Source organism: Alosa pseudoharengus, unplaced genomic scaffold, assembly GCF_046254945.1.
Source record: "Alosa pseudoharengus isolate Yale_2024_CS ecotype anadromous, Long Island Sound unplaced genomic scaffold, YU_APseudo_1.1 YU_APseudo_1.1_scf_24, whole genome shotgun sequence".
Lineage (NCBI taxonomy): Eukaryota > Metazoa > Chordata > Actinopteri > Clupeiformes > Clupeidae > Alosa > Alosa pseudoharengus.
Window position 1 is genome coordinate 15,727,206 of NW_027468689.1, and position 240,000 is coordinate 15,967,205.

General features: G+C 41.6%; 18 protein-coding genes across 28 annotated transcripts in view; 14 read left to right on the forward strand and 4 right to left on the reverse strand.

Annotated features, from left to right (window-relative positions):
* The first annotated feature begins 6,021 nt into the window (after positions 1-6,021).
* On the forward strand, positions 6,022-36,585 carry col6a1 (collagen, type VI, alpha 1). Its single transcript, XM_076303238.1, has 35 exons — positions 6,022-6,282; positions 8,020-8,149; positions 9,207-9,413; positions 9,845-10,004; positions 10,576-10,689; positions 11,087-11,107; positions 11,455-11,475; positions 11,873-11,917; positions 12,081-12,134; positions 13,858-13,902; positions 14,006-14,032; positions 14,140-14,166; positions 14,258-14,302; positions 15,328-15,381; positions 16,659-16,721; positions 16,899-16,961; positions 17,277-17,330; positions 17,625-17,660; positions 17,890-17,952; positions 18,714-18,776; positions 21,072-21,134; positions 21,271-21,333; positions 21,447-21,497; positions 21,593-21,628; positions 22,345-22,407; positions 27,228-27,293; positions 28,598-28,633; positions 29,486-29,522; positions 31,859-31,867; positions 31,982-32,115; positions 33,555-33,670; positions 33,885-34,068; positions 34,323-34,497; positions 34,595-34,624; positions 34,916-36,585. Exons 1-35 carry the CDS (start codon positions 6,192-6,194, stop codon positions 35,515-35,517), a joined length of 3,048 nt encoding a protein of 1,015 aa, XP_076159353.1. The 5' UTR covers positions 6,022-6,191; the 3' UTR covers positions 35,518-36,585.
* Positions 36,586-46,757: 10,172 nt separating this feature from the next.
* On the forward strand, positions 46,758-69,478 carry col6a2 (collagen, type VI, alpha 2). 2 transcript variants are annotated; one of them, XM_076303240.1, is made up of 28 exons: positions 46,758-46,941; positions 52,776-52,867; positions 53,789-54,399; positions 54,518-54,538; positions 55,102-55,167; positions 55,340-55,393; positions 55,665-55,709; positions 55,799-55,825; positions 55,953-55,979; positions 56,070-56,114; positions 56,848-56,901; positions 57,374-57,436; positions 57,692-57,754; positions 58,158-58,211; positions 58,329-58,364; positions 58,464-58,526; positions 58,669-58,731; positions 59,029-59,091; positions 59,219-59,281; positions 59,579-59,629; positions 60,717-60,815; positions 61,409-61,471; positions 61,805-61,840; positions 61,930-61,975; positions 63,209-63,361; positions 63,641-64,138; positions 64,488-64,526; positions 65,672-67,911. In XM_076303240.1, exons 2-28 carry the CDS (start codon positions 52,792-52,794, stop codon positions 65,947-65,949), a joined length of 2,757 nt encoding a protein of 918 aa, XP_076159355.1. In that variant the 5' UTR covers positions 46,758-46,941; positions 52,776-52,791; the 3' UTR covers positions 65,950-67,911. The 2 variants fall into 2 exon arrangements, with proteins under 2 accessions (XP_076159355.1, XP_076159354.1); XM_076303239.1 differs by lacking the exon at positions 65,672-67,911 and adding an exon at positions 67,930-69,478 and having other exon boundaries at positions 46,759-46,941.
* Positions 69,479-70,202: 724 nt separating this feature from the next.
* Positions 70,203-77,378, forward strand: LOC143141760 (D-serine dehydratase). Its single transcript, XM_076302471.1, has 7 exons — positions 70,203-70,348; positions 72,013-72,293; positions 72,523-72,703; positions 73,424-73,545; positions 74,234-74,423; positions 76,438-76,543; positions 76,736-77,378. The coding sequence occupies exons 1-7, from the start codon at positions 70,203-70,205 to the stop codon at positions 76,823-76,825; spliced, it is 1,116 nt and encodes a 371-aa protein (XP_076158586.1). The 3' UTR covers positions 76,826-77,378.
* A 459-nt stretch (positions 77,379-77,837) lies between these two features.
* LOC143141956 (hyccin 2) lies at positions 77,838-91,545 on the forward strand. Of its 4 annotated transcripts, none has more exons than XM_076302632.1 (12): positions 77,838-78,116; positions 80,675-80,769; positions 80,929-80,988; positions 81,194-81,298; positions 81,978-82,157; positions 82,483-82,563; positions 83,952-84,067; positions 84,942-85,037; positions 85,985-86,101; positions 86,832-86,919; positions 87,223-87,379; positions 89,712-91,545. In XM_076302632.1, exons 3-12 carry the CDS (start codon positions 80,938-80,940, stop codon positions 90,329-90,331), a joined length of 1,611 nt encoding a protein of 536 aa, XP_076158747.1. In that variant the 5' UTR covers positions 77,838-78,116; positions 80,675-80,769; positions 80,929-80,937; the 3' UTR covers positions 90,332-91,545. The 4 variants fall into 4 exon arrangements, with proteins under 4 accessions (XP_076158747.1, XP_076158746.1, XP_076158749.1 ...); XM_076302631.1 differs by having other exon boundaries at positions 80,675-80,761; XM_076302634.1 differs by having other exon boundaries at positions 80,675-80,761; positions 87,223-87,373.
* Positions 91,546-92,927: 1,382 nt separating this feature from the next.
* On the forward strand, positions 92,928-102,819 carry orc2 (origin recognition complex, subunit 2). Its single transcript, XM_076303241.1, has 17 exons — positions 92,928-93,030; positions 93,419-93,542; positions 93,840-93,989; positions 94,090-94,179; positions 94,499-94,576; positions 94,807-94,838; positions 94,926-94,983; positions 95,302-95,507; positions 95,906-96,010; positions 96,991-97,100; positions 97,480-97,612; positions 98,531-98,627; positions 99,821-99,967; positions 100,334-100,505; positions 101,489-101,550; positions 101,814-101,932; positions 102,250-102,819. Exons 2-17 carry the CDS (start codon positions 93,437-93,439, stop codon positions 102,331-102,333), a joined length of 1,749 nt encoding a protein of 582 aa, XP_076159356.1. The 5' UTR covers positions 92,928-93,030; positions 93,419-93,436; the 3' UTR covers positions 102,334-102,819.
* Positions 102,813-106,889, reverse strand: cfap410 (cilia and flagella associated protein 410). The gene is made up of 7 exons (XM_076303243.1): positions 106,713-106,889; positions 106,207-106,225; positions 106,029-106,075; positions 105,437-105,666; positions 104,781-104,928; positions 103,909-104,005; positions 102,813-103,796 (listed from the first exon to the last, which is right to left on the reverse strand). Exons 1-7 carry the CDS (start codon positions 106,799-106,801, stop codon positions 103,659-103,661), a joined length of 768 nt encoding a protein of 255 aa, XP_076159358.1. The 5' UTR covers positions 106,802-106,889; the 3' UTR covers positions 102,813-103,658.
* A 3,328-nt stretch (positions 106,890-110,217) lies between these two features.
* Positions 110,218-123,899, forward strand: pfklb (phosphofructokinase, liver b). Its single transcript, XM_076303244.1, has 22 exons — positions 110,218-110,433; positions 111,475-111,548; positions 111,722-111,799; positions 112,895-113,084; positions 113,751-113,916; positions 114,700-114,744; positions 115,303-115,411; positions 115,883-115,978; positions 116,414-116,506; positions 117,669-117,794; positions 118,167-118,231; positions 118,362-118,425; positions 118,606-118,752; positions 119,261-119,331; positions 119,498-119,585; positions 119,822-119,974; positions 120,340-120,504; positions 120,762-120,823; positions 122,136-122,247; positions 122,447-122,546; positions 122,664-122,769; positions 123,091-123,899. The coding sequence occupies exons 1-22, from the start codon at positions 110,352-110,354 to the stop codon at positions 123,233-123,235; spliced, it is 2,337 nt and encodes a 778-aa protein (XP_076159359.1). The 5' UTR covers positions 110,218-110,351; the 3' UTR covers positions 123,236-123,899.
* A 3,098-nt stretch (positions 123,900-126,997) lies between these two features.
* rpl37a (ribosomal protein L37a) lies at positions 126,998-129,512 on the forward strand. The gene is made up of 4 exons (XM_076303245.1): positions 126,998-127,053; positions 127,895-128,023; positions 128,241-128,323; positions 129,342-129,512. Exons 1-4 carry the CDS (start codon positions 127,003-127,005, stop codon positions 129,403-129,405), a joined length of 327 nt encoding a protein of 108 aa, XP_076159360.1. The 5' UTR covers positions 126,998-127,002; the 3' UTR covers positions 129,406-129,512.
* A 1,600-nt stretch (positions 129,513-131,112) lies between these two features.
* pecr (peroxisomal trans-2-enoyl-CoA reductase) lies at positions 131,113-137,301 on the forward strand. Its single transcript, XM_076303246.1, has 8 exons — positions 131,113-131,244; positions 131,527-131,660; positions 131,774-131,939; positions 132,317-132,398; positions 132,635-132,731; positions 133,076-133,186; positions 133,468-133,579; positions 136,832-137,301. The coding sequence occupies exons 1-8, from the start codon at positions 131,133-131,135 to the stop codon at positions 136,912-136,914; spliced, it is 897 nt and encodes a 298-aa protein (XP_076159361.1). The 5' UTR covers positions 131,113-131,132; the 3' UTR covers positions 136,915-137,301.
* Positions 137,302-137,362: 61 nt separating this feature from the next.
* On the forward strand, positions 137,363-140,680 carry LOC143142394 (transmembrane protein 169-like). The gene is made up of 2 exons (XM_076303247.1): positions 137,363-138,317; positions 138,917-140,680. Exons 1-2 carry the CDS (start codon positions 138,095-138,097, stop codon positions 139,567-139,569), a joined length of 876 nt encoding a protein of 291 aa, XP_076159362.1. The 5' UTR covers positions 137,363-138,094; the 3' UTR covers positions 139,570-140,680.
* Positions 140,681-145,899: 5,219 nt separating this feature from the next.
* cflara (CASP8 and FADD-like apoptosis regulator a) lies at positions 145,900-156,930 on the forward strand. 5 transcript variants are annotated; one of them, XM_076303250.1, is made up of 10 exons: positions 145,900-146,113; positions 150,786-151,275; positions 151,413-151,518; positions 151,814-151,949; positions 152,121-152,155; positions 152,669-152,792; positions 152,910-152,953; positions 153,086-153,161; positions 153,533-154,055; positions 156,408-156,930. In XM_076303250.1, the coding sequence occupies exons 2-10, from the start codon at positions 150,980-150,982 to the stop codon at positions 156,520-156,522; spliced, it is 1,455 nt and encodes a 484-aa protein (XP_076159365.1). In that variant the 5' UTR covers positions 145,900-146,113; positions 150,786-150,979; the 3' UTR covers positions 156,523-156,930. The 5 variants fall into 5 exon arrangements, with proteins under 5 accessions (XP_076159365.1, XP_076159363.1, XP_076159368.1 ...); XM_076303248.1 differs by having other exon boundaries at positions 145,901-146,113; positions 152,904-152,953; XM_076303253.1 differs by having other exon boundaries at positions 145,901-146,113; positions 152,708-152,792.
* Positions 156,931-157,055: 125 nt separating this feature from the next.
* prkag3a (protein kinase, AMP-activated, gamma 3a non-catalytic subunit) lies at positions 157,056-162,294 on the forward strand. Of its 2 annotated transcripts, none has more exons than XM_076303254.1 (12): positions 157,056-157,419; positions 157,623-157,659; positions 157,819-157,952; positions 158,244-158,325; positions 158,435-158,493; positions 158,596-158,656; positions 159,077-159,131; positions 159,436-159,562; positions 159,653-159,818; positions 160,265-160,302; positions 160,720-160,866; positions 161,016-162,294. In XM_076303254.1, the coding sequence occupies exons 1-12, from the start codon at positions 157,402-157,404 to the stop codon at positions 161,130-161,132; spliced, it is 1,041 nt and encodes a 346-aa protein (XP_076159369.1). In that variant the 5' UTR covers positions 157,056-157,401; the 3' UTR covers positions 161,133-162,294. The 2 variants fall into 2 exon arrangements, with proteins under 2 accessions (XP_076159369.1, XP_076159370.1); XM_076303255.1 differs by having other exon boundaries at positions 158,596-158,641.
* A 598-nt stretch (positions 162,295-162,892) lies between these two features.
* Positions 162,893-171,110, forward strand: retreg2 (reticulophagy regulator family member 2). Its single transcript, XM_076303256.1, has 9 exons — positions 162,893-163,184; positions 163,738-163,841; positions 164,134-164,164; positions 164,362-164,491; positions 164,966-165,050; positions 165,715-165,852; positions 166,819-166,907; positions 167,240-167,375; positions 167,907-171,110. Exons 1-9 carry the CDS (start codon positions 162,934-162,936, stop codon positions 168,725-168,727), a joined length of 1,785 nt encoding a protein of 594 aa, XP_076159371.1. The 5' UTR covers positions 162,893-162,933; the 3' UTR covers positions 168,728-171,110.
* A 206-nt stretch (positions 171,111-171,316) lies between these two features.
* On the reverse strand, positions 171,317-174,644 carry LOC143142398 (tubulin beta-4 chain). Its single transcript, XM_076303257.1, has 4 exons — positions 174,588-174,644; positions 172,720-172,828; positions 172,491-172,601; positions 171,317-172,374 (listed from the first exon to the last, which is right to left on the reverse strand). The coding sequence occupies exons 1-4, from the start codon at positions 174,642-174,644 to the stop codon at positions 171,317-171,319; spliced, it is 1,335 nt and encodes a 444-aa protein (XP_076159372.1).
* Positions 174,645-180,371: 5,727 nt separating this feature from the next.
* Positions 180,372-182,731, reverse strand: mdh1b (malate dehydrogenase 1B, NAD (soluble)). The gene is made up of 7 exons (XM_076302636.1): positions 182,540-182,731; positions 182,253-182,395; positions 181,585-182,105; positions 181,343-181,484; positions 181,073-181,248; positions 180,703-180,842; positions 180,372-180,490 (listed from the first exon to the last, which is right to left on the reverse strand). The coding sequence occupies exons 1-7, from the start codon at positions 182,579-182,581 to the stop codon at positions 180,464-180,466; spliced, it is 1,191 nt and encodes a 396-aa protein (XP_076158751.1). The 5' UTR covers positions 182,582-182,731; the 3' UTR covers positions 180,372-180,463.
* Positions 182,732-183,287: 556 nt separating this feature from the next.
* On the forward strand, positions 183,288-190,425 carry fastkd2 (FAST kinase domains 2). The gene is made up of 11 exons (XM_076303258.1): positions 183,288-184,618; positions 184,882-184,985; positions 185,146-185,254; positions 185,507-185,630; positions 186,064-186,203; positions 186,474-186,646; positions 186,740-186,903; positions 187,627-187,854; positions 188,139-188,211; positions 188,542-188,656; positions 189,829-190,425. Exons 1-11 carry the CDS (start codon positions 183,995-183,997, stop codon positions 189,955-189,957), a joined length of 1,983 nt encoding a protein of 660 aa, XP_076159373.1. The 5' UTR covers positions 183,288-183,994; the 3' UTR covers positions 189,958-190,425.
* A 14,174-nt stretch (positions 190,426-204,599) lies between these two features.
* slc19a1 (solute carrier family 19 member 1) lies at positions 204,600-216,964 on the forward strand. 2 transcript variants are annotated; one of them, XM_076303259.1, is made up of 7 exons: positions 204,600-204,667; positions 205,797-206,116; positions 209,877-210,669; positions 212,134-212,326; positions 212,785-212,926; positions 213,256-213,454; positions 214,458-216,964. In XM_076303259.1, the coding sequence occupies exons 1-6, from the start codon at positions 204,616-204,618 to the stop codon at positions 213,442-213,444; spliced, it is 1,689 nt and encodes a 562-aa protein (XP_076159374.1). In that variant the 5' UTR covers positions 204,600-204,615; the 3' UTR covers positions 213,445-213,454; positions 214,458-216,964. The 2 variants fall into 2 exon arrangements, with proteins under 2 accessions (XP_076159374.1, XP_076159375.1); XM_076303260.1 differs by having other exon boundaries at positions 204,609-204,667; positions 205,494-206,116.
* Positions 216,965-217,100: 136 nt separating this feature from the next.
* Positions 217,101-240,000, reverse strand: part of col18a1b (collagen type XVIII alpha 1 chain b) — a 37,786-nt gene continuing 14,886 nt past the window's right edge. The window contains exons 6-42 of the mRNA XM_076303261.1: positions 238,974-239,038; positions 238,639-238,665; positions 238,283-238,489; positions 237,820-237,846; positions 237,625-237,687; positions 236,960-237,034; positions 236,489-236,527; positions 236,119-236,247; positions 235,765-235,827; positions 235,047-235,091; positions 234,495-234,566; positions 233,603-233,707; positions 233,350-233,418; positions 233,160-233,186; positions 232,961-233,059; positions 232,470-232,505; positions 232,042-232,128; positions 231,851-231,883; positions 231,648-231,683; positions 231,428-231,487; positions 230,994-231,068; positions 230,656-230,691; positions 230,053-230,106; positions 229,808-229,882; positions 229,013-229,087; positions 228,872-228,905; positions 227,991-228,044; positions 227,658-227,692; positions 227,394-227,519; positions 226,856-227,003; positions 226,416-226,474; positions 225,796-225,924; positions 225,641-225,670; positions 225,002-225,484; positions 224,373-224,570; positions 222,734-222,849; positions 217,101-219,602 (exon numbers count right to left, since the gene is read on the reverse strand). Of these exons, the coding sequence (XP_076159376.1) occupies positions 219,401-219,602; positions 222,734-222,849; positions 224,373-224,570; positions 225,002-225,484; positions 225,641-225,670; positions 225,796-225,924; positions 226,416-226,474; positions 226,856-227,003; positions 227,394-227,519; positions 227,658-227,692; positions 227,991-228,044; positions 228,872-228,905; positions 229,013-229,087; positions 229,808-229,882; positions 230,053-230,106; positions 230,656-230,691; positions 230,994-231,068; positions 231,428-231,487; positions 231,648-231,683; positions 231,851-231,883; positions 232,042-232,128; positions 232,470-232,505; positions 232,961-233,059; positions 233,160-233,186; positions 233,350-233,418; positions 233,603-233,707; positions 234,495-234,566; positions 235,047-235,091; positions 235,765-235,827; positions 236,119-236,247; positions 236,489-236,527; positions 236,960-237,034; positions 237,625-237,687; positions 237,820-237,846; positions 238,283-238,489; positions 238,639-238,665; positions 238,974-239,038 (3,293 nt within the window). The 3' untranslated portion in view covers positions 217,101-219,400. The remainder of the gene's footprint in view (positions 219,603-222,733; positions 222,850-224,372; positions 224,571-225,001; positions 225,485-225,640; positions 225,671-225,795; positions 225,925-226,415; positions 226,475-226,855; positions 227,004-227,393; positions 227,520-227,657; positions 227,693-227,990; positions 228,045-228,871; positions 228,906-229,012; positions 229,088-229,807; positions 229,883-230,052; positions 230,107-230,655; positions 230,692-230,993; positions 231,069-231,427; positions 231,488-231,647; positions 231,684-231,850; positions 231,884-232,041; positions 232,129-232,469; positions 232,506-232,960; positions 233,060-233,159; positions 233,187-233,349; positions 233,419-233,602; positions 233,708-234,494; positions 234,567-235,046; positions 235,092-235,764; positions 235,828-236,118; positions 236,248-236,488; positions 236,528-236,959; positions 237,035-237,624; positions 237,688-237,819; positions 237,847-238,282; positions 238,490-238,638; positions 238,666-238,973; positions 239,039-240,000) is intronic.

The following is a 240,000-nucleotide window of genomic DNA, read 5'->3' on the forward strand; positions in this document are numbered from 1 at the left end:
TAGTATCATAAAATTTGAATTTCTGAAATGGCACATCAAACGTGGTGGGTTTTTGTTTTTTCCCCATTTAGAGATACTTGTTTTGCACGTTTTGCACATGTTTTGCACATGTTGTAGTGAGACTGAAAAAAAGAGCATCAGAGTTGATTGAAATGTTCTCAAGACATAGTAACAAGAATATGGAGTACTAAACTCATTGTGTGATTTTTGGATCAGATAAGTTTGGCAGCATAACTGTATTGGGGTTTATAAGACGGAGTATTGTATAATCTAGCCATGAGCTCTCCTCTTTCACAATATCAACAGAAGGTTGATACACACCCACTCCTCACTCTCCTGCACTCTGCTCTGATTCCCAACTAGCCACACTCACTTCTCAGTCATCGGTTGTCACAGACTCTCCTTCATTCTCCCCAGAGTACTGATCACCCACACCTGTGGGTAATCACACCCAAAGACTCAGATCGGCGCCCTTGGCTGCCACACCAGTTGCACTTGCGCCTGGACATTCTTACTCCTTCAGTTAAGTCTGTATCCTCTGTGCTTTTAAACCCAAAACTCTCCTTGGATTTCCTTTGCTCTGCTCTTTCTAGATCTTCTGTGTTTTGGATGCGTCTCATTTATCCTGTTCACAGATTGATCTACTGTGAGTTTGACTGGGACTGAAACCTCATTCCCAGGTGTGAAGTCTGAAAATAAAACTGTGATACTGAGAACGAATCCTGTTGACCTAAGTCTATGTGTATCCTGACAGTGTGTACATGGGTGGGTAAGTCAGCTTGGGCCCCTGCTTAGCTGGTGGCTTGGTCACACCCCCTGTCCGATGGTCTCTACCTCCATGATGGAGGTACCTCCAAGTTCAAGGCGCTGTTTTTAGTTTGAATTTAAGTGGTGTTTGGCTGACGGTGTAGATCCAAAACAAAAGTGTGATCCAAAATTGTCCACAGGCCACAGGCTACACCAGGTCCTCAACTGAAGCACTCTGTTCGCATAGCGTAAAATACCAGAAGACTGATCTAATATTTCCACTCTGACGTCTGGTGTAACCAGTTCCACTGATTACTGTGGAAGACAATTGTTGCAGCAGACACTCCACGAATGGAACATTTCAGTTGCGTGCCTGGTGTAGCCTCTCTGTAGACGTGTTACCTATAAGACAATTGGCTTCTGCTCTCACAGAAGGCTTAAATGTACCATGATGGTAGGGCAGGTGTGCTTTTTACCAATTAGCCACAGGTGACTGAACTAAAGCCTTTCCTGTCACTCAGCGCTTTGCCGACCTTGTGTCCTAACTTATCCAAACCATCTTTGACAGAGGAGTTCTTCCAACATCTCCATGTGCAGTCATTGGAATGTGTTAAGGAAGTCAAATAAAAACATTGTTCTTCCAAAGAGACCAAACACTGAGCTTAAAGAGCAGGGGGTCTACTCCAGAGAAAGCCAACATCATCTGATCTGCTTTTTCTCTGTCTGTACTGTAGTTAGGCCAAGGTTGGCTTGTTGATACTGGCTCTATTTGATCGCTTATCAGAGAACTGACATTTTTGACTATTGATGTGTCAATCAAGTTAAAGCCTGCCGAAGTTAAAAGAAAATCTTTGTTGTAAGCATGTTTTAATAAACTGGTGAGCTATCACCACTAACATTTGGGGTTTTATGATATCACTGGTTTTCAACATTAATGTTCGTAGTGTTTGTATTGATTCCTCTGTGATGTTCCCTTTTAGTATAAATAACAAAATAGACTAAACAAAACTTCATAGCTACTTATCCATCACTAATCTGTGATTTGTCTTTTAGAGGTTGTTTTTTTCAATTCTGTTATTTACTGTGGGGCTCAATTCAGATAAATCAGAATCATGTTGCTAGCTTTGACAAGCTACCAACATGTCTGTGGGATAAGACAAATTCATGAGAAATTCGTCCGAATTGAACCCCACAGTTCCCCCACAATTCTGTCAGTGTTCAGAGCAAGTCAGAGTCCACACACACGCATGGCCAAGCACACAGACACAGGGACACACACAGATTCGGATGAATTTCTCATTGAATTTTTTCATCCCATGGAGTCATGTTATTGGCTAGCTCTCACACACACACACACACACACACACACACACACAGACACAAAGTGGGAGACACCCCAAGTCTCCTGATGAAGATGAATGAATTATTCAGAATCGCTCAGACAAAAACCTCACTGTGCCCCATCCTCCTCCGTCCTGTACTTCGTCCATCGTCTGGGCCTGAGCAGACGAGGAGGTCACGCTGCTTCAAATTAGAGCTGTCTGGACTTCTTCCCTTTATGTTCCTCCAGCTGCAGAACACCCTAGAATTCATGATGTCATGTTCATACTCAAAAACCTCAAATCCTCTCACCTTTGCCCCCTCTTTTATGTACATGCAGCAATAAAGAACTTCACCTAGACCAGTGGTTCTTAAACTTTTTGTCTGGCGACCCCCCAAAAAACATGGACCAAGTCTCGCGACCCCCTTCTCTCTAACCGGTGGAATTTAGTTACTAAATGTTGTGAGATGGGCATTGGAAGCAGAGCCAGCAAAATGTCTTCTCTCATAGGTAGGCTATGTCAACATCAAAGGCATTATGTCTATGGCAGCCTTTAACTAAAAACCTTTACAAAAATGTCTTTAATCCAGACTCAAATCATTTCGCGACCCCTCCAATATTTTTGGCGACCCCCAGTTTGAGAACCACTGACCTAGACAAGAGGTGTGCTACATATACCATAATCATTTCATATCTTGGCACCAGCTTTTCCTTGTTCCTCTCAACACCTTTTGTATTTGGCTTTAGCAGTCTCTCTACAACAGCTGTTGCAGTCTTCCTGTGGTGTATGACTGTTGTACACATATGACATGGTATTTAGTAATGAATGATTGGAATGTATACTGTGTAAGTATGCAAAGGCAAACGGTGTGTACGCTTCATCGCCAGAGGACACCAACACTGCCACAACAAGATTGATATCTGTTTACAACAAACCAGAAACCACGGTTTTGCGACCTAACAATTTACATTATCCCACTGTCCTGTGACTCTAAACACAACACTGCAGTGGGATTTCGACTGCTCGTCGTATACGGCCAATCGCCAGAGCCCCAAGTGGTCAGTAAAATCCAAACTCATCCAGTTAGATCTACAGCTTTGGACCTCTGCCCTCACAAACCTGCGGGAGCCTTGGATGTCCCTGGTTCTCAGATACACACAGGAACAAACTGTTTGGGTCAGCTGTCTAGCCTCATCACCACTGACTTCCTGACTGTTACAACAGATTTCAAAGAGGCGCCATGAAGCATTACATGGCATTGCTGTGTCCCAGCATCCCCTGCAAGTCAAGTCAAGTCAAGTCAATGTTTTATTCCCAATGCGATGAAACATCCCCTGGAATTTGGTTTAGTGTTCCTTCTCCCCTTCTCTCTCTCTCTCGCTCTCTCTTGCATTCCTATTTTCATTCTCTCACATTCTCTCTCCCTCTTTACATTTCCCTTTCTCTCTTTCTCTCTCTCTCCTTCATTTTCTGTTGCTCTTCTCCCTCTCTCTCTCTCTGTATCTCTCTTTGCTATTCTTCATTCTTTCTTTCTCTTCAGCCTGTACATGGCTGAGAGCGGCCTGATGTCATTCACCTCCATAAAGGCTCACTCCTCCGTCTACAGCCGCCCAACTCTTCCTCAGATTTACAGTTGAACCTCCACTATTAAACGCTGATGATTACCAGATGGGGTTTTCCCCTCCTCCCCTCCCTGATTCTTTGCCCACCTCCTCAACCCCGTACTCCTCCACTCCACTCAAAATGATTTTTTTTCCCCTTCCTTTTTTGATGAAAAAAAAACAAAACTGCTGTATGAGATCAGTGGAAAAAGCCTGCAGTGCACTGGCCAAATGTCTCTCCAGTAATAGAATTTTTAAAACAGAATTGAATCCCAGCTTTGGGGAGGGAAGACAGCCTTGTGACTATAACCTCTACTTTTCCTACAGGCAACTGTTTGTATCAAAATACCCCCACCGCCTCAATTTTTATTCTAAACACACAATAATCTGTAGCACCTTTGTCTTTATTCATCGTTGCCAAGGCACACAGCGTTGCTCATTGCAGTCTAAGAGTCAAGCTGAGAGTCAACACTAACTGCTCTGCTTCTCAGGGGAAATATTTTGTCATACACCGGAGGGTTTTTCCCCTTCATCTTCCCTAGACACAAACACACACACACACATGCACACACACACACACACACGCATGCACATACACACACACACACGCATACACACACACACACACACACACACACACATGCACACGCATACATACAAACACACACACACACACACACACACACCACAGACACACACACACATACACACACACACACACCCATACAAACACACACACACACACACTTTGAGCAGCTATTTACAATGAGCTCTATATCCACTACTGTCACTTTTCCCCCAGTCATTCACCATCACCAATTACACCCACTCATTCTCTCACTCTGACAGCCAATCAATCATGGAGGGTTATGTCTTGGGTGAGGGACAAGTTTTCCAGTTACAGCCACACCACTTCAACCACTTACAGTAACACAGGGTGTCTGCATGTCGCACTGTCATGGAAAAGGGAGGGGATCATCTCAGTGTGACCACTGGCTGTGGTCCTAACAGGACCGTTGAGTCTCTGCATCAATCCTTCCTGTCACGGCCAAGACAGCTGAGACGATCCAAGAAGATGTATATAGGCCTACTCGCAGATTTACAGTTTTGCAACATTTTGGATCAAAATTCTTTTCTCGCTCTTCAGGGGCGTATTGTATCAATGCTAGTTCACAGCATGAGGCCTTGGCGGGCTGTGTCTCCTCAAGACTGTGGCTTTGAAAAGTCTATGGCTCAATTGTCAGAGGAAGGATTAATCCACAGGTGAGGGTTAGCAGTTGGCTGTCGGCATTCAGATGTTTAGCGCTGTGCTGCGTCGCTCGTGTATGCTAAACACTGAGAGGATACACCACAAAAACCTCCACTGTTACATAACAACATACCATACCATTCAAAATGAGTGATTTATTTGGAGAGAGAGAGAGAGGGAGAGAGGGAGGGAGAGAGGGAGGGAGGCTAAATGTCAGCTACACACACATAGATGGCGCTGTTCCTCTTCACAGAGACATGTTGAGGCTGGGGCTGGGGCTGGGGCTGCAGGCGGGGGGGGGGGTTAGGCGGGGATTGGTACGGTTGTGGGTTTGTCTTGGCCTCTTGTCTATTTCATTTTGTGTGTGTGTGTGTGGGGGGGGGGGGGGGTGAGGTCAGGCCTGTGGGTCTGCATGTTGAAGAAATGCAGATGTGTGAAGAGAACTGTGACCCCCCCCCATCATGGAAGACTGGACAACATATGAGCAGAGCTGAAGGTTTCCACCAAATGTCTTCACAATCTCCTCACCCTAACCCAGCCACCCACTCATCACCCCACACACAATCACCCCAAATTCCCAAACTCCACCGCCACCACCCCTTTCACTCACTCCTAATACTGTCCAGACTTTGAAAACTAGTCTAATACATGAAGGTAACTACACAAACGCATATATTGCAAACACAAGCACACCCCTTATCACCCATCCGGTTCCACACTGTCCATTAACTTGCTTCATAGAATACTCATCCATAGAGTTTGTTCTACCATTCTTAATCACATGCCCCATTAAGCATTATGGCTTATCCTACAACACACCGAAGTAAACACACTAAAAGTAGTAGCCTAAATGCTGCAAGAGAACACATTTGAAAAAAAGAAAGAAATCTGTAACCTATGATTACAGTCTTTAAATGTAGATGGTTTAAAACAATGTAAGTTCAATGTAATGCGTTCGCTAAACAATCGAAACATGTGTTAGATTAGATGAGGGATACGTTTTGATATTTTATGTCTCGAGGATAAAGAAGGCTACATTGGTGAAGTCAACTCCTCCTCCGTCCTTCCTTCACATTAAGGCGTTCACATCTGGACCTGCGCTTCCAGCCGACGCTTCCTCCCTCTCCTCTGTCCCGTTACACTGGTCCAAGGTGGGATTTCTGGATTACAATCCTGATAATTTCTCCTTTCCCTTTAAAGTACTCAGGTAGCCTAACGTTGCTGTTTTGTCCGTAGTTTGCACGGTCAACGTGCAAAGGACTTTTTAGGACCATGGCTCGGAGAGGACTTATTCTAACAGCTTTCTGGCTGTGCTCGTTATGGGAAGTGATGCGAACTCAAAACCTAAGAAATCCGTTTCAAGGTAATAACCCTGTTTGCCTTATTATGTTAAAACATTGGTATTTCTGGATGTTTGGAAAGACAAAGCTAAGGTGTACCTTAGGTGTAACCTATACGAAAAGTTTACATTTGTTGCTCACATTATTGCATATTATTAATATGCTTGGCACAATAATTTATTGTTCCAATAGTCAGACAAAACCTTTGGCTTCTGTTTGGCTTCTGTTTTGCATTAGGCTAGTTGCTTTTTCTAAGGTAGAAAAACCTTATGTTTAAACGGAGACATTTCACATCACATGTTAGTTAAATTAAATTTGCTATGCAAAATTGCTATTTGCTATAGAAGAATAAATTCAGGAATTTATTCACGGTAGGTAAGATACGTTGCAGAAGCAGAGTGAGTGACTGCTCTTGTACTTGAACAACGAGTGAAAGTAGCCTATGTCCTGACATCTTGTTTAACGTTTAAGAGGCCTGTCTCAGGTCATGAAGTCTTTATGTTTTGCTATGTTGCACGGTGATGTGTGGAGCTACTGTAGGTGTTATCAGAAATAGGCCTATTCATCTATTGTTTCCTGGCTTTGTGATTATATGCCATATACTTGCTAATGTGGTGTAGCCGGAGGAATGATGGCTAGGGGTATGAACCAGGCCACCAAACTGATTTTGCCGTTTTAGTTAAATACTGTATGTGAGTGTTAATGAATGGAAATATCAAGATGTCACATGCTCATTTGCTGGGACTATAAAAAAAGCATATTACGGGATTTATTAATGGAGTCATGTGACTACTGAAAGTCACGTGATACAAATCCAGGTACTAGGGGTAACACCTTAATCAACAAGTTATAGGTAGGCCTAGGCCTATATGTTTATATTTTCATGTATCTGTGCTAATGTTAGTAGCCTGCTGATACTGAACATGTTAGCATGCAATGTATTTGTTTATTTGAACAATTTCTGAGTATGCTTTCTTGACTGTTTACAATATGTGGATTGTTGAGTCAAGTTCTGTGATTTTCAGACAGTGTGGTGATGGGAAGTCTAAATCTTTCTAATTGTTCTCTTTTTGCGAAAGAGAATCTTGCTTTCAGTTTCCTCAGTTGCTAAACAACACATACAACACTGGAACAAGGTATACACCAGAGGCTATCAAATTGTGAACACGGATGTGGTATTGCACTTTTTATAAACAGTCTTCTTCAGGTTGACCCCACGAAAGAGTCTTTCAAATGTTGTTAGAACCTTGTAAGGGAAAGGCTCCATCAAGAACTCCTTAGACCAGTCTAACTCGCTGCACAGATGTTTAGACTCAGGGCCTGACCTGCATCAGTAGTTCGTAAGGCAGGAAATAATCAATGGAAGGAATCTGACGGTTGGAAAGACCCAAAGATACTGTACGCTGTTGCCCCGTAGATTGCTCCTTTCAGTATAAAAGTTAAGAATCAGGCAGCCACTCTGCACAAGATAATCATGCCAAGTGACATGATGGAGACATGATGTTTGAGGCAGCCATGATTGGACTAGTCGTGTCTCTCTACTTTGATTTAATGATACAGCAGATATTAAGGAGTTTTTGAAGTGTAAATAAATTCAGGCAGGTATATCATTCCTTTAGTTATGACACTGTTGCTGAGGGAGGAGGAGTGTGTGAAAATCATGGCAAGTGACATGATGTTTGCAATGCAGCCTTGATCTGACCTCTCTCTCTCTCTCTCTCTCTCTCTCTCTCTCTCTCTCTCTCTCTCTCTCTCCTCAGACTGCCCAGTGGATCTGTTCTTTGTCTTGGATACCTCTGAGAGTGTGGCACTCCGTGCCAAACCTCCAGAGTACTACATCAGCCAGATCCAGCAATGGACCAACACGTTTATTGATGAGCTCAAGGAATTGTATGTATAGACAAACACTGTCTATGTCCTAAACACAGAGTTTGTTATTGCCATGACAATAATTCAGCCAATACAAGGTCATTGAATTCAACAAAGTATAACATAGTTTAAACGCCGTTCTATAACTGTCCACTATGACCAAGAGCATATTTATGATGCGATCTGTGAAAAACCCATCACATGGTGAAATCAAACATTGATGATTTCTGCTGATTTCTGATGAACACATGATTTCTGCTGTTTCAACCCTCTGGTGAATTTTAATCAACTTAACCTATTGTGTTTGTTTCATGTTTATTAGTTTTGTTTTCCATGAGAGCTGCATTATAGTTTATTATAAATCCATAGTAATGCCTATATTATTGTTATATTATTATTGACCTTCCATTTTCAATCCATGGCCTGCAGGTCTCATTGACCTTAGCTCAAGTCAGAGAGAAAAAGATTCTATTGGGGAAAGCTTCCCGTGGCTGGCATAGAACCAAAAAGGGGAAGTGTGTGTGTGTATGTGTGTGTGTGTGTGTGTGTGTGTGTGTGTGTGTGTGTGTGTGTGTGTGTGTGTGTGTGAGTGAATGTACATAAGCACACATACTGTACTGTCCATCTGATCAATATGTAGTCTCACCCATTCATTTCTAATGGCTGGTCATGTCATTTTTGACCAGGAACACCAAAGGTGTACAAAAGTTAAATCAAAGTTGGTGAAACTTATGTTTTGGGTTTTTCCAGATCCCATCACATTTTGTCATTTCCTTTATGTTAACCGAAATCATAGTCAGTGCCGTGTCCAAAGTACCTCATGTGTACCCAAAGAATTGTTTAGTAGATGACAAATACATATGATGTGATTAAAGAAATACAGTATAATCATGACTCATTATATTGGTACAGTATTGTGATTTTGGCTCTAGCATTACCAAAGCACAGCATTCCAAGCATCACCGCACCCTCTTTTTTCCCTTTTCTTGTGAAGTGTGTCAGTAACATTGAAAAACTGGCCTTTGTAGATCAACTCTTGATTAAGTTTATGGACTTTGCTGCCTGATTTCCCCCCCAGCAACCAGGAATGTGACCGGACCCTGACGTGGAACTCGGGAGCCCTGCATTACAGTGACAGTGTCGAGCTGGTCAGAGAGCTCAGGGACATGCAGAGTGACAGTGAGAAGAATAGCCTGAAGGCTGCCATCAATGCCATCAAGTACATTGGCAAGGGAACCTACACAGACTGTGCCATCAAGAGGGGCATCGCTGAAGTGATGGTTAAGTAAGTATCACTTCAGATGCAGATGCACCCACGTAAACATATTGTGTTCATGCACTCACACACACACACACACACACACACACACGCACACGCACACGCACACGCACACACACACACACACACACACAAGATGCATCTGCATACCCATATTAATTGCTCATAGGCACATGACCATACCATCCAATCATTACCTTAACGTGTCAACACTATATCTTCTTAGAATACAGCTTTCACATGTTTTACACCACATTTTTATTTGCCCATTGGGCATTTTTAACCCAAATGACTAGTTTGAGCTGGTATCCACATGCGAGCTCTCAGAGCATCCCACTATTAGCATTAGCACAAAGTTATCTCAACTTGAGTTCCACGTACACATGACCGAGTGCTAACTATCTAGGCATATACTCTGTTCCTCCTTCCTTAAACAGCGGTTCTTACTACCACGAGAACAAGTACATTGTAGTGGTGACGGACGGCCACCCGGAGACTGGTTATAAGGAACCGTGCGGAGGCATTCAGGATGCAGCCCAAGAGGCCAAACAGCATGGCATCAAAGTCTTCGCTGTGGCCATCTCTCCTGATGAACAGGTAAGTGGAGAATGGATGCCCAGTACATGGATAGGTGGGATAGTTAGAATAAGTCTAGCGACTCCTGTCAGTGAAACAAACCTGTGAGCGAAACACCCCTGTGAGCGAACATCTTACATTTAGCATATTTGATGGCTCCTCCAACTATGGTATATGGGCATTGTAATTATTCTGTTGTGTAGTGGAAGTCTGTGATAACATAAGCAGCACACCAAGTGATGCTCCTTTCTAGTCTTGGGTTGCTCAGTAGTTAGGCACAAACACAAGAGCAAAGTCAAGCTGAATGCCTATGATCTGTCTAGTGATTCCTACAGGAGTGAGGAAGGCTATTTCCTTCAGTTGACCCACACTTCCTGTTTCCAGATGTGTACTGATAAACTTTAAGAGGGTGAAGTGATGGCCAGTTGTGGAATATTCAGCTGTATATACAAGCGATTCAATGCATGAAATCAAGATGAAAGCACTCACATTTAGTAGCTTAATCCGTAGTCTCCTTGTCTCTCTCTCTCACTCTCACTCTCTCTCTCTCTCTCTCTCTCTCTCTCTTCTCTTTCTTTGTTTGTTTCCAAAGGATGCCAGATTGTCTATCATCGCAACAGACAAAAACTACCGTCAGAACTTCACTGCTGCTAACTTGAAGCGTGAAGGCACGACCGCTGCCATTAAAACCATCATTGAGATCATTGTAAGTTAGGACTCAGGACATCTCACCACTATCAGCCAAAGCTATTTTTGTGTGTGTGTGTATGTGTGTGTGTGTGTGTGTGTGTGTGTGTGTGTGTGTGTGTGTGTGTGTGTGTGTGTGTGTGTGTGTGTGTGTGTGTGTGTGTGTGTGTTGCTACTTGCCTGTCATTTAATTACTTACATGCTCATTTTTGTGCGTGTGCGTGTGCGTGTGAGTCTGTGCATTGCTACTTGCCTGTCATTTAATTACTTACATGCTCATTTTTAGAATTATTTTATAGATGATTAGATGAGGTTAGATTTTGTACTTTGTTGTTTTATTGCTTATGAATATATGAGAACACATCTCATGTGTCTAATGTAATCATAATGTATATACTTTCTCTCTTCTATTTCAGCGGAATGAAACAAAAGATGTGGTATGTGCTTTCTGGTTTGATCTATATCTGATACGATCTTCTTTATCCAAATTATAGTGCTGATTGTGTCAACTGTTCATTTTTGATGTAACTATCGTTACCGATGTGACTATCAATGAGAAACTGTCATTGTTCATTACTGATTTAACTATCGTTACCAATGTACTATCAGTGAGCAACTATCATTGTTCATTACTGATCTAACTATCATTACCAATGTAACTATGAATGAGCAACTATCATTGTTCATTACTGATTATTAATGTAACAGTATCAACATGTGTTACTGATATAACAGTAGCATACATGATAATAATGTAATTGTATTTTTCTCTCTTTGTCCACAGTGCTGTTCCTTTGACTGCAATGTAAGTAAAAATCATTCATGCTTTCTCCAGTATTTGCATCCTTTTATCAGGAATAACATACAGTAGCTGGACAGAGCTGAAATCTGACAATACTGCAATAGTGTTGCCACAATAAAATTGCGTTGCAATGCAGTATGTACCGTATGTATGCGATACAGTAAATAAACATTGGAACAAAACCTTTAGTAGAGAAACTTAGATGACTAAGAACCATTTGACATGTTGTGTAGTAGTACAATCAAAAAAGACAAATTAAAGCTGGCATGGGTGCTCACTCAGTCAAGTGTCCAGGTGTGATGGGCAGTGTCTACCACCAGCAGCACCATCCTGTGCTGGCATTATGAAATCTTTTATTCCACTAATTCTGTCTTTTTAATCCCTAATCCCTTCTTTGTAGGCTAAAGGTGGACCGAAGGGAGGAATTGGTGAACCAGGATACAAGGTGAGCAACATATATAAAACATTTAGATCAACACATGCTGCTGCTACAAGGGGTATGAAAAGCTAATCGCGTGCTGGAAACACCCATTTGAACAGGCCACGTGATTAAAACATTATTCCTAAATACCATCTCTTTCTTTCTTTTGGTCTGTTTCTGTGTTTAGGGCGAAGCTGGAAGGCCAGGCATGCATGGAGAGAAGGGAGACGTTGGTGCCCATGTGAGTATTGAAGTAACAGTCACATAGCAGCACAGAACACTGGACTGTTAAAGGGCAAATGTACATACAGGAGCACAGTCAAACACACATTGTATGTATGCAAGACATGTACTATACTATACTAGTACTATATTATAGTATTATTATAGTATTAGTATTACTACGCTATGCAATGCTATGTTATGCTATACTGACTCTACTGACATGTTACAGGTAGGTTACCAGTTGGCTGTAGGATATTAGTATGGCTTTAAAACAACAAAAAAAGGCTGAAAATCGAAATATACAAAGCTCACTTTCAGAAAGAATATATGGCCAGCTCTGCGTCAGACTTGATATTCTTCGTTTGACGAAGACGTCACCACGATGTCCACTTAATTTGTTTCTTGTTTTAATTTTGGAAATTTGCCTGCCTGTCGTAGGCGTTCATGACTACAACTGACAGCTGTTGACAGTTGGCCTAATTTGGCAACCCAAATAGGAGGATGCGCTAGCCCATTATTAATACACTATTCTCACACACACACATTTATTATTTATAGGCCTGGGGTAAGCAAGTTATTTGGGCCATCACATTTTAGATTAAGTTTGCATGCTGTTTATGGGTGAGGTTAGTACTGGTGTGTGATGCCATTTGTATTTTCATTGATGGGAACATAATTACCATAATTAAGGATCAGTGCTACCTCAGGTAGAATCAGGGTTCCCACGGTCATGGAAAACCTGGAAAAGTAATGGAATTGTAAAATCCCATTTTCCAGACCTGCAGAAATCATGGAACTCAATAAATTCATTAAAAGTCTTGGAAAAGTCAGGACATTTCATTTTCTTACCAGGGACGTAGGTAGGAGACAGCGTACATCATGTCACAGAATACGATCGCTTCCTTTATAGAATGGAGGGGAAGAAAACAAATTTTATCCAATCTTGTTGTTGAAGTCACATTTCATAATTAGCCCCAAAGTAAGTCACGTGTAGGCCGTGAAACGTAAGTTGTACGTGTAGGCCGTGAAAAGTCATAGAAATTCAAATTAAGTTTATTGAAAGGTCATGGAAAGGTTTTAAAATGTTGTCAGTAAAAATGGGTGGGAACCCTTAGAATACTGTATGCATGACATAAATGGACAAATCAGCTCCTTCATTGTGAGACCCTAAACTCCCTAAATTTCCTCATGGTATCAAGGACTCCAAGCTGCACATTGAGTATCTTATGAGCCGTTGTGTCCAAGGAAGGTGAATTTACAAGAGTGATAGGCAATTTAATTTGGCAGGCTCTACACTCTGGAACTAGAACAGCTGTCACCACGCCATCAGAATGAAGGAATGTCCGCTCTGAAACAGTGTACAGTAGAGTACTCATTTGAGAGAGAGATAGATAGAGAGAGAGAGAGAGAGAGAGAGAGAGAGAGAGAGAGCATGTACACAGACAGGATGCCCATTTATAAACATTGGATGGTGACCAGCACTTCCATTAGGCATTAAGCATTTTGACTGTGGAGAGCCAGTGAACCCATTATATAAGGTTCCCTGTTTACCTCACACAGACAAAACATATTAATTCTCCTGGACCAGAATCAGAGACAGGGAGAGAGCTAACTCATGACTCACTCTACATGTGATATCATATTCATCTTTGACAGACTGATTTTTTAATATAATATTTCAGTCGGGAGAAGGATTAAAATACAACCAAGTTGTTTAAAGGTCTTTTTTTCGTTGACAGGGAAATGCTGGTGATCCTGGCCCTGTTGGTTACCAAGGAATGAAGGTATGTTTTACTTGTTGTTCAAATATGACAATATCTCTTGTTTGAATTGTTATGTCTCTTATTGAAGTCATTAATTATTTTTTTCTCAATTCTTTCTTCATAGGGAGACAGAGGAGTGAGAGGCGACAAGGTATAATTATGCATTGCAGGTTACCATTGACTTAATTATATCAATTATACTGTATCATGCTTTATGAAAGCACAAGACTATACTTACATATCTTTTCTAACATCTAGGGAGAGAGGGGCCACAAAGGATTCAAGGTAAATTTCTCTCCTCTTGAAATATCTGCCTTTAAGATATCATCGCTCAGATTTAACAGGAGCTAAACATGTTTCTAAATTTCTCCTCCAGGGAGACAAAGGACAGCATGGCATTGATGGCATTGATGGACGCAAGGTAAAGGAGATCAGCATTCACACTTATGTTCATCCACTGAAACTCTTTGGTCACTCATATATCTTCAAAATAGGGTCATAGTGGACGCTCATTTCATCAACAAGGCAAAGAAGGCTCCAGTTTTAATCTCCAGCAAAGCAAGACTACATTTAATCATTTAGCAACAACTGCCTGATTCTTAGAGAAATGTCCATCATTGGTACTAATAGATGGACAAAAAGTTCTGTGTGAGAAACCTGCACTTGAGGGTTCTAGAATGGCCCTCTGACTTTCAAAACCTAAATTGAGAAGTTTCAGGCACAGGAAGCGTCGTGTTTTCTGCTTCACTAGCATAACACCTGCAGCCCTGTCCGTCCTGTGTTGATGAATCTAGTGACCTCCCCTTGGCGAGAAGATGCTCTGTTGCTTTCTCACTGACCCATCGTGGTCATGTGGTCCGTGCACCCCAGCCCCCTCACAGTGCCCTGGCCTGGTTGGCCTCCTTGTGTGGTCTGTTGAGTGGGTCCTGCTGTGGCATGGATGGCTGTTTGTGTTCTTGCAGTGTGTGTTTCTTATTTCTAGTTGTGCTGTTTACCACATCCTATAACATCTGCTAATGCCTGCATGCTGTCCTGTCACACAGGGGGTTTAAGCTGTGAAATGTGTGTGTGTGTGTGTGTGTGTGTGTGTGTGTTGAACATCATAGGTCTTCTCACTTCACACTCTCCTTTCCAGCTGTTTCTGCTTGTTTGACCCAGATGTACGTGCCTAAGGCTGACTGACCTCCTCATGGTTGTGTGTGTACGTGTGTGCATGTGTGTGTGTCTGTGTCTTTATCAGTATATGTGTGTGTATGTCCATGTGAGTGGGGGTTGAGGCCATGGGTGTGCTTGGTTAATATTCTGTGTAAACCTCTCGGCTACCCACACCAAATCACAGCATTCAAGCTTTGTGTATGCGTGGGGCTGCCCATGCCTTTGTACACCCCCCTCCCCCCTCTGTGTATTCCCTAGTGTGTTTATACACTGTCTCTTGTTCATCCACAGGGTGAACCAGGTTATCCAGGTCTTCCCGGCTGCAAAGGATCTCCAGGACCAGATGTAAGTGAGCTTCCTCTAGAGCCTCATCTCTCCAGGTGTCGGCTCTACTCCGCGTGTTTACATGTAAAAGCGGCAGCTCTGAGAAGCTGTGTGGCCCGGGTGGGGAGGGACAGCTGTTTCAGGACTCTTGCTGTCAACGGCTCCATCCTCACAGTGTGGGGAGGGCCCAGTGTGGTCAGCCACACCCCCCCCTAGCCCCCTTCCCCTGCTTCTGTCATTCTTACGCCCACACAAAGGAAAACTTGCAGCACCCTAAAAAAAACAGTGTTCCTTTTAAATTGTAACCTTATTACATATAGCTTTTAAGGTTGATGTTTTTAACACATCACAAAATATTTCTAAATGAATCAAATACATGCTCATGGTGATAATCATCATTCATTATTATTATCACCGTTGTCATTATTATCATCATCATCGTCATTATGCTTTATTGAAATTGTCAAGGAAAAAAAGACATTGTGGAAAGAATCCCACATTTTGGTGTGGGTGTTGACAGTCATCTGTCTGTTAGCATCATTTTCTTACCCGTGTCTGAGCTGTTAACATTCAAGGGCATTTTAGACTAGGCTTTAAGACCAGTTGCTTGGCATTGGCAGTACATCTCACTATGGTAAACTAGCCATGGGTTAACTGATTGCTTTAAATATCTGCTCTAATTATATTTACGGTAATCTGATTGGCTTACTCCTATCACCAGACTCACCAGGTCTTCTCTGAAGCAAGCAGGTTAACGTTAACAAAAAAAGAATAAACACAAAATATACTTATCATACATCCAAGTCCAGTTGTTTTGCCTTCCATCCCAAACATGATTGGCCAAAAAGTTTATTTGACCATGACAAGCTATCAGTCACAAAGCTGATTGGCTATCGACCTGGATCTTCTCTCCCCCAAACAGTGCTGATTGGCCGAGGCACCCACCCTCCCTCCCTCCGCTCTCTCAGACAAGCTCATTCTCCTCCAGCTGCTTCCACTCAGCCCGCATCTGGAGTCCAGAGCAGGGGATGTTTGCCCCGGGACACTGCCAAACATTTACCAAATATGACATGTAGAAATTCACAAAGGGTTCTCACTTTCTTGCTGAACCTCCCCCTCTGCTATCCATTGTGAAATTCTAAGTTTCAGTGCTAAAATACAGTTTTATACTGTTCCCTCTTTATTGAGACACAATACAGCCTCTGTGGGGATTAGTGCTCATCATTTATGTGTGGGGGAGAGGATCACTGCTCCATTTGTCATGTCTGAAAGGAAACGTTTTCTTCTTTCTGTCACAGGGTTTGCAGGGAGAGCCTGGTCCAAAAGGAGACCCTGGACCATATGGTGTAAAAGGAGGAAAAGTATGAACATGCTTATCTGAACTGTAGTCTCATTTATTTATTTATTTATTTATTTATTTATTAAATGTTCCCATCATTGCAACAGTTCTTAAGTTTGACCAAAGACTAAGCCTTCTAGATTTAATTGACTTCCGCACCAGTTGATGAGGTAGTGTCTGACATTTCTCTCATCTTTAGGGAGAGGGTGGACTTGATGGTTTACCTGGACGTCCCGGGAACTACGGCCCCTCTGGACCAAAGGTAAATAGGACGCCCTCAATGAACAAGTGAGGCTGGTACACTCATCCACCGATTAGTAATGTAAAGATCCCGTCTGGGGGCAATCAGTCGAAGTGGTTTACCATCCATCAGACGGCTGTTTACACATAGCTTTGTGATGTTGAGAGAACTGACTCACAGATGGTAGTGTTTAGCAGTTAGCATTGATGAGGCTTGAGATGGGGATTGGGATGGGGGACTGAGGGATAATTTATAGTTGGTGCTTCCGCACATCCTTGTCTCGCCACAGCCCCATGGTTTGCTTTGCCTCACATGTCTTTTGGTTCACTTGTGCAGGGAGACAGGGGACCGCCAGGCGCCAACGGAGACAAAGGAGAGAGAGGCGATGACGTGAGTATTTCACAGCCCCTACGTGTTTACAGGTTTCTCTGGAGGCCCCCGTGATGGAGGTTCTGTGTATCCTGTGAGTAAGACATAAGCAAGGCCAAGGCCAAGTGAGAGCCCCTTTTGGAGGATAGCCTGGAGAATGTCATTGTGTGTGTGTGTGTGTGTGTGTGTGTGTGTGTGTGTGTGTGTGTGTGTGTGTGTGTGTGTGTGTGTGTGTGTGTGTGTGGTCTTCTTCTTCTTTCACAGGGAGGGAATTTGGTCAAAATTCAGTTTTAACAGCTTGTTTCTTTTTTAAAGGGCCAACCAGGAAAAGATGGAGGACCAGGCACCCAAGTAAGCATTACGTTTACATTTTCAACACAGCAGAGTTATGAAATGATTTCAATTCCTCAAAACTCAGAAATGTGTCATGAAGTCATGTTACCGGTATTCACAATCTGTACACATAATCTGTAAGAAGCTCAGCACCTTGTAGATAGATAGATAGATAGTTAGATACTTTATTGATCCCCAAGGGGAAATTCAAGATGACCTTGTGATGACCATGAGACTTTCACTACAGGGAGGTCCAGGAGAGAAGGGCGAACAAGGATCCCGAGGAAACCGTGGGCCGAGGGGAGAGATTGTAAGTCTTCAACCTGAAACCTTTTTGCTTAGGTCAGCTCACAGCTCTAGGGGTGTCGGACTTGGGCAAGAGATACAATTTGCCCCAGAGTATGAGATCATGATACCACTGGTCACTCACAAACACTCTGGCAACTTAATAACCATTAAATTCCCTGTATGCGATGTCCAGTGAAACAATTAATCAATTTATGATTGGACGAGAAGCAATCCATACTGTAAGTCCAAGTCCATAAGTCATAAGCCCTTGAGCAAGGCACCTAACCCCTCACTGCTCCCCGAGCGCCACTGTTGTTGCAGGCAGCTCACTGCGCTGGGATTAGTGTGTGCTTCACCTTACTGTGTGTTCACTGTGAGCTGAGTGTGTTTCACTAATTCATGGATTGGGATAAATGCAGAGACCAAATTTCCCTCACGGGATCAAAAGAGTATATATACTTATACTTATAAGTGGGGAACTGTTAGCAATCACTCCATTATTGATAGGCCTACTTTAGATCTGAATTGTCTGACGTTAACATTCCATTTACTCGGAACTAGAGTAGGAACTAGGTAGTGATTTTACAATGTCACATCAAGTGAGAAAAATAGAGTAAATGGAATAGGTTGAATGTTGAGATGAATATCACTAACACATTACAGCCTTGGGAATAAACCTTACCAACCCCACTCTTACTTGTGTCCCATTGCTTAAGTATTCCTGTGCCAAACCAGGTTTAATGCTTTGTCTTGGCCAGTGTTTTAACCCTTTCACTCCTGCAGGGTGACCCTGGGCCTCGTGGTCAGCCTGGACGTGAGGGATCAGCTGGGGCAAACGGCGATCCGGTAAGAAAACTAATCACCAACTTCTCCTCTGTTGATCTGACGGGAGAAACCTAAGCTTTCCTACTGTAGGCATGGAGCCTTATGTTGAGTCTACCTCTTCACTCTTTGTTATAAAATGAGCTTGTAGCTCTACGCATATGCTTAGCCATTTTACCAGAGCCTGTGTATTGCACTATCTACCAGTGTTTTTTTATATATGCATATATATATATTAGCAGGGAGTGCAATTACTTCTAGCAGGCAAAAGAATTCCTTTAAAACTCTCGATGTCAGGTCAGGTTAAACATTTTTAAAAATGACATTCAGCCTCCTTTCTGCTTAGTCACAAATGGAGTACGAAGGTCAGGTTTGACCTCTAACGAAAGGCATCCCTTAGCCTCGTACAACCCCTGCCCCCTAACTGGAAAGGTCAGAGAGCCCTTTTGGCAAGGTCACAAGGCAGGGAAGGAACAAAGCGGTGCCTTCCAGATAAGAAATTAGACTCATCTCTGTGGGATTTGGGGGCAGGACAGAAGAAGACTGGATTTATGGGCCCTCTCAACAGGCCAGAAGGACCCCAGATGGGCTGCATTATAAAGGCTCCAGAGACTGGTCACACGATGAAACCCAGGGGCTAACCTTGTCCCTCTGAAGTAAGACAGGGATAAAGTTATGATATTATAAACTGTTTACTGGTCAAAGGCCTGGCAAGTTTATGCAGTCCTGTAACCTACAGTACACTGTGGCACAAAATGAAAGCTAGCCCTCTCTGCTCAGCACAGCAGGGGTTAGGGTAGAGATAATATGCCTGGATGTTCAGGTAAGGGCATGAAGCAGAGGGTTTCAAAGTCAAATGAAAGTGTTGAGAGGTGTAAATGTTTGGTACATAGCTAATTTAGATACACTTATGGTGTGGGTGCTTGCGTTTCTTTAGGAGTCCGCCGTATTGGTTTGTATAGAAATGAATATTAGTGACACATACTGTTCATGTAAGAGGTTGGAAATACAGGATGGTTGGTAATAGGTGACGTTCCTATAAGTAATTCAAGAATTCAAAGTCAGTGGAATGAGACTAGTATTTTCCGCCACTGCCTTTGTTGGTGACACTATGTTGAGTAGGCCTACACATGAATTGAAACCAAGGCTCATGAATTGGGTGGTGCTAGCTCAGTGACCCATCGCTGTGATCCAGAATTAGCATAGCGCTAGCAAACCTTGCTTCCCTGAAGGTGTGGAGGCATCGAAGCCAAGAATGGGTCTAAATATAAGCAAAGGGGACAACCATTACACTGTCCAGCGACTGAAAGTATCCAGCTGAGCTATGACTAATCCTCCCATCACCCACTCTTGACAGCCGTTGCTCTATAAGCTACGCTGTGTGTCTCTCAAACAACAAGGTCCAGCTTTGCTTAAGTGTAAGGTGATTTAGTGCAGTGAGTCAGCCTGGATTGTGCGGGCTGTTCTACCTCATAAGGCAGCTGATGTACCAGTGCATCAGAGACCTCTCTCTGCAGTTGCATGGTGCACTGCGTAGTGTTATGTGATCTTTACAAGTAAGGTTTGGCCCACCGCCACATGTTTGGTTTCATAGCGCTGCTATTCGTGTGTTGTGTTGCTCTCTGTCGTAGCTTTTTGTGGAATTGGTCTTTGGGGTGTAGCCAGACCAGCATCTGACAGTGAGAGAAAATCTTTTTTCTTAAATTCTTTTTTTCTTCTTCTTTTTTTCTTTTTTTGTTATTGGCAGGAATTTTTTTCCAGTAGGAGTGGGCGTATGACTTGCACCGCTTCCCAAAGAAATGGAAATATGGAGAAGTCCGTTAATGCATTAGAAAAGGCTAATGTTCTTTCCAAACCTCCATTTTGCTTATGCAATTCTTCCATGTTTCAGATGTCCCTGCTGGTTAAAATAAGGCATAAAATGAAAATAAACATCATATTTCCCGCCTTCTGAGTCACCACCTCTCACCAGAGTTCTATTCAGAGCCCCTGACTCAAGACTGGAAAAGGGGGAAAGGATGATTAACCATAGTATCGGTTTTGTTTCCCTTAAGTGTTTTTTGAACTTTGGGTTTTTAATTAGGCTTGAATGGATAGCAGTGTTCTCCTTTCCCTTCTGTAATTCTCTGAAGTCATACAAACATTCTCAGGAATTTGAAGGCGATTAGATATCTACCCTTTTGGATAAAAAAACAAAACAATTGACTGTACTCTAATGAAACATTCCTGTCAGAAATGTTGAGCACAGACCACATGACTGATACACATTTTCAAATATGTTGTTTAAGTTTAATTTTAACTGTGTCGTTTCTTGTGTAGGGTGAGCCTGGTCGTGCAGGGTTGGCGGGTTACCGTGGAGACGAGGGACCAGCAGGACCAGAGGTGAGGATGTATATATGAGCCTGCATACTGTCCACTGTGATTTACAACATGTTGAGATAAACACTGACAGGCTGCCTCCCTGTTGGATTACTCAAGCTATAAACTAGACTTCCCATCTATCCTCCTCTCACTTTAGGGACCTAAAGGGCCCCGAGGCATCAAAGGATCGCCGGGAGACAGAGGCCTCATGGGAGAGAGGGTGAGTTGATCCCAATAACTGTAAATGCATTAATGTTATGAAGTTGACTGTAAATGCAAAACAGAAGGGAGTATACTAAATAAAGTGGATTAACACTGTTTCCTCGTCTTCAGGGAGAAGATGGTGTCCCTGGCAATGGAACTGCCGGATGTCACGGATTCCAGGTATATATCATAACTTTTGCTGAATATATTGTTGTTGTTTTTGTCAGTTTTAGAGAGGCATTGAATATTAATTTCTTTCTTCTTTCTGTCTTTAGGGATATCCAGGGCCAAGAGGCGATGCAGGAGAGCCTGTACGTATAGTCAACAGAGCACTTGTGCCTTTTTGCTAGATTTGTGGGGTTATTATAGTAAAGCGAACAACAATTTGTCAGTCAACAGTCCATCTGAATTGAGGTTTGATTTAACACCCAAAGTAAACAATAAGTTCTGTCTGATGCTAAGAGTCCTAGTTGGAAGTGAAGCAATCATCACCATACACCCTTCTGCTGCAGTGTTTACAACTGATAAACAACAAGTCTGTTTATAGCTGCAACAGCTAGCTTGAAGAACTTTCTCACTTTCACCCACCCTAGAACCACCTGCAATGTGGATCCAATTCAAACACACAAGGGTGGAGTGAAGTGGAGCCTTATCATAACTGTCAATAAACTCTCCAAAGAGCTGTCAGGGATTAAATAAAGTTATGAAGCGGTTTATGTTTGGATTACTAATACAAGTTGTATTTGGATTCCTAGTAAACTAATGAGTCATATGATTCATGCATGCGGGTTGATTCATGGAGTGTTTTAATGCAAAGATAAGAGCCATGCTACTCTGGTAGCAGCTGTTAGCAGCTGTGCTGTGATCTTATATGAATTTATGATGGGCGTACTGGCTCAACCTCAAAGAGTGCAAACTCATCTAAGCCACAGCAAGATGGGTGGAGATGGTGAGTGTGTTCTGTGGCTGGGAGCCCCCCTCATCCTCGCTTGCTTCTGTCTCTCTCTCTCTCTCTCTCTCTCTCCAGGGAGTCATCGGCACCCCCGGACCCAAGGGAGACGACGGAGAGCCCGGAGACCCAGGCGCTGATGTGAGTCTGTTTGGAAATTCATGGAAATTTGGGAGGTTGATTATGACTCATCTGCGCCTACTCCATCAGTCTCTTACTTTCTCTCTATCCCCCTGTCTCTCTGTCTGTCTGTGTGTGTCTCTCTCTCTCCCTCTCTCTTCCCTTCACTCCCATTTCACTGCCTCTCTCACTCTGCCTTGCTTCTTGCTGTCTCCTCCCCTTCACTCTCTTTCTTTCTCTCTCTTTCTCTCTCTCCCTCTCTCTCTCTCCCTCTCTCTTTCACTCTCTTTCTCTCTCCCTCTCTCTCTCCCCCCCCCCCCCCACTCAGTCCTTGGAAATGAAGCCTTATCGGGCCTGTTGTTGGCCTAAAGGTCTGTTTCTCATCCGAAAAGCGTTCATGCAAATGAGAAGGAGCACAGCATAGAGCAGGTCAGACATGTTTCCTCAGCAGCTTTGCTCTCGTGTGAAGATGGCGGGTTGAGCGGTGAACACAAGCAGCTGTGTGTATTCTGTTGCCATGGACGCAAGGAAGTTGGGGTCATAGTGTATGCAAGGCATTCTTTTATGGGTCCATTATTTTTAGGACACATTACTTGTGGATTTATAGGACTTTCAAAGCAACCAGAAGAGTCTCCTGACTAAATGAGGGTAGGAGAATGATGTAGGCATAATTGCCTTGGTCCTTGTTTACCAACCTACAGTAGATTGACTAGTTTTGTACTTACTTATTGGAGTTCATCTGAGCAAGGAGAAAATATGAACTTAAATGCAAATTGTAGATCATTTCATTTAGACTCCGTCTTCACAGAGATGTCTTTGTGCTCTCCCATAATGGGAGCAGTTTAAGGATCCATCTTTGCCAAGAATTCTGAATTTTATTTTAAGGGCCAAAATGTTCAGCTGGTCCAGCAGTACCGGTAATACTTCCCACCCGGTTCATATCCGGCATACTTCACAAGATTGAAAACAACACCAGTAGCGCTTCATGCATGCCTAGCTTTCTCTTTGCTGCACTTACTTAAGATTATAAGCAATCCACAATATGGCTAAATTGAATAACAAAAAAGCCTCAGATCAAGTACATACATACCGTCATGCATGTTCACAAACCTGTGCCGTATGACATGCTGAATTTTTGGTTTGGCAAGCCACTTCGGGCAGCCCAGACAGTTGACATCATTGTGAAGGTTTTTTCAAGCGTCCTGTTTTGTGTATGTTGATCTTAAGAGGATGGGAGGAACCCTCTCAATTAGATTCGAAAAAACAAATATGTAAACAGCACAGGATTGTGTTTGTCTGTCTCATCTATCTGTTTATAGTGCGGTGAATCAAACAAAATCTGAATAGCACAAGGAAGCAAACAGATAGACTATCTCTTAGTGAATTAGGGGCTGTAAGACATTTTGACCTTTCTCTCTCTTGAAAAGCCCGATCACGTTTTCTGTTTAGAGAGGCTTGTTCTCTCAAATTATTAATGTTGCTGTTTAGTGGCACGTTTGACAATTGCATTCAACTTATTGCAGCATCTCAGCGTAACTTGCACCCTTAGAGTTATTGCAGATGTTGAGGTGATGTGTGGTCCAATATTTTTTTGTGCTTTTCACTGTTAGTGTTCTTAGAGCAAATAAAGCATTTCCAGAAGTGGCTCCAAACCAACTAGACAATCTGTTTATGTTGCGGGCTAACATGTACAGTATGTGCTTTGGGTGAAATGTTGTATGTAATTTAATGTCTGCAGGATGTTTTGTATGCTTCCTCAAAAACATGACATTTTGTAATTCGGTTTCGGATTCGGGCAAATCTTAAAAAATGGATTCGGTATTTGGCAGAACCTTAAAAATCAGGATTCGGTGCATTCCTGCCGTTAATACGGCATCTACGTTTCAGATACCACTGCCTAAATACCAGTGACGTCACATCCTGTCAATGGTAACCTTGTTATATGATGTCACAGTCCTTAAGCTCCAAGATCCTTTCAAAGTATTAAAGTGACCCAGATAGGAACCCAACCTGCTAAGCCACAACAAGCCTTTAAAGGGGTGTTACAGCATCAAGTTGAGCTTTTGATCATTTATATATTACAGATGTAGTGATACTTATGTGATTAGGTAACATGATACATGTTTCTCTTAGGAAAACAATCTCTTTTAGCCAGCATTTTCAGTCAGACGAATACAACACTATGATGACACAGTCAGCTGGGAGTCATTCTGGGGACAATTCTGTCACCCAGCCGGCTATGCTCATTCGAGATTAGCCTCACTTGACGTGTTCCAAGGAAAACACCAAAAGTGTTCACTTATTGCCCTGTGGTGGCTTTGGGAAATGTTTGATGTTTTCTTTTTTTTAATCCATTGCATCCTGTTGTTTTTCTGCACCACCAGCACTCTTCGATTTCCCTTAAAAATAGACAGAAGTGAGGCCTTTCTGCATATGAGTGGTCTTTGTTTGCTTACACGTTTATCATCCCACATCTGTGTCACTCAAGGCGAAGCAATGTGGACAGTGTTGGTTTCGACAGTGGGGAAAGTAGAAACATGTGAGTGCGCATAGATCTAAAGAGTTTTTTTTTCCAGAAGTTTCAAAGTCAGAGCACAGAAGGTTTGCAAATGGCAACTCCAAAAGAAAAAGTAAACAAACATAAAGTGGATTGAAAAGAAAAATAAGGTTCAAGGGATTCGGAAAATGAAGCCATTTACAGTTGAATAGCTCCATTTCATTGTGAGTAACCCCAATTTACAGTAATGACCAATGCTCTGGTCCTAATCATGTCTCGTTATGTAGCTTTATAAATTGTTGTGGACCTTGTTCTTAGTCAGTTTGGTTGTGGCTTCCTGTACGAGTGTTTCCCAAACTGTACATTTTCACACTTGAAAGAAACACACTGATGGTATGGAAAACACAGAGAGAGAGAGAGGGAACATGGAAAAGAAAAGATTTTTTTGTTCTCTGCAGATGCTTAATTGGGAAACAATAGGCAGTAAATCTAGTTTGTTTTTACAGTTGCGTGTTAATAGCCCCATATTCTCTGTAATTGTGGGTATTCAGGTGGCAGTGTTACTTTCGATCTCTTTACCCATCCAACTTGCTGACCACCCCTCACCGCCACACACACACACTCCAACCTAACTATCCGTAGAAGCAGAATTATTCTCCCATGTGCTTGGCTTGTGCGGTAAAGATTAAGAAATGTGTCCGCCTCATTATTAGTGAAGCATGAACAATCAAAATGGCTGCTTCTGGGACCCGTTCAAACAAACATGCTAATGGAAAATGTCTGCCACTAAAGCTAAGAACATAATCAAGCGGAGCTGGCTCTGATTCCTCCGTCATGTGTGTATTCCAGGCTGCTGCACATGGTCCTTGACTTCATCTCAGGGTCCTTGTCTGCTTTGGGTTTAGAAATGTCACTCACCCACTTGGCTTTTCTTTTGTGAATTTGTTTAAAACATTTTCAGCAAAGGGTTTAAAAGTTTAATGCACATTTTTGCATCGGTCAAACTGAGATTGTCAGCAACATCATTAGCCTAGCCGGGGTTAGCCTCTCAATTATTGGCCTTTCGCAATGCCAAATGTGAGTGATCTCCTCATTTTGTTTTGGTTCCTCAGCATGATAAACATGGCAGTCCTTGTTCTGGAATTCTTGTTTGCCTTGTGCAAGCTACATCTGCCTCCCTAGCTTGCATTACTCTTTTGTTGGCAATGATTTAGGAGGCCTTTGCTATTTCTCCCCATGGAATGTTTCTTCAACATTATTTCTGTATCATGACATATGTATTAGTGTGGGGCAGGTAGAAATACCCACCCCCTAAGTCTAGATGGTCTTGGTATGCAAGTTTGGCATATCCTTTTTACCATGTCTGTTCTTCACCTGTTGCATCCATCCTTCTCTGACTGCATGGGGCGGGGGGGGGGGGGGTGTAGGTTGATGTCCTGATAGTGTGTTTGGTGTGTATGAGCTAAAGGCTTACAGAACTCCCAAGCCAGCGCCTCACACACATCTGGAGCAGATGGCCCATGAAGCTGCTCACTCTCTCTCTCTCTCCCTCCCTCTCTCTCTCTTTCACACACACACACACACAGTCTCAAACCTCCTGGAGTGTCTTTGTGTATGTGTCTGTGTGTGGTGGGGGGGGGGGGGTTGTGTATGACCAAGTGGCCTGCTTTTTCACAATATGGAGATTGTAATGACATTCTCCCATAAACAACTCATGTGTTCTCATTGGCCACCTCCCCTCTATGCTCACCCCCCCCCCCCCCCCCCCCCCAACCTACAGCAACTCAGCCCTAGTCTGATATGCATCAGCCTAATTGCCGGCGTCCAAACAATGATGCCATTCCACCCAAGTCCTCCCCATGCCTCTAGAGAACCAGGGGGGTTGTGTTTTATGTATGACATACACACACTCTGTGTGTGTGCTTTGAAGTGTGGAATTTGAGTGTAATTGAACCAGTATGGAGGAGCTCTGTCTCGTCTTTTTATGGGCGACCAGGTGGTTGGCATTATCTTCCCCATGTGCGACCTGTAGCGGCTCCACCTACTGGATCCATAGCATACTGTTGGACTCAGCGGCTGGGATGCGGTGATGGGAATGGGTCATTAGAGGACATTAGAGGACATGCTTGGGTTTAATAGGTGCACTGATGCACTTGTTGTTATTGTACTCTACCTTTACATTGTTTTAAATTGTTCTAGAATTGTTGGGAGAATTGTTTTTAAAAAGCTTTAAACCTTCTACCATGTTGTAAGTTGATTTGGTTAAAAATATGTCAGCCAAATGTAATGTAATGTAACGTAACCTTCTCTGCATCCTCCCTAATCATGCATTTGTTTTACACAGAACGACAAGAATGGAGAACCAGGACCAAAGGGAGCAAAAGGGCACAGAGGGCCAGAGGGCAACCCCGTAAGTATGACGAGCCCCCAGTTACCCCCTCACCCCGGCTAATCCTGGGTGGGTTTTTAACTCTGCCACTCTGCACTGTAAAGGTAGTCATGCGTGACCCGTTTCTAGGGCCCTTAGAATACCTCCTAACCTTACTGCCCTCAAAACGAAGGTTGCTCAGTTCCGTTTTTAACCCACAGGAGGATGCTCAAATGTTCTACTAATTGAAAGAAACCAGTTAGAGCTTTTGACAGTATCTTTAAGAGTGCTAAAAATAATGGTTCTACATTCTAATAATGATTGTTAAGGGAAACTGTGATCTTCAAAGTTCTATGATTGCAAGCTGAAGACCTTTTTCAAAACATCAGAACAAACAGACCATCGCTTGGAACCAGCTTCAAAGACTGTACCTACTGTAGAGGTATCTCTGGAAATCTTTCAGGCTATAATAGTCGCTACAGTCACTACCATCCCTGTGGTATTAGTAAAAGTTGTTGTCAACGAGCAAAGTGTCTTGTGCATGAACTAAAACGATTATGTGAAAGCACTGAGCTGACCCACCAGTGTTATGGTATTAGGTTCAATTTTGCATAGTTTGACTTTAGATTTTGCACTTTAGCTGTTATTTAAATGATGGCTCAGTATGTAATTGAGTTTGTACATGAAGTTAGTTAGCTCAAGATGAAATCAAACCGTCATCATATTACAAACAGTTGTGAAACGGATGACAGGAACAGCAGCAGAGTAACAGGAAGAGGAAAGAGTGAGAAGAAGGCAAAATATGGACAATAAGGGAAACCAAGAGCAAAGAAGACAGATTGTGCACCATGAAAAACTGCTAATTAAAAGCCCCTGACTCCAACCGTGTGCTGCCATACATGTATTGTGGGGATGAGTCAAGGCTGCATACTTTCTAGTCTCGCCCATGATAAACAGCCTCTCTCTGAGTTATACAGGCATGTGGGATGGAGGCCTGGATCCAGGGTGTAATTTAGTGAAGCTCACACTCTCCCCCTGGACTCTCTCCAGGGAGGGGAGGAGTTCCCGACAGACCTCAAGTATCCTCTTATTTGGCCTGGACAGCGGCGAGCCAGTGGCTCTCCGCACAAGCCAATGCTAATTCCACAATGCCAATGCTTTCCAGCGACGCACAAAAACAAATGACATGGCACGACTGTTGTTTGTTGGTTTTGACCCAGGTGGACTCCAAAGATGTAATTTAGGGTGACAGTCTCTCGATGAGATCAGTTTTGGTGTTAGGGCTCTTTTGTTGTTCCTTCAAAGACATTGGGTGTTTTTAACTCATGTGTTTGTCTGATTTTCAGGGCCCTCCAGGACCACCTGGGCCTCCTGGAACTGATGTAAGTGAAGTATCTTTTCACACTTTTTTCCCACAACACTGTGACTCTCTCAGACATGACTTTCTCACAGCTCAAAAATCACTGTAAACTTGTCTCCTCCTTATCTCTCTTGGCTACAAAACACCCTGGGAGTTCTAACTAGAACCTCTCAAGGCAGGTCAAAGGATCTCCTTTATTTTGCTAAGATTGGTCAGCAAAGTCAGTGTGAACGCACTGTGTCTGCAATAGAACAGCTCTGATGACCCTCCGAAGCTTTTTAAGAGCTAGCCCTTGGCGGAAAAGAATTGTCATCTGCCAAATGAAACATTGTGGCACTGCAGATATGCCTCCACCTCCTTGGTAAAGGTTGTGTGTCTCCTTGCATGGAATCATCCATTGTACACTAAAGCAAAATTTGTCATCTTAAAAACACACAAAGGGTAAATCACATCAAAGAGCTGTTTGCCAAGGTGTGACAATCTTGTTCTCCCTCTCTGTCTCTCCCCCTCTCTCCCTCTCTCTCTGTCATGGTGCATATGGTATGGATTTTCTTCTAAAGTCTCATTCCCAGGAGTCCGACTGACAAGCCCCTCCATTCCCAGGGGTTGCACTGACAGGCTTAAGCCCCTTTGAGTTGCTCACTTGACTTTTTGACAACATCCATAACACATGTACACACTTTTTGAATGAGAGAGAGCAAACTTGCAGCTTTTAATCACAGTTACTCAACTATTGAGCTTGTCAGAACATTTTGCATAACAGCAAGTGCAATGCGCACAAGAGAAAATGATGTCATGTGCCTTAGTGTAGCTCATAATTACAGTTCGCCACAATAAGCCATGCCTCATGCCATCCTCTAACCTGTTGTTGTAGGACTGCGAGATTCTGGACATCATCATGAGAATGTGCTGTAAGTATTGTCCATAACATGTTCAGCTGCTGCTCTGTCATCCTCGCTTAATGCATAACACTAACAAGATGTTCCAAAGTTGAGCGCTGGTTTCAATTTGGCAAAATAATATCTTACCCAGCAAAATCTCAAGTGATTTGTGTGTTCTCCCATTCCGACCCTCCATGTGTCAAAACTCATAATTTCAAACATCATAATTTCTGACCCTTCGCTGTAAAAAAGTGTTTTGGTGCCCCAACTTAACATAGTCAAGTTGAGTTATGTCTGTCAAAGCAACAAGGCGACTCGACAGGGTAAATTATCATATTTGGAGTGTGACAACTGGATATGATCACTTTGCAGTCTCCTCAAAAGACAATTTCCTGCGTCCTGCCATCTGAATTCTAGCTCTCAGCTGTACTGTTGGATAACTAGCTGTGAGTGTAGTAGCCCTCATTTTAACTGGACGTAGGTGGGGGATGTCCCTCTAGTGCTCACGGGTCTAGGGAGGTAGGAGGGTCAAGGATGTAAGTAGGGCAGCTGGCAGAGTTCTTGGACTGGTAATGAGAAAGCCAGCTCTGCTGGCCACTGACACACAGCAGAAGAGGCCAGAACCTGCTCGGATCGCAATAGTCATCGCTGGCTCGAAGACACAGCTCAGAAACAAATAAGCAAAAAGCGGAGAGGAACTATGATTCAAAATGTCCTATTCAGAATCTTTACTGTTCCTCAAGAATATTTATCTATCTATCAGTTTATCTGCCCATTTTTTTTAAAGTTGGCTGGCAGACTTCAGAATACGGCAAGTTCAGGAATCAGTAGATCGATAGGAAATTATTTAGATGTATCTATCTATTATCTATCTATCTATCTATTTGTCTTTAAAAGAAAGAATATGGCATTGTTATGGTTATGGATATGGATTTGGCAGACGCCTTTGTCCAAAGCGACACACAAATACAAAACAACATAATATTTAAAATTGAACAGGGAACAGATTAGAATGTTGGTCAAATATAATAAGGAGAATAGTAATAATAAACAACAATATCAATTCAATCAATAGCCTAATAAAAATAAGCAATTAAAATGAGGGGAAAGGCAATAATAAAACAATAATGTCCATTCAATCAATAATATAAAAACAATGACATGGTAAGACTACATTAAAGCAACACCAAAGAACTTTTCCTCTGTCGCATGCACTAGCCTATTTGTTTATCCAGCGCGGCTTTGCAAATAACAATGTACACAGACAAGGTAGAATATGTTGCATGATTTTATGAAAGTACGATGTATTGCGACATCAGATGCAAGTCAAATTTGTAGTTTCTCATGTCTCATTCCATCGAACTACAGATCCGCTACCCGATCTGGCAAACTTAGTGCGGTTATAGCCGATAGAGGGCCGCGAAGCGAATGCAGAAAGTGCCGTTCACCCTGTTACGAGTTGATGAACCACTGAAACGATTTTGAAAACATTATTTTAAGGTACAAAAAACTCTTTGGTGTTGCTTTAAGGAGAATATCAATAATAAACAATAATGTCAAATGAATTAACAGCTTAATGAAAATAAAACAATATTATACAAACCATAACACATAAGCGCTTAAACAACTAAGTACATGTTGAATATGAATGTCTTTAGACCCCTCTTAAACGACCCAAAACTACCACAGGAACGGAGAGCACTGGGCAACTCATTCCACCAACATGGAACCATGGAGGAATAGAGTCTTGAATTAGACCTAGTTTGTATTCAAGACTCTATTCCTCAGTGGTTCCATATGGGTGACATTGTACAAGTAATTGGCTGGGGTAGAGTTACAGTAGGCCAATAGGTCAAGGAAAAGCCTGAAAGTAAACCGAAAGTTGCTTTGCGAACCACCATGTGTTATTTTGGAGTGTGTAAGTAAGTAGTGCGCAAGTGAAGGTAAACAGTTAAACAACTGTCAGTTGGTTTATTAGAATGTAGAAGTTATATTCCCTACTGTGAACCCCTGACACTGGGCTCATGGGGATGTCTATGTCCAGTATTCCGAGTCAGGCAGCTTTCTGAAAAATAGGCCAAGGGCTGTGCACAGTGACCGCTGGAAGGATTTTGCTTGTGTGTTTTTTTTATATGAGGTTTCCTACATAAAGCATTTTCTTTGACACTACCTTAATAACAAAATTGTGCATGAGCCAGCGTTGAGCTTTATTGCAATAACTCATTTGTATCGTTGCTTTCATGTGCTGTTTGTTGATAAATTGCCAGACCAATGGAAAATCCAATCTGTGTTTTTTTTCTTCGTCTCTCTCTCTCTCTCTCTCTCTCTCTCTCTCTCTCTCTCTTGGCCTCCTTTTCTGCTCCCAGCCTGTTGTGGTGAGTCATTTTTTCCTTCACTCCTTTGTAAACTCTGTAAACAGGAATACTTGTCCCATATGTGATTCAGATCAATGAGGTGAAATGAATGTGTGGTCCACTTAACTCCACCAGAGTGCAAGTGTGGCCCACTGGACCTCACCTTCGTGGTGGACAGCTCAGAGAGTATCGGCGCCGGCAACTTTGCCCTCGCTAAGGACTTCATCTTAACCGTCATTGACAGGCTGACGAAAGACCAGAGAGTGGTGGTCAGTGGTTTCAAATTAATTTGATCTGTTTACGAAGCGCAAATAACAATTGAAATCACTGAGGAGACCCAAGGTCTATCTACTGTAGGACCAGGGAGCAGGACCAAAGCACACAAAGCTTTTAGTGAATTTTATTAGTGCAAACCGACTAACGTTTTTTGACGCCCATGCGTCTTCTTCAGAGTCAAACTAGATAACACAACCTAGATAGTCCTAGATAGACCTTGGGTCTCCTCATTGACTTCTGCGTCCTGTTCTGTGAGCACCAACCAGGCTGAAGCGCAAGTGACCCCCCTGCTACAACAATTGAAATCATCTCAAGAGTCCAAGGCCGGGACACCCTAGAGCAGGGGTTTTCAACTGATTGTGAACCAGGGACCACCATTCTGGCTAATTGCACAACCCCAGGACCACCACTGAATAAAAATACTGATTCCCACATTGCAACTACATGACTGAATCCATGGTCACAGACCACTAGCAAAGTCCTCACGGACCACAAGTGGGCCGGGACCACTGGTTGAAAACCCCTGCCCTAGAGCAAGCACTTAGGCGACTAGCCAACTGGTGGAAATGTTCTGGTGTTTATAAAGTAGGAGCGGCACAGTATTTGTGCTCCCATGTTCCTCTTTATTCTTCCTTTTCTCTCATTCCCTCTCGTAAGACCATAGGTTAATAGTTGTGTTAGTGAGCGCTCATGATGAATAAGTGCTTGTGCTAGTACTATTGTCTTTTAAAAGGTTGTCTTATCTCCACGACTGAATTGTAAACAGAATCAAACTGAATCTTCCTGTGTGGGGTTGTTTTTTTGGATCTGAATGCACCATTGGTGGGTCAAGAGGTAATATGCATCAGATGTGGAGATTGTAGAGTGCTCCGCTCTCTAAGGTCTTTGGTGTGGACTAATGAGCTTTAAACTCACTGCACTCTTAAAGGAATGGTTTAGGAAACAGTGTACTGTGTCTGCAGTTGTAACTAAGTCATAAGACAGTTTGTCATGCATGCTAGATTCATCCTGGAACATAAGTCTCAAAACGAACTCATTCAAACTTCATTTGCATTAACTGGAAATACATGAACATCAACAGCTCAAATTTGAATGATGGGCAAAGTCTTAAGTCTAAGTAAAGCAAATGTATTTACTAATTTAACACCACGGGCTAAACCTTAACCATAGCCATTGATAAGTCAGCTCAATGCTCCCACATGATAGCTCTAGTTTGTGCATGAGAACTTTGTTCGTTAATAGACTTTGCACTTTGCACACTATTTAAATTAGGGCACCAAATTTGACTGCACTAAGCTACCACAGTTCAACAGTTCTGCAATTCACTCCCTTTTTATGTGGTTAGTGGGTCTTGCTCTGTGTACTCAAAGGTAGCACTTAGCCTGTGTCAATATGTCAATTTCTTCTTGTCAATCATCTTATTTTCTTGCAGTTTGACGGTGCAGAATCCACCGTTGGGGTGGTCCAGTACAGTGGCGCAAATGCACAGGAGGCTGTCCAACTGGAGACTGGCAGTTCAAGCAGGGTTGCTTTGGCCAATTTCAAACAGTACGTTGGAAAAATAGATCACTTCACAATACTGAACAATGGGTTGTCTTTATCCATTTATCTTTTTAATCTATCCCCTAATGCATAATGCTATTTCAGTTGGCCTGTTAATTGTGTGTAGTATGTGTTACGCATATTTTGCAAAACGATGAAACAGAGTAACAACGAGAATTTCAAATCCATTTAGTAAAAATGACCACCTGTGTTTATTCAGGAAGGTGAAAGAACTGAGGTGGCTAGCAGAGGCCACCTACACTGGTGAGGCCCTGGACTTCTCCAAGGTCCTTATCAAACGCAACAATCCTCGAAACCCCGTGGTCATTGTCCTCACGGACGGACGTTCTGATATTATCCGAGACAAGACACCTCTGACTGTACTGTGTAATGAAGGCATTAGGGTAAGACAGTATAAAAATGTTATTATGATGTTAAGATCCGTTTTTAATTATTAAAGCATGCTTCGTCTAAAACACCGGAATCAATTAACTACAACATCATTGTGTGGTTCCTGATATGTTATGTGACTATACTAAACTAAACTGTATGTGCTATCAACCATACCATACCATACTACTCCAGAGTGTTCTGGAGAGTACTGGAGTTTTGGTGTTATAATGTTATAATGTTATTAATGTGGACTGAATGCTAACAGGTTGGTGGAGTGGGAATCAAGGATTATTCAGGCAGGCTGCCCAATAAGGAGCAACTGGAGGATCTCGCCTGTACGTCAGACCCCCAGAAGCCCGGATTCTTCCGTGAACTTGACAACTTTGCTGAGCTCCTGGAAGACTCCTTCCTGCAAAACTTCACTGCACAAATTTGCCAAGGTTTCATTTTCTTTCAGAAAACATCTATATGCCTTTCTCTGTACAATTATCTCCAGGAAATAAACACTATCTCTGTTTACTTGCCTTTCTCCAACAGATAGGAAGTGTCCTGATTACAAATGCCCAAGTAAGTATTGCCATCATCACAGTAACTGGTTGTTAATCGTGCAAAATCAAAGAAATATGTTTACCTTACTACATAACTATGTTTATCTGTAATAAACTTTGCAAAATCAAAGAAATATGTTTACCTTACTACATAACTATGTTTATCTGTGATAAACTTAACACTGCACTTAACTTAAATCATTAATCATTATTTAAAGCAACAATACTGTATATATAAATATATCTCTAACATCAACCATTCATTCTAATAAAAGACTAACTCTTTGTCCTTTGGTTTGGTATGATTCAGTCTCCTTCGACACTGCCACTGACATTGGCATCCTCATGGACAGCTCAGCCAGTGTGGGCAGCAACAACTTCAACTCGACCAAGAAGTTCGTCAAGAGGCTTGCCGAGCGCTTCCTGACCGTTGTTGATAACGGCCAAAGAAACCGCGCCGATGTTCGTGTGGCCGTGGGCACGTACGGCAGCACGGCTATCCTCAGCGCCTTCACCTCCAACCTGACGCAAGTGCTAAAAAGCATTGACGATTCGGCGTTCGAGAACATGGGAACGGACGTCATGGGGGCCCTGTCAGTGGCCCTCCCCCGTTTCCGCGGAGGCCAGCGGGTCAAGAAGCTGCTGGTGTTCTCCGACGGTCGCTCGCAGGGCATCACCAACAGTCTGATCGCCAAGCGTGTGCGCGAGCTGGAGGAGGCTGGTATCAAGCTCTACGTGCTGTCCGTTGGGGACCGGGTGAACGAGGCCAACCTCCGCGACATGGTCAGCCGGGGACGCAGTTTCGACGTAGCCTACGCCCACCGCCACCTCTTCCGCGCCTCCGATTACAACTCCCTCCTCAGGGGCGTGTTCTACCAAACTGTGTCCCGTAAAATCTCCCTGAACATCTGAGAGGGCCGTGTGTTCAGAGCTGAGGAAACAAGCTGATTGGTTATGGGGCGGGGTTAAAAGAGGGTGTTTTCAAAAAGGGAAATGAAATTAAGGGGGTTGGATACTTTCAAAAGCTTCAAATTGTAGGGCTTTTTTTTATTCTGAGACGTGATTATGAATTCATTATGGAAAGAAAAAATACGTAGGAGTATTTGCGTTACATTGTCTGTTTTATCTTTCACGACAGTGAATGATTGTGTGAACGCAAAAAAAGAAAGTAAGACTTCACTTTAGACTTTGCATTGACGTTACAGCATTTGCAGTGAAAATGTAGGTGTGTGTCTAAAGCACTCATGCACTTCTGGTTTTATGAAGTATCAAAGTAATTACGGCCGATGGTGATTATCTGGAATTATTTCTGAAATGTTTTGTCTGTCCCTTCCAGAGGGAGATTCCTCTTCTTCTCTCCATTTGTCAAGGTATTGAGACAGTATGATTTAATTCCAGCATCTTAAAGGAGTGCATTGCCAACTAGCATAAATGTTTAGCTTCTGTTTATCAACATATGTTGGAGAGGTACATTATGTCCTCAGAACATTAACCTGTTTGCTGGTCAAGCCGTCCAAATGGCTGATAGGTCCTCCTTTGTGTTTACATCAAAAGGATGTCATTATCCTTAAAAGGAAATGGATGTTTTCAGCTTCAGATGTTCAGTATTGCTCATAAGAATCCTGTACTTCACAGATGTTTTGTATAATTGCCAGCACTTCTCATATGCATACATCACTGAGGCTTAGATTAAAAGGTGTTTTCAAAGATTTGTTTGTCAAGGGGTAAACAAATTGCATTCCATGACATCATTTTTTTTTTAACATGGTGCTATCATCATTTCCTCAGGATGACCTGAAGCTTGATTGTTCTTTCTAAGCAGTGAAAAGTTAATGTTACAATTTTTGCAATACTTTTTTTCCCAAAGATGTATTTTTTACCACTAGGTTTGTGTAAAGCTTTATACACATCAGACATGTATTTTGAGAACAGCAATAGTGTTGCTAAAGAGGTATTTTCAATAAAGAATGCTTCACCCCAGCTCTTTGGCTCATCTCAATTGTGTAACTACTGTAGTTTGGAATCTAATGCTGCTTATATTTGCCTGGTTAGGGTGTTGCACATGTCACAATTTGAATGAGAAATTTATGAGGTATGAGAGGCCAACAACGTCAACAACTAAGATATTTTATATTTTCTTAACAAGTAGGCCCTAATAGATGCCTACTTATGTCTAATGACGTTAATATTCACTGTCACTGAAATAAGCAAATCAGTATTACTGGAGTACTCATTGACTACATATATTCTATGTACCGGTATATTTCTATACAGTCAATGGGTGAAAAACTCAGATGAAGGATGTTACACTACTCTTACCACTACCGATGAGGTCACTTGTCATTGCGCTTCATGATCTTTTTTTTAAGAGAAAGCCAAATGTTTTGTAAATACCCTTGACACACACCCACACACACTGTAGTTTATGTCCTGTCTAAGATTATTGTGAAAGCAAATCTCGATGTCTAAGAGTTGTGACAGTTATGAGTCTCAGCTCAAGAAATGCAATCTGACCGGGTTGTGTGCCCCTCAGCATCACAGCCAAAAAGGTGACGTCATCTGCATATGCAAACCTCCCAGCAAGACAGTGTATTTCATAAACAATCTAAGAAACATTTTTGTTCATGGCCTGGTTTCAATTCAAACTCTTCAGTCATACCACACATGCACAGGCCATTAGATATGTTTGGGTCAATATCATAAAGCATTGCAAAAGAAACATTTCAAAGATGTCTCGTTAAAGTGTAACTCCGGAGTAAAAACAACCTAGGGTTTGTTTACGGAGTTAACAACTTCAAACTTCTAAATTGAGAGCAAAATTATGTTAATTGGTGGCGTATTGTGAAAGACCATTATTTGCATTAGGCTATCACTGAATGGGCTTGCAGTGATGCTAACAGGGCAAGGTGCCACGTCACTATTTTATACCACCAATGCTCAAAATATAATTACACTTCTGTGGTAGTGTGGTGAGGGTTTCTACAGCCAAACCGAGTATTGTAAACTTTGAAAGTCTACAAGACCTATCTGTAGGAAGAAAATGTCATGGCGTCCTGTTCCGGTATCGTCAAATCAGCAGGAGCGTTCGATCTTGCAGCACTATGCAAATCTGGCTGAATCTTTCAATACAAACATGCCTTACGTTTATCCAGATCTGCGCAGTGCTGATTCGGTCGAACTTATCACTCTACATGACTCACTGGCTAATTACAGTATTAATTAATGTCCAAGAGTAGTAATTAGTCCGGATTACTCCTCAAAGAAAGAGGTCCAGCTCCAGAGACATTGTGCCGGGCTACTGCAGCTTTCATTCATTTTCCACTGGTCACATCCTAACTGGAATCCATGATTCAATTCCTACCAGGGCTAAATGAATTTGTTAACGTGATTCGCCTTAACGAAGACAAACGGGCAACAGGGCAAGAGTCAGTCTGGATTTTTGAAAAGGCTTGAATGCATAACTCTAAACTAATTTGACCATCTGCGTACATGAGTTGTCAGTGGGGTAAGAAAGACCACTCACTGATTGTTCCATAGCAGCAGCCAGCTTCACTTAAGAGTTAATTGTGTGCAATTGTGTATAATCATGGAAGTGACACCATTTTTGTTTTTTAAAAAGTGTGTGTGTGTGTGTGTGTTTGTGTGTGTGTGTCAATTATCTCTGATGGCTGATGGTACCCTGGTTCCATTCTCGTACCCTGGTACCAGGCTCAGCAACAAATCACCCTTGGGAGCCCTTTTGATTGTCAGCAACTGCCAGTGTTCCAGTGCTACAAAGAGTTTGACGACCAAATCTAGTTGGTTCTTAGTTGGTGCTTTGCAAGTTGCATCTGTAAAGGTTCTGGAGACAAGCCAAGGAGCCTATTTTGCCTATTGACCTGTGTGGTTTCACATGATGCTCTCAGTTCTGCACCTCATAACGCAGTGAGATGCCCCACTGCGCAAGGATAAAAAAACTCAAATTTGGGCACAAACACATTATCATTCATCTCGCCACTCCCCCTCACATTTGCTTTCATGTCAGCTCGCGCCATTTCTGCTATATTTGCTGTCCTCATTGTAAACAGAGCTAGAGGACTCGCGTCCAAAGTCTTATCTTTGTTTAGTCTTCGCTCAGAAATATATTGGAGTTCTACAAGGCGTCTTTGAAAATATGCCATGACAATATAAAACTACAATTCTGTCTGCTGTCCCATAAGCAAGTGAAATCATTTTCATTTGTTTTGTTTCATTTTCTTCCGTTTTTTTTCCTGAAAAGTTCTGGGGGAAATGAATGGTGAGCTGCACCAACTGAAAACAGATAACATATGGCTACACTTTGTTTGTATGATGCTGCATTGCCTCCAGTGAGCCTGGCTTTACAGCCACAGATTATTTTTCCATGGTGTATCGCTAAAGACTGTCTTTATCCAAGTAAACAAAGTACTTAACACCAACAACATGTATTGAGAAGACGTCACGTCTTGTCCCAGACTTTTTAAGGCTTCTCGCATATGGATCTGAGGATTGACACTAAAGCCAGCATTACTCTGTCATCCAAGAGCATGCTACTCTGGATTTCCTAGGAACAGGAACTCATAATAAGCATTTATTTATAGTTATTTTGTCTTATTTTGCGGCTATCTTTTTGTACTTCTGGTATATCATCTGCACATGGTTTGCAGGCCAGTCATGACATTACAGCCAGGAAACCTGATGCATTGAATTCATTTCTCAAGAAAATTCTCATGAAATCTGCCTGCACTTCCAGAACAAGCAAGTTCTCCAACGCCTGGGAGGCAGCTGTGGTTAACTAAAGGCACAATTTCCTCCCTCCAGTTTGGAAGAAGAAGGGGGTGAAAAGGGGGTAGTGTTGAAAAGAAAAAAATCCTCTGAGATTTGATCGCTACTTCTTGATGCAGAGAGAAGCTCAAGCGTATAAAATCCACAAATCTGATATATTAAGCAAAGCCGGTAGACCCACAGGCAGTTCCTCACAAACTGGCAGAGAGAGAAGGCCGCCAGCCTGAAAAGTAGCCAGACTCATCTTAAGGACAAAGATCCCAAACAATAAATTGTTCATTATGTACTCATCCACGCCAAAGAAATGAGAGAGTTCTTCAAAGAAAAAATAGTTCTTCCATGGAACATGAAAGAAGTGAGACAGCAGAGTGTGTTTCTAATTACGCTGGAGCTCTTTTCTCTCCCTGTGGAGGTGAACAGTGGCCATGTCGGTGGTGGTGGTTGCAGCAACATAACCATAGCAGACTTTACAACTTTAGGTGATCATTAGAAGAACAATTGAACATGGCAAAATGCTGTATTTTGTCAGCTCACACCTTTCTGTTGGCTGAAATGTGATTATGGTGTAAAGTACTGTCAACATGACAACATGGTCTGCATAATTTGATGGATGCATGCTTTAGTAGTTGTAAACTCTGTGTTGTGAGATGAACATGATATGTGCTGTTAGGGTGTGGAAATTGGAAAGTGACATTACCCAGCTGCTTGGCATGGAGGTTGGAGGAATATTTCAAGGGTGAGGCAGCAGGGCACTGCTACAGGGCAACATCGCAACAGCCCCCCCCCCCCCAAACCAACCTGCAACCGCCCCGATTCACAAGAGCCACCCACTCAATCCCAAGGAATGGAAACTCTGCCTGTGTGTGTCCATGAGGCCAAATGAGAAAGGGGGTATAGGGAGAGGGGAGGAGGGGGGGATGGAGGGGGGGAGAGAGAGAGGCAGTGGAGGGTTTTTTGGGGAAGGGGGTGTTGGCAAAGCGTGGCCGAGCTAATGACTCCCAGCTGGCCTGGCTCTGGAGAGCGAAGGGCCGACATCTGGAGCGGATTCCAGCCGCGGGACGGACGGTAGGGATATGTGCACATGGAGCAGGATTATGGATGAGAGGAGCAGTGCGGCCAAGAGAGCTCGGAGGCAGGAAAGGCCGAACAGGACGGTGACCAGCGTACGGCACGAGCTCAGCGGCACAGATGAAAGCACAGAGAGGAAGATGGAGGATATCCAAGGCTTTGCTGCTTTTACTCAGGGGGGCTGCACACTAGGGCTATCTGACATCCTGACTCCTGATGGGGCTGCTTACAGTAACTTGACCTTTATCACTTGTGATGTAAAGCCAACTCTATGTATCAGAGGCCAATCCAATTAATATGTAGGTGTCTCTTATTTGCAATGTTGGAAATACAACTTCCATTCTTTCCTGTTACTGTAGTTATATGAAAAAGTTGATATATCCAAAGAGACCAGGAGACTCTGTTACTCAGTTACAATGTAACATACTGCATGTTGGAGAGCAACTATGAAAATGTACAGTGCAAAAAGACTATGTCTGAATAGACCTAATTTTCATGAATTACTGGAAAGGCTGTGTAGTAGAGGGAAAAAAAACACAGAACGTTTATAAAGCACACAAACAGTACAAACAGTCTTCTAACAGTTAATTTTATTAAGCCTAACTCTGCTCTGTTCCCTATTGAACCCCATGTCCAAGTCAACAGTAGTTTTCCAAGGAGACCAAAACCAGCAATGATCAGCGTGGCTCCAAAACACACAACACCGATCAACAGGCCACAACTGAGCAACTCCCATCCCACATCCGAGCCGTTCCACATCCGCAAAAGCCAACGTCTGTTGGCGGCGGGGGTGGGAGTGGCGGTCTCTGTACCCGGGGGGAGAGAGTGTGTGGCTGGTGGCACAAGGTGAGGTATGGTTTGGGAAGGGAAGGGGGATGAATGACCACAGCAGCGTATTTACACGAGTGACTCAATGGAAGGATCAGCTCAGCTCTTCCAGCAGGCCTTCCTCCTCACAAAAGGACGGCTCTTCTCAGAGACTCGGTGGCCGCCTGACGACGACGATGCTGTTTTGGGCGTCGAGTGAGACGCTCTTTCCCCTTGACGACCCATAACCCCCCTTGGCACTGACAGAGACCCACTATATTGCTCCCATAGCTGTAGCAAGGGAGAATCATTCTAATTTCTGGGGTTTGGGAAATGTCATGGGAAGCAGAAGGGAGAGTCAGGGTGGGATTGTGGTGGTAGTGGTCAGGGCTGGAAAGGGGGAGGGGGTCGGGGTGGGAGGTTGGAATGAGCACGCACATGTTGAAAGCCCCAAATCCATCGCTGTCTTTATATTTACCATTTAGTGGAGAACATGCAAGGCAAGTGGCGGTTGATGTATTTGCAAATAAAACAGCGTTAAAGGCCGGTCCCGTCCTTTGAAAATAAACCTCATCCACATGTGGGTTTCAGGTGCTGGTGACTTGGGGCCTGTGAATAGGGTTTTGCTTACATGTCTGACAAGCACTCCCATGGCTAAGTCCAATGAGTTTTGTCACACTGGCTTTGGAGGAAATAGCAGGAATGTTGGGGAAAATGGCGAGGGAAAGTTGAGAGTGAGTCTGCAACCAACACCAGAGAAATGCTGTGCAATGTCAGGAGACAAGATGCCGCCGTTCTCCAGCTGTGTTCATGTTCTTCGGTTACATGCCCAGACGGCGCTGGTTCAGAGTTTGCGTGCTGTAACAAAACCTCACAATACAGAATTGCGTCACGAGGGTCTCAACTAAATTGTAACAAAGTGAAACTGTCCCCAGCGGGAATCGGGGAGACGCTTGAAGTCTAAGGCTTTACACACATGCTGAAAAGGTGGTTTAAGTCCAAACGATTTTTTTAAGCCACATCCAAATTCTTCACTATTACTACATGTGGTTTCATTTGTCACATTTGAACTAACACGCTGATAGCATCAAGAAACACACAAATATCCTTACAATTCATAAAAATGACAATGTTTGTCCAACTCTAAAGCATACCCTTCAGATAGAGAAAACTTTATCTTCTCAAGTGCAAATGTTGTTGATAACATATCAAAATATTTGGTTTGTGGTGAGCTGAAAAAAGTAACCAAACTGTCAATATTAATACAACTTTTAAACTTTTTGTTTATAGGCCTTAGGTATCAAATTATATTACTCTAGCCCAAAAGTGTCTCTATAATAATCTTATGTGCCTGTGTGTGAGAACATTTAACCTAATTCAAAACCAAGTTATTTTACCCCTCTAGCGACATCTCGACATTGCTTCTCCTCGAGGTAAGGTCTTCATGACTGAGGTGTAGCTCACTATCACAGCTAAATCCTGTCTCTCTTGATAAGATAAGTCAGTCATGAAATGGAAGATGTTTAGGCAGCCTGTTTTACTGTAGGCTGGTGGTAAAATCAGGCAATGCCTTGATGAGTGTTCCCACAGATTTTTGGAAAGGGGGGCTTAAACACTTGGCAAAGCAACATTTGGTTTGTATTGAACAATTTTCCCCAAAGCCCCTTGCCCTGGAGAGCAACATTTTGGGGGAGCTTCAAATAAGCATGGCAAATTGCTTACTTTAATGGCTCATACGGTCTGCATTTACAACAGTGCACAAGGCTCACTCGCACTCTCTTTATTTCAGGTTGGAAGCGATGACATTTATTATCTCTGCTTGTGCAATTAAAAAGAACTTTTAGGTTTAAGTCCGGGGCACTGCGCTACAGTCTGAGGCTACTGCTACTAGTTGGGTGTTCAGCGATGACTCAGATTGTTTGGTTTGGCTAAGAACGAGATGATGAAGGATGATGGAGCAAAGGCGTATTGAAGGTTGTGGATTTTGGTCTTTCTGCTGTTCTGCAAGACTGAGGGCTCCAATATGGAGAGAGAGAGAGAGAGAGAGAGGGGAGAGAGCAAGAGATAGAAAGGAAGAGAGAGAGAGAGAGAGAGAGGGAGAGAAGATAGAGCGAGAGAGAGAAAAGAAGAGAGAGAGAGAGTGGGGGAGAAAAGCAGAGCCATTCCTTCAGAATGAGTCACAGTAGGGCCCTACAGACACAGCCCCCCCCCCCCTCATCTCTCCCTTTTTAAGGAAATATACACCCCTCGCCAAGAGAAAGAAAGAGTGGGAGAGAGGAAAAAAGAGACAGGAGAAAGAGCATGAGACACAGAGAGAGACTGAGAGAGAGAGAGGAAGGAAGACGAGAATAAGAAAAAGTTCTCTCACATGTGAAAAAGTGTCCTTTCTCTTTTTTCTGCTTGATGTTAAGAAGCAGCACTGTACAAAGAAGATAGTATTGTGATAAGGGATGGTTGCATTCTGGCTTTGCATTGAGGTATCTCACTATAAGACACATGGGAAAGGGTATGTCCTACACTAAGGACAAGAGAAGTGGACATCACAAACAAACTTTATTGAACATGGTTACTGTACATTGTATGATTTACTCTCACAATGTCAAATAAAAGTTAAAGCATAACATTTCCTCTCTGCTACAACCTTTACCTGCAGGTAACTTTACTGTGTGTGTGTGTGTGTGTGTGTGTGTGTGTGTGTGTGTGTGTGTGTGTGTGTGTGTGTGTGTGATTGAGAGAGTGAGAGTGAGAGAGAGTGTGTGTGTGTGAGAGAGAGTGTATTGAGAATCCACTCTATAGCGAGTAAATGACTCTTTCAGTTGAGAACTTGTCAACCAAGGCCAAAAGTTATGGGCATGTGGTGTGTGTGTGTGTGTGTGTGTGTGTGTGTGTGTGTGTGTGTGTGTGTGTGTGTGTGTGTGTGTGTGTGTGTGTGTGTGTGTTTGTGTGCATGTGTGTGTGCATGTATGTGTGTGTGTGTCTGTGTTATCTGTGGATAATCTCACTGAGTGAGTTTACTGTGCATGACACCCCTTTGTTTAAACAACAGACAGACCTCCTACTTGGTTACGGGGATTTAGCCAAGCCTATTCTCCAGGCTGGCACCCACTGACTTTCAACTATTTAACAGCATCATAAAATAGCACCACTTAAGCCCAGCAACATGCAATCTAGCATCTTCAGCAAGGAAACAAACCTAAAATACGGCCAGGGTCTCCAGCCGCCAAATGGCCGCTATAATGTAAACTGCTGTGTGCCATAATGAGAGATAAATAAAATGGCAGTGCTAAACACTACAGGAATAGCTGGTGTTATGGCCTGTGGAATATGCCTTGGGGTATCAACACCATTTTAACAGCCCCAGTCCAGTCTTACACAGTTCTGTTCCTCTGTGCTCTCACATACAGACACGGAGCGCTTCCCTGGCCCTGGCTTGCTCAGTGGTCTTATGTAACCCCCCCCCCCCCCCTCTTATACGCAGGGATTTTATCAGACTCCACGATAGCTGAGAGGAGGACGTGGGAGCTGTCGTTCGTTTGGCTCTTCATCTTCATCCCTCCCCCTCTTCCCTCCTCATCCTCCCAAATCTCAGACACGGGTCCAATCTCAAAGCTAAATGCTAAGCTAAATGCTAAGGCGAACGAACGTATGCAGTCACATATGGCACCCAGATACAATTTGCTTCCTCATTGTGCGTAATCCAAGACCTGAGGGGGTTTTGCCATGTCCTCTGCATCACATCATTCATGTCATGCGTAACTTCTGTTGCTGTACTCAATAATATCACATTTTAAACACATGTACAGGGCACGACACAATTGCAGCGTCTTAAAATAATAATGGAGGCTCACTGAGAGTGGCAACTACATTTGGTGGGAGTGAAGTTTTTCAGTCATGTGTGCCCAGCATGTGAGTTTGTGAATAGTAGTAGTGTGGCTTGAGAGAGAGAGAGAGAGAGAGAGAGAGAGAGAGAGAGAGGTAGGGAGGGAGGGAGAGTGAAACCGAGGGTTTTAATAGGTGCTCTGAGAGCGAACATGACTCATAGACATGGTGGAACCCCGTCATGAGCTAAGTGGCCCAGCATCACACACTATGCTCCATGAGAAAGGATGCTGTTTTGGTTTGTCACCATGGCAACGATGATTTGTGGCCTTTCCACTGGGTTCCACCAAGAGGTGTGAGGCTGTGATTGGTTGAACTGATGACGTTCCATACTGATTCACAGTGATTCTACAACATTAAAAATGGGGATTTTACCATACGTCACATCCAGAAATATAAATTTCCCATTCACCAGATACTGCTAACTAAATCCTCAGTGTCCTTTGAAAACTTTTCAAAAGACTTCTGCTTTTCTTCCAAAAAAAAAGAAAAAAAGGACAGTGTTATGAGTCAGAAAGAGACAAAAAAATCTTCTGGAGCCATAAAACTTGGCTACTGTCTCTCAGAAGCTATTCTATAGAGAGGGCAAAGAGTGCTTATGAGACTTCCAACTCACTTTAGGACTGACCACTGCAACATGACTCCCAGCTCTGAAAAGGTGCTGATGAATTCCAAATTCAATGTCTCAAACCAGATGGCTGATGTGTTCAGCACTCTCAAGTCCACTAACAAATTTTACTCAGAGTGTCAAAACACATCTCTGGTCAGCACTATGCTAAACCTGCAGAAAAGCCACATGTCATATTTTCCGGTGGCCCGACGATGTTTACACATGAGTTACTGTGGTTACAGACGTTGAACTGAAGGCCCTAACAGACCAATCTCTAAATATTTATCAGTTCTCATGATGGAGTCATTCCAGTTTGAGTTTTGTGTAAATGGGTTAGCTCACCTACGACATTTGGTCAGGTCACTTGATGAGGTGTCCTTATAGATGCATACCAGTCTGAGGCCCTTCTGATGTTGATAGCAGTTTCACTGCCCCTGCACAACACAACATTAGATCATTATAACTACAGTGAAACATCTTCCAGATGTGAGCTTACTCACACAGTCTCTCGTGGCTATTCTGGAGAATTAACTGAGAATTTGATCTTGGTGGTGCGTCTCCTTTTTGAACAATTCTCTACCTCGGAAAGGGGGGTTGCGGTTGCATTTATCATGCCATTTCCTCGGAAATCGGTTTAATATCTTAAATGTGGACTGGATGGACCCACCTCCATGTTCTAAATGCCAAAACAGGATGGCCTGCACACATGCATCATCCACAAATATTTTTAGAAAATACCAACAGAGATCATAACTCAGTGCAGATCACAAAGGCAGGCCTTAGGGATCATCTTATCAAACATATGCATCATAATATTTAAAAGCCCTTTCAACATACAATGTGGGTAAAGAAATCTACAACAAAAGCACAATGTAATGAAATGCAGGCAGCGTCAAAAACGCCATGTGGATTCACAGCGCCCCCATGTGGATTCATGCGTAATAGTAGGTGAACGCTGTGCGAGTGAAGTGTACGCTCTTTTGCAAAAGGAGGGACCAGTCTTCTCTTCGAAGGAGGTTTCAGGGGAGAAGCGCAGAGGAGACTGCTGCGGCGGACGCCTCAACCACTCCCGTGTTCCTTGGATTCTATTCTGACTTTTTGGTTTTATCCCGGGATGCGTTCGTGAAAATCAAGCAAAGTTTTTATCCTCTCCAAAAGTTGCATAGTGTTTAACCTCTCCAAAGGCCAGGGTAAGTCCAACAAAAATCATCATCCAACTTGGCGTGGAGAACATTCTTTCCGTTATCGCGACGCACAAGTTTGTTCATCTGAACTTGGTTTAAATGATAGGCCAACATTTAACAGCCTGATTGCATACTACAACCAGGCTGGAGATGTCTAGAGGAACCGCATGGTACACTTAATGTTATACAAATGTTAAGAAGTTGACCATTTTGTGCTAAACGATGTTTGAATGTCAACTTGTATGTGTATTATTTTTGTCCAATTGGCTTCTTAGTAGTTTTTAAAAGTTTAGTCTTCTTTTATGACTTAAACTGGGTTGAATTCTTTCTGACTGACTGCTGATGTCAAGCTATCATGAGTGTGGATTGCATCCACTCCCTGCTCAAACTTCTCTTGTAGTTCTGCGTGTGTAGAAGTCAGAATGTAGCCTATGTCCTTGCTGCATTTAAGGGCAGTCAGTGACTAGCAATGTTGAGTGAGAGTTTATAGTACCGATCCATAATCGGAAGCATCTGTACCAAATAAAGCACTGGGCTGTTATACGATCATGAGTATGGAGACATATTTAACATATTTTAGCCCAAAATTACACCAAAGTTGTAAAAAAAAGCTTTCACGATTCCCATTGCACTTTCAGGATTCCTTGAGGGGGTGATGTGTTGCATGCTTATTAAAAGTCTTGCCCGTTTTCTTAGGAATGAACGAGAAAGTTATAGGCCAGTTGTAGTTGTGTTTGTTTTCAATCTGTGCAGTTGCATGCTGACAGTCAGTGTGTAGGTCATGATGTTAAGACCAAGAGGCCTTGAACTGAACCCTTGATCAGCCCTGTAGTGATAGTGTAAAGTCAGATAAAAGACAGATTGCGGATCCAGCTGTTTTTATTTGGCTGACGTATTACGCATTCGCAGCTGTTGTTTTTATCCATCCTAATTGTATCTATTTCTTTAATTTGGTTTACATTTGTTAAATGCGTTAATCGTTTGACATGCTTTCTATGGGGGAGCATGCGCATTGGTCGAAGTTATGAGTAGCAGCTGGTGCTCAGACTACATCCCCATGACGTCATCAGCTGAGCACACCTTTATCCTTCTACACACAGAATTGATGACCAACTTTAATGGTCACTATAGCTCGGATCCACTTCATCTTTCTTTGCTATGAAAAGAAAATAATCATTATAATGCTTTGAATCAGCTGTCAACTGTGTTTACCACAGCAAGGGCATACAATAGGTGTGAGGTCAGAGGTCAAGAGGTGAGTGTCCATTAGATAAGAATTAGAGCAACACAACAATCATAGGCTACAACTCTGTTTGTACTAGGCATGTTTTGACTGTTTAATGTTTAATTTAACTGTTTAATGTCCATATGAATGGACAGTCAGTTTTTATTGTAAGCACATTAAGGTATTCCAAGCATTGGAGTGTTGGTTTGACCAAAAGAAGCAAAATCTTATTGACAAAGGTCAAAATGGTACTGTAGTTAGTTTTGACCCACTATTAAGAAATATATGTATATATTTAGGAGTACAGTGATTCATTTATAATGACATGTGAATTAGTAATTCATATATGCTAATACACCTGTTAACAAAATTATGTCACCTAGACTTCCTATGTTAGACACTTACAGTAAAGCTATATCAGTTAACACTGCAACAAAACTTATATTGTATGTGATGCTTTTCTTGATTAGTTTAGTTTAGTTTACAGTTTATTTCTTACTGAGACCATGTGGGCCATTCTGTGTCAAATCGGACAGAATTCAGGAAAATGGTGGCTGCACCATCTGAGATTTTGCTCAAAGTTTGTCTACATAATGTTAGGTCCCAAAATGAAGATCTGTAAAACACCTTTGGTCAATTCCAGTGTTTTTTGCTCTTGATGTTTTACACTCTAAAAATGCATTACCTTGGGGGCCTTGTTTGGGCATTAATATCTTGAAAAAAAGTATTATTCCTAACCTTCCCCAACTTTTTAGAAAGACCAACATATTTTCAGTATGACTGGACTGTTAAACGTTTGTAATGCATGCTCATTGATTTTATATATGGCCCTAGATTCAGAACAAATTGCAAAAAAAAATTGAAAATAAAATAAACTTTGAGTTTATTGAGAGTGAAAGTAATATAAACTTTTTTCTACCCACATGACATCATTCAGTGTTTTGTCTACAGTACTTTACTACATTACTACAATACAATACAACCCTTTATTAAAGGTGTTATATGGAAGACAATGATTGCAGTAAATTATAAAATGACCATAATATGCCATCAGAGATTAAAGAAATGTGGGGTTTTCAAATACTGGCTTCACTGACAACATTGGCACAGCCAGGATGTTCACAATTCAAACTTTAATTTGCAGCCTGCAAATGTTGTTTACGGTATGTTTTGAGTTAGTGTTTTGGCCTGCTGCGCCACCCTCCACCAATTTACCACTGACACATCTACTGTAGTAGCATTTCGACCTTTGGATTGCCAGATTAGCCTACTTAATGCTCTCAAATATTTTGATTTTGGATTGTAATGCCTGTTTCTCTAGTGGTCGTTTTTACATATAGCACCTTTGATGTTGTGCCAATTTTTGAGGTATCCACATCATGGAGAAATTAAGGATAAAACTTAGCATGGTTGCATTTTTTGGTAATTTTCATAGGACAAAAATGGCATGTGGGGTTGCTAGGAGGAACCTGAAAATCTATATGGGAGTTCAATATTTTATCATTTTGTGCACAATGTCTCAGTGTTGTACCACAGATGATTAGATTAGGGGGCAGCCGTGGCCTACTGGTTAGGCCTTCGGACTTGCAACCGGAGGGTTGCTGGTTTGAACAGTAGGAACAGCTAAAGTGCCATTGAGCAAGGCACCTAACCCCTCACTGCTCCCCAAGCGCCGCTGTAGCAGGCAGCTCACTGTGTCGGGATTAGTGTGTGCTTCACCTCACTGTGTGTTCACTGTGTGCTGAGTGTGTTTCACTAATTCATGGGTTGGGATAAATGCAGAGACCAAATTTCCCTCACGGGATCAAAAGAGTATACAGTATACTTACTAGATAGAGCGGTTACACTTTACTTGACAGTATCGACATAAGTGTGACATGACATGACACTGTCATGAACGTGTCATAAACAAGTCATAAACGTTTATGACATAATGCTTAACTGTTATTAAGTGACATTCGGTTTTTGTCATAACAAGTTAGGGTTAGGATTAGGGTTAGGATTCATGTGTCATGACAGTGTCATGTGTTCATGACAATGTCATGTCACTCTTATGTCGATACTGTCAAGTAAAGTGTTACCGATAGAGCTCCTCATGAACAAGATAAACAACGTTCCTCGAGACCAAGAATGAAGAATCAGAGGTATAACAATGTAATTAACCATAACTGAGCTACTTTCAATAAAATAACATTCCCTTGTTTTATCCTTAATATCATTGTGCCCATAATATGTGAAGAACTCAAATATTGGCACATTAATGAAATATTGGTCTAAAGAAAACTATTGATTCATACCAAATGTGACAAAAACAAATTTATAGGTCCTTAATCTCACTCTTTTTGCACTTTTTTTCCAAATGTAGGACCTTAGAAAATCATACACTATACAACCAATCTTTAATGGGTTAGTCATGCTGAGAATGTGTTTGTTTTCCATCCTACAAAGTTTGGGCTGGCTATAAAGAATATATTTTAATAATATATTTATGCCTTAACATTGCTTCCCAGATAATGTGTTTTCCAGACTGAAGTAATATCAGAGGCTTTAAAAAAAATAAGAAAACAGGATTTAAAACAAAATATTTTACAGGCCTTGGTTTTGGGACCCATTTATAGGCGATAGAGGGTTTGAACAAAATTGTAGAATGGCCCAGGTACAAAATGCATTACGGGTAATCTCATAGAGGGAAAATATTTTTTGTACCAGTTTTGTACTAGGTTAGATAGCTAATGTCCATTTACTGTTCCTTGGCAGCCATTTTATGCCAGTGGTCTCATAGGCTTGAAACTGACACAGGCAAAAAAAACTCAAAAGACCAAACTAAGCAATCCTTCATTACTTCCTAATTGTACCTGTGATGCTTAATGAAATGGCCCATCCTCAGTCAAATCAACAGTTGGAATTAGCATGCTATCTCAAAAAAGTACAGTAGGTGCAAATATGTTTTAAAATGGCTCATCATGATAGATTGCGTTCACTCAATATCAGGCTATATTGTGATATGGAGAAGGCCTAGAAACAGAAAACATTAAAAAGGTGACTCAATGGATATTTAAGTTCTGGCTTGTTGGAAGTGTCGGCTTGTGAAGTAACGACCACTGCAGTGTGTGAGGGCCGTGTGCAATGCAATGACTCATCAGTATGTATGTTTTTATGCACACTGTCATCACTGTTCAAGAAATCAAGAAATCATTTTGGTTGTATGTCTTCCTTCCCTTGTTCCCACAATGCGGTTTTACAAAGCAGTTAAAGGATACTAATGAACAGTGGTTACTGAACCACAAGGCTTTTGGGAAATTCTACATTGGTCTAGAATATTCCTACAAGAGATCACTTATTTTCACAAAGGATTGCCTGGGAACAAAAATAAAGAATACTGATGTTGCCAGAATGGACACCATCCATGTCTTACATTTATCAAAAATAATACAGTTACATACATCTACAGGCTTCTGGCCATAAGTTGTAGGTCTTTTGCATTGTGAAGGGCAGTGGTTGTATTTTGGACCTCTCAAGACTGAGAGAATGGAAATAGTAATACAAAATTATCATGTAACAAAGCAAGTGCTGCCAATGCATAAAACAACACAGGAATGATCTCTAAACATCCCAGCCCATGTGCTCCTCTGTACATGCTACTAAAATGAGTGTACCTTTACTTTGATATTACAAATTTAACACTGTAATTGTTACAAGCTTCTGTGAAGCAAGAGAGAGAGTTTCACGCATCTTCTACTCTCTATTACAAAGAGCAGGTGAATGCCAGGGAGAGCAACCTATGGATTTACCGTGTCAGATGTGTTGCTTTGTCTGCATTCACCAGCATCAGTTGACACCTTTAAAGGAATACAATGTAGGTAATTTACTTTAAAAAGGCTGCAAACTCATTTTGATGCTACAGTGACTTATAATACGGAGAATAAAGGCTCTGGCATTGCCAGTGCATGCTCAAAATGCTTAAACTATGTAGCTGACCGGATAGGATCGTTACCCACATAGTTTTTTTTTAATGAACTGGATACCGTCTTTGTGCTAAATGGCATTGAATAATGACACCAAGGGGCATAAATATCTTAGAAGGTGTTGTTTTATAAAAGACTCTTTTGTGCTCAGTATTGGTAATTATTCCCCCTGTCATTTAATTACTACTGCATTGCATTGGATCTCTGTTAAAAGAGCCAAGTATGGTGTGTTTCGACTGCTTTGTGTTGTGGTCATGTTTCGACTGCTTTGTTTCTGAAACATGTTGGGCATGGTGTAAAGCAGAGGGCTTAGGAAAGCCTCCCTGGGACTTCACACAGGATGCTTGGAAACCCCACCCTAACAGAGCTTATTAGGGATAGGAGATAAGAAGGGAAGAACAGGGGATGTTGAATGAGGGCCAGACATTAGCACTGGGCATACAGGAACACACCATTAGGGTGCCGAATCTGCGGAAATCATTTTTTTTCACCTCAGTCAAGCACAGACCAACGCTGGTGTTCTACATTTAGGTTAAAGTTGTTTCACACCAAAAAAAGGATTGCCTTTGAGATATTGTTTTTCACTGCAGGTTGTGTCCATCTGACGAAAGTCACTAAAGCCAGTGTAATATTTATTCTTTGTCTTCCAGGGAGAAGGCGGCAAAGATGGTGATGCTGAAGGTCCTTGCTTTGTGCGTCCTGTATGGAGCAGCAGTGCATGCCCAGGTCCCAAAATGTCATGGTAAGTCACGCTGTAATAGCAAACTCAATATACTGCAAACAAAGTTATTTCTAATGCTAAAATGCAGCTGGGATAGTGTTTCAGCTGGCAGTAGATACAGTACACTGTCTGATGTCCATGATAACATAATCATACACACTTGATAACATGTTGAGTTTTCAAAAGATATTCTCACCAGGGGGTCTTACATTTTTTTTTTATTCTAATTTTCTAATAAGAACAGTGTTTCCCAGAGAACTGAATTCCATTTCTGGTGGTTGGTTTGCAGAATTAACTTGAATGCAACAGTTTTTAACAAATTAGCACAGCGTGGCTATGATGCTAACCAGATTTAAGCACAATTTAGTCATGGGCGGATTATGAACTTTCGGGCCCCTGGGCCCAGATGTATTAAGGGGGGGGAGTTTGGGGGTCCTCCCCCAGAACATTTTTAATTTGTTTGATGTGATTTCCTGTATGCTGGTGCATTTTGGGGATGGCCAATACTAAATTCAATCAGATTCATAGCCTACATCCTGATTTGTTGATATTGAGGCAATGATTCCATGCAAAGGCTTGGGCTTCAGGGCCCCCTGACCCCTTGGGCCCCTGGGCCTGGGCCCGGTAGGCCCGTGCAGTAATCCATCCCTGAATTTAGTACAACCTGGAAAATCATTGTGTGGTGGTCAATGTTGATATTGTGGTGGGCCGCCACAATTAAGCCAATGTATGGGAAACACTGAAGAATCTTATTTTGAGAGAATGCCAAGCTGTCTGTGCTTCAAGGAGTTCTCACCCTCTGCTGCCTATGTGTGTGTGTGTGTGTGTGTGTGTGTGTGTGTGTGTGTGTGTGTGTGTGTGTGTGTGTGTGTGTGTGTATGTGTGTGTGTGTGTGTGTGTGTGTGTGTGTGTGTGTGTATGTATGTGTGTGTGTGTCTCCAGAGAAGCCAGAATGCCCTATCCACTTGTACTTTGTCATCGACACCTCCGAGACCATTGCCCTCCAGGAGCCCCCCCCTGGCAGCCTGGTAAACAGCACCCGTGATTTCGTCGAGATGTTCGTCAAGCAGCTGGAGGACGTGGACTACCGCGGCCTGGTGCAGATCACCTGGCAGATCGGCGGCCTGCACTTCTCCCAGACCCAGCGGATCATCAGCAGCATCACGGACAAGACCTCCTTCTTGGACAGGCTGCTCAAAAGACCCGGCATGAATTACCTGGGCAAGGGCACCTACATCGACTGTGCCCTCACCAACATGACCGCGCAGGTCAAGAACTCCGGTCAGCCGAGCATGCGCTTCGCCGTGGTCATCACCGACGGCCATGTGACGGGAAACCCGTGTGGCGGCATTAAGACAGCTGCCGAGCAGGCCAAGGACCTGGGCATCCGGCTGTTCGCTGTGGCCACGTCGAATAAGATGGACGACACAGGCCTGCGGGAGATTGCCAGCTCGCCCGTTGGGGTCTACCATGACGGCTTAATGGCCGTGAACATCTCATCAACATCAGTTGCGATAAGCAGACCGACCGCCAAGCGTATCATCCAAACCATGGTGAGATGACATCCACTGCAGTGTTTATGTATTGTTATTTTGTTTTGTTTTGTATTGAGAACAATTACATCTTATGAAATACCAGACATTGACTATTTGTTTGTCTTTTCTCTCACAGATGCATCAAGCCTACCAGGAGGTAAGGTCTAGGTTATGTGATGCTAACAAATATTGATTTTGTCATACCCTGCTTATCAAACAGTCTAAATGTATGCCATTGCCATACATTCATTACAATAATCTATTTAGAATGTGTATACTGTAGGTACATATGCTTCAGGGAAATCATGTTGCATGCTATTTCATTAGAATGCTCTGCAACTTGACAATTTAAACAGGCTTTAATTGGCTCTCGTGGGAATCAAGTAAACATTTTACATTTACATTTATTCATTTAGCTGATCCTTTTATCCAAAACAACTGCAGATGAAGACTGACATTAGAGCTACAGTGCAAAAAGAAAGTAGATCTTAGAGTAACAAAAAATGCTACATGTACAAACAAAACAGAATAGAGGATGACGGCACAATTTAAGTTGAAGTGATGACCAGAGGAGTAATCTAGCTAAATGGCATATACTTCTCTCTCTCTTTCTCTCTCTCTCTCTCTCTCTCTCTCTCTCTCTCTCTCTCTCTCTCTCTCTCTCTCTCTCTCTCTCTCTGTCTCTCTCTCACTGTGTGCTCCTGTTGTTGTGTCCTGTAGTGTTACAAAGTGAGATGCCTGGAGACAGACGGCCCTGCTGGTCCACTCGGACACAGAGGACAGAAAGTGAGTATTTGTCCTCCTGCTTACCTGAATCCACAAAGCCACTGCCTTTCTTTTTAATGTACTGGGCAAGTGCTTTGTGTGTAGAGGACAATGTTGCATGCTCAGGGTTCAGAGCTACAGTATGAAGATGTCCTCATTCAATAACTGATGTCATGTTTGTTTGGTTTTATAGGGTGCCAAAGGTGACCAAGGTAGCCCCGGGCCGAAAGGTGACCCAGGTCGGCAGGTAAGTCACAGTTCTAAACTTTTACTTTTCAGGGTCACTACATGGTTGTCAGTCCTTGAATGATGAAAACTTTGGAAATGCTGTCACTGCTCAACAGTCTTGGAAGCAGTATTTAGTAATGTTGCCTGTCTTCATATACAGTAGATACGTTTTAGACATACCATGGCTGTATTAAAGATTGATTTGTTATTGTTGAATAAGATATAATGTGCACATTTCCATGTAGGCTAATAAGACAATAATATAATTTGTTTGTGATATTTTTACTCAGGGTGATCCTGGTATTGAAGGTCCTATTGGCCACCCTGGATCTAAAGTAAGTCTTTCATCTGCAGGCAATGCAATATAACAAAATAAAAATGTCTATCATTTCAGTCACTAAAATGATTTGTATTTATCTTTTAGGGAGAGACTGGCTTGAAAGGCGATAAGGTGAGTATTACTGAACACATGCCCAATGCTATCTTGTATTAAGAGGTTGGTGAAAGTTCAATGTGTTCTTAGTTCAATGTGAAGTATATGCCATCTGTAACATATATCCATTGTTTCTTGTCTACAGGGTGAGCTCGGCACACAAGGAAAGAAGGTATTGCATCTTCACTTTAAATTTCAAATAGCAAAATAGTCAATCAAATTGTCAAGATTCTTAAGTGGACTCTCTTTTGATTGACTGCAGGGAGGTGCCGGGTTACCTGGACGGAATGGAACAGATGGCCAGAAGGTGGGTTTCTCAGGCGTAGTGCAGGAAGAGCTTTGACTTGAAGTGCACTAGGCTTTTAGTGAAGTGAATGTGTTGTGAAGTCAGTGAAGCTACATTTGCCATGTAAAACCACAGTAAGCGGGTTTCCATACAACTTCTTGTAATGCTCATTTTAACTATTTGAATGAGAAACACTGACTGGAAACACTTGACATTTAATCTTCTAATGGACATAGAAATTTGATTCGCTAGAGGGATGTGGGTTAACTCTCAATTTGCATAAGGTACAACGCAAATTTATGGAATCCAGATTTTTTTTTTTTGCATAAATTCTATTGTTGCATTTCTACCTCTGTGTTTCCGTAAACGTTGCCCTGACGACCGTACACTTTGATCCACAATGGATGGAAACAAACTCAGATGTGCATGTTCTGGAGTCAAATCTTCATGAACACATATAATATATGAATGAGCTGAATGGAAACCTGCTTAGTGGCAGTATTGTTGATCAGTCAGATATTGAATTTGAATAGAATTATTGTTTATATTCAATTGCATAGAGACTTAATATTCTTTATTCAATTGCACAGAGACGTCATGTTCTAAATTCTATGTGATTTGACTTGTGTGTATGTGTGTGTGATATACAGTATGTTATCATTATTCATTTTGCTGTAACACCCTAATTTCTCTTTGGGGATGAATAAAGTAATCTATCTATCTCAATTCATTCAATTTCTTACTCTCTACACAGGGTAAAATTGGGCGGATAGGTTCTCCTGGTTGTAAAGGGGACCCAGGTGACAAGGTATGTCTGCGTGTGTCGTTTGCATTTTGCATGTCACTATAGCCAAACACCTGGTGGCAGCTGAGGATGCAACAGCATACACATCTCCCGATACAACTTAAAATAATCATTTGTGTCCTGCCATTACATTCAGTCTTTCTTTAAGCAACATTCTTTAAGGTTTGCGCAAATAAATAATTGCTGAAGATTCATAATTTACATTGATATGACAGTGAGTAAGTAACCGTGGCAGTGGATCAGTATGGTCTATGGCACCAGATTTGATTACTAGTGACAATTTAGGCACTATTTCCAATGTAATGCATTGTATTAGTGAATTGACCAGCACTTTTTTATGGCCCTGGAATGGTGGCCTGACAATATCTACGTTTTAGTAGACTGCCAAATATACAAACACCAGTGCATGATGACTGACACAGTTTATGTCTATCTAATTGTAAATCATCATTGTGAATCATTGTTATATTTCTAGGGACCTGATGGTCACCCAGGAGATGTGGGTGACATTGGTTTCGCTGGCACTGTTGGAGAGAAAGTAAGTTGAATTTCAACGCATTTCCAGCTTTAGATTTTGTTGTTAGAAAATGTAAATATGATATATTGTACTGAGACACACATGCAGAAGTATTTCACACTAAATGAAAAGCAAAGCACTGTACAGTATATTAATCATCAATTAATATTTTGCTATTTTCTCATCCAATGCAGAATCTTAGATGACATGAAATGAGTGATTGATTAGTATAGACAATGTGTAATCACATTAGAATTTCACTCTCTTCCCTCACAGGGAGATCCTGGTCGTCCAGGGAGATCAGGACCCCCAGGCCCACCAGGAGATGCTGGACCTAAGGTATGTCACAGGAAGTGATGTCAGTGTCTGTCTGCTCTGCAAAACATCATCCTTCAAAGAATATGGTTCATTCTGAGGTCTTGTGTTAGGTCCATTATTTTCCCTCCAAGCTGCATTCACAAAATGTTAGAGGTGAAGATCTAAAACATAGGTCATCAAAGCTAGGGTGCTAAAATGTCTTGAAACAGGATGTTGAAACCCTCTCAATATGAAAACCAGATGTTTTGAACTTTATCCTTTGTCACATCAGATTGAGCATGTGCTATGGTATATTTTCTGTCAATCAGACATATTACTGGAGCTTAACAATAATAGTAATTAAATAATTTACACCTTATGATTCTCAGCATATTAAACAATGTGCCATGACTGAGTTGTTGTCATACTCTGCTGCCCCCTGCAGGGAGAAAGAGGAAGTCCAGGCACCCCAGGGTTCCCAGGGCCTAAAGGACCAGCAGTGAGTATGCCTCTTCATTTACCTCAAATTAAACATCTCACTCCCTATATATCTGCTGCTGTCTTCACACACGCTGTGGTCATTTTTATTGTCAATTAATCTCTATGTATTCTGCAGGGGAAGATAGGTGGACCAGGACCAAGAGGCGAGCCTGTAAGGAATTGTATCAAATATTTATTTCACATATCCCTATAGACCTGTTAGAACGTACTACAAATAAGCCTTTCTATGTTTTGAACTTGTTCTCCACAGGGAAGGCGAGGAGACTATGGGCCCAAGGGGAGCGGCGGACCTCCTGGGCCGAAAGGAGAGAAGGTATTGCTATAAATAATTATAACATATTATACAAATCAACGCCCTGATCAATACCTCTATCAGTGGTGTATGGTGAATAACTACACGATAACATTCAGTCTACCCTATCATCCATACTGAATCATTCATGTTGTTTGTCCAGGGTGAAGCTGGGCAGGAGGGACAAAGAGGTCTTCCAGGTGAATCTGGCACGAAAGGATCCAAGGTATGGACTGTGTTGGAGCTGGAGTTCAGGTTTTGGAGTGAAATGGTAGCTTAATGCTGTGCACATTGACTATTGAGGGGCTATTGAGTCTCTGGGGTACCACAGGCACAGGTGAGTGTGACAGAGAGAGAGGCACAGAGATATTTGTGTGAATTTGCCCAATATTGGTGTGTTGTCTATTAAACTAAAGTGTGTCATTGGCGATTAATTGACAGATTGCCTTCAGTTGTCAACACAAGCACACAATACATCTTTGAATGTGTTTGTACAGAATATGTTTTGTGTTTTTTCTTGTAGGGAGACAATGGTTTACCAGGACCAAGGGGTCCTCCAGGAGCGTTAGGGGAACCAGGGATCAATGTAAGTGACAGAGTAATATCGCCACAGTTATTGTGTTGATTAATGCTGTGTATGTAGATGAGTAAAACTCCCACAAGGGGGTATTCTGGTGATACAGTTGATATGGGAAACTGCATCTGTTTAACAGGGTAGCCGTGGCGATCCTGGTGATGTTGGACCTAGGGGAGATCCGGGTACTGCTGGACCCAAGGTGGGTGTATCTCAGTGATTAATCTATAAAAGTGTGACTTCTACCCCTCTCAGGTGCCTGTCACAGAAATGATGCAAGGTAGTGCTAAAAGTAGTGCTATACTGTTGATATCTTTGAGCAAAACTTAATTATGTATGTGTGAGTAATTCTTAACAAGAATTTGTAACATTTGATATTCAAGATCACATCATCCATGATATCAGTAAAGTTGAACAACTGTGTTTGGCTACCTTTGATCTGTAAAACATTATAAAGTCTTTTTCTTAATATTCTGTGTTTGTGTTTCTCCATGGTCAGGGTGATCCCGGCAGACCTGGCTTCAGCTATCCTGGACCCAGAGGCACTACAGTATGGATAATCCTATTTGTTCTCTGCTCTCCCAAAATACAAAGATAATGCTACAGGCTTTAGTTAGCTTCTAGCTAAATCATTGTTAGCAAAATAAACTCTCAAAAAGAAAAAACACTATTTAATGTGCGCATTAAACCTAATAATGAAAGACCAGTGTATAGCCAGCTGTCATATTTTTACAGCGTTAAGAGTTAAATGCCATGTAGCGGTGGTGCAACTTTTTGGCATTTCACAATGCAACTTTTGGCATTTCACAATGAAAACAATTGGCAGAAGGTTGATTTTGTGTTCAAGTACACCATTTTTTTATTGATCTGGACATACCTTTTGGACCACTGACCTACTGGATGATTTGATCATGACCCACCTTTAGTATCTTGGCAGAGGCATCCAGATTTTTAAAATACCCTGGTATATAATGGAGTTCATGATACCATGAACCCTAATGAGGTTCCAAGAGCCTGTGGATTTAAAACATCACAGACCGTCTACCATACTTATACTTAGGCATGAGGTTCATTCAGTATAGTCATTCTTCTGTGTACGTCTTGAATGTGTGTTGGCAAAAAGCTACATTTCCTTTTCATTTGACTGTAAAACATGATTCCAGGCAAACCCCAGTAGCATTTAGTAACTCCTGCCATTTACATGGTCACATTTTACTTAGATAGTCCGCCCAAAGACTATCTACATATACCCAGATTATCTATCTTTCCAAACTAGCTGTTGACAAAGGGTAAGGTTAGGAGTTAGATTCTGTTACGCCAGTGCTCGGTAATTGTTCAACAACAATTTTACACGATCATCTGTTCAGTCTCTGTGGACGGACTATCCAAGTGAAGTGTTACTTACCACATTAGTTAAATGACAAGAATGGCTTTTCTTGGCATGTCTTTGAAATAATCTGTTAGCATGGAGGTCACTTCTTATGTTTTTGTTTTAGACTTTTTTGACCCCAAGATACTACTTTTATCTGTATCTCTCTTGCAGTGATCCTTTGGGATTTTTTGCCTCTCTTACCATCTTCCTCACTGTATGTGGTGTTTTGGCATTGAGCATGGCTGAGATATTTACTTCTCCACAGGGTGAAAGGGGTGAGAAAGGATCCCCTGGCCCAAGGGGCAGCAGAGGGGACTGCGGGGCGAAAGGAGGACCTGGCGTGAAGGGAACACCAGGAGACCCGGTGAGCATGTCCAGGCTTGGCTTAAAGGGACACCAGGCGTTTTCTTGTTAATTAATCATCTTCGTAAGTCGGTATATGGTTAAATGACTCATTACAGGGCGAATGAAGACTCTCTCGCCCGCCCCTACGGCCTGTAGGAAGAATATCCCACTTGCAAGTTCAGTGTATCGAACCCGCCGACCATCAGTCTCACAAAGTCTCAGACATCGCGAGAAGCAGGATCAGTTTACATCCTGCATCCACAGCACAGAGGCAGGCTAACAAAATGCTAGCGATTGTTGCAAACGTGTGTATAATGGCAGAGCCGACGAAGAAGCAGCGAAATCCCTTGGCGGAAGATACAAAGAAAAGGAAAAGAGCTTCAGACCGAGCGAGGACTCGCACACGTATCAACACGTACAGACGCTAGGGGGAGTTTCATAGAGAAAAAGCATCAGGCTTGCCTGGTGTCCCTTTAATCATCGTTAGCAATTCATAAGCCACCATTGGTTCAAATCAAATAAACTTTTTTAACATACAAAGTGTTTGCCATGTGAAAGTAACAGGAATTCCACATGACTTAATGCACTTCAATGCATGTCTGTGTGTGACAGGGAGAGGAAGGACCTCCAGGAGAACCTGGACCAAGAGGAACCAGAGGAGACGGTGGAAGAGATGTAAGTTTGTTTGCGTCCCTAGACAACATCCGCATCCATGGCAATGTATCACAACACAGTAACATCTAGCAATTACATCTAGCTACACCATCTACACCTAACAGAAAAATAGGCTCAATGGCCATATCTGAGTTTGAATACTAAATAATTTTAATAGTGACTGACAGAATGAATCATGTAAGATGAGTGAAGGCTCTAGGAACCTCAAAACATCTGTGATTGCCTTAGTTTTAACTTTGTTTTGCATATTTTGGCTCAAGACTGATAACTTCCCTTTGTGAGACTTGGGCGTTATACCTGTACGTTTATTGACGTTTTTTTATTTAATTCTAGGGGGATCCTGGTCCTGAGGGTGACCCTGGCCTGACTGTAAGCATACGTATGATTATAGTTGTAGTTTTAAAACTTCATCACCCCATTATAAAAGAGCAGTGACTTAGTCAATACTTCTATTCTAGGAATGTGATGTTATGAGCTACATTCGAGAGACCTGTGGTTGCTGTGGTAAGTGACTTCCAAGTTCAAGTTTATTGTCATGTACTTATAAAAGGATTCATCAGTAATTCAATTTCTTGTGCTAAATAGCCAGCTCAACTTTAGACAATAAATTAAATAGTAGTAATAAAAAAGTGGCAAGTGCAAAATGAGAGAGAGAAAAAGAAAAACCCTGATTAGGTCTGAGGTTGATGAGATTAGGTATGAGGAAGAGTATGACAGTTCAGCATCCTGATGGCTTGCGGATAGAAAGTGTCTCTGTATCTGCTGGTACAGGTCCACATGCTCTTGTACCTTCTACCAGGTGGTAGGAGGGTGAAGAGACTGTGGCTGGGATGCCTGGGGATCCGCTTGGTTTTTCTCCTGCAGCGCTGGCTGTAAAGGTCCTGAATAGTTGGAATCTCAGTCCTTGCGCTGACCTGACCACCCTTTGCAGAGCTTTGCGATCATGCGCGGTACTGTTACCATACCGTGCTGTGATGTTGCCAGGATACTCTCAGTGGTACAGCGGTAGAAGTTGGTCAGTATTTCACCGTCCATACCAAACTTACGCAGCTGCCGAATAAAGAAGAGCCGCTGTCTTGCTGCCTTTGTGACCATAACTATATGGTGTGACCAGCTCAGATCCTCGCCGATGTTAGTTCCAAGGAATCTGAAGCAGCTGACTCTCTCTACTGCTGTGCGCCCAATGCCCAAAGGGTGTGTTCTCCTCTCCCTCCACTATCAGCTCCTTGGTTTTTCTGACGTTGAGCAACAGGTTGTTGTGTCCTGGCACCAAGATGACAGGGTTGCCACCTCGGCTCTTTAAACAGCCCCCCCCCCCCTAAATTGAAACAGAAAAGAGCTGAAATCGGAGATCTTTTTCTACAGACTGCTGTCGGTGCATTCTCTCTATATTATGTCGGAGTTATGTTCATACTTTGTTTCAAAAGACACATATTTAGGGTTTTTTTTTATCGCGCTTCTCAACTGCAGGGGGAACTTGAGAGCAAATCTTGTTTAGTGCTGCTTTAATGAGATTTTTTTAAAAATTGACTTCCACCGGAATAGGACTTTAATGCATTATTATGGATGTTGTCATTTCTGAAGGGACCTGGAAAAGTTATTCCAAATATACAACACTATTTCAGCAGTTATTAAACATTTCCCATGCATATTTTTAATTGTAATATTATTTCAGCATATGTGTTTCCTGTTGTCAAAATGAATATATTCATGTTCTCATCTTGGCTCTCTCCTCAGACTGTGAGAAGAGGTGTGGAGCTCTGGATATTGTCTTTGTGATTGACAGCTCAGAGAGTGTGGGTCTTACCAACTTCACCTTGGAAAAGAACTTCGTTATCAATACCATTAACAGATTGGGCTCCATTGCTAAAGACCCTGAAGCACAGACAGGTAACATGTCAGTTTTTTACTATCTACAATCTAGGCTTACTGTATATCCAACAAGAGATAATAACTAGATACATTATTGTTTTGTAAGAGATTTGCATTTGAAAATCTTGAATGTGATTTTGTTGTGTTGTTTGTTTTGTTTGTTGTTGTTTAAAGGCAATGTATGTATTCTAAATGTGTGTGTGTGCTGAAGACTATGTGTAGTTTATGGTCGACACATATTTGACTAAATGATTTCTTCTGTCTTTTTTCTATATTTGTCTTATATCACTATCCCAGGAACCCGTGTCGGTGTGGTCCAATACAGTCACAGTGGCACCTTTCAGGCCATTAACCTCAACGACTCAAGGATCGACTCTCTGTCCGCCTTCAAAGATGCCGTGAAGAGGCTTGAGTGGATTGCCGGCGGCACCTTCACCCCCTCCGCACTGAAATTCGCCTACGACAACCTGATCCGCGACAGCAAGCGCAGCAGTGCCAAGGTGTCCGTGGTGGTGATCACAGATGGCCGATTTGACCCGCGCGACAACGACAAGCTCCTCACATACCTGTGCAACCAGGGCCGGGACATTAACGTCAATGCTATCGGCATTGGCGACATGTTCGACGTGCCCCAGGACTATGAGAATCTGAACTCAATCGCGTGCATACAAAACGGCAACACCAACGCCAACGCAAACGTGAAAAGCAACGGCAACAGGGTCATTCCCATGAAGCGCTTCGCTGACCTGGTGGCAGAGGAGTTCATCGACCAGATGGAGTCAGTACTTTGCCCTGGTGAGGCCAATGGGTGTTGCTGTTTAGTTATTGGCTAGTTATTGGCTATGTGTTCAAAGAAAATGCAGCAGGTTGTCTGATTCATTCCATCGTTATTTCCATAATATCTATATAAATGCACTCATTCATCTCTATTCATTTTAATTGGAATGTGCACGATGGCCATGAGTATAGGAAGTCAAGTTGTGAATTTGTAAGTGTACACCTTATCGCTGAAGTTACTGGGCTATGGTACTTCAGCATTGTAGGCCTATTTCCTTGGTCCCAAGATGTTGGTTTCACTGAGTGAGATGGGAGTGGGACAGGAGTGGGTTGGATCTGACAGTAATGCTCAACTTCTGTGTTTCAGATCCTGTCATCGTATGCCCCGAGCTTCCATGCAAATCCGGTAAGTTGACAGACTCCATTGAACACACACCAGTACAGCAAAGTGACTGTAGTCTTTTGTGCGCCTTTGAGGAGGTATTTTTCAGATTTTATTTCATCCCCATATCTTTTGTTTGGCTGTGTCATTGCTTGTTATTGGTTTTTCCTTGTTGATGATAGTTTTTTTTTTTAAAACATCTTTTGTGACCAAGTGTGGAGAAGAAAACATGATGTGTTCTTTAGTGCATGTGGTGAAGAGTATTGCGTGTCATTAGGTAAGTATCGTACTCACATCCAGGCTGTGGGTGAGAAGAAAGATGAAAGGAATGAATGCTCATCTGGTTCGCTATGGAAACGCTTAAGACTGGTCTCATGCTGTGAGCTTGTTGTCATGAGATTTTTTAATATAATTTTTGATAATTGCTGTGTACACAGTATACTTATACTGGGTATGCTAAGTTAAGAGACCGTAGTTGCTATTTCTGCAGTGTGTACCAGAATAGACTTTGTCACTGGGTTATGTTTAAAAAAAACTCTTTATGTTTAAAAAAATACTCTAGACACTAGGCTACTGCATAAAGATTCGATTTGGGCAGATACGACATTTTAGACACTTCAGGATGTAGGCATTTGTAGAGATGCAAATTAAATTTATGCTGTTGACCATGTCTGCACCTCAGTAAAATCACCATTTACTTGCAATGCCCGCTAAAGTACCGTATTACAAAAATCATAAACCAGAACATCCGGAACCTGTTATAAAATGCGCCATACCGTAATGACAGTCTGCACTGTGGGCTGAGTCAGTTGCTTTTAAGATGCCTGCACACTGCCCAGATCATGCCCAACGAACCACAACATTTTAAAGTTGGCTGCAGTTGGTTAAAGTTGGCTGCAATTGGTTGCAGTCTTTAGAATGTTCAGGAAACCAACTGCCAGTCCACCACACTGCCCAAACAGTACCAGACAGTATCTGACAAGACAGAGTTTTAGTACCTGACTGGACATGTCAAACATGTCAAAAACTGACACACACCAACAAACACAGATCAAAGCCGCACGCTGACCCACCTGTCGGTGTTGGTTGGGGTTGGTCAGCATTTGTCTGGGCAGTGTGCGAGCACCTTTAGAGACCCCTAAAACTATTGTTCTAACGCTCACTTGCAGATGAGGCGTCCTCGTGGAACGGCTCACCACTGTTTGACGACGACCCCGTCCCAAGCACAGTGCCGAACGTGGCAAACATAATCAATTCTCTCCAGGACCCCAAGCTCACCGACACCTACACCACAGCTGTGGCCACAATGGCCTACACTGCCCAGAGAGCCAAGTTCTCCACAGGATTTGAGAGGCAACAGTGGACTGAGCAGTTCATTAACTCGTTCAGAGTCGTCTATGGCAACATCATGGGGGATCCTGAAAAAGTCCTTGGGTGGTGTCTATAAAAAAATTAGAAAGTCATAAATCGAAACAAAATGCAATATTGGAATTATTTTTTGGAATTATGTTGTCCTTTGGGCCATATAGGAGACAGCTTCAGTTTAGCATGCCACAAATCGACTAAGCTCGATGACAGCTCCCAGCATGATCATATATTTTAAGCTGAAGGCTGCTATTCCTCTTGGCTCTGGCAAAATCATTCAGTAACCTAGTCTAACTGTTAGCATGGCTTTACGTTTTGCCACTGATAAGAGTGACTTAAAAAGATCAAGTTTTTCGCATGAACGCTCAGACTAGGTTGCAGGAATAACCAAACCACTAACCCCGAGCTGATTATTGAGGTGTATATTGTTGAATATTGTTTACTAAAGCAAAAACATTTTTCCCTGCTCTAAACAATGTGACATATCAGCTTTAACAAAATATTATTGCTAATTATTTCAAAAGCTCATTAATAATAGTTGTCCGGAACAGTTGCACTCTTTATCTGCATTAGACAACAGTATGCAAGGTGCCCATGGAGTTAAATATTATTAAATCACAACTGCAATCTTTCTCAGTTTTTTATATCTTATAGTAAGTGTGATAGTAGGTGTGATATTAGATTGTGGAATAGACACAACTGTTTTGTACATATTGCAATGTTTGTGGCTTGACATAGACAGAGCATTCAGATGCCAATCAAAACTGTTTTGCAGTTTGCACATTTAGAATTTTATCTCAAAGCTTTGTGCAAAGTTATGCCAATGATTGAGCCTATTGTAGAAGTACTTCTATCATATATATTTTTTAAATGATGAAATGACGATTAAATTGTAAAGCATGGCTTCAGAATCTAAAATATGTGAAATCAACATTGCTTTAATACTATAAAATGCAATGCATAGCTTATGCATAGCATATTTGAAGGCATAAGAATCCTAGCACTTAGTGGAGCAAAATTTAAAGTAAGGTACAAGTCTTACATCACAATAGAGAGTGGTGTAGAGTAAATCATGATACAAAAAATGATAACAGCTTTTTTTTGCCATATCACATGTAGTGTGTGTGTGTGTGTGTGTGTCTGTCTGTCTGTCTGTCTGTCTGTTTACATGATGTCCAATGGTCAGTAAAATTACACATGGTTTAGAAATTAATTTGTCAAGATGGCAAAAACTATACTGTTGCACTTTAAAATGAAAATACTATGTTTCTTTCCGACTGCTTTTTTACGAAACAACAATATGCAAATGGGAAAAAGATGCTTATAATACAAAATACTGTGACACTAGCTCTGTGACTGCAATAAATATTTAGCCTCAGCAAAGGTATTTTATTTTGTGCGTTTGGATGTGTTCTTCATATTTCATATACTGTTGACCAGTATAATAAATTACTGTAGCAAACAAATGGTGTGGGTATTAATTTTGTTTTGTAGTTATTGTGTTTGTAATCTCTGACAACACAACTTACATGTACAAAGGCGATGGGTTGAACATATTTAGTAAACAAACAATAATTCTGAATGATAAAGCAAATAACAAATGATTGTTTTTGCAGACCTCTGACAAAACCAGCCGTGGCCTACTGGTTAGCACTTCGGACCTGTAACCGGAGGGTTGCCGGTTCGAACCCCGACCAGTAGGCATGGCTGAAGTGCCCCTCACTGCTCCCCGAGCGCCGCTGTTGATGCAGGCAGCTCACTGCGCCGGGATTAGTGTGTGCTTCACCTCACTGTGTGTACACTGTGTGCTGTGTGTTTCACTAATTCACGGATCGGGATAAATGCAGAGACCAAATTTCCCTCAAAAGAGTATATATACTTATACTTACTTAAAACAGACCTCTAATAAAAGGTCTTGTCATGTTATTTAAATACAATGAAAGCCATTTTAACTGGTATTTAATTCTGTGCTTCTCTATGTTTGTTTCAACATGTGTTTGCTTTCTGGTTTTGGAAACATATGCCTGGTTTGATGAACATACATTTATTTGTTTGTCCTCAGAGCCTGCTGTGGCAAGCTGTGCCCAGCGCCCCGTGGACCTGGTCTTCCTGCTGGACGGCTCCGAGCGCCTGGGCATGGAGAACTTCCGCCGTGCGCAGGAGTTCGTGGAGCGCGTGTCGCAGCGGCTGACGCTGGCACGCGACAAGGAGGACGAGCGAAACGCCCGCGTGAGCCTGGTCCAGTACGGCGGCGAGAATGACCAGCGCGTGGTCTTCCCACTCTCGCACAACTTCACACTCATTTCCGACGCCCTGGCGCGCATGACCTACATGGACTCCTCGTCCAGCGTTGGGCCCGCCATCACCTACGCCATCAACAACGTGGTGATGTCCAACCGCATAAGGCAAGCGCGCCGACACGCCGAGCTGGCTTTCGTCTTCATCACTGATGGCGTGACCAGCGACAAGGGCCTGGATGAGGCCATCAGCGCCATGCGCCGAAGCGAGGCCGTGCCCGTCGTGGTGGCCATGGGAACCGACGTAGACAAGGAGGTGCTTACCAAGCTGGCACTGCAAGACGACGCAGCCATCTTTAGGGGGCAGGATTTCAATCAGCTGGCGAAGGGCAACTTCTTTGAGCGCTTCATCAGATGGATCTGCTGAGAGGGGGCAAAATAAAATGGGGTGGGTGGGGGTGGGGGGGTTGTTATGCCTACTATCATGATGATGCGCTGAGAAGGGATGTTTTAGGGGATTTTAAAGAGTCGACACTATTTGATGGCAGATACAATAATGATTGGATGATGGTTTAGATGAAACATATTGTGATTGGCTGAAGTGAGCTATAAATGTCTTGCCAGGTTATAATCTGCCATGAGATGAAAGCTGACTTTATTAAACACCAGTGAATATGAAAAGGCAAGGGATGGGTTTAAGTCAACATGACCAAAAGGAAAAGAAACAAGCTAACAGTACAAAACACCAAAGATTTTTTTTTAATGTTTCATTTTTACAGCGAGATGCAAATGTAGTGTTTATCTCCTTTTTTGTTTTGTTTTTTCAGAAGGCTTGTCCTGTGTAAATGCAGATACCCAACACATTTACACACTGGTGCTAAAACTAGACAGACTGGAGTTTAACTTGTATATCTTTGAAAGAATCTTACATAAAATTGCACAAAACTCAGTCAGCGTTTTAATTCAGGGGATTTCACTGACATATCACATCCAAATTGACACCCTATATTGATTTCTCCATTTCGTTTTGCTCTGAACTGTGACTTGACAGGCAAAGTCACCAAGCTAGGTTTGCTACGTTTACTAGGTTGCATACTCTGACTAGACAAAACTGCAGAACATGTACTGTAGGTGGTCACACATGAGGTGCTGTGTAGGCCTACTTTGTCATAGGAACCAATGCTTTTACAGAATGAAAATCCTCCTTTCTGAGCACTGTTATCAGTTGTAGACACTTGAAGCCATAATAAAGCAACTTGGATTGATTGTCTGTAGTTTTTTACACCATATTTGACATATGAAGTGTTTACCCCATACATTGTTGCTGTCAGTCTTCACCGTAAGATCAATAAAATGAGCTGTGGTAACAAGTCATTGGTCATTTTGTTCATCCTTATTTCCACAAAAAAAAAATCTGAATAGCTTAGATAACCAATTTAAATAAGTATTTGACCTATTATTATTTATCAGCCTATAAATCTTTTGTTTCTTGTGTTGTTCTTGTGTTAACCACATTCACAGTCCATCACAACCCATAGTAAAGCCTACAAGAGTTCAGTCTCATTAGCCCAGCCAGAATATTCAAGCAATTCAATCATAGCCTACAATAACCTAAGAGAATTACATAGGGGCCCCACAACTTTTTTGTTTTGGTTCCGTGTCACTGAACAAGTAAGGCAATCACCCATAGACAGAAGCAATCATTAGAGGACTGCAAAAACGCCCTCGGATTCATCTGATGCTGCACAATGTTTTCACTGTTTTGAGCTTTTGGACGTTCCGTAGTTACAGGACGGTGATCGACTGCCTGCAAGCCGAAGCCGACTTATTTCAAATACTGGAGTTTGACCTGTGTCGATTTGGGTAGGCTATATGCGTTTTGTTTTTTTAAAGACTATCTAATAAAATTGCATCGGTGTGTAGCCTAGTGACAATACACAGTCTTTATTTAGTAGGCTACTAAACTACGAACTACTACTAAGGCTACGAATAGCTTTACTGTAAAGTTCTCTGTAACCGTCTACAAAGTTCTCTAACGTTAAGGTTGTGCTTTCAATCAATCCCCTTTATTTTGCGCTGTTAATGCTACAGTGAAACGATGGAGGCTGAGTTCACGAAAGACCTGTGCACTCCGGTTTTCATAGTCGACCTGGACACGGTGAAGAGGAATGCCAGTGTGATGCTGGAACGATTTGAGAAGCTCGGAGTACAGCTACGCCCTCATATGAAAACGCATAAAACAGCGTAAGGATACACACAAACCTGACCCAAGCCAGGCACTCTTATTAAAAAGGGCAAACGTGCATCATAATTATCTTTCAAGTATAATAATCAAGTTAATTTCTTCTTTTCCTTCACCTTCACATTTCTTGAATTTCCCCTGGGGATCAATAAATCAATCTATCTATCTATCTATATTTAAATATCAATTTTGGGATGTTGTAAACTCGTACACACACAATAGCCTGCAATATTCCAATAGTGACAGCTTGATCCATTTAAATAGGCTACCACATACATAATTCTGAACCATGGTTGGATAAAAGGGGTAAAACCAGGGAGTGAATTGTAATGCAGAGCAACATTAGCCTGCACTATGTCTGAAAGGAACTGAAGCCTTCAGTAAGCTTGCATTGTCTCTAAAAATGAAATTGCATTGCATTGTCTGAAATTAGCCCACCATTTTGAAAGAAAATCACACTCTCATACAAATATGCTAACCTAATGCCGGTCATGTTAATGTAGACAATGTCACCATCACTCTCATGATTTTAATGGTACATTCTCATTGTGTTACATCATTCTAAACTAGTGTGTGTTGATGGCAAATTCAGCATCAGAGAAGCGCTTTGCGATTAAATTTGGCTGAAAACTCTCATTTTGTGAGCAATCTATCTGTCTGAGAATGTGGAGCAACGTACTTCTGGAGTTGGTTATGGTATGAAAATGGTCACACACAAAGAACTTTCTTCACCAGACTTGTTCTCGTAAATTAATTGTACAAGAAAATGGCAAAAAAAAAAACGAAAATATCTGACATGATATGGACCACATCCTTCACAACACAAAGTGCAAACTGGCTTTAAATCAGCTTTATTGGACAGGTTTGCGTAAACAAACAAGGAATTTGACTCAGCAGACAGTTGTTAATATTATCCAGAAGACAACAGTAATCTTCAGAGACCGCTCTGGAATGGTAGTCTGTTAGACATCATGTTGAAGGAAATGTAATGTCCAAGAGTGGCCAGTGACAGAAAAAGAAATAGCAAAAAGAAATAGAGATTTGATGGAATATTATTGAAAAAAATTATAGACAGGCAAATCTAAGCGAGTGGCCCAAAAATCGTTTTGTGGCACTGGTTCCTAATGAGTTCTTGTTTCTAAAGTTCCTAAAAGTAACACAATGTATGAAATCCCCTTTTCGTCAATGTACTAGGTAACCATTTAGTGTCTAAAACAGACCAAAATGGATGTGCTACTATCTGCGACAACATTGTTTGCCAAGTACTGTTACCTATTACTATTGTTTCCAATTACATTATTTCTAATTTTTAGATTGTTTCCAATTATTGCCAATTATATGTTTGGCAACTATGAAAAAGGGATGTTACGCTTTGTGTCCAATAATACCAGTCATTCCAGGCATGCGCAATTGTAAAGATTCCATTCTCCGTATTCTAGTCAGAGTGTAACATCAAAATGAGTCTGAAGCTGTTATTTTAAGATAAACTTGTGTTACTTTAACATTTCTAGGGTGCCCTCAAAGGAATAGCAAGTGCTTCATTACAACTTTTCTGTTTTTTACATGGAGACTAGCAGCAGAATCCTTCACCTCAGACTCTATAGTGTTAAACTGGAGAAACAGTATGAACTAACACACTGTCCACTCCTTTGCTTCGTGTCCCTAGAGAGTGCGCAGACATCATGACAGGTGGAGCGCGGCGCTGCATCGTGGTGTCCACTCTGGCCGAGGCATCCTTTTATGCCGACCACGGCTACGACGACATCCTGTATGCCTACCCTCTACCTTTTGACAAGGTGGAGCGCTGCGCACTGCTGGCGGAGCGACTGTCCCTCTTCCACATTCTGGTGGACAACAGCGCCGCCCTGGAGGAGCTTAAGAAGAGGCCACTGCAAAACGGCAAAGCATGGCATGTGTGGATGAAGCTGGACTGTGACAATGGCCGAGGTGAATACTAGAAACGGGCAATTAATTATGGGTCACATTTGGTGAAGTGACTTGGCAGGATTGTTGTCCAGATCATGTTCAGCATAATCCTTCTATTTAATTGAAAATTTGAAAAAAATTCAAACCATATCAAAAAAGTCTCAAACCATATCACCAGCCTAAAATACTTAATGATAACAGACAGAAAACAAATGTGTGCCTATATTAACGAACAAATTACATCTTCTAGCTGGCATCCCTTACTCCGAGCCAAGAGCTTTACAGCTGGCCAAGGACATCGCCGAAACAGCGGGAGTGGAGCTGACTGGGGTCTATGCCCACTGTGGGAACACATATGGTTGTCAAGGGGAGGAGCAGATTAAGGCAGTTGCTCAGGAAACCACCACACTCACGCTGCAGTTCATGGATAAGTAAGTCAGTAATCTCCTGTGGACTAGCAATACCTGAAATGCCTTTACGCCTCCAAACTAGTCATTAATGTAAACAGAATGAGCTGATTTATTTGAGTAAGCGCATCATGTACATTGCTCATCACAACCTTTGTTTGTTGTTGTATGGTTAGAATAGAAATAGATATAGTATTAAGTATTTGGGGCAGCCGTGGCCTACTGGTTAGGGCTTCGGGCTTGTAATCGAAGGGTTGCCTGTTCGATCCCCGACCAGTAGGAAAAATGTGGGCGGGGCAAGTGGTTGAGCACTGCTCTCCCATGCCCACATCCACGCCTGAAGTGCCCTTGAGCAAGGCACCTAACCCCTCACTGCTCCACGAGCACCGCTGTAGCAGGCAGGTCACTGCGTCGGGGTTAGTGTGTGCTTCACTTCACTGTGTGCTGAGTGTGTTTCACTAATTCACGGATTGGGATAAATGCAGAAACCAAATTTCCCTCACGGGATCCAAAGAGTATATATACTTATACTTATACTTGAATAGCCTTTAAACTGCAGTGATGTCTTCATCAAATGGGATTGAATATGTCATCCTAATACTGTTACACTGTGAGTCTTCTCCGGGAATCATAGAAGTTTTCCTAGAAAGGCCCCCACCTGTTACTCTTAACGTTCAGGTTCAGTTGCTGGCCAAGGCTTAATATCCTGGACGGCCGTTATCTAAAATCTTTGACCTCTTCCAGGCTTAAGGCAGCCGGGATCCATGGTGTAAAGTCCAGCATTGGCTCAACTCCCTCCTGCAGCTGCCCTGTCACGGACATGGCAATGCTGAGTGAGGTGCACCCTGGGAATTATGTCTTTTATGGTCAGTGTCACCACTTCAGTGCCATGCAGTGGTTCTTCATCTACTTAATTCTGTATCTCTAACAAAGGCTGGGACCAGCAAAAAAGCTGTAGTCTTAATGTTTAACTACATATGAATGTTTCCTCATTATTCTAGAGCCAGGGTTGAATAACTCTGTGTGAGTTGTTACGCCTATTGTTTTGTTTGAATAACCTCAGCCTTTAAAGGAGCTATAGAATTCTGTAGAATCAGCCAATTGGCACTCTTCCACTGACTTGTATTGTATTTGATATAGTGCCACAAGTGGTACAATGTGGTATTACAAGAAGGCCATGCCAACACTAGCTGATTTGCATCCTAACTTCAGTTTTGACGTTTCATCTTCACATTCTTTTGCAATTTCCAGGTGATTTTTTATGTTTTAAACTAAAAAATACTCCCCATAGCACCTTTTATGGTGAGGAATTGTCACTTTGGCCCCATGGTGACACTCATTGTCTAAGATTTATTGAAGTAATTTTTGAGCAAATCTAATAATGTTGTGAAACATATGAAGGAGGTAAACATCTGGCAGGAAAGTCTGTACGTGCAAGTGTCAAAACAAAAACGAAACAAAAACTCCAGAATGCTTTGATTATTCTCCCTGCACAATATATAGCTATGCCTGGCAAAATGATACCAACATTGAACTGTTTTCATTGGTCCACAGACGTGCAGCAGTCTCTGATTGGCTCTTGCAGCCTAAACGATGTAGCGGTGCGAGTGCTCACTAGGGTTATAGGTCACTACCCTCACAGGAACCAGCTCCTGGTCGACTGTGGCTGGACAGCCCTTAGCCACGACGGAGGTGGGAAACTCCCCACAGGTTATGCAGTCATCGAGGGGCATCCAGAGCTCAAGTAAGCACTGTCCCAAATCAAGATTATTTGTATTGAAAGCTGACTGGGTTATTAGATAGATAGATAGATAGATAGATAGATAGATACATACATACATACATACATACATACATACACACATACATACATACATACTTTAAAGTCCATAGGTGTCCCTGTGCACAAACCTTCAGTTGAACAGGTGCAGGTGAGGCAGGTAAGTATAATCCAAGAGTGAAAGATCAAGAATCACCGCACACTGATCACTATTAACTTAATATTTATTTTTAGAACGAACAACCCGTTTCGCCTAGCACTTCATCAGGTTCGCTCTGTACCATCCCCCCTTCTTTTCCACAGGTGAATAAATCAGGTAATGTCACATGACCTTGTTGGGTAATATTTAAGCTACATATCAATTAGTTCATGAGTTCATTAACAACATCAATACATTGATAAACAACACAGAATTAATTAATACGTTCACATACAACATCAGTAATTAATAAGTTCATAAAACAACACCTCTAAGAATTAGCTCATATGTTTAGGTGACACCAGTAATTCATCAATTCATAAACACCTAATCATTTAGTTCATAAGTTCATTAACAGCATCAGTCAAATAACATCAGTAATTCAGTAATCAGCAATTCATCAATTCATAAAATCCACCTGATAATTTTGTTCATAAGTTTATAAAAACAACATCAAATGTTCATCAGTTTATCAACACCTCTAACAGTTTATTAATTACCACAATATCAAGATGTGCATAAGACAGTATCTATATTACCACTATTAGTTTGAATATACAAAATCATTTTTACAAGCCAGTTATTCTGTTTACAAAAAAACACAAGTCTTGTTTTTCATTAAGTCCATATGGTTCGACTGTATTTGTGAATCCAGTAAGCCTCCCTTTTTAGCAATTGTTTTATCAAATCACCACCCCTTACATTAAGTTCAACCCTCTCGATGCCAATGAATCTCAATGTAGTGGCTGAACCATGGTTTCTGTCCTTGTAATGTCTAGCAATAGTGTAATCCATATTGTTATTTCTAATGGAAGCTTTGTGTTCAGCAATTCTTAACTTCAAATTTCTTTTTGTTTGGCCTATGTACATCAAGCCACAAAGGCATTTTAACATGTACACTACATAGAGAGACAATTGATAAACTGTTTGATACCATGCTTTTCACCTGAGTGTGGGTGGGTGAATGTTTTGGTGTCAAAAGTATTTGAGCAGTGTGCACACTGGCCACACCTATAATTACCATAAACTTGTTTAGTCAGCCAATTTGTAACTGGAGGTTCTTGGTACATAGAACTGACTACTAAATCTTTGATATTCTTTGATATTCTTACCCCGTTTTAAGCAATATCGTGGTTTAGTTGGAAAGTGGCTCAGACTCAGGTCGCATTCAAGGAGTTTCCAATGTTTGTTGATTATTCTTTTCATTTTTTCAGATAGATACTTTATTGATCCCCAAGGGGAAATTCAAGGTCTCAGTAGCATACAGACATCACACACAACATGCACTTACAGCAGAAAGAGTAAATATAAGTATATACATATAACAAAACTCCACTGTACAATAGAGACCGTAGAAGATAAGAAAAACGAAAAAAACTAAATACTAAATATACTATATAATTAAATAAAAAAAATCCACAGTGTGCTTGAGGATGATCAAGCATGAGACGCTTGCAGTGACAGGGCCGGGACTGGGCCTGTAGTTCTGTGTGCATGGTAAGGTGCTCAAGAGAGTGAGTGTCATGGTGAAGGTGCAAAAAGTAGTCCAACAGTAGTCCAACAGTGCAACAGTGCAAGAATTAGCATTTTATGCATGTTTAGCATGTTATGTCAGTGTTATTATTGAATTGATGGCCTTGCATATTATATAACAATAATAATAATAATAATAATAATAATAATAATAATTACATTATAAAATATTAGATTATTTAGATTCATTCATTCTCACTCACCCACTCAATCTCTCCCACATGTTTGTATTTGTATGTGTTACAGACTGCTGTCTATGACTCAGGAGCATGGGCGAATAGAAGCCATGTCTGGGAAGTTAGATTTCACTAAACATCCCATCGGCTCCATGCTCTCCCTGATGCCTTATCATGTAAGTACCAAATAGGACTACGTAAAAGGTACTCGTCTATGAATTAGGGTAGTGCCAGCCATGGCAAGACTTCATTCTATAGGTAGCTTTAACATAATTGTGGAATGGCAGAATATCACCTCTGGTAGTGAATATGCTGTGCTGGAAGCCTGGGTGCTTGAGTGAATCTGTGTTTACTGCTGTCTTTAACAGGCCTGTGCCACTGCTATGATGCATCCCAAGTATTATGTTCATTCTAATGGAAAGATAGTGGGGACATGGACTCCTGCACGAGGGTGGTGATGTTGATGCTGTCACATAAAATACTCTGGGATTATCATAGTAAAAATGGTTCCTGTGAAGCAGCCAGCTAGGGATTATGACATCACAAATGAACTGGTATTATGACTTGGAAGTGCCGATCATGGTTTTAGCTTGGCCATTCTGAAATGGGCCATGAGTAACATAATGAACACACATTAAAGACATAAAAGTCTTACATAAACTATACACTAATACACTATGTGTACACTATATACACTATACACTAACTAACTTACAACAAATATGAACAATACTAACAAAATGTGTCAAATAAGATTATCACTAATATTCAAAATGTGTTATGATTTAATGTTGATCTTGTGATAATGTTATGGGGCACCCATTGTGCTAACTGCAGAAAATATCACCAGATGGCAGCATAAGCCCTATTGGTAAACTGATGCTAAGAAATACTTGAATGAGAAAAGACACTATATGAAAATGTACTGTTTGGTGAATTTACCTTGGGTATCAGATATAAGAAAAAATAAGCAACAGTTATGTAAGCAGATGAAGTGACTAAAGTGTTTATTTTGTCTTTCTTTGCATTAAAGGGGATGTTCATAGCACTGGAAACATATTTCATTTTTATTGTAGTATTGCATCCTTTTGACAGTACCAATTGATAATGAAATAATCTCATTATAATATCAGTGGCCTACCAGATTGGTAGTACCAATAAGCTTAGTCAAAGCTGTAATCTTAACATTGTAACATCATTTTCATTTGGGTTTTAAACGTCCTCCTTGTGCCCTAATGCTTACGATTCCTGGATGATGTGTTTTGTTAACTACTAGGTATGGTGAATGTTTGGGAAAGCCCAATGCTGTCCTGAATCGTTGGTATTGCTCACCAGTGAGACAGCGCTTATGTGAGCTGGAGCTTTGTCGGGTCACCTGTTTACCTGACCAATTGAGTTGCTCTCACCGAGCTCTCGTCGTGACCATCCAATAGCGGCGCAGTGCGCACGGCAGCCAGGCAGCAAGTTGGCAGGAAGAGAGATGTCAACACTGAAAGGAGAACCGTAAAATGACTCTATGTCGGCCCGGAGAGAGCTGCAGTTTTTTGTAATCACACCAATCGTGCTCCAGAGGAATGTTTATCCTGGGCGTCGCGATTGTCGTGGTATGGATCATATCGCTTAGAGCTGTCCGTCTTGCTGCACACATTGTAGGTTCGTTCAAGGACTCTGGCGATAGCCGCAGGGATAGCACGCTCACCCCAGCTCTCCGTTAGCATTCCTGCAGCACTGGGAGGTCACATCGCATGGGTATGTATTATTGAGGAGAGATGATGTAATGATAAATATATAATCACCTGGGAAAACATCTTACGGACAGAACACGTCTACGTCATGCCATTTCTGATACAGGCGAGCTGTATGAACAAACGTCGAAAGTCCTTTTTAGGATGATGTCAACGGACCCGCAATTATTTGTGGAGTGATAGCAGTCATATTGTGCACATTAAGTCATTAAATGTTCAGTTATGAATAGCGTTCGTGGAAATACGAGTGAGAGAGTGGAATCAGTTATCAAGGTGTTTTGGTCCTTAATAGCAAGAATGCGGAACTACAAATTATCCATATGCGATCACCTACAGGTTTGTGGCGACCACTTGTTTTGAACCGGTCAGTGTTTATTGACTTATCAATTGTGTCTTACTGTACACTATGGATTTGGGGGGTGTTGGCTGAAGACAGCCATGTGTGAATCTGTGAGAAGTTATTTATTATGCTTTATTGCAGCAGAGATTGTGATGCTGAATCGTTGAAATATTTTTTTTGATAGGCTATAATGGTTTCTTATTTCCTTTAGTTGCGAGCTTTATTTTAACAGTGTCCATGTAAGCAAGTTATTCTGTATTACAGTACACACACACACACTACACACAGCTATACACATACATACAAACATACACACACACACACACACACACACACCTACAAACACACACAGATTCTTGTACTGTAATGGCGCTGAGCCTCTGTAAGGGAGTGCTCTCATAGGCGCCGGGACTCGGGAGCCTTGAGCCTGAAGGACACACAACACACCCCGGCTGGCACTTTGCCTGAGAAGCATTCTCATCCCTAAGCCTCCAACCTGTCCCTTCCCTCGGCCACCTACAGTAACTCACTCGCATGGCCAGACGCCGAGAGTGGACGACCCAAGTGGCCAGTCAAGTCGCCATGCAGAAGTCCAGGAGGGTAGCTGATTCCTACTTGGTGGGTGACAACACTCCTGAGTTTGACGCTTTGGCCTTTTCATAGACCTCACCAAGGAGTAAATCATCTGTTGTTATCTCCAATTAGCCTGATCATGACCCTGGCCAAGGGCTTATATGCACAGTCGATCTATGCACTGACTACTGCAGATTGAGGCAGAAATCTAACCCAGGGCTAATGCAGGGTTGATTGAGTGAGAATGGCCTGGTCTGGAGTGGAGTTGGTTAGTTATTGAGTTTGTTCATTAGTTCTGTCCCCAAAAATGCTGACGATGCACGCACGAGGCTGACAGCAGTTTGCTCATGTATCTGCTGCTGTTGCCTCGAGTGTGTGTGTGTGTGTGTGTGTGAGGGACAGACACACACAGAGTGGCAGCAGTTTGCTCATATATCTGCTGCCGTTGCCTCGGTTATGTGTGTCTGTGTGTGGGACAGACATGCACAGACAGAGGGAGCGATGTGGACATGCTTGAAAACCCCAGATGATCCTGGCCAATGGCTTCTCTCCACCACCCAGATCTGTCTCTTTTTCCCCTTGTTTATCCCTCAATCGCCCTTACAGTGTCTGTGCCTCCCTCTTTCCCTCTCTCTCTCTTCCCTGCGCTCCCTCTCTCTCTTTCTTTCTCTCTCTCTCTCTCTCTCTCTCTCTCTCTCTCTCTCTCTCTCTCTCTCTCTCTCTCTCTCTCTCTCTCTCTCTCTCTCTCTGTCTGCTTCCCCTAAGCTCTTTTTAGCAAAATCTATTTTAAGCCCGGCTTGTAATGCCATGGTTGAGGTACTGTATACACTTAATTATCTGGCACAGGAGTTGCTAAGCTTCTTACGGAATCGCTGGGGTGGATATGTAGGCTCCCATGCTTGTCTGATCCAAAACATCAGGGAAATGTCTCACTCAAGTGTAGTGCCTCCATGACTGTGGTCTCTCTTCAGGGTCCTTGGCTTATCGAGTTAAATGGCACTTATCCAATTTCATTTGCTGTCAATCAGCTGAGCGAATAGTTGTCATGACCCTGTGGCCACCACTACTACGTCACATGTTGAATCGTGACCTTACGGCGAGGTTGTGAAGGAGTCTTGTGGAAGAGTCAGTTATGTTTGAGGAGCAAAAAACAAATTAATAAAAAAATCTCTTTCACACTGCTATCAGCCGGTTTTGACTGGTCAGACTTATCTACATGACACACACACACACACATAGACACTCACAGACAGAGAGACACTCACACACATGGAGAGTGCACTTGGGCGGCTGGTTAGCACCGCACCGTAAACAAAGCAATCTTGAGCTCAAGTTTACTAAGAGGAGGGTTTTGCCAGTGTCACACGCACCTGGCTGGCTAAGCGAAGGCTTCTGGATGGGACGTGAAGAAGCCTCTCTCTCTCTCTCTCTCTCTCTCTCTCTCTCTCTCTCTCTCTCTCTCTCTCTCTCTCTCTCTCTCTCTGTCACTCGCTCGCTCACTCACTCCAGTCGCTCACACACACACTCCCTCTGCACTAATCACGGTTGAAGGGCAGTTGTGTAATCTGCAAGGGCCTGGAACGCGTTTCACTCCAGGACATCATTGTGTGTATGTTCATGTTTGTGTTTGTGTGTGTGTGTGCCACCAGTAGGTTTGCAGTACTGACTGTGTGACCGCAACCATGGAGAAACGGCCCTTTCTCGCAGCGGACAACTAAAGTCAAACACAGACGGAGGTGAGGCGGTAAGCTTGCTTGACACGGTCAGTCAGAGGAGTTTCTGGTGCTAAGTGAAATGTGTGTACTGATTTCTCTCTCTCGCTCTCTCTCTTTCTTTGTCTTTCTCTCTCTCTCACTCTCTTTGCCCCTTCATGTGTTTTTATATTGCACATGCTCTTTGACAGGGGTGGAACATGCTCAATACAGAGCGCGGTGTGGTGGAGGAATGGCTCTCCGAGTTCAAGGTGAGAACATCTTTCTGCAAAGCGTTGATGACCACACATCCACTTCTCCACACACACACACACACACACACACACACACACACTACACAGCCAGTATCAGCTTCTTCATCTGTGTCTTTTTCATCTTCCCCCTCTCTCTTTTTCCCTGTCTTTCTATTTTTCACCTTACTCATTCACTTTTTTCTGTCTCTCTCTCACCGAGCAGACATTACCTGATGTCCAGCTCCCACGGTACGCTGGCAGTCTCCACCTGAAGAGATCCCTGGTCCCAGCCCTCTACAGGGTTATCCAGGCACACCCCAACAGTGAGGTACAGTAGGCCCGTTCCCAGTAGGCCACTATTTCCCCCTCTATGGGTTGTGCTGCCCTTAGGAGAAATGGCACAGGGGGACTTGATTCTGATTTCATTGGTGAGCAGCCAAAAGTAGTGGTCCCTTGGACAATCAGTGTCTCGGGTCTTTTGTCTTGATTAGCCAATCAAGACAAATTGGATCAGTAATTAGAGAGCTGGACACGTTGCTGATTCAGGGCCTGGGGCTGAGTTGCTGTTTCGCTTCCTGACCTTTTATGTAAGGAGTGCACAGTATTTTACTGTGTATTAGCCACACTGTGTATAAACCACAGTACAGTGATTTATGCAAAGAGTAATAAAAAATGTGTTTTAACTGCACCCGTGTGTTAACTGCAGTGTCTAATATTAGCCCAATGAATCAGAATCAGATTGTGCTTTAAGCAAAAAGAAGAATGAAGAAAAGAAATGCATGTATAGCCTGCCCATATGTATTAACCTCATAACTGAAGACATTTTGCAAATCATTGTATAATCCTTGGTTAATTGTAGAGAAATTATGGTAGTGAAGACTTTTCCTGGCTATGGACCTGTGCTGTGGTTCATGAGTTTCTCTGTCTTTCATTCAAGTCTCTCTTTCCCTCTCTCCTTCTCTCTTTCTATCTCTCTCTCTCTCTCTCTCCTTTTCTCTCTGCTGTAGCTGTTGGCTCCGGTGTGCCACCAGTTGTTTGAGCTGTACCGCACCGCCGAGGACCGCCTGCGGCGCTTCACCCTGCAGTTCCTGCCGGAGCTCATCAACGTGTACCTCTGCCATGCCACCAGCAGGGAGCGCTACAACACGGGCTGCATCGAGGCACTGCTCCTGGGCATCTACAATTTGGTAGGGCACCCAGAAGTGTGTGTGTGTGTGTGTGTGTGTGTGTGTGTGTGTGTGTGTATGTGTGTGTGTGTGTGTGTGTGTGTGTGTGTGTGTGTGTGTGTGTGTGTGTGTGTGTGTGTGTGTGTGTGTGTGTGAGAGAGAGCATGCGCCTGAGTGATTAACAGCTCTTTGTGTTCAGTGTTCAGATTGTTTATCTGCTGCTTTGCATGTGTGGCATATGGCTATGGGTGCCCGTGTGCGTGCGTGCGTGTATGTGTGCGCGCGCGCGTGTGTGAGAGGGGGGTATAGTGGATTAATTATCTCTCCTCCTATCACCTCCCTGCAGGAGATTGTGGATAAAGAGGGTAACAGTAAGATCCTCTCTTTCACCATCCCCTCCCTTTCAAAGCCTTCCATCTACCACGAGGTGAGTCGGGAGAGAGACGCATGGTCAGCCATTATAGAGTCTGTCTGCTGTGCATTTTTAATGGCTGGTTTTCTGTTGATGACTTTTAATTATTTATTTCAGTGACTTTGGCTGAAGTATCTTAAAAGAAGTTCATAAGGCATAGATGACACTGCATTTTTTTTTTTACTTGTTTGGTATTAGTCAGTAGACACGCCATGTATGGAAAGGGAACAAAGATGTCTGCCACTGGATAAGACGGAATTAGAGTCTTTCACTGCCTCTAGTGTTGACTCAGAATTCCAATATCATTCTCTTGGGACAACATTTTGTTTGAAAAAAAGGACCACAGCTAACTTCAATAATAAAGAAAAAATATCTTGTTTTGCAGTACAGAGAGTCTCTGTGCTGTATGGAGATCTCTTGTGTTATAGAATACTATGTCCCTCCTCTAATTTTTGTGTTCATATTGAAATATCCCACATTATGAAGTGCATTCTGCAATGGCAGGTTGCTGTTAAAATCATCTGTATGAAATAGCAGTGGTGCATTCTTAAATAGATCTTTTTCTGTTAGCCATTGATGTCTAGAAGCAAGAAGCTGAGCTTGGCCTTCCTGAATGAGCTCACCATATGAGCCCATCACTGAGCCTTTATTTAATGAAGGAAAGGAAAACAAAACAGGCTGACTGAGTGGGTCGAATCAAATCATAGGAGCCGCTGCTTTAGCTCATCCCTGACACAGCAGAGATGACACTACGGTAGCTTCCTTTGTTTAGAATCTTTCCTTAGCTTTCATCGGCCAAGTATAGTATGTTCTTCTCATACATACAAGGCAGGTGGAGCTGTGGTAGCATAGTGGCTAAGGAGCTGGGTGTACATAGAGTCCAATACAATAATGTGCTTAATGTATGGGTGATGTGTGAGTATCTGTGTAATGCAGTATTTGTATTTGTGAAGCAAAATGTAACACAGTAATTGTCAGAAGGACCAAGGATATGTGTATGGTATAGGTATTGTCCAGCTGTTTATGAGGGTGATGGCAGTAGGACAGAGGTAGGTTCACAGGTACTGTATTGGCTGACTGAGGATTAGTCATAGCCTCGATCTGGCATGCAGTCAGTGAACCAGGGCTGTTCCCAAATCAGCTGACAGATACTTTATTCATCCCAATCCCAGGGGAGGTTTTAGGAACTGGGGTTGTTCTCTTTTCTTCAGCAGAACTGTGCAGTCTTAAATCATAAAGCAGTTTGCCTTTTTCTTTATATAGTTGTTTTAATTTTGGTTTGTTTTTTTCCCTTGTGACAAAAGTTCCTGGAGAGATTTGAAAATTGTCCTTGACCCTGTGCGTTGCTTATGGAATGTTTCTGGGAAAAGATGACCTTTAACCCCCACTTGGTGTCCCCTCAGCCATCCAGCCTGGGCTCCATGGCCCTGACGGAGGGAGCCTTGTGCCAGCACGACCTGCTCCAGGTGGTCTACAGCGGCCTCCACCCCCAGAGAGAGACCTTCACCTCCCAGAACAGGTGCACAGTCACTGCTGTCAGTGCATGCGTGCTGCTGACCTCTTTCTAGAGAGACAGTATATCCGCTCCTGTAGATTTATGTGATGGACTAGCAATGAATGCTCTGAATGTATTGTTAACTTAGTTTTATATGAAAAACAATACCACACAAGTGGTTTTAGACCATATGTTAAAAAGCATTATCATTTTTAAATGATTTTAGATTGTGAACATGACTAAACGTTGCAATATTGTCATTAAAACATAAAGTAAGCTAAAAGATTGAAGGGAACACACTGACCAAGGACTACACAGGACCCCACTACACTGCTTTAGCATACATGGAGTTATGGCAGTGATGCTTCTATGCCTTATTTTTGCACAATGCCATGTACAGCTTACGTAGATTTTCAAGGAGACAATTCTGTTCTTTTCTATCATTTGGTGCTCCTTATTATCATTGTCATTGTTAGTCAGTGAGAGGAAAATGGTTGAGTTCTCCTTGAAAGTTGGCTAGACTGTCCTCCAAATGCAGACGCATGAGTGTGGAGGAGAGTGTGGAGAAACAATAGTATGTTCTGCACACAGTGTGCTTCACTGTGACAGATGGTCTGTCTGCATGGTGAATGGAGGCATTTTTAGAAGGAGAACAGCACAGACAGTGTGTGTGTGTGTGTGTGTGTGTGTGTGTGAGGGGTTTTTTTTTGTTCAGCCATCTGTAAAAATAGAACAGGCTCTGCGTGGGAGGCTCGGCACTTTTTTTTTTGTCCATTGTTGTTTTCTTAGGTTGCTGTGTTCTGTTTTCTGAGATGCATTTGTGTTAGTGGTGTGACTCTGTGGATTCATATAGTTCTGGGTTCTAACTTCTATGTTCTGATGTGGGTTCTATTTACAGGTTCGAGGTGCTGTGCTTCCTCATGCTCTGCTACAACTCGGCCGTGGTCTTCATGCCAGCGTCCTCCCACCAGTCAGCTTGCAGGATGAGCTCGAGGTACGAGACCCCAGGGGTTTGTTATTTTCTTGACCTTTCAGTGGACACACAACAGATACAGAAATGCATAACTCTAAGGAGCTCTCCTGTAGTAGACCTTGAAGTATTGATGGGGCACTTTGAATAATTTGGTTAAAGCCACACATAAAGAAATTAGGCATAGTCAGTCACACTGCCTTTTTATGTCTATAGGCAAAATATAGTTCATTGCTTAAAGGTGCTCTAAGCGATGCCATGCGTTTTTTAGACTAAAACATTTTATGTCACTTACTGCAAACATCACCTAACCCACCGCTAGCTGTCTGTGTCCTGAATACAGTGTAAAAAAACGCGATCTCTGTGGACAGCCCAGGTTCCAAAAACGGCAACAAAAACAACCTGGGCTAACCTAGCCCATAAAAACATAACAAACTGTTCCAGCAAATCACAGAAGAGATGCGCGTTTAGGAGAGTTTCAATTGCACGGGAGCAGCACGGGAGGGAGGGGGAGGAAGTAGCGAGCTAGCTCTCTGTTTTGTTTGAAAGTCAACAGAAGTGACATTACCCAGCATCGCTTAGAGCACCTTTAAATCTGTTTTTTTTATATAGTAAAATACCGAAACCGTACCGTTATCGTTGCCCAAAAACCTTTTTACATACCGAACCGTGGGCACACTGTACCATTGCATCCCTAGTAAAGACCCGCCTCTCTGTCCTAATGTCTTCAAGAAGTGTTTGTATGAAATAGTTGTGTGTGAATTTGACAAGGAACCTTTTTGGGAGGAACCTTGCATCTCCCTCTCTGTCTATTTCGGATAGTCCTCTATTTTATCCCTTTGTTTGTTGAAGCTCATATGTGTTTTATCTCCCCAAACAAGCAGATCCCTCACGTCAAATCATATTAAGTCAAATGGATTGATGCCAGCCTTCTGATCTAACCCCTCCGGTGCACTGATGTTGATTGGCAGGCTGTGTGTGTGCGGCTATCCCCGGCAGCAGCTGAAGGCCTGGAGAGAGCCCTGTCACCGCGTGCGGCTGGACCCAGAGTTCATGGTGCAGATGCTGACCGCCGTCTACCACGCCATGTGAGTGGCCTGCATTTATGGTTATACATCCTGTCCATAAGGAGGCGGCATGTTTTTTTTTTATTCAGGAGGAGATGGAGAGAAAGAGTAGCATCCTTTTTAGCCAGACCCATTGATTCAGGACTTGTGGTAAATGGGGACTTGTGGTAAATGAATCAGGACGAACACATGGACTTAATCAATGTGTGAATAATTTAGTGGATGGGCAGGACATTAACGGCCCATGTATTATTCTGGTCTGAACTCAGAACAGTTGTAGTTATTCAATGTCCCAATGCAGGCCAGTGCTGTCAACTTTTTTATCTCATGCTTATTTTTATCTCATGCTCAGGAAATGTGCAGCATCTTTCTAATACATCAGCTCTTTGCATCAACCACGTTGCTTTGAAGATGTGCAGCTGTATAATTTCATTCAGCTGGTTTAGTTTATTTCATGTATGCAAATAATTAAATGTCATTTTCAAGTCAGTACATACTACTATACATTGATACTATATATACTATCAATATATCTACCATAAGTACATTTTCCACTGAATTATGTACAGATTCCTTTATTTATTTAATGAAAATAAATATATGTTTTATGATAATCCTAGAAATTGTTCTCCAGATTAATGATATATAGTCTCTCTCCTAGTCACATTAGCGCTGTTCTCTGCAGCCATTGGTTTTATTTACCTCAAGGCCCCTTGTCATGTAAACTCTTCCTCTTTGTTGCTATCCGCAGCTATAATGGTGAATGGGACCTGGGATATGAGGCCCTGGAGGACATTTTGTACCGAGCGCAGCTGGACCTATATGCCAGGCCTCTACTGGTAATGCTACAGTACTACCACTCAGCTTCAACTGTCTCCTGACCGAATCTGTTCTTCATCTTTCATTATTAATTGTGTAGTACTGCAGTATATGCAGTTGAGCTTTTACTGATTTGTGTCTTTTTGTCATTTTCATTGTTTTTTCGAATGACTTTTAGATTTGTTTTAGAGACAGCAATGCCTGTTACAGATAACTCCTTTCATTAGTTCACATGGTTTGAATCAGCACTTCTGCTCATTGACCATATTTTCTGCCTGTCGATTTTCAATCACAATTACCTTCCTGACCTTTAAATTTTGTAGCTGGCCAACTCGATGAAGCGGTCCTTGCCGCCTCAGCCTCCAGACGGGGCCCGGAAGCTTCTGCCGGTGGAGGTGACCCCGACGGGGAGGCGTATCTCTCAGACAGCGGTGACGGCGGCCTCTATCCGCCGACTCCGATGGAAGAGAGAGGGTACGGGTACGCACTTCCCCCCACTCTGTAGCGCGCACCAGCTGACACTGCTATCACAGATGGCGCTGATGAAGTAATTGTCTGTTTGTGTAGCCGCTAGCAGTGGGAAATAGCTGTGTATCTGCTGAAGCTTTCCTTGCATCTTTCATGGGAAGTATGCTTTCTTTGAAAGTGTTGTATAGATTTGGATACTTCCCCTGCTTGATTGGAGCCAAACTAGATGTTAGCATTTCGATAACCGAGCACATTCTCAAAGACTGGTCCACATAATTGAAGATGCTGCCAAGTATTTTCTTATTTCTCAGTGCTCCATTGTCTGATTTCACTAATATTTGTCCTGTGTTCCACATTACATACTTCTTCATGGTTAGAAGAACCATAGGTGTAACCAGGTATGCAGGCCCACAACACACAGAGAGACACTGAGTAAGACACTGAGAAACACTGAGTAAGGTTTCATATGCCAGTATCACCAAAAATAGAGATGGAAAAAGTTCATACTCAGAAAGCGTGAAATCCTTCCATATTTGTCCCGGTTATATTTCACCCCTGCAATGACGCCAGGGGGAATGTTAACACAAAGGGTCAGTTGAGGGGGCAACTTATTCCCACTGAATTTGAGATGAAACACAAAAGTACTTTACCTTCCAGCTTCTAACCATTATTTGTAAGCTAACAATGATAGTGATAGTGTCAATTTTTTGTTGTTGTTTTTTCTATGCATTGCCAGTAGCTTACAATTCATGTTCATAAAGCTTCTCTGAGGATGATTGTTTTTGTAAAATCACTTACCAAACATTTTTTGTTCTTGTCAATGAAAATTCTCCCCTCTGGAGCTGCCTTGTCTAAAGCTTTGCTGCACTTTGACCATCATTGAATGCTATTACATGTAGTTCACTTATGTTGAAGGAGAACTCTGTAATGTTTCACATAGATCTCTTTTTTCTTGATTACTGTCAGTACGAAAAAAAAGCTACCTAGCTCGAGTTGCTGCAACCAAGAGCTAGAGCAGCCAGGCAGCTACAGTGCTACACACTGGGGGCATTTTTAAAAGCACATTTTTTTATTCGTACTGACAGTACTCTGACCTCGAGAAAGTTATATCAGAACCCCCTTCAGACTTACAGTAGGGGTGTTCCACTGCTATCCCTGCGCATGCTCACTGTCTCCTGCCCACCCCCACCTCCCCTCAGATGGCTTTGACTACTCGAGTGATGTCGATTTGAGCGCCTTCCTGAACCCCAAGCCAGCGGGCCCCACTCAGCAGCCCCCGACCAAAGCAGCACCGCGCGTGCGCTCAAAGTACACCATCCACCTAACGCTGCGTGAGGGTAGGCACTAGAGCAGGCTTGTGGAAACAGTGTGGCTTGGCACTGACTCCTCCGTTTACCCTCCCACCCTCCTTCTCCATAGATGTAGAATCTGGGTTTGGAACATATGCACCTCGGCGTTGCCACGTGAGATGAGTTGTAGTTCCCCCGCTAACTCTCGCTGCTGTAGTTGTGCCCTCCCTTCCCCACACCCAAACAAATCTGAACGGAGACACGTCTGTTTGCTCTTCCTGTCTTTTGGTAACTCTCCTCTGGTCATTAGATTACCGTGTGGCCTACTATTTTTTTATCCACTGTCCACCCAAAAGGCAGTTTAATTTGTCCACTGGACTTGATGCCTAGACTTGAAATCAGACTAATGTGATCAGGTCTTTGGCAGGTGATCATCATCATGTGGGTTATCTGGATTTTAGTGTCCACGTGTGGCTATCTGATCCTTTGATTTTGGTGTCTTGAAGTGTTGGGTAAAAGAGACATTGTTGATGTTTGAATTTCAACTAATAAGCCTGGTATTAATAATAATACTGGACATATGTGTGTCTTGTTTGGCCTCCCTCAGTATTTGTTGCAATTTATTTGTTGTACTTGTGTTGTACTGTAGTGTTGTGGTTCAGGTTGTGGTCCCTAGACTGAGGGTGAGGTCTGGAGTGTTTCCTTCAATCCATCACCCTGTATCTCTCCATCTAGGTCTTCTCTAGCCTCTGTTCCCATTCTCTCTCTCTCTCTCTCTCTCTCTCTCTCTCTCTTTTTTTCTCTTTCTCGTTTCATTTTACCTCCATCTTTTTTTCCTTCCTCTTTATGAATGAACTCTCTATCTGGCCTATTTAACACCTAACCTGATCTAATATCCCAACTCTGTCTCTGTCTCCCTCCCTCTCTATCTATCTCTCTCTATCTTTCTGTCTCTCTATCTATATCTATCTATCTATCTATCTATCTCTCTTCTCTCTCTTCTTTCTCTCTTCTCTTCTCTTCTCTCTCTCCCTCTCTCTCTTCTCTCTCTGTAGATGCTGATGGTGTGAGCGGTGGAGAGGACTCCTTTGACCCAGACGAGGGTTTCTCCTCAGGAGCGTCGAGCAGCAGCCAGCCCAGCGTGAAGAAGGACGCGGCGGGCGCCACTCCCCGTCCACCCCGGGAGCGCGAGGGCCCAACTGGGAGGCTGCGCGACCTAGCGTCCGACACCAGGGCGGCGCTACGACGCTTCCACCAGCGCCACCAATCCCCTCCGCCTCCTTCTCCGACCAAGGCCCCGGCGACCTCCTCCCCGCACGCCCACTCGCCCCGCACCCCGGAGCCCAGCCCAACGCAGCGCTACCTGGACCCCCGCTACGTGATGCAGTTTGGGGCACCGCTCATCCGGACTGCCAGCACCTCGTCCAGCAAGTCGCTGGACTGCGGCGGCTTCAACGGCTCCACGGGCCCCAGCGCGTCGCTGGGGAGCCTGAGCGCGGCCGACCGCCCCCACTGCCTGTCGGCCGTCAGCCTGCAGGAGGACCGGCTGAGCCGCGGGGCCAGGAGTCAGGACCGGCTCTCGCCAGGAAGCCCCTTCTCCTCGGCGAGTCCCCTCTCCAAAGAGTCCCGCTCGCGCTCCTCCAGCTTCAACATGCAAATCATATCACAAGTGTAGAGGAGCCAAAGACCTTTTGGGGGCTCTGTGTTTGTTTTTGTGTATGTGTGTGTTTGTGTGTGTGTGTGTGTGTGTGTGTGTGTGTGTGTGTGTGTGTGTGTGTGCGTGTGCGTGTGCGTGTGCGTGCGTGTGTGTGTGTTTGTTTGTGGGTGTGTGTGTGTGTGTGTTTGTGTATGTTTGTTTGTGCGTGTGCGTGCGTGTGTGTGTGTTTGTTTGTGGGTGGGAGTGTGTGTGTGTTTGTGTTTGTATGTATGTTTGTTTGTTTGTGTGTGTGCGTGTGCATGCGTGTGCGTGTGTGTGTTTGTTTGTGGGTGTGTGTGTGTGTGTGTGTTTGTGTATGTATGTGTGTTTGTGTGTGTGTGTGTGTGTTTGTTTGTGTGTGTGTGTGTGTGTGTGTGGCCATGTGTGTGACCGTGTGTTCCTGTGTGTATGGACAGGTGCATGTATAATAGCATGTATCTCTGTAATCTTTGCTTGTGGTGTGTGTGCATATTCGTATGTATGGGTGCTTGTTGTGTGCGTAAGTATATTTGTGTGAGTGTGTGTATCTGCGTTCTCTGTGCATGTGTATCAGCATGTTTTGCCGTTTGTTGCGTACGGTCTACTACGCTTTAGGCTAACACAATTATGCATCAGCTTATTTGTGAAGAAAATGTTTTTTGCTCAATGTCACCCCCTTGTGGACCTTTGTGGATGCACACCTGGAATGAAATTATCTTTTTTTTGTGCCATAATATCATGGTGTTCGGCGTGCAGTTCCTACACCCGCTGTCATTGCTCCATGTCTGGACAATCAGTTGGAAGAGCGACAATCACGTCAGCCGAGTGACGGGGTTTTGATTAGGGAGTGATTGTTGTTACTGTATAGAAATCCAAAGAGTCTGTGTTCTACTGCTGAATGCATATTAAGCAACGCTGCTTCCAGAACCACGGATAGAATTCATACCTGTTGCCTGTGCTGTTGACGTACCATAGGTTAATGTAACAGTCAGTCACACTGTTTGAATGAGAGAAAGAGAGAGAGAGCGTACGAGAGAAAATACTTTGTTGTGTCTACATATTCTTTCTCACTGATGCTGTACATTGGAACAAATTTATATTTTAAAGTGTGTACATTTGTGTAAATGATTATTGTACAATAGAAGGACAGAGAAATGAAAAAAACTATCTATAATGCCTGTACAGAGATGACATCTATTATTGTTGAATAAATATTGTGCTGTTAATGGAAAATAATGCTTCAGTTTTGATATGGTCAGGAACAAACTCCTGATGTGGAGGTTGGCTTGCATGTCAGCCTCTGCCATTGGTGTATGGGTGAGCGGGTAAATGTGAGGCATGAAATTGTTAAGCACTTTTTATGCTCGGAGGAGAAGAAAAGCACTATAGATTCGGTCCATTTAGCATTTTACCAAGTTCATGGCCTGCGGGCTCCTGGGCCTCCATACCGGGATCCAAAGGGTACCTAACTTCGACATGTGTTAAATCTAAGATCCTTTAGAACACTGTCTCTGGTTAAATAATTCCTTTTTGAAATATTCCTGAGGTCAGAGCCTACCTTACAGGTTAAGAAGCACAGTTGTGCTCATAAGTTTACATACCCTGTACACATGCTAAAGTTGACTAAAAAGAGGAATAAAAAATCATCTATTGGAAATTGATCTTAATGCCTTAATTTTACAAAAATTAGGAAAAATCCAACCTTTAAGGACACCAATTTTCTTTGTGAATGAATAATATATCGTAAATAAATAACTGTTCTTCCTTAAATTACAGGGGCTCATAAGTATACATACCCCTATGTTAAATGCATCCTTAAAAAGCTCCCATGGCCTTTGGAATTAAAATATCATCACATACCCTACACCATATCTCACGATTGGCATGGGGTACTTTCCATACGATCATCTCTCAATGCAAATTAAACCAGCTAGGCTAACTGAAATAAAACCATGCCAATCTCTAGGTATGGTGAAGGGTATGTGATGATGTGGGGCTATTTTAATTCCAAAGGCGTAGGGAACATTATCAGGATGCATAGTATCCTGGATCCATGAAATAACTGGCCTTTAAAAATAAAAATCTGCCTGCCTCTATGGGAATTTAACATAAGGGTATGTGTACTTATAAGCCCTTGTGAGCACAACTGTACATCTTGGGAATTTCAATGCTTAAGGCAGACAAAGTTAAAAGATCTCCAACCAGTTGGCCCCTTGTCCTAGGCTGGGGCCAGAGAATCATCATGATAATCATAATGGAGACACACTAGACTTGATAATCTTAAAGAATCTTTAGGGGCCTGCACTGAAAGGGAGCTCCTAATAGATCTTAATGACACACATTATTATCATAGGGAGTACCAATTATCATATTCTTTCACAGGTGAAACATGTCTACATTTTTATTTTATCATAGTTTAATCATACACAGTAAAACATAAAAGTCCTGCACATCACCAGAGAATGTCTAAACTTGCTCTGACATCACCTTGTGAAGTGAAGGTTTTTTTTGATGGTAGGCCTACGTCTGTTTTGATTGGGTGGGTTTTTTGTACCACGTGATCTAAAACTTTCATCAGTGGCGCGGAATTCTTTCTGAAGCCGGAAGAAGTGGTTAGCCAGCAGGCCACAAACAAATGGATGCACATGACACGTGAAGATAATTGCCAGCATTTCTTCTGTTGTCAGTTGATTGCTTTTGTAAGTAGAAACACACGGGATTCACGTTTGTGTTTTCAAAGTGCATGTACGTTAAAAGCTTATAGCTGCAAAGTTAGCTTGCTAACGAGACTAGGCTGTGTCAGTCAGTGACATCCGAACTGTCCATGTGTCCAAAACCCGAAACGACAAGTTAACCAGAAACAAAAACAGCTGATTGTGTTGATTTAACCATCTGCATTAACGTTAAATTGAAGATGTGGCATTGGATTGCATTATGATAAATCGTCTTTAACGTTGAATTACTTACGTTAAGACTTTAAGATTGTAATTTTCTACAAAGGTGTCATCTTAGCAGTGCAGATAACGTTAACTTACTGGAACATAATGTTGTGAATGTCGTAACGTTAACCTGTGTATTTGGTCACAGGTTACGTTAAAGTTATAAATGCAAACCATGAGTCCTCTGAAACGATCTGCGGAATCCTCCTCCCTCGAAGTACGGTTCATTGGGGATGGCGATGTGTTAAACCACATAGTCGATAAGCATGAAGGTTGGTACCCTAAAAAGTGTTTGTATTCCAGTCATCGATGTTTTCTAGATTTTTAGTTTGGATTCAGACAAACATTTTAGTGAGAATTCGTGAAGAAATTGATTAACGTGATTTGAGCAGATGACATGCTTCATTTCATGTGGTGGTTGGACTGTTAAGTGGTTGTACTACCTATCCATAATATTGGTTGTACTGATTATCATAAACTTTTCAGTCAAACCCACTGCAAAGTTTACAATTTCTCTGTAAGTAATTCTGTAAGTAGCCTAACTATGTAATATTTCCCCCACACCTCAGGTCCAAAGACAACACCATCCTCTGTTCAAACTTTGGTGACCGTGAAAGGTTACAAGAAGAAGCTCACTGACGAGGATGAAGAAGAGCAGGAGGAGGAGGAGGACTTTAATGAGCAGGACTACGTGGATGCCCTGGGCACTGGAACCGAAGGTATGCCACAGAACATAACCTCTTGCCGTGGATATATTTACCCAGGTAGATTCAGGGCAAAGCGGATGTCAGTCTGGCTCAACTTTATTATGTGTTGCAGAAGGAGCTGAGAATGGGTCAACTGGCACAGCTGGCGCTAACGTCTTCACTTTTCAATCTCTCAAACGCAAGAACAAAATGGCACAGATGGGTAAGAGTGTGTGGCACAGATGGGTAAGAGTGTGTGGGACAGATGGGTAATGATGGGACGGATGGAGAAGAGTGTGTGGGACCGGCACCACAGTTATTTGCTAGTTTAACCTGCACTTAAGATGAATTTAGCATGGGAGGGACTCAAACATTATCAGAGAGGTGCCACTATTTAGTGTCCTTCATTACACACCTGAAGTATAGATATAGTGGTATAGTGGGACTGGGACAGTAGTGTAGGTGTCTCATGCGGTATTGTCACTGATCCTCTTAACCTTTGCATGACTGACCGTTCTCATCCCTGGTTGATTCTTCGGTAGCGTCCGAGTGGGCTCGGACTCCAGCGAAGAGTGTAAACTTCAGCGTCTCAGATTCCCCAGAGAAGGCCGACGGCAAGAGTGAGTTAGTTCTGTTTCTCTAACACTTAGGCAACTTTCAAACAACTTTGTTGTTGAAGATGAACTTAAGCATCACAGTTTGGTTGTAGAAGCACATGGTATTCTATGTATTCAGTGAGGAACTACAGCTGCTCTAATGGAAGACCTGACTCTATTCTAATCTGTAGATAGGTTATCTTGCAGGAGACATCTGCTGAACCCTAACCTTCAGTATGTGTTTTTTTCTCTAGGGGCTGTCACTCAAAACAAGACTCCACAAAAGGTATTGGATTTCTCTTTAGCTGTTGGTTTGCATTTGTCATTGATATATTCATGATTTTAATTTAGTATTTTGTTTTTCTTCCTTAAGGGGAAGAAGGTGCAGTTTGTCTCCACTACTCCCCATAGGCTGAGAAAGAGATTATCAGGTTGGTTGATCTGTCTGGGAGAATGTTTGGTCATACAGAATATTATATACTAAAGCAGCCTTAAAACAATTTGTCAAAAGATAAATAATACAGGTGGGTCTCAAAAAATTTGAATATTGTGGAACGTTCGTCACCCCCCACCCCTCTTTAAAGATACAGCCCACATTGTGTCAGTTGTTGATATTTGAGCTCCACAGCCAATCAGATTACATGCCCTTCCATTCCTTCCCTTCCATGTGCTTGAAACACCTTGTTGATTGACTCCGTCTAAGCCACTCTATTTGCTTACCATTTAAATGACCATTCTGGGTCCCTCAGCTCCCAACCTGAAGTCGGACAGCGACAGTGATTTCTCCGCATCCAACTCGGAGGATGATGAAGAGGGTGAGGAAGATGAGGTCGCCGGACGAGAGAAGAATGGTACGGCTGAGGTTCAGCCTAAAACCCCCAGCAAGTCGGCCACAGCTGCTGCTGCCGCCGCGCTCTACAAGACTCCTGCCAAGAAGAGCAAGAAGGCACCCGAGGTGATGGTCAAATCAGTACAATATATCTCCCTACAGGGAACCAGCTAGTTCATGGATTGTATTGGACTTATAGCTAGATGTACAAATTACAAAATGCCTCATCTACAGATGCCTCACATTTTTGCCCTGCATTTTCAGATCTTTACCTTTTACTGTTTAACAGTCGTGCCATGTGTAGATTTGGACATAGGATAAGAATGTACAGCAAATAATATATCTATCTAGAATCTGGTTTTGTTTACACGGAGCAGTAAAGAATACAGTTCACATTTTGGTTTCAGTTGTTGATATTTGAGCTAAACAGCCAATCAGATTCTTTCCCTCCCCTTACTTGCATCAGTGCTTTTCCTACTTAAGTCGGTTACCCACTCATCTCTTCATTCGTGTGTCCCTCACAGCCACAGCCTAATCTGGTGGAAGAGTATTTTGAGGCTCACAGCAGCTCCAAGGTCCTGACTTCAGACCGCACCCTCGAGAGACTTCAGACCCCCAAACTGGACCGGGTCAGTGCAAAGTTAGCTGATCAATATCTTAATAATGGCTAATAATAATAAAGCAGGTTACAAAGTGCTTTATATGATATGTTTTTCTATATCATTTACTTGTGTTGGTTGTCATCACATTACGAAGATGACACACTAACGTTAACCTGACTCCGCCAGATGGATTTGCTCCGCATATCCATCTGGGAACTTTTCATTGAAGAACTTTTGGGAAGGGGCGGACATACTGGTTAGCTGATTGGATAAACCATCTGTCTATCACCACCTTTGTTGGTTATTGACGGGCCAAATCTACCAATTAGATGAACAAAGTATTCTTCTAATGCCGTTTAACATAGGCCTACAATTAAGTTAGGTAACGTGACAAACGTTAAGATGTTTTAACTTACCATTTATGAACCTAATCAATGACAATTCCCATCAAGTTTTCACGGTAGGCCCTACACTTCTGAAGATAGTATATTCCTCTATTATGAACTGGAATCAGCCGTGGAGGATGTCTGTGTCGTTCATTCCTCCCAGCTGCATGGCTGAGACTCATAGCTTCACAGTTTACCCAGGAATACTTTCTAATTTGAATAAAACTTGCGCTATAGCTATGCTCATCTCTGTGGATGCCGTCATGTTGTTCGTTGCGTCACACCTCAACCCGCCTCAAAGCCAACGCTGATTGGACGTTCGTTTGGTGAACTGCTCCAAATTTTCTTTAACGGAAAGTATCCAGACTGATCTGCGAGTGAAACCCTGAAGCTCGCGAGATCAGGATGGTCTCACGAGGCTACACTAACGTGATGTCGGAGGAAAATCAAGAAATGGGCAGATTTTTGCACCAAACATTTTGTCTTTGCGATGCGTCAATCTTTAGTCTTCTGATCTTTAGTCTTCTGGTCTTCAGTATTTGGTCACCATCTGGTAGAGTAAATTGTATCGGATTCTTTTGCTTCTGACTTTTTTTCATGCTGCTGTTTATTGCGTTGCAGGACACACTGGTGAGGCTGCTGGATGGAAAGCCTTCCTGTTACAACACGGAGATCGAGCAGCTGAACCTAACCCACGAGAAGCTCTTCAGCAAGTGGATGCTACAGTTACAGTTGAGTAGCTGCAGTGTGTGTCTTTGTGTGTTGTGTCTGTGGTCATGGGTCTGTGGGTGTTTGTGTGTTGTGTCTGTGTATCTTTGTGTGTTAATTGTGTCTGTGGTCATGGGTCTGTTGGTGTTTGTGTGTGGGTCTGTGTATCTTTGTGTGTTGTGTCTTTGTGTGTTGTGTCTGTGTGTTGTTTCTGTGGTCTGTGGGTGTTTCTGTGTGTGCCTGTGTCTGTTTTGAGTGGGTAATGGTTTCTACTTACTTAGCCTTTTTTAATCATAGCTGATGGCAAGGTCAGCAATGTCTTCATATCTACTGGGTATGAATTCACATCTGTGTGTGTTTGTGTGTGTGTGTGTGTGTGTGTGTGCACGTGGGCTTTCTCAGGCTGGGCTTTAACATGATACTATACGGCCTCGGCTCGAAGAAGCTTCTGCTGGAAAAGTTCCGCACCTCCATGTTGTCCGACTCACTCCACCTGGTGGTCAACGGCTTCTTCCCCAGCATGACCCTCAAATCGGTCAGTCTGCTGCTCAGCCTCTCACCTCTGCTTTTGTAGTTCTGGGCTTTGTAGTCAGATTTTACTTAAAGTTTGCCTCCTAAATGTCTATGAACCATATTTCTGTGGTGGTAGCATCGTGGTTCAGGAGCTGGGCTAGCATGCAATAGCCTGAAAAGTTGTGGGTTCAATACCCGGCCTCCGCCGTTGTGCCCTTGAGCAAGACACTTAACCCCGAGTTGCTCCAGGAACGGTGACCCTTGTAATATTACTGACATATAAGTCGCGTTGGACAAAAGCGTCATTATTGGGAAAATAAGTCCCGACAGGGCGAACCAGACCCCGACGCACAGCTGAGGGGTCTTGTTCCGCTCTGAAGGGACTTATTTTCCCAAAAATTACCGGCGTTCTATACAGTATCCCGCTTATTACATGGCTACTTGCCAAAACAAAATAATAAACTATAAAACCACGATATGACTTTAGCCTACATAGCCTAGCCTATTTGTTACCGTTCCTCATGGTATTTGCTGAGAAACAAATAGTTCACATCACACGCTGAACTTGAATCAAACATTCTTTAGAACACAGCTGATCAACCGTCTGCTTTTCACTTTTGAATGAAGTTCCAGTCCTTGCGTAGTAATATGAAATACCTGAAGCACAAACTCCGTTGCCATTGACAGCGGTCATTATTTTTTTCCTTTCCTATCCTAGGAAATAATGACCGCTAGAACGTTGGGAAATCCCATTTAAGTCAAGTGGAGCATTCTACTTGCCTTGTGAAGAGCCGTGTAATAAATAAATGTAATGTAAATGTTGTCATATTTGTAAAAGGTCTACTGCTACCAAAGGGTAGAGATTGTGTTATTTTTATTATTTAGAGTAGTGGTGGTGATTGTTGCAGAAGTGTCATGGTGTTTCTCCTGTGTATTGTAGATCCTGAATGCCATCACCAGTGAAGTTCTTGAGCACGATGGCACTTTCCGCACCCCTATGGACCAGATAGACTTCGTTGGGAAAACTTTGAAAGAAGGTGACCAATTTCTTTTTCATGGTCTTGTATTAGTGAGCTTCCACAGTGAGCATTTTCCCCCAGTTATCACTTGTAAAGTGTAGTAAATGTTTGATGTAGGACCATGATTGTCTTATTGCCTTACTGACTTCATTAACTCATGCCAAAATGTGCTATGTTTAAGTTATTTTACATTTACCGTTTTTCTCTGTTGCTTTAATGCTTCTATCAACTCTGACATCACATTTTCAAAACAATTCACACACAGGCCTAAACAGAAGCACTCTGGCCAAAGTGACACATTTCGTTTGCTAAAGGCTTTAAGGCCAGGGATATACTTGCTTTTAACAACGTGTAGGCACCATGGCTGCCATGTGTATCCTGCGTCTGTTTAGTGCGTGAGTTGTACACGTCCTCCAAATTTAACACGATGGGTACGCAAAATGCAGTATTCACATGAACACAAGGAGCAGTAGTATATCCATAGTACGTGACCGTACATGAGCATGCAAGACCGGCTTTATTTAAGACTGAGTCTCAGTTCTGTGGTCTTGTTGAGTACTCCACTAACACGCTTAGTGCCTGCGTAGTACTTGGGCAAGGTTTCGCTCACAATGCAGCTAGCTGTGCACACAAACATACACAAACACTTTACATAGTATCTGTCAATACCTGAAATGCAACGGAATTAGTTTCGTTAAAGCTGCAGTTGGCAAGTCTGACAGATTGAGGGGACTTTGCCAAAATGTTGAATGTTTACAACTCTCATGCCCCTCCCCCACTACCACCAAGCACCCTCTTATCAAATATGTGCTCGTCAGTGCGCACCAGACTGTGATTGATCTCACACAGCCCTGCTCTGTTTGGACCAGAAGAACCGGGAGCTGTGGATTTTTGCTAAACCAATAACAGGTTCTAGGTGGAGGTAGAAGTGCGGTTTTTTTTTCTAAAACCGGCTAATTTATGTTGTTCTGTTAGAGCATAGTGCCGGTTTCAGTGAATATGATCAAAAAAATCTTGCCAACGGCAGCTTTAAGTGAATCTTCAATGAAACACTGTAATGCATGCTAAATTATTGTACAACCAGTAAATGTCTTAGGCATTTTTTTAAACCTTTGTTTGGAACTCTGTTCCAGACCCATTTGTACCTGCTCTTGTACCTGTACAATTACACAAGTGACAAATACATTTTTTGAATCGTGACTCTTTTCCAGATCCAGACACACAGATCTATCTGATCATCCACAACATCGATGGCCCCATGCTGCGCGGAGAGAAGACCCAGCAGGCCCTAGGGCAGCTGGCCTCCATTCCCAACATGCACCTGTTGGCCTCCATAGACCACATCAACGGCCCGCTTGGTACGTCCTCAAACTCTTAACATCCTATGGGACAAACGGAAGCAAAGATGTGCAATGGCTGAAACTGTAACAGAATGGACAAATGGGCTTGTGCCGTAAATCAAGGTTTCTTGGTTGTTGGACACTATAGAATCTGTGTTACCTACAGCTCATAGGACCTAGAGAAGGGTATGTATCCTCTCATCTAACTCTGTTGTAGACGGCAAACTAGCTAATTTCCCAAAAAGTTGGTGTGTTTCTTTACAGAGTTAGATTTGTTTTTTCCCCCATGAGAATAAGGGGAGAACTCTGATTTCTTGGGCTGCAAATACCATTGTGTGTGTGTGTGTGTGTGTGTGTGTGTGTGTGTGTGTGTGTGTGTTGCAGTGTGGGACCAGTCAAAGATGAGTCTGTATAACTGGCTATGGTACGAGACCACCACCTACCTGCCCTACACAGAGGAGACGTCTTATGAGAACTCACTGCTGGTGCAGCAGACTGGAGCCCTGGCCCTCAGCTCCCTCACACACGTGTTGCGCAGTCTCACACCTAACGCCAGGTACACACACACACACATACACACACACACACACACACACACACACATACACATATAACTATATATAGTGGCAAACTTTTATAACTTCTCAACTTCTGCACAGTTCCACCAAAAACACTAGTTTAATTTTGTACAGTAGATGCAATAGTTACTAGTGCACCTGTTTTGCTGTTCATGGGTTTCATCGGGTCCCTTTCCACAGATAAAAGTAAAATCAAACACCTAGATTATGAATGCAGACTGCATGGTGCTTGATAATACACCTGTCGGAACGGACCTGATGAAACCCATCAATAACCTGAAAACATAAAAGAGGAGAACAGAAAATGTGAGATATAACTCAGAAATGCATATACCGGTATACATATCGCACAATAAAACATTAGGAAGTAGGCTTAGAAGACACTAATCATCTGCCAAGATCTGTGGACATCACTATTACTGCTGTATATAAGTTTTTTTACCTTAATATAACAGCTTCTTAGTCATTTGATAGTAAACGAACATGTAATGGGGACAGTAGTGCATCTACAGTAGCATAGCTGGCAGCCCCTCACAGGCGGAAAAGCAGCCTTGCAGTTTGGCTGATGGCAACTCTGAGACGTCTCGCGAGAATCATGAAACATTACCTGGTCATTAGATATAGCTCTATGAAGATTGTCTTGGCCTGTCGCTAGTCTTTCAGGTCCAAAACAAAAGCACATTTACCATGTCCAGGGGGAGGGGTTCAAGCCTGAGTATTTACAACGGCAAGGTAAAATGTAAATATTCTGCAACTCTAGGGGGAGCTATAGAGTCACCAAAATGCCTGAAACCACATTGGATATTTACACACATTGTGTTTAATAGATGGTCATTGTCACAAAGGACCTTTGCAACACAAGTCCCAGTTTGTTAGGTGTGTGCGTGTGTGTGCGCGGGTGTGTGTGTGAGTGTGTGTGCGTGTCCCTCCCTGCTCACGGTGTTGTGTGTCCTGTTCACAGAGGGATCTTCAGGCTGCTGGCCGAGTTTCAGCTGGAGAACAAAGACAACCCCTCATACACAGGCAAGTCACATACACACATACATACACACACACACACACTCCACATTCTCACATTCCCTCCCACTACCCATCTGATGCACAACAAACCAAATCTGGCTGAGTTTTGCCAATTGGCACAATGTGTGTCGTTCTTACTGTATCCGTCTCTCTTGAAGTTTTATCGTAGATCTCTGAAAGAAGTTTGTGTGGACACTGTGAGCAGTACAAAGGCTACACAAACTAAACTGCTCATCATTCATAGTGACTTTCTTTCTTTTCTGAAGGGCTGTCTTTCCAAGACTTCTATCAGCGTTGTCGTGAGGCCTTCCTGGTGAACAGTGACATCACTCTCAGAACACAGCTGACGGAATTCAGGGATCACAAGCTCATTCGCACCAAGAAGGTATGGAGTCATTCCTGTAAAAGAGGTCCTTTTATTGAGTCTGGACTTTGTTGATGAATTTGATGATTGCCAATTCTGGTATGCTGATTGGCAATGTTTTAAATGATTAAATAATGTTTGTATTCAGTGTTACATAATTGTGGTTTGTGCTTCAAAATAATCTAAATTGTTAATCACTTGATTTGGTTTTGGGAGTGTCCGTCGGTTTCCACAGCACCGGTACTCTGCTTTTCAAATTTCTGAATTGCCCCTTGGTCAGTGTAACCTCACAGTTTGGCCTTTGTCCGGTGTGTGTCCGTGTGCGTTTTCCCCCCCAGGGTGCTGATGGCGTGGAGTACCTGCTCATTCCTGTGGACACAGGCACTCTGACTGACTTCCTGGAGAAGGAGGACGTGGACTGAGCGAGGAGGGGTGAAGGATGGACGGACATTTTTAAGATCTGAGCACTTGTGTGGGGACACCCTCACTTATGGACTTAAAACTAGCCTTGGTCTGACCACAGCAGCGAGCATGTGTCCACGAAACTGGGCCAACAGAAAGCACCATGGGAAGAGCTGCACTCTTCACCATGACAACGATGCTCTTTCATTTTGCCAAACAAATGTCACATTACATTTGAACAGTAACCAGCACAAGACTTAACTCCATGCAAAATGACAAGCATTTGTAGGACTCGTGATGTCTAGCTCTAGACAGGACTTGATGGCATGGACTCTTGTGAGCCATCTGTGCGCGATGAATGAGACAGAATGCTGTACTTTATAAATGTTCAACAACAGCTCACATATGACCATTTGTGCCATAGATTAATTATAGACATTATTGAATCATGAGCTGATGAAAATAAAACATTTTGTACTTGTATCATTAAAAGAATCACTTTTGCATCTCAATTGCAGTTTATTGACAAGACATAGAAAAATATGTTGCATTTCTGAGAAAATTAACTTCAATAAGCCAGAAAAGACCATAAATAAGCACTTGCTGAGAAACTAAACACAATCCCAAAGCTAACCAGAAGCGTCAAAACTTCATGAAGGCAAACACAGCGATTCATTCCATGCAAGTGAACACTGATCCTGCTTTCTTCATAGTTAACAGTGTTTTGGACTGTAAGGCCAATACTCTGCACAGTTCAAATGAGAAGTTAATAAGCAACACTTTCCATTTTAATTCTTGCGCTTAAGGTGTATTGAAGACCAGGACACCGAAACCACAGGAGAGGTGTACAGTGTAAAGCTGGGAAATGATTGTAATGAATGAACTACTGCGCTGTGAACACTGAACTGATAAGCAATGGCTAGTTACATCCCTCTGTCCTGACATGCTGAGAAGGGATCAATATACAGTAAAAGCATACAAATCCATACAGAAATGGCAATGTGTGCACTCAGAGTAGTAGGCAGCTTGGTCATTCACTACAAATACTAATTAATACACTCCACAATACAAACAAGTGTTTGAAAATGCTCTTATGGGGATTAAGTGCTACTGTTGAGTGTAATATATGTGCTACAGTATATGTATTTCATATGATGTGCTTCTAGCCAATGATAACATTGAAGTGACGGTGATTCTTACAGTACCCTAATAAATAGTGTATTTGTCATTCTTCCATCATGCATTGTCTGTATTGGATGGGTTATCAGCAAGAATTTCCATAGATGGCATCAAGGAAACTATAGGTACCCTGTTGGTTATTATTGGACAGAGCCACCATGGCTTGTTAAGTCTCGACAAGGGGGATTTTCTCCTTGTGTCGACAACGGGATCGTAATTTGTTCTCAGTGGCGGCCTGAACGATCTTCAGCTCCTCGGAGTTGAGATCCTTCAGCAGCAGAAGCACGGCTTCAAGAGTGTGACTCTGCAGAGATAAAAGGGAAGAGACCTGGCATGTTACACTATACGTAAAGATGTACTACTGTACACCCGACAGTAGCCTACTGACCCACTGCTCTGTGTGAAGCGAAACTCACCCTTTTTCTTGGGGTTGCTCCAGATTCCCTCGGGGAGGAGAAAGACGAGAATTTGTCCCGGGGTAATGGTTTCATGCCCAGCTGCGCCCGGATTTTACTAACCGATGCAGCAAAAGAAAAATCCATTATCAAAAAAGAAAAAACTTGCACGACATCTAACTAAAGATGAGTTTTAAACCAGGGTATGATTTCAAGTAGGTGGTTAAGTGGCAAACCTTGGTAAGGTAACCCAGAGGAACTTGTAAACCTAAATAATAACTAAAGAAAGAACAAACAAACAAAATAATAACTAAAGAAAGAACAAACAAACTAAAGTACATAGTTTACTGACAAACCTGGGTAAGTTAAACCTCCTAATAGAAGAGCTTGCATGGCTTCATTCTCCAAACAAAACAATGCCATAGGGCTCTTGTTGTAGGAGGTTTACCACTTACTCTGAGTTAACCACGTACTTGGAATACCCCCCAGATCTGTTACTTAACCACCTACATGGAAACGATTTGGGGAAAATATCTAATTACAATTTTTTGACAGATACTGCAATTGCAATTTGCGATATGATTTTTGAATTGATTCAGTTCAATATCGCAAATGTCTCTTTAATTTGTTCCACCCCTGATTGGTGAGCACGCCCAGTGCACAAGAAGCACAGGACCCCCAACCGACTGTGAAGCTCACCAATCAGAAATTCTGTGCCCCACCAACCAGAAGTGGCACAGTCATGGATGACACGAATATACAAGTCATAAATGTGACAAAATTAACTGCATCATTATTTGTAGCTTTTGCAATTAGGTAATTGCGTTGGTTCATATTGCGATTGCGATAATTTGCTCTACTTGGAATACACCCCAGAAGTGATCTTGACATACTTGGTCTCCTCCATGCTGTAGTTCAAGGGGTCATTCTCAGAGTCGGCCTCCGTCATGCCATTGGTGGACTCTGCGGAGGCTGGGCCTGGAGGCGTGCATATCTCCTCGCCATCCTCTAGGGCCTGGGCCAGCTCTTCCTCTGTCACCACTGCCACAGAAGCACACGCACAGAAACAACACAACAGTTGTCCCTCTTTAGCTACTTATTCATTCATTTGGCTGACGCTTTTATCCAAAGTTCACTTACTTCAATTATAACAAGGGCCAGTCAAGGTTAAGTGCCTTGCTCAAGGCCAGGGCACAACGGTGGCAGTTGGGAATTGAACCCACAACGTTTCTGGCCACCGACTCATATCTGATATATATCTGGACCTATCCTTTGCTTAAGTCATTCAAGCATTTCTGATGAACATCAGCTTATCCATTCATATCCATATCCATATATTTCTTATAATTTCATACAAAAAATAGCATGCTTGTTATCATTAGTTCTTCACAATAGCTACATCTCTCCATCATTTATGAAAACTATACGCTTATTGGTTACATGAAAACTATACGCTTATTGGTTACATGAAAACTATACGCTTATTGGTTGCATAATTTGTTTTGACAATGACTGACAAGTCCACTTGTCAATCCACGTTCAGCCTGACCTTGGTTGTCTAGCTTGTGCAGACCCGGCAAGTTCCGTAGTACCGTGAGGCGGTACTTGGTCGGGTCCGCCTCGCAGCATGGGTTCTCAGCTAGCCACAGAATCCGCAGCCGTGCCAAGCTCTTCAAGTGACACAGCTCCGAGAGGCTCTGGATGTCATTGCGCCGCAAATAGAGCTCTGTGAGGTTCTGGCAGCTGGATATGTGCTCCAGAGAAGAGATTTTGTTGGCACTAAAGTCAAAGAAAATACCAGAGAATTATGGCCTGGGGGACACTTAAGAACAAAATATGTGGACAAGAAAACAAACAGTAAGCATATTCAGTGTTTCCCACAGAATTGAATTCTACTTGTGGTGGTTGGTTTGCAGAATTAACTTGAATGCAACAGTTTTTAACAAATTAGCGCAGTGTGGTTATGATGATAACCAGACTTAAGCACAATTTAGTACAACCTGGAAAATCATTGTGTGGTGGTCAATGTTGATATTGTGGTGGGCCGCCACAAATAAGTCAATGTATGGGAAACACTGATATTGATTATTCTTTCTGTACGCTACTGCAGAAATATTTAGACATTTCTGGACTTGACCTACCTCAGTGTCAGCACCTCAATATTGGGTATCTCAGTGAAAATGGAGATCTGTAATGAAGAAATTACATCTTACGTGGGTTATTTCAACATAAAATAAGTAATTAAGTATAAATTACCTTATACAGAGCACATATTTACAGAATATGATAAAATGATAAAAATATGATAAAATCACTTACATCTATCAGGTTACATCCCCTGATTAAAACAGAAAAAAAATCCATTTATCATTTCTCCATTCACAAAACAAAGATTCTGACAACAAACATATCAATGTCACTTTGTAAGGAACAATTTTAATGTGCTTTATTTAATCGTTGAAAAACACTTCTGTGAGGCACCCCTGATAGGACAAGACAAGAGAAGTGCTGCAAACACATGCATACAAGATCTTCCCAATTCTTCTTCAGCTAAAACGCATTAAGTACTAACGTTACCTAACCGCCAGCCTTAGCAAATATGATTACATTCCCTCGTCTAATCATTGAACAACAGACTATTTTGTCTGCCGCGAGTAAAAGATACGAGTGTAGTCTCACCTAGCCATACATGTTATTGTCCAAATGAACTAGATAGATTAGATAAGTTAGAGGAGACACAAGCACCCTGATGTTGACAACTGCTCTTGCTAGGGTTGCTAGCTAACGTTAACGTTGGATACCACACCTGGTTGTGGGCAACTTACCAGCAGTTTAACTTCTTGACACTTTCGAGGTCCGACGCTTTAGCCCTCGCAAGTACGAGCTTTCGGGTTAATTTAACTTCTCCTGGCATTACGATAACAATTCAGATTGACCCTCTAAGACATAAATTACCCCAAACAAGCACAACATAAAGCGCATCCATTACTAGCAGGGAGGAGGTTTTTATTTACTGCAACTGCGCATGCGATGTATCATCCTAGCGCGTCTTTAGCAACCTGCTAGCAACCCCTTGCTATTCATTTTTCTGGCAAGTCCGAACATGTCCACCAGATGGCAATGTTTTCATTCATTCTTGCCTTGGACACTTACCCTATTTTATAGTCTGCTCTTACCTCATTTTAGGTCCTCTGATATGTACATGTCATGTGCTTTAAAATGGTGCAGTTAGTGTTGATGTATATTTAAGACATCTTGATTTGCATTTATCCTATAGAAAACCCTTAAGGAGCCAAACATTTGTACTAAACTGTGGGCCGAATTATTTTGAGGCCTATAAATGGCTTATCAACTGGCTACTGCTTTGGGAGACACAGATAAGAGCTGCAATTTTCTGACTAACCTCAATGTCAGTGTCACAATGTCTGTTATGGTGGTCAGGAGAAGATGTGCAGAGAACAACGTGGTTCTATTTTGTCTGAAGTAACCTAATACAGATACCAAATGAGACCAAGGGCAGATATGGATTTGCATAACTGTTGTTACTTATTTGTACCTGAGCAGTGTAATTTCTCAGCAAGGAAGAAACAGAGAACAAAGTGAAAAGAAAACTAAAGTTTTTAAATTAAAGTCTGCTCTGAAGAAGGCCCAAGCTGCTACGCGTGGACATTTTTAGGTCCTTTTTGGACATGTCCAAGTTGTAATAAAGATATTTTAATTTCACAGAGGTTGGTCGAAGAGATTTGTTCTCTTTTTTCTCAGGCAAAGTGCAAAGAGCACCCAACGACAAACACACTACAGAACAGAGGACTGAGCACGCTACTGCCTCCAATCATACTACTAAAGTCTGTCTGTGTTGTTGAGGTATCCTATTAGACAACAGTGCACAAAGGGCAGGATGTAGATGGTAAACAGACAGCTTCTATCTCCCTTTGCTATTGTCTCTCCTCTTGGATTAGCTTCTGCCCAAGAATTTTACCAGTTTTATTTTTTAAATTATAGTGGATGGAATCCACTATCTTGAAATCTCCTGGCTTCTTCTTATTATAACCTTTTTATCTTTTTACCTTTTCAAGAATTAATGCGACTCTAACCGCTTAACGTACAGACATGTTGAAATAACCGTTCTGAAGGTCTGGAGTGGTAGCCTAGAAATCTAGACGCACCCTAGCGGCGGCAAATTAATTTGCTCAGCCTGTACGTCTATTATCAAACCATAGGGATTTCTATTGGCTGACGCCCTGGACGTCATCCAATCACAGCGCTCTATTTTGTTAGAGAGTCTTAAGGCGGGCTTATAACGACAGTCCTGCAACGGTGAACAACAAGGAAGGTGGCTATGGTGAACGAAGAGCGGTTGTTTGAATCGGCCTTGGCGTCAACTTTGGAGGAGTTGGACTTGTGCTTTTCTTTGAAAGTTGAGCAACACAATGCACTTAAGTCATTCCTTTCGAAGAAGGATGTATTTGCCGTTTTGCCGACCGGATACGGATATGGTCGTAGCGCTGGCCTATTGCATGCCTAGGCAGTTTGAAAGACAATTCTCTGCCCGCCCCTTGGATTAAGCGAGGTGAATGGTTCGATTCCAGACTATACATTTCAATGATATAGGATGGCCCCGCCAGGCTACTGGAGTGGGGCAAGAGATGTATTTTTTCAGATTTTTAAAAAAGTTTATACTTTTTGAGAAATAGGGGATTAAAAATGTTAAAAAGCTAATTTTCCCCCCATAAACTTCAAAGGCTGTGATGTCATAATGGCCTAAAGCCAGCTGCACTTGTTAAGCTCCCAGAGTAGTTCCCGGGCTAATTGACCTGTCGCTAAGTGCCACCCTTAGAACGCTGATGAGCCAATGACAGTCCAGCCTCAACAGGACTCGGACATCAGCTCGGACAACTCCATAGGAAACAACAGGGAGGAGCCATAAAATGACAAATTAATGGTTATTTATGGAGTTTATTAACTCAAAAAACCCCGACGGATAACCATGGTCAAACTCTTTATCAACCGTCTCTGATTCAACCGTCTCAGCTTCTAATGCATACAATCTGGTGCTCCCTAAAACTACACATCCTGTTTAAGTGTTTCACGTGTGTCAAAATAAAAGTCGCAGCTATATCTCATGCTTTGAGCATTATATCTCCAGATGGTTTGACGCATATGCTTCAAATTTGGTACAAGTGTTTGTACTCAAAGATGAAGTGAGTTGATGTTGGAGGTCAAAGGTCAAGTCAATGAACACTCTGATTGCGATATCTCAAGAATGCCTTGACATACATGCCTGAAATTTGGTATGAGTGTTTGTATGGACTCAAAGATGAAGTGAATTGATGTTGGAGGTCAAAGGTCAAATTTCAAGGTCAAAGACACCTTGAGTGTTATATCTCAAGAACGCATTGACACACAAGGTCTTTTGGTATGAGGGTTTGTATGAACTCAAAGATTGAGTGATTTAATGTTTTTTTTTTCAAGGAATTTCCCCACCAACATTAAGCCAGCAGCTTTCCATCCACTATTGTAATTCCTCTGGCATTACATTCTAGTTATTATTGTAATTTGTATTGCTGTGTAAAAAACATTCATAAGCTATTGTGGCTATTTGAAAAAGTCGACATGGATATATGGCGATTACAGGGACAGATTGATCACCATCACAGGAATCCATACATATATATATTTTAGGTCACAGGGACCCTGAGGCAGGACAACATGGCCGAGTGATTTCCAGTTGCACAGTAAGCCCTATAGGCCTACAGACAGAGAGTGAATGGCCTCACGCTATAGATAGCTTACACTTTGAAGGGGATGATTGTTTATATAAACTTCAATAACATAAATAACCTTCAATGAATGCCTAAGTGGTCTTAATCTGTGAGATCAAAGGATGACATGGATGTCATGTGTCACATTGTTCTAAGGTGCCACACTCCCAGCAAGTTGTCAAAGTTAGTAGTCTATCAGTGGTGGAAGTGACCTTTCAAGCTTTGGAGATCCCCATCACTTTGATGTGAATTCATAAGGCCCATAAATACGTTCTCATGGAACTTTCCTCTGTAAAATTCCACATTTGTCTACCCATTTGAGTCTACCCATTTTATACGACTGACTGTTGATTGAGGCATATTAAGCAGGGTTCTGAGTGAAAGCAACAAATCATACTGTCAGATTTTTATAATGGTAACCCAGAGTTAACCGCAGCCTTGACACTGCATTGTTGCGCTTCTGTGGATGGAGTCTTCCAGTATCGGGGGCGGAGCCTTTGCGTCTCCACGGAGCGTTCAACCCATAGGTTCAACCTCGGCGCGTTTGCAGCACAGTGTGTGCCGAGAGAGGTCATTGGACGGCTTTCAACAAAAAGTATTAGTGTGTCAGTGCCCCTTGCCGTTCGTCGTTTAACTGTTCTTCTCTGTTTTGCTGTAGATTTGGCTTATTTGATTAACTTTGAATATCCCTGAACAGTCAACATGTTGGTGGATTTTGAGAAGCTGCGGATGACCGGCGCTGGGAAAGCCATCGCCGTTTTGACAAGCGGTGGAGATGCGCAAGGTAGCTAGCGGTGCTGCACCGTCTCAACTGTGGTCTAATTGTATATTTTTAGCTCGTCTAGCCAGTCAGGTTAATGATTTCCCTGCATAAGTTGTGTCATGCAATGTAGACTACAGTGTGAACAGAAATCACTGCCTATCGTCAGAGAGCAAGACACGATGGCTTTTAAAATGCAGTGCACAGCTGGCAAGCAATGAAGGCCTATTAGCGTGCACTTTATAAACTACGCATTCGACAATGCTTATTATGATATAGTTGAATTATTTGTCAATTCGTGACAGAATGCATGAAAGAATAGGCTCTGAAAATATTAACAACAGTACAAACAAAGATGCAAGTAGCCTATTTAAAGCTGTCCGTTTACCCAACCGCACCGATCATCTATTTCTTGTTTTTCTTTCGCTTTTAATGACCCTTTCTGTTTGTTGCCTTCATTATCACTGTGCATGTACATTGTCCCCAAACTATGTGCATGTACCAGATGGGCATGCATGATGTGCATCTCTAAGAAGCTGGTGGTAGTATTACGTATGTTTGACTGCACGTAGGCTATAGATAATTCAGCCTATGGGCGTGTATCCGAACACTGGCCAGTCAGTTTTCCCAGTCCATTGCTTGCTAAACATATTTGATAAAATGTTTATCTAATTTACAAAGTGGAAAGCAGTGACTTCTTGACATTCCATAAATGCTGGTTCCATTGTTTAGCTTATACAATTAACATTTTAAATTGTATCTAATAGATTTAGCCTAAAGTTAAAAAGTTAAGTTTGGAGGTTTGGTTGAGTTTGCCCACTCTGCATGATGCATTCACTTGTGTAGCCTACTGATGCAGTTATTTTATCTCTCATTAATCAACAAAGGTTGCCTCACCAATGTTTTCAGTTAATTCAGTTTTGCCTCTACAAATTGCCTAATGTCCCCATATAGCACTACCCAGTTTTGGATCTCTGAGCAAGCCATCAAATAATTAAACATTTATTCGGGGTTCAGCAGTCTACTCGGTTTCCACCTGGCCAACCTGTTTGCTCTCATCTGCAGGTATGAATGCAGCTGTGCGTGCTGTAACTCGGATGGGCGTATATGTAGGAGCCAAAGTCTATCTGATCTATGAGGTATAGATCAATGTCTGTCTAATCTCTCATAGATGTAGACTCACATGCATATCATTTTGGCACATTTGCTTTATTTTATTTGGTTGCATATTTATATGAGAACGTTGTGTAATAGATTCCCAAAACTCAATCTCTAAGGGAACCTATTTAAATAATGCACTGTTATGTTCTAGGGCTACCAAGGACTTGTGGATGGAGGGGACCACATCAAACTTGCCAACTGGCAAAGTGTGACAAACATCATTCAGCTGGTAAGGGTCACCACGAGACTGGCTAAAACCAGACTGACCCTCAATTGAAAATTGGTCTGCTCAGTCAACTTTCAGTTTCCAAGGAACGTAACCAGTGGCGAAAAGATATACATTTAACTCTTGCTGTATCCTTTCAGAAGTACAGCAAACACATCTTTCTGGTAAACAAAGGTTTTAAATGATTTTACACTGATGCCATCAGAGCGTACAAACTGCGGTGTCAACCATCCTGCCAGCTGTCTGCCATTGTGTAAAAGCTTGCCAAAATCTGGATAAGCGGTTGAGGTTGATTCCTGGGTGATTAGGAAATTGTCTTGAATCGGAGGGTGGCCAGATGGATCAGCAGACAAATTCAAATATGCTCACATATTGATCAGGGTCCACCTAGACTAGGTCACCACCACAAGGGCTACAGAACTAGTGCATAAATATAGAAAAATGTGTCCTTGAGATTTGAGATGTTTTCACATCAAACAGATATCCTATCCAAAACCAAACTGTGCCAGTAAGGTTATGGTTATGGGATTTGGCAGACGCCTTTGAGCGAAAGTAAGAAAGTAAGGTCATCTGATATCTGTCCTCCAAATTACTTTTTGTCCTCCAGTGCTGTGGTCCACTTCTGGAGTGTATCATATTGACCTGCGGTATACATCCATTATGTCGGTCCAAGTACTACATGCATAGCCACCATTGCAGGCATAAAGAAGTCTGTGGGGGTTAGTTTTGTGCTGCAGGATACTGATATCTTCCCTTTCTATGGGCAGGTTGCATGGAGCGTCTGTGACATTGTGGTGACTCAAAATTCTGAGCAAGCATAGCTCTTGTAAGATAGATGTTTAATATCTTAAGTCACTGTGCGAGCATAAGCTGTTATGAGATAGATGTTTAATAGATTTAGTCACTGTAACATACACCAGGTAGGGGTCTGCACTGAATGCTAAAATTGTGAGACATTGCGATCAGGAGCATTATATACAAGATCAGTTTTAAAAAGGACTTTCATTAAAAGTTGGGATGTAATAGAAATATGCACAGATAGAGATATAGTTGTATTTCAATGTATGTGAATGTGTTGATCTGCTCTCTGCTCTCCAGGGTGGCACTGTGATAGGCAGTGCCCGCTGCAAGGCCTTCACCACCCGGGAGGGGCGTCTGGCGGCGGCCTTCCACTTGGTCCAGCGAGGCATCACCAATCTGTGTGTGTGCGGTGGGGACGGCAGCCTCACGGGGGCCAACATCTTCCGCACCGAGTGGAGTGACCTGCTGGAACAGCTGGTCAAAGAGGGTATGGCAAATCCAGTTTAACCATTCCAATTCTGATATCTCCAAATTCATAGTCAAAGGCATTATGGAACATGGTAATCACATTTAATCACTGAATGTACATAGAATCTAGTCAGGCTTACATAAAAACAAATAATCTAAATAATCATCACAAAAAAGTAATGATGCCCTCTTTGTAAGGAACACAATAAGAAGATAGAGGATTAATGAGAATGACCGCCTAATAGATGTGTCTGTCTTTTTAGCGTGCATGAGAAGAGCTCGCTAGCAGAGCCCTCTGTCTGGTTTGGGGAGGAATTTACGCCTCACTAACTCATGACTCAACCTCAATAGGAGACCCTGTCTGGTCTAGTCATGCCAGGGCCCCTTCCCTCTTGGGGCTCTGCAAGGTTTTTAAAGTGACCAACACAGAATTTGGCATTGGATACAGCTACCAATGATTTGCATACAGGAAAATAAGGGCTATCAAGTTCCTGCAATTGTGTGTGACTGTGATGATGATGCTTAACTGAAAAAAATATTGTAATATTTCACTTTTTTAATATTTGGCTTCTAAATTGCCATTGTCTGTGATTTTATCTTGCATGCCAAAACTGTGGCTGTTACATCCCCTGTTTGCTATGTGTTCAAGTTCAAGGACTGTATCTTTCTTTGTTTTCCACATCAGGGAGAATCACTGACACCTTGGCCCAACAGTACACACACCTGAACATTGTGGGTCTCGTCGGGTCAATCGACAACGATTTCTGTGGGACGGACATGACTATTGGCGCCGACTCAGCCCTGCACAGGATCATGGAGATCATCGATGCCATCACCACCACTGCACAAAGGTCAGAGGTCATCATAGCAGTGGGGCTTTATTTTAATCACACAACAGTGTAGATATTGCCAGACAGAGAGACTAGACTAGAATCTCAAAAAGGCTGCACTAGCATGTTCTGGATGCCTTTTGAGGGACATAATACCATGCTCCTTTCTTAGCTGCACGGAGTACCTCTCTGGTAACAGATAGCAATGTTTGGTAACAGTGGCAGATGTTCTACTGAGGACCTATAAAGAAACAGCCAAGTATGTTGTTATACAAGTGTACAGTTATCAGCCATCAGTAATGTAATCATCTTTTGCACGCCTGACCTTGGAGTAAGACAGTATTGCTTATTTAAGATGCTAGGGGATGAAGCCCTGTGTCTTGATGCCCCGTATTTCTATGCCTCAAATTGTGATTTAACATTAGCCTGGCTAGCGCCACCACTTCTCAATGAGACGTGGTCTGGAAACCAAACGTTCATTTTCTCGTATTTGAAAAAAATGCCCAGATCCGTTTATTGGGTGCCACGGATGTCTATCAAATGCGTCTGTGCATAGCTCATCATCGTCTTGCTTTCCCCCTTGTTCTGTGATTGGTCCCCTATCTCAGGCGAAAATTTGCTCCATGGTCTCCAGGCTGCCTTAGCAGCGTGAATCAAATCGCGCGCAAGGCAGCATGGGAACACCCAGGCTAATTTAACATGGTGACCAAGTAAAAATGTAGAATGTTGTGATGATAGTTCTTCTAAAGGACAAGTTCCACTATACTGTTTTTCATTTCCCTATTTGTGTCCTTGTGCATATAGCCATCAGCGTACATTCATTCTGGAAGTGATGGGTCGTCACTGTGGGTAAGCCTTCTGTAGCACATCTGTTTGGAATCATTCAGAACTGACATACTACATTTAAGACAAGACCACAGTAGGGCTTTTGCAATATCTGCTTTGCTAAGTCAGTGTAATGTGGTAGATATATTGGTATACATTTAATACTGGTAACAATGATTTAAAATACGATGAAGATGATTATGGCTGGATTCAACACTATTTCTTAAAACCCCTAAATAGGACACAGTTTGTCATCTTAAAGTTACTTGCATACCATTGGGTGTTATTTGCAAAGTCAAGTGCATTGCATGTGGTTATGGCCAGGCGAATGGCAGACCTCTGAAGTTCGCCTACAAATAGGACCCAAAGCTACCATCTTTGCCCATATAAAGAGATCCGGATCTCCTTATGGGCAAAGATGGTACCCGGATCTCTTTATATGAGCAAAGGTGGCCAAGCTTTTGGGTCATTTTTGAAGGCGAACTTCAGAGGTCTACGTTAGCTGGCAGTGGTCAGTTGTCCAGTCCATTAAAGCAAGGCCTAATGGGGACGCTGGCCCTGTGGTGGTGTGGTGTGCTGCAGGTACCTGGCCCTGGTGTCCGCACTGGCCTCTGGGGCTGACTGGCTCTTCATCCCCGAGGCTCCGCCAGAGGAGGGCTGGGAGGACCACATGTGTGAGCGCCTGGGAGAGGTGAGACCAGGGTGGGGTGGCGTTGGGTGGCGTTGGGCTTGGACATCCAGGGCCCTAATTTAAATGACGGGCCAAGTGCAAAGTCTAAAGTGTAACTAAAGCTCATTTAATCACTAAACAAATATTTGATGATTTAATACCATGACCAAGATCCTTAGCAGCATCCTTAGCTCACTGTGTGACACGGTAGCATCTGTTACTTCTCTTATTACCTCCTCTTCTTCAAAGGGAAACCACTCATGATTATACTTAGAGTCCTTGCAGCTTCTTAGAGGCGGAACAACTCTCGATTCAAAGAGTTCTAAGTAGACCCTCAGAAGTTCTTTTTTTATATATAAAATGCATACTGTACACTTCCTATTCTGAGTATTCTGTTATATTTAGTGATGCTACAGATGTGAATGTGAGGCAATGCTACTGCTGTAATGAGTGTTTTCTTGAAGCTGCTTCGTCTTCTCCTCTGTTCTGTAGAGTCGAAGTAAAGGTTCCAGGCTCAACATTGTGATCATGGCAGAGGGGGCAATTGATAAACATGGCCAGCGCATCGCCTCTGACTATGTGAAAGATGTAAGACTATAGCCTAGCGTGTGGGAGAGGGGCCACATGTATAGGTGGAGGGTGGAGGGTGGAGGGGCATCCAGTTGGCATTGTGGGACTGCATATAACTGTATGTTACTGTGGGTGTGTGTGTGTGTGTGTGTGTGTGTTCACCCTGTGTGTGTATTTATAGAATTAGCAGATGGGTGGTATGTGAGTGTCTCTCTGTCTCCCCCTCTTTCTGTGTGTGTGTGTGTGTGTGTGTGTGTGTGTGAGTGTGAGTGATGCTCTCTGATCTGTTTGTGGACGTGTGTGTGTGTGTGTGTGTGTGTGTTTGTGCGTGTGTGTGTGATGATCTGTGATCCATGTGTGGATGTGAGTGTGGCTCTGTGTGTGTGTGTTATGTATGTCTGCCCAGACATGTGTGTTCTTTGTGATCTAATCCCCGTCCCTCTTGACCGTCAGCTGGTGGTGAAGCGGCTGGGCTACGACACCCGGGTGACGGTTCTGGGACATGTGCAGAGGGGGGGCACACCCTCCGCTTTTGACCGGGTGCTGGTGAGTGTCACAGGGAGGTCAGGGTTGAAAGGTGAATCAGTCTAGGTTGAGGGCAAGTTCACACACCATCATCACCTAACCACCTCCACCTGTCATATACCAGGTGAGAATAAGATGTATGTATGTATATCTAAACAAAGAGCATTTTAACAGAGAGCTCGTCAGAACCTTTTAAGGATTTCTATAGAGTTCCTAATGTCTGTGCCTTCCTTGCAACACAGAAAATAATGAATAGATAGCAGTGATTTCTTATGAAGTATCAGGGGCCAGAAAGATTTTGCAGAAAATTCTCTCTGAAGTGAAATCATGCAATGCAATGTAATGACTAGTATCAGTTTGACTGTGTTAGGTTGTTGATTAAATCTGAAAGCTGTATCTTTTTTGTACTCATTTATATTTAGTCTTGTGTTCTTCATATGAGATAAAAGGTACAACATGTCAAGAGTCAACTGATATGTCAGCATGCACAGTGTGAAAAGCATAGTTTTCATATTGCTCGTGCTTTTGGAGTGACCCAGGCCTGTAAAACGGATGAAGCACGGTTGAAGCAAAGGTCTCAGAAGTCACTGGGTGTGGTTTATTCTATCTCATGCCCCATGAGTGATGCAGTGAGGCAGGCATTCGGATAAAGCTGTACTATTATGGCATTGAAGCAGGCTACATTCAGTTCTGGAACAGCCTTGAGAAAGGTTATTTTCAGGGGCATGTTGGGACCATAGGGATCAACAGTAGAGCAGGGGCATAGCTCCTGAATAGCGGCATGGCTTTCAAAGGTTGCCTGTGGTGTCAGATTCAAATAACAAGAAATAAATGATACTTAATCTCTGTCTGTACTACTTTTATGAGTCTGACCTCACTCTCTTTTCCATTGATCTCTCTTCTTTACTCATCTTCCCCTCTCAATTGAAATAAGCTTGTAAATAAACAAAAACAACAACAACCATATTAACAAAGAATAACTTTAGCCATACATATATGTTTAAAATGCTGGTAAAAGTATAGCTATGGCTGAGAAAATCTATGTTGTATGTAAAAATCTAAAATGTATGAAATATCCTTCCCCCCTCTTTCTCTGTTCTCTCTCTTTCTCTCTCTCTCTCTCTCTCTCTCTCTGTGTGTTTCTTCCTATCTCTCCATCCATTCGTCTGTCTCCCTCCTGCAGAGCAGCAAGATGGGGGTGGAGGCGGTGGTGGCCCTGCTGGAGGCCACTCCAGAGACTCCTGCCTGTGTGATTGGCCTCTCGGGCAACCAAGCCATGCGCCTGCCCCTCATGGAGTGTGTCAATATGGTGATTACACACCCCTCTATTTCCCTGTCTTTGGCAGCATGATAATGTAGTACTCAACTTGAAAGCAGTGGCATTGCGGTCTTTTTTTCCGCTTATTTCCAAGCATGTTCTAAGACTGTTTTGAGGTTCAAGTTTCTTTTGATTAAGGCATCTAAATGTGCAGAAAAGCAGAGGATGCATACTTTGCATCCCTTGGTTTTATTTGACATTATTTCACATAAACACAATCTTCATCTTCATCAAATGTGTGACAGTTGAATGGGGAAAGGAACATAATATAAGATGAGTGCTATTCAGTGTACCGGTAAATGTGTGTGTCTTCCAAAAAGTGGAGGACTAGTCGTATCTGATTTTGTATTTGTTGGTATTTAGACAAAGGAAGTGCAGAATGCCATGAATGAGAAACGCTTTGATGAAGCAATTCAGCTACGGGGAAAGTAAGTCACCATTTTGAATTATTGTAAATTATGACATTGAGTTGAGTGTAATCATCAAAAGACTGAAGATAGCTTGAACAATGTGATAGTTGATTAAATCTTGACTGAAAATGCTTTGCTTGCGTTACAGGAGCTTTGAAAACAACTGGAATACATACAGGCTTTTGGCACACCAGAAACCTGCCCAGTCCAAAGTAATCAGATTTCTGTCTGATTTCTTTCTTTTTTGGTCTCATGGCCTTTCATAGAATTAAGTGTATAAGTGTTTTAGGAATTATAGTTTTAATCTCATCTTCTGTCTGACTGTCTCCCTCTCTCTCTCTCTACCTGTCTCACTATAATTGCTTCTTGCTATCCTGTCGTCCTCTCTTCAGAGTAATTTCTCAATGGCCATCCTTAATGTGGGTGCCCCAGCAGCTGGCATGAACTCAGTGGTGCGTTCTGCGGTCAGGGTCGGCCTTGCCCAGGGACATCGTGTCTACGCCGTCCACGATGGCTTCGAGGGTCTTGCAAAAGATGCTGTACGTCCCAATCGCCTCTTTATGCCGTTTAAAGCAGACATAGAATGGAAAGACATTTTTGTCCTTGACTTTGTTGAATAAGGAGAGTTCGGTGCATGGCCCAAAGCTACCATGGGTGCCAGATATGCATGATATGCTAAATATCTGATATTTTATAATGGACTTGTAATTTATGATGCCTGTCAATCCATACATTTCCTCACTGGTTTGATTCTTCTGAGACACCCCTATTCTGCATAACTCTCTGTCTGTCTGTTGTGCTTAAGAAGACTGTATGAAGATGATCTTTATTTGAATGGTTTCTCTTTAAAGACTGTGTAATAGATAGCATTCCTTTGTCATGGTCTACCTATGAGCTTAGTGGTTGCAACAAAATTCATCAGGACATTGGGTTGGGGCTTGCATCATTTCAGAAATGTTGAAAATGGCCAGACACTGAATAGCCAAAGTATTGTATGTGATGTTTCCTTTTGCCCATTTTGAGATTAATTTGCTCCTGGTGTTTCAGGTACATGAGATGCACTGGCATGATGTCGCTGGCTGGACAGGCCAAGGAGGATCACTCCTGGGAACCAAACGGTAGTGACTAGCACTTGAAGGATTGTTTTCTTGCATTTAGGTTTCATTGTAGCCTTCCACAGTAAAGTATGAGTACTGCTAGCTGTACTCAGCTTTACTGTTACTATTTACTGTTCACTGTTAGCTCGTAACATGGTATCATTTTTTTTTTACATTTTGTCCACAGCACACTTCCAAACTCCTGCATGGAGAAAATTATTGCTAACATGGGAAAATATGGCATTCAGTCCCTGATCATCATTGGAGGATTTGAGGTTGGATTTGAATCCTACTAAATATTTAACCCACTTATTTTATGTCTTCTATCATTACTTTTGTATGTCTGTGTGTATCTACTTATACATAATAATATGTAACTGAGCTCTGAGCTCATTGAGCCTAAAATATCTGCCAACATGTGTTTACATAATTTTTGCCTAATGTCACTTCCTTCCTGTGTGTGTGTGTGTGTGCGTGTGTGTGTGTGTGTTTGTGTGTTTGTTCTTCTCAGGCTTATGAGGGGGTCCTGCAGCTGGTTGAGGCTCGTAGTCGCTATGATGAGCTCTGTATTCCCATGTGTGTGATCCCAGCCACCATCAGCAACAACGTCCCAGGAACTGACTTCAGCCTCGGAGCTGACACCGCTGTCAATGCTGCCATGGAAGTAAGGTCAAATATACAGTATTTACATTATAGGAAAACTCTGGGGATTTTTCACATAGATCTCTGTTTCTCAATGTCACTAAGTACTGTCAGTACGGGGAAAAAAATGAAACAAATGGGTGCTACCTAGCTCGAGTTGCTGCAGCCAACAGCTAGATGACTTGAAAGATGCCCCCAAAGTGTAGCACTGTAGCTACCTGGCTGCTCTAGCTGTTGTTCTAAAACTTTTTACTACAAATACCTGGCAAGGGTTCATAATTGTTGTACATCATCATTACCATTGTGTTCCTCTCAGTTTGTTTCTAATTACAGTATACAAATCCACATTTGTTTGAACCTAATTTAGACAGCATCCTCTATCCACAGAGCTGTGACAAAATAAAGCAGTCTGCCACGGGAACCAAGCGCCGAGTCTTCATTGTAGAGACAATGGGAGGATACTGCGGTTACCTGGCAACCACCACAGGCATCGCCGTGGGAGCTGATGCAGCTTATATTTATGAGGAGAAATTTAACATTCATGACCTGAAGGCCAGTAGCACTCTTTTATGCCTTTTTGTTTATTTCCAACTTTGATTGAAGCTGAACAGAGTATTGGCCCTTTAAATGAAAATAAGGTCTGGTCTGGGTCAACCACAGTAAATTTACCTATGAGTCCCACTGTTGGAGTAATACTTCTGTGACTGGGTGATGTATTGTATTGTGGTATTGACAAAACCATCCATCTCTATCCCTATACCTCAGTTTTCAGTTTTTTTATATCAATTGTGTAAAATGTGTTTTTACAGATGAATGTGGAGCATCTTACAGACAAGATGAAGAATGACATCCAGAGGGGCTTGGTGCTAAGGTATTTACCATTTAGATTAGAACATTTACTGAGCATTAGGTATGGGGGAACATTTCCATACAACATATTTAGATTTATTTAGCCTGTAAATACGCACTGGCACTCCTCAGTCCTAATCATATTTTATTATACGGCTCTTCACAATGCAAGTAGAATGCTCCATTGACTTGAATGGGATTTCCGAAAGTTCTAGCGGTCATTATTTCTTGGGAAAGGACCTCTGAAAACAAGGATGACCGCTGTCAATGGCAACGGAGTTTGCGCTTGGAACTTCATTCAAAAGTGAAAGCAGACGGTTGATCAGCTGTGTTCTAAAGAATGTTTGATTCAAGTTCAGCGTGTGTTGCGAACTATTTGTTTCTCAGCAAAAGCCACGACGAAACGGTAACAAATAAGTGTAAAGAGACATATCATGGAGTTTATTTTTTCGTTTTGGCAAGTAGCCCTATAATAAGCGGGATAATGTATAGAACGCCGGTCATTATGGGAAAATAAGTCCCTTCAGGGCGAAACAAGACCCCTCCGCTAGCGCGTCGGGGTCCGGTTCGCCCTGTCGGTACTTATTTTCCCCATAATGACCGGCGTTCTATACATTATCCCTTACGTAAAGGCATGTGTGCTGTGTTATAAACAGCTGGAGAGTGATTAATTACTATGCCCATTTATCGCAGTGACAGCTACTCAGCTAGCTACAGTACTTAAGCACATAAAAAAATGAAAAAAAGCTAATTGGAAATGACTGGTTATTAAGCACTCAGTCTCAAACAAGAAAAGAGACTGAGTGAAGCCTGGTCCTACCATAGAATTATCAAAATGTCTTGTTCGTATTATAACTCTATGAGACATCATTTGACCAACAGAAGATTAGAAAACTGTTCTAAGTCCCAAATAATTAGCAGAATCAAAGAAACTTTGCAAAACCAAAAATAAATAAATAAATTCATGTGTAGAGACACTGATGATACTTCGATTAAAGTTTCATGTTGTGTCGAGCCTTCTTAGTGTTTTAAAAATAGCGATTTTGATGTGATCATGTATCAAAATAGTAGTGCCCCTACAATTCCCATTCAAAAGGCCATTTGACCTGAAAACGACAACACGGACAAGCTTAAAAGTAGCGCTTCAGAACGTAGGCTAATTATGCTTTTAAACGAAAGTTTACTCGGGTACATTCACAAAAACACCCTAGGATGCATTTTGGTGAAAGTTACGCCTTAAGTTAATATCCCTTGGTGCGGGCGATGAACTTTAGATGTGCGGTTTGTAACAACCACTCCTGGTGTTAGCAAATGTTTTGTGATCTTCTTTCCAGGAATGAGAAATGTAATGGCCACTATACCACAGACTTCATCTTCAATCTGTATTCCGCTGAGGGGAAGGGTATCTTCGATTGTAGGGTCAATGTGCTGGGACATTTACAGCAGGTACGACTAAATGTATAAAGATAAAAAGTGTGGTCTCTGAAATGTAGTGTATGTAAATTAAATATGGTTTCCTCTATCTGCCAAGGATGTGGTAGTCATCTACTTGTCAAGGAAATTTGCATCTCATTCTAGCAAAGTCATCAATGCTGGTTAAGGAATCTCACTGTATTGGCTTTTTAAAAAAATACTTTTTTCATAGGGTGGGGTTCCGACTCCATTTGATAGAAATTTTGGCACCAAACTTGGTGTGAAGTCTGTCCAATGGCTTACAGAGAAGATGAGAGACACCACCAGGCAAGGTAGTGCATTTATATAATCTGTAAAGATGCAGACAGGAAAACAATGGTGCATGTGTTTTAGCATGAGTAATTGAATGAAATGCATTGTTTTGTTTATTTGCATCGCTTCTTTCCCAGGTCGTGTGTTTGCAAATACTGCTGATTCTGCTTGCGTGATTGGAATGAACAGGAAGGTGATGTCCTTCAGTCCCGTAACTGAACTGAAGAGCCACACTGACTTTGAGTGAGTATCCATTACCCTGACCTATGTCTAACCCTCTGTCTAACTAATGGCTGGCAATTCAGGCACACAATTAATGTGCCAGAACAAACAAGTAGATCATTAATCAATTGTCCAAGACTCAGCCGATTTTTTTAATATTAAAATATTCAAAGATTTGTTATTTGTTATTTTGTTTGGGTTAGAGTGGGGGTTGAATTCAGCTGATGTGTAATTCAGTGTATCAAACATTCAAAACAAAGTGATTTTTTTTTATTATTGACAGAGTAAATGGGATTGCTGTTGACCATATTTTGACCGTGTTTTGACTGTGTTCCCCCATAGGCATAGAATGCCCAAGGAGCAGTGGTGGCTGAACCTGCGTATGATGCTGAAGATGTTAGCCAAGTACCAGACCAACTTTGAGTATCAGACTGGGGAGATGGAACACGTGACGCGACGGACACTGAGCATGGAGACCGGATTTTAGAAGTGCTTCGAATGCTAGTTGTTTGGTTTTTCAGATTGCCATCCCAAACCAGAATGTAGGCCATACCTTGTGATATTCATCATAATAGTCCCTTTTGCATGAATTCTGAGCCCAGAAGAATCTTTTCAAACGTGTAGCAGTTTGCATATTCCACTGTTGCATAACAGAATGCTTTTTGAAAGCCATTTGACAATCTGTTGTTTTGACAGTTGGTATAGTTTACTGTATGTAGGAGTTCGTGTTTGTACAGTAGGAGTATTCATTTAATGTATTAGGGTAATGGAATGAAGTATTATGTCCTTGTTTAAGTTCCATTGTGCCTTTGTTGTAAATGTTAGTTACTCTAAACTTGTTACTGACACGTTATGCAATGGTATTGCACCCGTCCAATCATGTTGTTTACTATAGGGCACATTTCAAATATTATTTAATTGCTTAGGCTACTGATGTTGAGTCAATAACACATTTTACCATAGTTTTGCCATAGTTTGTCTTCCATTTGATTAATATATTGAATTAGTTTTATTTGATTAATATATTACACTAAAGTCTTTTGTCTTGGAGCACTTGGATCCTTTTTCTAGGAGCACTTGGATCCTTTTGTTTTGCTCCATTGCATTGATTCTTCCCTACTACCCCACCCTTGTTCAAGAAAATGCTGTCTTCCTTAATGAATTAATTAAATAATGTACTTTGACATGAACAGCTTGTCTATGTATTGATTCTTAGGTCATATTTTAATGTATATCAATTAAAAGGAGCAGTCAGGTTATGAGACAACAGAATTGTTGTAAATATTAGCCTTAACCCACATGAGTGTAACTGCAGAAGAACATAATTTCTTTCTCTGAATAGCTTATATTTAATGCATATTTGTTAGATAAGAGTGTACACGTATTTTTTAACCCTTGTGTTACATTCAAATCTTACAGACATCCTTTATCCTTGGGGTCAATTTGACCCCAGCTAAATAAACCCTCAGAAAATTATTATAATTCATATTGTTACAGTTTTTTGTGACAGGTACTTAAAATGTGTCTAACTGGATGTACCGCAGAGCGGTACAAAATATGACCGCTGCCCAGTCCAGCAAATTTTTTCCACAAAAATAAGTCACGCTTGTCAAATTGTGTTCATTTCCTACTTTGTTCCTTTTTTGTGTTTGTAATTGAGTGTGTGCAGAGTGTGTGGTTGTTTTTGTGTGTGTGTGCGTGTGTTTGTGTAGGTGTGTTTGTATGTGTGGGTGCATGTGTGTGAGGGTGTGTGTGTGTTTATGTGTGCTTGTGCGTGTTTGTGCGTGTCATATGTGTGCATGTATGTGTGTGTGCATGTGTAGTGTGTGTGTGTTTATGTGTCTTTGTGTTTGTGTGTTTCAAGATATTCACAGAAAACTCTGTTGGTGGATAAACACTAAATGTACACATAAATGAATTTATTGTATGGCCCCCCTATGAACGAAAGTCCACGAAACTTGGCATGCATTCAGAGGGTGTCATAATGATCCTACACTTTCAATTTCGTGCAGTTTTGACCATGTCAGCCAGAGATATTGTGATTACAACACCTAATTTTTTGCTTTTTAATTTTTAACTAGGTGGCGCTATACATGAAATGAGTGGTTATGGGATGGGTTGACATGACCCCTTAAGACCAACATACAAAAAAAAGGTGGTCCTCCTAGGCCCTACGGTTCTCGAGATATTCCCAGCGAGGGGGCTATAGATCAAAACGAAAAACAATGGTTTCCTTGTGGGGCTACATGCCCACCAAGTTTCATGCACCCCGGTCTTTCAGTGTCCCGGGAATCCTTTACGGAAAATTGGACATGCGAAAAAAATCTGACTAAACCTATATGACCGCCACTTCGCTGCGCGGCGGTCATAATAACCACCATCAATAGCCCTACTGTACAAAACAATCCCAGCCCCCACACCCCTTTATGAACCCAGAATACCTGTTATGTACTTATAGCGATATATACAAATCATCATAAAATCTCACTGATTGACACAAAATTTGAAAGAACCATAGTTTTAGTATTTTAATGGCTTTGTATTACTTCTTAGTACATATTTAATTTATCTATAACATTTGGAATAAAAAACTATTTCTGTTATCAGCAGTACTGTGGAAAAAAATACTCTCATTGTCCTCGGGGTCAATTTGACCCCAACCCCAAAAAACAATATAAACAAAAGACAATTTCAAAAATTGAGTAGATTTTATTTGTAAAAATGAATGTCATCATCTTCAAAACATCACATAACAGTTCTTCAAGTACTTACAACTTACAAAAACCTCAGAAAAGGACATTTGAGTAATGGTTTTCATATCTGTACACAAGTAAATTCATTCATTTGCTTGCAGACAAATTTCTTGCATTTCACAAATGTGTTGTGTCATTTCTGTCTGTCATTTCTGGGTAATGCATTCTCACCAATGCATTACCCAGTTTCTCCAGGAACATCCTCCTTTTGTTCAGTTTTATGGCATTCCAGTCCAGGTTAACTTCACGCCATCACAAAGCCATTGGCACTCACATCGATGATGTTGAAGGGGCCAACGGGCAGTCTTGCACCGAAAGCTGTGATTGTGCCCTGTCCAGGTTATCAATGCATCCTTTAGTCGCATTGTAGTCCAGGATCATTTGTGGCCTTTTGTCTTCACTGGTGCTCAGGACAGCATCTTTGTGCATAGTGCTCATCAGAACAACAACTGTCTTTTTCAATAGGAGTGTGAAGGCAAACATTGAGGATGTTCACCCAGATGACGTAAAGAAAATGGCTTATGTGATGTTATGACCACTCAGTCCTTCAGCCATGTCAAGTACCACCCTCTTGCTCTGATTTTTTTCAGGGGCGCCACTTCGGGATTTGTCAGTTTACACCTGCATATTCCAGGCGTAGCTGGACTCTGCATCGCATGCTGCCCAAATTTGTATACCATATTTTGCCGGTTTGCTCGGAATATATTGTCTGAAGGGGCACAGATCCCGAAATGCAACCAGAAGGTTCTCGTTAGAATGTTGCTTGCCCTTCCCCTTCCCCAGGCTGTGTGAACTGTCAGTGGCTCTCGTAATATTACAGTTAGGATTATGTTATGTCAGAGCCATAAAGCTTTTTTGTAGATTTATGAAATTGAACAATCCAAATGCACTAAATTATATAATCAAAATTATCAGAATATTATGCTATAACATGCGATTTCATATCTTCAACAACAATGTTAGTAGCACTGATTATAAGTTTATAAAAGTTAGGTACTTTATGTAATATGTACTTGTATATATAATAATGATAACAATAACAATATGTTCTCATAATATTACAATAATAATATCCATAATGTGTCAAATATTCATCATGTATTTTATGTTTCATACAGCTAAATCGGCCTGGGGTCAAATTGACCCCAATTGGAACACCAATGTAGCCTACACAATATTTGTACAGGACATTGAAAACATTCTATTGTGCAAATGCCATGCTTACTCTGTTACTCTGAAAAGTCATGAATCATGAAGCCAAAAAAAAAAAGTGAGCCATATATTTTATGACAGGATAACAGGAGGGGTCTTTCAAATATCCATAAATCCTTTCAAATAGGCTGCCTATTCCTGCTATTCAGTTACTCCGGTCCAAGAAAGAAGAATTAATGAGAAAAATGAGCAAGTTCGTTAAGACCTGGAGAGAAATAAGCATGGAAATAAGACGTCCAAGTCCTCCACTGTCCCACAATGCCGTGCTTCTCAAACGAGTAAATTGCGCATGCGCCCTGTGTATGCCCTCTTTTGGATCCGCACCTCTTCTGCTGTAATGGTGAGTGAGAATCAAGCCTTGGATTTTTGAATGTCCATCTAATGAATCCTCAGCTTTCACCAAGTGTATATTAAATCCAAAGTCATATTTATGTACACAACACTGCGCCCTATAAAGTGTAATGATTATTTGTGAAAATCTGTCTCATTTAATGTGTGTTTACGACGTCGTTCTTAAGCAACTGCTAGATAGTCATGGTGGCTAGTAGGTCCTCGTACCAAACACTTTGATGCGCTACTGGTATTAACCGGCAAACTAACGTCACTGTAGTGTTCATTTTATCCTCTGATGTGCATGTAGTCTTACAATAACGCAGGTTGTATAGAATGTGTTTTGGTGTCATTGTATTAAAGGCAACCAACTGGTATAAGCTGACATTATTGGTACATGAGCCAGCTTGCCTTTAGCTGGCTTGTCATTGGTTAACGTTAGCTTGGCTTCATGCTAGCTTCCGTCCTTCTAGCGCTATCATTCTGCTATGGAGAGATATAACGTAACCAACCCCAGACTTGTCAGCCACATAGTTACGATTTATGTCATGTGTTTTTCATAGTTAGTCATTACTTGTTTTAGATATCGTTTTACGTTTTGTCAAGTAGCTTGTTTTGATGGGTGCCGCGAAATTGGCGAGCTGGCGTTAGCTAAGTTGCATGATGTGAGGCAAAACATGTTGATGCTGCTGTAGTTTTGGATCACTTTCCAAGCCATTGGAAGTAACCATTGTAAAAACGAGGAAGCTGAAGCAATGAGTGCAGGTGAAGGGGTGTGATGCATGTGTAATTATAATGGACTTTTTTGTTTTGAGATATTGCCTGATCTCTGAACTTTTGTAATTCTGCAGGCCAAACGCACCAAGAAGGTGGGAATTGTGGGGAAGTATGGCACCCGTTACGGGGCCTCCCTCAGGAAGATGGTGAAAAAGATTGAAATCAGCCAACACGCCAAGTATACCTGCTCTTTCTGCGGGAAGGTGAGTGGAACCTCTTGGAAGCCAATCTGAAACAAAAACAATCCTGCTTAATGTCTACAGATGTTTGACAACCAAGTACTCTGCTATCTAGGTTTCCATAAGATTTCCCATTTTTGGTCATAGAATGCACATGATGGAAAAATGAGAACTTCAAAACCAGAGATATTTGGTTGAATTCATGACTTCTCTCATTGACTTCTGAACAATTGTCTTGCAGACCAAGATGAAGAGGAGAGCTGTTGGCATCTGGCATTGTGGGTCCTGCATGAAGACTGTCGCTGGTGGTGCTTGGACATACAAGTAAGTTGTGTATTAAACTGATGTTGGCATAGCGTGGTGTCAGTGCCCTACCCCTCTGGTAGCGAAGACAGAACTGCACACAGAATAGCTTCAGGACAGTACATAGTAAACGGTAGGCTCTACAGCTGCACTCATGGAATGGCGTCTTCCTGTGTCCGCTGTATCTGGTTTTGTGTTGACAAGTTGAAAGTTGACAAGTTAGGTGTGCTGTTTGGATTGTTGTAGAGGCAACCTAGTTTGCTCACTTGTGGACAGTTGTATTTTAATTGCACATTGACTAATCCTCTTTAATGGATCAAATTCATGGGCAATCAGTTAAAGCATTTATGGGTTGACAGATTGAACATGCACTGGGATGCATATTGCTGCATTTGGCTGTAGAGAATGCATATTGACTTAAAACCAGATAAATAGATACCCAATGGGGAAATTGAAGATTCAGAAATTTAGCAGCAGGACTTTCGAGAAGCAGGTACACTTTTCAGACTGCAGTGAGGAGACTAAAATTTCCATTTGTAGTTTAATAAATACATGTTGAAGAAACCATGATGGAATATGGTCTAAATATGAATAGGACCAAGTTGTGTTTATTGTCAAGGTGTACCTGCAAGTCTCTGCAGAAAAGATTACGGAAGAAGGTCTAAGTCAGTTCTTATTATTATTATTATTATTATTATTATTATTATTGCTCTGTTCTCTATAATTGTTGACAGTGGCTCTTACTATCCACCCAAATTATTATTCCTCATGACTGAGAATCGGCTGCTTCTGTTGATTGGCTTACATCACATGGGAGAAGCAGGTAGAATTGCATCATGAGGGTTTGGAGATGCAGGCTTTACAAATGGAAGAGTTGCATGGGAGCCCCTGTGAATGAATCCATATCTCATACCTCTTCAAACACTTGTACAGTGTGATACTTGTGGCTGTAGTGTCCTTGTATGTCCTTTTTCCTCCTAAGCTTTTCTGTTGTGTATACTGAACTGTCACCTAATAGCTTATTTTCTTTTTCCCTCAGCACAACGTCCGCCGTCACAGTGAAGTCTGCCATCAAGAGACTGAGGGAGATGAAGGACCAGTAAATTGGGACTCTGTGTTTTGTACAGATAAAAAAATCTCCATGTCTTGGGACTCTACATACATGCTGTGGTCAAATGGAACATCCCACAATAAACTAGTCTTGAGCTGGTTTTGCCTCTGTTTGAATTTCTTGTTTTGTGTTGGAAACTTTGTAGGAGTACTGGCAGTATTTAAGTACCAGCACACTCTGCCATCAGCATGACCTGAGTGCTGTGTACATTTGGATGTGTCTGGTAAGGCACTGGATTCTGAATGAGGCTAGACAATTTGGCGATGACAGCAGTGATTGTCCAGCCTAGTTTAGTGGGTTAGATGCATATGGCAAGCCTGTTTTATGTGTAGTAGGTGGTATGGATTTGTATTAGATATTTTTGATTTCTTGCAAGTCAAAATATACATTTCAGATCTACAATGTCAGTCTAACTTGGACAACTCATTTGACCTTTTCATTGAGGTTTCAATTCAATTGTTGATGTCTGGAATGTCAATTGTTATATCCACAACTAAATTACAACAAACTATTATTCCAATTTGTAGATATCTTGACTGGATTTATGCATGTGTTTATCTTAGATAATTGATCAAGTCACTAGCCTGGCTAGCGCCACCACTTCTCAATGAGACGTGGTCTGGGAACCAAACGTTAATTTTCTCGTATTTGAAAAAAATGCCCAGATCCGTTTATTGGGTGCCACGGATGTCTATCAAATGCGTCTGTGCATAGCTCATCGTCTTGCTTTCCCCCTTGTTCTGTGATTGGTCCCCTATCTCAGGCGAAAATTTGCTCCATGGTCTCCAGGCTGCCTTAGCAGCGTGAATCAAATCGCGCGCAAGGCAGCATGGGAACACCCAGGCTATGAAGTCACTGTAATCTTCAAATTTGGAGGTGTGGGCAGGTCCCTAGTTAGAACTGATTTACAGAAATCTACAGTCATTTGGGATGTGTTGAAACAAATGTTTCCAGTGACCTTGAAGTTTGTTATTCAGCTTTGACTAATTCACAATTTTAGTTATATTTCTCATTCTGTTAAATTAAGTTTTAGGCTACTGATAATTGTAATGTTCATTCTGCATATTCATGTTTGATTGCCAAGGTATGCCCTCTTGTATAGTAGTATTCCAGTAGTTTAGCCCAGAGGGGTGGACAACATGGCAAGGTTACTGTTTTTTTTTCCCATGCAACTTGCTGAGTAACTACATATTTCGAATAGACATGCCACATTTATGTGGATTGTTCCAGCATTCTTTTGGACAACAGTGATTTACTCTTGAAGTCACTTGGATCATCAGCCAGATACCTAGTACAGCTCTGAGGGGAAATGTAAATGCCTCTTGATTTCAATGTGGTTCGACTGATTCTGATGTGTGATGGTCAAAATGTCTAGACATGCACAAGAGGCTCCGCTAAACGCTTTTGTTTTTTAAGGTGGGTGTCATCATATGTTCCTATTTTGTGCTATGTGGGTAATTCTGATAGCTTGTGCAATGTCCAGATGATGGCCCTGGTCTTCATTTCATTGTTTTTAAATCTTAGCCGTTTGATCAATTTCCAACACCATGGCAAGTCTTGATAATGGACTCGCTAAAATGTAGTCGTAAACATCGAAGCAGAGAGCGGATCAAGGATATTTGATCGAAGTGCATCACAAGATTGTACCTGGAATGTTTGGCACCGCACTATTTTGTGCGGTGTCACGTGATCAAGCGATACACTCACTGCTAGACCAACATGGCGGCGTCCAGTGTTTTCAAAGCTGGACTTTTCAATCACAAAGTCGCTATTGTGACAGGAGGTGGAACGGGTATTGGAAAAGCTATAACGTCTGAATTACTAGAGTTGGGTGAGTATTTTGCTGTTCATTGTCTTTCAAGAGGACATTTTTGTTCTCTAGTCACCTCAATGAACTTTACCCCACTAAGCAATGCATGCAAGCACAAGCATTTCATGCAATGGAAACAGTTAGTTCAAGCTCAAAGTTCGTCCTGGCAGGGTTTTCATCAAAGTATGCAGGTAGGATATTTGAGTTTAACATTGATGTAAATTTGAGGCTGAAGTGCGTACGCATTGTACAGATTTTGAAAGGTGACGTGAAACCATATCAGTTCCCTGTATGTTTCGCTAGGCTGCAGTGTAGTTATATCTTCACGCAAATTGGAGCGACTGCAAGCGGCTGCTCAGGAACTGGCACAGAAGATTCCGTCATCCAGCCCGGCAAAAGTTACCCCGGTACAATGCAACATTCGTAATGAGCAAGAGGTGAGTGAGAATTGTTCGTTTTCATTTTTCAACTTCACTTGAGGTTGTTGTATTTCTTCTGGGTCAGAAATCCTGTTGTGGTCATACAAACAGCACTCTGTCTCTGTTGGCAGGTTCAAAACATGGTGGCCTCAGTCCTGAAGCTTCATGGAAAGATTGATTTCTTGGTTAATAATGGTGGTGGACAGTTTTCTAGCCCTGTTGCCAATATGACTGCTAAGGGTTGGAAGGCAGTGATTGACACAAATCTCAATGGGACATTCCTTTGCTGTAAAGAAGGTTAGTTACAGAATGGATGCCATAATCAGCATACACTTGCATCTGCATCTTCATCACTGCAGAAATTTGGATTTTCATCATCTGGTCAGTTGAGGATTGGGTTACATGGCTATTCAAAATACACAAATAGGTTACCTATGAGTGCAGCCATTACTCGTGTTTTACATAATTCTGTATGATGCGAACATTTGACACATTATGTATTGTATATTATACAAAGTTGAAATGATAGTCCATTTTAGTATGAAAATGATACATCTCATGCCCAACCTGTAGGTAAAGGATTGTTTTGTAGATATTTCTTGTGGGTACATACATAGAAGGAGGAATGCAAATATTTAAGAAAAAAAAACATTACATTTGTTTGGTCTTCACAGTCTACAGTGCATGGATGAAGGATCATGGAGGTGTAATCATCAACATTATTGCCGACATGTGGAAAGGGTTTCCTGGCATGGCGTAAGTATAAAGCCCTTCTCCAGGCTCTACATTTGCTGAGATGTAAGACACCGTGAATAACTGTTCTATAAATGCACAAAGGATAATACTTAATGTCATTTATTAAATCAAAGGTTCTCTCCACCAGTTTCCTTTCAATTAATAGCTGTTTCATCCTCTTCAAAGTCTCTTACCATATACACTAAACTTTGGTAATATTGTAATAGCTGCCTTGCCCTTAATGCTATCTTCCAAAGGCACACAGGAGCTGCTCGGGCAGCAGTGGACAACCTGACTAAAACCCTGGCCATAGAGTGGGCGGCCAACGGGGTCAGGGTCAACTCTGTTGCTCCGGTAAGATGCTGTATCTGGAGTGTGTATACCAATTTATTGCAGCAAGTAATACTGGTTATATTTTCAGTTTCTTGTGGCATATCTTCTATAAGTTGGACTTCGTCTAATTCAGTTTGATGGTTAAAGACACATGTCATTTTTTTCTTATTTGCAAAATAGTGCCAAAATGCACTAGCTTGGAAGATTGCTTTTGTCTGTGCTAATGGTTTATGTCTTAGTTAGCTCACAGGTTCTTAAGAAAATAACTCCAAATTTCCACATTTCCCCACCAATTCCACCAACTGATGCTTCAGCTAACCTATAACAGAAATGTGACCATGTCATTTTTGCAACAAAAAAAACAGGGGACCATTATCTCCAAAACGGCAGTGGAAAACTACAAAGATCTTGGCCCAGCATTGTTCAAAATGTCCATACCTTTCAGCCCAGCCAAAAGATTAGGAGTCCCAGAGGAGGTGAGTGCACTGAGTTAGCATGCAGCAATACCCAAACCAGTCCATGCCGCCTTTGTGTACTTCTCTACTTCAGTCATTATGTAGACATAGTGTTCCTGGATTCTTGTGATGGTTGAAGGCTTGAATGCATCTGAAATGTACAATGCAAGAATCCAACCCACTATCGTTCTAACTATAAAATACCGGTACTTAGTCAATCATTAATGCCACAGGAGTAACGTTTCAAGGAATTACAGTTTTATGGTGTTTTTATTGTGTTTTTATGGTGTCTTTTCATACAGATTTCACCAGCTGTGTGCTTCCTTCTGTCCCCGGCTGCCTCATACATTTCAGGGGAGACCCTGAAAGTCGATGCTGGACAAAGTCTCTACCACTCCATGTGGGAAATTCCAGGTAAGTACACTTTAGGTGCACTTTAGGACACTATGGACGTTTCTCAAAGTCAAGGATTCTGTAGGATCCTTCCTTCCCACAACAGAGTCCTGCAGAGTCAGATTTTCTGACTAATGTGTTTATATGCCTCAATATTCTGGTTAAAAGAGGCATATGCAAGCGGTGTTATTTGGGGTTTTTGTAAGCGGAATATGAGCTTAATCGGGTATGGCAGCTGGAATAAGCTGTTTACATGACTCACACACAATCGGAATATTGTCATTATTCTGAATAAAACCGGAGTATGGTGTGCATAAAAGCATTAGTGAGTGACTGAATGCATTATTGTCATTCTCCCATGTCATTAAATAAACTTATACATGCTTGATTAATTTGCTAGAATCAACAAAGCAGTAACCATTAAGCCTAACTGGCTAACTGGTTTTATTCCTGCTTTAAGCTGCCTGTCCATAACTTGGCCTACATTGTCCCAAATTGTCTCATTCTTTTTCCGATGGGCTGCATGTGGTGAGCTTATACAACAAGGCTATGGGTCAATTTACACTGAACTTACACTTTAATGCTAACCGGGAGCTAGTTACGATGTACGCAGGCGGAGGAGGGGCATTAGATCTCGCTCACAACCAGTCACAACCTAACGTGATGGTCATTTTCACGTGTGATTCACGCGTGATTTCAGTGGTCTATAAAAGTAAATTGTTTGCAAGGTTCAGCCTCTTCTCAACACGACTTAACTTTGGTTTGACTGTGCTGAGAGTTTGTTGGCTGTTATTGAGATATTGTTGATATTCGATTGCTTGCACATTGCTCCACATGCCCCGAATCCAAGTGATTTTCTCCCCTCTGTAGAAGTTTTGGATCATCTTTGAAAAAGAAAGAAATCGCCGACAAAGACACTAAAGACATGACGAGACAAGATTTTTTTTTTTTTTCTTACGAAAAACAGATAATGATAAGCAGACTAGGAATCAGAGGCAGAGTCGTATTGAGTCGATAGCTTTATTTTGCATAACCTTGATCAGAACAGTAACATTTTCAGAATGTATTAACAACCTATCAAACATGACGATTTCACGCAGGGTTAGTGCCACCTCCGTAGACAGGCTCTGGTGCCACAAACTCCATTTCGGTGAAGACAAACTATGAAACATTGCAGTTGCTATGCAACCTTGACTCGGGGAGTCGCGGCGTGCGTTAGCTTAGTGCTTCTTACTGATATATTTCTACTTTAACGGCACCGACATTTAAAAAATCCAATGGAAACTAGATGGCAGAAGTTTGTAGGCCAATCGGCCCACCATTTTTTTCTACTTCACCACCTACAGATGTTTGACAGGTATGATATTTCGAAACGGCATGTTATTTCCCATAGACATTCGACGCCCGGAAGTTGGGTGGACACGGCTGTTTCGGAGGCGGGACTTATTCTGGAGAGGTCTATTGGCGATTCAACTTGGGTTGACAGTGGGCGTGACTTATAAGTTGGACCAATCAACATAGACCTAGGCCACAAGGGTTCCTATGCGGAAAAGGGAAAATGCCGCTATCCATTTGGCTCGGACTGCTCGAGTTGTATGTGCGAACGTGACGTTATTGCCTGGCTTGTAGCACTTTAGCGTTCCAGTTTGTCTTTGTGGGAAAGAACATGGGACGCCACCAGAGCAGCAGCTGCCCCGGTAGTGCTGGGCGCTTGCTTAGAACACGAGAGCAAGCTTGTGGTTCATCTAAACAAGCTACAGGATGACACTTGCACACTTACAATTTTAATTTCAACAAGTGCTGTCGCGTTTTTCTTGAGCCATGAGGGGCAGTCGGCTAGCAGTGGCCGCCTAGCAGCAGTAGGCTTGTTATTGTTATTGTTAGCTAATTAATTAAATGAAATAAATTGTGTCCTCGGAAGTAATCCCCCCCCCCCCAAAACACAAAAAAAATCTCCCTTTTTTTAAATGTTGGCAGGTATGGACTAGTAGTTGGCAGGTATGGACTAGTAGTCTTTAGACTGTGGAGCCCTGGAGTGTCTGGGAGGGCATTCCACAGGCAAGAAGCAGCGAAGCAGAAGGCCCAATCACCCATTGTCCTTAATTTGGTCCTAGGGGCGTGGAGGCGGTTTGAGCAAAGTCCTTTTAGGCAAGCCCCTCCACTCGGCGGCCATATACCAACGATTTATGGGCACTCTTCGGGCACAGTCTTTGGGTCGAACTGCGTGTGCGCAAGGCTTCACGACACCAATCTTGCTCCAGCGGCGAGATCACAACACATGATTGGCACGATGTCTTCACAACACACCATATGATTGGCTCAATGTATTCACATCACACCACATGATTGGCTCAATGTATTCACATGTCGACGTTTTGCCGAGGAAGGGGTGAGATATGTGTAGACAACGGCCATATTGGCGTGACAAACTAGCCCCATGCATTTCTATGGAGTATTTTTTGAGTGCTGTGTCTCCACATTAGAAAGTCTCTGGTTTGAGTGAGTGGAACGGAGGGATTGTGACAAGTTAAGTCGGGGGTGGGCAGGGGCATTGCCGTGGATGTACTGGTGGGTGAGATTAAATGGTATTGAGTATTAAATTCTAGCAGAGACGAGAAGCCAGTGGAGGGGGTGGAGAGTGGGGGTGTTGTGTTCATTATTTCCGCACTCTCATCAGGGTCCTAGCAGCAGAGATTTGAATACTGTTCAAACCTCACTTACAACGAAACAGATTTACCTTTAAATACATTGTGAACTGCCTTGTTTAGCCGTTTTTAAATCCTCCATGAATGTGTGCACTGGATTGTGGGTGTTCCAAGCACACTGAGGATACACACAGGCATCTTTGAAAATTCTGTGAAACAAAGGACTCAGTCCTTGGTACAATTTAAAGGATGCTTGACATTGAAATGGTGTTTGGCGATATTTGATGATGTACCTTGAAAAAGTAGCCTTGAAACATTCACTTTGTGAACCAGCCTACATCTGGGCAAATGCTTGCAAAACACACTAAAATCCATAGCATTCAGTTTGTTGTTTTGAATTAATGCTCAATAAGTCTGTCTATTCCATCTCAAAATGTTTAACTATTATTTATATAAGGCTATTTTTCTTCAGTTGAGTTTCTATTTGCAACATTTCTTTTTTTTCCATGTGGTGTGGTGAAAGCCATGCAACCAAAACATTCTGTCAGCAATATGCAGCACAGTTGTGTAAGACGACATCTTTTTCCCTGTCCTTGTTTCACTCTGCTTTTTACTACTTTCTGTCCAGACCACAGTTCTTGGCCAGAGGCCCCTGAGGGCGAAAACACAGACACCCTGAGAGAGATTATGGGTCCCAAATCCAAACTTTGACCAGACCATAAGGACTACAGGAAGCTTGGGCCAGACACCACCAGGCAGGGAAAGCATGGGAACAGTGCCTTGATCTTGATGAACTGACCATATAATACACCCAGCCATAGGGGTACAGCAATTGTGCCTTTCACAAACCATGAATTGATTTGGACATTAAGACTGAATATGATGGACTGATGAGGGAAAGGTTGTTTTGGTAATGCAAATTACAAGGACAGGAGTGGGGGTAGGGTGACTTAAACTGTTAATCTACAGTTTGCTCTCATTTAAAGCACAATTTATGTAATTTTTGAGTGTAAATATTTCTGAAATTATACCAATGAATCTCCATGTTACGCCCTCGTTTTAATATGTGAATAAAAAATGGGTGACTCTTTTGTGATATTGTTTTTAAGAGGTGAAGTAATGCTTCAACTATTTAAGACCTTGTTCACTTCACATTCAATAATATTTAAATTGTCTTTCGGCTGCATATTGTTTTTGTCGCCTAATGCACTCTCTGGTGACGTGTGTCTTGTATGTGCAGTGCGTTTTAAAATGCCAGCTTTCCACAGAGCGCTAGTTACTAGGCAGAATCGAGAGAAGCGCACAGTTTGTGTGTGCAGAGTTTTTTTGCAGGAGCGTCAGCATATTCTTCCCATTGGCCAAGTCTGTGAACTGAAGGGCGGGGGGAAAGAGCCGACTCTGGTGGGCATTGTTCGGCTACTAGTCTCAGCATGCACGTGTGAAGATGTTTGTAGATGCCCTGGGTGATACGTTCGAGCTATGGTTCGGTGGAAATGAGGTCAGCACAGTAAACGTGGAGTTTTTCTTCCAGGTAAATATTCATGCTTCGACGATCAAAATAAATATCGCGTTCTAAAGTACACTGATGTTCCGAAACTACATATTTTTTTCTAACTGGGATTATCATGCCATTACTTGGCAGGTGCAGTGACTTAATGCACCACCCTTGATAAATTGTGTACGCTCTATTTGGATTTCCATACCTGGATGGATGTAACGCATGATGAACACGACATTAGTCTTTCGCGTATCTGAAATATTTCTGTTCGTTCCATTCCCCTGAGACAGAAGTGTAGCTGCGATATTCTGAAAGGAGGGGCTTGCGCGCGCGCCTAGCTCCCGAAAACAGGAGTCAACTGGGGTGGGGTGTGACCCGTAGCATTGGGTCGGCATGGAGCAGGAGGAGTGCCCTGCGGAGGGACACCCTGTGACCCCTCAAGCGAGGTCGTCGGCAGAAGAGGAGGGCACGGCGACACGGAGGAAGAGGAGGAAGAAGAAGGAGCAAATGGAATCTATCATCGTGTACCGCTCTGAGGCAGATGACCAGGATGAGGATGGAGCAGAGAGTGGCCTAGGGGAAGGGGGCAATGTCACTAGCGACATTGCTGAGGAAGGTATGCATACTGAACACATTGTTCTCTGATGTCTTATCTACAACAACACGTTTCCTCTAGGGGAAGCATCTGGAAGCTTTGCATTACACAAAATAAAAACTGTGTTAATCTTTGTGTGTGTGTGCATGCTGGGAGTGTTTTTAGGAAAGCTACAATTGTTTGTTACCAGTAGATCTAGTTATTTATATTTTTAACTGTGTGTTTATTCTAAGATAGTTGCATGGTCACCCGTTATATATTTCTACAGGTCCATGTCATCTGATGCATGTGCATATCAATTTTGGATCTGAGCCAAACACCACTATACTTGGAAGACTTATTTCTGAATGGCAGGTTGCTTGGCTGTCTCAGACAGTCCCTGACAGTTGCAGTCATTCACATCAACATCAAAGTTTACAAGCCTGTATTCCCTCACGAAGCCAGCCACCATAGTAAAAACACATGCCTTTTATGCTCCATTACTGTGTGTTTCCATTCAAAGAGTGTAAATAAGTGTGCTCATTAAGCTATTATGAGATGGTTAGCTCTCAAATGTAGAAGTTCTCAATAATGAACTCTTCTAAGTACTCATCCTCGAGGCCTGTATGTGGTTCTTGCAGACACCTGGAGCATGCCCCCAGACAGCCGCTACGTCACCCTGACGGGTACCATCACCCGAGGCAAGCGAAAGGGTCAGATGGTGGACATCCACGTGAGCCTGACCGACAAGGAGCTCCGTGAGATGGCGCGCTCCAAGGAGCGCCTGGACGCCGAATGCGAGGAGGCGGCAGCGGTGGCGGCTGCTGGAGGCTGGGGGCGGCGCCCCTGTGCGGTGGGTCCCGGTCAAGGCCCTCACGTGGTGCTGTGGAGCCTGTCTTGCCTTCCCGTGGTCTTCCTACTCTCCTTCATCATCTCGTTCTACTACGGCACGCTCACCTGGTATAACGTGTTCCTGGTGTACAACGAGGAGCGGACGTTTCTCCACAAGGTCACCCTGTGCCCGGTGCTCATCCTGGCCTACCCGCCCCTAATCGTGGTGCTGTCCCTGGGCATGGGGGTGTACGCCGCCGTGGCACAGCTCTCCTGGGTGTTTGCAGAGTGGTGGCTGGCCGTGAGGGACCTGGAGAAGGGGTTCTGTGGATGGGCCTGTGGCAAGCTGGGCCTGGAGGATTGCGCCCCCTACAGTGTGGTGGAGCTACTCGACTCGGATACTCTATCCGGAAATCTGCAGTTGAAGAGGGTGGACGAGGCTGACCAGGTGTCCTCGGTCTGATCTTGTGATCAAGCTCAAAGCTTTGTGTGTGGTGGTGTGAATGGGAAGGTATGAAAACAAACTGTATGTTAGTTTTTTGTTATTTTTATCAAAAGCTCTTTGAAAAGACTCTAATGAAGCCACTTCTAAACTATCCACAATTTACCTTATGCCCAATTCTCATCCTATGCCATGCTTGCCTCGCCAGGTGCTATTCCAAGGTAGAGAGAGACATTGTTGTGGATGGGCTGAAAGAAAACCTGGGCCTTGAGGATCTTGTCCCTTATTGTGGGGAGAAATGTGTGACTCAGAGACTGCTGTGAAATCTACAGTTGTAGAGATCATGCTGTCTGATCATCAAGGCTTTGTAGAGAGAAACTGTGTGTGTGTGTGTGTGTGTGTGTCAGTGTGTGTCAGTCAGTTTAAAGTTAGACACTGATTGCTACATTTGATGTCAATCACATCACACATGCAACAGAACTTGTAAATGTTCAGTCTGAACTTGAAACCATCACAGGAAGGGCCTCACTTTTAGAGACAAGGCTTTGGTCAGCGTGCATTATTACATCTCACTGTAACCATGGACATTGGTGGTTGTCCTACAATACCTGTCCGTATTGTGAACTGTCTGTACTGCATGGTTATATTTCACTTACACGCTCACAAAAAAAAGAAAGAAACAAAAATCATCAGTGTTCTTTACTTTGAATTAGGACACTTTCCCCAGGTTAAATTCCTGAAGTTGCAATGACTTTGCCGCAACCACACATCAGAAAATGGATGAAGTCCTTTGGTGCCATATAGGACTACAATTTTAAGTGGTTTTAAGTTAGGAAGTTAAACTTGTCACAGATTTCTTTCTTCTACACACCTCACACGTGTGACCTCAATTATACTCAGTGCTTTGTTGTTTTTTTATTGCAAATAGTTCACTTGATTCACAATGAAAGGAAGCACCTCATTGCTGTAATAGTAGCTCGTAATATCTGACCAAGCCTTTCAAACTTTTTGTCTTGTGTAATAATGAAAAGGGATGAACAAATAAGAAATAATATGAGCAGAAGGAAAATTACATGAATTATTGTCATGATGACTACTTATCAACTTGTTTGAATATTAATGTGGGGTTTGGTTAATTGACAGCACATGAGTCACATTGCACTTTCAACAGACATGGAAAAAATAAAATGAATATGATAAATCTAGAATTATTTTGTGTCTACATCAACAGACCAATAAATTAAGAGCTAGTAAACCAGAGAATTTACTTTACTAAAAAGGAATACATTTACATTGACATTATGGTAAATTAAGGTGTATCCAGGAAAAAGTAAGACAATTACAAAAGAAAATGACCAAAGTACATTATGGTCAAATTAATTTAGAATTCTAACCCATTTTAACCCTAATCCTGTTTTTTTATTGAATAACTCGCCAACTGTTGCGCCCGAAATTAAATTTTTATAATGTGTTGGCCTTAAGGAGCCATATTAACCCAGCCCTTCAAGACTCTCGTGGTGCAAAAACATGCCACTTCAATCACCAATATCTTGTGATGAGATTTTCTGAACCACAGAAAATTTGACACGTAACATCACCATGGCAACCTCTGGATGCACACCAAATGTTGTGAAATGTTGTAAATGGGAGCGCTGCAATTTACGAATTTCTGTCTCTCTTGACTCACTGTCAAGAACCACCTGGATGGACACCCCCATCTACAGGCCGAGAGACAGCACAAGCAGGGCTATCTCACACACACACAACACACTGGAGTAGGAGTAGAAGATGGAGTGATTTATTTGCTGTGGAGAGAACATGTAGGACTGAGCAGCAGGTCGTATTATGTACCTCTATGTGGTACATTGTTTATATTCCTTTAGTCAGTACAGGGGGGTATTCCAAGTATGTTGTTTAGTGATAAACCTGGGTAGGTTAACTCACAGTAAGTGGTAAACCTCCTATAACAAAAGCCCTATGGCATTGTTTTGTTAGGAGAATGAAGCCATACAGCTCTTCAATTAGGAGGTTTACCGCCTACTACTAACCCAGTCACTAAACCACGTACTTGGAATACCCCCCAGGTCTGCTGATCAAAAGAATCAAATTCTTTATATATATATATATATATATATATCTTGTTAATATTGCCATGTGAAGTCCATTGCTAACTATCTGATAACTGTTTCTTAAACTCTCAGCTAAATCAAATTAATCATTCTGATGTTATTCGATAGCCTAATTTCCATATAGGCAAATGTTCATACTATTAAAAGGTCTACTTGTTGTGTACTGATCAGGGGTACACTAAATTGAATGATACTTGACTTACTGATAAGTAAACATAAAGGTTTAAGTATATCTAGCCTATACTTTGTACTTATACTTAAATATACTTTACATACTAATGGAAAAGTCTAAGTATATTTACTACTTGTAGCCAGAGGAAATGTAGGCTACTAAATATACTTATAGTGATAAAAAAGTCTAAGTATATTTATATCATGAACATGAAAAATAGGGTAAGAAATATATGTCATCAATGGGTGGCAGTGGCTCAGGAGGTAGAGGAGTTGTCCAGGAACTGTAAGGTTCGGCTCCACCTGAAAAAAACAGTTAACTGCTGTTCCCAATGTGCTGTATGGCACCCTGCATGGCAGCCTACACCATTGGTGTCTATGTGATATAAATGCAGTATATAAATAAGCAATATGCAGTTTGTTAGTAAGGCTACACCTATAAGATCACTTGTAGTGCATCTAAAAGTTTACTACTTTTACACCTTAAACATACTTAATATTATAATGAACTATAAGGTGTGCTACACAGCAAATTCTGGCCTTTGGAATAAACTCTCTGGGAGTTTATATCAACTACATTTGAGTGTACATGTGAGACCATCGAATGTACTCCAGGGAAAAGTTAAAGTAACTTTTTTCTGGGAGTTGATTTTAAACTCTTTTCTGGAGTTAAAACTGAACACTTGTGGGAGTTAAAATGCTAATCCCATGTGGGGTAAAATACAACTCTCACCTGGAGTTAATTTTAATGTGAACTCTTTCATGGTGTTAACAGTTAACATTTAAAAATGTGTTTTATTTAACACTTTTCGGAGTTAATAATTAAAAATACAAATAATATTTTAGGTGAAAATTACTACAGAAAACATTCATTACCACAGATCTTTATTTTAAATTCATGTTTGACATTTTGAATGACAAACTGTTTAAACATGTTACAGCCAACCAACCAAACTTATTGTAATTAGTGCGGCCCCAATTTCATATTCAAAACAAACTGTTTTAACAACAGCTAAACAATTGACAAGCAGTTGGATATTTAAAAAATCATGTCAGTACCACATCTCTGTAGTGCAGAAAGTGCAAACATTGTATAAAAGTATGGCTGACAAGATAACAAAGAACTTTTCTGTAATACAGTAATGTATTAACATGAGGGAGACTTTTAACCTGTAATTTGTACATAAACATGTACATAAAAACAATGGTGAATTCCATATATTAAGTCAGCAATGTCACAACATACAACATACAATCACACCCATAGCACATTTGAGAATCAAAATATTTGAATTGTCTTAATCTATCCATTTCTAGAACCAGTATCTTTCTTGGGATGTTTTCACTTAAAATACAAAACAACAATTAATGACAATATTAAGACATTAATTAAGCTGGGCTTTGAAAAAAGGCCAAAAAGAACAAAGTATGGAAGTTATAAGATTACATTTTTTGCGCGGGTGCTGTCCATGACCGGCTTAATCATTTGAGATCCAGCATCGCTTTGAGGACTGCATAGAGCGCTTGAGAGGGACAACGTATCTGTAAGCCTTGGGCAGGAAGACCCTTCACCATCTAGCTGCAGTAGTGTAAAATCTGAGGACCACAAATAACAACATTAGGTTACAGGGCACATACAATCATAAATTAAGAAACACAAAACTGCCATATACAGTAGGGTGCCAAGGAAGATCAAGAACTAGTACATTGTAATTTCAAAAGTTTACTTAAATCACAACTTGCCCCATTAGATGAGAGCCATTTTGTATTTCATAATAAACATTTACTATAAGCCTGCCTACCACAAGGTGTGAGTGTCACACATTCCATCAGGTTGGAGTAGTCTGCAAACTCTGTTGGGTGTGAGCCATCAGTTATGTTCTTGGATGATTCTGCAAGTGGGACGACTGAAATGCACATGATAAAGGAGAGTTAAAATACATTTTTTGATTGCTCAGGGTGTCATCTGCAAGCTGCTGACATTTTTTGACAAACAGTAATACAAATCTTTAAAAGCTTTCCTGCAAAAAATAAACAAACTAGGAAATGTTCAATCCCCTTACCATCATCAGTAGAGATGACAAAACACATTACTTCTGCAAGTTCTTGAAAGACATGCTCATCTGCGACTTTTAGCACTTTATCTTCTGGTATGAGAAACTTCTGCATCACTGAAGCACAACATTCATTTATTAAATTATTATTTCCCCTTTAATGACATCAGACAACACATAGGTACATCACCTACCTGCATTGATAAAATCTGAGAAGCTGACCTCTTCCAGTTTCACATATTTCTTTGTCCTTCCATATTGTACCTTCAACAACATCTTGACCACTGGAGGGAAAAATAATAATTTTACCAGTAATAAATGCGGACTGTCATTCTAACAAAAGTCTTTGTGGTAGCTGTTATTCAATCTATAACATGTTTAGCATAATATTCAGTGGTCATAGTCATGTCTTTACAATGAAAATGATTGACAGACAGCTTATAATAAAAGAGTTAAGTTACCGTCAAACTATCTAACACGTTCACTGACATCCAGAAAGAGTTCACACAGTGACAGATAACATCACAACACGTGACAGTAAAGAACAGTTTCAAACAACACTAACGTTACTGCTTGTTAGCTAGGGAAAAGTTAGGTTTAGCAACTAAGACGACTGTGTTTCGTTATAACAGCCTCTCACGTGAGACAGACAGTAGATGTGCAAGCTGTCCGACTGTTCTCAAGCAAAGCCTTACCGTGTCGTAATTCCCTCACACAGGTCCCCTTCTCGCATCCGTTAGCTGCTACGGTCCAGCCGTGCTGGGTCAACTAGGTGATAAGGAAACAACAACGTTACTGTTCAGTATACGTTGACACGACAAGAAACAGCTTAAATTCACAAAGAAATAACAGTAATGACGAGTATGATGTTAATTCCATGCGCGATTTTTTGGGGCTGTGTAAAGCTGTCTAAGGCTAACTTAAAAAAAAAAAGTTCGGGGCTAACTTCAGCAGCTAGCTTGCTAGCCAGTTTGGCCTCGCAAAAATCAGTCTTCGACAAAACATAAAAATGTGCCGTTATATACTGATAGAAGTCTAATATAACGTTAGTTTGAGGAGTAAAATGGCACTTTTACCTGCCTCACGAGTCCAACAGGTTTGGGGCAAACTACAGTAGCTAGCTGCTAGCAAATTTGCCCATTACAGTCTGACAAAATATACAAATGTCCCATTATTATACGTCCTATTATCGTCTTAAAGTCCTGCACAGCCTAATATAACATTAGAAGTAAACGTATAGTAAAGTAAGTATAGTAACATTAGAAGTAAAATCACACTTTTACCTGGCTCAAGAGTCATGGTGAAGTCCAAGTGAAAACTGCTGAGCTGAGCAAGCTGAGACAAAGCTGTTAACTAAGGTTTAGTGTTGAATCAGGCTCCTCAACACCCAATAAATGAACACCTAAATATTACACCACCAAAGAGTACCCTGAACACAAGCTGTAGTTAAATGTAGAGAATAAACTCCCAAAATCTAACACTTTAACACTTTTTTGTTTAACTCCAGATTTTTGAACTCCAGAAATTTGCTGTGTAGAAGTATATAACTAGTATTGCCACTAGTTTACTTACAGTATGGTTCTCAGTACACATTTACTATTAGAAACTGAAAGTGGGCCAATGTAGTCAGAAGATACACATAGGACATGTGTACCACAAGTACATTTGTACTAATAAACTTACTATCTAAAGTTAACTTGAGAATTATAGCCTACTTTAACTGCACTTCAGTTTACTGGATAAAATTAACTTTTTTTGGTTGGGGGGGCTGTCCCGAAAACAAAAGCCCCTGCATTAGTTTATCTGGAAATAGCCTATGAGAGGGGTGAGCTACATTTCTGATGTGTTTCATTTGGTCCTTGGTTAAAATATAATGTAGCTTACGTTATTTTGGACAAAACTGCCTGCTAATAAATTTAAATATAAACATAAACAAACGCAACTTCCTGCGCAATCCCTGACTGACTGACCAGGCTTATGCTTTCTTCCCGGAAGAGAAGAGGAGGGGAGTTCCCGATGACAGTACTTTAATTTGACAGCGTTGACAGCACTCTTGGAATTTTCAAACGTAGATATCCGGGTTGTTTTATCACCATTACTCACATTGGGAGTCGTTAGCATAACGCGTTTGCTTGGGTGGAGATAAGACTTAAGTTCTGTTTTGTGTCAACTTTCGTTTTCGGCCAGCATGGATACAAATGGTGTGTCAGGGTAAGTTAAACATGCATTATAATATTTGTAATGTAATCACGACGTAAACTGTAACGTTTTTCCTTCATCTTAGTAGCCCAGTAGGCTACAGTAGGCTAGCCACTGTCAACATAGGCTACCGATAAATGCGAGGCGGTGGAGGAGGAGGTGGCTGCAGACTTAACAACCAAACAACCAAAACCAAGCCAATTACTACGGAGACGGCAAGGATTCACGTGAAAGAATATTTGTCTGGGTATTAGAATTTCTACGTACATTTAGCTTTACCGTGCCTTCAAAATAATGAATGTGAATATGTTACTTCCTAAAAACGAACTTCGAAGAGTTAGCCTAGGTCCTACTCCAGACATTTGCAGAATGTTAAAGTGAAACTGAACGCACCTGCGCGCCTTGGAACAAATTCTGCTATTCTTAGAATTCTTAATTCTAAAGTTTAATCCCTGATAGCACAGGGGCGTTGAATCCACGTTGAATCAACCTCCGCCGCTTCAAACAAACGTGGATTCAACGCCCCTCAACGCCCCTTTGCTATGTATTTATTCTCAGATAGGCCTACACCTTGTCACAAGTTCGTGCAGTATTTTCTGCTTAATCTGGCTTCCTTGGCAAAAATAAGTTTATTACGTTTATTACATCTAATTTACTCAAATTTTATTTAATCTGATTTAATTAGGGTCTGTGACCTCTGCGCCTAATTCCGATATCTTCTAAAGAAAAAGATCAACATACCTTTCTGTAATCCCCAAGTTTTTGACACAAATCAGAATAAAAATAAAAATAGATATTCCCAGAGGAGACATTAGTGTTCCTTGCATCAAAAATTTGATAATTTGGGTCAGGTCGCTTGCTACTCTGGGACATTTAATCTAATGGAATAATAATGTATTCTAATCATTTACTTTATGATGTTAACTAACTATAATAGAGATAAGCTAGCTAGCCTGTCACTAACCAGACTTTTAGTGTAAACAGACAGTAACAGACTGTTACATGTCTGATAATTGAAGTCCATAAATTAGGATATACTACTGCAACTTCATGAAGTCCCTAATGCATATTTCCCTAATTTAAACACTTTAAATGACTGTCCCAGATTACCCAAAACATGCTGTCCCACATTATCAAACACATTCGATAAAGTTGGACAGGCAAAACATGTTCTTAAAAAATAATTAAAACATTGCACATTCACTCTTGAACAGATCACTAACATGAGGAACCGTGCTTTATTTATGACAAATTTACATCCTTAACATTAAACTTGTCAAAATTTTAAGTCACTTCCAGGGGGGAGCTTCTGAATGACATTTGCCCTGCACATCTCTGTGACATCACTTTCATGAGGTCATGCCATTTCAGTGACATGCCATCTATGGTCAACTTATAGTAAGAGTCTTGGTGACATTTTGTTAGAACAGGAATTAAACATGCCAACTCCCTGATTACCCAATGTCCCAGATTACCTGAATTCACAGTGTATTGTTGGTCTACTTATTTTGAACTAAGTATACGTATAGCTTACTTTTTGTGTACTGATCAGAGATACACTAAATTGATTTATACTTGGCTTATAGCCTAGGCTACTGATATATAAATGTTTAAGGGCCCTATCATGCACCCGACGCAATGTGGCGCATGTCTTATTCATATCGTACACCCAGACAGTGATGAATTTTCCGCCATGCGCTCCACTTTTAGTGTGGTCTGGCGCATGATCCAAAAATCTCTAATTTACACCCTTTAAAAATCATTACGCCACAGATCAAGAAAAACCTGGTCTATAATGAAAGGCGCATATGAAGCACAGCTGAAGATGCACTGTCACGAGATGTAAGCAGCCCTGTAACGCCTTGTCAGTCAATAGTGAAAGTAAATAACTGTGTATAACAGTTGACTATGAGACCACAGTGAAATTAATTTCACTTTGCCTATGAGTAGTGTTGTCACGATACCAAAATTATGACTTCGATACGATACCTGCCATAAATATCACGATGCTCGATACTAAAACGATACTACGGCGAAATCCTAAGATATCTGGAGAAGAAAGGACTCATACCTCCTCCAAGTGTATTGAGTAATTTGTGTTGAATTTGGTGCACTTTTGTAGTGTGTAGGTCAATTCTGGGTTCTAAACTTCCTACATAATGATTCTTTTTTTATAGTCAGTAAAATAGTAGGCCTACTTTCTGTGATTAAGTCCTTTATTGTTTGTTATAGTTAATTTACATTGTGTTGTGTTTTGGCAATAAAGTAGCTTTAAATAGCCAAACTAGGCTAGATCAAGGTCAGTGTTCAAATTACTGCATGCAAATCACTGAATACTATGCAGAGGGGCCTAATCTTTAGGCCATCTGATGTACAGTATAGGCTACCCTAGGCCTTCCCGTGTTCATGGGATTTCTTTGACAGTTGCAAAGGGGAAAATGTGAGGATAGTCTTCTTTGCGCCCAGTGTACAAGTACGACGTTCCAACCACTCAGGTCTTCGTCAGATAGGCCTACACCATTACCTGTTGCAATATATCTGTGTGCATTACTACATTACGTCTATTTCTTTGATAACATGATTTGCTAGCACGTACTGTAACAATACGCCGCTATTATTATTAGGACTCAACACGCTTTGGTGGTATTATGCTGTGGGCTTTAATTAGCGCATTTCGGGTAGCCTATCCTACATCTGGGCAATAATTATTGAACAAATTGCAGTCTACATGCCATGACAAATATTACCAGTAGTAGCTACTGACCGAACATGAAATAGATCGTTTACAAGTTATGGTAATGTTATTCTGGCGTTAACATTGCGCTTTCATCACGTTAGCACCCTATGATTACAGCTCGTTATGTCTCGTCAAAATGATTACAGCTCGTTATGTCTCGTCAAAATTCATTGATGAAGGAAGGTTCGCTTTATCCCAGAGAACCATACTCGTTTCACTTAGGCTAGACTAAAACATAAGAGAAGAACTTGGCACTAACCATGTAGTCGTGTTTTCTATAGCATATTCGTTAACCTGTCGTTCTTTGAACTCTTTAAAAATGTTGGGATATGTCTGCGAGGTGTTTTGCCAAGTTCCATGCGTAGCCTACTGCTTTTAAATGACTTTGTGTACCTGATGGCTTGCCTTAATTCGCGATGTATCCGAAATAGGTGCAGATTTCACTGCACCTTTTGTTTTATCCACAAGGCCTAGAACTGTCGGCAAAGAACTATGACGTTGGCTGTGCACTCACTCACTCAGAGCTGCCTGCTTGACACGCCCACTTGCCTAGATGCGTGAAAGGAGCAGTGAGAACAGCAGTTCACACAGACACAGAACGTTATTATTTTAATAAAGTATCGATTCTAAAAACGTCTGAAATCGTATAGTTTTTTGCGTGAAGGCATCGTGATACCTTTTTAGTATCGATACACCGTGCAACACTACCTATGAGTTCAAATAATAGGCGGGTACATAATGCATGTAGGCTCTGCTAGTCACACACAGCCGACACAGGTTTTAGTAAAACAAGTAGCCTACTAGTGGAATTGTGCAAGCAGATTCCTTCAGATGCATTGACTGTCAAAATACAACGGGCTGCTGCTGGAACTTAAAGGGAATGATAAATTTAACTTTTATTGGTTTAAAGGATGTTACGCCCACAACACATAAGAAACATAAGAACAACCCTTTTGCACCCAGGCCCCAGTGTTTGATCACAAAATCACACCCTTAAATTAGCGAATGTGGACTGGACACGCCCTAAGTGTCTTTAAACTTTGTGCCTCTGACCAGACATTTCAGATTGTCAAGAAAGGGCCCTAAGTATATCTAGCCTTTGGTTCTTATACGGAAATGTACTTAATATACTTATAATGATGAAAAAGTCTAAGTATATTTACTTGTACTTTGAGAGGTTGCATGACAGATTCTCATTTAATTTCAATTTAATCACTTAACAGATTCTAATATTACCCTTCCGGTAAATTTATAGTTTACTATACTATCTATATACTATATTATACTATACGATATACTATCACGAACTGAAAAATATGCTAGAATTGTATAATGTAGTATCTTCACTAATACTATTATAAACTGAAAAGTGGGCCAATTTAGTCCGAAGAAGTATTTAAATAGTACATCTACAGGTATACCACAAACACATTTATACTAATGGACTCACTACATAAAGTAAACTTGAGAATTATACTGCACTTAAGTTTACTTGTTAAATTAACTTTAAGTATACTTTTATGGTAAGGGTTTGGTTGGTGTAGGCCTTTGCTTTTGAGTCTGGCAAAACATAAAATACACTGTCTAAACGTAAAATACACTTTCTATTATGAAAACACTTGTGCACACGATTTATGATCTTTCTTCACATCATGAAATCAATTTACTAAAAGGTATGCACAATGTATTGCATGTGCGCACACATTGTAATTTGCATGCAATTTACTTTAATGTGCCCTGTAACACCCACTAACGTAATAACTTCCCACCAACGTAAAAAAAAACACCAACGTAATAAAAATCTAAAGTATTGTATACAATGTATGATTTTCTTGTGCACGTTTTATAACATTGAGCTCACAACGTAGGCTATACATTTCACTTTAGTGTTCCCACAAAGTCAGTAAATTGTGGTCTTGTATGTATTCCCCTTTTATTTTCACTCAGAGAATCAGATGTCATCTGGTCCAGCCCCGTCTTTTACAGAAAGATGGATCCAGTTTCTACATTCACTTTCACAGCCTACTGAAATGAAACAAAAAGATGCCACAACTAGCTCCTTGAAGATCAGTCTCTAAAATGACCAGGGGAAAAATGACGACCATCTAACTCAATGTTGGGCAACCAATAACGGATCTATTATGGAAGATGGACTGGCTGTCACTGTGAATCGCATGGCCGACTCTCTGTCCAGGGATGAGTTGCGGAGACTGCGCTACCTCTGCTCAGACCTGTTACCTGATAGCCGTGTCGAAGACCTGAGAGGAGCTCTAATCTCACGGGCCCAAATTGCTGGGAACAATCAGTCTGCCCGCATGATTCTGAAGGAGCTCATGTTTCACTTGAAGCGCTTCGACATCCTGAAGAAGGTTCTAGGGACGAGTCGACAGGAGGTTGAACACATGCTGAACACCAGACAGGTCCTGTCTGGATACAGGTCATTCACTCATTCATAACCAGCTCCTGTTGTCTCTGTGAATGATGCATTCTGAATTCATTTTCAGGACATATGGATCCAGCTTTCACATGGCATGTTTAGTAAAGAAGTCATACCCTTCTGTCTTTGTGCCTCAGGGTGCTCATGGCTGACCTGAGTGAGGATCTTGCCCCAGATGACCTCCACTCTTTGGTCTTTCTCTTCAGTAGCAAACTGCCACGTGGAAAGCTGGACACAGCCTCTGTAAGAAGGAGGGATAATGTTGATTTCAGTTGTCTCTGGTATTGGGATGGAGGACAGTTTATCTTGACTTTTCAGTTCTAACACAAACCCAAGCACACTTCTTAAATAGTAAAAAAAAAGTAAAGTTTTATTATCAATATATGTCAAGGAGAATCCCTAGACCAGTGCATACCGATTCTGTTTTTTTATTTTGTATCATTCTTCATTTGAACTTTCAAATTCCTTATCATGAGAAACCTATTCTATAATAGTGTATATCAGAGAGATGCCTTTCAACAGACCATTTTCACTACAGAGCTTTCTGGATCTGATAGATGAACTGGAGAAACTTGACGAAGTCTCCCCAGAAAATCTGGACCTCATTGAGCAAGGCTTTCGGAATATTCATCGACTCGACCTTGCAAAGAAGATACAAAGTTTTCAGAAAAAAGGTACCAACCGTAAAAGCATTTTATTACCGGTATGTAGTGGGTAGTCAATACTCTGTTCTTATGTGTTTCCTTCCCTAGTAGAATTTGTTTTCTGTGAAGTACGTGAAGTACTCATACGTTGAGGGTTATTTGATGTCAACCAGTCAATTTACACATGTTTTTTTCCCTCAGGAAGTACAAGGAAATGTGCAGAGCGCAATTCAGAGGTATATTTTAAAAATAAAGATACACTTTGCATAATATAGATTAATATTAATAACTGGGAGTCGCAAATGGAATGCCCCCTGAAGTTGTATCCCAACTCGTCAGCTCGTTCAAACCCTGAGTAGCGTTTCAATTTCCAAGATGGCTGAGCCCATTAACAGTAAATGAGAACTGTAGATATGCACTGTTTTTTATCAGTTCTGTTCAATTTGTGTATCATCAAATCAGTCGTTGAAACAAAAGTGCCCAACCTCTATCTGAATCTATGTCACTATGACGATTGTTTGTGTAAAATACTGTGTAATGCTTCATTACAAACTGGTATTGCTATATCTGGTAACAATTGCTAACAACAAACAGTTTTGTTCTGACAACTTTGTGGACTGCTGGAATGCAACCAGCTCTGGGTTTTTTTACACGGATATGTTCGAATCACTAGTCGAATCACTAGTCGTTTTACGAGACAACTGGAATGCGGCATAACTCCTATTGTGATACTCCCTACTGTCCTCTAGTGGATGACACCAACATGCGCTCTGATTCCTCTCCATCAGACACAGAGAGGAGTCTGTTCCCCCACTAGTCACCCCCCTCGTTCATCTGTTCGTCCTATTGTGCAGACTCAGCAACCATCTTTAGGTAAATGCTCACTGTGTTTGTGTCATGAAGTGATTTAGTTTTATGCTGTGTAGTTGAAGTCTTATTTTTCCTCATGCCGCTTTGAAAGATATACTCTTCCCTTGTTCGCAGCAAAAGGCCTGAAGCTGCCTGTAGCTGAAACAAGGGTGCATTATCAACAGGTGAAGTACAAGTTCTCATTTCTCTATGGGAAGGTTTAATCTACAGAATGCCATGTGTCAATGCCTTTCTGTTAAGAACATGGGAAACATCACGTAATCCACTGTTGCTCCTCTTTTCTCTATGGGGATTAGGCTACAGAGGAGTACATCATGGAGACCATTCCCTGCGGTGTGTGCATAATCATCGACTGTGTGGGTTGTGATGGAGGTGAGTGCTGTGTGGCTGTGGGTGTGTGTGTGTGTGTGTGTGTGTGTGGGTGGGTGTTTGTGTGTCTGTTTGGACACGATTTTGTATTTCAGCATTAGAGAATTTTGCCTCACTAACATATCTGCATATGTATACAGAAAGCAATTGTACTCTAGTGATAATGATTTTTCTGTTCTCAGCATTATGCAACAGCCCCCATTCAAAACATCTTGGAGTCATTCTCTGCATTTCAGACACTATTCGCCTTGTCTCTGTTGACTAGCTCTGGGCTCAAAAAAGGCTCAAACTAGTAAATCTTTGTCAGCATCTGGGGTAACAATTGACTGCAGTCTTTATGCGATCGAATTTCTCTATGATTGTGTCTCCCACAGACATGCTGAAGCAAACCTTTGAGGTCCTTGGGTTCAGGGTGATCTTGCACACATTACTGTGTTTGGAAGACACCTTCAGTGTCCTAAGGGAACTGTCCCAAAGTCAAGACCTTCAGGGATCGTCAGCATTCATCTGCTGTCTCCTCAGCCGTGGCTCAGAGTCCAGTATCCTGACCACAGAGTCCTGTGGCCCCGGGCTCCGCCTGGACGACATACGGCAGCACTTTAATTCTCTGAACTGCTCGGCGTTGAGAGGAAAACCAAAACTTTTTCTCGCCGAGATTTATGAGGTCCAAGAGGACCCTCTGTGGTCCTCGCAGATGGACCAGTGCCTGGAGACTGATGCTGGGGGATCGGCTGGCTGTTCTCCGCGCTGGCAGACGGATGCCATGAAATCTATTCCAGTCAGCGCAGACGTGTTGAGCTGTGTGTGCTTGGCTGATGACCAGCTGTTGGCGAAGAGGGGGCACCAGTCTGTGTTCTGGCAGACCATGAGGTCAACCCTACTGCGTTTTCATGGCAGGTAGGGGTCAAAATATTGCCCCAGGTCAGGCTTGAGTTGGCTGAAAGTTTAAGGTGGATGCATAAGATGTTAACAACACCAATCACCAAATTATTTGAAAGGTGCTTTAATGGGCCATTGTGATAACATTGTTGGATACTTTTGAGGCAAACATGAAAACGTCAAGTATATTGAAATTCAAGAAATGCATCAATATAATAAATCAGACCTTTTCAGTTTATAGGTTGAGTATTGACCGTCACTTTTTTAAATGAAAGAATGCTTCTTTAATTGATAGAAATCATCATACAATTATCAGTAACAGTATAGAAATCATCATCAGGGTTGGGTAGTAACGGATTACATGTAATCTGGATTACAAAAATCAAGTAACTATAATCAGCCCAGATTACAATAAAAAAATTGTGTAATCAGATTACAGTTACATTGTTGGGGATTACCTGATTACATTTTATCATGCAAGCAATGCAACTTTTTGATGATAGCCTAGTTATCTTTTAATTCGACAAGCTTCGGGCTTGCCGGTTCGATCCCCGACCAGTAGAAAAAATGTGGGCGGGGGAAGTGGTTGAGCACTGCTCTCCCATGCCCACATCCACGGCTGAAGTGCCCTTGAGTAAGGCACCTAACCCCTCATTGATCCCCGAGCGCCGTTGTAGCAGACAGCTCACTGCTCCGGGTTGGTGTGTGCTTCACCTCACTGTGTGTTCACTGTGCTTCACTAATTCGCGGATTGGGAGACCAAATTTCCCTCACAGGATCAAAAGAGTATCTATACTTACTTACTAACTTATTTACTATTGGGGCAGGTCTCTCGGCACACTGCCTGATCTTTTCCTCCTAATCTTAATGTAGCCTCTTGTTTTAGTGTTACCGTTTACTTTGAGAAAGTCACCAGGTCCCCCTAGTTGAAAAACATCCCAAAGGAATCATTTTCTCACCCCCACAATTGAAATGGACATGGTGTCATTCAATCTCAGGCCATGTCCTAGGTCAAAAAAATCCAGCGAAAGCTAAATTCATTGTCCAGGTGTGCCCTTATAAAGGTTAAGCTGAGTTGTTCATGTTTGGAGAATAGTGATCCATGATCACATCCATAATGACTAAGTGATCAATTTTGGGATGGGGAAAATTTCAACCACCAAAATACCACCCCCAAAGTGGAGAATAGCTATAGAAATGTATTAGTTTTGGGTGTTTTTCAGACAATGGGACCTGGTGACCTCAAAGTAAATGGTAACACTAAAACAAGGGGCTACATTAAGATTTTTGGAAGAAAAGATCAGTTAATTCACACAGGAATGCTTTACTCAGAGCAAAGAGATTTCTTAGATGTAATGAAATAATAAACAGAAAAATAGAATGAGAATTCTTTCATCAATTCAGTGGTGGTGTCTTTTACTTAAGGGACATATTTATTGAAGTAATCTAAAAGTAATCCTAAAGTAATCAGATTACGTTACATGTTTTTGGTAATCCTGATTACGTTACTGATTACAAAAATTGCCATGTAATTTGTAGTCAGTAATGGATTACATTTCAAAGTAATCTGACCCAACCCTGATCATCATACAATTAACAGCAAAAGAGTATATATACTGTATCACACCAAACCATCATACATCATATTACACCCAAAAAAAACCACCTGATATTATCATTCACAACATGTCGCATTATTAAACCTTTACATGAATGGACCTATAGCAACTCTATGACTCTTTGTCACATGATCCTGCCTGCTATAATATATCATGAGACAAAGAGTCATAGAGTTGCTATATATAATTTCTATCCCTTCCGACGCGCAGCGGAGAGGAGTTGCCTCCGCCGAGTCCCTTAATTCCGTATAACTGGACACACCTCGAAGGCCGTTATCCCGCTTATCACCCGGTTGCCACTGTAAACACTGGAAACACGCGGTTCTGTTTAAAAAGAAGCTCACTAGTTCAGCTTGTTGTACAACTTTAGCATGGACAGTTAGCTTGTTTACAGTTGATTCCATTGTTTGGAAGCCTGCAACCAAAAGATTCTAGAGCGCTGCAACTGTCGTCCTACTATGGTATAGTTACCATTCATAAGCATTGATATGGAACGGTGTCCTGTTATTCAGAAGTAAAGGCCACCCCACCAGCCAATCAGAAAAGAGTATTTCTTCTCTCCGGGTGATAATGAGGCCTAATGTTCTATTTGTCTGCAGAGTGTAGTACTCAAGGACACTCAGTGTTTGCATTGATTATTATGGGCCTTCAGGGAGTTGTATTGTTTAAGGTCAGCCCTCCTTCATGGTGACATAATAGGGTGATGAAGTAATGAGCTAGTGTTAATCTTCTGCCATGCCTTGTGTTGCAGGAGAATTCCACTTCTTGATGCACTCACTGAAGTGAACAGAGTGGTGCTTGAAAACCCCAATGAAGGCTACAGAATTAACCTGAGTCACACACTGAGAAAGACTCTTTACCTGTAACAAATATGACAAAGGAGTCACTGAAGGAAACACTATGGTTTTATATAGGCCTAGCAGAAAGAGCCAACAGGGTGAAAAGGTCACAAGAGAGAGACCTCAATTAAGAGGAGGAGCCTGGGATAGGACAAAGGATGTGTTGGTATTCAGAAACACACCCACAATAGAATGTGAACCATAAAAAAACATGAATGTCTGTAAGCTACAAAACTACATATTCTCTTTACTCACACTAAGCTATAGGGTCTCAATGAAGGCAGTTCAATTTAATTTTTGTATTTTGTGTTGTGTATATTTAAGTGACAGGCAGCTTATTAAACCAGTAAACTTTGTGCATAGTTAATCTGGTGATACTTCCATAGAAATACCATGAAACATTGGTTGCATTAAAGCATACATTCATGGAAACCATGCAAGCTTCTCTTTTGAATACTTGGACTACTTGCTGTCACAGTCTATATTTCCCCGAGCTGTATTTTGGACGACAACTTGACATTATTTTCCCGATAGAGTCCCTCAGGAGGGAGGGATAGGCTATCTTAAACCGCATATTTCTCAGAGCACAGTAACCAAATATAGATCAACCTGGAGGCGCGTCCAACACCCGAACGCTCTATGTCAAGGGGACAACTTCACGACTCTTTTCGACATCGTTGTTTACTTGAATCTTCGAATGCCATCTGTCTTTTAACCCTGCGACGTCCTGTGTATGGCACTAAAATACTGGCTTTCTTAGCACTGTAATTCACGTCGACACGTACATTCCATCCTGAGATTCCTAATTTAGACCGCTACTCTAGCCTGTACGAGACTGGCATGGTCATAGAGTAGACTCGGCTGCATCGACAGGGGAACCGGATTTCCACAGGACGCGTTCCTAGCATGGAAATGGTCAAACAGGTAGGACACTGCGGTAAAATGCATGTTAGAATATGTAATGGTGTCTCCGTGATCACTAGAATCGTGCCAAACTCCTATAGCTCCCTTTCTATTTCTTGCGCTGTCTATAGGTTAGTCGAGTAGCATAGGCTACCAATAGAAGAGTGCGTAAATAGCCTATATGCCGGAGTTGCTGGCCTAATGATAATTGTCTCCTGGTTCAGGCAGCATCGCAAGATGAACCTCCCAAGATCGACGCAGGTAACCATTTCACACTTAACATTAAAATATTCGTTAAAACTATGACTTTGAATATTGATCAAGAGATTATGAGTTAAGTAGCCATACGATATGTTAATGTGTTTGAAGCTAATCTTGAACTCTGCTTGTTCTGGATATCACTGGTATATTTGACACAAGTCCTCCATCCTCTGACATTCTGCTCAGCCACTGATGCTGATGCAGAGATATACATGAACTTCATGAAGAAACACTGTTGCTATGATGCCATGCCAACAAGTTGTAAACTAGTCATATTTGACACCACACTTCAGGTGAGGCTTGCATACCTTTCTTCACCTTAAGCTTTTTAAGAAGTAACAATTTAAAATATTTTTCTTACAGACATACACACATACATTGCCTGATACATATTTTACTATAAGTACTAGAAACGAAACTAAACAGACATTAAGTTACAAGGTGACTAATGTTGTGTCACTCATTGTTGTGGAACATAAATATGAAACACATTCCTGACATGCATAACATTGCCCAGTTTCTCCTGCAGTATCTGACACTCTATCAATGCCCTTAAAAAAATGTGATGTGCTCTTTATGTACAGGTGAAGAAGGCATTCTTTGCTTTAGTGGCAAATGGCTTAAGGGCTGCTCCCCTATGGGACAACAAGTTGCAAAGATTTGTAGGTAGGCTCAATGACTATTCGTGCACCAGTGGAAAAACATGTAGAAATGGTGTGTGCATACCTCTCTGTCTATGACCTCATCCCCAGCTTCTCACCTGTTGTCTTGACAGGTATGCTCACCATCACAGATTTTATCAACATTCTTCACCGCTACTACAAATCTCCCTTGGTATGCACCCTATACTTCCATATGAGCAAAGTGTTTTGCAGGGACATTTTAAAGCTGTTACAAACAGGGAAACCTGGTCATGTTGGTCACTGTGTCTTGTAGGTTCAGATCTACGAGCTGGAGGAACACAAGATTGAGACTTGGAGAGGTGATTCATCTCAAAGTAAATGAACCGGAGAACGAATGGGCCCTTTTGGACAATTACAAATACTTACCGCATGATACCAAGATCTGTGATCTCACCCATGTTTTGGATTCCTATTCTTGTCTCTGTGAATGGCATGAATGACTAGTTTTTAGAATGCATTAGTTAGTAATGTGTTACAACCTAGCATCTATTTATCATTATCATTAGAGCTTTCATGCTGGCTTGCATCCTCAAAGCATCTTGTACTCTATTTTTAATTTTCTTGCTTTTATGCATTCAGTATAGCATGTAAGAGTTAGGGTGGGGAATTTTCACACGCTAAGTTTGGCCCTGTCTCAGTCAATGTTTATTTTATGCCCAGAGTAGCTTTGGGGAAATCCCATGTGAGCTGTGCCCTTAGTGTCTCACTGTGTAATTCTTCTGTCTCCTTGCCAGACGTTTATCTTCAGTGTTGTAACCGCTGTCTGATCAGTATCACACCTGATGCCAGGTACTTACCAGCTGAGTGGCAAGTCCTTTTAATAGCAAGACTCCATCGAGTGACTTTATTGGTCTTTTGCCAATATAAACATAAAACAACACCATGTTGATATACTGACTAGCCTTGTACTGTAGCTTACATAGCTGAACTGGTTTGCACTCACTCTCATGTGACAAATAGCATATACAGTACACATATACAGTACATGTGCTCTGTCTCAGAAATGTCATCAAACTAGACTGTGGACTGTCATTAACTGCTGTGGTTGGTAAAGAATCATAGTGATGGTCAGTCTCACCCCCTCTTCCTGTAGTCTCTTCGACGCCATCTACTCTCTGCTGAAGCACAAGATCCACCGACTACCTGTCATTGACCCCAAGTCAGGAAATGTGCTACACATTCTGACACACAAGCGCATCCTCAAATTCCTTCACATATTTGTAAGAACCATACCATTAACCATTTGGTAGATTGATTTGTTTTTTTAATATGATTTGATGATGGAGGCATTTCATTTTCCTGTCACATAGGGAGACAAGATACCAAAGCCTGGGTTCTTGCAGAAAACCATAGATGAAGTTGGCATCGGGACTTTCAAAGAGATAGCCACTGTGCAAGAGACTGCCACGATTTACGACGCCTTGTCTGTTTTCGTGGATCGGAGGGTGTCTGCCCTGCCAGTTGTTGACAGCAAAGGTGTGCTTAAAAACCTGGTGTGTATTCCAAGTAGGTGGTTAAATGACAAACCTGGGTAAGTTATCCCAGAGGAAGTGGTAAACCTCCTCCTCCAAAGAGCCCTTTGGCTTTATTAAGTTTAGAGATTGAAGACCCTGGGATATTCTATTATCAGGTTTACAACTTCCTCTGGGTTATCTTACCTAGGTTTGTTTCTAAACCACCTACTTGGAATCATGGCCTGACCTACTATCTGGCCAACTGCACTTATCACATGCTCCAGAGTTATTTCTGTAACCATGTTCCGTATAGAATACCTGGAAGTGGGTTGGAAGAGTTACATATAGCATGCATTTATATCTATAAGCATATGTTTTAGCTGAAGTTTAAAAAATCCAGGTAAAAATATATTGTTTTGAAAAAAGAAGGTGTTTTTATTTACAAAAGTACTGTCTGTCTCTGTTTAGGAAAGGTGGTGGCTCTCTACTCCAGGTTTGATGTGATTGTAAGTACGACAGAAGTAGAGCATTTGTGTTTCTTGAGGGTACATTGTACATAAACCAGATCTGCTTAGGCCCATACGCACAATCCACCTGTGTCCCATTATGATTGGGAGCAATTTGTCTGTTAAAGAAAAGTTAAAAAGTATCAACAATTTTGTCCTTAGAAACTTTGTCTCTGGAATCTGGTCTGGTCTTTTTTGTGTAGACCAGGACAGTTAAATATCTTGGCTCACAATCAAAATGATTCATGTTTTCATATTCATGCAGTTAGATTTCAATTCAATTTCACAGTCTCTAGCTTAAGTTATCTTACAGTGGGACTTTTAATCAACGGTGTTGTAGATGTTGAAAAAGCTTTCATTAAATTGGTTCATTTCTTCCTTTATTTTTTTGGCTTCCACGCTGTTGCACTTGAATAGAATCTTGCAGCACAGAAGACATACAACAATCTCAACATGACCATGCGGGAGGCTGTGCGGAGGAGGACTTGTTTTCTAGAGGGGGTCATGAAGTGCTATGGCCATGAGACCCTTGAGACGATCATCGACAGAATTGTTAGAGCAGAGGTCAGAAATGGCAGAACAACTTCTATCTGTCTTTTATTAGATTCCTCATTGTGAGAACATGTTTTCTTAACTTTTCTGTTATTAGTGATATTAATTATTATTATTATTATAAACCTGTGACTTCAATCACGCTCTCTCTCTCTATGTAGGTTCATCGGCTGGTGCTGGTGGACAGGGAAGATGTGGTGAGGGGCATAATCTCTCTCTCTGACCTGCTTCAGGCCATGGTCTTAACCCCAGCAGGTATTGATGCTCTTTGCTCGTAACCTCTGGTTGGAATTACTCGCCTTTCAACCTCCACCTAACTGCCCCTCCCCTACCCCAGGTAGGCTCCCCCACCCTGTAGTACCACCTTCTTTTCCCCCTTAGGTCTGTTTCCAGTCAGAACATGGGAGTCCAGGTGTTTTCCATTTGCAACTTTTTTCTTATATTTGCAACCTTTGTTTGTCTTTGCATTTTGTTTGCAGGTAACTATTGTGTGTATGCAAATGTATGTTGGTTCTCTTGGCAGTTCAAGTTCACCTTTACAACTATTTAATTGAAGAGGATTTACACTGGAAGAGTTGTACAGTTGCAAATCAGCAGTATCACACACAGTTCAGTATAATGAAGAGCATTATTGCTAAACAAACAACAAAAATATTCTAGGCTTTTCCCAGGTTCTGACTTGTATGGGATCCATTGTGTACTCAACTGGACTGATTAAAGACATCTTTATGTTGCATGCATGGCAGAAACTCAAACAGCAAGAACACAGTAGATTTACAAGGCTCACTGACCTACAAAGTCTGCCAAGTCTCCCACAGCCATTTTCCCCAACGGACAAAAAGTAAACACACTTACATTGGCCATGCTGTTTTTCCTCAAATGTCATCCAACCTTTTTTGTTTACCCATTTAATGAAGCGGGACTTTCCAGTAAAGGTTGTTGTATGATTAGAAGGGGGTAGGAAATCTCCTAGGCTTGTCTTGTAGCATGTTTAACATCTCAAATGACTGTAACATTGATGATATCCATTCATTGTCAATTACCTTAACATTTAAATCATGCACTTCTAAATGTGAATTTAAGGCATTCATTCATTCATTTACGCCAATCTGGTTGTTATCTTTAGATATTGCCTGCAAGTAAGACAAGTTGACATCTTTTGAACGGCTCCATGACTGATGGAAGGAGATGGGAAGATAATTTCAAGAGATTGAAGGCAGCACTTTTTAAGTTTTAATAAGCATTTGTGTGTGCTTTTATTTGCTCATATTAGGCCTATTTTCCCAATACAGAAGGAAGATCCAATAACAATTAACCTGTCAAGATCCAAAAGACAGTATAATCAATCATCTTATTAAATCTGTCTCAGTGGATCAAATTGACTATTACCCTGTTTTGTTATGCGATATTGTTATGCCACTACATTATTATGTTTTTCTAATAAATATTTTTCTAAAATATTTCGTCAGCCTGTTTTCTATTTACAGAATGAAAGACATTGTAGGCCTAGGACAGTGTTATTAAACCCATCGAGAATACTACGGCAAATGTAAAAATACATTAAGCTAATCATTATTTTAGTCACAAACACTTCGCGATGGAGCATACAGTGTGTAAAAATTGTATTTGTGGCTTTCTGCTATTTGAGAGCTATCACTCTACTATTATTCCCAGTCATTATCATGGAAAATATAATGTTCAGATATGTGACACATTATTATAATGGCATTGTATAACAACCTAGTAATAAGTATATTTTAAAATTTTCAAATGTATTTATTTGTTGCTTTTATTTTTCCTTCCAACTTGCTGAGGCCCCCACTTTGAAAACCACTGGCCTAGGATATAGGCACGGTCTAACCGTGTAACTGAATCCCTGAGGAAAACTTGACAGCCCCTGTTTGTCCAGAAGAGGTCACTAAAATTACAGTAAGAACGGTAGCCTACTTAGCCGTAAACAAGAGACACGTGACATCGTGAGCCTGTAATATCGCTTCTTGCGTTTTTTTCTAATCCTTTGACGGATCCACCTTACCATACCCCGTGATCTGCACAACAACATAACAAAGTGGGGAAAAGATGGCGAGCGAGGAGGAGGCCAGACGCCCCTCCGTTTCCTCCTCTTCGGTCGGTCTTGAGGCCTTGTTCCCAGGCGGGGGATCTGACCAACCTTGCGGAGATGGGAACCCGGAGCTAGTGCGACTTCGTGAACGGCTCCAGGGCTGGTTGTCGCAGTATGAGCCCGTGGTGTTGTGGGTGCAGAGGCTACTTGTCTGGGAGAGGCCCTTGTACAGCATCATTGCTGCCCTCACGCTTAACACCATGTTCTGGTAAGAACTAAACGACAGATAAATATATCATATTTATGAATAACTTTATCTGTATTATGTTTCAAAGGAAGAAAGTTGCACAACATGTGCCTATTAATCTGTGACAGTAAACGAACGATAATCCCTGTAATATAGCGAGAAGCTAATTATTGTTAGCTTGCCAAACAGCTAGCTCTCTCACACTGTGAGCTCATCTGTTTCGTGAGCTACCGATAGCTAGCAATCTTGCAAGCGAAGGTTTTGGCAAGCCAGGTCGAAGTTCTCCGCCTCGACACTAGTTTATTTTATTGTAACAAAACATTGTGCTTGCCTATTTTTTGTATGTTATAATGACTGGAATTGTCTGTATGACTGTAATAAAATATATGGCATGTCATGTTTGCTCCCCAAAACGTATTACATGTGACCAGACTTGTGCATATCGTTAACTGGGTAATTGAAAACATCGCAGCAGTCTGCTTTGCCAGAGATTTTTTGGAATATTGGAACGTAATCAAAGTCCACATGATTTGGAATTGATTTGGTTTGTTTGTATCCATGTGTACCTTTGTAGGCTCTTGTCGTCCACCTCTTTACGTCCGCTATTTCTTTTGAGTGTCTCTCTCCTTGGTCTCATACTCCTGGAAAGATGGAAATATAAACTCCCAAAAATGACTGGTATGTTTCCTCTATTACTGTACTGTATTCTGAAATGGTCATAAATGTGGTGTGTCTCTTGATAGCACTATATTGTGATTTTTACTGTGATACACTAACACTATAATATTATTGCAGGATTATCACGACAATCCTGCAAATCTTATGTAGGGTTTGCAATATTTCCCAGTATTTAGCATGGCTCTAAAATTGACATGATATTGGTGTCAAATTACAGTAGTGCGTATAAAAATGGTTTGCCTATGCTTTGAATAATTTCCCTGTCCCTTTGTGTCCTTTTTTGTCCATACAGTCCGGAATCCCGAGGCTGCCACTGTTGAAAGGTATTTATCTAGAGTAAACATTTGCATACCAGTAGGCTGAGCAACCTAGGCACAACTCCAGTACAACAATGCAACGCGAAACGTTTCTGTGATCAATTCTAAATTATGTTTCTGGCCTGCTGTCTTAGTTCTGATTAAATTACATATATTGCCTTGAGGAGATTACATGACATGACCTGCGTTGTGGGACCTTCTAGGGAGACCATGACTGTGCAACCTCGTCTTTTGAGCGTGGCCGAACTTAGCCATCACCTGGCAGAGAGTTACCTGACTTGCAGCCTCTACATCCAGGAGATGCTCCAGTTCAAACAGCAAAACCATGGCAAGGTAAAGTTTCAGCACAAATGTTGCTTGCCTTGCTTGAGTACACTACTTTCACCCACGACTACTCTTACGCACACATATATGCTCATATGTGCAAGCACAGAGATATTCAAATGTACAGTATTAACCCTGTGGTGGTTATGAAAGCTAACAGTTACATGGTCTTTTAGGGGCTACCTTGCATATTCACATGTTGCTCAGTAGGTTGGCCGGCATATTAATCTGAGAAGGTATAGTTTTGGGAACAGCAATAGTGTAGTCATAAGTTTGTGAATGTATGTAATATATATATATATATATATATATATATATATATAAAATATGACATGCTGCTCACTAGGTTGGCCGGCATATTAATCTGAGAAGATATAGTTTTGGGAACAGCAATAGTGTAGTCATAAGTTTGTGAATGTATGTAATATATCTTCCTAGTGCTAGATATATTGTATGTAATATGTTTTTTTTTTTGCCCTCCAGTTCTGTGCCATGATGTGCTGCGGCTGTTTAGTTTTGGCTATGGTTGGTCACTATGTTCCAGGAATTATGATTTCTTACATCATCGGTAAGTTCATCCTCCAATCAACAACATTCCACTGACACATTCTCAAAGGAAAACTGACAACTGAGGCACTGACCCTCACGCCTGTCATGATAACTTTGTTAGTTTGTGGTAAAAAAAACTTGCCAGTCACACATTGTTTGAACTTTGCATTTGTGGCTGAGTTTCCTGACCCATTTCTTAGTTGACACTGGAATTAGCCACTTATCAGCCACAGCTGACCGTGACCTTGCTATGTCATCCTGGCCCTGTCTGAAATGCACCTGATGTTGGTTTGACTCCGCTGATCTGGGTCATCCTAGTATTGATTATGTTTATCAGTTGCGTTGCGGGGTGTGTCGGCATGGAAACCTGTCTCCACATGAACCGCACACGGATAAGACTGCACAGCTGTTTATGTACACAGTGTTCTTATTAACCCACTTCAAAGACTCCTCTCCTTCGTCCAGCATTGACCAACACTCCAAAAGGCAGGAGAATGACAGTTACCTTTTTCAGAATGAATTTAAAATGCTAAAAGCAGTGGCCACCACATGGGTTCAGTATGCAAGATGAACATGTGCTAATAAAAATAAATATCTTGAGTGTATAGTAAAATGATTTGGTGAAACTGTCTGCTGAGTTTAAACATTGTGTGTGTGTGTGTGTGTGTGATTACTGTACCTAGTGTTGAGTGTGTTGCTTTGGCCACTGGTTGTGTATCACGAGCTGATCCAGAGGATGTACACTGGCCTGGAGCCCATTCTAATGAAGTTGGACTACAGCATGAAGGGGGACACCCAGCATCGCAAACACGACAAGCGCAGTGAGTCTCCCCCCTAAACAGAGTCGACACTTTCATTTTGGCCCATCCCCTTTGATTCTGTGCCCTGCAGCGGCTTATACAGTTAGTGCATAATGAGGCTGAGCATTATGGGTTTCAGTAAGCTGTGCAACTTCCGTCATTGCTTTATTTGTTCTGGCTTCTGGATTCATTGTAGCTCGCTTGTCAGCAGTTGGTAAACAAAAAGTGACTGATAATCAGGCTCACACAAACACACACACATTGTAATCACATCATGATTTTGATCATGACTTTGAGATCTTCTGTATGATGAAAAGTGCATTATAAATAAAATTTATTATTATTATTATTATTATTATTATTATATATTATGATTACCATATTTAATTACTATAAAAATATCTGTGTCGCTAGATATAATTCACAGGCTACATATTATGGCGTCAGGCAGGAACCTTTGCTTAATACAATTTTTAAAATACAGATTTCTCATTATCTGAAACCTGCTTACCTACTGCGGGTATTAACTTTGGCACCACATTGGTACTTCCTTCATTGTTTTCTATGTTAATATTTGATATTAGCGTTCATTTTTTATGTCTAATCTGTGAAGTGAGATTGCCAGTCAAAGACTCAACGTATTAAGTGGCAGAGGTCCCCTGCCTCACCAGAGCATTGTGTCTGTCTGCTCCTGATCTTGACTGTTGCTTAAACATTGTTGCTATGGAAACCATTTCTCTCCATGCAGTTTGTGATTTTAGTGTGCCACAACTGAGGCCAGTGAATTGGATTCAAATGCATTGAAATAGTGAATGTGTGTCTAAGTTGTGCTATACTGTGTGTGTGTGTGTGTATTAGATGTTGGTAAATGCTGATAGATTAGTGTATGCTTGCCACAGATGGGTATACCTATGCAACTTTCATCTGTTTATGTGTGCGTGTGTATCTGAAGTCCCTATTTGTGTGTGTCTGCGTGTGTTTCCACAGAGGTAAAGAAGGAGTCTGAGGAGGGCGATGAGCCGCGAGCTGAGACGGAGAGCGAGAGCGAGGAGGAGCTCTCCTGCTTCGCTCCGACGGTGAGCGCTGAGGCTGCCTTTTCCCACGCTGCACTGGGCCATTGGCAACAGCAGTAGTCAGGGACATGACATGAGATATGATGAGATTAGCCAGGCGTCCGCATGACTAGAATGGTGGAAAGAGTCGGGGAACCGACTCCGTCTGTGTTATTGTCAAACTAAATGTATAATAACTCAAGCTCGTTGGTTGGTAGGTCATGGAGTTTGATGTCTCCAAAACAGATTGGACATAGGGATGTGGCCTTAATATTAACCTTCACAGATGAATGGGAGCTCATTGGCCTATTGGATTGGAATTCTTCTCTGATTGGTTGCCGTCTCCTTTGATGTAGGTGGATGTGAAGACCACAGCATTGGCCATGGCCATCACAGACTCGGAGCTGTCTGACGAGGAGGCGAGTATCCTAGAGAGTGGTGGATTCTCTGTGTCCAGAGCCACCACCCCACAGCTGACCGACGTCTCTGAAGGTAAGAAATGTTATAAAAACCATATCATGACAGCAGCAGTGTAGTCTATGGTAACTATGTAGTAGTTATTCAGCAGCCCCAGTTATATGCTGATAAACAAAATCTCTGAACTGTACACTATGGCCACATTGCTTTGATGTGGCGTTAACACATTGTGGTGCGGTGGAGTTCACTGTGCAAATATTTGTAATATTTGTAGTGTGATGTTGGAAATACATTAAGTGGTACATTCTGTGTTAAAATGTATAACACCTGCATTATGAGTCCAGTACAGATTGCATCATACATTTATTGTAGTCTTTACCTAATGTTTCTTAAGTGTATAATCTCTTTGAAATTCTTGACGAATGTGTTAAAACATTAGGGTCTGATTTTTCGTACATGGATTAACCTTATTCCAAGAAATGAGAACTTCAGTTAAGGCATTCAATGAACATAAACATTTAATTTAGGATTAGTCTTAATTTGTGTCAGAAACTGGCCCTGTAAAATATGACTATGATGTGAAACATTGTGAAATTTGCCCCACAGACCTGGACAGGCAGAGCATGAATAGTGAACCAGAGGAAACATTCTCTAGAGATCTTCCAGAGTTCCCTTCTGTGGACGAGTTCCCTTCCTTGGAGCACGGTTTGTTCCACTTCCCCCTGGGTGCCTCCGCACCGGCAGAGAGTTCCACGGTAGAACATTCAGAGACGGACTACCAAAGCGCCGCCAGCCTGCTCCTCCAACATTTAGCGTCCCCTCTCCATTTCGTCAACACCCACTTTAACGGGCACGGCAAGCTGGCCGGCACTAGCCAGGCCGCTGCGGTCGGATCGGTGAAAGAAGAGGAAGAGGAAGTTGGCGATGAAGGAGAGGTGACCCCAGAGGCTCCTGGCCCCAGCCGCTCCCTGGAGGCGTTGAGCGAGGAGATTGTGAGCACGGCCATCTCAACCGTGGTCCAGAACACACTGTCGGCCCTGCTGCGCACCACTGAGGCCATGGAGGCGCCGTGCATGGAGGAGTTCATGCCCACCGAAATGCCCCCATGCCCCATGGAGTCCACCCTGGAAACCCCTGACAGTGCAGCCACCACCACCGCCGCCTCTTCTGCCCTCCACCACCACACAGCCCCTATCAGTGGTGAGGAGGAAGAGGAGGATGTGACCGGTGAAGCCAGCGCAGAAGAACTGCCGGACGTCACGCTCATGCCGGCCGAGGAGGAGGACTTTGAGCTTCTGGACCAAAGCGAACTGGAGATGATGGACGAAGGCTTGGATTTGGGCCTTGACGGACAGGGTGTGGGTACAACAGCCTCCACAACGCCAGACACACCAGCCAGTGGCGATCAGCACCCTCAAATGTCCTAGCTTCCTATGCCATCCCACGATCCCCTGTTCACCCTTCTTGCCTGTACTAAAATGCTCCTTTTATTTATAGTTTTATGTAGATACACCATATATACCAACGTATACACTTACAGATGGGGTCTATAGATCAGGCACAGTCAGTTAGTCCTTTGTGTGTGTGTGTGTGTGTGTGTGTGTGTGCTCGTGTGTGTGGTTTTGAAAGTGGGAAATCACTGTGACTGACCTGGGTCTGTATTATGAAGACATTCAATGAGTGGCCCATTTTACGTTTTGTGTGCTCTTGAGGTGCCCCATTGTTTCAAAAATTTCAGCTCTTCACTGGTAGCGTCATGTTGATGTTCATTGTGCAGGATTGGAACCAGAACTTGCCGGTTGCTGCCCCCTTAGAATTATAAGGTTCTATCTGACATTTTTTATCAAAATTGAGTTATATTCTTATTCTGTGACAACTTCTAACAATATTCTTATTCTGTGACAACTTAATAAGATGAGGTCAGGTGTTGTTCGGCTTGTTCAACCTATCAGTATAACTATGGAATTCTAAAACTTTGAAGCTCAAAATCTCATAACTACTCAGAACACAGATAGAAGCGTATAATTTCAGGGGTTTCCAAAGCCCCCTCAGAATGAACATCATCATCTTTGCAGTTAGTTGTTTTTTTAAACAACACTGTGGCCTGATTGTCTCAGGTTGGAAGTATGTGGCATTGAACCAGTCTTTTCTTGTTTTATCCTGACGGTTGTCCTTTTTTATCTGGTTTTGATTCTGAGCTGATGAATAGGGGTTCATAAATACTAAACTGGGGAACAAGACAAGAAAACTGAAGTGATCATGTGTGAGTGATGAGGTGTGATTGGTGCTCACTGAAATGGAATTGGATCCCTGATGTTACAATGTTAACATTTTTAATGTGTTTTTTTTGTTTGTTTGTTTTAATAGAGCTGAAATAATATAAATATACAGAGGAATATATCAATACAATTATGGTATATAAATGTATACACATATATTTTATTTTATCCCTAAGGTCATATTGGGATGTTTTATTTAAAAGGTGTGGTCAGTGTACTTTAGTAAGAGGAAGACAACCCTCCCAAACCTTTTTTTTATTATTTTTTTTTTTCAGGACATCATACCAACATTTGGCTGTCATTATTAAAACTAGACTTGCACAGTTTGAACATAGTCTTGTTTGCTTTGCATGGAAGACAGTGGTGTGAATTGACAGATAACTGACAATCCCTCGCCATCAACTGCCAAATAAGAGCAGATGGGGGAGGGGCATTTTGCAGTAGACTTACAGTTTGTGCTCTGTATGCATCTCCTATAGCACTTAAACAAGAGCAAGATTACTGTTTTGTTGTTGCAGTATAATCTTATTTCAAAACAAAAATAATAATCATACTTAACTGGCAAATATATGTACAGTGTTCCAATGCCTGCCCCAACCCCACACACACACGTCCTAATCATGTTTACTGACGTGAGCTTGTCACTAATGGCTTAACAGTTGGAAAGAACATTGGATACAATCAGGTTTCAATCATAATCCCATCAAAGTAGAGGCACGTTTTGACCTGCCTTTAGCCCCTTCAGAGATGTGGAATAGTACAATTAAATTAAGCATTGTTGTCATTCATCTTGATGTTAGTTTTCTATTCATCATGAATTAAAGTGCTTCTTAATTTTATGTCCTGTTCTGGGTTCCATTCCTATGGTCCACTGTGCATGATATTGGGGTTGGAAAAAGCATTTATGTACACCACTGTGGTTTGTGTTTGCTTTTTGTTCATGGAGCTGTATTGAAGGCCTTTTGAGTCAAGCATGGGTTGGTTAACAGTAGACATATTCATATACCTCTGTTCATTCCTAGATCATGTGATCTGACAGGCATTTTGTACAACCCCTATATATTGGATATCAGTGCTTTGGTTTGCCTTCAACAAATTATGTTTATTATATATTTCAAGCTATGATTATTTTAATGGAAGAATGACCACTCAAAAGCACGTCATTGCTATAATTGACTATGAATAACCCAACTTGATTTTACGAGTGAAACTAAAAGTAACATTTTAAGTTCAAGATAACTTTTGTAATGTTCACAACATGCCACCCTTCACAGAAAAGGTTATCACATGTTCCTTAGATGATATTAAGACTGCCAATTGGACATTCTACATGGGAGATGCTTTGGTTTATATTCATATTCAAGAGAATGTTAAAACTACTTAATGTACATGAGTATGTAAAATCAACTGAAAAAACTACAGTATGTTTTTCAAAAGCAAATTTTCAACTGTCATGTTCTGTACTATAGAAATGTATGTGTTTGCTCATGCTTTTACTGCTTCTTGACCTATAAAGGCTCTTAAATATTCAGATGAATCTCTTCTTTGAAATCAATTCTGTGAAACAAAACTATTCCCACATGAGCCTAGATTGATGACAAAGAGCAGATTCCAAAAAGTGGTTTCTCGAGTTTTAATACAAAGTGAACACATACACAAGGGAACATAAAACAATCAAAGAGAACAATCGGAACAATCAAATAATCAGTCGGAAGAATGAGAGAAGCTTTTTAATCTTCACTCGATGTCCTCTTCACCCTCCTCAAACTCGCCCTCCTCCTCGGCAGTGGCGTCCTGGTACTGCTGGTACTCAGAAACCAGGTCGTTCATGTTGCTCTCGGCCTCTGTGAACTCCATCTCATCCATGCCCTCTCCGGTGTACCAGTGCAAGAAGGCCTTGCGGCGGAACATGGCTGTGAACTGCTCCGAGATGCGTTTGAACAGCTCTTGAATGGCTGTGCTGTTACCAATGAATGTGGCGGACATCTTGAGCCCCCGAGGTGGAATGTCACAAACAGCCGTCTTCACGTTATTGGGGATCCACTCGACAAAGTAGCTGCTGTTCTTGTTCTGGACATTCAACATCTGCTCATCCACCTCCTTCATGGACATGCGGCCACGGAAGATGGCTGCCACCGTCAGGTAGCGTCCGTGACGAGGGTCGCAAGCAGCCATCATGTTCTTGGCGTCGAACATCTGCTGGGTGAGTTCAGGCACGGTGAGGGCACGGTACTGCTGGCTGCCACGGCTGGTGAGGGGAGCAAAACCAGGCATAAAGAAGTGCAGACGGGGAAAGGGTACCATGTTTACTGCCAGCTTGCGAAGATCTGCATTCAGCTGTCCTGGGAAACGAAGGCAGGTGGTGACACCACTCATAGTAGCAGAAACCAAATGGTTGAGGTCGCCGTACGTGGGAGTGGTTAGCTTCAGGGTGCGGAAACAGATATCATACAGGGCTTCATTGTCAATGCAGTATGTTTCATCTGTATTCTCAACTAACTGATGGACAGACAAGGTTGCATTATAAGGCTCTACCACTGTATCTGATACTTTAGGGGAGGGAACTACGCTAAAGGTATTCATGATGCGGTCTGGGTACTCCTCACGAATCTTGCTAATCAACAAAGTTCCCATGCCTGATCCTGTGCCACCACCTAAAGAATGCGTAAGCTGGAATCCCTGTAGACAGTCGCAGCTCTCTGCTTCCTTCCTGACAACATCTAGCACAGAATCCACTAGTTCCGCTCCCTCTGTGTAATGACCTTTTGCCCAGTTGTTTCCAGCGCCACTCTGACCTGTACATAAAAATAAATAAAGTACCATAACAATCATGCACTAAAAACACTGAGAAAAATGAATTACTGATCATACACATCTTTTCAACAGGTGTGTGAACAGTAATCTGTCATACCAAAGACAAAGTTGTCAGGCCGGAAGATTTGACCAAATGGCCCTGAACGGACAGAATCCATTGTTCCAGGCTCCAAATCCACAAGGATGGCACGAGGGACATATTTCCCACCTAGGAACACAGAATGTAAGAAACCATATTACAGTAAACCATCAATGTTTCTAGATTATGTAATATACCACTGATTGAACATTTGAATCCTACCATAACTTGTTTTGTGCTGTCTTACCAGTTGCCTCATTGAAGTAGACATTTATTCTTTCCAGTTGTAGATCACTGTCTCCGTGATAGGTGCCAGTAGGGTCAATGCCATGTTCATCACTTATCACCTCCCAAAACTGAAATGAAAATGTGAGTTAACAATCACTCAGAGGGACATACTGCTCCGTATTTGATGATACATTAACTATGATGCTCTGGCATATTGCACTGCATAATGCATTGGTAACATTACATTTACAGGTTTCCCACTGGTCGTGGAATTTCTGGATATTATATATTCCAGATATGGAAAGTCAGGGAATTTGATCATTTTGGAGTGTAAATCAGGGAATATCCGGTAATTTTGTATTAATTTGCGTCACATGACGTCACTGTAACTTTCACGTGCCATGTTTGTGCCCACAGCCAACAATCACACCATTCTCATTTCCTATGGTTACCGCTGTGTTACCTAAGGCAAAGTCACACGATCAGATCGTGCAGTACACCTGGATTATCTGTGCTGTTGGCTGTAATAGCATTACTTGTATTTTTGCGTCCTTTACCCATCTAGCTATGGCGTAGACTAGCCTGCTGCTAGGCACTGGTATGCAAGGATAATCAAATGATCAGTTAACCGTTTGAGATATAGCCTACTATTCAAATAGTAATATTCATATTCGTTTATTCTAAAACTCACTAAGTCATGGACGTTGTGCTACCATATAGCATAGCATTGCATAGCTACACTATCACAGTAGAAGTTCTGCTAACGTTACCTGACATGTAAATGTTATATTTCAATTAATTGATCAATTTAGAATCCTGCTATCATGATAAACCTCCTACTCTTTGTTCTGCCCGTGATATGCATTTGAGAGTGTAACGTTAGCCAGCACAATGCAGATAAATGAACATTAGGCTACTAACGTTAACCACTATTCCCACTGTAGACTATGGGGAAGGATTGCGGCAGAGTACAAAATGAAGTCGAGGGTAATAAATAACGATTACAACCGATAATAGCACTTTTTCCAAGAAGTCATTCATTCAAATACATTGTGTTCACTGACAAAATATACGAGACCGGTCAAAAATATGGCGGCACTCTCCTGGAAGTGACATAACGTTAGAGCTAAGTTAGCTGGCATCTATGAATAACAGTTTAAAATGTACTTGCAAAAAAACGTTAATATAAATAAATCAATGCAGCATTGGTGTTTTATCGGGTTGTTAGCTTTTCCCATTAGCTCTAAGTTACAGCTTAGTTATAGTTAGCACTTATAGGTTTTTTTTTTTTTTTTTAAATGCCCATTTATTAATTTCCCGCTCTAAAAAAGGCTCCGACTCCAACCGTAACATTACTCTACTGCTCAGAAATCTTTTGTCAGTGAAGAAATGGCCATGCATCATTCATTTTAGTATTCGTTTGTATTAAGTATTCGTTTGCCAGGAAAAAAAGACCTGGAATTTTAGATTTGACTTAGAGTGGGAACCCTGCATTAAGTATTGCCAGAGTGAAATGTCATGTGTTGCCCTAGCTAAGATAGACAACTAGCTGCTAACGTTATAGCTAACATGAATGCAATGGCATGCAACAAAAAAAATCAGTCACTTCCCTTGGTATTCACCTGAAGAACTTTAACTTCACTGGCTTGGAAACCAAGCATACAAAGGTGGCTAGAACTACTGTTTGCATTGCTGGATCTTTCAGAGCTAAAATAGCCACATTTCGAAAAATGCACCTTCAGTAACGTTGAAAAAAATAATCTAGAACTAGCTAGCATAACTGCTAGTTGACTTTAGCATGCTAACAAGGGCACTAAGCTAATGTTAGCCACACCGCCAATAAACTCAATAAATATTCATACTTGTTTCTACAGATATCATACATACCTTCGCGCCTATTTGATTCCCACACTGGCCGGCTTGCAAATGAACAATCTCCCTCATTGTGGATTGTGCGAAAAATGTTAAACTGTGTTCAGGAATCACAAAGACTGTCTGCCTTGTCCGATTCAACCGCCAAATGTCCTTTGAAACGTTCGAAAAGAATGTCGGGTGCGCTGTGCAGTGTGCACCAAAAGATTCTAGAACTGAGCTCCGCTCTAGAATCTTTGGTGTACACAGAAATCAATTTACATCATATAGAGGGAGAGCAGCTTCACAGAAGAGAACTTCTGACGGCAAATTTGAGGAAAAGTCGGTAAACCACCTTTCTTACCTAATTTGAGGGTGCTGATTCTGAATATTTTGTTTACCAAGCTCAATTCTGAGTTCTAAGCCTCATAATCGGCATTTTAAAATAAAATAGCGATTATTTTGCTTGTTTTTCCCTTAATTGGGTTGATTTCAAAAGTAATCACTAAAACCAATTAAAAGTGATCTCTAAATACATGTTTAAGCATTAAAGAAGACATACTATAGTTTATTAACATATTTAAGTTTTAATAATTAAGTTTCATATTAAGATTACAGTTAACATGTAATGAACTCGAAAATTCTAATCAAAACACAACCATATTTTTTATTGCTATAGTTAGTCACTCATGTGGTGATTTAATGCATTTCATCACAATAACATAACACAATAACATAATAAAAAGTTGCACAGATAACCTTCAATTCAGAAATAAACCTACATATGAACTTAGATAGCGGGAATAAGCCCAACTGCAATATCTACAACATCTACATTAAAACATCAGCAACAACCGACAAGCATTTTTATTCACAGTTTGAGTTCCACACAAGATGCCTTCATCTTCTCATTCGTGGTAATTTATTCCATTGGCCTGTTGTTTATCAATCTCCAGAGGGTCACTGCAAAATACATTAAATTGTTAATTAAGGACATGTGCCAGTATGTAAGAGTAAAAGAAACTAAAAATAAAAATAAAATAGAAATAGAATTAAAACTTACCTTCCTCGGATATTCTATTCCTGGTCTTCATCTCCAGTGTTATGGCATGGGTGATCAGCAGTAGCTCTACATCTACAGGCCCCTGTACAGAGTAGGCCAGCACTGTGGCAACTGCATTTGCCTGTCTTACAACCAGACTTGCATCTGCAGTTCACCATCAGGTTGCAGCTTTTTGGGATAGGTGCAACAGACATGAGCTTGGGTTCCAGGTTGCCACTGACTAAATTCCATCCCATTTTCTCAACAGGTGGTAGCACTGGATTTGCTATGTGTGCTTGTCTCCATACCGTAGCTTGATAATGTGCTCTTCTTATATGCCATTGAGCAGCATCACTTGTTGGTGGTAGTGCCTCCGGTCCTCGACATCTAGAAAATAGAGTGGCTCTGGCATCATTACAGCTCTCATCGGTGGTGTCATAAACATGGCAAATGAACTTCTCAGCAGACTTTATTGTTGTTTCACTCAGTTCACCCCTGCCGAGTCCATCCAGGAGAGCTGGCTGCTCCAAGAAAGTCTGCCATGATGTTTTCTTGCTGTGACCCGCAAAGTAAGAGACTGTGTCACAGCCAGTTATCGCATGAAAAGAGAGAACATTCTCAATATTCAGTATCTGTGCCCTTAGAGACTCACGCACGGTGTGTATAGGAAGATTCTTTGGCTTCTTACGCGTTCCCATGCTCATCCACAACTGTTTGCACTTCATTTTATCAAAATGCGCAATTAATAACAGAAATACATCTGTGTCTTGACTTGAGACAACAAGGAAATCTGCATCAGAATGCACACAGTGCAGGACCATTCGAGTGTCTGCTTCCTCATGGTAACCCTGAAGAGCAGTGATGTCTACATCTGAACGTGAGCATTTCACTGTGTTCTCCTCTTTAAAACCACCCGCTGCAATGATGATCTTGTCATCTGGAGAAAGAGCCAATAACTCATCTGACAGAAATCGTGCAAGGTCTGCCTTATTCTCATCAAGAGCAAGAAAGTTAGACCAGTTCTTTGGCAGTGGCACAGAACCATCTTCAATGGATCGTCGAATGGGTGTAAACCTTCTAGTGCGTTTCTTCCTTGTTGTGTTTTTAATAGAGGTTTCCCTGTATCTGTCAAATGTTACATCAATTCTGTGAAAGTTTTTGCCAATTGCAAGCACCCCTCTCACAAACTTTCCTGCATACTCCTTAAATGTGCTGCAGTCAGATGGGTGTCCTAAAGACATGACTAGAGCTTGACCATCTATTACCAGTGTTGAATGAGCAGTTTTTGGAGTGATCACTACTGGACATTCCACATCGCTAGACAGCACCTGAGTTAGGATAGACTTATTTCCACTTCGCAAATAACCATCATTATCTGTAATAGCTAATCAGTTCATAGCTGAGAATTTGTCCTAGGTCCACTTTCCTTCCAGCATCATACGCAGTAATGATGCGTTGCAGGATGTTTCTTTCAGCTTTAACTTTGATTACTGCCTTATCACCTCCTTTCTTTCCTGCTGTATGGAGAGAGGAAAATGTGAGGGCTTTATTTTTGGGCAAAGTGTCTCTGAGCTTCTTATGCTTGCCATCTTTCCTTGGTAGCATGAGCCTCTCTTTCACAAAGTTTATCAATTTCTCCTGGCCAAGATTAAATGCATTAAGTAGAGAGTCTTGTATTTCTTGTGTTGCAAGGTCTTTGGTCACAATGTTCTGCAACTTATCTGGTATTGCTCCCTTTTTGCCATCAGCGAAGTCCATTGACTGCTGCAACAGCTCCACCACTTTATCTTCATCAGCATTATCCTGTAGCTTCCTAAATAGGTTTGACTCACTATGACACATTTGATCCTCATTGTCAACGTGGTACATTTTCCTTGTATGTTCAGCAATGCGTGCACGAAGACTGTATGATAAAGTCCACCGGAATAGCGCTGATGGTGTTCGAGTGATACCAACTATCCCTCCACTTCTTTTCCCTATTCCATTCAGCCACTCTTGAGCTTGATCAGGATCCACTTGATTGAATCTTCGGGATGAGCCTTTTACCACCCAGTTTCCTCTCTCAAATTCTTCATGTACTTCAGCTGGCAGCTGCTTCATCTGTGCAAGGTACACAGGGCCCCATCTTGCATAGTTTGTGTGGTCATAGCGATGGAAGAAAGGTAGCATTTCCTGAAAAGCATACAGGTGTAAGTCCCACTGTCCTTCTCTCTGAGCTCGGATGAAAAGCAGGAGGATATGAACCATCTCTGTGTATTGCCACCAGAAATGAAAATTGGGGTTGTTTTCTTTCTTTGAGGCAATGAAAGAGGACAGAAGTGTTGTGTAATTGTCAGATGATAGCAGATTATGCATTCTTTCAAATTCCTCCCTTTTATCAGATTCTGCACACTCATCAAGACTTTGTTTCAAATTCCCATCATGTTCTTGTAACAGTTGGGATGATACTTGCCCTCAGCTGCTATCAAATCACTGATCCCTGCCACACGCACAGAAAGACTGTGATCACACTTTGCACCCTCAATAATCTGTTGACTGACTTTAAAAGTCATAACAGAACTTAGGGTTTCTTTTTTTTAACCTTTACTCTCTTGACAAAATATGCACAAATTCCAGTTGGATGATGAAATCCTACTCCGTAGCCCAGAGCTGGTCGTCTGTGGATTCTGCTTGAATGAAGATAATTGCTTTTTTAATCGAGTGATCTTACCCTTGTCTGTGAAAATAGCAAAACATTTCTTATGCCAACGAACATCTTCGATGTTGTCCTCAGCAGTAGACAAAATTCTTTCAATCGTGTCCATATTAGCAACATCTTTAAAATTTTGTCTTTCCTCTGCAGTCACTTTTAATGACTGTAAACCTTTTGTTGTTGCTTTATAAATGACATCTTGTCGAAATTCTTTGCAAATAATGCAATCTCCATAGCGCTCTTCATCGCTATTCAAACATGCACACTCTTCCATTTTTCTGCATGGCTGGAATTTCAATGATAGGAAAGAGTACCAGAGAGAGGTTTTATAACTAGGCAAGCACAGTCACCTTTACAGTAAAAAAAGAAAATACAGTGTAAATCCTCTGTAAAGACTGAACACTGATGATAATAGTTAGTGACAAATGAGCAGTCAGCTACTATTATATCAAATTATAATCAAGGAATCTATTTTGTTTCTAAACGTCATACCAATTTTTAGCTATTATTTCAATTTATATTTTAATTTGAGCTTATTTTCATGTTAATTTGCTACTTGGGGGTCACTGGGGTAATTCCTATCCTGTCCTACAACATATCTGATACATAAAGAGTATATTAGTGCCTTATTTTTTTGCGATTCCTATGATATCTGATGGCAAAACCAAAAAGTATGTGAATTATGCTAATTATGCTAATTAGCAATCTTAAAACTCCAAATTGAGCTTGGTAAACAACATATTCAGAATCAGCACCCTCAAATTAGGTAAGAAGGGTGGTTTACCGACTTTTCCTCAAATTTGCCGACAGGACTTTTTCTGAATGTTTGTTAGCTATCTGCTCTCCCTCTAATAGCCTTATTTCAACTCTCAAGCAAATCAGCATGCATGAGCCTTTTATGGTTATGGTTATGGGATTTGGCAGATGCTTTTGTCCAAAGCAACTTAAAAGTTAAATTAACAGTGAACAGTTTTACAAAGTTGGTGGTAGGAAAACAACAGCTATCTAGAGACAATTTGGTTTTACTCTGGGAGAGTAAAAAGAAACACATTCATAGGGATTTTAAAGATATCCAATGTAGTATTTTAGCTCTTGCAAAAAAGTATACAACTACAACAAATGTTACAACATTAATGATTGTTCTGACATTGGCCATCTAGAATTTTGCACTGGAAATGAATGGGAAAAAAATGGCAACAGGTTGTTAGTTTCACATTCAGTGGGATCCAAGTTAGTACAACAAAAAAAAAAAAGAATCCAAAATCTTCCTATGTCTTCCTAAAATAACACAATGATCTGTACTGATAGCAGCAAACTAGTTAACATCATTGAGACTAATGCAGTAAAAAAAAACAGCTCAATAGAGAGCATGTTATTCTTTTGCTACAACTCCCTAGCCTGGCGAGCCAGACCCACATTAAAATGTAGGGTCTGGGCACTCACCATTCGCAGTGCTCAGTCCGAGGGGCGGGATAATCAGTTGTATTTCAAATTCCCTCTGCACGCAATAGGACGCAATAGGATATTTGTTTTCAAGTAGCAGGGAATTCAAGCCAAACCGTTGCTACTCTGCCATCAATCATTATGTTAAGCCCACCAAACGACTCTATACACGATTTCAAGGCCTGATTAAGTTTCGATTTCTGGAGCTCACAAGCCAACGGAGAGTTGCTAGACTAGCCCTGGAAGCAAATGTAATTTGCTGCCGCTAGGGGCGCATCTAGATTTCTAGGCTAACAACTTCCTGCTACTGGGGAAAACTAAGGACAAGGTGTAACCTCTGCTTTAGGCGAATGAAATGTCATGAAATAACTCAAGTAATGTGATGGGGCCACCACAATGACAACAGCTAGTTTGTTTTGCAACAAAGATGTAATTATTGTTTTTGTCAGACAGGTTTTAGCCATGTGACCTCAAATAGACGTGATTGTGTAAGGGTCTGGTAAAATGAAGAAACTGAGGTAGGCCATCTTGTTTAAACCACAGCCCTTTTCCTGGTGTATTATGTTTTCTGGTTGACTGCAATGGCAGGTATGTGGTAGGCATTTTCATGTCACATAGACACATAATTCAATTCAGCTGAAATCTGATAAGCTTGTTTATTACAAACATTAACCAGCTCTGTTCTGCCGGGTATTCAAGGTCTCATCATAGAGGTGTCCCAAGGGTAGCAAATGTTTAACTGCATACAGTGTTTTCTTTCTCCTGGGAAAAAGAAAACACAAATTATACAGTAAATATACACTGTATTAAGTGAAAGAATGATGGAATGTCTTGAACTTGATGACCCGAACTACTGATGAATGTAACCAAAGAAAGAACTACAGAACCAATTAAAAAACTACAGAACATGTTAAATACTTACGAGAAAAAACAATTTCAATGAATGATGTTTGCAGCACAACATCAGTACTTACTGTTTTCAGCTGACTGATCGAGTCCTCAATTCTGATCCTCAGTTCATCAGAAATAGCCAAATTGGGTACAACAGACCACTGTCCACAACTGAAGACTACAGGCATTGAAACCACTAGGCCTTTAGGAACATTGTACTCTCCTGAATAAAAATGCAACAGGGACCCGGTGAACTTAGTTCTTTGATAGATTCACTAAAGTAAGTCATGTATGCCTGAGCAAATTGAATGTGAAACTTGCATATTTAATGTATACCACAGCGTAAGAAAATCCCTTCTGAATAATGCATTGAATGGTATGAATACACTGCATTGCAACTCGTGCCACCCACCAATAATTAATGGCAGCTAGCATGTGGTGATTGGCCTTTACCTCTGCTGATTATTCCCAAAGAGAAAACCTCTTTAGGAGAGGAATTATTGTTCCAGGCCTTCAGGATGGTGCATACCCCATTTGTTGCTGACATGGCTGCAGCTCTTTCAGTCTTTGAGGTTACCATGGAGCGATGTAAACTCAGCAAGCTCATAATATCAGTCTCAAAACTTTTTCTTCAGAGATAAATAAACAACAACAACAACAAAAGACATCTTAGTGTGATGCACGCAGACAAACACCATTATTAGTGAACACATTAGTGCTTACCTGTTATATGCCATTTCCAGAAGTGGCTGAGAAAAGTTGGGAGGTCTATAAATGGCACCTTCATATCGGAACACCCTTGCTCTTTGAAGATCCACATGGAAGCTGCCACTGATATTTCCCCATATGATGACATCTGTCACATCTAACAGGAAAATAAACATGCCATCACACCCGAGTTTGAGTTGCAGTATTGCTTACCGTAGAGAAAACAATGGTGAGGGCTGAGCAGTGAGATATGATACCTGCTGATGTGACACCGAGCTTCTTTGCTATCTGTGCCCTTGCTTCATACTCCAGCTGAGTTCCCATGGCAACAAAGTGACTAGAGTCCACAGAAGGTGCATTCTCCAGAAGTAAAGAACACTTCAGATTGATGAAAGAGTCCCCAACAACCATCACTCGCACGTTTTTATGTGCCCTTGAATCAATGAGTTTTCCATAATTCTGGAAATTCTTGGCCACTTTCTTCATTACCGCCCGACCAACTTCTTCTGTTTGCCCCTCTTTTTCTTGCCCAGGTGGCCAGTCATCGAGGAAGATGATAAAATGAGCCTGGTGAAAGACATAGTCATCCAAGAAATTGTGTACAGTGATCTCGTGTAACTGTGGAGAGGAGAGATCCTCAGTCTCCATTTTGATTCCATGCAAGGCCTCCTCACTTCCTCCAACATCTAGGAGGTGGAGGCTGATTAGAGGAGCACTGGTGAAAACTTCAGAGTCAAACAGCAGGGGGATCAGGCTGTAGCATGTTGGGTGCAGGGCACTGCAAGTTAAAGGTGAAAGTGTGAAAGATTAGGTCCATGTTTATTTTAAAATGCCCCCTGTCTCTCTTCAATACTCTGATGTATTGCACCATGCAAAATCAAGTGTGTGTCTATACCTTGAATGCTTTGCTTGACACGGCACTCACCTGTTTATCCAAATGTGTAGAGGTTGAAGCAGGCTGTGCCCTTGTGCTTCCTCCTGCATAAATAGCTCCTTTGTCTGAAGGTTTTCTTTCGCAATTTTCAGCATCAAGTCTGTTGTCATGTCTGATGTAATTCCATAATAACCCTGGGAATTTTACAAAAACAAATCTAAGTTACTTCTGGCATTATAAGGAAATGTGTTGAGAAAATGTGCTTATACCGTATAGTAACTAACAACAAACATAAACATAGGCTTGGCCTAGCCTACTCCCAGCGTAAAGATCTGTACCTGGACATGTTCCATGAAGTCACTGAAACCACCCAGAAGCATTCCTTTCCCCCCTCTATCAATAAGTTCTCTCCACACCAAAGGAGAGTGTTCATGCTCCCAGCCATTACTAAGGCAAGTCGTCTCTAGCCATTGCTGTTTACAGAGAAACAAAGGGAAGATGTTCACTAGAGGGCAGTGATATACCTACAATACCTCACTTCACTTGAATAATAACAGTAAAATCAAATTAGGATATCCAGATATAGACTGATTCCAAATTTACCTTCCATTCATTTGGATGTACACAAATTTTGTGAACACGAAAGTCGGGCAACTTTCTCTGAAGTAAGTCTGCAAGAAGCTCTGCTTTTGCATAATGAGGGCAATCTGCCTTGCCTTAGAAAAAGAAGAGGGGAAAAACAAGCCTTGCTATTCCGAGGTAAAATGACAAAGAACAAATTAAAAGTATTTGACTTGATTGAGTAGCATACTCAATTTCTGGGGATGTTCTAATATTGTGAGAAATTGGAAATTACCTGCAACAACAAATCTTGCCATGCTTCCTGTAGCTGTTCCAGTTGCTGGGTAACCGAAGGTCCTTCTGGGGTTGAAGTAGTACACTATTTAATTAGTTTAGAAAATGATGTTGACGTTCACATACATATTTTGGGTTGCTAACATATACATAACTCGTATACACCTGTCCACGTTTTCACACAGAATAATTGTATTTTATTACTGTAGAGATAAAACTTATATTTTTGTTTTACCCCCTTTTTTGACCTCATGACGGAAATCGTCTGTCATGGCGGCGCGCTGGTTACATGTGAATACAAAATGTGTTGAATAACTGTCAAGGGTAAATGTTCAGTCAACTCAGCTTGTGGACTATTTTGACCGCTACAGATAATAGAAATTGTGAGATTGGAAAAGGTGAGAGCAGTTGTTTTGTGAGTATATCACAAATAACACTGACAAATGTGCTTGCTTCGTGTTATTTAGAGAAAGCTAATCTAAGTAGCAGCTAAGCTTGATACAGTCTAGAATGCTTCTAGCTAGGTGGTCAGGCAGGTAGGCAGGCAGTGTCAACATTTTCTCCCAAGCTATTTTGCTTGTAAGTTACAGCTTTTAAAGACTCAACTGTCTGTGAACAAAAACGTAAGCCAACTAGTTCACTTATCCCCGCCTTATATGTCTATTTTACGGTAACGTCGTATCAGTTGGACGGATTCTAACATTAGCGTTAGAATGAACAACAGATGCTGTCGCTCAGGAATTATAGTTAACGTTTACGTTAACGTTACAACTAACAAGTCAAGTACATCCTTGTTTACCATATGCTACTAACGGGTAAGTTGACTTGATGTTCAGGCCACATAACTTAGATAGTATATCGGCTTGGTTAAAGTCTCGGCCACTTACTCAAGCTCAGAATTTAAATTCGCAACCCCCTACTTAACAACTTGAGACATAATGAATATCCGTAAGACAGGTGAGGAGGTATTCAGGAAAGCCTTGCTTTTTAGCAGGCATAGGCCTCTCTTGGCACAGCTGGGCTCTTTACTCCACAGGGAGCATACACATAATAAAAGGCCAGAACACAGATCAGCTTCCTCCTGGAGCTGGAATCACGTAGTAGGACCTGCTGTCAGCACAGTAAGGTACTACTCTCAAGACGACCACTTCAGTGCACGTTCAGGGCAATCTTGGGAGTTGCAAAAACCCTCAGAGTCACTGTCAGAACACCAAAAGCCCAACAAGACGGAGAAGAAGAACCTTTTCTTCCGGCAGCTGGACGAGTGCTCCTCTCCCAGTGATGTGCTGGATCTTGTCACTCACAACGCACAGACATACCGGCGTGTCAGCAACAGCCTTTCGCGCATTTGGGAGACAACAAAAAAGATGTCTGATGATCAGCGGCGTTACGAGCTGAAGCTGATGTTTGAACACCAGGGCTTTGAGGAACTGTGCCAGGGGGTCATCATCGAGGCTCCAAAGATGCGGACTGAGGATATGGCCTATAGTCTGCTGGCGCTGGTCAGGCTGGGAGTGCCTCAGCGCAGTAGAGTGGTCCAGATCCTCCTGAGAGTCATTCAGGTAACTAGTCACTAGTCGGTCTTTGGTTACGACATCACAGTATTAATGACTAAACACACAGTTGGTAAGTGTATTGCTGTGGTGTCAGTTCAGCCCTGTCCTTTGATTGCCCATAATCCTGGTATGATGGACCGTAGACTGGTGTAGCCATCATTTGTTTGCTCAGCTATAATTTTTAAAGGATTTCATCTGGAAGGAGGCTGTGTTTAAAATGCAGGCGAATATTCATTACTTGGCTGACTGTTGTGTGTTTCCCTCAACAGGAAAACTTGAACCATTTTGACGAGCGGTCTCTTTCGGTTCTTGCTGGAGCTTTAGAACTAATGGACCCACTGCAGAATGTTGAAGCACTTAAACAAGGGCTCAGGTAATGCGGTTGTTTCTCTGAATTTGTTTAACCTCTTTGGCTTTTAGGCCTTTTATATAGGCCTAATAGATATTGGAATGACGGTCATTGAAATATCTTTATCTTCTCTTTCTCCCTAATGTTAGTTCTGTATATTATTTAATATTCAGTTTTTTCCCAGGTTGAAGCTGGAGAATGATATCTCCCTGATCAAGAACATACTTCCACTTCAGTCAGTTATGCGTGCAGTAGGGAAGGACAGTTCAGATGAACTGAAAAGGAAATTGGAGGCAAGAAAATAAATATTCTTCTCTCACAGCTAATTGTTTGAAAAGTTGTACTTAGTACATATTTTGTGTTTATGTAAAATCCTTACACCTGCATGTTTTTGGTGTCAGATCTAAACATGTTAGGTGAACATTGAGCTCTGATTTTGTACTCGGCAGGCTCAGATTCTTTTTAAAGGCCACCTGCTGTGAAGATCTGAGCCTACTGTACATACATAACTTTGTGACATTTGTATCTCTATTTTTCTTTTACAGAAAAAGGCCCTGGGCATGGCCAATGATTTTACACTTCCCAATGCGCAATACATGCTTGTCTCAATGGCCATTATGGGACTAAACTCAAGGCCCCTGTTGGAAATTTGCTGTAAGAAGATAGAGGGTAAGAAATCAATCCATGCTGAATCAAATTAAAGCAATGCATCAAATCTTTTTGTGGCACTCTCCCATCACTAGTTTGTTTGGATGGAAACTGTATGACAGTTGATTGGTAACATACATAACATAACTTTCAGCGTATATATAGGTATACACCTGAGACAACCCAATCTAATGCCATTATGAATGGAGATGTGTTGTCTTAATATAGTGATCTTATTTAAAGAAACGATGTGGAATTCTTTAGGCTTTGAGTTTTCATGAATACTGCCACACGGCACTCAACATGGAGCTTGTAAGGTGCATCGCCCCATTTAAATCATATGCTTCTGTGTGTTGACTGCCCATCAGGATGCATGTATGTTGTTTTTACACTACCCATTCTTTCCATCCCTATGTCTTCAGTAACTTCAATAACAGTAATTCGTATGTCCTAGAAAATGTACAGGGCGTTCCATTTTCCAGACTCATGATGACCCTAAAGGCATGTCAGGATCTGCACTATAGGAACTATTCTCTGCTGTCATCCATTGCTGAGTATATGGCAACCAGCTGTGCCATGTGGAAAAGTAAACAGGTAATGTGTTTTGGGAATAAAAAAAGGGTTCAGTATGCCATTGAAAAGTGTCGCATATTTGTTGTCAGTAAACAGTGTAGTTTCCCACTCATGGGTTTAATCTAGTCCTTGTCTAAAACTTCAGTGAAGATTTCCATTGAAGAAAGCTTTTAATAGGCTTAGTCAGTGTACGAAAAACAGAAACTGTGTACAGTGTGTGCTATGTACCAGTTTTAACAGTCCAAGGGGGACATAAATGTGATAATTTGGTATTGAACGCTCCCCCTCAAGGTTATTCTGCTCCTTTTGGAGTTTGAGAAGCTGCATTTTCACCCCACCACCCTGATGGATACGTTTGCTGAGCGAGTAATCCAGAACCCCGATGCCCTCACGCTTAAAGATATCCTCAGCATCTTGAAAGTCTACTCTCAGCTGAACCACGACTTAGGGGATCACAAATCAGAGTGAGTGTTAGCTCTACACTGAAACCTCAAAGAGGCTTTTAAATAAGTTGATTTTGCGTTAAAGGTAGACATGGCTTCATGCTAACCCCACAGGTTTCTTGATGGCATCACACACGCTGTGGAGGCTTATCTAGACCGGCTTCACCCAGACAACCTTCTGAAGGCCATCTACTTCTTGAGCTTGCTAGAGCACTTTCCTGTTCTCCCACTGCAGAGACTCCTTCAGGAGGACACATTGGAGCAGCTTTTCAGCAATGGTACTGGTATGGCGTGACTGGAGTTTGGAATGGGAAATACAGAAAATGATATTTGAATGAAGTAAGCTCTTTAAGAAGTGCACACTTTGAGGCATAGTGAGAAAAATCTCTGTTATGGTTGTATATTAGGATGCACGGATCAGTGCCTATTTGAAATTCGATATTTGCCTTGTTGACTGGTATTGTCCTATCAGCAAATAACAGCAGTGGCTGATGTTTATCTGTCGCATCAATTCTGCACTAGCTAAATCATGGACCAGCGTATTCAGATATAATGCTATAAAGGGCCGAAAGACATGAAAATGGTTTAGCCATTTTTATAATAAATATTTTTTATATTCCTGCCTCTAAAGGATATGATTAACAAAAACAAAGTAAACAAACAAATTGGTATTGACATTGATTTTCGACCAAATTGTAATTTTGATCATCGGCATTGGCCCAAAATTTCACAACCCGTAAAGAATATGTTCTGTTACCATGAAATGGGTTTTAAGTTGGTAGTGATCAAATGAACATCACCAGAACAGTTTGACTCTGTGAGAGGGAATGTCATACCTGCCCTAGTGTTCTTGTTATATAATATGTTTTTTTATTCCAACAGTTTGTTTTCTTTTTGCATCATCAATGATTTTCTGTAAGGTCAGAGAGATTTTGTTGTACTGTATGTATCCCGTTGTTCTAATGATTGTGGAATGAGCGTCCCTTTCCCTCTGTCTGTAGACAAGCAGAGAGTCTTGGGTCTAGAGCATAAATTCCATGTTGTGGATATCTGCCTGCGGCTGGACCAGCCTGCTCTCCCACGTCCCCTGTCTGTTCCTCCCATCCTGGGTGACTTGCCAGCCCCACCAGCCCTGCCCCCTCCTCTAGACCTCCTCAGCATGTTGAAAAGCTTGGAAGGAGTGGAGACCGTAGAGGAACACCTGGTTGTGGAGAAGATATATCGTATAGGTAAGATGTCGTGTGCTTGAATTAGATATAAGATATGTGAAAGATCTATTGGTAATTTAAACAAAAGATTTTCTACCTGGGGAAACAATATTGAGATTGAGATTAGTCTTTTATTTATTACGTTATAATTCCAGTCATGTCCATAAAGTATGTCAAGTATAAATTATATTGTGCAGGCCATAATTTCAATTGTGGAAACGGCACAAAGTATTAGAGAATTGATTGCTATGAGAACATGCAAGGTATATCTCCATCTCCATAGTATCCATTCTTAACATTCACAGATTTTGTGATCAATCTCTCATCTGAAACTTCTCATGGAGATAAACCTCTTCAGGATCAACATCCTCCTCGAAAGTAAGGCAGCTGAAAATGCATTCATTTGTCCATTCATACTTTTAAGTCAACCGTGCATTACATAATTCATACAATCGGTAGTGCAGCGAAAATGTATATTTTAATGTCAAAGAGGCTGGACTATGGCACCTCTTAACTGCACAGCTGAATTGAGTTCAAGTTCTTTGTCAAATTATAATACATCTTCTTAAAGAAAGAACAAAAGTTTAGTAAAACCATTCACATTGTCTACATTTATGTCTGCCACTAAAAGCCTCAGTATCAGTGACCCTTGCCACCAATAACTTTGCAAAAAGCTTTGGACCCACATGAATTCCTTCTATGTTGCAGGCTGGCAGTGCTGTGTGTCCCGTCCTCTGCCTACTGTTTTGGAACCTCCCATGTGCGAGGCAGGATGGCCATGCAAACTCGCCACCTGAGAATCCTAGGCTACTCTCCTGTGCTGGTAAACTTCTGCCAACATACATACATACATACATACATACATACATACATACATACATACATAAATGCATTCATACACCACCAGTCAAAAGTTTGGAGAAACTTTATAGACAGAATACCAGCTTTTTCACGAAAGGGTTCTTTTTACATAATTGCAAAAGAGTTCTTGACTGTTGTAAAAAGAAATGGCTGATCTTAAATGCAATACCTACATTGCCCATTATCAACAACCATTCATCCAATGTTGCAAAGGCATTCTGTTTACTAATCTGATATCATTTTAAAAGACTAACTGAGAAAACATTGGAGAACCCTTTTGCAATTATATAAGCACATAATGTAATCTGAAAACTGCTGCCCTGAGTAAAAAAAACAATGCAAACCATCTCAGCTGGTATTATGTCTATAATGGAGTGGAATGGAAATGTCTAAGTCTTTTCTGCCTCTGGACCTGGACGACTCCATATCATCCAGGATACCATGAATTCGCAGGCCTATTAACAAATTCTTGATCTTAACTTCATGTCAGTCAGGGAGATGAATCTAGGAGGAAATAGATTTTACAACAGGACAATAAGCATTCAATCAAAATGACCAAAGGAATGGCTTAAGAATTCGTACTCTGGATTGTCCAAACCTCAATTCAATAGAAATGTTTTGGTTAGATCTGAAGCGGGCAGTACATGGCAGTTGTCCCTCCAATCTCTCTCAACTGGCTGAGTTCTGCAAGGAGGAGTAGACAAAAAACTTCAGAACCAGATGTGAGACACACTGGCTAATTGGTACAGAAGACGTTTGGTTGAAGTAGTGGTGCAAAAGGAGGTGCTACAAGAAAATAACTACATGGGTTCAAATACTTTAGCAAATGTTATATTTGGAGTTTTTGTGAGCTAAACCACTTTTGTTGAATATGTCATGAAAATATAGAACTTTTATTTTGTTTCTGTCTATTACTTGGAATGTTAGCTTTACAAATTAGGGTTTGGATGTGCATTATTAAATAATTTATGTTATTTATTTTTTTGTGTAAAAAACAACTGACCATGTCTGAGGGTTCAAAAACGTTCAAGCAGCACTGTACATGCCCCCCCCCCCCCCCATCACCATCCGTCTGTTTCTTTCTTTCTCTCCCCTCCTCCTCATCTTTTTTCCCCACTTGTTTTTCTCTCCAAGGTGCCCGTGCAAGAGTTGGTCCTGCTGCCAGAGGAGCAGAGGTCCGAAATGCTGGAGAGGCTGGTGTTTCCCAAACGAGGAGAGGCGGGAGTGGAGACCGCTGCCACTCTGCGGTCAGGAGACGAGTGAGGTGTTGTGACTGTGCAGTGTTCCTCGAGGGATCAACGAGTGCAATGCTGGGAGACCTTGGGCTTCTCTTTTCCTGAAGACCTGGTGGAATAGATGCTTCCAGAGGAAGCATTGTTTTGAAGATCTTGATGATGACATCACGTGTCATCATTTTGTATACCTCAATATATGTTTTGCCTTAAGAAACAATCATTACAGCTATTACCAGGGACCACATATGGTCTGGAAAAAAACTCCCTTAAAAAGGGATCTGTTTATTTACAATATCACTGAATTGGTCTTTTAAAAACTAAATAGTGCATGGTGATGTATTGCTTGTTATTATGGTGGCTTGTATTTCAGCATCAAATTGTTGTCATTCAGATTGTTATTTAGAGTAATACAACACAAATAACTGCACACTGAAAAGGTTCTGTGAAAACAGACCAGTTTTTCCAGGATTAAAGGGTGATATAACCAGTTTCATAAGCGATGTTCTCATGTGTTTGTTGGGATAATTGACACAATTGGAGATATCCAGGCATTACAAAATCTTTTGCCAGCGTGGAAACTGATTTAAAGAATTTATTATCCTCATAAGCCTTAACTCGACATCCTTGGTTCCACCAGATGGTACACTTGAGACTAAGCAGAAGCCGAGTTCTCTGCTTGCATGCAGTAGCGTCACATCAGACAGTCAAGTATCACTTGGAACGACAATGGACCAGATGAATGGCACATGTGGTCATGGAGTGCCATTGTTTAAGGTCAAGTGTGTGAGGTGTAGGAAAGATTGATGAAATAGAGATGGCTTATGCAATGCTATGAGCCAACAACTCTTAATAGCCACATGATTTAAAAACATCAACAATAACAGCATTTTAGTTCATTATAATCAGATTTAATTAATCATTAGTGTGTTTTTGATTTCATTTAAAGAACTGCATTTAGAGTAAGCTAGGAAGTCTGTCTCAATGGGAATTAATAACACATACAACAATAACACATATATTACAATGTTTGAACTGACCATGCTGAATCCCTGTTTTGGGGGATGTAATATATTCCCTCAACCCAATTTCCTCTAGTCTGTGCCCACTCAAAAGTGACCTTTACGAAACATAATTGCACTACTTCAAGTGTCATAAACTGCAGTTTTCTGAGTATCAGAAACAAAAAACTGCATTGCACTGCATAGCATCACCTGGTATGGGAACTCCACAGTTAGAGATTGTAGTACTCTGCAGAGAGTAGTGCGCTCAGCTGAACGTACTATAAGAACTCAACTCCCTGCTCTACAAGATATCTATTCCAGAAGAGTACTCCTAAGAGCCCAAAAGATTCTGAAGGACTCTTCTCATCCTAACAATGGATTATTCCTACCGCTGAAATCAAGAAGACGCCTATGTAGTCACAAAGCCAGAACTGAGAGACTCAGGAGAAGTTTTTATCCCCAGGCCATCCGAACTCTGAACTCACACTATACTGACTTTGCACACATTCACTCCTCAGCACTCTCAAACATTTCCCAACTCTGAACTCACACTATACTGACTTTGCACTCATTCACTACTCAGCACTCATGACCCCCCCCCCACCCCACACACACACACACACACACCTACAAGACTTTTAGCACTTTTACATCCCTCTCCCTATGCTACAGACCTTTTATTTATTTTCTTATTTCATCACACGTCAAAACACACACACACACACACATATCTGACTTTCTCCAACTTTTGCACATCTCCATAGAACTTTTTATTTATTATTTTTGATTTCTCCTCCATCTACCCATGTCCTTGATTGCCTAGCCTTCTGCCCCCCCCCCACCCACCCCCAACACACACACTTACATCATCACTGTCATCACTTCACATACATACAGCACACTGCTTGCTACAGTAAGCCTCCTCTACATACTTGCTGCCCCCCCCCCTACATACACAGCACATTGTCTTCAGGATCTTCTCCAACACACATCCTCTACATACTTACAGCACACTGCCCCCACCTACCCACACACACACACACACAGTCACTGCTCCACTCCCCTCCCGCCCACACACACATCTTCACTGTCATCACTCACATACATCATACATACAGTACTCTGCTTCCAATAGTAAGTCCCTGCCCCCCCCCCCCCCCTACATACACAGCACATTGTCTCATGAGGAAGCTTCTCCAACACACATATTGCACACTGCCCTCTCCCCACATACACAGCACACTATCCCATCTCCCCTGTCATCCCCCCAACACACACACCAAGACCCCTGGCAGTTGGGTTAGCCCCTTGAGCCGTGGATCTGCCCAAGGTTTCTTCCTTGGTAAGGGAGTTTTTCCTTGCCCCTGTTGCTCTTGGGTGCTCCTTGTTGGTGCCCCCCACCCAATCCTCCCCCACCTTTTTTATGCAGCCCTTGCCACTTAATCTACCCCTCTTCTACTGCACTTTTTATAGTATAACTGCAGTTATTTTTTGTAAGGAGACACGTTCCCTCGGTGTTCATTAAGTAAGATATCATAACCTCTCAGCCCAAAAAGTCACAATAGCTCTGCAGCCAGGGGCTTCTCAGTGGCTGAGTAGTTTCTTGCACCAGCACACTAGGTGGTGCTATTCACAGCACACGTATTATATTGGTAAATCAGAGAACAAGAAAGAGTTCCGTGGAGCTAACGACAGTATGCGACAATAGTGGGAAATATGGCGGCAAAAAAGCGTCAAAATAAAGGTACACGAAATATCAGGTTTTGAAATTATTTTAACTTTTTGCACGGAATGGAAACGTTGAGCTGCAACTTAGCCTATGTAAATACATCTGCAAATGTTGTAATTGTAGCAGAGTTATCTTGCTAACATCCTTGAAATTAAATCAAAGTTACCTCATGGAACACCTTTCACATCTTTCCCTCCACCCCCTTATGTAGCCTACTATTACACCTTAATTCATTCAGCCTATCACAGCCTGACAGAGAGGAGAACAAAAACAGATAGAAGAGGGGATAATAATTTACTCCTAAACATAGTTTTAAATGAATGACATCGGACAATGCCTAAATACAATTATGGATGGATTACCTTTTTCATTAACATGACCTAGCACTGTCTGTGTGACAATGGTAGGCCGGTGTTCCAGTTTAGATGGTGAGCAGGTTAACTTGTGATATTTGCATAAAATCCGAGAATATTCAACAAGACCCTGCCTACTTGTTAACAACGCTTTGCTCTGCCTCCGCCCTTCCAGTGCTGGAGATTCACTTTTCACAAGCCTATGTGCGTGACAAAATATGAAGCAAGATCTTGCCGAAAACATGCGGGAATCGCTATGTATAATGCATGTCTGCTTAAGCATCCACACAAAATGTTGTGCAAACAGGAAATGTGTCAAAGTAAACCAGCGAAGGTTTTGTTGGGTTTCGAACATGAGTCTCACTGAGGCAAAATGTTCCAAGCAGAAAGCACTATCACCACTATGCCACAGAGAGCAACGCTTGTCATTAGTATATTAGACTAGCCTACTAGCTTACTAGCTATCCTGATGTCCAGGTTAACTGGTGATAGCCTATAACATGAGCAAACACAGCGAATGCATGCCTTGAATAATGCAGATTCATTTTGCCTCAGTAATTTTGCATCACAAACAGTAACAAATGACCCCATCAGACGTTGCTCGTTTTTTGTGCAGAAACACACATCGTGATTATAATGCGCAAAAATTATGATCACTTGGGCCTCGAACTGCTGACTAAAATAACAAGCTAGCAGTAATAGTCCACGCTGCTAACCAATTGCACCACTGGTTATTTTGTATCTATGTAATAGCATGGTGTTCGTATTAAATGAATGTAGGTCTAGGTGCCAACTCTCACGCATTGGCCGTGAGGCACACGCATTTGATTAGTTTCACACGCTCACACGCCACACCCCCGATTTCTCACGCTGAAGTGTCAACCCGGTCGGTCAGATGCCTGAAAAATGACTTTAGCCTATCTATAGATCTACCTGTTGAGCCACGGTTATGCTTTCAGAGACGGTGAGAGGGTTCAAGAGCACCCCCTGTCTGAGGAATTTTCAAAATGTTCTCTCATTTGCGATGTTACTTCAGAAGCCATCCCAGGCGCATCCCCCCGCATTTCCCCGGCTTCAGGTATGCTTTGAGTATTATTGAGTATTTTTCACGCTGAAGTGTCAACCTGGTAGGTCAAATACCTGGCAGATGAGGTTCAACTAAACTAAACCTATATCACACATCATGTGAACGTGCGGAATCTAAGCTTTCCAATGATATTAGCGCCAAGTTGCTGTGATAAATGGTTCGCGAGAGAATTAACATTGAACCGACGTGCAATTTAGGCTAATCATATTTGCATTTACCCATTACTCTCGGTTTAATATTTCACTAACCCTTCACACAACACGTGGAAAACCCTATTTCACAATAAACAGCAAACCTACCGAATACGAGGATATAGCATGCCTCTGTGCAATAAGTGGTTCCTGAGTAATCCGGTTTTGAAATTGCAACACATTTCTACATAGCCTCATTGGGGCGAAATTATAATGTATTCTAATGTAAACTATTTGTCAGTAGGCCTACATACATTTTTGTAAATTGCTCAGCCATAGATTATCCCACTATCATGGTTCTTATATTGTCAGGTTCCAGCCAATCCCATTACAGATAAATGAATATATTTATATTGGCATGCTTCCTAGTGACATTAATACAAAAATATGAAGAAAATCAAATAACGAGACACAAATATTGATATAAAGCCTGACATAAGCCATATGCAAACATTCACATCATGCAGATATGGGTACATCCTGAAAAATGAATAGCATGTAGGCTATGACCATTACAATGACCAATATATTATCTTAAATAAACTAGCTGAATAACACAGGTGACCACTTCTGCATAATTTCATGGAGTGCTGAAATGTACACACATTTTTGAACATTTCTGAACTGTGAAATGTAGCATATGTTTTTGTGGTTGTGAACTTATTGCAATATCACTATAACTATTCCACCTGTGTGTGCATGGTTATAATTCTGAAGTGCAAAATAGCTTAGGCTACAGCACAAATATTTCTATAAAAATAAGCAAGTCTGACCTCTGAATTTATTTTGAAAGTGCACCTGATTGATGCATTTAAAAGTTAAAATATACAAACATTTCTTAAATTCTTACAAAACACCCACCCACTTTTTAAAATTGTTAGTTTGGACCCCCCCCCCCCCCCCCCACACACACACACACACACTTTTGCCGTGCGAAATACCAGTGCTGTTTTCAGCATCTGTTTAGTGCTTCATTGTCATTTTCATTAGATTCTCCCATTTGCGCGTAAATCGCTCATAAACGTTTTTTTTGTTACACGCATTCTCCCATTCCGCTTCTGTCACACACACAGTGACAAGCGCCAAATCTCCCGCAGTGTTGAAGAGATCAGTCGTCCCCCTCACTTTTGATAAGGTAAAAAGCCTTATAGGTACGCCAAATAAATAATAACCTATAGGTTTTACGCTAGGCTATGTAAAACTCCCCATTAACAGCATCACATCACTAACCACAGCTAAGACTGCATAATCTCTATTCACTCTGTTGGATATCTGAAGCCAGTTTGTCTACTTAGATACTGTAAATCCTCAAATTATGGCCGGGGTCTTAAGACAAAGTACAGGCCTTTAGGGGCAGGATTTTATTCGAGACAGCCCTTTATTTCTTATGCGAGTTTTATTTTGAGACATGCGTTTCTGGAGCGGCATACTGGTAGGCCTTCAAAAGCATGACATTTTCGGTTTAGTTTGATATTTAATTTACTTTTGGACTGTTTGATTATATTGTTAAATGTTGGGACTTATGGGCACTGAAATCTGGGGAGGTATTTGATGATCACTATTACGTTCCATGTAGTTGAAAGAGTGTCGGGATTTCAAACAAACCATCCGCTTTCATGCGTTCATTGAACGTCCGCGGTGCTGTAATGGAAACCTTATTGCGTAGCCAAGTAGCCTATTGAGTTATTTTTAAATTATGCATGATTTACTTTTTATTAATTTCGTAGGCTGGCTTTATTTTGTTATATAGAAGTATCTAAATAACCTGTTAAAATGTACCAGAATTCAGGAAATTGCATCTAGTCCAAAAAAAATTTTCTGGGGGAGGACCCCCATACCCCCCGCTCAAATGTCCAACCCACTTTCACAATACCTCCGACACCCATGGTCCTAGTGGTAGGCTAGATCCCTTTGATACCAATGTTCATATAACTCTGGGACCCTGGTCCCAGGGATGGATTACTGCACGGGCCTTCCGGGCCCAGACCCAGGGGCCCAAGGTGTCAGGGGGCCCTGAAGCCCAAGCCTTTGCATGGAATCATTGCCTCAATATCAACACATCAGGATGTAGGCTATGAATCTGATTGAATTTAGTATTGCCCATCCCCAAAATGCACCAGAATACAGGAAATCACATTAAACAAATTAAAAAAAATTCTGGGGGAGTACCCCCAAACCCCCCTTCCACATATGCGACAATTACTGGGGAGCCCTTAATACATCTGGGCCCAGGGGCCCGAAAGCTCATAATCCGTCCATGCCTGGTCCCTACACCTGAGAACCACTGATGTACGTTTTTACTGTACGGTATAATGCTGAATGAGCCAAACAAAAATGTACGCAGCAAAATTTTGGTTGGCCCCACCAAATCTCACTCCAAGGTTTTTTGAAAAGTTGGCAGCCCTGGGTCTATGTTGTCTTGTGACAGCTACTTTTGTCAATCGATCCAGATATTCATTATAGCAAACATCTAGGCTAAGTGAATGTTTTGCAACAGGCTGCTGAACGAGCAGTAAGTAGGCTAAACTATTTTCTAATTTAGGCTACCTGGGAATCTGAAACAGCAACATCTGTCATCAAACTCTCCAGCTACATCAAAGTTTTGTAATATATGCTACCATGATAACCATTTTGTGTCGTCAGATTAGGACCAACAAATTAAATAATATTTAACTCGGTGAAAATAAGTTTCATGTGTTCACTTCAAATCATTAGACAGCTCACTGCATAACTTCACCGAGACATGACACTAAGTTATGATAATTTTTGCACATGACTGACGTGTTTCATATTATTAACCCCCAAAACGGAATAAAGTGTTAGTGGACATGCCGGTTTGTTGTACATCAGTTAGGTTTTGGTATGTGAGGCAAAGATGAACCTATTTTGTTGTTTTGAGGCTTGCATATGCCCATGTTAAATTGTGATGGCACCAGTTAACATGGGCGTATATTTCTGCACTTATGTTAACCTGTGTTAACTTTGACTAACAGTTCAATATATACATTGAAATCTGGCATAAATTTCATCGGCTCGTAGTGTAGTGTTATAGATGATGTAGAAGCTAATCCAATCAACTTTCTTGTCCATGCGTGGTTCGAATCCCAGCTAGATCGCTAGTTTTAATTTTTTCCATTCATTCAGTATGTGTCATATTTGTGGATAATGCTTAAACGGACATGTATTAGACATACACTGGTGATGTTTTCAGCGATGTCCGTTATATTGTCTCACTTGAAAACACTTCGTGAAAATGTAGCCAAATATAAACCTGCACTATCGGAGGCAGAGCAGATTAAGAAGTAGGCAGGGTCTTGTTGAATATTCACTGATTTTATGCAAATATCACCAGTTAAACTGCTCACCATCTAAACTGGAACACCGGTGTTACATGGCAACTGGCTTCCGTGTTAACTGGCTGCGTTGATGACGTTTCATGATTGATGACGAGTCTTTGACAGATGTGGCCGCTTGCAGATTTGTCACTTTCTGTTATAGACTAGTAGAGACGCACACAAATATGCATGACATGTTTAAAAGTCAAAAATGTATGTAGCACTACATGCACTGGACCATGAATATGCCACCCAAAAAACAAACACCTAAATTAACTTCACGTGGGTATCGAACCACGAATAAAGTGACATGTTTGCTTGTTAATCAGACGTCTATCAACTTGCGCCACGAGCCAGCTGACAGCACTCACAGAAATTGACTTTAGTTGTATGATTAAAAGAAGTCAGCTAACGTTATGATAATTGTAAAGTAGCTGTTCATGTTATCTGGCTACCATGTTATCATGCTACCGTTGCCCAAGCCATTTAGTAGGCCTTCATGTTAAGTATCATGGTTAAGTTTTACAAACGTTTTACTGAGGTTAGGCTGTGGCCGCCCCTACAGAAGTGTCTGTAGAGCAAATAAATCAGCAAATAAATCAAATAAAAATGTGTTGCCTATTTGTGTATTTTGTCCAGCCTATTCTTTTAAGAATTCAGTTCATTAAACACAAGCATTGAAACCCATCACTGCAATGGGCAGGAGAAGTCTATAACGTGTCCATATTTTACACAGAATTTGCGCATAGGGAGAATAAAAATTCTTAGGCTTATAGGCTATTAACGTTAATGTTGCTGACATGTAAACATAGGTTTGATATTTTATTGATATTTTATTTAGCCTACCAATTCACACATTTGTGTTTCTCCTGTGCGCAACAGGTTAATGCTTTTTCACGCAGTCGACATGGGTTCAATCCTCCCCATTACACGTTTTTTTATTATTATTTATTTATTTTTAGACCAGCAACGCTTCCTCAATTTAGGCTACAGATAGCCTACTAGGTGGCATGGCCGGATCTAGAATAGGGCTGGGAGGGGCAATGCCCCTTTCTTTATATATGCCCCTTTCTTTATATATTCTGCCAGTGACGGCCCTGGCATTTTCACCAACCAGCGGCCCACACGGGGACGCGCACGCACGCGCTTGCATTTGCCCGCAACACACAGATATAACTTCACATGCACGGACATAACACGTTTGTAGCTAACTGAACTCTAACTTTAATATGCATAAAGACTGAACCAAGAACATGCATATCAATGCACATCTCCAAAAATATGAAATATGAAAATGAAAAAATAATAGCCTAGAATAGGCTACATGGATTTCTATGCAACGTCATGCATGCGTGCGCAAGAGGCAGAAAGCACCAGAACAGCATAGAGCAGTGCTTTCCATGAAAATAAATGAGTTTTTGTGCTGAAAACTGCACCAATTCGAAATCACGATGGTTAGAGAATGTTCAATATGTTCAATATCCCTAAAGGAATGCATGTCTTCGCCAAAAATGACAAAATACGATGTTAATGCAAATGAACGGCAAACTCTGAAATATAGCCTGAAATGAGATGTTATTATCATTGAGACAACAGGGGACCAGGGGTATATAAAAAATTCCGATTGTAGCTTACAGCAGCCGACTATTTAAGTCAAGTTTATAACACTGTGGCACCAAGCGTCTTCTGCCCCACGGCTGCGCGCGAATGTAGGCCTAGTTTTGTTGGTAAACGGGAAACCCATCAGAGCAGCCGCTCCACAAACGTGTCTTAATTAACGTCATGCAGTTAACAAGGTGCGAAGGAGCTTGCTCATCAGCATCCAAGTTCATTATAGGACCTCTTTCTCTGTCGCCATCAGCATAAAGGCCTCCAAATTATCCTGTGACAATCGTTTCCTTAGGCGATTCTTGATGAATTTAGGAGTGGAAAAACTCCGTTTGTATGCCACTTGAGTACATGACAGTGTTAGTAGGAATTCATTTGCTAACCATATATAGTTGTAGGCACAGGTAAAGAGGTTTACCTGCTGGAGAAGGAAATAGCAACAGATTGCACAATTCTTGCAGGTAGCACATTTCTTGCTCACCAGGTTTATTTCTTCCTATATCTCCGCGGCATCATCAAAGTCCGACGCTTTGACTGTACTCGTTTAGAGGACACTTTTTCAGGCTGTCCCAGTGCGTGGCGAGATGTGTCAATTCCGACTGTAGATTTTCAACCGTAGCACCTTCACTGAATTTAAGCAGACATTCTCTTATGTTTCGAAGTGCATTTGGGGGCAGTTTATTAGCTTTTATAAGTGGAAAATTCCGAGGATCAAGGCATGATCGGCAATTCCCCGCGCTGAAGGAAGTAGACGCATTCGGTTTTGAAATTCGTGATTGTCATCACGTCATCGTCATTGCTTCATTTAGCCTAACTTTTGTAAACCAATAATAAAATAAAAGATACAGGCAGCATATTTATTGTATTCCAATTTCAAACAATGCACTTTTAAATCATTTGATTGAATAAGGTTACAAAAGAATGTAGACTGATGTAAATATTGAGGGTCACCATGACTGTAGTGTAGAGACTCATGTCTGGTATAAATACTGATCAGGTTCCTAAATTGAAGAAGGAAAAGGGAGTTAGAGATACATGGCTTATTCGAAGCCATGTAACACTATTGATGCTTGATAGTGGGCCGAGAGATATTGTAAAACCGTCTTTACGATAAATGGGCCGCGCAAACCCGACAAGCATGCCGCTCCGTGATTGGCCGGCCCAAACGGCCCACGAGGGGCCGCGGCACTTCTGGCATGCCCAAATGCCAGACCGTCCAGTCCGTCACTGTATTCTGCTTTGCATCCGATTAGCGATTTTTATTTAGCCTATGGTCTGTCAAATTAAGCTTAGCATTCACAAGGCAAATTAATTTAGCCCATGTCTTTTACGCAGTGGAGAATGTGACAGCGCACGGCAAGAAAGAAAGTGCGTCCAAATTCACCCATTCTTTGCTGAACTAGCCTACTCCCGATAGCCTTCTCTTCACACAGATATTACATGTATCACAACACACGAAAGAGCTTTTTCTCAGCTTTTAAACGATGTTAGCCGCATACAGGAGCGCCTGCAGGCTTAAATGTTAAGGTACGCACAGACATCGGAACCCGCCCCCCCCCCCCAAAACATCAACACAAAAAAAGCGCATAACATAACAAGGGCTAACATATTTGAACGGAACTGATTTATTGAACGGATTTATTGAACTGATCGATCTAATGGGCACCAAGTTGGAGGACTGTGTCTCAGCCTGGCCGCTAGCCGTTTTTTGACGGTACCGGAGACGGCTGGCAAGCAGAGGACGCCTGTGCATCATTGCATTTAGGCTTTTTAGAAAATTATTGAAATAAACTCATTTGTTTGAAGCTTCGTTTACTAATTTTTATGCTGGTAATCGCACACGGTATGGTAGAACTACTGACTGATAGTTGCTGTTCTTCAATTTGGAGGGAATCGACACTGATGACACACAGCGAGGGGGCAAGCGATACAATTAAATTTTTTACTTTTCCAGTAACCAATCAGTTGTCATGATCACTCACACACCCAGCCCCATCTACTAGACCGGTCTCTCTATCGCAAACCCCATCCCTGCCCCGCCCCCGATCACACACAAACGTCTAAACGCGTCTCTCTCTCTTTCTCTTTCTCTCTCTCCCCCCGCGGAGCTTGTACGCACAGTCCGTACGGCCGTACAGCTGCAGGCGCCACTGGCCGCATGTTGTTGTGGTATACGTTTCGCGAGAAAAGTAACTTTAATTTTATGTTACATTCTGCGCCCATCTCCCTACCCATTCATCTCGGTGGAATACTTCACGAATTTTTCCCGAACACATGATAAACCATATATCAGAAGAAACAGCAGACCTTACCGAATACAAAGGTGTAAAGCATTCCCCTGTAGTTAGCCATTTCAGAGTAATCCGGTTTTACATTTGCAGCAATGTCTAAATGCACGTCTCCAACTTTGGGCTTCAGGTTCCAGTGTGTTTAAATTGTTCAATACATGATTTCACAACAGGCCAAAGCCAAATACAAAATAAATGTTACAAATATTGCCTAGATATCTGTAAATATTAAAATCAGCTGACTAAAGAGTTTGTCAAAGTAGCCTTAATGATCACAAAATGCTAAGCATATGCAGACTAGGCCTATTTTAGTTTCTTAAAGCTGAACTGTGCTTAAATTGTTAAATAGGCCTACATGATTTCATAACAGGTCACATAGAAAATAAATGTTAAATATAGCCTAGATATCTGTAAATATTAAAATCAGATTATTAACAGTTCTATGTAATATATCATGTTTGCTATTAAATAAGGGTTTTAAGGTGAAAAGTAAGTCATTTGTAGGTGAAACTGAGCGGTTTTGTTGCGTAGTGTAATTGTTGTGTGTGTGTGTGTGTGTCGGGTAGGGTGGGGGGGTTAATAATTGTGCCCACACCAAATTTCTATTCCCCCCCCCCCCCCCCAATCTGAGCAGCCTAGATCCGGGCCTGCTGGGTGGCCACAGAGAGCCTGAAAACTTAAGTGAAAACTTAACCATGATACTTTGAAGACCTACTGGCTGCTGTAGCAAGACAACATACCATCAGCCGTGTTAACTTACAATCGCCAGCTGACTTCTTCAAATTGTATAGACTAAGTCAATTACATTTCATAATGATTTATCAGCTGGTTCGTGGCGCAAGTACATAGATGAATGGTTATCATGTAAGTGGTTTCATTTAGGAAGCAGGTTCAATACCCACGAGTTGATATTAGGCTATTTGTATTTATTTTTTTGGTGGCATGGTCCAGTGCATGTAGCGTACTACAGACAATTTTGACATTTAATATGTCATGCATATTTGTATTTGTTCGTCTCCAGTTTCCATCAGAAAATCTGCAAGCGGCCACATCTGAAAAAGAAACGACATCAATCGTTAAACGTCACCAACGCAGCCAGTTAACATGGGTGCCAGTTGCCATGACACACCTGTATGTGACTCGATCAGTTGACACTCCATGTGCTGGCATGTCCAAATGGGGAATTATGCATAAATATCTGTTTTCTGATGATTTCACCCCTTTTTAAGTATGCAGAACTTGTCGTTTTCACATTTGAATATCATCAGTGTGACAATGGTAGGCCGGTGTTACATGGCAACTGGCTCCCATGTTAACTGGCTGCGTTGATGACGTTTCATGATTGATGACGAGTCTTTGACAGATGTGGCCGGCTTGCAGATTTGTCACTTTCTGATATACTAGAGACGCACACAAATATGCATGACAAGTCAAAATTGTATGTAGTACTACATGCATTGGACCATGAATATGCCACCCAAAAAACAAACACCTAAATTAACTCCACGTGGGTATAACCACGAATAAATTGACCTGTTTTCTTAGTAATAGCGTCTATCCACTTGCGCCACGAACCAGCTGACGATACTCGTAGAAATTGACTTCAGTTGTATGATTAAAAGAAGTCAGCTGTATGGCTACAGCTAACGTTATTATAATTGTAACAAGTTAACTGTTCATGTTATCTGGCTACCATGTTATCATGCTACCGTTGCCCAAGCCATTTAGTAGGCCTTCAAAGTATCATGGTTAAGTTTTACAAACGTTTCACTGAGGTAGGCTGTGGCCGCCCCTACCTGAAGTGTCTGTAGAGCCACATGAACGTCAGCAAATAAATTAAATTAAAATGTGTTGCCTAATTGTGTATCCTTTTGTCCAGCCTATTCTTTTAAGAATTCAGTTCATGAAACACAGGCATTGAAACGCACATTGCAATGGGCAGGAGAAGTCTATAACGTGTCCATATTTTACACAAACTTTGAGCACAGGGAGAGTGAAAACTCTTAGGCTTATAGGCTATTAACGTTAATGTTGCTGACATGTAAACATGGGTTTGATGTTTTTTTGATACTTTATTTCCCAATTCACGAGTTGGTACTTCTCCTGTGGTGCAACAGGTTAATGCCTATACATTGCTTTTTCACGCAGTCGACATGGGTTCAATCCTCCTCATCACACGTTTTTTTTTATTATTATTTATTTATTTTTAGACCAGCAACGCTTCCTCAATTTAGGCTACAGATACTAGGTGGCCACAGAGAGCCTGACCAGCAGTCAGTTAATGTGAACTTAACCATGATACATTAAAGACCTACTGGCTTGGGAAACTGCTGTAGCAAGACACCATCAGCCGTGTTAACTTGCTACAATCATCAGCTGACTTCTTCTAATTGTATAGACTAAGTCAAGTAAATTTCCCTATGATTTATCAGCTGGTTCGTGGCGCAAGTACGTAGATGAATGGTTATCACGTAGGAGGTTTCATTTAGGAAGCAGGTTTGATACCCACGTGGAGTTATTATTTGGGTATTTATTTTTTTGGTGGCATATTCATGGTCCAGTGTATGTAGCGTAAGCCTACTACAGACAATTTTGACATTTAAATATGTCATGCATATTTGTATTTGTTCGTCTCCAGTTTCCATCAGAAAGTGACAAATCTGCAAGCGGCCACATCTGTCAAAGAAACGTCATCACTCCTGAAACGTCATCAACGCAGCCAGTTAACATGGATGCCAGTTGCCATGTAACACCGGTATGTGACTCGATCAGTTGACACTCCATGTGCTGGCATAAAGCACATGTTATAATCAATCCATTTTACTCCTTTTTAAATAGCCTATCCACAACTTGTTTTCAGCCACATACTGATGATAGACGATTCTTAGAAATAACATTAAGGTATTTTATCCATTGACATTTCTTATTTACTTATTTTCAACATTTACTTTACCTTTTGTAACAAAATACATTTATTATGAATTGAAAAACAATGAATAAGTCACGACTTTTATTTTGAAGAATTGTCTAAAGGTGACCATATTATTGTCGCTGGCTTCACGCAGCTGCACTCTGCATTCGTGATGCATGCAACATGGATTTCAGACAGTCTGATGTGAGCACAAAGACCACTGTGCAATTGACAGGTGAGACATCATAGGGTTCGTTTAGTGTTTTTAAAGTCCCGTTTTAGTTTGCAAGACGTGTCCTTGCATTCTGTAATAGTAATCCAACGTTAATGTTTGAAAACAAACTCATACCAATTTAGTTTTGAGCTTTTAAGCTGATGGTTTTGGAATCACGTTCTCCGTCATGTGAACTAACCTAATTGTGTTAATAGTTTAACAGATGTTTAGTGTTAGTGTTAGCATGTCCGTTAACTAGTTGGCATCGGTAGGCCTACTTGTTTGGGCCACGTGTCAAGTGCAGGACAGTTATTCAACTGTTGTTATTGCATGGAGCTGGTTGTTAATGTAGCTGCATTTTAAAGTTACGTGACTTGCTGGACAGAGCTATGTTATGTGAATGCTCAGCATATCTGTATGTAAGCTAACGCGACATGTTCTAGTCAAAGTTAACGACGGAGTTTGTTTTAAGCTGTCAATTGCCATTGATTTTGGTATGCATGTTGACTTACCAAACTGTACCTTCGTGTATGCTTGAAAACGTACCAGAATTTGTATTGCGATTACTATTTGGCCGACTATTTCAGAGTGCATTATAGCTAAATCAGCAAAGCAACCTTTGTCGCAGGTGATAGGATATTTGTATTGAACTTTTTCTTTTGTATGTATGTGTGTGTTTGTGTAACAGTCATATGCCGCAGGTTGACAGTTACTTTGATCTTGAGGTGCATGTTTTTAGCCAATTTAGAACCCTCCACCTTTATCCCAATATCGAGTGACCAGGTGTCATGCGCGAATATCACCAACCCGACAGACCGAAACTTTCTTCTTGTTTTCTATCTTTCAGCTGCATAGCTATCAAGCTAGTTCTCCTGCTTCACTTCTTTTCAATCATTGTTGGTCTCTGAAGAGGAACAAAGGTTAACGCCGTCTGTCATATAGAACAAAATGTTGGACTGTACTAGTGTGACCCCCTTTTCAGTTTGTTACAAAAGGATCTTCACAAGTCTCGACAATGTTTAACACTATGAGCAACAGCCATTGTCACTACAAAGGATAATCTACCTGCCCAAAATTCGGAGGCATAATTGTTAAATCACACATAGTAACATAACTTGGGCTCAGACATAGTTGCTGTTTTGTTATTCAGTCAGCCCTGGTCAAACCCCTTGTGATCCTGTGGCCTTTGAGAAAATGGTGGACAGCTTGGCCAGTGGAGATGGCGTGAAGGACAGTAGAGAGTCGCTGGCCAAAGAGGAGAATGGGCACCTACCGGACCATGAGGAGCCTCAGCCCGTAACTCCCGAGTCCAAGGCTGACCCTGAGGCTCAGACTGGCATGCCGCCGCGGGCTTGGAAGTGGTCTGTCATCTTCCTCTGCTTCTATGGCTTCATGGTTCAGTTGAAGCCAGGGGAACCCTTCATCACGCCGTACCTGCTCAGCATGGAGAAGAACTTCACCAAAGAGGAGGTGAGCCATCTGCCAGGTGTTCCTCAAGGATCACCTTGTTCCATTATTTTGCTCCTTCTACAGTAACTCAATCGTATGCAGCATGTTGTAAATCTGAAATATCAGTTTATGAAAGGTCTTAAGAAGTTTGTAGCTGTTCTTATTTTCGTGGGTGAAATGTTTTAAAAACAAAAGAACAAACACAGGAAGTGTGGAAGAAACAGCTGGAGTGTACAGAGTACTTGGCTGTGATGTAAAATGTCTCTGTAAGCAGCAACATTCCTTTGCTGGTATAGCTGTGATACATGACTATGTCGCAGTGGCACAGTTATGGAGGGCCATTCAAAGATGCTTCCTGTTTTGCACAGACAGATTACCTTGTCTAAGCAGTGAACACAATAACTTGTTTTCAAAACGTAATCCTAAAAAACAGAACAGAGTGCAAGAGTGACTGACAGAAGGTGTGCAACTACTGGATTCTTCATGTAAGCTTTACATTGCAACCTGGAAGAGACTTGCCATTTTTAATCCTATTATCCAGCAGCAGGATTAATTAAGGCCAAGACGACCTTTATGCCTTGAGCTGGTGCACACAGCACTTCACAGATAAATAGTTAAATATAAACAGTTGATAAACAGATAAACAGTTGTTTATGAATAATACTGCAGACCTATACAAAAGCTGTGACTTACCATTCCACTTGCCATTATGAATGTGACATTCATTTATGTTTGCATGTTTGTAAGCAATCAGCAGAAATTATTAATCATGAAATAAGCCTAATTTATTTAGTTATAAAATCTTGGAGCTTTTCCTCTGCTTGGTAGGTTAAGTAACGTTGCTTATTTATTTTGACATGATAACATCTTGTTTCAAAGTTTATTTGTGCCAATTCAAGCTATTTTGGTAACCAAGTCTAATGTTACTAAACACTGCCAAACGGTAATGTTGTTGCATGAGGTGACCATGTGTGACAGTGTGTGCTGCTCTAGGAAAAGTAGCCTACAGTCAATTTCCATTAAGCCTTTGGAAGTGACATTCATTTTGAGACCTTTCCTCAACAATTGGCTTGTCATTTTCCTATATTCAGTAGCCTATACATTTATTACAATCACGCTATAAATGGTTTTGGCATAAGCCTGTTTATAATTAGTTAAGCAAGACCTAGGTCTTAAAAAAACCAAGGTTGGTTCTGAAGTGTTTCTCAGCCCAGCTGGTTTGGCAACGGTGCTTATTTAGGTGTTGAGCGCAGGGCTTGTTCAAGTCCCGCAACTCTAGCCATCATAATGCGAGAAATTCCCGCATACACTTTTACAGCCTGTTTGATGACGTTAATATAATCATTAAGTGGCGTGAATGCGGTGCTATTGACCGGACTGATCAACTACCGAGTTGAATTGAACATAGCCTCATGCAGACGCAGACGCAGACGCACACACACACGGAGAGAGAAAGAGAGAGAGAGAGAGAACCACTTTGCGCTTACGCAAATAGGCTACGCAACCATGGCCAACTTTTACATCTGGAAAGAGCTCCTTGGTAACTATCCTGCTAGCTCAGGTCACGTCAACACTTGATCCCAGAAAGATTGTCTTCGACATGTTAGTTTTTTGAACATTTATTGTATCTAATGACATAGAAAACATAATGATTTGCATCCACATACCGCACTATGCACAACTTTTATTCACTAGCGACTATAGCCTAAAACAGGGTTTTTCAACCTTTTTTGTGCCACGGCACACTTTTGACACTTAAAATGTCCCACCCACGGGACACTAACATCCTGTGTGAAGAAAAAATAAACATACCATAGCCTAAAATTTCAAATAATACACAGATATGACCTTATTATGGCTTCTATGCAAGACCTGCTCAATAAAACAAGCACCCTCTGTTTCATTTGTAGGTGACTATATCTAATTTAAATGTTGTTATGAACGAACTGGATATGTGATGATTCTGTGAATGCTGGATATGGGGCCCCGTTGTACAATGCCTGCATACCACAAATAGTGCAAACATACAATCAATGAGAGCATGTGGTTATAAATTCTTTGATGCAACAGTTGCTTTTATGGACCAGTGAGTGACATTTGGGTAATTTTCTGGGGCACACCTCTCACGGCACACTAGTGTGCCCCGGCACAGTGGTTGAAAAACACTGGCCTAAAACCGTCAGGCTGAAGGGAGGCTAATTACTCCATAGAATTACTCTCACGTATTTTCTTAAAGTGACAGGCACTCAATTACACCTACTCATCACCAATGTGCACTCAATTAGACCTACACAACACATTAAAGTGTTATAGGTTAAACGTCAATATGAGGCATTCAAATTACTAAATATGTTTAGCTACTAGTAATTACTAGTTAAACGCTATACTTTAAAAAATGCATTATTAAATAAATACACTCTATATGAATTCAAAAATATATGATAGAAACATATCACATAAGCTATCATTTTCAGTGTGTGTTTGTGTGTGTGGAGAGAGTCAAGCAGAATCTAGGATGTCCACTGTTGTGAATGATCCCACTACAGTATATATTACTGATGACGTCAGGGTGGTGGGGGCCCCAAAATGAAACACTTTTTTAAAAAAGTATCGAAGAAGTATCGAAATCGCAATTCTTGACTTGGTATCAGAATCGACCCACCCCCCTCCCCCCCCCCCCCCCCCCCCAAATTGTGTAAATCACCCCTACATGAATAACCTAAGGGGGGAATTCCCCCCCATTTTGAAAAATGAATTTTAAGCCCTGTGAGGTGGCTGACTGGCAGTGCACGACAGCATGAGTTTCCCCTGGGCAGCTGCAGGCCAGTGGTCGGCTCTTACTGTGACCAAAGTTCACATTCCTTTGAAGTGGGTCAACGCCGGCCTGATTTAATCTTTTGCCAAAAAGGCAATGTGAATCCACAGGGCCTTGTTTTTCCCACAAACCCCGCTGACTCATTTCAGTTGGATTGTTCTTTGGGGTTTAAGCCCCTCTTTGGTAGAGAGCATTACTTAAGTGGTTAAAGTTTCTTTTGTGTGGGTCTGTTTTACTGAATTAAGGTACTGGTCAGACCATAGCAGGTTCTGGAGGGGCTGAGAATTTAGGCTTCTGATGCAATATTTCTCACTCTAAGTTTCTTTGTGTGGAAAAGAAGACTTTAAAGGGACACCAGGCAACGTTTTCGTGTTAATTAATCATCTTCGTAAGTCGGTATATGGTTAAATGACTCATTACGGGGCGAATGAAGGCTCTCTCGCCCGCCCCTACTGCCTGTAGGAAGAATATCCCACTTGCAAGTTCGGTGTATCCTACCCGCCGACTGAAGTAGGATCAGTTTACAGCACAGAGGCAGGCTAACGAAACGCTAGAGATTGTTGCAAACGTGTGTATAATGGCAGAGCCGGCGAAGAAGCAGCGAAAACCCTTGACTGAAGACACAAAAGAAAAGGAAAAGAGCTTCAGACCGAGCGAGGGGGACTTTTGTAGAGAAAAAGCATCAGGCTTGCCTGGTGTCCCTTTAATTACATTTCCAAAATGGCACAGATTATGTAACAGAATCCAGTTTTTGGAACGTCTATTCCTGGCATTTACATTATTTGGACATATAGATTTATTATTGCAAGATACTTGTTGCATAATTCCGTGTCATCACATGGCATGTATTTACTGTTACCTGCTAAGACAAACATAGATTAATGTTTGTGTTGACACAGCTCCTTCTTTCAGCCCAGCGTAGCTAAATTTGAACCAGTTGTTATTGTTATTGTGGCTCTTTCTCAGGTCACTAATGAGATCATCCCGGTGTTGTCCTACTCGTACATGGCGGTGCTGGTGCCGGTGTTCCTCCTGACGGACTACCTGCGCTACAAGCCTGTGCTGGTGCTGCAGAGCATGAGCCATGTGTCCATCTGGCTGCTGCTCTACCTGGGCTCCACCCTGCTGGAGATGCAGTTCATGGAGTTCTTCTACGGCATCACCATGGCGGCGCGCGTGGCCTACTCCTCCTACATCTTCTCGCTGGTGCCACCGTCCGAGTACCAGCGCGTGGCCAGCTACTCGCGCACGTGCGTGCTCATGGGCGTCTTCGCCAGCTCGGTGCTGGGCCAGCTCTGCGTATCACTGGGCAACGTCACGTACGCCACGCTCTCAGCCGTCTCGCTGGGCTTCGTCAGCTTGGGCCTGCTGCTGTCCACCTGTCTGCCCTGGCCAGGCCGGAGCATGTTCTTCAACAAGACCTGGCGCGCCGAGGAGGCTAAGAAAGCAGCAGCTGCTGGCGGCGCCGCCACCCAGGCGGAGTTGGCCCAAATGCGGCCCAGTGGCAAATCGGCGACGCTCGTCCCATCCTCGTCTTCCTCCTCATCCTGGAAGGACTCCGTGTTCGTGAGCATGCTGAAGGAGCTGAGGAATGTGGTGCGTGTGCCCAGCCTACGGCTCTGGAGCCTGTGGTGGATATTTAACTCCACTGGCTACTACCTGGTGCTCTTCTACGTGCACACTCTGTGGAACAAGCTCGCCCCCTCCACTGAGAACAAGGTCTACAATGGTGGAGTGGAGGCAGCTTCCACACTACTAGGTGAGACTCCTTGTTTAAAGGAACAGTCTGCTATTTTGGCTTAAAGGTTGTTGATAATTTGACCTCATCAACCAAACAAATTTCATCATGCCTTCTGAAGGTAACATGTTTATTGGCAGGAACTGTTAGCGGCTCGGTGCCTCCATGTTTGTTTTCCATTTACTGTCTGTTTGCAAAAAAATAGTTTGTTTCTTGTGAGCATGCAATAGAATAGGGCACAATCAATGAGGAGCAATTGGTAGAATTAAAATATGACCGAGTATGGATTTGAATCACAGATCTCATCTTTTGAGAGAATGATGGTACTGTGTTTTCAGCATGTTGCCAGAATAGCTTATGAGATGCCACACGAGCTTAACAACTACAGGATGATTGATTTTTGTGATTTACACAAATATGGATCTGTTTGTCTAATTAGATCACCTCTTATCCCAGAACATAGCCTTAGTGCAGTGTGCCAAGATAGTTTAACCCAGTTATGCTGTAACTACTGCCACAACCACCTGTCTTGTGGGAATGCTGGTGTCAGTCATACTTTGACAGCTTGATTCATTAGTTTGCCACTGCGGTTTGCAGTTTTCACTTACAAGTATGTACTGAACTTTCCCTTTAAAGTGTTACTGCTGTAATCTAGGCTAGTCAGTCGCAGATCAGTGTGGTAATGGTTTAGTCAATATGTTTGTGTCAGAAATATCAAAGAAAGTATAAATAGAAAGAAGAATGTGTTGCTTACCACACATTTCTCAATGGTGTGTTGCGTTAGCTGCAAGGCCTTGTGATTCATGTTCAGGGTGTTCTCTTTAATTGCAGCTCAGTTGAGACCTGTAAATCTGATCAAATGATCAAATAAACCCAAGTTGACCTTGAACATGTCACTTCCCCTAATACTGTAATGTCAGTTTATCACTCACTGCATGACCTTAAAGGGACACCAGGCAACGTTTTCGTGTTAATTACTCATCTTCGTAAGTCGGTATATGGTTAAATGACTAATTACAGGGCGAATAAAGACTCTCTCGCCCGCCCCTACTGCCTGTAGGAAGAATATCCCGCTTGCAAGTTCAGTGTATCGTACCCGCCGACCGAAGCAGGATCAGTTTACATCCTGCATCCACAGCACAGAGGCAGGCTAACGAAAACGCTAGCGATTGTTGCAAACGTGTGTATAATGGCAGAGCCGGCGAAGAAGCAGCGAAAACCCTTGACGGAAGATGCAAAGAAAAGGAAAAGAGCTTCAGACCGAGCGAGGGAGAGTTTCGTAGAGAAAAAGCATCAGGCTTGCCTGGTGGCCCTTTAATTTATATTGACTTGTAGAATTCTCCTTGATTAAGTTTTGAGTAAATTTGCTTGTTGCTTCTGAGCAAGTCACTTAGATCTGAGTTGCTGCAGTTGGCCTGTGGTAAGTTCACAGAAGGTCTCTTTGGAGAATGTAGTAATGTAAACATGATGTAATGATGGTTTCAGGTGCCATAACGTCGTTTGCGGCCGGTTACCTGAAGATCCGCTGGAAGCTGTGGTCGGAGCTGGTCATCGGCGGGATCACGGCCATCATGGCCGCCCTCCTGCTGCTCATGGGCAGCACGGAGAACATCTGGGTGTGTTACGTCACCTACATCCTATTCCGAGGCTTCTACCAATTCTTGGTTCCTATCGCCATGTGAGTTTCGCAAGCGCTTTTGCTTATTCAAAAGGTTTCACAAGTGTCCAAGTGCACTACTGTACATGCCAACGTGTAGGTACAGTAATAACAGGCGTGTTTACTAGCCTGCACTATCCTGCCATCCTGTTAATGATTGACAGGGGGCGATGAGTTTCCAAGAATTTGTGGACTAGTTATCATGACACTGTCAGGTGACTGATGTGAAAGCAAGGTGGTGCAAGATTAACTATGAGAAGCAGTGCTATTTGATTTCATGTGACTAGGATTGTGGCAAGTCCTGTGTTTATTCCAAGTGATCATTCACAAGTTTGCAAAATTCAATGGAAATCTGTTTTAACTATTTATATTGTTGTACAGTTGTAGTCCCTTATTTTTTCAAGCTATTTTTTTTCCATTCGCTTTATGTCCGCACATTTTTTCATATTTTGATTCTTTCCCTTACTCTCGTTCTCCAGTTTCCAAATCGCATCTTCGCTGACTAAGGAGCTGTGCGCTCTGGTGTTTGGTGTGAACACTTTCCTTGGGACCATCTTCAAGTCCATCATCACCCTCATAATCGCTGATAAACGAGGGCTTGCTTTGCCAGTTGAGTCACAGGTACGAGAGTTTGATTTCTTTCTATCCCAGATGAGGCTTTCACGGCATATCTAGAAATTCATACCGCAGACAAGCACCACCACTTTTGTATTGGCTGAATCTTGCTCGTGATTCAGGCATGAGCAAGGCGATTTTAAGATTTGAAAATAGATAATTATATATAACGATTTTAAAGCTTTTTGATAACCTCAGACACAAAAATGATTGATTTAAGCCCAGAATACAGCTTGTTGGATTGGAAACCTCATTCCTTGGAAGGCTTGCAGGAACGTTGTTTTTTCGTTGTTGGAAAAAAATTCTGTTTTTTTTCTGTGTCTTTCTCTTTGTAGTTTTTTGTGTACTTTGGCTTCTTTGTGGTCTTGACGGGGGTCTACTTGGCAAGTGCGGCCTGGGTCATCACGCAACACTATCGGAACACACACAAAGAGGGCGAAGTCCCGCCCACAGCCATGAGCCCCATTGAGTCCGAGGCGACAGAATCAGAGCCTCTGTCTAATGGCGGCGGGGTGAAAACATGAGCAAACTCAGGTACCTGCCACTGACCTTAAAAATTGTGTTATCCCCTTGGAGTACAACCGCAGGGAATGTCCACACACTTGCTCCCCTTTCAATTATTTTTTTGGAACTTTCACCAGCAGTTCCGTTTTGAGCCTCTCGCTCTTCATCAGACTGTCTGATGAAGATCCAGCACCTGTTTTGGAAGTGCGCACCACAAAATGTTTCTTGATTATCCCTTTAGAGACAATTTTCAACATTTTAAGTTGCACTTTCAGTGTCATTTTTCCTTGCGCTAACAGGAGCACATGCAGGGGGCAGCCACTGGTTAGCGCTTTGGACTTGTAACCGGAGGGTTGCCAGCCCGACCAGTAGGAATGGCTTAAGTGCCCTTGAGCAAGGCACCTAACCCCTCACTGCTCCCCGAGCGCCGCTGTAGCAGGCAGCTCACTGCGTCGGGATTAGTGTGTGCTTCACCTCACTGTGTGTTCACTGTGTGCTGAGTGTGTTTCATTAATTCACAGATTGGGATAAATGCAGAGAACAAAATTTCCCTCACGGGATCAAAAGAGTATACTTATACTTACTTACTCACACTGTGGCCAGACCTAGGTCAGACACACAAAGTGGGCAGAGCCTGGCTGAAATGAATTAATAAAAGATTTGATTAAAGTCGACCAATAGCAGTGTACCTTTTTAAATTGAATGCATCAGATGAAATTACAGTAGCCTCTCAAATCGCAATCTCAATATTGTTCCTCGTCTGAATAGTTTTTCCAAAGAATAATATGTAACATTTCTTCTGCTGTTCCGGACCATTAAATTCACAAAAACATGGCTGTAGCTTTTTCAGACCTGTTTTAAATGCCACATCCTTGCGACCAGGCTGTTATGAATGTCCCATTCTTACCATAAAGGGATGTTGATATTTATTTGCTGCTAGATAGATCAGAAAATAGAAGAGAAAACAACGAACATTATTCTTGGTTGATCTAACTAACAACCGTCATTATTTGTTTTCTATTCATCTTTCCAGGTGGGAGATATTGTGACTGTGAGTTGATGCTGATTCAGAGGGTGACTTTACCTAGCAGATTGCACGGGATTTACTGCACAGCTGTATACAGTAATGACTGTAGATGACAAGGTAGAGTGATCCTTTATATGCAGAAGTGCCTTGTGCCACGGAATCTTAGATCCGTTAATGAACAGTTGTTACACATGTAACAATTTGAACCTCAGTTTGTAGAAGTAGTAGTGTTTGCTACTAATTCTAGCCCATTCAGAGCACACATTATTTGTGAATTGTTTTTGGATTTCTTTTGGTGTCTTCAGTCACCAGAAGAATTGTCAGTGTTCCACACCATTCACTTTTAGAGACACATTTTGTTGTATAGTGACTGATACATCAGTGCTCAAGACTTTAACTTTTAAACTTTTTTTGCTGGTATGTTTTTAAGTTGTGCTGGAAGCTCTTTTAAAAAAAATGTTTTTAACAATCGTCTTTCCTGCTTCGGATCGTTGAGAAACGTTCAGGTGACTATTCAAGTCAGTACAGTATTTATTGTTATTTTTTTTTTGCCAAGTGAAATATGGGATCATTACATAAGGATATGTAAAATGTGTTTCAATGAAGGACCCACACCACGCTTCCCTAGAGGGACCAAATGTTATTGTGCCACAATTCTCTGCATGCGCCCCCGGTAGTTAACTACAATTTTTCTTCTAGTAGGTTCAGGTCCACAACTGTTCAGCAGTCTGTCGACATTTGTCATCCTAAGCCAGCCTTTGTCTAGCCATGCACTATATATATATAGTCTTTACTGCTTGTGTAAACAAGCACAGACGTTGGTACGTTTATTCTTTGCCTGACCTTGTGACAAAATAATATCAGTGGAAGTGTAGTCTAGTAAACAAGCACAGATGTTGGTACGTTTATTCTTTGCCTGACCTTGTGACAAAATAATATCAGTGGAAGGGTTATAGAACTTGTATATGTCAGCATTTTACAGTGAAAACACATGTAAGAAATGTTACTGAATAACCAGCCTTCGACATTGTCAGTATTGTCGTACATATGGCACAATAGTCCAACCAGTCATGCAGATGTGACACATGCTGTTTTAATGCTGGTGAGGGTTGTGGTGGATGCTGCATGTACCTGCCTGCCTCTTCTCGAGGGGGAGGTGTCAGATCAGTCAGTCTGGGCGATTACTACACTGTGTTCACAACACATTGATACGTAGGACAAAGTAGAATGTCAGGAGTTAGTATGCTGCTTCACTGATTTCTGGTTCCTAGCAATGCAACAAAATGCTTCCAGTTATGATATACTTTATAACTATATAATAGTTTTATCACTTTTTTATCCTTAGAATTTGACCAGTAGATGCTGGGTTTTGCTGACAATATCTTTTCCAGATTGGCGACACTCCTATTGTTTGATTGTTAATGTGATTTGTTGAATAACTCTGATTACTCAGTGATTTTTTTTTTTTTGGAGTTAGTCTGATTATCATCTTAGTTAGAGCTAGCACTTCAGGAAAACTTCGGTACGTCTCTACAGGGTTACCAGTACACACAGCAGAACTGCAAACTAGAATATGGTGTCTATGGCCCATGTGAAAACATATGTCTCTACAGGGTAACCGGTACACACACCAGAACTGCCAACTAGAATGTGGTGTCTATGGTCCATGTGAACTTTCACACTAGTGCAATGATCCTGTAATAATATGAAGAATTCCAAAAAATGTTTTAATGTCATGTTCACTGATTCATGCAACTTAAGTAGGAAGCTATTTTAAAATGCGTAGGAATGTTCACTTAACTGCACTTCTCTGATAGATTTTGAAAAAGGCACTTTTATCATTTTTGTGGAAGAAGGCCTTTGGGAAGCTAAGGAATCAGATTACTGTGATTGCGCCTTGTCACACTGTATCATTAATAGATAAACATAATTTGAGTGATGGTAGTTCTGCTTTGAGTTGAGTTTTAGTCCTACCCTTAGCTGGTCAGGGAAGCCACCATGGATGTGGTTTGAGACGTCAGCACTCAACACTGTGCACTTACTGATTACTATTAAAAACAAATCATTGACAGAGGACAGCTTTTTTTTGTTTATATGTAAGAATATTTGGATGCAGTTTACAGCCTTGGTGGGGCATGAGTGATTTTTATGGGCTTTTGTAAGCTGAAATGTCACGATGTAGCAGCAGAATGACATGCACATATTATCTTAACTCAGATATTATCTGTGTTGGATGTGGCTCAACAAATGATTTCTCTAAGCAGCTGATCCTTATTATGTATGACCCAGAATATGTATTTTTTTTCTTTCCTAAACTGATTTTCTTTTGTTATGCTTGAGTTTTATACTAATATTGTTCTGGATGATTTTGAGTCATAACTGTGGAACTACTATTGCTGTTTTTGGTTTTTTTTTTTTTTATCAAATAAATGTTTGCAATAAGTACCAGTGTTGGTTTTACTTGTGATCAACATTATATTTGATTACTCCAATAAAATAATACACTTCTTGATAAATTATTTGGGGCCGAATATGTTATTTGTCATAAGCTTCCACTGACCACCCACCCCGAATAAGCTGGAAGCCTCAAATGACGGACAACGTGCTATAATTGCTAGCACATTGAATGACCACTGTGTATAATTGTAAAATTGTGGGAAAACATTTATTAGAAAAGTTACAGTGCCTTGGAGTAAGCTCATACATTTCTAAACCGTGAATGATTACCAATGACTTCGGTGAAAAATAGTCTCACACATTTTTTGGCAGTGCACATGGTGGGCTGAAGTTTTGGGTATGAATTAGACCTCAGAGAAACTGCGAAATGTGTGTAGTGTGTATGATATAGACATGATTAGCATTAGCATTGTACAGTACATTGGATTCTCACTGTGGGCTTTACAGTGGCAAAAAGATGTGACTGGAAATCCAGCCTCAGCATAAAACATAAAACAACAATATGCTTATAATTATCTTATCAATCAGTATGTTTTCCTAACTAGTAACAACATGTTTTAGATCTTTTATTTTGGTACACTTTCATAAACAGTAGTAGCAGTCATGACTGGAATGTGTTAGTTCACTAAGCCTGAACTGTTGTTAGTCTGCCATTCATTGAACTGTAATACATATTTTCAAACCCTTGTCTTCGAATAACGTCAAAAAGCTTAAGTAGTAAAAGGAATAAAGCTACCGGGTTGTAGGTAAAGTTGTATAGATTGTCCAAGTCTTTTTTCCTGATGTAGCCTAAATTGTGACTCCGAAAACAGCAAAACACTAACTTACGGTTATGGTTGCAGTATCTTCAGAAATAAATATTTAATCTAAATATTCCTGGAGGAGTAAAAAAGTGTAACTACAAAATACCAAGTATGTTAATATGAGAAACAACACTACAAAGATGAAAAAGCTGTTTTAAAAAATGTGAATTAAAATACATGTACAAAAATAAACAAGCATTCTTTTCCATGTACAACCCATTCCAATAGTGTCAGTCTCTCTTGCACTTTCAATGCTGTCTGCACCTTGAAACTATTGGCCCTAGTGCCAACCCTGTATCTTTGGTCAGAAGGCAGCTTAACATCGTCACAAATCACAAGCACACAAACACGACAACGCCAATCAAAACCTGTTCATCACCTCGTTGGTTAACCAGAAAGAGCCTTATGTAAACATATAAAGCAATCCATACTAAAAACGTTACACTAGCACAGGTGATACTTGTAAAGTTTGTAATGTTAAGCGTAATCGGGTACAAATAAATCAGATGCTTTATTGCTGTTGTCTTTCTACTTTCTCTACCAGAAGTTTGTATAAGTCTTGTTTCCTCATGGTCTTGAGCTTGGCTCAGTGACAGTTGTATTCCGACAGTGGTAGCTATGTATACAAATACAGTACATACAAAACAATATACTCAGTGCACTAACCAAATGTAACTGCGTATGAGTGGCCATTCCGGTCCTTAATTTTAACGGAGATAAAAAAAAAAAAAAGGAAATTGTAAGTATGTCCCCAAATTGGGGTATTGAAGCAGTGGTGTAGTCTAGTTTGCTGTAGTGAGTATACTGTGATATTGCTAAGTTAGCCTGTAGTGGGTTACAAGTGGGAGAGTGCTGCCTTATTGGACAAGAGTGTTTTTTTTTAATATCCAGCGTTCAAATGACTCACATTTATTTTTGCAAAAAATATCTAATGTCAAAATTTTAACACAAATGTATGTTGATACATACATATCCTTGGATATTTTGAAGTGCTTATACAAAAATCTTGAAGCTTTTTAAATGGGCATATCACAGAGACTACACCACTGCAGTGAAGTGAGTGGAGTGAAATGGAATGGAATGGATAACCACTGTCCTAAACAGAGGGGGAGCTCTCTTCCTGGCAGATGGCTCCAAAGTAGTGCTGTTTACAAGGCCCACAGAATAGCACAGTGTGATACAATGCTGTTTGGCCCCGAGTACACCAAGACAACCATTTTGTTTTGGAATGTGTGATTGTGAGCCCTGACCCCAGCCAAAACCACCCCCTGATGTTACAGACATCTGTCCAAACACATCAATTCAGGACAGGCCATTCGTACACAGTTACGGTCAGTCATCTTAAAGGGACACTTGACAAGAACACTTAAAAAAAGATCTTAATACACAAAACTTAGATTGTAATTGCTAAGGGACACCAATGGATTTTTAAATGTGCCAGGACGACTATGGCTAAATCCAGTCAACACCTAACAGGAGGTGAAGGCACTTTTTTACTCGAGGAAGCAGAACTAGCTCACTTAATAGATTTACACACACTAATGCCTGTTGCCACTGATGTTTCTATGCTCTAAATCACACAGTTAACGGGCGATGGCATCATTTTTAAAAAAGGCCAGTGTAGTGTGGGTCTGCATTAAGAACCACTAGGAACAGGTGTTTGGGGAAAGGAGGCGGTTGCCAAGTCGATTAGGCAATGGAGCTGTTCTCGATGCACAGCAGCACGTAGGAGTTGGTGCAGCTGCGCTGTGTCTGCTGCAGAAGGCGGCCATCTTGGAGCGAGGAGGACATCCCTGTGAGGGCGTGATTGGCCTCACGCCACGTCTCGCAGTAGCTGTCGGTGATGCGCTGGCCCCGTGTGCTCGAGCCGTGCCACAACATCTTCTCCGGCCTTCAAAAACACACAACCACCACTCCAATGTTATGTCATCACAGCAGTTTTAGTCAGAGGTGGAAAGTAACGAAATACATTTACTCACGTTACTGTAGAGTAGTTTTTCTGTGTATTTTGTATTTTAAGTAGTTTATAAAATCGGTATTTTAAATTTTACTTGATTACTTTTTGAGTGAAGTATTGTACTTCGCTACATCAAAAATCACATCCGTTACTTGAGTAAAAAAAAAAGTTAAGACTAACGAAAACAGAAAGGGAGAGAAAAAAAATCGCGCCCTAAACCACTAGCCTAGTGATAATGATCAGCATGTAGCCTACAACATGAATCAAGCTGACGCCATGCAGTCTTTCTGAAAGTGATGGAGATGGAGCTGGATCACGAGATGCATCAGATTAGCCTAACCTATGAAAGTGTATTTTCCGCTATTCCAATGGGTTGTCTCAGTTCGTTTTAGCACCAATGATTGCGGAGATATTCAAGCAAACACCAATGGATTTCGTGTTTTGATGTTTGTGCTCACCTTTCTTTGGAAAGAAGTTTATTAGCAGTTGTTTCCCCTCATTTTGATGTCTCTCTTTTTCCTGTTTTGGCCTTTGTTTTTAGTAACCTGACTTGGCTTTCTTGGAGAAAGACATTGCACAAGCAGCACAACAATTAGCGGTCCACTACTAGCGATGCTCAACTAAATAAACAAAAGATAGACTATCTTATGAATGATGCAGGCGGACTAAACCATTTAGCTCTTTAGCAAGGGAGAGTGAGAGTGACCTTAGACAGTTTTCACTATGTTTTGTATACAAAATCCAGTCAGTCAAACTTTACATTTCGTCTGACATTCATTTTTACATTTAATTTGGAAGTTAAAATATTCAGGTAAAATAAATATATGGTGGAAATAAGTATTGAACGCTTTTGTTCCCCCCAGTAATTAGCCTAAACTTCCAGTGAGTCTATTCGAAATTTTCACCACACATTATATTAACACACATATAAAAAATCCAAACATAAGAGTTTTGTGTATTAAAGTGGAATGACACTAGCCTAGAAATCTAGACGCGCCCCTAGCAACTCTCCGTTGACTTGTGAACTCTAGAAATCGAAACTAAATCTGGCATTGAAATCGTGTATAGAGTATCCTATCCTATTGCGTCCTATTGCGTGCAGAGGGAATTTGAAAGACAACTGATTATCCCGACCCTTGGACTGAGCACTGCGAACGGTGAGTGCCCAGACCCTACATTATAATGTGGGTCTGGCTCGCCAGGCTAGAATGACACAGGAAAAAAAGTATTGAACGTGCCTACTGAAATTTCTTCAATACTTTGTGGAAAAGCCTTTGTTTGTAAAGACAGCTTCAAGACATTTCCTGTATGACAAAACTTATTAGTCGCAGTATCAGGTGTGATTTTGGTCCATTGTTCTAAACAGATTCCAGGGGTCCCTCTTGTGAATCCTGATCTTTAGTTCCAGATTACTTCCAGAACTGTTTAATTGAATTTAATTGAATTGGCTGCCTTCAAGTCTTTCTGGAGCTTTCTCCGAGTGGTCCTTGGCTCTTGGAATTGACTATCCTTCTGACTCCCTGGTCAGAAATATTGCGAGGAGATCCTGTGCCCTGTGCCAGTTGATGATGCAGTGATGTTTCTTCCACTTGGAGATAATGGCTCCCATGCTGCTTACTGGAAGATTCTGAAGTTTTGAAATGCATCTGTAACCAGTTTCATTGATATGTTTTGCAGAGCTTTTTGGGAGTGCTTTTTGCTTTTATCCATCATGAAATGTTTCTTGTGTGACACCTTGGTAATGAAAAACCTTTTTATAGCCCATCAATATGTAAGCTACTAACCAAGCTTATATTAATTTGCGCAGATAGAAAGGATAACTACTCTCTAACTACTTACAGATTCCAGCTCGTTCCTTCCCTTTCCTTGCCTTAGTGCTTTTTCTTAGCGTGTTCAATACTTTTTCCCTGTGTTATTCCACTTCATTACACATGACTCTACTTATGGAGTTGTTTGGATTTTTTATGTGTGGATTACCTGAGTTATTACTAATGCCTGATGAAAATGTTGTGCCCCCTGTATTCCACCTTTCAAGGGCCCTCTCCTCCATTGCCCTATACTTTCCAAATATAAAAAAAACTCTCTGCAACTCAACATTGGCCTGCCTGCCTCAGCTGCCTGTGAGGGGCTTTTCAGTTGTGCTGGATTACTGTTCACTGCAAAGCGACCCAAGGATGAGTGCAACTAACTTTGAAAATCAACTACTGCTCAAACTTAAAGAACTTAAAGGAGGTGATTTTTCACATAGATCTCCATTTCTCAACATCCTTATCAGGCAAGTACCTCCACTCGGCAGCCATATTGCAACACTTTTTGGGCACTTATCGTGCATCTATTTCGGCAGAAATGTGTGTGCGTAAGGCTTCACGACACCAATCTTGCTCCAGCAGCGAGATCACAACAGATGATTGGCACGATGTCTTCACAGCACACCACATGATTGGCTCAATGTATTTTACAACACACCACATGATTGGCTCAATGTATTCACATGTCAACGTTTTGCCGCGGAACGGTTGTGATATGTGTAGACAACTGCCATATTGGCGTTACAAACTAACCCCATGCATTACTATGGAGGATTTTTTGAGTGCTGTATCTCCTCATTAGAAAGTCTCTGGTAAAACTGGTTGTTCTGGTACCCACCCGCAAAAAGTAACTAAGTAACTTTTACTTAAAGTAAATTTTAAATTAACTACTTTTTACTTTTACTTGAGTACATTTTCAGATCGGTATTTTAACTTGTACTTGAGTAATATTTCATCAAGGTATTGGTACTTTTACTTGAGTACAATATTTTCATACTTTTTCCACCTCTGGTTTTAGTACTATTGTTTGTTTCTTAATTTAATTGACAGTATGTTTTTGGTTGACATCTTGCTGTAAATGTGCCAGATGGAGTCAACTTTGCAGGTTTGGTGTAAGGTTTTGTGGTTTTGTGTTTAGCAAAAATAGCAAATATTCACACAAAAACATTTATAAGGTCAGAACAGAGGTGGATTTTTTGTTACAGCAGAAGAACAAGGAGCATAAGGACATCTTCATTCAAGGTCATGTTCACTTACCAAGCATCATGGGTGAGAACATCCCTGCCATCAAATGAGTAGATGGTCACGTTGTCCCTCATCTTGCCCTCCGATTCGCTGAAGATGGACTCCCAGCTGCTGAAAAGCTCTTCATCCTGAATTACACAAAAAATCACAATGAATAACAATGCTAACCTAGGTACACAAACAATTCATATGGTATTATTTATGTGCCATTATAATTAATAGTTCACATACAGTACACCAGCAGATTTACATTCAAGCTTTTTAATTTATTCTAAACCTATTTTTGGAGGCCATTTCTTATTTACTGTTGCCAGAGCTATGTTTCTATTTCATCCACTATAGGGGGCAAAATAAAGAGCATTTCTGTAGCCTAACTCAGCAATATCTCTAATATCTCAAAGGATGGTTACTCAGTTTTTTGGGGTGTAATGGTACACAAAAATCACGGTTCAGTGCAGGCTTGGAATTTCACCATTCTGGGGGCAAGGCCACTTGGCCTTCAGTTGGGCATATTTGGTGGGGGGCACAAAGGCCACATGTCAGGGCACCAAGGCCAAAGTTAACTATACAGTAGTAGGCTATAAAAATGATCAAAGTTGTATTTAGCCTATTCACTGCAGTAGACCTGCATCACTGTATGAAACATTACAAAAACATGAAACATGACATATTACATATAACTGTAAATCATCTGATCATCTAATAAAAACAGATATCTAGGCTATATATAAAATTTATTTTATATTTGGCCTGCTATTAAAATTCATGTATTGAACAATTTAAATTTAAGCACAGCTCAGCTTTAAAAAACTCAAATAGCCTAGATGCATGCTTAGCATTTTGTGATCATAAAGTCTACTTTCACAAACTCTTAGTCAGCTGTCATTTACTTTTCTTGCGAACCGTTCAATACAGCAATTATCGGCTAACATCGTTTAAAAGCTGAGAAAAAGCTCTTTCATGTGATACTTGTGATGTCTGTGTGATGAATAGGCTACTTCGCGAGTAGTTCAACTGAGAAGAATGGGTGAATTTGGACGCACTTTCTTTCTTGCGCTGTCACTTTCTCCACTGCGTAACAGACTAAATTAATTTGCGCTGTGAATGCTAAGATTATTTTGACAGGCCACAGGCTAAATAAAAATTGCTATTAGTAGGACACAAAGCAGAATATTAAAAGAAGGGGGCACCAAGGCCACCGTGGCCTGTAAACCTATGATTTTCAAAGGGGCTTCACGGCCAACGCAAGGGCCGCCGTGAAATTCCTACCCTGGTTCAGTGTGTACTTCAGTTTTGAAGTCATGGTTCAGTTAATTTCCGTTACAGTAAGCCTGTAGGTACTGCAAGCCTAAAATGCACTGTCAATATTGCTGATGCGCAACGGGAATACTGTAGTATTTTGGAGAGGTGTCAAAAAAAATTTTTTTTGTTGTTAATTGACTAAACTGACATATGGTACGCCATTCAATATGTTTGTGTGGGAACTCAAATTTGAAACATGGTCCAAAGGCAAAAAAAGCCTGCTGTTGATTGCTATCATAGACTGCATTCAGTACATTTGGTACACATCCTTTATTAAGCCTAACATCCTGTACCTGAATGGTTCAGTACAAATACACGTGCCTTTACACCCCTATTAGTTTCCTCTTACCTTCAGGTTGACGATGGGAATTCGCTCCCTGTCGGGCCTGCGCACGATACTGTACAGATCCTGCAGCCGTGACGACAGGAACGCCCGGAATGTTCCCTTCATGCCGATAGCCTGCGCCTGTGTGAAGCACTCGTGGTCGGCCCCTCGGATGCCCCTCATGTTACCCTCCTGGGGGTGGTTCAGGGCAATCAGGTGCAGCTGTGCAAGAAGATAACACAGACATGATCAGTGTTATCGAAACTCTGCATAGTGACTCTGTAGGATTTAGATGTCTTATTGTACAGCTTTATTGTGTGTTTGTAAAATGAGACCTTCTTTCTTTTTCTGGAACAAACAGTTCTTAGTACTTCTAATGTACTTGGTTTCCTGTGTACAGTAAAGTACAGTACAGTAGGCTGATTCATTAAATAATGACCTTTATTACAAATGAATTAATAATTGAGAACAATTACTCATTTTGTTTTAGCATAGCTGTTACTGAATTCAATCCGCCTGTCACTTGGTCTTTGACCAAGTACATTATCCAGTAAATCCATATTCAGCCCAGTCTTCAGTGAACTATTATTGAATTATTAGTAAAGATACAGATAGAACGATGAAAAAGTGAAGGATGTGAAGGATGTGCTTACAGCAAGTCCAGCCCTGTGCTCATGGGTGGGGGACTGGGGCTCACTGGGCCTTCGGTCTGGGCTGCTGGGATGTCGGCTATTGGGATAGCGACGATCTGGTTGGCGTCCGTCGAGATAGCGTCCATCTGGATAGCGTCCGTCCGGATAGCGTCCATCTGGATAGCGTTGGTCCGGATATCGTTGATTCGGATAGCGTCCATCAGGCTGTGACGAGGAGTACCTGGTATCTGTGGGTTGGTGCGGTTGGGTTCCGGATGATGTGCCTGTGTGCACCCCAGGGTAAGGGTATCCTGATTGATTAGGGTACCCTGGATAGAGAGGGTACCCATGTCGGGGAGGGTTCACAGGCTCAGGAAGAACAGGGTACTGGCCCTCAGAGTGTGAAGCTGCTCCCTCGGAGGATGAGGACGCCCCCGTCTCCTGTGCGTAATCAGGAGGATAGTGCACCACTGGGGGAGGGTTGACAGCTGCCACCTGGTTTTCCTGTGGATGGCCAGAGAAACTGATGAGTGCAAAATGAACTGTGCACTATTACTAAGGTAATGCATTGGTAATGCAATGATATAACGTTCCGTTGTAAGTAATTTGTCTAGTCTAGTAGTGTCTCACATGTACCAGTACTGTAATACCATAACTTACCTCTCTCGGGAAGGGGGTATATTCACCAAGCTGAAATGAGACAGTGACTGTTATTATTACATACAGATATTACAGATGAGCTCAGACATAAACATACATTACAGAAATTAACTCACAGAATGTAGGACAATCAGAAACTGCATCTAGCTATGTACCTGTACTTTTCGGCAACCGTCTCGCACTCGTATGTACAGGTCTGTGTTGTCTGAGATGTAGACCAAAGTCCCCTCAGGCTGTTGTCTTGAGGCAGAGGCCATGCTGTCATAAGTCCTCAAAATTATAACCTACAAAGAGCCCAAGAAGAGTGTAGATTTAGATTAAAGTGTCTCTGTGCATCTGTCTTTTGACACTGACACATCTCTAGAATGAAATGGCTGTATGTGGGAATGAGACTTTATGCTAGGTCCATGCTTCATGAGTAGGCACCCAATGAAACATCAAGAAACAGTCTAAGGCCACGCACATCCCAGGCCAAAATTGGAATGGTGCAGGATCCAGTACAAAAGTATCCAAGAAGAATAAGGCATGATCCGCACACCAGATACCTACCATTCACAGTTTTTTTTTAATTTTGTTTGTGACTTTTTGAGCCGTGTGGCTCTTCCTCAGACTTTCACAAAAACTGTGAATGGGAGCTATCAGGTGTGGATAGCTATGGTGTGTATAGCTATGGGAGCTATCTGGTTCATCTTCTTGAACCAATGATCATCGATGATTGTCTAGCTTGTGTCCTTCTCTGATCCATATTTCTGTTAAAGTTGGGGTCCATACTCACCCCCGCGCCTAACCCAGGGATGCCAGGTGGGCCAGGTGGGCCAGGAGGACCCGGGACAACTGCAGGTAAAGAAAACACATTGGTTTATTTTATGAAGTATTTTTAGCAATAGGTATCTTTGGAAAAGGAAAAGGAAAAAAATATGGAAATACAACTACTACAATATTTTCTGCTTAAGCCGTTCGGTTCTATGATTGGAAATTGCAGCCCCCTTTAGGGGGAAAACGTGCAAGTGCACACCGGAAACATTTGTCTCCATTATCTCATAGGGGTTCTGTGATTCTGGTGAGCACACGAAACCTGGTCTGTATGTGAAAGTTTCTGAAAGGATTGTTTTTGTCCCTTCAGAGGCTCTGTCAGAAATAGCTGACTAGCCGAAAGTTGTGGTGCTGCATGTATTAGAACTTGTGAGCTACTGTAACCAAGCAAGACGGCCTCACCTGGAGAGGTTCGATGGGCTCCAGGTAGACCGATCCCTGGGGGTCCAGGGGGGCCTGGAGGTCCTGGGATTCCTGGGCGACCGTATCCTGGATGGCCTGGAGGCCCCGCGGGGCCTGGTGAACCCCGTATGGAGTCTCCTTTAGGACCCTGAAAACAGCGTTTTTTGGAGAAGACTGTTCAACTTGTTACACCAAGTGTAACGGTGGTCAGCAGGTAGTGCTGTGGCAGAAGGCATGAGTTGCAGCCTCCTTGCTAGCATCCGAAGTGCTACAAATTGACAGGTTTCTGCCCAGGCCAATGTAGAGCTGAACCACACAATCAACACAACACCGGTAACAAAAGCATTTAAATGATTACATATTTAATTGCTAAACTTAAATAGATGCAATGTCAACTATATAATTCTTAATTTATTCGTAAAATGTTAAATAAAATTGTTCATGTTCTTACAGAGACTATTATAAAGTAAATATATGGATGTGGATTTAGGATCAGCTGCTGGATTATACATCTTTATGCTGAGACTTTTGTCCGTACCTGTGGTCCTGGGGGACCGGGAGGCCCAGCGATTCCACTGTACCGTGAGTCATAGTACCCTCCGCCACCTGCCTCTCCCTTCTCTCCTTTCATACCTGGCTCTCCCCTTTCACCTTTCAGCTGGGACTAAAACACACACACACACACACACACACTTGTTAGATAGAGTACTGTTGTCTGTGACTTGGTGAAACTTTCACCATATCCCTTTCATTGTTCTATAAAAAATAGAATAGTAGAATATTTTCACTTCAAACTTTTTACCAAATAAGCATTGTAGTCAAAGCCTTCTGTGCCACCTGCAGACAAAAGACAGCACCTGGTTAATACACTAGAATATTGAAAGACAGCACCTACCTACATAGCTGTATACTAATACCACATCTTCTGTCCTGTTTGTAATTGTTTAAACAGGAATGGACAATAGCCCTTACATAATAAGCCTACCATTCATTCAGTTTATTCAAAATGACTTATGTCATGTAAGTTACAGTAGCCCATGTTTTAACTACTCCCTGAACTAAACCTGCGACCTTAGTTGACCTCTCACAGCCTGCCTGCGGTTGTGGCCTGTGTGGGGAGACGAGTGGCCTTTACCTGAGAACCCTGGAATGCCCGGAACTCCTCGGTCTCCCTTCTCTCCTTTTTGGCCTGCAGAGAAGAGAAACAGATCATGTGTGATGATGGCCATACTAGACAAGGCTCTACCAGAGCCCGTCTATGGAGAGCCTGGCCACTCTGTATTATGTCCCATTGTACCGAATTTTGGTTGCAGTTCCACCAGAGCTCCACTGGGGGCGATCGCCATGAGCGCAAAATGAATGGGAGTCAATGGAGCAAGACGGCTAAATTTGTCTCTTTCACCTGATTGTCGTTGACAAATTTCAGATTTGATTGTAGTTTGTATAACTTCAACATGGGTTATAGGTCAAAAGTTGAATGAACGAGTACTTATGTCTTTTTGATTTCTTACAGGTTGGGTCGTTGTTGCCCATAACACGCTAGCATTGTGCTAATGAATGATGTCATCAACACGTTTGAAAGGCTTTTTTTTCAATTAAGTGACTTATATATAAAATAAATATAATACCCAACCAAGTGTATTTTCTTTGCCTCCTCTTTCGAATACAATATTCAAATTACTTGAAAAAAAAATTATATCCCGAGAAAAGTGGATTTTGAGGGGTACAGCTCCATAGACCTCCATGCATTCTGCACTTGTGGACAAGCGCCCTCATGTGGAACCACAAAAGGAACTGCAATCAGTTCAGAAACCGGAAGTTTTCCGAGAGTGGCAGTTCTCCCTTTATTAGACATTATCTTGCTCTACCAACCTAGGACACCCAATGGCTGCAATCTAAGACTCCTTTAAGGGCACTCTCAATGGCTGCAATCTCCGCAGGTTTCCATGTCAGCCATCCTTTTCTCACAAAATAATTCCAAAATGATTCCAAATAAGACCAATAATAAGAGCTTACCTGGTTGATACCCCCGGGATGTATCTTCACGCGACTATAAAAAAAATAGTTCCCATTAGATGACCAACCTACTGTATAAAAGAACCACTCCCCTAAGACAATAATGTTATAATGAAACCATGTTTTTTGATGCCGACTCACAGAGAATCTGTCCAAAGACAGAACAGGCCCCGGGGGGCCAGGGGGCCCTGGAGGTCCGGGAGGCCCTGGGAGACCCTGGAGAAGAGATGAGATGGGACATGATGTGACATGTGTGCTGAATAATAAATGTTTTATACTGTCTAAATACTGCAATGTGTATTGTCTATATATATTGGGTGGTGGTAGTGTAGTGGTTAAGTGGTTAACGTGCAGTATAGCCTGAAAGTTGTCGGTTCAATTCCCGGCTTCCACCGTTGTGGCCTTGAGCAACCCCAAGTTGCTCCAGGGACAATGTAATCCCTTGTAATATAGCTGACATATGTAAGTCACTTTGGTCAAGAAGTGTCTGCTAAATGTTATGTAATGTAATGTAATGTAATGTAATGTAATATTGTCTGTAATGCTAGAAAGACACCATCGGTGGTGTGTGTGCTACTGTAACTCGATTGGCTAAACTAATCTGATTCTGATTGGGATCATTTTGCCATGGCAAATCAGATATTTATAGTACAAATGAACACAATACTATGCTGGAGGTACTGTGTTAGCCAGGCCCTGGTGCTTCATTTCATTACATTCCTTAATTTGTTGATGATGTCTTGGCATTGCACAATCAATCAATAAATAAATAAATAAATAAAGTCCTTTGGAAGACAAGGCATGGGCATGGGCATGGGCAGGGCTGGTTGGTAATGGACGTGGGCATGACAGTATATGGTACAATACATGACGATGAACAATATCAACCTATAAACATTTGTATTGTATTGCATTTGTAATACAGGCATTCCTCACCGGAAAGCTATGTCCACCAAAACCACCTGATGAGTCTCCCTTCTCTCCTTTCAGCCCGTTCAGACCCGGACGCCCCTGAATCGAGCAACACACACACACAATAATTACCCTTACACGTCAGAAAATGAGTCATTCTGAGGAATGACATGAATTTGCCTGCTTAAGGCTATGAACTTTAATCCGCTTCCACAAGACAAATATCCAGACTGCTTAGCCTAAGGGACTCGTTTCTGCTGTGTGCTTACCGGTCTACCTGGAATCCCTATTTCCCCCTTCTGTCCGTGAAGGCCGGGTATACCCTAAAGATATGCGTGCATGCACACACACACACACACACACACACACACACACACACACACACAAACACACACACACAATAGGATGGAAATTAATAACTGAAATATCATATAATGTACAAAGGCATATGACAACTCAAAAGAAGTTAAAGCATTCATTCACTGATATTCATAGACACATGTTGATGAGAGCTAAGACATGACATTTAGATATCAGCCAATATACCTTTTTTCTACATGTGTTTATGTTTCTTGGCAGACACTTTTGTCCAAAGCAACTTACAACAATAACGGTAATCATTACATTATCATCAAAGAATAGTTGATGAATAGTTTAGAATAAAATTCAAATAGTCTATATTAAACATAACAACAACAAGTAACAACAGGTAACGTCACCGACAATCGGTTGTCCCGGGTTTGATTCCCACCTTTTCAAGTCTGTGTCGCTTTGAGTGAAAGTGTCTACTAAATATCACTCAACTTTAACTTTACTGATAAACTTCCAATGACAGTATTTCCCAACCATTTCCCACTCTAAATATCACTCACCGGAGGTCCAATTGGCCCCATTTGTCCAGACTCTCCCTAAAAGCATCAGCCATACATTAAATAAATCTATACATTAAACACGATTCACATGTTATACATACTTATTTACACATTGAATTAATCAAATGACCATAATTATGCACAAAGAACAAACTCACAACTATAAGGAAAAAAATAGACACAGTCAGAAGAGGATCTTAGAAGTTGTAACAGACTGGATGGAATCAGATAAAATTTGAATGCCTTTGTCTTAAGGTTTGATGATTACTTTGTTTCCCATGCAAATTAATCTACTGATTTACGACTTACGCCCAACATACACAGTCCTGTCCACTTACCGGCTGTCCGGTCAAACCCAGATACAGAGGAGTTCCATCTGCTGCCAGAATCACACCTGGTTCTCCTTTCTGGCCCTGTGTGGTTCAGTATCAACATCTGACTCAATATTTTAGACATATTGATAATAACTGACTCATGACACTCATTGATATCATTATACTTATCAAGCTAGTATGCTGTACTACTACAGTAGTATGCATGACTGTGGAGGCTGAAGTACAACTGTGACCAGGCCCCCAGTGACCACCACTTGTAAATATAATTTAACAATTACTCCACATTCAGCGTGATCAGCAAGATACCGAAGATCTTCATTAAAATCTCTACTTCTTCCATACCCCTCAGTATGAATAATGCAAGTCTGGAAAATAGTCTCAAATGACTGGAACCAATCTCATGGTTGATAACATCAGTGGTACTGTATGTGTCTTACCTTAGTAGGGACACCTGGCTGCCCTGGGTGCCCTCTGTCTCCTTTTGGTCCCATTGGACCCTGACATAGAATGGGAGATACAAATAGGTATTTAATTCTTAAACATATCTCATTCAGTTCATTTTCACCTTCATTATGTAGAACGATGACATCTATTCCAGAATAGCTATTGTAATTTCCTATTGGAATTTAGAATCTGGGGGTAAAAAAAAAAACTTACAGGGAAACCTGCCCGACCAGGAATACCAGGCTGACCCTAGAAAACGATGACAAAAAGTAAATATACAGCCATTGATGGAGTGATTCAATAACTATGTTCTTTTCTTTTGCAATATCACATAATCCTTGATCCATCCATCTGTCTGTACATCTCTCCATCCATCCATCCTCCATCCATCCATCCATCCAACCATATATTCTTACCGGTGGTCCAGAGACTCCAACAGCTCCCTCATGCTGAGAAGTAATTGCAGAAATATCAGACCAAAACTGCAAACAGCTGATACTACTTGTGTGTACACATGAAGCGATAGACCTTTTAGTAAACAGTGAGTGTGTGCACTCACATTTGTGTGTATACATCCATGTGTTTGTGTGCGTGTACATAAACTCACGTCTCCAATATTCTGGATGAGAATCTCCCCTGGTGGTCCTGGAGGCCCAGGAGGCCCTGGTGGACCCCCGTCCCTGCCTGAGTCCCCCTATAGGTCACACACGCACGCACGCATGCACACACACACACACACACACACACACACACACACACACCCATGCACACACACATACAATATAGTCAGACACAGAACAAGTCTGTGGATTGCTACACAAGCTACACATCGCTACACATCATTACCTTCACCAAGGAAGCTAATAAAAAAAGTGTGATTAGAGGTGAGCAAGTATGAATTTATGATTAAGAACTAGACGACTCGGATTCAGATTCAGAATTAACAACTGGAAGGATTTAGACAAATGCATCACTATCATATAAAATAACCCTATCTCTAATTTCAGAACCTCAGGTCAACAATTCAGCACTCACCTTTTCACCCCTGAACCCTCGTTCTCCTTTATCCCCCTGAAATGTTACAGGAGCAACATATTAGGATAAATTCAGCCATTAACATCCTACGTTTAACCCAGCTTTCACAAAGAAATTCCTAAAAAGCACTCCCCATCAAAATAGTTAATGGCAGTTAACAAAACAGTCAGCAACAATTGGTTAGCTTTTTCAAGTCATCTTGTTTTTGTACCTTCAAATTCATTTTGATGATATATGGTCACGTGACGGACAGCTAAACGTACTTGACATTCCTATAAGTCACTAAAAGGAGCATTTTAAAATTAACCCCCCAGAGTGTAGCCCTGTTGCAGCAACTCGAGCTAGGTAGCGCCAATTTATTTTCCATTTTTTTTTCATACCGACAGTACTCAGTCACCTTGAAAAACGGAGATCTATGTGAAAAATTGCCGGAGTTCTCCTTTAAGCTATGCACAATGTAGCGGGATCACCCTGTATTTTTCTTCACTCACCGGTTTTCCAGGGAAGCCGTCCATCCCTGGAAAGCCATCCCGTCCCCGCTCACCCTCACTGCCTTTTTGGCCTGGAATTCCTGGGAATCCAGCTTTCCCCTAAGATCAGAGGAGGAATACAGATTCACAGGTACACTGTTACAATGTCATTTGAGACTTGAAATGACATGATTTTTTATTTTTTAGGGGGGACTCTTACCGGTAGTCCTGGAATACCTTGAGGGCCCTGTGAGAGAATAATATATTTGATATGTAATATATAAAGGGCAAAATGAACAAAGCTATTTTTAGGATAAATGAAGACTTTGTCTATCTACACTCTGTCATGTCAGTTACAGTTATGTATATTTGCACTCCTCTGCATTGACCATGTCTAGTTAGACCCTCACCTTTGGTCCTGGAGGACCAGGAGGTCCAGCTGGTCCTGGAACGAGGGTCACTTCAGTTCCATTAAGCTCCTGCAAAGACAGAAAACCACATGACTCATGGATCTTATATGGTCTAATGGCTACAAAAGAAATCGTATGAAATTCTGTGTGAAATTCTTCCTTGGTACCAGTGAAGAAAAGAAAATCCCAGAGAATTATGGGTAATGTAGTATTTATCCATAGACTTCCAATGATGAAGGATGAAGGAACTTACAATGGTGACTTGCCCAGGAGGTCCAGGGGGCCCTGGGGGGCCAGAAGGTCCAGATGGTCCCATGGGACCTGGGGGTCCAGGCAATCCACTCTCACCTGGTTCACCCTTAGATAGAAGGAAGTAGACAGAAAATAATTAGATCAGGGAAACTATCAAGCTATTCAAATGTGGTCATATCTGCAGTGCTTCAGTGAGGTCAATTCAAGTGAAACGTAAGTGTCTGAATGAAAACCCAGTGAAAAACTGCTAACTGGCTTCTATGACGTCATGTCTGTCTGTGTCTTTACCAGAGGCCATATACAGTGGTATTTGCAAAAGCATGCACGAGGGAGCTTCATTCACTTGTGGGGAAATTCATATGTGGGAGTGTAAACACCTCAGTGTGAACACCAGTGACACAACATTACTAGACTGCATCAAATTCCATAGTCAGTGTCCTAATTCACAGGACCATTCTTGCTAATTCTGTATATATATATATAATCAAACCTGTTAGGCTGTTCTAAGAAAACTGTTGTGTTCCTGAGAGTTCCATCTCCCATGGTGTTTGCCCAGATCTGACCTTGATTCACACCAGAGTCAGTAGCTGAGTAATTCATGTCACGTGGAATGGTAACTGTATAGTCATGCATTTTTCAGTCTTTAGTAATTAAGCATTTCAACCTGGGTAATTTATGTCATGTGGGATCATAAATGTACATATTCATATTAATTTTAATTAGAGTGCTTCCAGTAATTAGTATTCAGGCATTTGTTTAGTGCTTGTCATTAGTACATGCCGTGGTCCACACAATAACTTGTGAATTCAGGCATATGTTTAATTACGATTCTGCATTAATTGTGAGCAACGGCAGAGTGCAGGTCTCAAACAGACATGCCGGTCCCTGTATACCTCTGTATCAGCTGAGGAGGAGAGGAAAGGCAGCCAGTTGGAAAAAAGAGAAGTGACAGAAAAACTGTCCGGCTAAAAGGGAAAAGTGAAGACAACATTCCGATGGGTGCTTTTTTCCCCCTGAAAAGAACTGCTAGAATTCATCATCATCATCATCATTCCGACCACATGAGGAACAGTCGTCATGGTAATACATTAACTTCTGTTCTGACGACGCTCCACTTAATGAAGTGATAGCTCTCAGAAAGTCGCCATTAGTGAATAGAGAGGTATATCTGTTAACAACTGCCCAGGAGTACTGTGACCAAATATTGACTTTGAGCCGATACAAACAGCTCCAGGTTAATTAATTATCTTGGCCAATATTTTCTGACAGATGCAAAGTAGGTCAGATGTAATGCATTGTATATATCATGGTGTTTTTAAGGACATGATGTGTCACAGAATTATATAATAGTGTACACATAAATACAATGTTGAACACATTGAGAAACCATTCTCTTCATTGGGTATACAGTAAATACCATATACGTATATTGCCTAGATACTCACAGTCTCCCCTGCAGGTCCAGCAAGTCCCACAGTACCACAATCTCCCTACCAGAAAGAGCAGAAACAAGATGATGACCAGCACAGCATTTTCAGTTCAAACTTTAAAGCTACATTTTGTAATTTCATGGGTTAATTCTTGGGGAAAATTCTCCCATCTAGCGGTGAGATGGTATATTGCAATAGACTCCAGCCTTGTTAAGAATCGACCCAAAAAATTACACAATGTAGCTTTAAACAGAAAGGAGACAAAACTGGATGCATACACTCATGCTTGGGCTTGCAGCAAAGGTGAATTGGAACAGACACTCAAAAGAACAAATGACACTAAGGCAGGGATCACATTAGCCAGCAGCAAGCGGCAGGTTTCCTATTGTTCTGTATAGTTATATAGGCAGCGGATATAGGCAGCGGATCGGTGGCAACGCCACCGTAATGCTAGCGTTGAACAAGCTGAGCGTTGAACTTGGTTCAACTTTCAAAGCACAACGCGAGCGTATTCAATTGACAAACCGTTTGTGTTGTTGGAACGAGATAAAACGTATTATGGTCTGAGCGTTGCGTTACGTTTGCCACTGCCGCTTGCCGCTGGCTGATGTGATCCCCGCCTAAGGGATGTCATTACTCATGCTTCAACTCTTACAAAAGTGACCAGGCAGACATAATTAGGCCTTACTGACAGTATGTGAAAAAAATATTGCAATGTGTGAATTCAACTCACCTTCTCTCCTCTTGGCCCTGGTGGCCCGGGAAGTCCTGGTTTCCCTGGAGACCCAGCAGATCCCTGACAAAATCACACACAGACACTTTCAGGTGAAAACAGGCCAAGAAATTTAAGTTAATGTCTACAGAGGTTATAACATTGGGTTATGGTTAAGATGAGCACTTGGCCTGGTTAGAATAACTTTATCCTCACAAAGAGGAGCCCTTTCCAGGTTGTCAGTCAGCACTAAAAAAGGTTCTTATCACTTTATAGATTTATAGGTTTTTGACTGCCCCCCTTTTTAAAGAGTGTTTGAAAACACAAACAGACAAACAGATCATTCAAAAACATTCTGATCAATAGAGGCATTACGGGTCGTCCGGGCCTTCCATTAGGTCCAGTAGGTCCATTGGATCCAATGGATCCACTGGAATCTCCTTCAGAACCTGGTGGTCCAGGTGGCCCTGGTGGTCCAGGAGGACCTGGGGGTCCCGGACGAACCTGTTTCAGAAATACAACACGTCATGCGATCATAATTCCTCAAGGTCTAATGACCAAGTATAATAAGCCATTGAAACAATATCTACAAATATTTTTGCAAATTTACAAGGTATTCTTTGCTTGAAAACAGTGTAACCAGCCATACTGTAAGAAATTACTGTATGCTGTACTGTATGTGCAACATGATAAACAGACATCTGCATGACAGGATTAAGACAAAAGGGAACCATAATGAACATACAGGGATTTTTCCTCCAGAGCCTTCCACATCCACGAATGCCTAAAAAAAACAAAAAAACAAACAAAAACAAACATAAAACAAACAAACAGACGAAAAACAAAGTCACCAATAAAATACTGCTCCTGATGTTACTCATGTACACGGTTTCTTTGTGGTTGTTTAAGCTGCATATTTTTTTTTAGATCATACTGGAATAAATCAAGCTGTGACTTCTGAGTGACTGAGACGTGTCATGTGCTCCTCCTCACTCCTGCTCCACTAGTACAGGCCTTAGCAGGTCATACTTACAAGCCTGTAATAAGTACATACACCTGAATTCAATAAGGAGAACAGCTACAACTTAGAAATGTAAAGGGTTAGTTTGTAATATGGCAGTTGTCTACGCATAATTCCAAAATAACTGCCCAAAGGCATTACTAAGATGGTCTCTGAGTGGTGAGACTTGCCTATAAGGACTTTGATAGTACTCACTGTCTCAACGATCCCTGGGGGGCCTGGGGGTCCTGGAAGTCCTCTTGGGCCTGGCAGGCCCTCCCCAACCTCCCCCTGTAAAGCAGAGACCAGACATGAGCATCAATGCACAATCAATGGTAGGAATGTAGGAAAAGTATAAAGGTTCTATTACAGACTTCGAACTTCTATATCCATGTTTATCATCACCATCATGTTTAACATGGTTATCTTTCTATTCTTTCTATATCTTTATAAACTCACTGTTATTCTATGACTAGAATATAAACAATATACTCAAACATTGTTGTCTATACATTGACTTGTACATGTAGTCAACATCAACACCAGTCTTCCTTTGAATCAGGACCTAATCATTAGCCCCATTTACAAGGAGTTTTTTTTGTTTGTAAATCAGATTAAACTGTTCATTAAACAAATTCAAATTGTGTGTCATCTGTCTACATGGAGTAACCTACGTTCTATTCCGACGAGGTGGTAAGAACGCTCTAGAATGATTGATCGGAATAGCCTTTGCTATTTTGCTCCTGCTGGATAACAAATACATGGCTGTTCAATCGAAATAAAAACGGAACACCCACCCCTTTCGTTCTGTCTCATTTTTATTCCGATTCTAATATAAAAGTGTCCATGTAAATAGGGCGAGTGATCCAGGCCCGGCTCACCTTCAGGCCTTTCATTCCAGTGTTGCCAGGGGTGCCTGGGAAACCACGTGGTCCAACAGGACCCTGACAAGGACAAGAGAAGTGTCATCATTAGCTACTACCTGTGAGACTCATCACTCAAAACATCCAGAAATGTTGCAGAAATATGCTGCAAAAGTCTTAGCTCTTCATATCACAGAGACACTTGTTCCTCACCTCTTCACCCTGGTCACCTTTTTCACCCTAGAAAACACATAAATAGACATATATTAATATGCATCTATCAAAAACAGGCATGTGTGAAATAATCACATCGGCCTTATTGGTACAAGCCATACTACTGACTGATAACAGTAATACCAATATAAATGTATTTAAATTATGTAGCAACAATGATAGCAATGTTCTAGCTAAGAGTAATTTCAAATTCAATTAAATTCAATATTATATATATATTGTTATTTATACTGGAGTGCAGTATTACCATCAACACAGGTCTCATTAAACTTCACAGTTAAAAATAAATAATCATAATCAAACAGCACACAAATTAATTGAAGATGAAAAGCAGAAAGTAGTGATACTAAAAAATTAAGCAATTGTAAAAACTGTCATAAAAGTTAAGCAATTAACAGTAAAACAATAGGCTAAAACAAAAATAAAAAATGAAAGTACTCACTGGCTGCCCATCACGACCTGCTGGTCCAGGTTGTCCTGCCGGGCCTCTAGGCCCTGGCGCCCCCTGACGGCCCTCCACCTTCTGGATCTTCTTCCCGTCCCCAGTGTCAATGATCTCTGTGACTGGACCCTGAGGCCCAGGGGGGCCTGGAGGGCCCGGAGGTCCAGTGTCTCCCTTCATGCCAGGCATGCCGACCCCGTGACTTCCCTGGAGTGGAGTGGAAGGATTGGTAAAAGGATTTCAGTGGGAAGTCTTAGGGGTCAACAAATGTGTAGTTAAATGAAATAGATACATTAAAATAAAATGTAGGATTGTTTTTTATTCTATTGTGCATACTTGCTATGTATGTGTCATACCTTTAACCCTTTCTCTCCCTTTGCCCCCTGTGAAAAAATGAACTAGGAGGTTATATCAAATTATTTGTGCTCAAACATGTTTAATTTCTGGACTGGACAGTCATGTCCTATATCTTCTACTATACTGATCACCTTCTGTTGGACTGTATCGAAATCAAACTAAAGAGCTAGCCTATTAAGTTTGATACACATCCAAAATAAATTTTTGACCAGTTACTTTTACCTGTAAAGCTTTACTTTATTATCTTAGCTACTACGAAAACTGGCTGCCCTGAAATAGTTTAACTGAAGTGATTTTTGTATTGCACATAAAATAAACCGTTAAAGAGGACTACCTTTTCTCCAGGGGTGAAGGCGCCACCAGAGCCTTCGGTGTCAAACCCAGAGTCTCCTTTCAGGCCTGGAGTAAAGAGAACACAATCAGCACTAAGCTGCCTGCATTTTCCCTTGCTACAGTGCCATGGTTTATAAAGTATCAATCAATCACAGATGCTGCAGAAAAAGCTTTGGACAAAGAGGGCGAGCACGTGGCCTGTTTACGGTTCTGATCAACCCCAGCTGGGTCACCTGGGCGAGGTGGTCTAATGTTAAAAGACCCGAAACCTCTGTTGACCCCAGGAACATCACTCATGATGCATCCCAGTGCATTCATAGAGATGTATCTTGCAAGTTACTGGTTGCGGTTTCTTCCTCCTGGGCATTATAATGCACAAGTATAAGAGAATGGAGGTTAACTCTTTGCCAGTTAGTGACAGGAACAGTAGAATTTATTTTGTGTGAGAGAGACAGGACAGTGGTCACCGGGCAAATACGAGCAACACAGGAAAATGGGGCAAAGCACGGTTTTGGAAAATCCTGGAGGATGTCTGAAGGCAACTGTAAGCTCTATAGTGTATTGTTGTGGCGACTTTGAGACCAGACACCCTTAAAGAATGTGATGCTTTAGAAAGGAGGAAGGAAAGAGTTACCAGAAGTCAAAGGAGAATTCCGGCGATTATTCACATGGATTCTCGAGGTCACCGAGTACTGTCAGTACGAAACCCCCCCGAAAACAAATGGTTCTATTTAGCTCAAGTTGCTGCAGCCAACAGCTAGAGCTACCAGGCAGCTACAGTGCTACACTCTGGGGTTATGCTCATGAGCCCCCATGTTCATGCCCCCAGAATGTGGCACTATTGGCTGCAGCAACTCGAGCAAGGTCTGGCAAGCACACACAAGATCATAGGAGATAAGTGTTAAGAGGTTTGTGTATGAAAAGTCAGCTTTAGCAAATTCAGCCACAGAACTTCTGTAGATTTTGATTTTTCGAGGACAATCACTGAAAAGAGCTGTGAAGGAGTTGTGTGATGCTCCTGAAAAGGC

Excerpts from the sequence above, each read along its gene's own strand:
- col6a1 (XM_076303238.1), top strand. The coding sequence starts at position 6,192 with ATGGCTCGGAGAGGACTTATTCTAACAGCTTTCTGGCTGTGCTCGTTA. Across the intron at positions 8,150-9,206 it reads ATTGATGAGCTCAAGGAATT|CAACCAGGAATGTGACCGGA; the intron begins GTATGTATAGAC and ends TTTCCCCCCCAG. Across the intron at positions 10,690-11,086 it reads AAACCATCATTGAGATCATT|CGGAATGAAACAAAAGATGT; the intron begins GTAAGTTAGGAC and ends CTTCTATTTCAG.
- LOC143141760 (XM_076302471.1), top strand. The coding sequence starts at position 70,203 with ATGGAGGCTGAGTTCACGAAAGACCTGTGCACTCCGGTTTTCATAGTC. Across the intron at positions 74,424-76,437 it reads GAGGGGCATCCAGAGCTCAA|ACTGCTGTCTATGACTCAGG; the intron begins GTAAGCACTGTC and ends TATGTGTTACAG. Across the intron at positions 76,544-76,735 it reads TCTCCCTGATGCCTTATCAT|GCCTGTGCCACTGCTATGAT; the intron begins GTAAGTACCAAA and ends TGTCTTTAACAG.
- col6a2 (XM_076303239.1), top strand. The coding sequence starts at position 52,792 with ATGGTGATGCTGAAGGTCCTTGCTTTGTGCGTCCTGTATGGAGCAGCA. Across the intron at positions 58,365-58,463 it reads CAGGACCAAGAGGCGAGCCT|GGAAGGCGAGGAGACTATGG; the intron begins GTAAGGAATTGT and ends TGTTCTCCACAG. Across the intron at positions 64,139-64,487 it reads GGAGTCAGTACTTTGCCCTG|ATCCTGTCATCGTATGCCCC; the intron begins GTGAGGCCAATG and ends TCTGTGTTTCAG.
- LOC143141956 (XM_076302632.1), top strand. The coding sequence starts at position 80,938 with ATGCTCAATACAGAGCGCGGTGTGGTGGAGGAATGGCTCTCCGAGTTC. Across the intron at positions 80,989-81,193 it reads AATGGCTCTCCGAGTTCAAG|ACATTACCTGATGTCCAGCT; the intron begins GTGAGAACATCT and ends CTCACCGAGCAG. Across the intron at positions 84,068-84,941 it reads ACCTTCACCTCCCAGAACAG|GTTCGAGGTGCTGTGCTTCC; the intron begins GTGCACAGTCAC and ends TTCTATTTACAG.
- fastkd2 (XM_076303258.1), top strand. The coding sequence starts at position 183,995 with ATGAATATCCGTAAGACAGGTGAGGAGGTATTCAGGAAAGCCTTGCTT. Across the intron at positions 185,631-186,063 it reads TTGCTGTAAGAAGATAGAGG|AAAATGTACAGGGCGTTCCA; the intron begins GTAAGAAATCAA and ends CGTATGTCCTAG. Across the intron at positions 186,647-186,739 it reads TTAGGGGATCACAAATCAGA|GTTTCTTGATGGCATCACAC; the intron begins GTGAGTGTTAGC and ends CTAACCCCACAG.
- LOC143142394 (XM_076303247.1), top strand. The coding sequence starts at position 138,095 with ATGGAGCAGGAGGAGTGCCCTGCGGAGGGACACCCTGTGACCCCTCAA. Across the intron at positions 138,318-138,916 it reads TAGCGACATTGCTGAGGAAG|ACACCTGGAGCATGCCCCCA; the intron begins GTATGCATACTG and ends TGGTTCTTGCAG.
- cfap410 (XM_076303243.1), bottom strand. The coding sequence starts at position 106,801 with ATGCCAGGAGAAGTTAAATTAACCCGAAAGCTCGTACTTGCGAGGGCT. Across the intron at positions 105,667-106,028 it reads ATTGAGGTGCTGACACTGAG|TGCCAACAAAATCTCTTCTC; the intron begins GTAGGTCAAGTC and ends CTTTGACTTTAG. Across the intron at positions 104,929-105,436 it reads GCACAAGCTAGACAACCAAG|TGGTGACAGAGGAAGAGCTG; the intron begins GTCAGGCTGAAC and ends CTTCTGTGGCAG.
- cflara (XM_076303248.1), top strand. The coding sequence starts at position 150,980 with ATGGAAGATGGACTGGCTGTCACTGTGAATCGCATGGCCGACTCTCTG. Across the intron at positions 151,276-151,412 it reads CAGGTCCTGTCTGGATACAG|GGTGCTCATGGCTGACCTGA; the intron begins GTCATTCACTCA and ends TTTGTGCCTCAG. Across the intron at positions 153,162-153,532 it reads CTGTGTGGGTTGTGATGGAG|ACATGCTGAAGCAAACCTTT; the intron begins GTGAGTGCTGTG and ends TGTCTCCCACAG.
- pecr (XM_076303246.1), top strand. The coding sequence starts at position 131,133 with ATGGCGGCGTCCAGTGTTTTCAAAGCTGGACTTTTCAATCACAAAGTC. Across the intron at positions 131,940-132,316 it reads ATTCCTTTGCTGTAAAGAAG|TCTACAGTGCATGGATGAAG; the intron begins GTTAGTTACAGA and ends TGGTCTTCACAG. Across the intron at positions 133,580-136,831 it reads CTCCATGTGGGAAATTCCAG|ACCACAGTTCTTGGCCAGAG; the intron begins GTAAGTACACTT and ends CTTTCTGTCCAG.
- prkag3a (XM_076303254.1), top strand. Across the intron at positions 158,657-159,076 it reads GAGAGGTGATTCATCTCAAA|ACGTTTATCTTCAGTGTTGT; the intron begins GTAAATGAACCG and ends TCTCCTTGCCAG. Across the intron at positions 159,563-159,652 it reads TCAAATTCCTTCACATATTT|GGAGACAAGATACCAAAGCC; the intron begins GTAAGAACCATA and ends CCTGTCACATAG.
- LOC143142398 (XM_076303257.1), bottom strand. The coding sequence starts at position 174,644 with ATGAGGGAGATTGTTCATTTGCAAGCCGGCCAGTGTGGGAATCAAATA. Across the intron at positions 172,602-172,719 it reads CTACTTCAATGAGGCAACTG|GTGGGAAATATGTCCCTCGT; the intron begins GTAAGACAGCAC and ends CTGTGTTCCTAG. Across the intron at positions 172,375-172,490 it reads GCCTGACAACTTTGTCTTTG|GTCAGAGTGGCGCTGGAAAC; the intron begins GTATGACAGATT and ends TTTTATGTACAG.
- orc2 (XM_076303241.1), top strand. The coding sequence starts at position 93,437 with ATGCAAACCATGAGTCCTCTGAAACGATCTGCGGAATCCTCCTCCCTC. Across the intron at positions 94,180-94,498 it reads GAACAAAATGGCACAGATGG|CGTCCGAGTGGGCTCGGACT; the intron begins GTAAGAGTGTGT and ends ATTCTTCGGTAG. Across the intron at positions 100,506-101,488 it reads AGTCTCACACCTAACGCCAG|AGGGATCTTCAGGCTGCTGG; the intron begins GTACACACACAC and ends TCCTGTTCACAG.
- rpl37a (XM_076303245.1), top strand. The coding sequence starts at position 127,003 with ATGCGCCCTGTGTATGCCCTCTTTTGGATCCGCACCTCTTCTGCTGTA. Across the intron at positions 127,054-127,894 it reads GCACCTCTTCTGCTGTAATG|GCCAAACGCACCAAGAAGGT; the intron begins GTGAGTGAGAAT and ends GTAATTCTGCAG. Across the intron at positions 128,024-128,240 it reads CCTGCTCTTTCTGCGGGAAG|ACCAAGATGAAGAGGAGAGC; the intron begins GTGAGTGGAACC and ends ATTGTCTTGCAG.
- mdh1b (XM_076302636.1), bottom strand. The coding sequence starts at position 182,581 with ATGCTTCTGGGTGGTTTCAGTGACTTCATGGAACATGTCCAG. Across the intron at positions 181,249-181,342 it reads CTGGAAATGGCATATAACAG|AAAAAGTTTTGAGACTGATA; the intron begins GTAAGCACTAAT and ends TTATCTCTGAAG. Across the intron at positions 180,491-180,702 it reads CGATCAGTCAGCTGAAAACA|GAGAAAGAAAACACTGTATG; the intron begins GTAAGTACTGAT and ends TCTTTTTCCCAG.
- slc19a1 (XM_076303259.1), top strand. The coding sequence starts at position 204,616 with ATGGATTTCAGACAGTCTGATGTGAGCACAAAGACCACTGTGCAATTG. Across the intron at positions 204,668-205,796 it reads GACCACTGTGCAATTGACAG|TCAGCCCTGGTCAAACCCCT; the intron begins GTGAGACATCAT and ends TTTGTTATTCAG. Across the intron at positions 206,117-209,876 it reads AGAACTTCACCAAAGAGGAG|GTCACTAATGAGATCATCCC; the intron begins GTGAGCCATCTG and ends GCTCTTTCTCAG.
- pfklb (XM_076303244.1), top strand. The coding sequence starts at position 110,352 with ATGTTGGTGGATTTTGAGAAGCTGCGGATGACCGGCGCTGGGAAAGCC. Across the intron at positions 110,434-111,474 it reads AAGCGGTGGAGATGCGCAAG|GTATGAATGCAGCTGTGCGT; the intron begins GTAGCTAGCGGT and ends TCTCATCTGCAG. Across the intron at positions 117,795-118,166 it reads TCATGGAGTGTGTCAATATG|ACAAAGGAAGTGCAGAATGC; the intron begins GTGATTACACAC and ends GTTGGTATTTAG.
- retreg2 (XM_076303256.1), top strand. The coding sequence starts at position 162,934 with ATGGCGAGCGAGGAGGAGGCCAGACGCCCCTCCGTTTCCTCCTCTTCG. Across the intron at positions 163,842-164,133 it reads TAAACTCCCAAAAATGACTG|TCCGGAATCCCGAGGCTGCC; the intron begins GTATGTTTCCTC and ends TTGTCCATACAG. Across the intron at positions 166,908-167,239 it reads TCTCCTGCTTCGCTCCGACG|GTGGATGTGAAGACCACAGC; the intron begins GTGAGCGCTGAG and ends CCTTTGATGTAG.